A 271532-nucleotide genomic window follows, 5' to 3' on the forward strand; every position below is an offset into this window, starting at 1 on the left:
ACGTCACGGCTTTGCTTGGTACCCGGTTCGTTGGCGTTTTACGTGTAGAGCACCGCCACGCTGACAGTATGTAACCCGTCGCTGCAGGTTCTCCGGAAATAAACGCTGGACATTTCGAACAAAAGATACGCTGCTCCAAATTGCAGCAATGACATGACTTTCGTTCTCACTGTCGGATATCGAAACGGTGCGTGTTTGACCCCACAAATTCGAAATACCATTCACACCGTTTGTGAACTGCAGTGCACAAAGCGTCGGTTGTCAAAATACCGACGTCAAATTAAAGTGGTCAAGGAACTCGTTTTGAGTGTGCGCGTTATTATAGAGAGTTCGTGTGAGATGTTGATATCTGAAATTTTATTGCACATCTGAGGAGTCAATCGAATAATGTTTTCTATACCATACCATACCATACCATACCATACCACCTGAGGATGCCGTTCGCCGTGCAGTTGGCGTTTTGACTGTTGTGTGGCAACGTCGTTGGGCGCGCATTAAATGTTCTTATTCTCGTTTTCCTGCAAAACCATGGGCGTAATTGTACAATATTGTACGTTAACTATACCCCCTGCTCAAAAGGGAAGGTATAGCTGACACCGTGTTTATGTGCCACCATCTCCGTCTATCGAGTAAAAAAAATCGTCCATAATTGCATGTAATTTGATGTGGTTCCTACGGCCTAATTTGTCAACTTTGTGATCTGGTCTCGTAATTGCATGACACTTTCTCTTTCACGGTGATACGTGGTTATGTTGAGACGCATCCTCACAAATTATTTGGCCAGGTTCATAGAAAGTGTAGAAATGTCATAGTTCAAGGTATATAAAACGGCACGAGACAACCCGTGAGACTCTTAATATATTACTTTCTGTCACCTATAACCGATAATAATTTCACGCACGAAAACGATTTATCGCGATAGCAATTATATGGACACTGCAGGCGCATTTCTGCCGTCGCCGTGAGGTTCCGTATAAAGTCCAAGTGCGACAGCATCGCCGCCGCGCACCGTATGCTTTATGTACTACGAGTGAAAGCAGGTGACGCGGGGGGGGGGGGCGACGATCGTGGCTCAATCGCGCCCGCGCGAGAGGGAGCAAAGCGGGGAGGAAGCGCCCCGTCTTCCGTCGCGCGCGAAGCATCCAACGTCGCGAGGCACCGGGAGGGGAGAGAGCAAAGGGGCGGTGGTCTGCGCATGCGCATGCGGCGGCAGCGCTCGCTCGCCCGGCCCTATCTTGAGAGCGATCTGCGTTGGGGGCAGAGTCTAGGTGCGTCGACGACTCGTAGCTTTGTGCGCGCTGTATGTTGCCGGCGCTCAGTTTGCGCTGAAGCGATAGACAGCACGAAGGTCACTGCGCTCGCTGCTCCTGCCGCGTTTCCTCATGCCAGCGTTTTGACAGCGAGTGTCCGCGGTCGTCGAGTGTGACGTGTTCAGGATCGCTGTGCGCGCTGACACCATGCTTGTTAATTTAGTTAGCAAGCGAATGTTTACCAGTTGATCTGGCCGATAAAAGTACTATCCTTACTTCGTATCGCTGTCTGCTAAATTGCTGTCTCAATCGATGCTTCGTCTTTCGGGCGAAGCTCTGACTTTTTAAGTATATCCACAGCAATAGGCACAGCAAAATAACAATTGGCAAATACTTTTGTCGAGAGAATGTATTTATACGTTCATACAAAGAATATATTCTACAGGTAGGCGAAGTAAATTAATTGAGCCTATAAACGGGGGGGGGGGCAATGATTGAGGAAATTTATTTCAATGTGCGGAGAAGCAAAAGCAGTCTTAATAAAAATTCTGGAGGATGCAGAAATCAATGTTTATTTATGGACAATTTGTTTTATCGACACGATTAAATCTACACGGATTAAATGCAGCGCCGCCTACATCGTGCCTCCTGACGTGTTGGAGTTTTACACACATGCACTCCCTTGACGTTCTTATAAACAGGATGCTATTATGCACGTACCGTATACACAACGTGCCGTATGTAACGTACAAATATAAGAATGTGACATATACCATTGTTCCATGCGAGACATGAACTTCGTGAACTCGTCATCCCGCAATGCCACCGCTTGCTTCCCTCAAAGCTGCACGAAATTATCGAGCCACGTTGAAGTGCTTCGGGACCCTGCGTCGCTTCTGTGTGGGTATATGCTTCGTTTTGTCGTGGTTTCCGCTACGGGGAAAGAAATGGGAGTCGGGATTTGTTGTTGGGAGCACAATGACTGCGGGCGTGGAGACGCCAGTGTGACTCACAAAAGCCACGTGCGCACCTACGAGTGAAAAACGCGTGTCGCAGCGAAATCGATGCTTGGAGACCGGAACCGATAAAGCTTTAGGCTCGGAATCGAGTGAGTCACGCAGGAAGGATATCCGGAAGCAAGTGTGCGGCATTTCAAGCACGCACGGAAACTCGAATTCAAGTTTTTCTGAGCAACCTTGAGAAGCGACTGCCAGTAGCGATGAAACTGTGGAGCTTACAGGGACACGAAAGAGATAACTTATTTGTTCATTTTTTTTATTTACACTGCAACACCGGTTTGGGAATTTGGGAGGGTTAATTTACATTTACTATCTTTTTTTGCAAATTGGCAGACAGAGAAAGAAACAATAATACAGGAAAAAGGAATACATACATTGTCCATGCATCACGATGCTTCGTGTAAACACCAAACACGTACCCGAAACATAGCACGAGATTGAAAAAACAACCCATGATGTGAGCCGCATATCACCGACGAAAGTGTGAGGCAAGCAAGTTTATAGATGATTGTAAGACTGCTTCGTTAACACGTTTATTTTATTCGCTTGTTGTCTAAAAGAAGAAAAAAGAATGCTTAAGATTGTTATTACAGGGGGAAATGGAGTTATTGTTAACTCGTGCTTCGTGCTTGTGGCATACACCGTGGAGAAAGAAAGTATGTGATAGATATCTATCTCGTAATAACCCTCGATTAACTGAAGTAACCTTATCGCAAAACACGACTGCGCTGTGTTAGTAAATTACCCTTCCCCAATACCAGAAATGACACTCTTACCGCGAGAGGATGCTTGATAAGCTATAAAACATGAAAAATTCGGCGGAGACAGTAAAGACTGCTTACGTGTGGGAATGCGAGAGCATTGTACCGTTTGCAGACCTCGAAACGCCATGAACGCGCTCATGTTATACACTCAAGACGTGGCGCCACTTCCTCCCCATTGGCTGCGCCGCCACGTGCCCGATGACGCAAGTACTAGGCCCCACCTTTAGTCAGCCAGATGGCTCCGACGTCACGTGTGCAATGACACACGCCCTAGGCACACCTTGATCAGCCAGAAACGTGGAGCCGCCATGGCGTCAGAGAAGCGTGCTCGTCACGCACCACGATGACCTGGTTTCGATTCGCATCCACAACAAAGTTTGCCAAGGTTTCTTTTAAAGGCAATCGATTTACTTTGTTTGCAGGAACCTTAGAGAGAAATTTGACGCGCAAATCCGAGCAAATTTTGTTTTTACTCTTTGCGGAGTCGGCCATTTTCGGTACCATCTTTCGGTCACGTTGACTACGCCGACGGATTTTCGCGTAATGGGGCATATAATGCTTTGGCATTCAAAACAAGAAACACGTGACCACGCCGTCTTGAAGTTCCCGTATGATCTCGTCGTGACGTCATGGATTTCGACGAAGTCTGCTTGAGCCTGGTTAATTTCTTATCGGTAAAGATGGTCTGCGCACTGAATTCTAAATTGGTGAAATGCTAAAGTTACCGCGTTCTGTTGAGATTTTGTCCTGTGCTAAAGCGGCCTAAATACGAGAAAATACTTTGGAATCCGTAACGTAACGGGGCCGCGGTCTCGGTGCGATATAGAAAGAAACATATATTCTCCTCTAATATCCAAACTACTACCATGACATCAGGAAAAAAGTTTCGAGATATTCCTCTATCAATGTGAACTGATTCTGCGTTTCGCTTCAGTGTCAATTTAGGAAGTTACGAGGACCGTGTAAAGGGGGATGGAAAGGCGAACGATAGGCGTAGAGCTAGGAGCTAGAAACCCGAAACTATGGATGTCAATCAAACGCGGATTAGCGGCTTTCAAGCCGAGATTTCAAGTCGCCATTTCACCGCTGCAAGGAGAGGAGGAAAAAAAGAAGGCAAAGAGAGCACAAGGAGGCATAGAACTACATGTCGCACATGCACACAGAGTACAAATACCCATAAAAAGTATAGTTTAGACCCGCAGCTGAGAATAACTCTAGCTACACTCGCGGACAACTTTCTATGGCAGCGAAGGGAGAGCTGCGGAGGCAAAGCGCAGCACAAGAGAGGGGCGCTACTGAAAGTAGTCCCACATAGACATCCGCGATAGTTTCAGTTGTGGAAGAGAAAGCATAAACGTCTTACTTACGATAGAAAGGTAGGACAAAATACAGTACCGAATGTTAAATTTGGCTCATTTCCCTGCTTCTTCCGCGTTCGGGCAATTTCCAAACCGCCGCACGTGGAAGCTACGCCGATTCAGTGTCTGCTTCAAGAAACCAAAAGTGCATGCCTAACGCCGCCAGACTACTTGGCACAGTAACACACGTGCGGAAACCCCGTCCCTGTTGTCACGTATGTGGTAGCACCATGCGCTGTCGAGAACGTCAGCAAGTCAAGCTTCCAGGTAGTCACATGACCCGATCACGATTGCTTACAAGGATGGCATGTTTCTCTTCAGGACACTTTCGTTTGTACTTCCGTTCTTCCAGCACGATGTAGCAATAAACTGTTTTGCTACTGTTCTACGTTCACCTCCGGATTCCTACGACACAACACCTGTAGACATAGAGTTTCCTACAACAATAACTAGAGGGCACTCTGGCGCTGCGATCGTTCAGCCACCATGGGAACGATGGTAGTACACGGATTTGTCTGATTTTTGTGCTTGTGGATTCGGACGTTCTTGTGGCTTCGTTTATTACCCACTATCTGGGCCTAAATAGGCCCAGAAATTTATACTTTTTTTAATGAGGAAGATAATGAGATTCTGCAAGCACGCATAATCGCTGCTGATTGCTGTGGTTCCGCTTACCCATGCGCGCGTGGCGTAATTGATTTTAATGTTGGGCTCCTGCGCTAGAGAGATTCTGTGTTCTAATCTTACCTTTGGACCATTTTGTTAACGTTTATTTAATTATCTATAACTGAGTACTTTCCTAAAAGATGATCACTGTGCAAAGTCACGATGCCATTTAAGGCCACAAGGACGAGGTTTAGGCAAATTCATGTACTGCCCATCATTTCCATGCTGGTCCTGCTTGCAGCTCCCGCAGACACCACCGCCACATTTCTCTCCAGTAAATGTATGGAACTCTAGTCTGTAGCTTTCCATTCATAGCCAAAGACGGTTTGTCGCTAGGATAGGACAGCTTTGGTGGATTTCGTATCGACTTTAAGCTTGGACCTATTGGAAATGAAAATTCTGCGAGCGGCGCTCGAAAAATGATAACCAGCTGGAGCTTGCTCAGCAGCGACTACTGCTCTTAGTTGGGCATTGCAAAAAAGCAAGTGCACAAGCACTTACTTTGTTGTTGTAACCCCAAACCACACACGGACAAAGTAGAAGTGAGAAAAAAGAAACATAGCAAAACTAAACAGTGTACTCCCGCCGTTCCCTTTCCTACTCTCATTTTATCTCTTTCAAAACTACCTTTGAGAAAAAGAAAAAAAGTATCCACATGTGACAAAAAGGGCAAGGAAGAACGAACTACAGTGATTAAGCGCCGGCGGCTGTTTCAGTGGGCGTGTCCCTAATTTGAAAGTCATGTCCTCGCATTGATTTGCGGCAAAACGCCCGAATCGCGTGCCAGACCCGATTCTTCTTCCAGTTTCAGCCAAGCTAGAAATCGTATGATAAACTGAGCACATTTGCATTCCAGCACTGCTTTACGCTCGCCACGACGCAGGCCGGGGGCGGTCAGGTGACCTTGCGACACCAACAAATCACTGGAGGGTAACAATAAATCAAGCTAGACTAGTAAATTAATATTTTGCGTAACCCTCTTGCATTTCGTCGACGGAGAAATATATAATATGACTTATTAATGAGCACGTGAAGGCTAAACTTCTTCTTTTTAATATTTCGCCCAACAAATAGAGTGACCATTTAGTCCGGAAAGATTGTGAGACGCAGCGTATTTGCATGCATCGGCTATAAGACGTTGCCTCCCCATACCACACTAAAGAAGAAAAAAAGAAAAAGAAGCTCCTATGGTCTGCTTTTTCGATCGTGATATGAATTTCGAGAATGTAGCTCCAATCAAAATTCATTTTTAGAAAAGATACCATGAAGTACAATGGCGATTAGTTAGTTAGATAGATAGATAGATAGATAGATAGATAGATAGATAGATAGATAGATAGATAGATAGATAGATAGATAGATAGATAGATAGATAGATAGATAGATAGATAGATAGATAGATAGATAGATAGATAGATAGATAGATAGATAGATAGATGCAATAAGAAAAATGCAAGTATGTTAATCAGGCTGAGCCCGGTTAACTACCCCGAACCCCCAGAGAGAAAGAGGACTAAACATATGACCAGCAGAAAAGAAAAAATATATTTAATTCATGGGTTTTACGACCCAAGTCATGGGTTTTACGAGCCCAAACCCTGATATGATAATGAGGCAAGCCGCAGTCGGGGAGTGCGTATTATTATTATTATTAATTACCAGCTGGGGTTCTTTGACGAGCACCTAAATCTAAGTTTATACATTTCGCCCTCGTATAAATGCGACCGCTGCGGCCTGTATGGAACCCACCACCTCGAACTATGCCTCGAAGAGAGGAAAGAGGAAAAAAATTCGCAGCATGCACCGTATCCACGCACGCACGCACGCGCATAAGCGTTCATCGTGATCCCGTCACTACACAATAGGTCGTTTAGGCCGGTGGTGAAATATAGTTAAAGATCGCGTCGCGCCCCTTGGCAGGCTGCTTTCTACGAAACTGACGAGTTTCGTCAACTTGGTTTATAGAACGCGCAGCTGGAGACACGCCTGCGATCTAGTTTGTCGCTTTGTAACGAGAAAGAGTCTGGCAAGATAGTCAGGGTAAGGTCCATGCGTAGATCCAGGTGATCAAAATAATCGCCTCGAGACACACCGGTCCATGAATAAAAAGAAGCTTATTCTTTATATAAAAAAGTATAAATAAGGACAATCAGATGGAGATGAGGTATCAAGCCTTGGACACATTTACTTACTTTACACATCCCCCTGCAGCCTTCACCGGATGTCTTCAATAAAAGCATGCCTTTAATAAAAAGTATGCCATAAAAAACAAGGTAAGTATGAGCCACACGAAGATGCAGTGGTAACGCAGCAACGACTACCTCGTGGCGTGTCGCTAACTTCAAAGGCAGAACTCGCAATTTGATTCCCAACAGGACGGTCGAATCGCGTGTCCAAGCTGTCTTGCCTTTGTTTTTTTACTTCAGACAAGAAAAGCAATATCGTTGAAAATGGCGCTCACTCTTTTCCAACCAATTTTTTTTTCTTTGGATTGTGTGGGCGAAAGACTTCGCTACGGCTTGTGCCGCAGTGGACGGTGAGATACGACCGGCGACATGCCCAGCATGGAAAGGTGGGACTTATCCGTTTCTTTGATTGTAGGTTACGCGTAAGAAACTTGCTCTTACGTAAGCTTTGGAGATTGTGTCCCATTTTCTTGCGAAATCGTTCACGCCTTTCACTGCGGGTCTAATGAAAAGCGAACGGGATTCTCGAGGGAATTGCTGTAACCGTACGCGAACCAGGTGGAGGGAACGCCAACTTCTCCGTACGATCAATTCGCACACAAGCAGTTGGTTCAAGCGTGTCTTCACACTTTTACTCCGTCTCATCAGCGCCGTGCCGTGAAGCAAAAGTTGGGGCAGCTGGCGTAAGCGAGCCAGTAAAGAGGGGACAAAAAAAAAAAACGGATTCTTCCTGTGCCCGACGCTGATCGTCATCTGCGCGATGTCGACTGCATGAAATCATCACCTAAGGATTAGTGGCGTGCAACGGGAGAGCCTTCCTTCCTTATCTAAAACGCGCAACCAAGTCTCTCAACAGATTGGCTTCACCGCACTGCACAAAGGTTTTGAGACGGAGTATAAGCAATGCGGCGAAATGTCACGAATTGTCTCCTTGGTTAGATCACGCTTCTGAAATACTAAACAGGTAAATTATTCTTGCGGAAGACCGCAATGTGTTGGAAGCTTCATAAAAAAGCAAAACACAAATTGTCGCCTACACGACCTGAGCAAGAAGCTTTGTAGCTTCGTGCTACTGTCGGTGTGGATGATACTTTTCGTTTATGCGAAATAGGTGTGCCTTACCGTGAGTGGAAAATGCGTATAAGCAAAAAAAGAAAAAGAAGAAAGACCGACGCAGAAACGATAGAGGGTAAGCCGAGGCCGAATAGGTATTTCTGCGCCAGTTCCCTGTGACTTCATGGCCTTTACATGCACCGGCTGTATTCGAAGTCGCTTCATCTAAAAAATTGCTGAGAAACATTGTTACCACCGCCACCAAGTCCGTGACTGCCCCGCAGTAGTTACCGTCATTTGCACAGCAATGCGGATCAAGTTGGATCCAATTTTCCGTATCGGGTAGGTTTCTAGCTGCTTTCGTGGGCCGATCCCGGAGACAGTGTAGTCTAAAGAGGTGCGCCGTTCCCGAAGCTTGAGCCTCATGATACGATACCTGATGGTATTGGTGCCGGTGTTAAGGAGAGTGCTCTTGCATTCTTCCCCTCGTGACAGCTAGCGTTTCGAGACGCTGTCGTTGAGGTGCTACGGCTCTGGTGAATTACACGGACGTTGTCGCTTGAAACGCTGGGGGGCTCAGAATAAATTCTACGGTTCACAAAGCCCCCTTATCACCCCAAACTCGCTCAGAAAGACACCGTTTTTCATAGATATGAACTACAGGATGAATCACCCTCCAACTTCTTTCAATGTCTATACGCACTTCTGAAATATTCCAGTTTTAAAAGTAGCTGGTAGGACATGTCTTGACCGCAGAGAACTCGTGTAGCTATTAACGGGGTTTCGTGATTACGTTTCGTGATTACGTGTCGCTGTTCTTTTGTGCTTAACAATGCACGAAACGGGAAAGTCTCAGGCCGGAGCCATCATTTCGAGAAGGGGACTCCTCTTAGTCAGGACCGAGAACTTTCCTTCGTTACAGCAGGTAACTTGCGTTTGTCAGATCAAGGAAGTTGCCTTAGGTCGGGGGACTTGTCCAAGGGCAGGTAACCTGAGTTCGTCAGCGTCAGCACAAAAGACTTGCCTTAGTCAAGGCAAAGGAATTGCCTTCGTTATGGCCGGTAACTTGAGTTCGTCAGGGCAAATGACTTGCCTTCGCCTCGAGAAAGACAACTCCCCTTGTCGAAACGTTGGCTCCAGCCTGAGCGTTCCATTGTTCAACCGTTGCTGATTACTTCATAAATCTCCATCTTCCCTATGCACGACAACTTTCTGTGGCAGCACAGACAAAGCTGCGTGCATGCACTTGTACGAGCGGAGCTTCTGCTTTTGTTACAAAGTTGTTCTAACGTTTTGCTGCAGCGGTTTACAGGACCAGGAAACCAGATAGGGATTTCATCCCTATCACGAGAAGAAAATCTACAGAAAAATGAAAATTGGTTGAAGCGCATACGGTAGACATTATCGAGTCACGACGGGCACCTTACCACTACCTTTGCAAATAAAAGTTGACAGTCATTGCATCGTACCAGGGCTCACATGTGGGATTGAAACTTGGATAAGAAAAAAAGGAGGCTTAAGAAGAAGGACCGCGTACCAAGCAATGGAACGAAAAATGTCGAGCGTAACGTTGAAAGACACCAAGACCGCGGTGTGGATTTAAGATAAAAACGGCAATAGTCGATATTGTAGTGTACATTAAGAGAGAAGAAATAGACCTTTGCAGGCCATTAATGCGTAGGTTAGATAACTTCTTGTATATCAGGGTCACAGATTGAGTGTCAAGGAAAGATAATCGCAGTCGAGAACAGCGGAAAATTGGGTGGCGTGATGAAATTAGGAAGGCTTGCAGGAATGCGACGGGGTGGAAGTGGCGCGAGATTGGAGGTCGCTGAGAGAGGCCGTTCCCCTGCGCTGGACATAATAAGTTGATCATGACGGTGATGACGATTATTCTTATATGCAGTCTCGAAGCTTCCTCCGAGGCCTCCAATGTGACAAGCCCAACGAAGTCACGGACGCGACCCGGTGCGAGGCGTCAGGCAGATCAGGGACACGAAGCTCGCGCAAGAGTCCCCGTAGGCGCGACCATGCGCTCACATTTCAAGGAGCTTCTGTACAAGTCCCATATTCCTGGCATGAAGGTGGTCTTCAGTCCCCGAGTAACCTCCGGCCGACGCACATGTTGGGTCCTGATTCTCGCGGTTTTCGCGGCGCTTACGTGCTGGGACATCGTGAGGTATGTGGTCCGGGTGCTTCTGGATTTCAGTTCATTCGCGCACTCTGTATCTCCGACCCCACAATTACCACCTGCTTAAAAGAGAGAGAGAGAGAAAAACAAAAAGAGAGAGAAAGAGAGAGAGGAGAACGTGGCGCTTATTATATTGTTTGCCTCAACTATGAGTGTGTGTGATTTTGAAATGGTAGTGGATACATGAGTAAAAAAAAAAAAGACAGATATTCATTCTTGACTAAGTTTCAAAGAAGTGGAGGATATATATGTTGACAATAGGCTCTTTCTTTTTAGCGAAGTGTAGCTGATTGTCTTCTCAGTTATACCGATTCTGAAATCCTGAATCGGAACGAAATTCTTAAGTGAGCTAAAAACCAGATTATGACGTCTTGCGCGTTTGTCAAACAAAAAGATGGCAGGGAGTCGCCCTCTCTAGCTTTGAGAAGGCCTTGCACACGAGGAGTACAGGACGCTTAATCAAATATCTTGGAAATTATCTATAGAGATTCCACAGCTACGCTGGTTCTCCACAAGAAAAGTAGAAAGTTACCTGTCAAGAAAAGCGTAAGGTAAGGAGATATAATCTCCACAATGCTCTTTACTGCATGCTTAGAGGAAGTATTCAGGCTATTAAACGGGGAAGGCTTAGGATCAAGGATCAACGGCGAACATCTAGGCAACCTTCAGTTTGCAGATGACATTGTCTTGTTGAGTAATACCGGGGACGAGTTACAACAAATGATTGAGGGCCTTAACGGAGAGAGTGTAAGGGTGGGGTTGAAAATTAATAAAGAAGCTTGATAACAAGTTAAGGACCGCGCAAAGAGCGATGGAACTAAGAATGCTAGGCATAACCTTTAGAGACAGAAAGAGAGCGGCTTGGATCAGAGAGCAAACGGGGATAGCCGATACTCTAATTGACATTAAGTGAAAGAAGTGGAGCTGGGCAGGTCATGTAATGCGTAAATTAGATAACCGGTGGACCGTTAGGATTACAGAATGGGTGCCAATAGAAGGGAAGCGCAGTCGAGTATGGCAGAAGACTAGGTGGGGCGATGAAATTAGGAAATTCGGGGGCGCTAGATGGAATCGGTTGGCGCAGGACAGGGGTAACTGGAGATCGCAGGGAGAGGCCTTCATCCTGCAGTGTACATAAAATAGGCTGATAATGATGATGATGGGGATGATTATGGTGGTGGTGGTATGATGATGATGATTATGATGATAGTAACACACTTCGTGGCAGCGCGAAGTGACGTAGGCAAAGACAACCCAACACGAGCGCTAATACGAAGTGTGAGAGGGGATTCGTCTTGTCTTGTCTCTGCCTACGTCTTTTCGCGTGGCGAAAACGTACGCAGGTTGTCATATCTGGTACACCGAGTGCGTTACAGGTTGCCATAACATGCGAGACAAGCCTCCTTTCGAGTTAGACGTACAGTGAGAAAACGTGTCGATATAAAGACGTTCTCTCGCACAGGACGTACGCTCCAGTTTTATCGCAACAATCCTAAAACTTTGACCCAGAGGTAGCAAACAGCGCGAAACTAATTTTGGATGTTCTAACCAAACGGTGCGATACCCTAAAGTGCCACTCAAATGTTTTTCTTCAGTCAAAAAGGAAACACATCTGGGAATAAGAAGTTAGAATTACTAAATCGAAGCCAGTCAGCCCTCAATTGGCACAAATGACATCAAGCCAAAACAACATGGAATAAATCCGATAAGATCTATTCTCTGCCTAAAACGACTGGTTCACTAGCTTAGCAGAGCAGAAAACTGGTTTAGTCAGTATTGACTAAACATGACGTACCGCAGCGTGATAGAGGCGACACGTCAGTGTATTAACTTCGTCTTGTGTCGCGTTTATGGCGCTACACTAGATCACGTTAAGCTCACAGTCCGTTTGCGCCGATGTCGACGAATTTTCTTGCCAGTGCTACGACTTTGTTTCACTTTTCACGTCTCGCAACATTTTCTGCCATCTCTTCGTCCTTCTAATGTCTGTCAGCTGTTATGGTCGACATCATTATGTGCCGTATGTTGCACACACGTTTACACACCAAGATGTTTGTCCACTCGACCCCCACCCCCTGCTTCTCCCTGCCACGCAGGAGCGTGACAGAGTTTCTGGAGCGACACGTTGCAATAGATATCGAGCTGTCAGAGGTAGAGGACGGTGAGCTGCCGCTGCCGGCCATTACCGTCTGCAACATGAACCAGATGCGGAGGTCCGTGCTATGTGGCAACGACGCGGACCTGGAAGCTCAAGAGGGCACTGCATACTGGAAGGAACGGCTCTGCAACGGAAGACCGATGGAAAACGTGTGGGTAAGCACTTCTTTGTGGCGCTGTTAGCCCTGCTAGCGTAGCACCAAACTCAAAGTCCGCGTAGAGCGCGAAACCATGCTCTAATTTCCCACTACTGTTGCGCGATAGCTCAACATTATTTTATTATTATAGCTGCAAATACGCCATCCTCTTTTGGGATATACTTCAGCGAACTCTGAAACAGGACTACATCAACTCCCACACTGTGCGATACCTGATGACGAAGCCTTTGAATTGTCTTTTTTTTTCTGATGGGAATGCACAGCTCGTAGAAAACGCGTATGCAAGATAGTAACGCAAAACAATCATATCTTCATGAATTCATTTTGTTCAAATGGCTATCCATCTAGAAATCCACGGAAAACACGGGGAATGCGGGAGATCTAAATTCAAGACTATGAGCAACACGAGAACGAGGCGAGAGCAGGAGAGCTCTCACACTGTTCTTGTGTTGCTCATAATCCATCTCGAAGATGCCTCTATCCTCTATCCTGACAGCTCGATGTCTATTGCAACGTGTCGCTCCAGAAACCCGGTCACGCTCCTGCGTGGCAGGGAGGAGCAGGGGGTGGAGGGGGGGGGGGGGCTGAGTGTACAGACATCTTGGTGTGTAAACGTGTGTACAACATACGGCACATAATGATGTCGACCAAAACAAAACGCTGACAGGCTTTAGAAGGACGAAGAGATGGCAGAAAATGTTGTGAGGTGTGAAAAATGAACCAAAAGGGTAGCACTGGCAAGAAAATTCGTCGATATCGGCGCAAACGGACAGTGAGCTCAACATAATCTAGTGTAGTGTCATAAACGCGACACAAGACGAAGTTAGCAAACGGCGGCTTTCTTTAGCCATAATACAAAACAGTTGGTGACATTTTAGCGACTTCGAAGTTAGAAAAGTGCTTTGAAATGAAGAATGCGACATTACATCGGGCTGGTACCTCATCTTGGTGAGGAGTTTACCATTTCCAACCTTCTAGTGAAAAGTATTCCTTTGAATAATTCCCCGGAAATGTGAACAGCGCGTTTTGCGGTGACTCTTAAGGGCGTGCAGTAGTACGTGGTACAGTTATTGTCTCTAGTTCACATATGTGGTGTCGGCATCGCTGTGCCTTAGCGTCTGTATGAGTATCAATAGTTTGTTTATCAGGTGATGTTTCTTCATGACACTGCGCGCACTGTAATAAATACCATGAAAAAAAAAGGTTGTGAAATAGCTCCGTGGTTAGTGCGATCGACAAGTAAATGCACACTGCTTCATTAGCAAGGGTTCAAATCTAACCTTAGTGGCGGTTGTCGACAAGTTTTTTCTTCACGCTTTCGCACACTCTCGCACACTCTCGCACAGCTTCACGGTGTCGTCATTTTAGAAATCTTGTCGCTAAATTTACCCATCTTCTTGTCTGTTTAGCTAAGAAATTTTGAATTTAGCAAACGGCGGCTTTCTTTAGCCATAATGCAAAACAGTTGTTGACATTTTAGCGACTTCGAAGTTAGAAAAGTGCTTTGAAATAGCCTTTTAGAGCGCATTTCATAATTCAAAAATTACGAGTGACCGAAATGGGCTGTATGACGTGCAGGCTCTGTGACCATGATGAAGTAAATGTTGCCTTCCCAGTTTTCTCACAAAATGCACGTTTCTTTAAAAAAAAATGGGAAAGCGATTTGGGACTTAACGCTCCTCTTTCTGTACTTTCACTAAATACGTCCGATTCGTAAAAATTTACAAATTTTATTGCGAGATTTAGAACGCCACAGGTGAAAGATAGACAGATCGGAGAAAGGCGTATATATAGGAGCGGCTGGGCTCGTTCACTCGAACTTGAACACACTTCCTTATCCTGCTTCCTTATCGCATGTGTTCTTGACAAATCAGTAACCAGAAGAGCCTTCAGATAGACCAACTGGCGTATAAGCATAGTATTTCATGCGCACAAGTGTAACGTAATTGCCATCGCTGTGCTAACATGCGATCTTGTGTGTCTTGCAGAAATTTGCTGTCCTTTGCTAACCTTTCGGGAACGCCGATAACTAGACAATTTTCAGGGATGATGTGGACCAAGTGCTTTTGCGTGCTAGGAAAATCATATTGCTTGTGTTCTTTCGCATAGTGCTGCATCTGGAAACTGCCAATCGCAGGGTAAACGGCGAATTTCAGCTGTCGTTGCCCGTTGTTACGTATGTACAAGATTAAAGTAAAAGCCCACTACTATACACTGGTAAATTCCCTGCTTATTCCTCTCATACGGACAGGAGACAAACGTGAGATGTTTCAGTAAATGATTTACGCCATGCTAGCGCATATTATAGCGCTGTGAAAGAACGCCTACGTTAAGCAAAGTTTACTCAAATGTTTTAGCGACAATTTTAGCGGATGTCCAGGAAAATTTAGCGGAAATTTAGCGACTTTTTTGCTCTCACTTTAGCGACACGCTTCAAAAAATGATGGTAACACTGTAGCTTAGGCAATCATCGCAGATGGCTTCTCATAACCTGTTTCTTGTTATTTCACCCTCTTCGTAATTTGCAGATGAGCGAGGAGGTAATGAAGGAAGCGGAGAACTTCACGCAATGGGTGATGCGAATACAGCGGCGAAACATTGCGTTAGGCAAGCGGATGGGGCACCAACGCAAACGCTTGTTCCTCGAGTGCACCTTCGGGTCGCTCAACTGTCGGAAGAAAAGGTGCGCCGCCCAAAGTTGAATTATGTGGTTTTACGTGCCAAAGCCACGGTATGATTACGAGACACGCCGTAGTGGTGAGGACTCCGGATTAATTTGGACCGCCCGGGGTTTTCTAACGTGCGCCGAAGTCTAAGTAGGCGGGCGTTTTCGCATTTCGCCCCCCCCCCCCATCAAAATGCGGCCGCCGTGGCCGGCTCTCGATCCCACGCGAGCGCTGTTCAAGTCGTGCTATTAGATTTTCTGCCGAAATACAGATTACAAGTGGCCACTCTGCAGGAAGTCCACGATCATTTATCTGTAAAGTTCACAGAACCATGATATTCTCTTACAGCGAAGCTGTTAATGCGACTGTAACAGTGCTCCGAAAGCGTTATATGCCCCTTTTCACAGTTTTATGAAAAAAGAAATTCACAACTCGAGAAGTTTGTGTTTTGACAAAATCTGGCTAATTATAGCGGCAACATGTGGGTAAAATTTTGAACTTGAAGTGTGCGTGTCAATTGAGGTTTCAGCGAAAATTGCTGAACCCTCATTTCTCGGCCCGTTTAAAGGCGTTATATAAAACGCTTCAAAATTTCTCTGCTTGCCCAACATGACGAAGAAAACGGCATAGAATATACATTTCCAGGAAATTAGGGGAGGGGGGGACGCTATAGGAAGCGTGTAACGAAAGTTGGAAGCGTGCAGTTTATTTCCGTGCTTTGAAAATAATCAATGAATACTAGTCATCATTTCAATATTAAGCGTTGTTCTAGGCCTGCAGTTGCTTTTCACCGGTGTCCTCAGTTAACTATGCGAAGCACGGTGCTAATATTTCTTTATTTCTTTTAAGAATCACGTTGAGATTAACTAGCAATAACTGTTTCAACTCTTGATTTCATGAGGAACTTCAGATTATGTTCTTGTTAAACCATGTACCCACCCCCTGTGTAACGCCCCAAAGGCCCTGAGGGTAAATAAATAAAATAAATAAATAAATCTTCGTAAGGTTACTTACAGCCTTCGTAGAAAGTTACGTATTCGAGCGTTCCAGAGCGGCACGCTGCCTTCATCGGCGACGTTCCACAGAGCCATGAAACAAAGGCACAAGAGACCAAATTCAAATTGAGTTAAAATAAGGGAAATTTGAAATGTACTATGGGGTGAGAATTTCATATTTATGCCTTGAACATAATCATCGCCAACTTTCTGGCGAAGTAAACTGTGTGTGGATCATCATCATCATTTATTCATCATTTACTATTCCCTTAAGGGCCCCATGTGGGGTATTAGATAAGGGGGGGGGGGCAAAACAATAATACAAACATCGAAGGAATGGTCATGTCCAAAGCAATAAAAGGCAACAACTGAAAAGACACTAAAAAGAACAGGTTTTTGCATAATTAGTTGCAAATATGGGTGGTTAGTAACTCTCGAAATCTCGAAGGGTTTCGCTCTACTACAATGTATTCCGGGAGCGAGTTCTATTGTTCTATTGCAACGGGAAGGAAAGATTTGTTGAAAGCGTTTGTAGAACCATGAAGGCGTTGGATACATAAAGAATTGAATAGACGATGTGATGAGCGCACGTGTGGAAATAAAAGCGAGGAACGAAGGTCAGGAAAGTTATAGTAGATTTTATGGAATAGGCAGAGTTGCGAAATTATACGTCTTGATGCTAAAAGGGGTAGACCAATAGATAACTTCGAGTTAGTAACGCTGATAGTGTTGTCATAATTCGATAAGGTAAAACGGGAGGCACGATATTGAGTAGCTTCTAAAGTGTCAATCAAATACTTTTGATGCGGATTCCAAATTGTAGACGCATATTCTAATTTGGTAGGGATGAAAATTTCATATGCCAGTTTACGAATCGACGGAGGAGACAAGGATAGGGATCTTTTAATATAGTTAAGGGATCTTGAGGCATCGGCTGTTATTTGTATAACGTGCTTCGACCAATTTAGTTTGTTAGTAATGATAACGCCAAGGTAGCGGTAACTGTCGACCTCAGATAAATTCACAGAGCCCAAAGAGTATAGAAATTTGGATATAGAGCGTTTACGTGATACATGCATTAGCTTGCATTTGGAGACATTTAGTTCCATCATCCAGCGTGAGCACCATTTGTCAATCGAATTTAGGTCATTTTGCAGAATGGATTGGTCAGTGTTAGTAGTGACACGACGGTAAATAACACAGTCATCGGCGAATAGACGTATTGTGGATGATATGTCTGTTAGGAGGTCGTTAATGTATATTAAAAAAAAGGAGTGGGCCGAGGACGGATCCCTGTGGTACACCCGATATTACTTTGGTAGTATCTGAACAGCGACCGCACCGAACTGGGGGCGATCTGTCAGGAAGCAAATGATCCATGATAGGATTAGTGGGTCGAGGTGAAGGCATGAAAGTTTGGACACTAGTCGGTGATGAGCGACGCGATCGAAAGCATTTGAAAAATCTAAGTAAATTACGTAAGTATGAAATGAAGAATCTAAGTTTAGGTGGAGATCTGTGGTGAATTCAAAAAGTTGTGTTTCGCATGATAAGCCCGGACGAAAGCCATGTTGTTTGCTAAAGAAAAAAGAATTTCTGTCGAGGTGGGACGCCACATGGGAATATATGATATGTTCTAAAAGTTTACAGGCAACACATGTAAGTGAGATCGGGCGATAAGTGGATGAGTCGGAGTGCTTACCAGATTTAAAAACGGGGGTTACTTTGCTTAGTTTCCAGTCTTTGGGCATGGTACCCTCGCTTACAGACTGGTTAAAATGATTTGTGAATTGATACCTTCGTAAATTTCATCAGCAAGTGCTGGAAACCGTTATATGCGGGCAAGGTTTCAAACGGAACAGACAGCGGGTACTGGTAAAGTTTCCAAGTAGGCGATTAAGTTAGAGGCAACTGCCTATTGTTGCAAGTACGCGAAAGAAACAGTTTCGCTAAAAATTTACTAAGGTTCGAGTCCATTCTAAGGAGGCACTGCTGCGACGTGCACGTGTTAGTTTATTGCGGCCATAAAACGCGATAATGCACAATATTCAATAAACTAGAAAGTTTATTATACGAAGGAAGAGCCAACTGATTGCACTGCTTCTTGTTCCTTCAGAAGTGCGCCGCGCTCATTCACGTAAAGCCAAACGAATCACTTTTCGCACATCGTATTTCGCCAGTTCATTCATACCTCGAATCGCAACTAACTGGAATAATCTGCCACCGTATGTTGAAACTGAATTTGACTACTAAACTGCATCAGCTACTGCGCAGTCGTTCCATATAGTACTCAAGCTTAGCCAACGTGATGCATATATTTAAGTAACACTTGCACGGGTATTTATTTGGCTGTTATCTTGCTGTCGTCGATATCATCTGCTGCATTAATACATCTCGATATGTTACCCTGTACCAGTTCTTGTTTTGAGATAACACTGACATCCAGTGAGTGACATGCTTTCTTTGTTCTGTCTTTCTACTAGGAACAATTTTCCCAGGTATGCCTTCCCCCCTCCTCCGAAAATATAGTAATTTTCCATGAGGACGTTTAGGAGTGCTCGAAATAAATAAATAAACAAACAAACAAACAAACAAATAAATAAGTAAATAAATAATCTTGATTTCACGTTTCCCATCTCCCGTTTATTGTCTTGCCTTGTGTGCAGTCTTCTCTACGCAGTCCCGTTTGGACGTTACGGTACCTGCTACTGTTTCAACTTCAAGCACGGCTTTCACTTTGCCCCGGAATACAGAAACGACCTCATGAACGGTCAGTGCATAAGGCCAGTGTGACCCAAGGTGAATGAGAAGCAACAATACCCTGGCTGACACCCGGCGACCTCTCGTTTCCTCATTTTCCTCCTAGTTCATAAGTTCTTGCTGCAAGTGATTTACATTTAGAGAGTGTCACGAATATGTATAATGCCGTGTTATACCGCGCGTTTGAGAGCTGAATGTTCCTAAATCTTAAAGACCGCGGATTCGAAACACTACGACTAACGTGGTTGGACAAGATTTACAGCAGGGTTGCACAGGCATGCATAACCCATGGAAAACTCGAATGCGAGACTGAAATGCAGAAAGAACAATTTCCTCGAAATCGCATTTCGCTCAAATGATTACGCACTTAAAGGACATCTACGATTAGGAAGGGTGTCACCCGGATTGGTATCCTATTTTGATTACGTGTTCAGTTTGTCCTTGCAAGTTTTTGTCGTGATGGAAGAAGTTGCTTTGGGTGACGTTTTCTTTGTATGTACTGCTAGTCGGCCTGTGATTGTCTATGACTACCTATAGTGCTCATATTATGGTAAATAGTTCCTCTACATAAATCATTTCATTCGTCGTAATAAATATCATGTCTAAAAAAATACAACGGTGACGCAGTCTTTAGCCCGCTCGGCTACGCAGTGGTAGCAGTGGTGGCATTGGGGCAGAGATCGAATGCTCACCATGGCCACATTAAAGAAAAGAAAGCTAGATGACGTAATTTGTGTGCGGTTTTTATGCCACGGCTTTCTGATGACGACGACTGGGTCGCACAATGAGCCATGTAATGCTCTCGCATTAATAAATAAACAATGAGTTCACCTGCTTTTGCTTGCGAACAGCTCTCCGCATGGTACTGGACACTGAGATTGAAGAATACCTGCCCCTGTCGACTGAAGTCGGATTCAAGGTCATGATCCACGAGCCGGGGGTGGAGTCGGATTACAATCGCAACGGAGTACACATCCCACCGGAATTCGCCTCCTACTTACAGCTTACCAAGGTAAGTGCGCCTAGAGAGAAAGAGAGAGAAAAAGAGAAATGCGAGTGGGGTTCTTAATGGCACATGCCATTACAAGATGTGCACGCAGGCGCATACATATATACACTTACATTGTTATTTCTGCAGCTCAAAAAGTATTACTCGTTACTTCGAAACTAGACTATACGAAAGCAACAAGATAAAGTAGCACCATCTCCAAAATAACACAATTTATAGCAAACATTTTAGTGTGTTAGGCACAAGAAATCAACTACAATTCCACATTTAATTTGGTTTCCTTTTGAGAAAGTTCCTGAACCCTACTTTTGGGGAAATGGTTAAACTAAGAAGGAATATAATATCATCGACGCATTTTGCGGTAATTTGTACATTACGCTGTAACACATAAGGGAGAGTCAGTCTGAGAAAGTCCAATGAAATTACCAAGCTCCATTAACTTCCATTTTCGAACGCAGCGCCATAAACTTTGTATTAGTTTTCTGTGGTTGACTGCGATCTACAATTCGTCAGCAAGACATGCTACGTCGTTGAATCTGGTACCATATTTTCTCAATGGTAGCGCCAATTCAACATGCCAAAGATTCAATGCGCCAAGTTTTGGGAACATTTACTGAGCCAACGTGGCCCAAATACGAAAAAAAAATACTTTGAAATAGGTGATGCCATATCTTCGATTTGTTTTTCCAAACTGTATTGAAGTACCAGCGGTGGGGTTCACCGCAATATTAAATAAATGAAAGTTTGACCACATTGTTTTTTTAATATTCAACCTATATCATCGCGCAATTAGCGACCACAATGTTTTCAAATAATGACTTACCAGTCTGAACTGACTTGGTGTTTCTCCTTAGTGCCCTTAGGCTGAACCTTCTTTACTGTTACAGTTATGTTAATTTCACAATCTAGGTCCCAGACAGTGTACCTGGGTCCTGATTCGCATTAAGGACAACCGAGCTATATTCAGTCAATTTTGTGCCTGACACTCAAAACCCTTCAGTTTTGATTTGCTGCCCATCTGTTTAATATGAAATATGGGTGATGTCCTTCGAGACTCAGAACACACAACGTGACGTAATACTGCGCGCAAGTTCAAAGATATCTACCATCGGCAGAATTATAAATTTAGTGATATAAATAAATTTCATTGGACAGAAAGATATTAAGGAGGGGTGGTCGGAGGCCCCCGGTCCAGGGCCCCATTGGCCTCTGCCGCCTACCTGACCTGGCCAAGTAAGGACTTTTCTGCTGCCAAATCGGAACGGGCGAGCTGTGCCTCCCACAGCTCCGGTGTGTCACTGCTATTTGGCCTATGAGGGCGCTTAGCGCACTCCCAGGTTGCATGTATTAGGGTGGGTATGTCACCGCACCAAGGGAAGTTGGCCCTATAGCGAGTGGGATACACGGCGTTTAACAATTTTCGATGGGTAAATACCCCAGTCTGCATTTTGCGCCAATCGGTGGCCTCTTTACAAGCCATTCGAATCCTCGCTCGCACACTAGAATGGACCCACGGTATCGTCTGGTGCCCCGGGCACGAAGGCCTGCGGGGCAACGAAGAGGCGGACTGCGCAGCTCGAGGTCTCACTAGACGAGCGGCAGACCACACCGTTCATCAGCCCCCGACAGACCGACAAGCGACCCACGAGTTATTAACGACAGGTCAACAAATACAACAGGACCAACGGCTCGGAAGAACGCAATACGCTCCCCCACACAAAGCTCTCAATAAACTCCAGGCAAGAGACTGGCGCCGCCTGCAAACTAACACATACCCACACTTGTCTCGTCTACACGCAATCTACCCAGACAGTTATACGTCCCGAACATGTCCCTGGTGTAGCAACCACACAGCGACACTCGCGCACATAACACACGAATGCACCGACCGTCCGGGCGACGCAATTTCGCCACGAGTCACAACACACACACTCACTACGTGGTCTTGGGAGGCGAGACTCTCCGAACTGGACCTGGGAAGCCAACTGGCGACCCTCGACCAGGCCCGGCGAGCCGCGATCGCCAGTGGAGCCCTGTCAGAGGGAACCACCCAGGAATAAACCGCGCAACGGTTTCTGCAATAATAAAGTTCCTCCTCCTCCTTCCCCGCTAAGTTGTGGGTGAGGCGGCGGGTATTTTCTGCGGACTCCGCGCTGATGAGCAAGGATGTCTTTGGCATTTAAAACGATAGGATCTTGAGAGGGATAATGCGAGTGGTTGGGGTCAGAAGAGGTTGGTACGCTCGGTTGGTACGCCCTCGAGCTAACGCGTTAGCCTGTTCGTTCCCTTGTACACCACGCGTGTCCCGGGCACCAGAGTAGGCGAAAACGGTGGTTGAAAGATTTGGGAATTATCGCGAAACTAGCCGCAGTCACGTGTCCCTTGAGAAACACGCGACATGTCTCCCGGAAGTCCGTGACCACAACCGAGACACTTTGCGAACGCTTTGCGTGAGCGAAATGGGACCGAAATAAGAGGATGCCGCCATTGCCTGTAAAGCGTGCTTCTCTGCAAATAAAAGCTTGTTGAGGCGAAGCTCTTTTCGTTGTCAAGCTACAAACCGGATATTGCCAGGAGTGGCGGCCGCCCTTCAGTGAAAATAAACTGATGATGATGATGACTACACAGCTTGAGGGTCTTTCACGCATAAGTCTTTTACGATTGGCGTTGCAAAGGCAATGCAGTTGCGATTCTGCAAAATGCGGCAGGGGCCTTACGCGTGCAATTATCAGAGTTCCTTTCCCGAAGACTTTCTTCCTCCATCTAGTGTTGCAGGCGGTGAAGTGTCAGAAGACACACCCCTCAAACATTCGCATGCCGCTCGCTTCCAAAGTCACCCTTCATGGCATGCTAAACTCAGCATGAACGGGCGCAAGTACTCCCCCCCCCCCACACACACACGCACGCACGCACGCACGCACGCAAATAACGCTCTCTCTCTCTCGCGTGCTCATGTAAGCGTACAAGCTAAAACACACATGTGCGCCTTTCCATTTCTTGTACTCTTTTGTGTGAAAGATTTCCCACCAACTCTGGAGCTTTCCTCTTCAAGCTTCCGTCGTTACGTCAGAATCGCGTTTCTTTTTCGTGAGTTCGCAAGGGTGCAACGAACGCAGGAACAAGCCACTGGAACCCTGGACGTGCTCCGTGAGCCCGTGCCAAACAAGGCACGCGCATCTAAAGTGGTGTCGTGGTTTGTGTCTGTTTTTGCAGATGACGATACAAAGACTGGAGCCTCCGTACCCGGAGCCCTGCCGCCATGACTGGCCACCGGGATACAAGGAGATACTCTACACGCAGACCAGCTACACGCGGGAGGTGATACCTGGCAATTGCTCCTAAAAAAATTGTTTGTTTATGTTAACTGGATAGCGGTGGCGGTAATGATGTTTGATGTAGGCGAGGGCAGCATGGCAGTCCTAATGGCGCTGAAACTGTTGCAGTTGCGTGTTCTTCGGTCGCAGCATTTAATCATAAGCTACCTGCAATTTACGAAATAAATTTCGAATCATTGTGTCGAAGCGCTTTTACCTCTTTGGAGCCTTGAATCACTGAATCACCCCTCTTTATTTTTTTTTATTTATTTAGAGCACCAGAAGTTTGTGGTGACTGTACCAAATATTTAGGCCGTGCTTCTGGAGCTAACGCCCTTAATAGCCTTTGCATGCCCGAAAGAGTTATTTTAAAGAAAAGAAACCAGGTGTCGACGATAAGAGGATAAGGTAGACGTAATGGCTCCTGAAATACGACACGAATAACATAAGAAATCGGTGAAGAATGAACATGAAAAAGAAGGTTTCAGAATATAGAGATAGAATCAACATATGTTGATCGAACAATTTGGACCTCTAGTGTACGTCGGCCTTGTCTTCTTTAGCGTAAACACTCAGTCAACGCTTTCTTTTTGCATTCCTCCCTTATCTATATGCAGCTGGGACTCGAACGTACGACCTCGTGTGCAGTAGTAGAACGCCACCATCGCCGAGGCGGATCAAAGATTGCAATTGTAAATCCTCGCGTGCCTTTAGGGATTCGCTATCACCTAATGCTGCTCTTGATGTATACAACCTAATAACGGTTTGCATACAGAACTTGCTAAGTATCTTTCGCCTTTTGTACGTATTCATTTCTCGCGCGTGACGTAGAAGTGCCTGGCGGCTTGCCTGCAGCTGACCATAGTGGAACGGTGCGGATGCATGGACTCCAGTGTGCGAACCTTCAACATTTCCGGAGCGAAGCAGTGTTGCAGCGGACGCCGTGCGTATTAACCAACGGTGCTTTAGTGAGTGAGTGAGTGAGTGAGTGAGTGAGTGAGTGAGTGAGTGAGTGAGTGAGTGAGTGAGTGAGCGAGCGAGCGAGCGAGCGAGCGAGCGAGCGAGCGAGTGAGTGAGTGAGTGAGTGAGTGAGTGAGTGAGTGAGTGAGTGAAAACTTTATTGAAGATGTCCGGCGATTTGAGCGGGGTTGGACCACCAGCACCCCAGCCTATGTGACGTTGCTTTAGGCAAAGAAAAAATAAATTCGTTCATTTACGCAGCTCTATGCGCTTCTCTAGGCACCTCACAGACGCTGTGTAGGACTCTCGTCGCTATCTTTTTTTTTTTTGTGCTCTTTAATGACGACGTCTTCCTAAGCGATTTGGTCGATCCTGGAGATGGTGCACTCTAAAACATATGCGCCGATCCCGAAGGTGGTGAAATCTAAAAAATCTCGGCCGCTCCCGTGGGCGTGTGCAGTCTAAATATGTGGAATGATCCCGAAGATATTGGAGCAAAACATTTTAAGCAGTCCGACGCTTTTTCTGATCTTCTCATGCGAGAAGTGACGTGATTCACTGCCATGCGCAGTTACTGCGCCCCATTCCCACCCAGAACTCGCCCAGGAAGACGTTGTCTCTGATAGACGTCAACTAGTGGTTGAATCGCGGTCCAACTTTCGTTTTTCTCTGTTTCGTGCATTTCGACTCGCATTTCAAAGAAAAGGTTCCTGTTTCGCCACTTCAGTTACTTTAAGCCTTCTTCAGTCACACATGCTCATCATGAAAGCAATTTCACCAATACCTATAGTTCGCCCTACACTACAGGACTCATGAGCGATTGTTAGACATTGGTAAGGAGATAAGAAATGATCACCATCAAGCTCTCGAGAAAGAGCATGACATACCGTTTCAGTGGCTGCAAGGGCATACCGGTATATGACTTCGCCGACGAAGCTGCCCGGTCCGCCCATGAAGGAAACCCGGTCTGCTCCGATCCCTCTGCCGTGAACCGACGCTACAATGGAAACTTACTTCCTGGCTCGAGCTATCACGCACGCTTATTGGTCGTCTCCTAGTTTCTCGAAGCGTCACCCACATAAACTGAATCCTCCTTTAAAGCTGCAACTGCCATCACGAGCTTCACGCTTCGATGCAACATTGTTCTGCCGCCTCTGGATCGGGGTGGCATTCACGAAAGCTTACTGCTTCCGAACGTTTGACACAGCTTTGTGCGGGTCCTGCGGGACCGAGGAAACTATTGAACACCTCCTACGCCCTTGTGCCCGTTATGACGTACAGCGCCGCAGTTTTCGGACAGCACAAAACAGGTTGGACTCGAGACCGTTTTCATAAGCGATCTCCTCGGACCGTGGCTGGGCGCGTCGCTGGCGCAGCAAGCACCCAGAACGGTGCTGCAGTATTTGAAATACACAGGTCGTCGCGACCGTTTAGAGATTAGGTACGCGCCTTAAAGTGTGCATGTAACTAGTGTTCTCTCTCCCCCTTCCCCCCCCCCTCTCTCCTCGTTCATCTCCCCCAGTACAGAGTAGCAAACCGGACGTCGCTATATATTTGACCTGCCTGCCTTTTCTTGCTTCTCTATTTCTCTCTCCGCAAATTCAAAGCGTTCAAACTGCGCCATGTAAGCGTCATGAAAGCGAGCCATGTGCTCAGCGAAGTATCGTCGCATATGCAACCTGGTATAATAATGACGCGGACACTTTCATTCCAGTCTGCCGAATACTGTGAAGGGCAATTGATGTATCGTACAGGATCGCCCACAGATGAAAAACGAATTCTATTATGCCTTTTCGAGAAGCCTTTATCTATATTTTGTAGTATCTGCTGCTGGAACACCAACACCGAATAAGCTACGAATATATGCTATATGGTTCAGCATTTTCTGCAAGTAATGCAGTCTTCAGTGCGTTGTTCAGAGAGAGAGAGAGATTATAGAAAAAAAGCTGAGAAACAAATCTTATGCACACAAACTGTAACGAACAAAATACCGGTTTGCAATAAAAAAAGAGAAAGAAAAAGATCTATACACTGCAAGTTTAACTATTACGCACTAACCTTAATAGAAAAGAAGTCTCGAGGTCAGCGCTACCAAAGGCAATGCGCGCAGAGGGCTATATCCGAGAAACTCCACCTCCTGAGGTCCACGGTCCTGCGTGAGGGATATTGAGAAAGCTGATGCAAAGCTTGAACTCTGTGCGCGCTTTCCCTTCCTCTTTCTCTCTCTCCCTTTCTATATTCATTTACCACTCTCTCTCCCCTCACAGGGTAGCCAACTACAACTCGCTTTCGTTTATCTCTGTACCTCTGCGCATAACGCTGCCTGCCGTGACATAGCAACGACATGCCCGACAGTGCGCGGCTTAATTACCGAGTCCGCGGGGAAGCACAGGCCCTGCCGCTGTATTCACACACAATAACAGCGGCAGCCGCGTGATCGGCACCGCAGTCGCGGTGAGCAGCTTCTTTGCAGAGATCACGGGCTTCCGCGCGGCGAGACTGAGGTTACATTGCAAGTGCGCACGATCAAAACATCTCGGACTGCTTTGTCGCCTACAGGCAGTGTGGCAATACAATAATGATGGCTTGCATAAGTGACAACGTGCAGGGGCACACATTAATGTCTCGGCCATTGATGGATATAACAGTGTATATGGGCATAACTGGGTATAACAGTGTATACTGGGTACAGGGTATAACAGTATATCATAATAGGTATAACAGTGCTGGTGATGGTGACAGCTAACACAACACGGCAGCCGCCTAATGCTATACCCGTGGACGACTAGGCGTATGACAATGACTCGCACAGCTTCGTGTTGTCGTGCGTTCTTCCTTTTGTCCTTGTTTGCGCTGTTTTACCCTTTAAAATGAACCCAAACCAACTGGCTCATCTCGCCATTCTGAATCTCCTCTAACGCTGTGGTATCTGTAACGCTCGGAGTCACTAGTCTATTTGTAAGTAAAAATAAAAGAAAGAAACCGGCTAAAACCAGGGTAAAATGTCTCAGGAAGGCTGGCTGACTACTGGATGGGGGAAAAAAAAAACTCCATCGTCAAGGCGGCCTTGTCATCATTGGCGTGTTTCACAGACGTATAGTTCTTGACGGCGCGGTGATGTTACGTTGTTGTGTCACGCCTAAATGATCCTGCCGATGACGGCGGAAAATCTTAAGAGCCACAAGTTGAATAACAAATCGGCGAAATGCATTCCTGGGAGATGCGTCCACTCGCTCGCGGAGAATAGGTTCACACAGTACAGTGAGATCAGAGGTAACTAAGCAGTTGTGCCAAACCATAACTCTAAGCTTAACCAATAGCATTATTAATCAGTCATTCAGTAGAAGTGCTAGCAGTAATTGGTCGTTTATCGTTATTTTTAACAAATAAGTGAAAGGGAAGGGCAGGAAGTTGCTGCTGACCACAGTAACTATCTAGCGCAGGCTGCCGACACCTTAGCAGCGGTCAGCAGCGGAGAGGCGGAGAGAGAGAGAGAGAGAGAGAGAGAGAGTAACGAAGAGGGATGCATCGTCGTTGGCCGTGTGAGCTTTCGTCGTAATATGTACGCCCTTTGTCGAAAGAATACGAGCTGCGCCAATTACCTGCGATCGCGAGGTTAATTACAGGAGCCTAAAGTCCAGCACCCTGAAATCCAGAGGCGTGCTGTGTCAGGACAGAGCGCCACGTGAACCGCACCACAGAGCCGAACGACAAATAATACTAAATGCGCGGAGTGGCTCGTACACTTTTGGCAGGGGCTGCACCTGGCGTCTTGCTTCGCCACCTTGTCGAAGTCCTTATTCTCATGTAACCTCTGATTATCTCGCGCAGAATGCCAGTCGGAGGCGTGCGTGGCTGATGTGAAGCGATTGTACTCCCTGCACCAGCTGCCATGTTCCTGTTTTCTGCCGTGTTAGTAAGTCTGAATTTTCTAAGCTCTTCCATGCACAGAACTAGCATGAGCCAGATAGGTAACCTCGCTATCGCGCAAAGCTGGAGGGGGACAGCTAACGTATCTTTCATTTCCTGCCGTGTGAATCAGAAATTAGTGCCCGATTTCCCGTTCCTTGCTGCTCGTTGCACTTGGCCACGAGTTTGCCGTTCCGGAAGACCTGCGACTCTTCGCGTGCACAGAACTTCGCTTATACGAACTATAAAACTGAATTGAAAGAAAAGAAGAAAAGGCGGTAATATAGACTGGGAAACACTGTTCAACAAAAGATACTAATAACGTACGATATGAGCTAGCGAGGTCTTAGATTTTTAGAACACGCATAACTATACTATGCTGGAATGGTTCCTTGAAGTCTTAGTGGAACTCAGCAAAAACAACTGTGCTTCCTGAAAGTGACAGCAAACCGTTAAACGTCCACGTTGCTCTTAATCCTCTTTTTTTTTCTTTATCACTGCGAATGAGCGAAGTACGGCGAACGTGTCCGTTTGCGACAATCACCGCCTGTGTCGTCACGCCGAGGCCTCATCGTGACGTCAGAGGCACACCCGTATAGGGAGTCTCCGGGACGCGCGCAGGGCGATGCGCTGTGCCCGAAGTTAGAGAAGGGCAATGCGGGCGTGATCGGTAGGTTGGTCGATCCTAGCTTATATGGCTCAACCCACTGCGGGAGATATGCCACGAATCGGACGGTAGTAAGCAAAAAAAAAAAAAAAAAAAGGAAAGAAGAGGAAAGAAAATGAAAAACGGAAGAACTAAAGACAACTAGGGTGGTTGCTCGGGCTAGTTGGTAATTCATGATAAAAGATGACGTACAACGCGGAGGACAAGGACTGCGAGAGACGACATACACTGTGCTGACTTCCAACAAAAGTCAATTTTGCAAATTGAAGAGGAGGCATTAAAAAGATATGTGGCAGCGCGACTATTGCCTCCAGCGTTGGGGAAGAAGACGGCGGCTCACGTGCATCTAGCGCCGAGTATAGAAAACGTTTACTTTTAAACTCCAGCGCTCGAGTTGTTAACTCACCTGTTATCATTATTATATTTATGCACCTAATTGAACCACCCGATTCTTGACCTATCCCCCATTGTGGGTATGTGCCACGGCCACTCACAACAACAACAACAACAACAACAACAACAACAACAACAACAACAACAACAACAACAACAACAACAACAACAACAACAACAACAACAACAACAACAACAACAACAACAACAACAACAACAACTTCCTATAACTATTGCTTTTGGCGCTAGCGTACTGGGTAACAGCCACAGGGACATTTGTGAAGACCACTGCATCTTCCTGCGCGAGACAAAACGAATTGCATGGTAGAATTATTCAAAATTCTTATAATGTTCACAAAATTCACAAAAAATATCTAGATAACTGATTTTTCATACCTGTAACAGCAGACACTTTAAATCCCAATTGCAAGCTACTTATTTCCTTTAACCCTAATTTATTTTTTAAATATGCTAATAGTTCCTTCACCGCCAGATTCACGGCCGATCCCCCAGAGTGGGTTGCGCCCTTTCACTAGGGTACAAGAACAAGAACAGGAACAGGCTGGCGTGCTATAGGCCACTCCGGAGATTCCGCACGCACCATGGCTGGCCGGTCTAAATAAACCGTGGCTACGGCGGCTACCTTTTCGCACCGCCTCCCACATGTATAATAGTATACATTAATGAATAATCACGTTATAGGAGCTTACATTCTACGAAATGATAAGAGGACACTGAGAATTTAGAAAATTAGCATGCCAGGCCCTAATTAGTTTCACTTATAAAGTATGGCATCTCATGTACGTCCCTGCTGCAGAAACCTTGTGCCGACGAACATTGGCAGAGTAGCAAAGGAAGCGTAAGGCCTAGTCTAAGCTGGCAAAGAGGACTTTCCAGAAGGCGTTAATTCTAATTCTAAACCTACGGCATTGTAAAAAGAAATGTTTCATGGTTTCAGGTCCACTGCAATAATAACACTGATAACAGGCAGAGGACATTTAAAAGTAGTAGCTCACGGGATCCTGACCTAACATAGCATTGAGAGGAAAGGGCCAAACCAGACATAGGTGAACAAAAATTAAGCATTGGTATCTGGCAACACCACGCTGGTAAATGAAACTTAAATTCTTTTGAAATACCAGCCGCCGTGCCAAGTTACACTAACATGTCGAAAAAAAAATAGCATTCTGCGTGACGTCCAAGACCGGTTGCGTGCTCTTCTAAAACGCGAGGTAGAAGATAAAGCAGTTGCAGGAGTTTGAAAAAGAAGCCGCATATAAATGAACTAGGAAATTGGGCTGGACTTGTTTATTCTGAGGACCTAAAGATTGAAAGAGTTCTTCGCACCTCGGGGAGTTCAGCGATGCTAAAGTAGGGGCAGATGAGTGAATGTGCTGGTATAATGAGCATGTACCAATTATTGCCAATTTGAGATTGCTGTTCTCTGAAAGTAAGTTAAGGGATTTGTAGAGTTACAGGCGAATAGGTTGTATCTTATTCTTTTTGGTCAGCATCTTCACCGCAATCTTAGCATCAGGTGCATGAGACGTTCCATGCTTGCCGTCCAACTAGAAAAAAAATTATCGCCATCATCAGAACAAGGCTAAGAATTTGTGCTCTTTGGAATTAGAATCAGTACAATTGAAAATAAAAATGATTGCACAAAAAAAACTACTGTGGAACAAAGAGAATACGTTATGAACGAATAGTCGCATGCTTCAGAACTTTTTTCTAGGAATTCTCCTCAGGGTCGTATGAATCAAGTATTCTTGATTAGAAATCACACAGCATGCAATCCTGTGCGATGCAGTAACCTTAACAAAAATATCTTTATGCACTTCTTTTCTTTAATTGCAGCGAAGCTGTCTACAAGAAAATGCTGACTCATCGAGCATGGCCCCCCGTACGTACCAAATCAACGCAAAGCATGCTGTCGTATTTTGCATCCATGATGCAACGTGCCGTAGAAGGACAATGAACAGATGAACGTACTGAAATCTTAATACGCAAAGTCAAACAATTTTTACAAAGCACCGATGTGTTATGTGCTCGAGACAATTGCATAACGAAATCTGTAGTAAGACGGCGACTGTTGCATGTAATATGCGTGACGTCAGCTGGTTTCTGAATTGTTGTTAACCGGAAGTAAATCTTAGCTACAAGATTGCAGTCCAGTAGAACATGCTGCCCATGTCTGAGATACTTATGTAAGCAACATTAATCACAGCAGTGCAGTTTTGAGGACGAGCCCTGTTATGCCTGAACAAATGCGTCGCCTAATGTCCTCTTTCCTCATTCATTTGCAGGCCAGGCGAAAATACGGAAACAGGTGAGCAGGCATAAACAACTCTTACACCGAAAGGAACGAAGCATTTTTATTACGTAGCATAAAACGACGTGGATAGGCGAATTCCATTTCAATCTTTATTTTCGAGAACCTTAAATATCAAAATGTAGACGTTGCCTACGGTTACAGCGGAGTCTGCACACATATTTGTGCGCATATGTATGTCCTTACGGCAGGTATACATGTGTATGTGTGAGCACGCAGACATACACCTGTTATCACAAATACAGTAATAGAAAACTTTCGCATATTGTTCAGGGCACCTAACTACACCGATGAACACTGCAAGACTTCGAATTGTTTGCCTTACCTAATCATCTGCGAGTTCTAAGAGTTCAGACACTGTGAGCCAAATCTCCTTCACCGGGTTTAAATTAAGCCCCCCCCCCCCCCCCCCCTGCGCGCACATGTGGACCTTGTTGCTCCATTTTCGACTCTTTTTGGGAGCACAGAAGCAAGATGTATGATAAAAATTGCATAATCAAAGGCGGCTGTAAAAGACGCCAGAAACTGATTTCCGCCCACTGCCGAAGAAACTCCTAATGTCTCATTGCATCATGCACATAACCTTCCGAGCAAATTCGAAGGAACGAAAAATCCTGTTCCAAACTGGCGACCTTGACGCTCAACCTTGAGACTCGATGTTATCTGTTAACCTAAAATTGTGTCTGTGTGTGTGTCACGCAGGACGGTGGCAAAGCTGATCATCTACCTAGACAACGAGAAAATCGAGAAACGCCAGCGCTATCCCCAGTTTACCGTAAGTGTTTAAACGACATTGATTACGATTATGATGATGATATGTACATGACTTAGTATTTCCAATAACCTCCGGGGATAATGACCCTCTAGCTTGGATGAAACACTCCCTCGAGTTTCCTAGATTATTGCGACATGCTGCTGATTTCCATAAAGATAATCTTGATTTCTATGCAAACTAAGAGCAAACTATATATCTTAATAGCTTAAACCTTCTCTTTAAAGATTTAAAGACTCAATAAAGAACAATACTAAATCAATAGAGGGGAAACCAGACATCCACCCGTTCGTAGCAGTTGCCACTAACGGATCCCTCACTAGGACGAATTTTTCTTCTACTGCGATGCTTTTCTTTCAAGGAACCCGTATGGGTTTCCTTTGTAGCAATCGCAACGAACGGGTGGATGTCTGATTTTCCCTTTGTTAATTACTTCTCTCCACCTTTCGGGTTTTCGCAGAACTATTACGTCAAATACTAAATCAGTTTACGCTGCCAAAGCATCCTTTCAAATGACTGTATTCATTTTCATTACGATAGCGAGTACAGTGACACTACAGTCGAATTTTCACCGTCGTCCGTTTCGATGTTCCTTATAAAATCCAGGTGCGCTAAGACCCTATCGCAGCCGCAGGCTGCAGGTATGCGAGGAAGCGTTCTAGGATGAGCCGAGAAGGGTGGTGGATGATGCGCGCCCTTGATCACGTGACGGCGTGCAAGGCGAACTAGGGAGTTAGGGGGGAAGGGGCAGGCGAGGCTGCGTTTCCTCCCCTATTCCCGGCTGTAGTGAACCACCTCTCTGGCAGTTCACGTGGTTGAGCGCATACGCGAGCCACATGCCGTTAGCTTGTAGGTAATCTGCGGCGGATGCAAAGTTTGGGCGAGTCGAGATAGCTGGTCGCTTCGTGCACGCTGTCATCAAGTGCGCCTAATGCTGCAGGTACCCGCCGTGGTTGCTCAGTGGCTATGGTGTCGGGCTGCTGAGCACGAGGTAGCGGGATCGAATCCCGGTGGTCGAAATTTCCGGAGTCCTCCACTACGGCGTGCCTCATAATCAGAAAGTGGTTTTGGCACGTAAAACCCCATAATTTGATTTTTTTTTTTAATGCTGGAGGTCACATAATCTCAAGTTTCAGAAGCGCGTTGGAGAGAGGCAGCAGGAAGCATCGTCTACTCTCTGTTTGCGATGTTCTTCACTCCAGGGTTGACACCAGTCTTCACGTTTATCGAGTGATATCTGTTCATGATGTTTGCCTGCGCGTGCGTGAGCCCATGCTAGTTGATTAGTAAGCGAATCTTTACTACAACTTATGCGGCAGAACTAAGACCCTTATATTTGGTGTAGTTGTGTAATATCTTGCTACTGCTGTCAATGCTCTGCCTTTTGCGCGAAAGTGCGACCTTTACAAAAAAAAAGAAGGTTAATCAGTAGCGGAAAAAATTAAACTGAAAGTCAGTTCTGGAATTTTCCGCTTGCCTCTCTATACCTGTATATCATTGAAATGTCAGTAATTTGAAGGTAATTTCTTTTTGAAAGTTGTGACGCGAGAAAATTTCTTAACTAGGCAGTTTTCTTTTTCCTAATGCTGTGCAATCTTCCTTTAACGATGAGCAATCAACTAAACCCGAGTAGAAGTTGGGACACTGTCCAAATTCACAACTATTGTGTAGGAACGAGCATTACAACATTACAGGGCGCTATTACACTTGCCAGTATTTTTTTTTTTTTTGTAAGACGCTCTGGACTGCCATTTAATGCAAAAACATGTCAAGTCCGAATTGCCGCGTCAGCCAGTATAATTCTAGGCGCCCGTTACCAAAAACTTTTTTTTTTACAAATGCTCTTGCAATACTTATTGAATGACGATTTCGGCGAGGCCCTAATTTATACACAAGGACAACAAAAGAGGTTGGTCGCTGCAAACGCCACGAAAAAGTTTCACGGCGGGCGTCTTTCCATCTCACATTTGGTGCTGCATGTGTACCAATATTGACGATCGAGCCACTTTCAGCGTGTACCACTACCTTGCACGTCATGCACATGTGAATACCTGAATTTATTTAGGCTGTATCCGGGATAATGTAGTTATGTTATTGTTGTTTGGCGCAGAATATTTCGTACAACTTCAGCATTCACCAATCAGGCCTCTTAAACAGTGTGGCGGACGTGCAATGAACTAACAGCGTTCTAAAACCGAGCAAGAATCTTATGCATTTTTCAAACATGTGCTAACGCCTGCTATCAGAACGATCAAGGCAATGCGCCGATCCATCATGTATCACAATAATCACATAGCTCGGTTCATGCTGTCAAAATATAGCACCTTCCTTCGCTTTCCTTTCGTTTTCCATGTGCAGCTACCCAGTCTGGTGACCGCCATTGGTGGCACAATGGGCATCTACTTGGGCCTGTCATTCTTGACGCTGTTCAGCGTAGTCGACACCGTGGCTACAGCGCTGGCAGAGACGGTCGCCTCGCTCAAAGCCGTGAATGCGGCGGCCTCCGGACGAGAGCGCTATGAGCTGTCAGCCCGCTGAACTGAGCCTGTTTATGGGGTCCCTTGCAAATCCTTCCAGCAACAGCACTTTCACACACAGAGAAACGCCAAGCGTATATTGAGTTTGCGCATGTTTACGTTCTGGGCTATTCAGTCTCCGTAGCAGCACCGTTAGGCAATCAGTGAAGGCAAGATGGCGACTTTTACAGCACGGCGGTATTCGACAGCGTCCAAAACAGTGGTGCGTGCGTGCGTGCGTGCGTGTGTGTGTGTGTGTGTGTGTGTGTGTGTGTGTGTGTGTGTGTGTGTGTGTGTGTGTGTGTGTGTGTGTGTGTGTGTGTGTGTGTGTGTGTGTGTGTGTGTGTGTGTGTGTGTGTGTGTGTGTGTGTGTGTGTGTGTGTGTGTGTGTGTGTGTGTGTGTGTGTGTGTGTGTGTGGTTCCAGGTTCTGCTAGAATTCGCGGAAAGGAATATGCCCTGAATAATGCATATCTTCTTCAGGAAGTGAGGCAACAGGAAGAGGATCTGGAAAAGCCCTCATGGAGAAAACAAGAATCAAATAGATTTCATACTCTCTGCCGATCCCAGCATACTGCAGGGTGTAGACGTGCTAGGTAGGGTAAAAACCAGTAACAATAGGCTAATGAGGGCTAGGATTTCTCTCAGTTTGATCAGTGAAAGGGTAAAATTAGTCGAGAAGAAACATGCCAACCTAGACTCCGTAAGGGTAAGAGCAAATCAATTCAGGCTGGCGCTTGCAAATATGCAGCTTTAGAACAGAAAGATAAAAATAACGTAAAGATAATGAAAGAAACCCTAACTAGAGTGACTTCAGAAGCAGTATTCGAAATAGGAGGTAATTAGGCACCAAGGCGGCCAGTAGGTAAGCTCTCCCAAGTATCTAATGACCTAATGAAGAAACGACAAAGTATGAAAAGGTCCATCTCGAGAGATCAGATAGAATGCGCTGAACTGACAAAACTAATCAACAAGAACAAAGCCAGGTATATTCAATATTACAACGTGGGAAAAATTGACGAATTTGTATAATATGGCCACCGCATGAAATCAATCAGAAGAAAACTTGGCATAGGACAAGGCAAGATCTATGCAGTTAAAGATGAGCAGGGTAATGCCATCAGCAATTTCACTTATATAGTAAAAGCAGCAGAAGAATTCAATGTTGGCCGGTGGAATATCCAGAGCAGCCCCGCTACCTTCATTCCAAGTAGTAATGAACAGGATACAGAGGCTCTTTCTGTATTTAGCAATGAAGTTAGAAGGGGCCTTGCAAGACACGAACCGGGGAAAGAAAACGGCAGGAGAAGATGGAATAACAGTCGATTTAATCAAAGATGGAGGAGATATAATGCTTAAAAACCTTACGGCCCTTTATACGCAATGCCTCATGACTTCAAACGTACCAAAGAACTGGAAGAATGCCAACATTATACTAATCGATAATTAGGGAGATGTCAAAGGATAGAAGAATTATAGGCCCCTTGGCTTGCTTTCAGTATTGTATAAAATATTGGCACGCACTAGTTACGCTAGAGGTCGAGGAAGAAGAAGTGTGCGTGGTAGCTGCTGCAAACACGAACTGTAAACGGCTGTTCGCTTAGAACTGACTGGCTGGCTTTTCCTCTCGTGACAAACTGGTGGAGGTGCTGGGTACGCATCCATCGTATGCCTACGGGTCCTGAACCAGAAGCTACCGACGCCAGTACCTCGGGGACGGCAGAAATCTATCGAAGCAGCCGTCGCCTCCAAGGTCTTCCACCGCAATACAGTCCCCTGGCAAGCTCCGTGAGGAAGATGTCAACAACTACCGCAAGCCAAACCGAGGTGATCCCAAATGCTCCCGTACCATGCATTCTCAACGCGCCTCGCACGCCTAACCCGTTCCATGGCGACGCCTTTGAGGACGTTGAAGACTGGTTGGACCATTTCGACCGGGTCGCCGCCTTTAACGACTGGGACGATCGCCGTAAGTTGAAGAACGTCTACTTTTCCCTTTTAGACGCGGCGAGAGTATGGTACGAGAACCACGAAGACTCATTTACCAGCTGGCAGGAGTTTTACCGACTGCTATGCGAAGCCTTCTGCACTCCCGAAAGGAAAGAAAGAGCCGAACAGGCACTGTCTTCGAGGTTCCAAATGCCAAACGAAACCGTCGCCATGTTCGTCGAAGACATGACGCGATTGTTCCGTCGGGCGGACCCACTAATGCCAGAAGACAAGAAGGTGCGTCTGTTAATGCGAGGCGTAAAGGAGCAGCTTTTCGCGGGCCTCGTGCGTAATCCTCCTGCAACAGTCTCTCAGTTCGTTCGTGAGGCAACAGTCATGGAACATATGCTTCGGCAGCGGCTCTCGCAGTATGAACGCCAGACCACCATGACTGCTGCATGCTCTCTCGTACCTGCAAATGATGACAGGGAGTCACTTACCGAGCTAATACGACAAATTGTTCGAGAAGAACTGCAAAAGTCCTATGCATCGGCTTCGACACCTCCTAGTGCCGCGGTTCTTACGGATGTCATTCGAGAAGAAATCGGCAAAGTGGTTCATCCCTCGCCACCAACACGACCCGAACCTCCCACGTTCTCGTACGCGGATGCTCTTCGGGCTTGCGCGCCGTCGACGGGCCGTTTTTCGCAGCCGCCTGCTGGGATTTCTCGACGCTCCCAAAGTCCAATCCACCGCACGAATCCGCCAGCACCCTTTCATCCTGGTCCGCGCAAATCTACAGTATGGCGCGCCCCCGACAACAGTCCGCTGTGCTATCACTGCGGGGAGGCTGGTCACATGTATCGCGATTGCCAGTACCGACGGATTGGTCTGCGGGGATACCATCCGGACGCCCGTTGCCCGCGCTATGGCGAACGCCCGCACGAAATCGAGAAATACTTAGAAAGTAACCGGCTTCCTCCTGCCCAACAGCGAAGACAGTCACGGTCGCCTTCACCTCGTCGGTACGCGTCACCGAACCGTGCTCGACCCGCCTTTGATTCCGCTGGAGTCAACGGTGGAAGCCCGCGTCGGGGAAACTGAAAACGGCGACCTCCGGGGGTGAGGCCGCTGTCATGCGAACCGTCAAATATCCTCCGCCGACGCCATCCCCTCGCGACGTACCACTGACGCCTTCATTCGCAACTGCAAAAAAAACTTCTGCTGCTATTACTGCTTCAATCGACGGTTATCCAGTAACTGCACTTGTAGATACGGGAGCTGACTACTCGGTTATGAGTGCCTCACTGGCGACTCGGCTACGCAAGGTGCTGACAGCGTGGGACGGCCCACATCTGATTACGGCCGGAGGACACCTCGTGTCACCCATTGGACGATGCACCGCCAGACTTGCAATTTCTACTTCGACTTTCGTAGCGTCTTTCCTTGTGCTGCCCAAGTGTTCTCGGCTAGTTATACTGGGCATGGATTTTCTCCAGGAATATGGGGCGATCATTAACCTTCGTGACTTGTTCGTGACTTTTTCTAACTATGTTTCTTCGGATTCGAATGTGGCGGATGAACATCACCGCGCGGCTTTACGCGTGGTCGATGACTGCGTGACGTTACCGCCTCGAAGTAGCATCTTCGTCCTCGTTGAATGCCCTCAAGAACAACTAGGAATAGGCATCGCCGAAGGTAACCTCACCATATTGCTGGATCGCGAAGTCGGCGTCGCACGAGGTCTCGTAGAGCTCCAACATAGGCAAACCACGATTCTAGTTACGAACTTCAGTGGCGAATACAAACACTTTGCGAGGCATACCACCATGGCCTACTTTGAAACGGTGGCCGAGTCCAACGCCTGTGCTTCGGTAACGACAATCTCGATTCCGGAACCCAGCGATGTGGACTTGACCAGTCACATCAACGTCAACCCACAGCTCGACCAAGACGAGAAGGAGAGGCTCCTTACTCTGCTATCGTCATTTAGCGACTGTTTCGCCACCACGTCGAAGGTCAAACAGACTTCTTTAATCAAACACAGAATCATCACTGAACCGGCCGTCCAACCTGTTCGCCAACACGCTTATCGCGTGTCGCAAAGAGAACAGGATGCTATTCGTCAGCAAGTGAAACAAATGCTCGACGATGATGTCATTCAACCATCGACAAGTCCTTGGGCTTCACCTGTTGTATTAGTTAAAAAGAAAGACGGTTCACTAAGATTCTGTGTCGATTATCGCAAACTGAACAAGGTCACGAAAAAAGACGTTTACCCACTTCCTCGAATTGACGACTCCTTGGATCGCCTGCGACATGCCCGTTACTTTTCTTCAATGGATCTACGTAGTGGGTACTGGCAAATTGAAGTTGACGAACGGGACCAGGAAAAAACGGCGCTTATAACACCCGACGGTCTCTATCAATTTAAGGTCCTCCCTTTTGGATTGTGTTCCGCTCCGGCCACATTTCAACGCATGATGGACACAGTTTTATCTGACCTCAAGTGGAACTCGTGTTTAGTCTACTTAGACGATGTAGTTGTTTTTTCCACCACGTTTGAACAACACATCCAGCGGCTTGAGGCGGTTCTTCAAGCTATCCGCACCGCCGGCCTCTCCCTGAAGCCCGAAAAATGTCACTTTGGCTACGAGGAGCTCAAATTTCTAGGTCATATTGTCAGCAGCACCGGTGTGCGCCCTGACCCTGACAAAGCCCTGGCAGTTGCTCTGTTCCCGATACCAAAGACAAAACACGATGTCCGCCGATTTTTAGGGCTTTGCGCGTATTACCGCCGTTTTGTACCCAATTTTTGTGAAATTGCCGAACCTTTGCAACGACTCATCAAGAACGACGTCACATTTGTTTGGGGCCCAGCACAATCCGACGCCTTCCACGACCTTCAGCGACGTCTACAGACACCACCGATCCTTGGTCACTTTGACACCGAGGCTGACACAGAAGTGCATACTGATGCTAGTAACGTTGGTATCGGAGCGACACTCGTTCAGTTTCAAGCTGGTGTTGAGCGCGTTATTGCGTATGCCAGCCGAACCTTGTCCGCTGCTGAAAAAAACTACTCAGCAACTGAAAAAGAATGTCTGGCAGTCATATGGGCTATCCAGAAGTTCCGCCCATACCTGTACGGACGCCCCTTCCGTGTCGTCAGCGACCACCACTCTCTCTGCTGGCTGGCGAATCTCAAAGATCCTTCAGGCCGTCTCGCAAGATGGAGCCTTCGGTTACAGGAATTTGATGTGACCATCGTCTATAAGTCTGGCCAGAAACACACTGACGCCGACTGTCTCTCCCGCGCCCCCGTCGAACCCGCACCACTAGATACTGACGACGATTCTGGTTTTCTTTGCACTCTTCCGTCTTTAAACCTTGCTCAACAGCAACGCCAAGATTCCGAGCTCCAGCCCTTGATTGAATACCTTGAAGGACGCCGCCCACAACCCCCACGGCTGTTCGCGCGCCACTTGTCCTCTTTCTGCCTACGTGGCGACATCCTATACAAGCGGAACTTTCACCCTACGGCAGCCGTTTTCCTGCTCGTTGTTCCCGCTATTCTCCGCGACGGCGTTCTACGTGCATGCCATGACGAACCAACGTCCGGGCATCTTGGTTTCACGCGTACTCTCGCGAGGATCAAGCAGAAGTACTATTGGCGAAAACTCACAAAAACCGTGAAGCAGTACGTCAGAAGTTGTCGAGATTGCCAGCGCCGCAAAGTTCCACCACTAAAACCAGCCGGTCTGCTTCAGCCTGTCCGACCTCCTTGCTCACCTTTTGAACAAGTCGGGATGGATTTACTTGGCCCATTTCCCAAGTCTTCGGCTGATAACCGCTGGATCGTCGTCGCCACCGATTACCTCACTCGATACTGCGAAACACAAGCCGTTCAGCGAGCTACTGCTTCAGATGTTGCTAACTTCTTTATCAAAAATATCGTCCTTCGACATGGTGCTCCCGCTGTCGTCATCACAGACCGTGGTACGGCCTTCACTGCCCAGTTGGTCCGAGACATTCTGCAGCTGAGCGGAACAACGCACCGTACGGCAACTGCGTATCACCCGCAGACTAACGGTTTAACAGAGCGTCTCAACAGAACGATTGCGGATATGCTTTCCATGTATGTTGCCACGGATCATAAAAAGTGGGACGAACTGCTCCCGTATGTGACATTCGCGTACAACACTGCCTTACAAGAAACCACCGGGTTTCCTCCTTTTCGTCTGGTCTACGGACGCGACGTCACCACTATGCTCGACGTGATGCTCCTACCAACTTCGTCTCAACCTACCACAACCTATACAGACGCCTTTGTTCAGCGTGCCGAAGCGGCGCGGCACCTTGCGCGGCAACGAATTCTATCCCGACAAAGTCAAGATGCTCGTCGATACAACATATGCCATCGAGACGTCACGTACAACCCGGGAGATCTTGTATGGGTTTGGACCCCTATACGTCAACGAGGCCGGTCAGAAAAATTATTGCGCCGATACTTTGGACCCTACCTAGTTTTGCGTCGTCTCAGTCCTGTCAACTACGAAGTTATTCCAGCCGACACTTCGCACCACTCCCGTAGACCACGTTCCTCTGACATTGTTCATGTTACCAGGATGAAGCCTTCCGTTTCGCGCTGACTCTCATCCACCAACTTTGTGATGCGGCCCCTGTCGTCTCGTCCGTCGTCTTTCTCATTTCTTTTATTTTTCCTTGTGGCATTTAACATCTCCCCAACTTTATTTATTTATTTCTTCTTTTTTGGAGGGAGGGGTAATGGCACGCACTAGTTACGCTAGAGGTCGAGGAAGAAGAAGTGTGCGTGGTAGCTGCTGCAAACACGAACTGTAAACGGCTGTTCGCTTAGAACTGACTGGCTGGCTTTTCCTCTCGTGACAATATTCACCAAGATTATTTTCAATACAATCAGGGCAATACTTCAGTCAAACAAGAGAACAAGCCTTCCGAAAAGGATATTCTACGATGGATCACATCCATGTTACCAATAGGGTAAACTAGAAATCTGCAGAGTCAAAGCAACCTCTCTACATGGCTTTCATAGATTATGAAAAGGCATTTGATTCAGCAGAGATACCAGCAGTCATACAGGCACTGCGTAATCAGAGTACCGGAAGCATACGTGAATATCTTGGGGAAAATGTAAAAAGATTCCACAGCTACCTTGGTTCTCCACAAGAAAATTAGAAAGATACCAATAAAAAAAAAGGGGTCAGACAAAGAGACACAATCTCTCCAATGCTATTCACTGCATCCTTAAAAGGAGTATTCAAGCTGTTAAACTGGGGAGGCTCAGGAATGAGGATCAATGGCGAATATCTCACAAACCTTCGGTTCGCAGATCCCATCATACTGTTCAGGAACACTGGGAACGCATTACAACATATGATTGAGGACCCTAACACTGAAAGGTTAAGAATGGGGTTGAAGATTAATACGCAGAAGACACAGATATTGATCAATAACCTGGCAAAAGAACAAGAGTTCAGGATCGCCAGTCGGCCTCTAGAGTTTGTGAAGGAGTACGTTTACCTATAGTCGGATACAACTTTAGAAAAAAGGTGAGGCCCTGCCCAGATGACCGAAGCGCGACAGCCGATTGCCTCCGCGACTAAAATAGTCCCGATCGAAAAATCGTGCTCCTGAAACGCGTAATTCTTGGTATAAATAAAGACGTTTGTATTTTGCTGACTGGTTTAGTAGAGCCCTCATGTGCTACAGCACATGCCGGACAGCAACAGAAAAGTAACCCCATGCCTTTTACAACGCTGCCCGTCGACTGCTCTTTAGCTTCATTGCAAGTGACAAAAGTAAGAAGAGCAGCTCTGCAAGGCTTTTGCGCTTGTTCACATGTACACGGCGTATATACTACTCGTTTTCCAAGCTTAAAATGAATCAGTTGCTACTGAGAAAGTACCTAAATAAAACAATGAATTTATCGCAACCATTGCAAACCTGGGGCGAGAATATGGTCGAGGGAGGAAGGTACAAAAATGCTTCATTCATCGTTTTAAATAAGTACTCTTGCTTTTAAATAGCATAAAATTATAATTTTTTGGTTTTATGTTTGCACAATTTCACAGCACGCATTCTACAGCTTGCGCGTGCAGTGAGCACTGGTGGCCAGCAATCAATCGACGGTGCTACACAACGCTCGAACACCGTCGCTAGACGCTCGGCTATATCTCACTGCTGACAATGATCGTTCACGCTAAGATGACGGCCACAAATCTTTGCGCTGAAGGCATCTTTCTCCAAATATTTTCTGTTGATACACTCGTAGGTTTGTTTCATGCGCGCGCACTTTTCCGATTTCTCCTGAGAATGGTTTTGCTCCATCACTTCACCCCGTCCGACGAGAAACGCAGCGAAGCAGTACACGAACACACCCGCCGCCAACAGTAGGCACCAGTCTTTGGAAAAACTTTTCTCGTCGTAACTTCACTCGGGAGCGAAATAAAACAGCATGGAACAAACACGCAGGATGTGTGTTTGCAGCGGTCGCCGCGGGATCCTGTTTTGAGACAAAGCGTAGAGCAGCGTCAGCGATGCTCGCTGCAGTGTTCCTTCGCCGGATCACGGCTTAGAATAAACGCACGCGGCACAAATGCCGCATCGTAAGCTCGCAGTAATATTTCCGGCGTGATAGACAATGACAAACAGTTTGGGAATAGACTGTGACGAGGCGCTGACGCGCACAGCTGACCCGACGTGGCCCAGTTCGAAGCCCGGGCGCCCATCTTCTTCGACGGCGGAGACACCGGCCGTCCGGCTCATGACGTCAGCCCAGAGTGCGCGCCCATTGGTGGACGCTCGTGTGCTTCCGCCTCGGAGGAGTAAACGCCCCCTTTTTTCTAAAGTTGTATCCGACTATAGGTCAATTACTCACATGGGACCCTGATCATGAGAAGGCTATTTACAGTAGACTAAAGATATGTTGGAGCGCAGTCGCCAGACATTGTCAGATCTTGGCTGGAAGCTTACCACTGCGATTAAAAATAAAGGTGTACAATCAATGCATTCTTCCTGTGCCGACATATCGGGCAGAAATTTGGATACTGACGAAGAAATTCGAAAACGAGTTAAGGACCGCGCAAAGAGCGAGGGAACAAAGAATGTTTGGCGTCAAGGAAGCTAACATTGGGAGTATTCCTTGATTTCTCAAAAGCTTTTGACAGAATAAACTATGGAACACTATTAGAAAAATTGAGCTGTTATGGTACACGCGGAATAGTTTGATTTAATTAAAAGTTACATAACAAACAGAAAGCAATGCTATCAATAAACAGCAAATTATCTTCGTTTAAGCTTATTAAGCAAGGTGTGCCTCAATATAGCATATTGGGACCACTTCTATTTATCATTTATATAAATGACATTGTGAATATTGATGATTCGATTAACTATATTATTTACGCAGATGACACTAGTTTATTCTTCTCAGGAACTAAGGAGGGTGAACTCATGAATCTTGCAAATTAAATACTTGACAAAATATATAACTGGTCTGTAAAAAGACAAGGGCGATCCTCTTTAGAGCGAAGTCCACCCCTTGTGATCTCACCCAGTCCCTGACACTCAATGGCACAAAAATAGAACTTTCCGCTACAGCAAAAACTTTGGGTGTTATCTTTCATGAATTGATGCTATGGGACCACCACACCGATTACTTACGAAATAAACTTAGTAAAGCGTTAGGTATCTTGCGCAGATGCCAGAGGTTACTACTAATATCACAGAAACGTATGGTTTATAACGCGATATTTACTTCTCACCTGCGCTATTGTAGCCTCGTCTGGTCAAATAGTACTAAGAAATCATTAGGTAATTTAGTTTCACTACAACAGAATGCCTTACGTGCTATTTCAAACTTGCCTTACAATGTACATACGCGTGATATACTCCGGAAGCTTAAAATTTTACGAGAAGACCACCTTTACGAGTATCAACTTATGTGTTCTTTTAAACGTGACATGATTAAGGGTACAAATCGTATCATAAACATCGGGAACTTGCAGCGGAATCATTTTCGCCTAAATCGACACACTGAACAATGGGAAGTCCCGCGACCTCGGACTAACTATAGCCTTCAAGCACTCTCCTACTGTTTTCCCTCAACACTTAACAAATACAGTCTAAGTGATGCAAACATACGTCATATATCCAAGAACATTACTGCAAAAATTTCTGTGAATGTTAACTTTGTCTTTTGTCGCTTGAAAAGTATTTCTTTGCCAATTGAAAGTTGTCATTTTTGGTTTTCTTGCGTATATGTATGTGTATATGTGTATGTATATATATATATATATATATATATATATATATATATATATATATATATATATATATATATATATATATATAAGTGTGTACACATACATGTGTCTGTGAATATATATATTAACCTTGCCACAAGTATGTAAAACGAATATCTTGCCATGTTGCTGCCCGTTGTTCACGGGGAACCTGGTGGGACTAGTCAAGCTGCCCTTATGCAGCTTTTATCCTGCCATCCCCACCGCTTTGTATACATCAGTGTACTTATGTAGTAAATAAACTTCTTCTTCTAACAAGAATGGGGAATGAAAGGCTTGCATTCACAGAAAAAAAATTTACCGCCATTCCACTCTGTGAAGGTGGAAGACCAGCGAAATTGTGTATGTGGGCCCTTAATGGCGAACTGTCCATTGCCATGCGTCAAACACCGTATGCACATTAATAGAAGGCGATGGGCGACCAGTCGCTCCTCCACGATGCTCGATGAGGCTCCCGGGAAACGTTCGGCTGGATCCTAGCTACGTCGGCGGCTAGCCCTCTTGGCCTCGCAGTACACTGGGTCATACCGGGCGCACCGCATTCGTTTGGCGTTAGCGGACCGCTCGTCGTCGGTCATTTTGACCCGCCGTCGCCGCACGTGTTCCCGTTGTCGCTGCCGATGATCTAGACGGGCACGTTGTCCTTCCTCCGTGAGGAAATAGCTATTCGATGGTCCCGAAAGCCATTCGCGCTTCCGTTTTCTTCGGAGCGAAAGATACGCGTCCTGCCCATAGCGCGGCTAAAGTACAACTGATAACGTCGCCAGGGAAGTGTCTACGCCAGGAGAGAATGAAGCGCAACTACTGGTGGATACGGTGTTACATTTTACTGTGACGCTCCCGGCCTCGAGCGACTTTCACCTGCGCATTCGAACTAGGAAAGAACACCGTCAACTAAGACAGTCACGTGCGGGAGAACGACACAGGGCAGGCGCCAACTTCCCATCTCTCTTTATTCACTGAAAAATCGGCACATGTAAGGAAAATCACAGACTTGCGCACAAGAAGCACGATGCATCACCTGCCAAACCTTTCAAGATATGACATTTCGCTTCTAAAGAGGGTCACAAAAGTATCACTAACACAGCTTTCTTCCTCTCTTCTTTATATGAAATGCTTCCAAAACCTCACGTGCCTGTGCATCTCTGCTTCTGCCAAGAATATCTATCTCTCGGAGTCGTGGTTCACACTTCTTGCAGTACAGGCATTGTTTTCGTGGCGAATGTTCTGCCGCTCGGTCAGACACAGTGCAAGTTGCGCAATGTTGCGAAAGATGCGCACCTCCTTCTTCTTTCAGTGACCGCACATGTTCAGCTGCGCGGTCACTGCGCGGTTCTGTATGCACTGTCGCGTGAAATATGACTTTCAACATTCTTGTTTATGGTCGAAGAGGCTCCAGGGCTGTGCAGGGGCTCTGACACGAAATAGCGGTGTAATAAGTACCACTAATTGAAACTTGTGTTTAGGTGTGGAACATACCCCGTGTCTGCGCAGCTGTACGTTTTGGAGCCCCTTTGATCACGGGCACCGGTGAGGCAGGTCACATTGCACACGACTGTACATAGTATCGCCCGCAACGTGAAAAAGGGGGCGAACAGACGCGGCGTCCCAGTAATGTTTTCGGCTCCTCTGAAAAAAGCACAACTCTGCGCCCGCGTCGAGCGCGAGGGTACGAGGAGCAGCTGCAGCAAAAAGCATGGCAAGCAGTTCGTAGAGTGCTGAACCGGTGTGGTATATCAAATACCACTGACCTGCGGGAAAACCTATGTGGGCCAAACGGGTAGATGCGTGAATGACCGCGCAGCTGAACACATGCGGTCGCTGAAAGAAGGAGGTGCGCATCTTTTGCCACATTGCGCAACTCCAACAATGCATGAAGGAGACTGAGGCCATCGACGGGGTTTCTCCGAGGTTGTAACAAGAGGCGGAGGGCAAGGTCATGAAGTGCCTGCACATGTAAGCCGGGAGTAGAGAACAAGGTCATACTTCCTGTTCAAGGTCCCTACCGAAAAAGCACCTCCGCTAGACACGGGCGATGCAAACCGTGTCTACCACCGCAGGTACCGTCAGCATTAGCGCTGGCCGCAAGATCTGCCCCGAACATCTATTCTTGATGCGCACTGTGCAATCAGCGCGACCACGCCATAAAGGACTTTCACCTCAAACTGCCAGCCGACGAGATTAGACGCGGACTCGCTGGCAAGAACTGTTTCTTTTTTAAACATAGCAGAGAGGAACACGTCGAACGAAAGTGCCACAACGCAGCGGGACTCAAGTGCGAACACTGCTCGAGACATCGCGTTTCCGCACTTTGCTCCATGTGGAAACGAAACGTCGGTAGCCCGTCTCCCGAGAACAGTCACACACGAGTCAACCATCAGACTACGAAAAGTGACAATGCGCGAAGCACAAGCGCTCCACGCTATCAATTCGACGTGGACACCTGTACTGGTGCAGACGGCATCAGTGCGGTAACTCCGCGTGTGTGCGATTGCTGCTTGAGGTCGGCAGCCAGAGAACGTTCATTTGATGCGACCTGTCAACAAGGCTCGACCTGCCATCCCTCGGGGCGCAAGACCTCTCTTTGTCGACGTTTGGCGCTTCTAAGTATTCCCGCCTTTACAGTTGTCGAAGTGTCTGGTTCAAATTCCCCAGTCATTTTCACTACAGCGACATCCACTTAGAAGCGTTGGAGTTACGTGAAGTTTACACCACGAATAATCTGGCGATCGGGCAGGATCTCCTCGCACCCTTGCGTGAACGCAAGGAGCTTGTCACTGGTGAGCATTAACAGGGCGATCGGCCGAGATAGATAATCCGTGCTCTGATTGTCCGACTACTATTGGCGTTTCCTGACTGGAAGGATAGAAAGGCTAAGCAGTGACCTATACGCAGTGAAGACTGTCTTTGGTTGCACGGTGCAAGGCGTCTACCAATTAATGGTAGACGCCTCGGTGCGTACTCCAAGCGGTAGGGCGCGTCTCCGAACACCAGCACGTCCGCCCTATTCGTTGCGTGTGAACAGAAGAGGCGATGCGCGCACGAAATTGACCCGACAGACATGCGGCGACTCTGTGCAATAGGCACCTCCGAAATCGAAAGGACGCCAACGACGCTTGCCAAGCCACCATTGGCGTATGTTAGCTTTTGTACACGACGCCGTTTGGGACTCGTCTCAACACGCAGAAAGGCGCAACAGAAGTCCTGCCCCCGGGGACGAGAACGTCGACGACTGATGCAGCTGCCACGACGACGAGTCCGGTATCCGGAGCGTCTTCTTCGACGGTTTTGAAAACTGAGGTAACGAGCATAATTCTTGTTCCTCTACGCTCTGCTCAACACAGTAAGCCGATGCAGTCGTCAAACTAACAGGCCGACGAGCTCGTCGCCGATGGCATAAAGGCGCCGCCTCGTACATGAAATATCAGCCACGGTACGAAAGCGTTTCCAGGGAGAGACGCCATGGTGTGGTCATTCCCGATGCTACTGTCCAACGGCCAGCAGGCCCGACATCCTGTACAACGGCTGCACCTCCTGCAGGCGCACACGTGCGACGCGGCCGCGGAAATGTGCCGAAAACCGAAGAGAACGCGGGATGCGAGCAATCGTGCCAGCGCCATGTTAATTAGTCACAGCTCTTCTATCAATTAAGAAAGAAACGTCCCATGCTATCAGCAAACTGCACCCGACTGACGTCAGTCTCTGTCTTCGACACTTGCGGCGTTGGGCGCGCGCTTCAGAGTGGCGTTAAAATTGATCATAATTCACGACCCTCGCATTACCTGCACGTCACGTTGAATAATTTATGGTGTTATTCCGTTATGATCTGACAAACCATTAAAACATAAAACGTCACAAACAGAAATATGGCTCTCAGCAGACGTTCAAGTCATATTTGCACATAAGTAATCCAGTTCGTCATTGCAGCCACTCGCTTTCGCTACACATTTTAGCCTTAAAGCTACAACATCTTAATTAGGATATTTCTGCATCACAAATGAGATGAAATCACGACGCAATAATTCGACGGCAATAGTGTGATTTAAACTTTAATAATTAAGCAAATTTGCCAACAGGCATTAAACATTGTCTCTTTTGTATTTCACTATGTCTAACAGAACGCGCACTGCATGAACAGCAAGCCTTTACTGCATTTGTATGCGGTGTGCATGCAAGACGTTACGACAAAAAGCTGTTTTCTACTTCACATTTGTACAAGGTATCGTCATGCTTCGTTACCATCCTTACTTGAATATGCAACTGTTCTACCGCGCTCTTGCCCACTTCGAGCGCCCGACTACGCGCGTACCCGCCGTAGTGGATCGCGCTCTTTCGCTTCGCTAGAAGCTACCAATCTACGAGTGCCCCCGGTCGATCAGGTCAGGTTCTCCTTGGAGCGCTCCGGGCAGCCACTTCTTGTGGGCGTTTAACTATTTATTCGTGTCGGCAACACTGCAGCTATGGAAGAGAGCCAGATGAGCGAGGTGAGTGAGATGAGCGCCTTGTCCGAGGTCAGCACAGACGCGGGCCAGAGTGAGGATGACAACCGCCGTACCATCATGGTGGCACTGTGCTGCTTCCTCCTTATTCTACTTATCCTGCTGCTGCTGTTCTTAAGCGGAATCTTCAACGGCGCTTCTGAAGAGAGTGAACCAGGTGGACAGACCGACCCAGCCGCCTACGCGAAAGTGGGCGGCGGCTTCAAAAAATCGTCGCCACCGGCGACGCCGAATTCTACCACCACGACGAGCGGGCGTACAACCGCTAGGCAGACTACTGTTCGGTCCACTGATCGCGGTGAAGGCCCGACAAGGAGCACAACGTCTTGGTCGTCGGACTTCACGAGGCCATCGTCACGTTCAAGTCATTCGGGGAGCCAAACGCAACTGCCGAGGAGCACACCGCCACCGCCTAAAGTCACGCCCATGCCCACCACCACGATACCCTCTTCAAAGGCTACTACTAAGGCTACTAAAGCTACTACTAAGGCTACTAAGGCTACTACTACTTCTAAGGCTACCACTACTTCTAAGGCTACTACTACTTCTAAGGCTACTACTACCTCTAAGGCTACTACTACTTCTAAGGCGACTACTACTTCTAAGGCTACTACTACTTCTAAGGCTACTACTACTCCTAAGGCTACAACGATCGCCACAACGACAGAGGACAGCTGGTACTACAGCCAAGACTATACGCTAGCAATCTGGCGCTCTCTGCACAGCTACCTCTGTCCCTTCTGGGCGGACAAGCAGGGCTTTCGCAGTCACCGTCGCACGTACGGAATCGCCTTCTTCCCGTACATGTTCTGCCACTACGCTATGTACTGCTGCTACACTCTCGACAACAAGATGCAGCTGCAGCCGGAGCTACCGGAAGTGGACCTTCCGCCAAGGGACGCCGTGCGCCGCATGGCCAACTTCAAGGCGGAAAACCCTTACCTGAAGGTGTGGCTTGTTGTTCGGGGCCCGGACTCGGTGTTTCTCAAACTGCTGAAAAACGCCAACAACGAGAAGGCCACCTTCCAAAGAAACGCGCTCGCCTGGATGAAAGCCAACAACTACGACGCCATCCGAATGTGGTGGAACAACGCGCCCGACTCGCTTAACCGCAGTATGGCGGAGCTCTACAATCACACCAACGATGTTTTCATGCGGCACAATAACCGCACGTTTGGCTTTCTCTTTCCATACGGTTCCTACGAACGGGCATCGTACAACACGAGTAAGCTGGCGCACAGACGAGCTTACCACACCATCGTGTTCTACACCGAGTACCCGCGTAACCTCACCAACCGAAAGGTGACGACGTACACCATTCGGGAATTGAGAGTCTACTCGAGAATGCTGAACTATACAGACCGCCCCGCCTTTTGCCACTTGTATCCATTTGTGGCACTGACGTACAAGATCGACCCGGCTAAGTGCAAGAACGGAAGCCGCAGCGAGCCGTACAACATCGATCCACTGGGATATGGGCCTCCGGGACCGCTGACGAAGATGGCGGGCATCCTGTCGCTGCCAGAAGTGTGCGACATCCTGGACTCCTCGTGGAACCAGACCTTCGTTTATGCCGACAACGGGAATTTTCGTCCGAATTACCATTTTGCCTGTAAAGGCGAGGATGCCATCGCTTTCACTGATGGGGAGGACGTGTTCTACAATGTGCAGGCACTGGACAGCGAATTCGAAGAAGAGGTGTTTGGCGTGATGAACCCTGAGTACGACGACTTCCCCGGTGTGTGCCCACCCCCGGTTGGGAATAATCGGAACTTCCCCACCATGCAGGCGGTATTCCAATTACTCCTCCACTGATACATTACAGCGTTAAGGCTACTGGCAGTTTCCCACTTAGCGCTAACTGCAAGCCTTGTATACAACGCTGTAACGTTGTCTTGAGCAACTGTGAGTTATACGGATCCTTTGCTGTTTCTTGTGTACGCACTGCCGCCTTTTGTCACATTTGCCGTATAAATACGAACTTTCAGTTGTCTTCAACAAGTGTTCAGTTTTCATCAGAATTATTTTCGTGGGTTTTTACTTTGTTTTGCCGAACGTCCTGGTAAGCGCCTATAATGCCTTTTTCTTCTTTTTTCACTTTTCATTTTTTACCATAACGACGCAACGGATAATGCGTGAGTGGTGAACCATATGGTTTGCCTGCACATAAAATGCTCATGTAGACACTGAGAGATGGACGTGATTGTTTATTTAAATGATAACACCACAATATGCTGAAGCCACGTCATGTCACTTATGATATTAAATTCTGATTATGATTATGATTCCACGTGAACTACGATGTGTTCTCGACGACGCTGGAAACGAGTTTCTAGTAAAGCCCTTCTATATTTCAAAAGTAATGCCATTCTTCCACCTTTCCGCCCCCGCGTTCCCCCGACGTTTCCTCTTCACCGCTTCCGATCGCCCCAGCCTCCTGCGCTTCCCATTGGCCAATGCGTGTCAAGTCGAAGCACCTATTGCGTTTATATATTTTTTTTTCTTTCGAGCCCGCGCCGATCGCCATTTTCGCGCCAGTGCGACAAAAGTGCTGTACGCGCAAACGAATTGATCGAGTGCGTTAGCGGACCATATCAAACGTGTTAGGGACCAGAACCTCAGTGCGTGTCGTACTGCTGCGCCTTCGGTTGATGCATCAGACAAGACGTAGGCACAAGGCTTTTATTGCGATAGCAATTACATACACTCCAGGTGCATTTATGCTGGCGACACCGGTATTGCCGTCGCCGTGATGTTCCGTATAAATTGCAAGAGCGATAACACCGTCGCCGTGCGCCGTATGCTCTATGTGCGAGCCAAAGCTTGCCAGTGTCAGCAGAGCATCGCGGCTCAATCTCGCGCGCACAAAAGAGGAAAGCGAGGAGGAAGCGCGCCGTCTTTCGTCGCGTGCGAGGCCCTGAAGGGTGGGCGGGGGTCGTCCTACTCCCGCGGCTGCTGCGTAAAGCCCGACCCACCTGGAGCGATTTTCTTGCGAAAAAATGCCGAACGGCCGCGCGCTGCGTCCGCCCCGCCACCGGCGGCTGTTGGCCGTCGATCAAGGCGGGCTGGATATATTCGCAGGGGGTCAATCGCTCGCCGTAAGCGGCGAATGAAGGCTGTCAGCGCGGACCAATCAGGGCGCGGTCGCGTCCGACTTCCTGCCGCCGCATTTGACTCGGCTAGCCAGCCAAGGATCCTGGAGCGAACACGGCGAAAATGATCGACTGATCACAGCAGTCCAGGCGCGGCCAATATTGTGGAATCGTAGCCATCCTGAAGGTAAGCCAACAATAATCACAATTCTTATTGACGTGTGCTTTTTCTTTACATCAGCGTGGGCTCTTCCGATTCACTGTCTCATTGGTTATTCCAAACAAAAAGGCACAAACAAGCGTTTCTATAATTTGTTTTGGTTTGCTTGAGGCTGTCTCTCCCCCCTCCCCTTCTTTTGTTTCCTACTTTTTTTTTTCCTGCGCACAACGCACACAAGGTCTTCTTTTTCTCTTTTTCTCAAGAGCACCAACTTGAGCAGAAGCAAGGCGATGTACGGACCGGTTCACACCGCAGCTGGGCGTTTTCTCCGGCTACCAAATGCACGTGTTCGTGACTTCCTTGCGCTATTACTTTGAGTGCAAACTGGATCTATCTACACCACCTAGATAGGTGGTGTAGTTGATAGATCTAGTTGGTGTTGGCTGTTGTTGTTGTTCTTGCTACACGTGTGTGGCTGAACGCGATCACGATCACGATTGCCATTGCATAGCGTGGCCAGCCTCAGCGATTTCTCCGCGTCCTCCAGTACATGTTTTGATGAAGGACAACAGAAATAAAAGAAATTGTCAAATTGGTAATAAACGTAGATAATAAGTCGTTTTATTTGCCACCATTGCATAAATAATGGTTCAGTAGCAGATACAAAACTATTTTTCACTGCATTTTACCGGGAATGGAATCCCGCCGTTTCTAGCAACACTGAAATCGTGGCGGCGGAGGCCGCCTGTTTTTCGCCGCCCGTGTGATCAGCACGGCGGCGGTACGCTGGCGTTTCGCCACGCTGGTGCGGGCCGGACGCAGTTCGCCGTGAAAGTCCGCTCCGTGTGGGGCACCCTGAAGGCGCGGCGCATCTCGAAAGCGATTTTCCGATGTGGACAGAGTGCGCGGTTTCGTGGGCCTCACTTCAAAGCGATCTGTGATATGTACAAAGTGCGCCGAATGCTGGTGCAGCTTCGTATGCGCTTTGCTTTCGACGTTTTGTTCGCGTTGAAGCGAGACGCAGCACAAAAGCCAATTCGCTCGCTGCTGCTGCCGCGCTTCTTCGCGCCTGCGTTTTGAGAGCGAGTTTCTGCAGTCATCGAGTGAGCTGTGTCCAGGTTTGCCTGTGCGAGCGTGACACCGTGCTTGTTAATTTACTTAGTGAGCGAATAGTTTATACAGCCGATAAATCTACTATCCTAACTTCGTATAGCCGTCCACTAATTTGCTATTTCAATCAACGCTTAGCCTTTCCGACGAAAGTGCGATTTTTGTGTCTACCATCCGGCGAGCGCAGCGCACAAAGAGGGAAGCTCTGCATGCATAGGATCAGGCGCGCTAACTTTGAGGTTGCAGAAAACGCACGGTTTTGTGAAGTCACATGGTTTTCATTATCTCTTCCACTGAAACTAGTTCGCGCCTGCCTCTTTAAAAAGTGCTTGTGTTTGTATCTTTGCTGTGCGTGGTTTTTAGCGCGTTTAATTTGACCTTTTTTTCGACTGTGCTCGTTTAGTTTCATATGAGTTTTGTCTTGCGGTGAAAGTGCCCGCATCTGCATGCGGCTGGCCCGTGACATAAAAGCGACTTTGGTCAGGCCCTGTTCTCAGCTCCACCAGAAGTTGGCACATTCTGGACGCTTTTGCAAGGCTCACTAAAGCTCCCGAACGTAGTCGTTTAGCTTCGATGTACACCTGCATGTATTTATTTGGTTTGTGGTGTTTAATGGCGTTTTTCACTGGTCGATCTGGAGCGGCCGCCGAAATCTTCGAGCGAGCGCTCGGGTTTCACAAATCCGAATCGGCCAGCGGAGCGCAAAAACCGCTCCGCGGCGGATCACGCAGGAAGTCTGCGTACACGTCGCACGAACCGGTTCCGAAAACCATGCCCTACTTCCGTTCTGTACGTTTCCACGGCAACCAAACTCGCCGTCCCCCGTGTGTAATTTCACCGTGGCAGTCGCATAGTCCGTCATTTCCATGTCGTGCCCGCAAGGATTGTGCATGGACAACGTGCATAGAAGTCTTCGTACAGCACCTGCGTCACTTCGTAATCGCTGTCGTCCGCGCTCTCATCGCTAAACGCGAGCGCTGCAGCAGCACCGAACGCAGCCATTTTGCGAAGCAACACAATGTTGTGCGTACCAACCAGGTACCGATTTCGCTTGAAAACGGAAGTGACGCGAGCTATTTCCGCCCAAATCCGCGCCTCGGCGGCGGAGCAAGTGAGAGCGATCCGGCGCGGAGCGAGTTGATCCGAAACGACCAGTGGAACGCGCAAACCCGCTCCAGATCGACCAGTGAAATTCGGATTCGTTGCCACGGAGCAAGAAGTTCTGCTCCGAATCGACCAGTGAAAAACGCCATAAGTTAACGTTTTCAACTTCCCGAAGTGACTAAGCCTATGAGGGACGCCCTAGTGGATGCCTGCGGATAAATTTATTTAGGTCACCTGGCCATTTCTACCGTGAACTTTGATCGTACAGTAGACGGGCATCTTGCATTTTGATTCTGTCCCGGCTGCTGCAGGACGCGTCCTCGGAATCGGACAGATCGGCAGCGGCTACTCACACGTTTTGTGTGCGAGATAATCATATCAAGGGAAAGGCCGCAGAGGACCAGAGGCCCCCTGATGAGGATGAACATCTTTTCCGCTTAACAGTAACATTTTTACGCGGCTGATTAAGTAAATGGATATCGCATGCGTCATATGCTCTATACGTTGCCTTGCATCTCTTGCGACAAATAATTTCGCGGTTTTAGACTATGGAGTGCGGACGGAGTTGCCTTCCTTGACCACCTTTGTTAAAATCTTTGAAGATTTTTTGGCCATACAACCGTTCTTTCTGTCTCTAATGCTTCCAAAATAGTGTTCGAGTCATAGGGATACTGCCTCCCTGCAACAACTTACACAGCAAAAGAGCACACGCGCGCGCGGTATACATATATAAAATAAGCCGATCAACAAAACCATTGCTGGTGCTTGGGGGGGGGGGGGGGGTAATTATTTCCGGAATCTGTCCACTTTTGCTATTCAAGTTCATTTTTGCTATCAAATTCCAGCTTCGTGCATAAACAAAATAAATAGAAAATAATTTCATGCTCACATTATCAATACCGTCTACGTGTAAAAACTCTGCTCATGTCAGCCAGGACCAGTGCACACACTGCTGTAAAAAGCGTAGAGCAGAAGCGGTCCAGTTGCTAGGCATTGCGTTTTTTGAGCACACCGCGTGCACGTGTCGTACTGCAGCAACACGACCTGTCATTATTAAGGACAGTTATTTATTTGTTTATTCATTCATATATCTATATATTTGTGTATTTATTTATTTGTTCATTCATATATTTATTTAACAGCTCACACGAGCTGTTCTGGCAAAAGCCACGTTGGTTATCGAGGAGCAGGCTATTATCCTTAAGATCGGCTACAATGTGAGAGTACAGGATGTGTTCCAGTAATAAGCAACAAATAGATGTCAGTGATATAGGTGTGTAATATTAGGGTCTGCTGTGTCACCAGATTTAAATAGCGGTATTACTAATGCTGATTTCCAATCTTCCTATAGGGATCCCGAATCTAGGGATTATTGAAATATTAGCGATAACAAAACAGAAGAGCAGTGCGAGGTTAACTTTAGAAGTTTAACATTTATGACGTTAGGACCTGGGCTGGTTCTATGGGGAAGCCTGTCGATTGCATGCGAGACACCATGTTCCGATATTATGGTGGATTAAAAATGGAATTGAATAGATGGTTGTTCAAGTATGTGAGTGTTATAAAGCGCGCAGTTTTAGTGAAAACTGCAGAGAAGGATTTACTAAATAGCTCCGTGCTATCTCTTGTGGCAAATCTATCTCTTTTGACTGCTCCGCTTTCGGAAATTAGAAAGGGAATAGTGTGATTTGGTTTGGGTTAACTACTTGCCAAAACTTTTTCCCATCAATCTTAATCACATTGGGAAGGGTGCAATTAAGACATTTGTCCTTAGCTTCGAGAATTGTCGCTAGTGAAATAGTGAAATAATTGTGTGCACCTTAACGAATTCGATAGGGGAAAATCAAAATCCGTCCACGACGGGGTCTCTAATAGGCGCTGTGCGATGTTCGGACGTTAACAATGTGTGCCGACTGAAGAGAGGCTGCCCCGAAGTGCTTCTGACGGTTAGGCTAGCTTCTTTACTCCGTAGAATGAAAAACGAAAGAAAAATAAAAAGAAAAGAAAAGAAGAAAGAAAAGAACCGCATCAAAAGCCCAGAATCAAAAATTGCTCGTCGCGAGTAAACGCTGGATGACAAGTAATTTCCAGGCGACGAGCGAATACGCTTGATCAAGAACACATAACACAGGCGGGACAAGCATTGTGGCGAAGTCCAATGCGCAGGGATAGCTTTTACTTTTTTATTTTTGTTTGGTTGACGTCATCACGCGTCACCGCGGGAAGTTTGAAAAGCTTAAGGTGAGTACGTCACGTGGTGGCATTCACGCGAACTAAACCCTTGTGTCCATAAATGCTGGATACGCTCGCATAGCTTCACGGTGTCGTCATTTTAGAAATGTTGTCGCTAGATTTACTGACCTTCTTGTCTGTTTAGCAAAGAAATTTTGAATTCAGCAAACGGCGGCTTTCTTTAGCCATATTACAAAACAGTTGGTGTCATTTTAGCGAAGTTAGGAAAGTGCTTTGAAATAGCCTTTTAGAGCGCATTTCATAATTCAAAAATTACGATTGACCGAAATGGGCTGTATGACGTGCAGGCTCTGTGACCATGATGAAGCAGTGGTTACCTTCCCAGTTTTCTCACAAAATTCATGTTTCTTTAACAAAATTTAGAAAGGGATTTGGGACTTAACGCTCCTAGCTCGTTCTGTACTTTCACTAAATACGTTCGATTCGTAAAAATTTCCAAATTTTATTGCGAGATTTAGAACGCCGCAGGTGAAAGATAGACAGATCGGAGAAAGGCGTATATATAGGAGCGGCTGGGCTCGTTCACTGGAACTTGAACACACTTCCTTATCCTGCTTCCTTATCGCATCTGTTCTTGACAAATCAGTAACTAGAAGAGTTTTCAGATAGACGAACTGGCGTATAAGCATAGTATTTCATGCGCACAAGGGTAACGTAATTGCCATCGCTGTGCTAACATGCGATCTTGTGTGTCTTGCAGAAATTTGCTGTCCTTTGCTATCCTTTCGGGAACGCCGATAATTAGAAAATTTTCAGGGATGATGTAGACCAAGTGCCTTTGCGTGTTAGGAAAATCAGATTGCTTGTGTTCTTTCGCATCGTGCTGCATCTGGAAACTCCCAATCGCAGGATAAACGCCGAATTGCAGCTGTCGTTGCAAGGAAAGCCACATGCTCAACGAAGTTTCTTCGCACGCAACCTTCAACAATAATGACGTGGACACTTTCATTCCAGTCTACCGAATACTGTGAAGGGCAAGCGATATATCGTACAGGACCGTCCATAGATAAAAAGCGAATTCTATTTGGCCTTTTCGGGAAGCCTTCCTCTCTATTTTGTAGTATCTGCTGCTGTAACGCCAACACCGAATAAGGTAGGAATATCTGTTCTATGGTTCCTTCTGTGCGTTGTCCAGAGAGAGAGAGAGAGAGAGAGAGAGAGATTTATTATAGAGAAAAGCTGAGAAACAAACCTTATGCACACAAGGTGTAACGAACAAAATAACGGTGTGTAATAAAAGAAAAGAGGAAATGAACCTATACACTGCAAGTTTTACTAGCACGCACTAGCCTTAATAAAAAAGAAGTCTCGAGGTCAGCGCTACCAAAGGAAATAAGCGCAGAGGGCTATACCCGAGAAACTCCATTTCTTGAGGTCTACGGCCCTGCGTGAGGGACTTTGAGAAGGCCCATGTAAAGTTGAACGTGCACGCTTTCCATTCCTCGTTTCTTTCTCTTCCTCTTTCTCTATCCACTTACCGCCCTCTCCTTTCACAGGGTAGCCAACTACAACTCGCTTTCGTTTATCTCTGTACCTCTGCGGATAACGCTGCCTGCCGTAACATAGCAACGACATGCCCGACAGTGCGCGGCTTAATTACCGAGTCCGCGGGGAAGCACGAGCCCCTGCCGCTGTATTCACACACAATAAGAGCGGCCGCCACGAGATCGGCCCCGCAGTCGCGGTAAGCAGCTTTTTTTGCAGCGATCACGGGCTTGCGCGCGGCGAGACTGAGGTTACATTGCAAGTGCGCACGATCAAAACATCTAGGACTGCTTTGTCGCCTACAGGCAGTGTGGCAATACAATAATGATGGCTTGCATAAGTGACAACGTGCAGGGGCACACATTAATGTCTCGGCCATTGATGGGTATAACAATGTATATGGGTATAACTGGGTATAACAGTGTATACTGGATACAGTGCATAACAGTATATCATAATAGGTATAACAATGCTGATGATGGTGACAGCTAACAAAACACGGCAACCGCCTAATACTATACCCGTGGACGACTAAGCATACGACAACGAATCGCACAGCTTCGTGTTGTCGTGTGTTCTTCCTTTTGTCCTTGTTTTCTGTGTTTTACCCGTTAAAATGAACCCAAACCAACTAGCTAATCTCGCCATCCTGAATATCCTCTAACGCTGTGGTATCTGTCGCGCTCGGAGTCACTAGTCAATTTGTGAGTAAAAATAAAAGAAACAAAACGGGCTAAAACCTGGGTAAAATGCCTCAGAAATGCTGGCCGACTACTGGATGGGGTGGAAAAAAAAACTCCATCGTCAAGGCAGCCGTGTCATCATTGGCGTGTTACATTGGCGTATAGTTATTGACGGCGCGGTGATGTTATGTGTTGTTGTGTCACGCCTAAATATATCCTACCGATGACGGCGGAAAATCTTAAGACCCACAAGTTGAATAACAAATCGGCGAAATGCATTCCCGAGAGATGCACTCACTCGCTCGCGGAGAATAGGTTCAGACAGCGCAGTGAAATCAGAGGGAACTCAGCAGTCGTGCCGAACCATAGCTCTAGGCTTAACCAATAGCATTATTAATCAGTCAGTCAGTAGTAGTGCTAGCAGTAATTGGCCGTTTATCGTTAATTTTAAATGATAAATGCAAAGGAAGGGCAGGAAGTTACTGCTGACCGCAGTAACTCTGTAGCACAGGCTTCCGACACCTAAACAGCAGATCAGCAGCGCAGAGGTGTAAAAAAGGAGAGAGAGAGAGGAGGATGAGGAGGATATAGTAGCGAAGAGGTATGCGTCGTCGTTGGCCGTGAGGGTTTTCGTCATGATATGTACGACCTTTGTCGAAGGAATACGAGCTGCGTTAATTACCTGCGATCACAAGGTTAATTACAGGAGCCTGAAGTACAGCACCCTAAGTCCCGAGGTGTGCTGTGTCAGGACTGAGCACCACGTGAACCGCACAACAAAGCCGAACGACAGCTAATACTGAATGCGCAGAGTGGCCCGTACACTTTTGGCAGAGGCTGCACCTGGCGTCTTGCTTCCCTACCTTGTCGGAAGTTCTTATTCTCACGTAACCACTGGCTATCTCGCGCAGAATGCCAGTCGGAGGAGTGCGTGACTGATGTGAAGCGATTGTACTCCCTGCACCAGCTGCCGTGTTAGTAAGTCTGCATTTTCTAAGCTCTTCCATGCACAGAACTAGCATTAGCCAGATAGGTAACCTCGCTATCGCGCAAAGCTGGAGGGGGACAGCTGACGTATCTTTCATTTGCTGCCTTGTGAATCAGAAATGAGTGCCCGATTTCCCTGCTGCTGGTTGTACTTGGCCACGAGTTTGCACTTCCGGGAAGACCTGCGACTCTTCGCGTGCACAGAACTTCACTTATACTATAAAACTGAATTGAAAGAAAAGAAGAAAAGGCGGTAATATAGACTAGGAAACACTTTTCGACAACAAGAAAAGTACTAATAACCTACAGTATGAGCTAGCAAGGTTTTCAGGTGTTCTGCAGAAGGGCAGCGGATTGGGCGAGTTGGTACTCCATGGTAACAATAAAGTTCAAACAGCGCTAGACGACAGGACCAGAAAGAGGAGGAGACAAACACGGCGCTTCAGGTGTTCAACACGCATAACTATACCACGCTGGAATGGTTCCTTGAACTCTTTGTGGAATTCAGCAAAAAGAACTATGCTTCCTGAAACCGACAGCAAACTGTTAAAAGTCCACGTTGCTCTCAATCCTTTTTCGTTTCCTTATTACTGCGAATGAGCGAAGTACGGCGAACGTGTCCGTTCGCAACAATCACCGTATGTGTCGTCACACCGAGGCCTCGTCTTGACGTCAGAGGGCGCCGGGATGCGCGCAGGGCGATGCGCTGTAGCCGAAGGGAGAGAGGGCAATGTGAGCGTGATTGGTAGGTCGGTTGATCCTAGGCTACGTGGCTCAGCCCACTGCAGGAGATATGCCCTGAATCGGGCGGTAGTGAGCAAAATAAAAGAAAAACCAAAAGTGAATTTTGCAAATCGAAGAGGAGGTATTAAATAGATATGTGGCGGCGCGACTATTGCCTCTCCACAGCTGGTGAAGAAGAAGACGGCTCACGTGCACGTAGCGCGAGTATAGAACAGACTGGCGCGCTATCGGCCGCTCCCGAGATCCTGAAGGCACCATGGTTGGCCGGCGTAAATAAGCCATGGCCACGGCGGCTACTTTTCGCACCGCCTCCCACAGATATAATAGCGAACATTAATGAATAATCACGTTATAGGAGCTTGATTCTCCGTAGTGATGAAAGAACACTGAGAATGTAGAAAATCAGCATGACAGGCTCTAATTAGTTTCACTTATAAAGTCATCACATGTACGTTCCTGTTGCAGAAACCTTGTGCCGACGCCCCTAGGGGATGCAGCAGAGGAAGCGTAAGGCATAGTCTAAGCTGGCGAAGAGCACTTTCCAGGCGTCAACTCTAATTCTTAACCTACAACATTCTAAAAAGAAATGTTTCATGGTTTGAGATCCACTGCAGCAACACCGGAAACAGGCAGAGGACATTTAAAAGTAGTAGCTCACTGAATCCTGACCAAACATAACATTGAGAGGAAGGGTACCAAACCAGACCTGTGTGAATAAAAATTAAGCATCGGTGTCCGGTAACGCCACGCTGGTAAATGAGCCTTCAAACTTTATTTTAAGTGCCACCTGCTGTGCCACTGTACACTAACATGTCGAAAAAAAAAAAAAAGAAAAAGAAAGGACCATTCCGCGTGATGTCCAAGACCGGTTGCCTGCTCTTCTAAAACGCGAGATATAAGATGGTGCAGTCGCAGTAGCTTGAAAAGTAGCTTGAACTAGCAAATTGGGCTGAACCTGTTTATTCTGAGGACCTTTAGATTTAAAGAGTTCCTCGCACCTCGAGGAGTTCAGCGACGCTAAAGTAGGGGAACACATGACGGTACTGATATAGTGAGCATGTACTGATTATTGCCAGTTTGAGGTTGCTGTTCTCGGCAAATAAGTTAATGAATTCGGAAAGGCACTGGCGAATAGGTTGTACCTTAGTTTTTGTCAGCGTCGTCTCCACCATCTTATCATCAGGTGCATGAGACGTATGTGTGTGTGTATATATATATATATTTATATATAAATATATACTATATATATATATATATATATATATTATCACCATGAGAACAAGGCTAAGAATTCGTGCTCTTTGGAATTAAAAGCAATACAATTGAAAAGAAAAACGATAGCAAAAAAAAAATTACTGTGGAACGAAGAGAATAGGTTATGAACAAATAGCCGCATGCTTCAGAGCTTTTTTCTAGCAATTTTTCACAAGAGCATATGAATTAATTACTCTTGAGAAAACATCACATAACATGCAGCCCTGTACGATGCAATAATTGTAACAAGAATCTCTTTAGGCACTTATTTTGTTTACCTGCAGCGAAGCTGTCTACAAGAAAATGCTGACTCATCGAGCATGGCCCCCCGTACGTACCAAATCAACGCAAAACATGCTGTCGTATTTTGCATCCATGATGCAACGTGCCGTAGAAGGACAATGAACAGATGAACGTACTAAAATCTTAATACGCAAAGTCAAACAATTTTTACAAAGCACCGATGTGTTATGTGCTCAAGACAATTGCATAAAGAAATTTCTAGTGAGACGGCGACTGTTGCAGGTAATACGCGTGACGTCGGCTTGTTTTTGAAGTGTTGTTAACCGGAAGTAATTCTTAGCTACAAGATTGCAGTCCAGTAGAACATGCTGCCCATGTCTGAGATACTTATGTAAGCAACATTAATCACGGCAGTGCAGTTTTGAGGACGAGCCCTGCTATGCCTGAACAAATGCGTCGCTTAATGTCCTCTTTCCTCATTCATTTGCAGGCCAGGCGAAAATACGGAAACAGGTGAGCAGGCATAAACGACTCTTACACCGAAAGGAACGAAGCATTTTTATTACATGACATAAAACGACGTGGATAGGCCAATTCCATTTCAATCTTTATTTTCGAGAACCTTAAATATCAAAATGTAGACGTTGCCTACGGTTACAGCGGAATCGGTGCAGATATTTGCGCGCATATGTATGTACGTACGGCAGGTATACATGTGTGTATGTAAGCACGCAGATATACACGTCATCACAAATGAAGTCAGAAAACTTTCGCATATATTGTTCAGGGCACCTAACTACACCAATTAACACTGCAAGACTTCGAATTCTTTGCCTTACATAATCATCTGCGAGTTCTAAGAGTTCAGACGCTGTGAGCCCAATCTCGACCCCCCCCCCCCCTCCAGCCTCACCTGTGCGCACCTGCGGACGTTGTTGCTCCATTTCCGGCTCTTTTAGGGAGCACTGAAGCAAGATGTATGATAAAGATTGCATAATCGAAGGCGGCTGTAAAAGACGCCAGAAACTGATTTCCGCCCACTGCCGAAGAAACTCCTAATTTCTCGTTGCATCATGCACATAACCTTCCGAGCAAATTCGAAGGAACAAAAAATCCTGTTCGAAACTGGCGACCTTGACGCTCAACCTTGAGACTCGCTGTTATCTGTTAACCTAAAACTGTGTCTGTGTGTGTGTCACGCAGGACGGTGGCAAAGCTGATCATCTACCTAGACGACGAGAAAATCAAGAAACGCCAGCGCTATCCCCAGTTTACCGTAAGTGTTTAACGCGATATTGATCATGATTATAATGACGATATGTACGCGATGTAGCATTTCCAATAACCTCCGGGGTGAATGACCCTCTGGCTTGGATGAAACACTCCCTCGATTTTCCTAGATTTTTGTGACATACGGCTGATTTTCATAAAGATGATCTTAATTTCCATGCAAACTAAGAGCAAACTATATACCTTAATAGCTTGAACCTTCTCTTTAAAGATTTGAAGAGACAGTAAAGAACAGTACTAAATCAATAAAGGGAAAATCACGCATCCACCCGTTCGTGGCAGTTGCTACTAACAGGTCCCTCACCAGGACGAATTTTTCTTCAAGTGCGACGCTTTTCTTTCGAGGAACCCGTATGGGTTTCCTTTGTAGCAATTGCGACGAACGGGCGGACGTCTGATTTTCCCTTTGTTAATTTATTCTCTCCACCTTTTGGGTTTTCGCAAAACTATTACGTCAAATACTAAATCAGTTTACGCTGTCAAAGTATAGTTTCAAAAGACTGTATTTGTTTTTTTTTTTTATTACGATAGCGAGTACAGTGACACTACAGTCGAATCTTCACCGTCGTTCATTTCGATTTTTCCTTATAAAATCCAGGTGCGATAAGATCCTATCGCAGCCGCAGGCTGCAGGTGTGAGAGAAAGCGTTCGAGGATGAGCCGAGGATATTGGATGATGCGCGCCGTCACATGATCAAGCTTGCCTTGTGCGCCCTTGATCACGTGACTGCGTGCAAGGCGCACTAGGGGGTTAGAGGAGGTGGGGGGGGGGGGGGGCAGGTGAGGCTGCTTTTTTCCTCCCCTATTCCCGGCTGTAGTGAACCGCCTCTCTGGAAGTTCCCGTGGCTGAGCGCATACGGGAGCTACACGCCGTTATCTTGTAGGTAATCTGCGGCGGATGCAAAGTTTGGACGAGTCGAGATAGCTGGTCGCTTCGTGCGCGCTGTCATCAAGTGCACCTAATGCTGGAGGTCGCGTAATCTCAAGCTTCAGAGGCGCGCTGAGTCGAGCGGAAGCAGGAAGAATCCTCTGTTATATGTTTGCGATCTTCACGCCAGCGTTGACAGGAGTCTTCGCGGTTATCGAGTGATATCTGTCAGTGTTTGTCTGTGGGTGCGTGAGCCCATGCTTTTTTTATTAGTAAGCGAATCTTTACTACAATTTACGCGGGAGAACCATGACCCTTATATTCTGTGTAGTGTAATATTTTGCTATCGCTGTCAATGCTCTGCCTTTCGCGCGAAAGTGCGACTTTTACCGAAGAAAGGTTGATTATTAGCGGAAAAAAATTAAAGCGAAAGTCATTTCTAGAATTTTTCCGCTTGCCTCTCAATGCCCGTATATCAGTGAAACGTCAGGAATTTGAAGGTAATTTCTTTTTACCAGTTTCGACGCAAGAAAATTTAACTAGGGACTTTTTTTTTTGCTTTTCTTAATGCTGTGTGGTCTCCCTTTAACGATGAGCAACCAACTAAACCCAAGTACAAGTCGGGATACTGTCCAAATTCACAACCATTTTGTGGGAACGATCATTACAACATTACAGGGCGCTACTATTACGCTTGCCAGTGTATTTTTCTTCTAAGACGGTCTGAACTGCCATTTAATGCAAAAAACATGTCAAGTCGGAATTTTCACGTCAGTCAGTATAATTCTAGGCATCCGTTACCGAAAACTTTTTTTTTTTTACAACTGCTTTAGCAATACGCACCCAGTGATGAATTCGGCGTTGCCCCAATTTATACACAAGACAAAAGAGATTGGTCGCTGCAAACGCTACGAATGAGGTACACGGCGCGCGTCTTTCCATCTCACATTCGGTGCTGCAAAATATGCGTACATTGATGAGCCACTTTCAGCATGTACCGCTACCTTGCACGTTTCGATGTCAAATACTTCGTATACTGCGCATCACGCACACGTGAATATCTGAATTCATTTCGGCTGTATCTGGGAGAGTGCAGCTATGTTAGTGTTATTCGGCGCAGCATATTTCGTACAACTTCAGCATTCACCAATCAGGCCTGTTAAACAGTGTGGCGGACGTGCACTCAAGTAAGAGCGTTCTAAAACCGAACAAGAAGCTTGATGCTTTTTTCCAACATGAGCTAACGCCTGCTATCAGAACGATCAAGGCAATGCGCTGATCCATCATATGTATCACGATAATCACATAGCTCGGTTCATGGTGTTAAAATCTAGCACCTTCTTTCCCTTTCGTTTTCCATGCGCAGCTATCCAGTCTGGTGACCGCCATTGGTGGCACAATGGGCATCTACTTGGGCCTGTCGTTCTTGACGCTGTTCAGCGTAGTCGACACCGTGGCTACGGCGCTCGCAGATACGGTCGCCTCGCTCAGAGCCGTGAATGCGGCGACCTCTGGACGCGAGCGCTACGAGCTGTCAGCCCGCTGAACTGAGCCTATTTATGGGGTCCCTTGCAAATCATGCCAGCGACAGCACTTTCTCACGCAGAAAACGCCAAGCGTCTATTTTCTATTTTTTTTTTTTGCGCATGTTGATGTTCTGGGCTATTCGGTCTCCGTTGTAGCCCTGTTAGCCAATCAGAGAAGGCAAGATGGCGATTTTGACAGCATGGCGGTATTCGACAGCGTCCAAAACAGCCCCCACGGAGGCTTGTTCATGCCAGCGTGTCAGATTAGATAACCCAAGGTGCAACAGCGCTTGCAGCTTTTGATGCGTTTCATGAGTTTACATATATATGCCAGTTTAGCAACAACGTAGGCTGCAAGAGGTGTTGCGCAGAAAGCCATGGAAACATCCCTTTGCCAGAAGCGCATGCAAATATTTCGCAAGCCATTTCTCGACTTCTCTGCTCCGACAGTTGTCGCTGAATGGTCGTTAGAAAGGCAACACTGCAAGGACGACGCATGCACTCCGTGAATCGCTATTTGTACTGTGTCAGTTCATGGTACTGCAGTACTCGCTGTTTAATTGGTAAACATTCCACGCACAGACTGAAGCACACTTGTCTAGAGTTGCCGCGAGGCCGACTGCTGTGGACAGCGCCAGCATCCCTAAAGGCAACCTGTGCTGAAACTTTGCGTATCAACAGCAGTGCCAGAGCACACAGCCTATGGCCAATGGTGGAAACATTCTTCAGCAGCCCATGCTGTGGTTTCACGTCAGCAGATTTCCCTACTGATCCTGAGGAACATGTGTCAAGATTCTGGCCCAACTGGGAACTGGCGTGCCAGAACACGAGCGCACATGCTTCTCCAACAGACATGGGTATGGCCAGAGCTTGCTTGGATGCATAGAGCTAAAGCAGGTTGACACAGGTGTGCGTTTTATCCTCCAAAATTTAGTATCATTTTCGTGGCCTCCCTAGCAGATGGTGTCAGCACATTTCAGCTGCACACTCAAACTGCCGTAGCACCTCCTAGCTAGCGCTGGTTCCCCATAGTTGCTACCTCGAAGTAGCTGCTGGGTTCAACACGTTTCTCCTATAACCCATGCAACCAGCAAGCAGAATGACCATGCGTGTTCTCAGTGCACCGTCGGCCTGTGCTTTTGTTTCTTTAAATGGCGACAAACTGGCGCAAATGAAAACGTTGGGACCACTCTAGACAAGTGCGATTCCAACTGTACCTGTGAATGTGCAAGTGACCAGGTTTTGACTTCGAAAGTTAAGACAGCCTGTTCGAAGTAACAGCGTCAGGACTCCTTATTTTCAAATGACTGAAAGTTGAGCAAGCTCATAGAAGGATACATGGTATCGAAAGGCAGACGTGCAAACACGGATGCAAGGTAGAACAGAAAGGAAAACACAAACGGCCCTCCTTTCCTTTGTAACATGATCCTCGCGAAGCAGTTACACAACCCAGTCAATACATTTGAGCACGCAAATAGACCACATCATCCAGGAAAACATAACATCTGATATAGCTTGCTGAAACGCTACAAATGACGCAAAAATCTGTCCTAAATCTTTATTTGAACTTGAATAGAAAGCTAACAAAGCATTAACAAAGTGTTCAATAATGCACATTATTGCTGCTTACCGGTTACGTTTTAAGACTTTTTTGGGGGGAGCAGTCATAATCATTATTCACTAAAGTTGTGATCTCAGTCTGGTGCTTGCATCGAATTCTCGACAACAGTAGCTTCCGTTCGAGCCCTCTCAGCTTTTTGAGCTTCTACGCAGCGGTGTCATATCAAAGTCACTGCACCGAGGCATATGGCCGAAGCATTGTTGCGCAACGGAGGCCACCGGTCTATCACTAAGGCCGTGCTAAATTGTCTTCGATTGTATCTCGGAGATCTTGCAAAAGTATATATCCAAATAAGCAAATGCATTGCCTTCCGGCTGCTTCATTGTCTCCACTCTGAAGCAATGTTGTTCTGCCAAAAGTTTTGGAAAGCCGGTCATCGAGTATTGATCTTGTCCAAGAAAGTGTTAGTGCGACACAATTGCTTTAAGCGTAAAGCGTCATAAGGGGAGATCCCTTAGCGCGGACTGCAGTCTTGCTTGCCTTCACTAAGACAGACAGCAGCACCACTGGATCGCTGCCCCATCCCGCTTTGCTGTATCAGCGCTTTGCTGTATCAGCACCATGTGCCATAGTCGCATATAAATAGGAGTCATGGCAAGGGTGTAGCCATCAGGGTGCACCAGAAAAGAGCAGTGTCAAATGTTAGCGATTGACTACATAAAGAACCAAAACAAGAATAGACAACTTAGGCTTTCATGTGCATTTATTGGTCCCAATGAGGTAACATTGTTAAAAGCCAGATTAAAACATCATATAAAGATCTGGCATCATCAATGAGAACCAACTATTTCCTTCATGAATGTGCCCAGCCTCAGAAACTCCTTGCAGAGGACTGTTGAGGTGAACACATGAAGGATCTTATACACTCTACAAAACATGTCTTCATCTGTGAGATATTTACAAAACAAACATAGCAAAAGCCCATTCGAGCTTTCGCTGACATAATATACTACTGGATCTGCTAATAATGAATTTCAATATACCTAGCTACGATTGCCTAAAGCATCATTACAATACTGTATTAAAAGCCATGAGTATTCCATTTTTCGCATTGCACAGATTGATGTGACAGGCCAAGATTGTCAATAAATAAAGTAATTAAAGTACAGTGTCTGATTGCAACTTTATTTTATCCCTCTACAGTATTCGTGTCCTACCACTGTCAGCCGATTTTGAAGGCTTTAGTGCCATTCAGCTCAAATAACATGGCACCTACATTAACAGCAGCTGTCTACTTCAGTTCCGAAAAATCTACTAAACCACTTTCTGCAACTTGCTTAACATCAGACAGTGATTAGAAGGGGCTTCTCCTTCATATAGTTTTGCCATGTTTATCAACCCTATATAGAAGATCGGCACTTGTAACATTATGGCACAATGGTTGCTTGCACGATACAGCAGTGAAAACCCCTGTGAACAACAGCAAGCACAATGAAACTCTCAATTAATAATATTTCATTTACCAGTTATGTAGTACTACTAAATATATATATATTATCATCTCACTGCACTTAAAGGCCAACTGCAAACCAATTTATGAACACATAAAAAGTGTAATTTCAGTAATGCACATAGAGCAGCCGCTGTGCAAAATTTAACTTTTGAAAAATATGTGGATATGGCACAAACAACTTGCAAAAATAGACAATTTTGATTCTAAAATTGAGGGAAGAGGGGGAACGCCATTACCTCTCACTGAAGAACCCAGAACATTGAGAACAAGATTGAGAAGCAAGATTAGGGGGCACCTGTGGCACATTGAAGATCTGCGAGACAATGCGCTGAGAACTGCGTTATATCTGCTAACCACCAGGGCATGTGTAGCCTGGTTAGATTTTGCCAAGCTTGGTGCAATACATAACTACTCATATATAACCAACTGAGCCAAAGTGAAAATTTGGTGCAGTTGGCCTTTAAGACTACAAGCAGTGGTGGATGCAAGGCTTTTGTATCAAAGACAACTTAAAGAAAAAAACTGAAAGAGCCCAGTGGTGAAAGAAAGAGTTGAGCTGTTTTTTTTTTAAAGATATTGAGATCAGCAGTAATTTTTCAACCTTTTCTAAGCTTTCCTGATTTAACAAAGTCCTTCAGACTTACAAAGCCGAGAAGGAAAAAAAGAAGGTTGCGCTAACATTTGCTGTAACACAACGTGCAGCTGCTGAACATGCTTCAATGAAGAGAACACACAGTATCACATATGCTTACCGTTATAATAAGGTTTTCAAGCTCAAGCCAAGATAAACTATTACAAGAGTCTGCATTTACAGCTGACTACAGCTTTTTGATCAAAGCAGTCAGTCATATCAAGAAAACTCCTCCCTTATTTTATTATATGGCCGGCACAACATTTTAGCAATGCAGGGAGGTAGTGGGGGCTGCTACCCTTGGAACACTGGACAATTATTCATCACAAGTGCTTCTATGAGGCACATGACAACAAAGGCACAAAATATATGTTCGCGCACCAATGGCATGGAGAACATTGCGATTCTTGGCAGCAGAGACATGAAACGCAAGTTCAGTTTTATGATACAGGTACTCAAAATGCCATTCCAAGTGGAATGTAAGGACAATACATTTGTTGGGCACACATGGACCAAACCATTCCTAATACAAGGACATGCTGGACTTCCTACTCATTGGTAAGCACCGTACATACCTTAAAGGAACACTGTGGAGAAATAGCAAGGTAAATAACCTGGATTTGTATATCACATCACCAAGTACCAAACAAGTGAGTGAGACCATGATCTGAGCCTTCACAAGCCACAAAAGATACGAGAAAGGAACAGAGGTGGAAGCACCACTAGGATTATGTTCAAATTCCTTCGAAAGCAAGAGCAGGCTATGGCTGGCAACTTTTTGAACATTTTCCTGAGCAGAAACAATCCAAATATTCGAGGGTATATGTTGCGATGTCACACTAATGTCATCGCCACCGTAGTTCTGGCACAAAATTTGAGAACAGAACTTTCTTTGCCGATACCGTTTATGTAAAAAAAGAAATGCAAATAAGGTTCTAAGAGAATCCAATTCAGCAATAAATGTATTTCTCATTAGTGTTCTTTTAAAGCAGCCTCCTGGCATGGAGCAATCATCCCTATGCATCCTGTACCTCAACACAAGAAAATCATGCGACCATGACTATGGCTCGGGTTGCAAGTGGAGTGATGCAGGAGGAGTTACTTTGTTACCTAATGTGCAGGGTAATAAGAATGAGCTAGACTATGGATTTACCCCCTTCCCATCTTTCCCCAATCATTCAAGCAAGAATGAATTTACCCATACATGGGACATAACCTGTCGATAGTTCTTAACCCTTCCTGAACTGAAGTGCAAGAAATGGATGCAACACAAACGGGCAGTGATAATGCAGCTACTGTGGTATTTGTTATGTTTCTGAAGCTGCAAGCTCAGCGGATGAGTACAGGGATGTTTAACATAAAAAAATTTGTCTATTTGTAAGCACCATCGACATGTTTCATTATTTGCAAACCTGGCTAGCTGGCATTAGTGTTTAAAAGGCGCAATAAATGCCCGTTTGATTGTTCGGACTACCTTGTTGTGGTTCTTTTGTCCCAAGAGCACGACTGAGAGCCTAGAAAGGTCAGTCATTCCAACGAAAGTTTGGCATAAATTGGTTAAATAGTGTCACAAGATATCGGCACCACCACTTCTGCTATGCAGACACTTGTGATGCTCTCACAAAAATTCTCACCAAGTGGGTTCTGCTTTGCAGAGGAGAACAGTAGAAGCATCAGACTTGATATACAGGGTGTCCCACATAACTTAAACCAAGAACTTAAACATGAAAGGCGCGTCAGAAGCGAATTGAACTGATTGCATACTATTATATAGTCTTAGTATTATATATTATATAGGCATTAATAGTCTATAGTAACTCAGACAATCTTAAACAGTTGGACAATTAAACAATTAATTACCGAGTTATCGAGAAAACAAAGAATTGTCCGAGTTACTATAGGCTATTGCGAATAGCATGCATTGGGTTCAATTCGCTTCCGACACACCTTTTATTTTTAAATTCTTGGCTCAAGTTATGTAGGACACCATATATAACTGGCTGCTCTCTATACCATTACAGTAACACCTGGTTAATTCGACCCTCAAATAATTCGGACTCGTTCTCTGGTCCCGGCAGGCATATGCATTATTTAAAGTAATGAAACTCATTAATTCAGACGTATTTGGCCACACATCGCTTAATTCAGACAACTCTTGGAGCTCGGCGAGCACGGAGCACTGCAAATGAGTGATGCAAAAGAGCAAGAACAGCGTTAGCGTTCACGAAAATGAAGTGGCGGAGTTCACATCACCATCGTCATAAGAGGAAATCAAACGTCAATGATAGTGACGCCAGAACGTGTTGTGCTTATTTGAGCTTTTTAAGCCTTTCTTCTTGCATCTACAGCTGCACTTAGCACCACATTGGCCACATGCCTTCACAACTGCGTCATTGCCATACATGATCCTGTCGATAGCAGCACGGCAGTTGCAGCAGACCATAGTTTTATTTTTACTCAGTGCGAAGCTGTCTAGGATGAAGAGCACCGCCTACATCGCGATGGGCGTTTACCTGGCGACAGTGGTGAAAAAATAATCGGGATGTGCACACGGTAGTAAAAAGAGTCTCAGATGAAGGCCGTGACCGCGCTGTGAAGAAAGTTACGAGGTCTCCGCTACTGCGAGCACTAATCAGTCACGAGATGAGAATTGCAGTTTTCACACTGCTTTTGTGCAAAATAGCAACAGGATTTGCTGATTCGTTCAATAAACAAAAACATGTTGATGTAGTAGGCGTTTACTTGTTTTCTTGATACCTTCAATAATTCGACATTCGGTTAATTTGGACATTTCTTTCGGTTCCGTGAAATTCGAATTAACAAGGTTTTACTGTACGACTTGCTCAAAAAAAGAAAGAAAGAAGAGAACCAGCAAAAAATAGACTGCTCTTATCTAAAAGCCCAGATATATGACCAGACAGGCTAGAACAAGGGGGGGGCTCCACTCAGCCTGAGCAATTGTCATCTTATCCTTCTTATGCCATAACCAATAGGATAAGTATCACAAGCTGTCTACTAAAATGCTACTTTTTCCCTCTTTTACATTAATATGACTAAAGTGAATGTTTAGGCATGTTGGTAGGACATGAATGCAGCTTTTTGCGCACAAGACGAGGACGAGAAAGAGACAGACACACGAGTGCAGTGTCTCAGCTTCTTTCTCGTCCTCGTCTTGCGTGCAAAAAGCTGCATTAATATGACAGTAATAAATGCTTAGATTTCTTTTTCTTGTACACAAAGCAGCTGTGCTTGAGAGATAACGTGGGAACTCCTGTTGTAACTATGATAATGAACTGATGCTCATGATTAAAATAAAGGTGTTGAATAATCATACCTTACAGTGTTCAATGAACAGAGTGCTGTGTTTAGCAAATGATTATTTATATATTTGTTTCGCTGCATTGAATTGATGAAAGAAGGCGGAAAAAAAAAAACCCACTAATAACATGCATCAACCAGGCCACATCATCACCTTGTGCACAAGGCGGGCTCCTTGGCTTGTGATAAATTGATAAGGTGTTCTGTTCATCAAATCACCCATCTTCTATGAAATCGCCTTTCACGGACAGCTCAACAATTAAAAAAGTAGTGGTGCTATTAAAGATAAAAAATAATCAAGTGGTATTAAAATACAGCACCAGGAAACATTCAATGCTCTAATCACACGTAAACAACTTTCAGTATCACCGAGTAAACTCGTGAAAGAGCACACTCCAGACTCGGATAAGGACCAGTTGAGCGACGTGCAGGCACATGTGGTGGAACATCAAGATACACACATACACATTGAAAATGCAATGTACAACATCAGAAGTCATAAACAGGGCATGACTTCACCCAAGAAGGGCTGAAACAATTGGTGAAGCAGGATCAGTGATACTCCACTTGGTGTGTGTGACTCATGCAGCGGTGGGAATGAAGATGATGGAAATGTGAGACCACAACATACTGTGACCTAGTGGCATATCAGTGCCATATTGTGGTTCTCTTTTTCGCATCTGAAATAAGAAACAGCTTTTTATCATTTAGTTATCAGTCCTACATAACTTTTCATTCCAGAAAATAACAATCTTATTAAAGAAACCTACAAGACCAATATCCTTCAGGACAAATAGGCTTATAAACATGTGTCATATTGAATCATACTAAAAGAAACAAAACAATGTGATTATAAGTGACTGTAAATATATAATGTTTATCAAGGAAAGCAAGGCTATGAGGCTTATGTTCATTATTTTGTAAGACCTGCGCTTATCTTGCAGTTAGCTGTACAATATGAACAATCACATTCGTAGCATTTTTAACTACCACAATTAAGGACCACAGTAAAAAAAATATGCACATGGCTTTCAAATGTAGCTTGCATGCCAACTTCATGCCATTATAATAGGTTCAAGCGATAGCTGCAACTAATAAACTCTAATGCCTATACTGGCTGTAACAGTTTCATTTCAGCACACATAATCATGTTGGGGCCCACAAAAGACAAGTTGAAGCACAGAAGGAGGCCTTCGATAATTACGTAAGCAACTCCAAGATTGTCGCTGCCAGAATAGCCGTGATATGCCATGCAGCATATAGTTTTACAGCCATAATGATGAGGGGGGAGAGGCACTTAACTCACGAAGCAGAAAAACATGCGAATCAAAACCTTCAAATTTTAAATTTTGAAATTATACTGGAGTGCAGTGTGTAATGGTGCTCTGTTATGAGCTATTACTCAGTCGTTCATGGGAGAGCGCACCTTCCAACTATTCAGAAAGCTCTCCATGTCATTACATCAGTGCACAGCTGAACACTGCTACACTGAACATTGCTCTAGTAAGGATAGACAAATATTAGTATGTCATCATATAATAAATAATTAAGGGAACAAAAACTTCACCTACGGCATCTATTATTAACATCTTCAAGCTCACAATGACCGTTACAGCAATTCTTCCACAGTGCACAGAAACATGGTTTGTACAATCTGTATTTTTCACTGAACATGCCATGGATACATTAATTAGCACATGGTGGCTAACCGCAACAATGGCAAATTAGCCATTATGATGCAGCACAACTTAAGGTCAACCTAGTTTATTTCTAACTCCATCTTTTTTACCATGAACATGCTTTTAAACAGGACATACGTTTCACAAACCAAAAACAACAAATAAATAAAAATGTCAGACAACTTATTACAGCCAAAACTAAGACAGAGCAATGCATAAGAAGCCAAGCACACATTTTAAGACAGCTCTCTATCAAATGGCGAAGCAAGAAGGAAACAAGCGCAACGCAATACCAGCATGCTGACCCCAATCGTTGCTGCAGCATGCAAGGCATCAGTTGAACATGCTACCAAGTGCTAAGGAATGCAAGCAACTTGCCTGCAGTGCTGCTGTTGCTTTCAGGTGCCTTCTGAATGGCCTGTACGCTCCCCGGAGCATTGCCATTTCGCCGACTAATGAAGTCTGCCAAAGGGTCCTGGCAACAAAAGACATGGCCATTGTGTTATTATCAACAAATGAATAACGCAAACATGCACTTAAGAAGTTGCAAGGCCCAAATTCTTAGCGCATCCAAGATTGCCTAGAAATAGAGTCTACAATTTCGAAGTTTATGTGATCATTGCACCTGTCACTGAGAAAAGCATGGTTACGATTATGATATTGTACCTACGAGTAAGGTAAACAATTCAACTCTGGCTTAAAAATTATTATGGCTCTCTGGCTTAAAAATTATTTTTAAAAAATATTATGCCTGTTCGATATCATCGTAGACTTGTGTAGGATGGAACTGTTTGCTACATCGTCTTTGGCCTCCATCTTCGTGTCGTAGGTCAAGTGTACTTGCTAAACCGAAACATTTTTCTTGGCATCTAGAAGTTGCTGTCTTTTAATACATTTTATTCTTGTAACACAGAAAGGTTCCCATGTCTTCAGAAATGCAGAAAGTTCAGAATACAGTGTTGTTTATAATTACCCGGCAGAGTTAGTCACCTAAAGGCGACACTGAAAGAACCGGCAGGCGAAATACAATATATTGGCAAAGTCTAGTTTAGTCTAAATGGTAAATTTATCAGTGTGGTCGCTTCTCCCAAAGTCAACGTTTAGCATTCTAGGTCTATGCACCCGTTCCATTCCAACTCCATTTAGGGTGTCTACGCCCTAGTCACCACTCCACAACTCTGGTCAATACTAAGTGACCGATGACCATTCACCGCATCGCGTGGGACGGCAACCCTTTAGGTTAGATGTAGTTTCTTCCAGAGGCCTTTCGTGTGAGAGTTCAGGCTCTTCAACTCACCCGTCCAGTGAGTTCCAAAATCTTCTGCTGCATGTAGAGCAGGCGACCCCTCTGGTATTCGTAGCTAGAAAGCAAGCATTCACAAATGAAGATGGGGCAGCGTTATGGAAATAAGATTTTGTGTCTCTAAAATAATAAGTGAGAGGTATTTGCAATAGCAGTTCGGCAGAAACCCATCACAATTTCACAATTATTTTGCCAAATGCCTAAGGACACTGAGGGAAAATATGTCAAAGTGCCTAAATGGGCCCTAAAACAACTTGTGGCCCATTCGGCTGGTATTTCTAGAGTGCTGTCAGAAAATCTAGGTCAAGTAATATGACACTGAAGTTGGATTGCACAGACAAAGGCCTTTAATGGTGTTATTAGGGTTTTGTTATCATAGGAGCATGCTTATTGTCACAATAATAGTCAGTTACTCTTAAGACATGTGAAGCTTCACAAGAGTGCTTGCAAACCAGTCAAATGTGCCATTAAACGACATGCTACTAAGAAGCAACTGACCATGCGAGTGACAGGTGCTTGTAGTTCAGACTGTTATGGTGCACCCGGAGGCAAACATTTGCAATCCGACCGATTGCCTTTGCCGTTCACAATATCGACATGGAGGTCGCCCCCTTCCCCGACTGTAGCAATATCTTTTGTTTTCACTGATAGATCTTATAGTTTTAAACATCAATATGGTATCCATGGCAAGGAAAAACACTACAAATGGCCCGATGCCAACAGAATTGCCGAGTTTCCAGTATGGGCAGGCCTTTATGGGCGATGTTCAGGGAGATATGACAAGAGCTATTGCCACGCCGCAGGCATCAGAGTTAACAGTTAGGCTTGTGCACAAGAACACAGCACAAAAATTTTACGTTCTATACGTACTGACACTCCTCCTGCTGAAATGACGTGTGCACTGAACATGGCTGGCTGAGAATCATGACTATGTCACCCTCAACTTGTGGCCTCACAGTTTTCAAGATCTAGACCTGCTAGACTAGTATATGTAAAGGACTTCACAAGGAAGGAGCCTAAGCAATAGGCATACAACAGGAGAGACTTGCTGAAACCTGTCAATGTGCTTGAATGGCCAACGTCAAAAACGACCAACTCATCTGAGCATGCAGCTGTTCTCAAAACCATCCAGAGTGAGTTACTGAGGATGAAAGTAGTTCAATTCAGCAACATAAGAGCCTTGAACGCACATATATAATTTTGTCTCTGATCTCATACCCTTGGTACATCTGTTTTCCTATTACTCTCGTTTCACTTGTCCAAACCTTTCCTGCATCTCCTGTAACGTATGCATCACTACACAAACTATGAAACTTATTTGTGTCAATTAAATGCATCTGTAACTAGTGCACCACAAGCATGCTGTTGCAATGAAGTTATGAAAATTACACATGCAGCCCTTGTTCAGATGTCACTAGGAAGACAAAGGGGCTTTCAATGCATGCAAGAGCAACACAATAACTCCACAGCATACATAAGTTAGGAGGCATCAAATGATGTCCGTTGATAGTTTCCAATGTCATACAAATGCAAAGCAATGACGCTCACCCAGCCTGCTGCAGGCAGCTCACCCACTCATCACAGTGCTTCTGTGTTGTGCACGTGAACAGATGCTTTCGGTCCGCATCATCTAAGAACGCTAAAAATGAATGCAGAAAGCAATCAAAAACAAAGACAACAGAAACTTTACAGATTAAGATATTACTAGAGTATCTGTGCACTAATATAGAGCGTCCAACACATCACAAGTCTGCCGTTTGCCTCTTCGCCACGAGATCCAGTCAACTGCGTGCGAGAAAGACGCCACCCATTGTAGCTTGCAAGCAGAGACTCTTAAACAAGTAGACATATCGGGAATAAAGTTTAGCTCGACAAAGTTCAATAACGTTCAACACCACATGACCGCTGCGATATTCGGTGCACCGTAGATTTCTCTAAATATGAATGTAAAAGGGAACATCATGCAAATCAGTTACACTTCCCGCATATGCACTGATCATGTGGGAAACGAAAAGGTCCCCTGAGCCCTTCACCTTGTCGAAAAATTCGTCTTAGCAGAGTCCCATTTCAAGGCGAGCCGTACTGTACCGTACTTTCAGAACGTCAAAGTTATTTGCAACTCTGTTGAAGGCACACTGTCATATAATCAGTCACACAGACATTAAACTGTGGTACACAACCCCTCTTCAAAGTTCGGCAGATCAAGCGGACACTCGCACGTACTCACTCGCCAATATTTTCGCAGGCTCCAACGCTCCCACTCTCATGTGTGCTTGCACTCCCTGTCACCCTCTCTGTTACCTGTATTCACGCCAAATACCACTCGCCAACATTCACTGGCGTCCACAGCCCCTTCCATTCACACTTCGTGGCACCTACTAAAGGTACCTACTACCTAAAGGTACCTACTACAAGTGAGTGGGATTGGCGCACTTGCACCCAATCCCACTCACTGCCATTCACTCAGATTCAGACTAACTTGCATTTGAAATCACAGACTCACTCCTGTTTACACTAACATCCTCTCAAACTCACCCCCATTCATACTCAAGTCGGCTCACTTGTAACTCACTAATGCTCTATGGTGTGATCGTTTTTAAGTTTTCTGGAATCTTTAAAAAAATCGCCTTTGGCAGATACAGTAGTTCTTATTCTAGAGCTGGATTATTCAAAGTGGCGGAGATCATTAGCACGGGAAATAGACACATATTCAAACTAGTTAGCAAATATTTACTAATAAACTTAATTACTTTATGGCATATATATTGCAATTTACAACTTGTAGCCAGTGAGTTTACAAGATGCATCCATTAGAAATGAATCTCCAGGATGACACAAGTTTCGAGATATTACTTCCCAAAGTGTGAGACGAAATACATGGGCATTCCAGTTATTTTTGTGTTTCAATGCATAAAAGAGCGTCTTATTAAAAAACTAAGTGGAACAACAGTGAATTTTTTCGGTGTGTTTGATGGTGCATATCTCCAAACTGGGGTCATTGTGGAAATTTACTGCAAGTGGATACACCTTTCAAGCTTACCAGTTACAATTCATAAATTGCAATATGTGTATGTAAGTGATTATTTAATAAGTTAATTAGCAAACTTCTGTTAATTACTTGAATATGAGCCTCAATTTCTCGTGCAAGTAATGTTCTAGTTGCAGATATAGAGCAGCTTCGGTGCAAAATTTTACGTTTGAGACACAAGTGGGTACATCACAGAAAACCAGCAAAAACACAGTGCATGCACAATTTGCAACTCAAATTACAAGAAAAATTCTGAGGTTCCGAGGACACTGAAGGCAAAATTCAAGGAGCATTAAGCTGGTCTTAGTTATGCACTTTGACACACGAGTATTCAAGTTTCTTACTTTAGCTACAGTTCTCTCCCAACAAAAACCTCGGCCTCACTTTTCTTGTTTGCATACTTGTTTGTTTAACTGAGTGTCTACACTTTATTAAGGGCAGATGTGAGTTGAAAAAAATTATTTTCAGACATTTTCGTTTTTTTTTCCGATTGTTTTGAAGTCCTTGAACATTCTGCTTCCTTGTCCAGAAAAATCAAAGTGAAGCATACTATTTCTCTGCTTGATGTTCATCATTTTTTATGAATACATTTCAGTTTATTTTCTATGGATACATTTATTTAAAACTTTCAATTGGAGCTTTCCCCTTCTGCATTATTGAGCAATTCTCAAAGTTTGTGCCCACTTTTCTTTTTATGGTTCTACACGACTTACTCCAACAAAATTTTGTACTCTCTTTTTTAAGCTGTGCAGAATGCCAATATCTATCAGTAATTGCAATATTCTCGTGACATCATTAGCAAATTTGAGCCTACTTCTCAGAAGCACAGAAAAAAGAAGCATTACAACTTTGCAAATCTTTTTTCCAATATATATTACTTTTACACAACACTTCCAGCTAGTATTCGGCATTCTAACATTACTAAAGAGTAGGTTAGGCTGTTTTCTTATGTTCCTTATGAAAAAGTAATATTTAAGAAGTAATACACAAAATTCCCTCGTTTTTCTTCTTTTCGGCAACACTGAAGAAAAACTATAGAGACTACAGAAAATCTAATTAGTGTAATGGAATAGGAAGAAAAAGAACCTTACAAGCACACAATATTTTGTCGCATTATGACACTTATTAAAGAACAGGGTGAAAAACAGTAATGAAAAAATTATGTTCAGCCAGAAGCAACAGTGTGATCATGTTTAACATGATAGCAAACAACTTGCAACATTGCTGTTGCACCCAAAGGAACCGTACAATTTAGTGCTGTTGTTCCCTACAGTAAAATTGGCTGCGCATCTTTTACTTCTTGAATACGCGCAAAACATACAGTGCCTGTATGAGCATACAGTGCCTGTGGTTGTGTTAGTACGACTGCATCTTCTTACGGGCAATTAATAACAAATGCTGCAGTCAGCACACACATACTAAGAAAGCATTATGTGGGCAACACTACACAGGCATTTTAAGCTCTACGCCTTTAAACCACGATGGCAATCATGCTCCACTGAAGTGCTGGTTTTGAAGACATCAAATCGCTCTCCCAAGGTCAGCAGTACAGAAGGTTTTCAAGGAAGCATACAAAACTTCATTTTTTTGCACTCTGTGAATATTGCGACCTTCAGCGTTTTTGGCATGCGTCTGCATTAACTGGCATACACGCCATTTTAAACTGCAACACAAAAGAATTAATCCGTGGACAAACGCACCTATAGAAAATGCAAACGCATAGTCGACGCTTGGTTCGTGCTGAACCTTGCAGCATTCGATGACAAATAGGCCCACAGGCTGAAAAAGAAAATCAGAAACTGAGCCACACACAGCGCTCCTAGCCAATTCCTTAGTAAAAGACATCTTAAATTCAGAAAGCTTGCTTCATCTCTGAGCATAGTTTTATGTCAAAAAAGTTCACCTGCAAAGCTTTACTGATATGATCACAATAGTGCAGCATGCCTCACAAATTTATCAGACACAGTTTTATCATATATAGTACAAACAAAAAGTTACTTTCTTTCAAGGGACATTATGCTTTGATTAGTATTGTAACAGCTCACTCAACCAATAACTTTAACAAACAAAACTTTGCAGGTAGGGTTTGTCCACAAGCAAGGCTGCCACCAAGTCTATACCGATGACACATGCTGCAAATGTGTACTTACACACATCAAAAGTTAATGTTAATGTTTGCTTAGTCACACATGATATGCACAAACATGAAAGAACTGCCACTCCAAAAAGAGGTGCACAATGCTTTAGGACAATCTTGGTCAGCAATTTCTCACGCACGCACGCACGCACGCATGCACACACACACACACACTAGAGAGAGAGAGAGATTGTGGAAACACATTTCACAGGCATTATATATAGGCAAAGCAAGTTCCAGATGCTCAGACGTCTAAAGATTTTTGAATATCAAATGAAAAACAAATACATGCTGATGATACCCAATATGGAAAAAAATACAATATCAGCGCACTTACCTCTTTCTCAAACACTCCCCCATATTCGTTCAAGCGAAAGTAGAACAGTAGGTTTCCTTTCAACTTGAACCATCTTTCCTTGAACACTGCAGGAAGAACAAATGTGGCAAGTCACCAATGGAGTATGTGGCAGTTCATTACAAAAAGCTGCTCAAAGAGAATTTATAGAAAATGTTGGCTGGTGCAGCAGTTCACCATCCAAAAGCAAATGGGAGGCGAAGAGGAGAGCATGGAGTTCTTATGTCACACAATAAATGGAAGATAAGCTTTATTTTTTTTTTTTTTTTGCATTCTGCCCCCATTGAAATATGGATGCAGTGGGCTGGAATCAAGCCTGCGACCTAAAACCTACTGAACCAAAATCTTATACAAGAACTATCTGCCTCTAAGTACTCCCTCTCTAATTCACACTTTCCTTTTTTTGTCTAGATAACAAGGAAACCTTTGATCTGATATAGCTTAAAGGGGTACAGACATTAAATTTCTGCATCAAAACAAAGGAATGACTGCTAATTACAGAGCATGACATAAACCTCTAGAACACACTCTAGAATTTATTTTCAAGTATTTTCTGCCAAGCGAATTTATTCCTTAAAAGCAGGAACCTAGCACGATGTCACAGGCTATCAATAGTTCCTTTCAATATCAATAATGAACACCTTTTTCAGGAAGTATAGCAACAGAAAATGGACCTCGAAAAGCCCTAATGGTGAAACAAGAAATGAAATTGACTTCATACTTTCTACTGATCCCAGCATAATGCAGGATGTAGAAGTGATAGATAGGGTAAAGTGCAGTGATCATAGGTTAGTGAGGGCTGGGATTCACCTCAATTTGAAGAGAGAAAGAGCAAAATTGGTCAAGAAGAGACAGGTCAACCTATAGGCAGTAAGGGTAAAAGCAGACAAATTCAGGCTGGCAGTTGCAAGCAAATATGCAGCCTTAGAACAGAGAGATGATGATGACATAGAGCTAATGAATGAAACCGTAATTAGGTTGACTTCAGAGGCAGCAACTGAAGTGGGAGGCAAGGCACCAAGGCAACCAGTAGGCAAGCTCTCCCAAGTAACAAAGGAGCTAATAAAGAAATGAAAAAAATTGAAAGTGTCCAACTCAAGAGATAGGATAGAATTCGCGGAACTGTCAAAACAGATCAACAAGGCGAAAATAAGGGATATTCGAAACTATAACGTGAGAAAGACTGAAGAAGCCATAAAAAATGGATGCAGCCTGAAATCAGTGAGAAAGAAACTTGGCATAGGACAAACCAAGATGTATGCACCAAAGGATATGCAGGGTAATATCATCAGCAATCTCAAAGATATAGTAGAAGCAGCGGAAGAATTCTATATTGACCTGTACAGTACCCAGAGGAGTCAGGATACCTCAATTAGAAACAGTAATGAACAGGATACAGAAACTCCTCCTATAACTAGCGATAAGGTCAGAAGGGCCTTGCAATACATGAAACGAGGAGGAGCGACAGAAGAAGATGGAATAACAGTCGATTTAATCAAAGATGGAGGAGACAATGCTTGGAAAACTGGCGGCTCTTTATACGAAGTGTTTATCGACTGCAAGGGTCCCAGAAAATTGGAAGAATGCAAACATTACACTAATCCACAAAAAGGGAGACATTAAAGAATTGAAAAATTATAGGCCCATTAGCTTACCCTTAGCATTATATAAAATATTTACCAAAATAATCTCCAATAGAATAATGGTAACACTGGACTTTAGTCAACCAAGGGAACAGGCTGGCTTCAGGAAGGGATACTCTACAATGGATCACATCCATGTCATCAATCAGGTAATCTAGGAATCTGCAGAGTACAAGCAGCCTCTCTATGTGGATTTCATAGATTACGAAAAGGCATTTGATTCAGTAGAGATACCAGCAGTCATAGAGGCATTACGTAATCAAGGAGTACAGAACACTTGCATAAATACCTTGGAAAATATCTACAGAGGTTCTACAGCTACCTTAATCCTGCACAGGAAAAGCAGGAAGATACCTATGAAGAGAGGGATAAGACAGGGAGACACAATCTCTCTAATAATATTCACTGTGTGCTTGGAAGAAGTATTCAAGCTATTAAACTGGGAAGGGTTAAGAGTAAAGATCGACGGCGAATGTCTCGGCAACCTTCGGTTTGCCGATGACATTGTTCTATTCAGCAACAAAGCAGGCGAGTTACAACAAATGATTGAGGACCTTAACAGAGAGAGTGTAAGAGTGGGATTGAAGATTAATATGCAGAAGACAAAGATAATAATAAATAGCCGGGCAAAGGAACAAGAGTTCAGGATGGCCAGTCGGCCTCTAGAGTCTGTGAAGGAGTATGTTTACCTAGGTCAATTAATCACCGGGAACCCTGTTCATGAGAAGGAAATTCACAGAAGAATAAAAATGGGTTGGATATATGGCAGACATTGCCAGCTCCTAACTGGAAGTTTACTATTATCATTGAAAAGGAAGGTGTACAATCAGTGCATTTTACCAGTGCTGACATATGGGGCAGAGACTTGGAGACTGACAAAGAAGCCTGAGAACAAGTTAAGGACCACGCAAAGAGCAATGGAATGAAGATTGCTAGGCATAACATTAAGAGACAGAAAGAGAGCGGTTTGGATCAGAGAGCAAAAGGGTATAGATAATATTCTAATTGACATCAAGAGAAAAAAATGGAGCGGGGCAGGTCATGTAATGCGCAGGTTAGATAACCATTGGACCATTAGGGTTACAGAATGGGTACCAAGAGAAGGGAAACGCAATTGAGGACGACAGAAGACTAGGTGGAGCAATGAAATCAGGAAACTCATGGGCACTAGTTGGAATCGATTGGCGCAGGACAGGGGTAATTGGAGATCGCAGGGAGAGGCCTTCGTCCTGCAGTGGACATAGAACAAGCTGATGATGATGATTTCATTTATCACTGATTTCAGAATATCGGTGAGCCAGCATGCTCCACGCTACCCACTAAGTGTACCTGCATCTTTCAGCATTCAGTATACACCATGGCAAATAATTTTGTGCTGCATACAATACCCTCATCTGTCTTCTCCCTTCATGTAGCTATAAAGTGCACAAGGCTCCAAAGATAAAGACCACACTGTAAAAATGCAACAATTTTGCACATTCGCAGGTTCTGCGATGCCCTATCATAAATGAGTGTATGGAAAGCACGTTAAAGGAGAAGTAATTTAAATTCTTGTATTACACTCAGGACTGTGTAGCACTCATAACTGCATCAACACACCATAGAGCTTACTACAACATTTGTAGGAATCTCTATGCATTAGACAACATAACAAAGTTTTGTGCATGAACAAGACTAAAGCGTTAAACAGGCGTTCGCCAAAGCCTTGGCTGGGTCTTGAAAACACATTATCGGCTTGAATATGCATCAGTGAACTGCGCCGAACAAAAAAGATAAGCAGCTGGCGCTACAGTGATAGTAACGGACACAATTCGTGTCGAGGTCGGACTGCACCGGCTCGCCAGCTTTCGAACAACATATGCAACCGACAGCGGTTGAAATTGACACTTCGCAAGCGCCGTCTGCACGCACCGCCTTGAAAGCAACCATTCAGAGATCTCGCATTTCAAAAGCAACAAAAGGCCGCACGCAGCGATCCGTCAAACAGCTTCGACACAGCTTCCGCCGTCAACTCCATGACGCTCCACTAAACGTCAGTGACAGGACATAGGGCTAGAAAACACGGGGTGAATTCTAATGTCATTCCATGACGCATTCTCGCGAAGTAAAAAAAAAAAAAAAACTGCGAGGTGATTTCCCAAACTGTCTGTTCATGAAATGAAACTGTCACGACTGTTGAGGGGGAGTTGCGGCTTGGAAGCAATTTAACAAGAACTCAAGGACTCCACTAGTCATTGCAGAAACATGCAGGCTCTGCACTGGCTGCTAGCCTGTTCAGTTCATTAAAATTAGTTCAAAGACTTATTTTGACAACGACAGTACAAGCAAACAACTGTACAGTCCCTTGTCAACTGTTGCAACCTGAGCAACTTGGAGGAATATGGTGCTACGGGGGAACTTCCAAGGAAATGCGGCCTTGAATTCAGTTGACACCTCGTCAAAAACACCGAGGAAGCAAAACAAACTTTACAAAACGACGAACTGGCGCACCTTCTCTGAAAGATAGGTTCCGGTGGTTCAGACGCCCTTCCTTGTCAGCAGCTCCTGCGGCAAGCGTTGCCATCTCTTTCTCGTTGAACCGCATGGTCGCTTCAAGTCCCAGGGTCCGCACTGAACGGTCAACACGAACGCTGCTCACTAAAGGACGGGGCAGGACGTTGTTACATAACGAAGTGCGTACTTCGCTTGCACTGCTCTCTTCGCTGACTGCTGCGAATCGCCATATTTGACTAGCGCATCAGCGATGATGATAGCGGCAAGTGAACCTATAGAACAAACGAGTCGCTTAAACTTCAAAGCTATCAGCTCTACGAACAAAGTTTAATTGAACCGAGAGCGTGCAGTAAAGAAATTTACAGCTTACGATAGCGCTAGCATTTCCTTTAGTCGGGGCCAGTCGCCAAGAAAACTACGTAAATGAGAGCTGCGAAGCGACGGCTTCAACATCCTAAAGCGCGTCTATTTAATTTTAATCGCGATCGGTTTCTTTGCGCAAGCTGTGCGAGGGCAGCATTGGCGAGGGAGACAATCGCGGTCGAGAATTTCGATCCAAATCGGGCTTGATCGCGATTGAAAGTGGTCGCGTGACACCGGTATTATATAGCCTATTTTTGTGAGACTCGGGTATCGCTCGCTTTCAAATGTGCCCGGAACTACTATTTTATAACATATGTGATCTACGAATTACTGTGATTGTTATGCCAAGAACTTTAGAAGGCAAAGAATGCATAGAAGCTACAATATCACTAATCTGGGATTTATTCGTGACTCGATAGTCCAACATCCTGTGCCAAGGAGTTTTGACAAAACATGAACCTAATTTGACAAGCATTATTTCTCCCGAAAAGCTCTTTACACTACGATTATCACTAGTCTTTTTCAGTGTTTTAGTCTTTCACTAGATTATTCAGTGTTCGAACAGTTGAGAATTAATTTAAACAAAGTCTCAAGCACTTTCAGTATTATGCATTGGCCAATACAGTGGTAAGCGTATCTTAAAGCAAAGAAACTGAAAAGTGCAGCGCCGTAACTGTCTCTCATTGTGAAAACTTCACAGCACTGCACAAGGGTAGGGGTAATAAAGGAGGATGGAGTTGCTAACAAAACATTACTGAAAGTTGCTAACAAAACGTTACTGGAGGCTTTGATACAAAGTATGACATCTGCCGCTACGCATGTGCAGCAGAACAAGCGACTTTACATTATGCCCCTTTATTTTTAAGAATTTAAGATGCATATTGAACAAATTTAGCACTTCAGCCTAAGCATACACGTAAAGCATTGCAGTCCACTCATTTTGTTCAGCCATTCTCAACGTTCCAGTACCATGCCCGTAAAAAGTTTTACACACTGAGTCAGAAAGGACCATTGTCTTGCGATACTAGTGGATCAGTATTAGCATACTATACTATGCATGCCGGCTGTAGCAGTACACTTAATAAGCATGCGTGCCTGACATAGTGCAACAAATGTACGGTTCCATTTCCCTTTTTCCACAGACCATGAGTAGGTTCCACTGCATGCGCATCTTATGAGCCAGGAGATGTGCACTAGTATGAAAATGCATGGATCCGTATGCAAAAACATATACCATTTCCATGACCAAATACAGCCAATAAATACCACTATCATTTCAGGTAAACTGCACTTTGCAGTTGCATATAGTACTAATGGCACCAGAATTGAGTGGAAGTGAGTGAAGAGTGCATGTTAAGCAAGATAAAACAGCATGGAGAAAGGTTGTTTCCTTTCTCTACACACACACACAACCTTGCACAATTTGTCATAGATGCTTAAGGGAGCAGTAAATAATGCAGTTTATTCCACAAATACAAACGTGATTCAGTATGGCAGAAGAGCACAGGTCTCCTTAGTAAATGCAACTTCTTTACGGAGAATTTAGTCCACATATATACGAATGGCTCTTCCACTGAGACCAGCTCCACCGGCGCAATGGTTATACCATCACGATCAATGAGCATCCAATATAAGATTTCTCACAAGACAACATCGACCGGTTCGGAACTTGTTGCCCTCCGAGGTGCCATTGATTATATCAACAACCAACCGCCTAATTGGTGGGCAATATTCTGCGACTCAAAGGTGGCCTCCCAATGTCTTGTCAGCTCTTTGTCGCGGGTCCTGTGAACAATTCGTGTTGGAGATATGAGAAATGCACCATCATATAATCGCGAAAGGACACGATGTCGTGTTTCAGTGGCTGCCAGACCATTGCGGTAGCTCCGGCAACGACCTCGCCGATGAAGCTGCCAGGAAAGCACACGAAGAAGCAATCATTGTTTCCGTACTTTAATCGCGGACTGACGAAGCACAACACTTAAGCAAGCTAGCGCACCATATGACATTGGAGAAGCGATACACATCTGAATTCACCCAACGTCGATTGCATTCCCTTGACCGATCTATGCAGCTGCGGCTGTTACCTGGGCTTCCGAAAAAAGAGGGAACAATGCTGTTCGGCTTACACTTGGGCGTCGCATTCACCAATGCATATACGTGTTTGATTGGAATGGCTGACAGTGCCGAGTGCAATGCCTGCGGTGTTGAGGAGACTATAGAACATCTACTGTGCTACTGCACGTCTTTTGAAAATGCAAGACATGACCTCTGCACAGCTCTAAATCAGTTAGATAGAAAACCGTCCACCTTGAACAAGATCTTGGGACCATGGCCTCGCATATCGCAGCTACAAAAAAGCCACAAAAGCACTGGTGCCATATTTGAAAGCTACTGGATTGAGTCACCGTCCGTGATCCAGACTGAGTGACCGATCAATATCCCCAGTGGACTTTTTCTTCTTTTAATTGTTCCCTCCCCTTTTCCGTTTCCCCATTGTAGGGTAGCTGACCAGGCTCAGTCCTGGTTAACCTCCCTGCCTTTAATTTACCATTTGCTCTCTTTCTGTCTTTCACAGAGAATTTAGAAATAGTAATTATCTATGCACCAAAAATTTTAAAAATACCTGTTACAATGAGTACAGGGACCACTTAGTTAGAGCATCACTAAATGCAATACACTATTTTCCAATAAAGCAAGCAGTGAAGAGAAAGAATAGGCTAAGGCTTGGATGGAATTGTAAGCTTGAAAGGCAGAAAAGGGGTAATTACAATGCCCTCTTGAATATATCGCTTCAGCAACCAAAGTTCTAGAAGTCTTATTTTGCCTAAATCATGGCTGCAAAAACTGTATCTTTGCCATACCACACACACACACAAAACTGATTTGTGGTGCTTTCAAAAGTTACCATTTGGAATTAGAACTAGACTGTGGCTAGTCTACCACAAAAAGTTCGTTGTGGGCCCTTGAATAATGTTTTGATTAGGAGGCCCACCATTCCTGCTATCTACAAAGGCTTGATTTCCACCCTGGAATACAGTAAAACCTCCCTATAACGAAGTTGAAGGGGAGGCCAGAACTACTTTCTTAAATCAATTACTTGTTTATTCAATCACTACATGTACTGCAATACAAATCCCTTTGATGATTTCAAGGGAAATTGTCCTTACTTCATCATAACCATTATTTCGTTATATCCTGTTTCATTATAACGAAGCTTGGCAGTACTTTGTTGCACTCTTTTACACACAACTGGGATTCCCATGCAGAAAGCTGGCTGATGAGATCACAGCTACGGAACTTCCTTCGTGCTACCTCAGGGAAAGATGCCGCTGCTCACACAGGGATTGGCGGGCTCAATGGTTTCGAGTACTCTGCAGGAGTTAAAACAAGACATCAACAGTGTAAAACAAACAATGCATCAAGATTATTACTCTCTCTTGAAATCAATTAATGCACCCAGGAGAAATTCATTAAAACAGTACTGACACAAAAACATTGTGCACCACTTTTGTGCTTTCTATAGGTAGTTGGCGACCCCACAATTATGACATGGAGCCTCAATTCCTTGAGCAGCACAAATAATTATTACATCACCTTTTATGCAGCTAGTTTAAAATGTACGCCAAGTGCGACACTATTTCATCCATGAAGCAGGAGACTATTCACACCACCAGTGAATTCGTGCAATGTCACAAACAACTCAAGCACGGGGTAGTTGGCTCAATGCAGTAGCTGACAGTGATATAATGACCTTGTCACTAAAGGCCGTCAAACTGACTCTTCCAATTGCACACTTCTTTTTTAAATACCAGGAGTACTCTCTCCCCCGTTATCCTGTCAAGTGTTGAATGAACTCTATTTTACGAAGCATGGTCATAGTGTGTGTTTATACGTCAGCTTTGTCTGGTACCACGAGACCCCCACATTGAGCACTGGCGACGTGAATAGGCTTCTGTTTGGCATCCAAAGCCACACTACACTTCGTGCGTGTTCCGACCTGTAGCACTAAAAGGTAACATATTGATTAATATTTCTGTATTATTAAACAAGTAATTGAGGCTCCATAGCATAGTTACTGAGTTGACAGCTATCCATTCTTGGCATAAAAATGAGAAATTTTTTGGTATACATCTAAAAAAAAAAAGAATAATAAGTACTCTCTTGTCAGCACAAACAATCACAAACACTTACCATCATTGTTTCAATGTCAAATTTGCAGTGGATATTGCAAATTTCAAAACAGGAAGGATGTTTCCCTTATTGACAAATAGCGCAACATAAAACTTTCTTTCCTGATGTGAACATCGTTTAAATATTGCAATTTGGCAAGGCAGAGTACAGGATTATATTTATGACTAAATTAAAAGCTAGAGGTTCCTCCAATAAATGCAAGCATAGCTCACTTTCATATATGCCAGAAAACACAGTAAGAATTGTATGTCATCAAGGTTATAAAATGCATCACATTTTTCTTTGAGGCACAAATGATGCTCAAGCAGCAGTGTTGTCAGCCAGTCTGCCACTGTTTCGATAAGAGTGTGACAGCATATTGGCTCACGCTGGGTCGTTCCTAGCCACCTCTGAAATCCAGAGAACATTGATCAGCTGATGCAGGCAACAAAAACGACTACTTAAATTATAACAGCAACATAATAGTGCATTGGCTATGAACAGCCTTAAACTACACTGGCTTATGTAAAGCAAACAGTTTAAATGTGGTCGCTCACTATACAACACGCAAAATGGACCTTGTTTTAGACTCGTTTCTTGTCTCAAGTTTATTGTCACTGCTTTCTCCCTGCAGCCAAATTAGCCGTACATTTCTTCAAACTCACATTCCATGATAGCTATGAATGCTTCATCCAAGGTTTTCTTCTTGCACTGAGAAAGGCAGAATTTCATATGAACAGTGATAGCTTACACAGAATATCAAATGCGACCTCTGAGTCAAGACTCAGAGGTCGCATTTGTTGGGTCCCAAAAGAGTGTACTTTGCCATTATATACGTTCATTATGTTAAATAAACCTTCAAACTTTCAAGACAGGTTGTTAAAAAAAATAGAGAAGAAAGATACCCATGCTCGGAACGAAAAATGCAAAAAAGATGCAGACTATATTGACTACAGACCACTCTGTAACAACACTGCAAGCGACACAGCTGTCTTGACAGTTACATGGGTTAGCTCAGCACAGAAACCATTCAGTAAAAACACAATAAAGGCCAACTGATGGTTAAGGTATCTTACTTAAATTTAAAAAAAGAATGGTACTGATTCAACCAAAATAATACACGCATAGCAATTTAAAGCTCACCATGATCTGCAGATAAGCTTTCTACATTTCACACAGGAACATTGAAACAAGCCATTCAGTACTAAATTGCTTAACCTTGAAATTGCAAGTTTCATTTAGCTAATGTGTGAACATATATCTTTAGATTCAAAATAGCATGCAGTGCCCCCCCCCCCCCCTCGTCATGAACGACACAAAAAGTTCAATTTTCATGAAATGTTGCGTATGTATATACTTATGAGCTGCTGGTAATTCTTAGTCGCTTGTGGCTTCCCTTGAGACAGCATCATAAAACTTCTGCTCTACTGTCATCATTGTACAAAAGAGTCCTCGGCTGCAGGCGGCCGGCCGTTATCTTCGGCGACTGCACTTGCATGCTGCCAACTGCTGCCTACTGAAGTGTGGTGCGGACACACTTCAACAGTGGTGTGGTCACACTTCAATGAGCTAAATGTGGGGTCATTAGCATTTTTTTCCCGCTCAATTTGGAAGGTCAACGAACGGTGTTGAGGCGACTTTCATGCGATATTTTTGTGGTTTCACTTATTTTTTCGGCTGTAGTCGCAGCCTGCGAGTGTTATTTACGCGATCATGTTATAATACTGAACATGCATAGTGATGCATGCATGCATAGTGATGAATATAGTATCGCAACCGCACATCGAGTATGTAATGGAAGGCTCCCGTCGTAGCTTCAAAGTCGGTACCATGTTCAACAAGCAGAGGCAAAAAAAAAAAAAAATGCTGCTCAGAAGCCTAACAAAACTTGTAATTTGAAAGCCTCCGCGAAGTGACAATCCGAAACAAAACGTTCACGCCGTTCAAATCGTCCAACATGATTCCCAGCAAAGTAGGAACCTTTTAATCATATCAAAATGACTTACCGAACCGAAATAACGCGGTGTTGCTGGCATTGCTGCAAACACGATCCTAAGTTCTGCAATAAACAACTCGTATCACCTAGAACAAGTGTCCGCTCCGCTGCCTGAAGTTTCAAAATCGGCATGAAAAGAGCGCGAAGAGAGACAGTTACCTATGGCGCCACCTTCGCTGCTGGCGCTGCGCTTGGCTAAACCATTCCAATCTTGTCGTGCTTACACATTTTCATTTTAAAACAACTTTAATGCACAGTAATATTTATGAACATAACACGTTTTATTTTTTACTCGCTCTTTATATTCATTTTAAATTGCGCGCCCCCTTTTGCGGGTTGCAGGTATGCTGTCAATGTAGCGCCAGATTTGAACCGGAGAAGGTGCGCGCTACACAGAACGTGTGCACGATATCTACGAAGAATTGGTTTCCGCGCGCTCCATTTGTAGTGTTGATTACGCTACAAGTGGCTTCATATGCCCTATCAACGCAACTATCCCCTCATATTTTCCGAAGCATGCTGGCAGCTTCCGCGTTCACAAAATCGTCGTGCGGCATCCGAAATTTCGCTTAATTTAGTGCTAACCGCTAGCGGCTGCAGGGAAGTTATAATAATCGCACAAGTCTGAAAAATCAGTCGGCGACTGTATTTTACATTTTTGTAAGCCGATACATATATTCTGAGACACAGATAAAAATTTGCTTTGCTCTTAAACGATTCTTAAAAGTTCGATAACAGATATTCGATTTTGTTATACCAGTAGAATATCCCATTCAAATGAAGAATGGCCAACCAAATTCTATATTTACTTCGTTACATTGAGGTTCGACTAGCGTCAACAACGAATCAAGTCAAATAGATTTCTAATAATAAATGTTCTTTTTTTACCATTATATGATCAATATAAAGCACTATTTCATCTTATTTGCTGCATGAGCAAATTTGGCTTTATGCTATTCATTATGAAGCACACTGCATCGAAAGTTTGAGTGGAGCATTATAAACAAATAAGCAAGACTCTTAGAAGCATGCACAATTGTAAATTATCAGAATCAAGGTTAAAAAGAAAGGCAGTCTTGTCAGCTAGTTAGCATCTGTGTACCTTCAAGAATAGAATGGAAATGTATGTTGACTGAAGTGATGGTAGAGCGAAAAAAACACTTTTTCTTTACTAAGGATTGCTGCAGATGGTAGCACTACAATATCAAATAATGTTGCAATCAGGCATATTCAGATGCAATCCCACGAACACACACAGTTGCAGCATGGATAATTAGTAGCAAATATGTCAGAGTTAAATCCGGGTGCAAATGATTGTGGTTTAGCTGCAAAACCAGGGCTCCAAGTGATGCACCACACTGAAACTTCTGTTTGTTATCTCCACAGTAGCAAGGCAAAATATGTTTCATTTTTGCATCAGCTTCACATTCGATCATGCATAGCTGGCACTGTGAAGTATGAAAAAAAAAATAAAAAATATTCATAGCTGTCGATTGTGACCATCTGATTCGAAGACTGAATAGAAAAGGACAATATTAACTTCATTACTCAAAGGTGCCGAATATTCACACACCCGTACCCTTTTATTTAAAAAAATGTTTGCTGCTTTTGACTAACGCAAACCGTGTTGGTAACGACATAATTATCCAAGGTGTCACCGAGGAACAGCTTCTGCATACACGTCTGAACAATGTTGAGACAATTTGACCCCATCAATCTGCGACAAGTGGTGTGACGTGACACTGCATCTATTGCTAGCCGCACAAGAGTGTAGACCACAGCCGATCACCTGACGTGCACACACATTGCCGCGAGCCCCAGCAAATCCGACATCCAATGTATGCGACTAGGGAAGCAAAGATGGCAGGCAAGCATTGCCACGAAGAAAACCTTAGTATTGCACAAAATTCACGAGAGGCAACTACAGGAGTTGCAAGCATGATGGTTCAGCCAGCATGCTAACGATAGTTAGTACATGGATGTACCTGAACTTTGTCTTTCTCACTTCAAACGACCTTGTGACTGCAAACCGTTCATTTTCAGCTAAACAGCATGTTATATTAACAATTTGCAATGATTTTGCATGTATGCAGAGACATTACATTGCTGTGCTTCTGCAACGGTTGCTTAGAAATTTAGAAATATCATCACCAGCCTATTTTGATGTCCACTGCATGATGAAGGCCTCTCTCCCAGCAATTGCCCCTGCCTTGCGCCAGCTTAGTCCATCTTATGCTTGCCAATTTCCAAATTCCATCACACCACCCAATTTTCTGCCGTCCCCGACTAAGCTTCTCCTCGATTATAGACCACCAATTACCTGCCCTGCACGTTACGTGGCCACCTGCTCAGCTCTATTTTTTCCACTTAAGGTCAACTGGCATATCGGCTAGCCCCGTTTGCTCTATAATTCACAGACTGTTTTCCAGTCTCTGAACGTTAAGTGCCAGGGACCTTCAATATTTTCTAGCTTGTCATGAAACTTCTACGTAACGCTTTGGGAGAACTTCATATAGCAACTGCAGTGGAAGCACCGCGGCGCAATAGAAGGTGGACTAGAGCAGATGCCAAACATACCACATGCGCTCTGTGCGTACGCGCGCTATTGCGCAATGGTCGACAGCCGGTATCGGTGTGTTAATATTGTCCACATAATGTGCAAATCGCTGCCCTGTATCTGTACAGTGTTCAGAAACTTAAACGCGAACAAGTTCAGAACAACTACAATGGCTTGTTTCATTTCCAGGTTCAACTGCGTCCGTAACAGCGGCTTAATTCATAATTCACAAATTATACAGTTGTGAGCAAGTTTGGAGACCACGGCATCAGAAAAAAAATAAAAACGTCTTCTAGAGCAGCTTCGCGGCCTGAAATTTGTTTAATAATGCATTGTATTAGCCAAACACGCGCATGTAGGCGTGCGCTCCTGATTTCAGCCAGAATGCCCAGGCTGCGAAAAAGAAAATGGTAGAAAATCGCGGCACCTTTGGCCCCCAAACTTTTGCACCCGACTGCACACTTGGACTACTCCATCGTTAGAAATTGACTACAGAGCAACTTCATGCAGCACAGAGCAACTTCATGCAGCAAGAAAACTTGCGTTTCAAGCCAACAAAGCTAACCAACTTATTAACTAAGCAAACTAACAGTAAATTACTAAACTAATTATCCAACTAACTAAATAACTTAAATAAGTAGTCTAACTACACTATTAAACTCAATAATAAGTAACCTAACAAACTACAGTAACCAACCAACTCAACCAACAAACTATTTACATAATTATAAGTAACACACACCAACTAAACAAACTAGTAAGGTAGCTAACAAAACTAATAAACTAATCTAACAAAGCTAACCAACTGATTACCTCGGGTATCTAACTGAAATAACAAAATTATTTAACCTACCTAACTATACCTAAGCAAATATAATTAATTTGCTAACTAATAACACTGAACTAGCTAACCAAATATAACTGAGTCAACCAACTAATTAGACAAAGTGTGAATAGAGAAAGCCGATCAAAACAGATTGGGCAAGGAAGGCTACTAAGGGGGAGGGGGCGACATTAATCATAAAACAATGCCATGTATAATTTAAACACAAACGCATTGCACATTAAATTATTTGCCAAAAGTTCCCGCTGCATGTTCACTCTACAAATATGCTGAAATTAATGAAGGAGAGGAGCCTTCCCTTGTAGATTTGCATGATCACGCAGCCAAGCTGTCTGGTGCAGCAATTGCAACAATATCCAGTTTTTAGACAACGCTATAACCTTCTGTGACAATATGTGTACTGGGTATATAACTTAAGGTCTCAAAAGAAATTGTTGCCGTAAGATTCGGCTCATTCGAAGACGGTGAAGCGGGCTATAGCCACCCAGTGTATCAAGTAGGCCTTAAAAGAACTCGTGCAACATAACATACAGGAAAGCTTTGACAAACAAATTGTAAGGTTAGAAGAAGGTGGTTTCCCGCAATGGTCATTTTAGCAGTAGCAGAGGCAGTGCTTAAAAAGATTAAAACGGAAAACAATATTAATGAAGCTGCAACGGAATGCAATGAGAAAAAAACGTAAAGTTGTGCCTTAAGTTGACAAGACTTCCCATAATTTAAGAAAGGTTGTGGAACGATATGGAGTTGAAGTAGCATTTCCGGCTCCTGGCAAGCTCATTGGATTATGCTCGAGCATAGGAAAAAGCATGAATAGGTCCCAAGGGTGCAGAATAAAGCACACCAAATCCTACATAGATTGCAGTGTTAGGGTAGTCTATCAGATTCCTCTATCATGTGGCAAAGTCTGCGTAGGTCCAACAGGAAGGTGCGTGAATGTACGTTTGCACGAGCATAAATTGTCAATTAGGAATAAAGCGAGTGGGCACCTTGTTATCCACTGCTTGGCATGCCCGTGTAAGCCGATCCTGAAAGAAGTGTATCATATAAGAAAGAAGGGAGATTGTTTCAGTGACAGCTCAGTTCATCTGTACTGTACAACAATGAGATGAGGTTTATTGATGAATTTAGTCAGGTTTTGTGTTGCTTGAACAAACTTTTTTGGTGATTTTGTTTCTTCCGCGCACGTGCAGTGGTGAATTTCTGGGATGTACTTATATGTGGTCATTGTGGAATAAAGATTAGTTGAGAGTCTGCGCTTATCCTTGTGTGCTCTCTCTGTGGTCTTTCGTTCGCGCAGTTATAAAACTGTTTGCCAACTGGCACAGCAGATTGTTCTTCTACATACGCCAGCGCCTCTGCACCTTCTGTCCCTATATGAAACTTTCAGGGAAGTTTCATGACCAAATGAAAAGTACTGAAGAACCCTGGTTATGCCTAACAATTTTTGTTCCATTATTTGTTGCACGTTTTCTTTTTCTTCTTTTTTAAGAGTCTTTTCTAACCTGCAAGTTTCTGCCACTTGTTAAAATTTAAAAATTACATTCTGGGGTATTAAGTGCCATAACCATGACAATTGCAATGCGGCCACTGAGGCTGCAATCGAACCTTCCGCACCTTACGTTAGTACTGGTACTAACATAGAAAGAGAAAACATCATAAATAATGCCACACGGTCTGAAGCCACAAGCATGGAGACTGGACATATCCATGGACTGCATTTCGTTTGCATGATAGCACAGCAGTGCCATAGTCGTCCCTGCTTATTTCTGTAGGAAACTGAACGACACCAATTTATATGCAAGCACAGCAATTCACTGTAAAGAAATAGCACCACAACTTGCAGAAGTACTTAATGTAGGGTTTAATGAACTAGACGTCACGCTCAGAAAAACATGGTTCACGGAAAAATGAGAACGAGAAAGCCAGCAACACAGACAAAATTAGTGAATTTCTCATGTTGCTTTGCTTTCTCATTCAGCTCTTGCTTTGAAGGCAAAATGGAAAGCCCTGGACAACAACACACATACGACACAACCTTTGGCAGGTACAAAGTGAACGTCATTTGCAAAGGCGCTTATTATCATTTTTTTTTACTGTCACACACAAGCAAAGGTGCACACGGGTGACAAAAAACAAAGTTGGGAAATGCATCATAGTCACACCTTAAAAACAAAATATTAAGAACACCCTAAATGCTACAAATATTAAGAACATAAAAATTTGATTAAATGAATGTGAGCACTAACACATTTTCCCTCGCTTCAACACAAGCTAAACTACATATTTGAAAACATTTCCTCAGTCACTGCACCATGTTACATACTTACAATAAACTTTACCTAGTTGAAAATATGTCAAAATAACCGAAAAATGTGATATAGCGACAGTGCGAATCCTTTATGACATCAATATGCAAAAGAGCTTGTCCTCTTGTACTACAACCAATGTAGCCAACATGAGCATTAAAAAAAAAGGAAAGAAAGGAAGTTCCTGTACAAATTATCTATGTCCGTAACAGAAAACAATCCTCTTTCACTGAAGGAAGGAGGTAGTGACACCCAGCATGCATATAGCAGTACCAAACTTACCAAACTCACCTTCTCAAAGTCTTCATCTACCACATGAGCATTCTTACCTCATTTATTAACATTGCAAACAACAAAACCAAAAACGTACACTTCATTCATGCTTAAACAATAATGGCAGTAAATTGAAGGCCAGACAACTTCATTTGCTGTCTTGGAGTTGAATTGTCACAAGTGGACCAAGTAACTAACCAATGCTCTCACCAAACTGCTAGTGACACGCAATTGTATCTGCGTTATACTAATACTAACGGTAATCGCAACGTTAAAGTCACAAAACTGGGTTGACCAAGCGCAACCTCCGTTTGGTTCCTGAGGAATTGTGGCTGGTCAGAGGGAGTCCGCCGGCTGGCCACACTGTCACTCCACACAAGCTGCCCTTACTTGCAATTACAATTAAATATAAATGAACCCTTGTATCAACGCCTCTGCGGCACAGTTCCTTGGCTTGAACTCTGAAGGCTGAGGCTGACTTTGGCGAGTTTGGCTAGGTTGTGCTGGGCTGTTCCGACGGTGAGCGGGGTGCGGACCAGCTGTTGCTGCTGTCCAGCCGGCTCCAGAGGCGCACCGGCTCAGTCTGGCCGATGTAAGGCAGCACTGCAGAGAGGCACCAGCACACTTATGTTCTCAATGCACACAACAGACAAGAAAGTGCATGCACTTGGGAACGTTTTCCTCCTGGCCTGGTGGTATCTGCTATGGGGCGCTGTTATAGAAACAAACACGATGGCAGGAAACACACACGATCAAGTGCAAATTCATTGCACATGCTTACGAGCCACACATTCTTCGTAATTTTACTTTGTGCTGCCACACTGTCCACATCGGTGATGAGTACTCGCAGCTGATCCGCAGGGTGACTACTTTTAAAGACTCTCTTGACTTACTTGGGAACCGTTGGCCAAATGCAGATAAAATACAACTTAACTTGTTCCACCGCAATGATCACCAAAAGATTGGCATTAATAGAGCTTTGTACCTCTCACCACCCTAGTTTATATCAAACCACCATGATCCCGCATCTAAGGGCCACAACACCAAACATTTCTTTAGTTTAAATTATTCGATGCATGTTAAACCGTATGCATCCAACAAGCAAACCGGCCATGTGTCATATTGTGCACATTATTCTGATACAGTCGACTCCCGTTAATACGAAGTTCACGGGGACTGCAAAAAACTTCGAATTAAACGAACTTCCAATTAAGCACAAAACACAAAAAACAGCACTTTATTTGTGGCGAAATCGAGTATTTCTCTAAGAAAAATAGTCTGTCATCTTGCTTTTCTTCTTCTTGCCGAATCGTGCTGCTGAAAGCAAGTTCTGCAGGCTGTAGATGTGGCGGAACACTTCTTCCGCGATACCTTCAGCGGCAAAGAAGTGCTCCGCAAGAGAAAGGCCCGCAGCTACATCGGCAGCCTTAGGTTGCGGCTCGCCTTCAACTTCATCGTCGCTTTCCTGGGTCGCTTCCTGGGGCCGAATAATCTCTACAATTTCACTATCCGTCAGCGCACTGCACGTTTCGACCACCTTGTCTACGGCCACGTAATCTTCAAAATTGACGTCCCCGAGAGCATCACCAAAATTAGTGCCGTCAAGCTCGCTTGTTGACGTTTCCTCCGCTGAAATTTCAGAGGCATTCTCCGAAGAAGCTGCCACAAAACCGCAAGCCCTGAAGCAGTTTGCGACTGTTTCTTGCTTCACACGATCCCATGCTCGCGCCAACATGTGGATGGCACTAAGCAGGCTCACCTCGTACTTGTGGAGCTATCCATACACAAAATCATGCGCTCGAGGAGGTGCCGCCTGTACAAAACTTTAACATTCTTGATGATGCCTTGGTCCATTGGCTGCAAAACAGCCGTTGTGTTTGCAGGCAAAAATGCGAGGCGTATTGCACTCAAGGCTGGCACATTCACGTGAGCACTGCAGTGATCGACAAGGAACAACACCTTGCGGTTCGAAGCAGCAAACTTGCGGTGCAATTTGCTTATCCAGCTCTTGAAGATTTCGGCCGTCATCCACGCTTTTTTGTTCGCCTCATAGTCAACAGGCAGCGTCTTCACGCCTTTAAAACATCTCGGCTTCGCGGCTTTCCCGATCACAAGTAACCGACATCGTTCCGTGCCAGTCATGTTTGCCGCGATCAGCACCGACACTCTCTCCTTGCTGCCTTTGCCCCCAGCACAGTCGTCGTCCTTGAATGTCATGGTCTTCTCTGGTAGAAGCCGATAGAAGAGTGCAGTGTCATCTGCATTGAAGATGTCTTCCGGTCTGTATTCGGCGAGATATTCCCGCAGCTTTCCATCCTTCCACGTGGCGCATGTTTCCTGGTTAACGGACGCCTTTTCACCACACACGCTCTTGAAAACCAGGTCATGGCGATCTTTAAAGCGCGTAAGCCATCCATCTGACGAAACGAAGTCATCAATCCCCAACATTGCTGCAAGCGTTCGGGCTTTCATCGCAACGATGTCTCCACTGAGAGGAAGTTTGTTGCTCCTGGCCTCCCTAATCCAAACCAGCAGAGCCTTCTCCAACTCTGGGTAAGCGCCGGTGCGCATTCGCTTCCGAGAAGTCTTGAACTTGTCGTTCTCAAATGCATCGATTATTGTGCGCTTGTTCTTGATGTAGTTAGAGAGCGTGTTCGGCTTGATCCCGTACTTCTGCGCTATGTCTTGTTTGGCAGCACCAACCTTCTCAACTTCCTTCAAAACCTCGACTTTCGTTGCCAGGTCGAGCGTGCGATAAGAGCCACGGTTTGCCATGGCTATAAACTGCGCGACTAGGTACAGTCAATTCCGAATCACTCGTGGAACAACCTAGCCTACGAGCTTCCCGCACAAAGGCGCTCGGCTAACACACGCCTCGACATACGCTGCGCACGCTGCAAGACTAATCTCGCACAATCTCGCCAGTGCCAGTATGCAGCGCTGCGTGCACCTATGGCACTCGCGTGGCCTCCGCGATCAGCTCCGGCTGCGCGCGGCAGCCGCGCGTGGCCTGCGGCGGGAGCCGCTTCGCCTTCCGCAGGTGTTGATCGCGGAGGCCACGGCAGCCGTAGCAATGAATAATCGCGCCGCTCCAAGAAGGATGGCGTTGCGGGCGGCTGCGGTGGCGATGACACCAACGCGGAGCACGGAACTGTTGCAACACTTGAAAAATTGCACATTCTACCAAAGAATGACGGTCACCTTGAGGATCCCGGCTGAAAATTAACTTCCAATTAAACAATATTACTGGATGAGGACTTCGAATTATCGAGCGATTTCTTCTATAGGATTACATGCAAAACTGACGGGACCAGCACTTCACTTCTAATTAACCGAAAATTCCAATTAAGCAGCTTCGAATTATCGGGAGTCGACTGTATTGTGCCCAGTGTCCATGGCGCTGTACAATCCATCAGCAAAATGATGCGAAGGTGACAATGAGGACAAGGAAACAGTGCTGCTGGTAGCTGGTAAAGAGAAATAAAAAGGCCGGAAATAGTGAAAGAACAAATCGGGCCAAAAGCCAAGTTATATGCGAGCAATGAGGCAAAGGAAACAGAAAAGCTGGGAGAACCTTGCGCAGCAGCACAGAAAGCGAGCAGTGCTAGCCCGCAAGAGCTCGTCGGGTTCCGGTCCTGAAGCCCAGCCTGATGACCCCACCTGCCTGGCGATTCCTCTACAGGCCATGGTCCGCTGCAATTGGACCGTGACAAGTTGCAGCCCTGTGCCTTCTGTTGGCTTTCTGGGGCCAGACTGTGCCAGGTCTACCATGCCGTCCACTTCTCATCTGTCCATGTCTCGTCCGCCTATGCCACGCTCATCCCTGCCGTCATCATGAAGCAGGATCTACTGACGCGCCGCCAGTACGTTGATGTTCACAGACTGAATGCTTGCATCAACTTTACCACTAGGACTTTATCCATTGTGTAGTACTATGCAAGTGTGAGTACTCAAATGTAATTTCTGCTCGTCTAATGCAGTTAGTTTTCACTTATGTTTAAGTAAATATAGTCAGTCAAAAATGCAAAGAGGTTTTGCCTCAGTAGCCATAATTTCACAAACCTTTGCTCACACTTTGCGGTGAGCATATCAGGTACTATAACAAACTTGCATTTGAACATGTCTTTATATTGCCGTTGAACCGTACAGCAGTGTGGCAACACTGACAGGTGACAAAATGGAGTGTGTTCTATGTGGACCATGTGCATGGTACACACATTGTTTTGTTTTTGTATTTTGTCTCAGTGGTCAGCTGGAGATAGTTATTGCAAGTGTTCTCTGGTTTGTATTGTTTTATTGTGTGACCGAAGGAATTGCAAGCACAATGCAATGGTAATGCCCTAGCTGCACCATTGTATGCCAGAGTACGAAGGAGTAAGGAGAGCCTGGTATGACCAGCCCATGGTATTGGAATGTTTTGGAGCAGACAGCAGAGAAGTGGTCCTGCACTTCTTGACATAGGAATTTCTGGCACATTACGTCACTTGTTGTTATTGCAATTAGTATTGTTTCCACAGGGAGTTACTGGATGACCCTTGAGTAATGATAACTAAAGCGAATAAGCTACGCGGGGACACAGGTAGCTGCAGAACAAGGGTCATGAACATTGTGCTGCCAAAGGAGTTTGTTGGCTGTCTGAACTGTGAGTTGATGTGTGAGGTTGTATTTCTATTCTTGTTATGTTGTTTTACACGTTAAGTATCGCCGTTTGAATAAATATTTTGTTCCTGTTATTTTGCGTCTGTGAAACCCACGGCCCAGCAGTAGGACCACTGTAACAAGCCATGCTAAAATGACAATCACTGTTGGCGGGAGGGGCTTGTAGACAGCAATTTCAAATTGACGGTTTGGGTTAAAATGTGCACTGAAAGCCAAGTGTTTTTCTGTGTTTAATCATACTGTCCACTCTAATATCAGTTACAATGATAAACTGAACATAGTAGAACAACTGTGTCATGGCTTCACTAAGGTCCAGGAACTAGAAGAATCTTGAAGTAGGCTAGTTGGCTCATCATGAACTAAAGTTTGCAGTGCAAAAAAAGACAGACTGAAGGAACACACATGAAAGCAGGTAAGGATAAAATGGTTCCAGCAGGTGAAAGAACAGCAGCACAAGTAAAAGGAAGGAGACAGCACAATGGTGGAGTTACAACTAAGATACTAAGTTTTTAGTGTGTAAACAATCGTACGGCTTACTGCTGCGCATGCGTAGAAAAAATACATTTAAAAAAAACAAAAAGCAAGAGAACTGAAAACTTGAACAGCAATGAACATGTGCTTGGTGTCATATCTTCAGTGTTTGGTTTAAATATTAAAACTCTTCATGAGTAAGTTGGACAGACGGATTACATGCAAGTCTCTGCCTAATTTTCTGATCTCGAAAGCTTTGCATAGCTCCCTTTCCAATATACTTTGCTCGCTACCTACGATCGGCAGATTTGAAAATTCAGCGCTGCAGCCAAACCTCTAGCAATGTAGAAGCAGGTTTCCTCCTGTACCTACTGAAAGCAGATTCCAGTGCTCACGCAGTCACTCATTGATACAGTAACCTGTATGGCCAACATAGCACCAGCAGCATGATAGCAGAATCATTTAAACCGGTGCCTTTCCTGAAAGCAATGGCATGTTTTTTACCACAACCACTGTGTGCTCCTTTATTTTTTTGTGAAATGCGTTGACAAAATCTGGCTAGTTTCCACAACGAGGAGAGCCCCAGTGTTATGCCATTCCCTGTGGCCATGCACTCTAGGTTGCGAGCTTTTTCTTATTCTCCTGGTTCCCGCATAATAAGCGGCAAATCATTGCAGACACTAACAAAGTAACAAATATTCACAGCACTAACCAAGGTAAAATGTATTCAATTAAAAGACAGTTCGGCTCCCCCTCAATAGCCTTGTCCACAATGACAGCAAACGGTGAAGCATACACTCATCTCTAAGTGCGTGTTATCGCATCCTGCAGGCATTGTGCATATACGAGAGGAAGACTGCTGGTATTTCTGTTATTGAATGAATTCCTTGGAATGGAATTTCGCCAGACCCTTGATTTCACTAACAAAGCCTTCAATTCTATTTGGGCTGCCCTAACAGAAAAATTTGAAATACTACCACCCATGATTCTTGCAGTGGTTGAACGACCACTGGCACCAGGCTTTCTTCTAGTAACCACAATGCAAAATTGTGCCTAGACAAACTCTTCCCCCCAAGTCCTGCTCTTAAGCTCTGTGCGGAATCAAATGAGAACTCACCTCCGCTTGGTGACCGCTGCGGATGGTCATGTGACCTGAGAGCAGCTGTCATGATATTTGGAGGCGGAGATGCTGCAGCAGCGCCCAGCGGGCGCTCGGCAGGGGCGCGCTGATAGTAGAACACATAGTAGAAACCACAGGCCGCTGCCGCAATGACAAAGAGTATGTTTTGCAGCCAGTTGCTCCATGCACTCTCGTGCCCTGTTTTGAAGGAAGAAGTTGTAGCCATTATTTAGAGTCATTACTCATGTTACATTTGACTGATCGCTTTCTGGTGCACTACAGCACTCTTGCAGTGTGACCTACATTGGGCTAGTTGAAATTGGGCGCTCAGAACACACCTGACTCGTTTATTGAAAACACCCGTCTCCTGCTTAGAGCATTCGAAGGCGTTCGCACATTCGAGCGGGGAGTGCTATTATGATCCAACAGAATCTCGATCAGGTGACTACTCAGATTGCTCTGGAAGCAGCTGAACGCTTGTCTGGGGAAGGCTTTCTCTGGTTCCAATCTCAAGAAAGCTCGGCATCACTGCAGACTGAGTTAAGGTGCGATATGAACTAGTCGAAGGTACCATTAGTTTATGCACAGAACATGGTCGACGCAGAGGTCAATGTTTTCATAGGGCCTTGTAGGGCCTAACGCCCCTCAGACATGTTTCTGTCTAACAGGTTAACCACTACTTCCAACCTACATTCCTCCCACACTCTTCTCCTCAGCTTCTGGCATAGGAATAACTTTCATCGTTCCAGTCCCTGGTTCTTAGCAGAAGTGAAATCACTGCCTTCTGTCACAGCAGGTGATATTGCTTTTGCTTTCAGTGCTTTCAGAGTGAAAGTTAAAATTGAGAAACTGGAAATCCCAGAAGCAAAACTATCGGAGGCAGAACTACAATAAGAGGAAATGCTGTGAGCAACCAATCAGGCAACAGCAGTACACATCAAAGGTTAGCACTACTTTGAAAAAGTGGCAGAGGCCCGTGGGTGGAGTGGCTGTGGCAAGGCCCTGTGGCCCTGCTCATAACAAACTTTACCAATTGGCTTCTCAAGCCTAATGGGCAGTGTCCAAGACAAACATGATATTTCACTATTATTGTTTTTGGCGCCTACTATCATATCAATGCTAAGATGACATCAACGATTTTTCGGAGCTCTTTCGGGTATCCACCCAGTTGCGCCCTCAATTTGGCAGAACAAACTCGGCCTTTTCTTTTATGCATTTCAGCACATTCACAGCGTGTTCCACTTGTATGAGGACAAGCAACAACATTGCAGCACATAAAAGGCATGGCGTTTAGAGATTAGGAGGCAATGCACTGTTGCAACAGCTGATTGCTGCAGTGTCAGAGGCCATGCAAAAACTGGGGCATTGCATAAGCTTCTTAAGTTGGCACTGGCACAGCTCATAATAATGTTTGTTTGGTCATTGGTTCCCAGCACTCTTGAGTTAGCCATCACAGATCAGGGGAGCGAGGAGTACTGAGTGGACGCCAGATATGTTAGAAAAAAACTCAAGTATAATTACAACAAAATTTCACTTTGCCTAAGCTGATTAAGAGCAGTACAGTCGAACCCAGTTTTAACGACACCGGTTTTAACAATACATCAGATATAACAATGAGCAGCCAATGCACCGTTAACTTTTGTATGTGTTCTATGGTAAAGCAAACCAATTACTACAATGCTCCTCTGCTGCCATTATTGGCTATACCAATTAAATCTGGCTACTGGGCACTTGTGCCAAAAGAAAAAGAAATGTAAAATCATTAGGAGGGAAAAAAACACTCTGCGAAGCGACAAAGGCGTGCCGTGCGGACTGCCCGGCACAAGCATGAGCGTGATGAAATGGCTTGCAGTCTTTTATGTTTTCTTTCCTGGATTTTGCGTTACTTTTCTTTTCAGCATAGACACCCAGCAGCCAGATTTAATTGTTACAGCCAATGATGTGGCATGGGTACATTCAAATAAGCGGTTTATTTTACTGCAGAATACAGACAAATGCATATGATGCCGACACCAGAGAGCAAGTCTGAATTATCCAATTCTCTGAAGCGACGAGAGTTGAACAAGAATTTACTGTAGTAGAGTTCATGAATCAGCCATTTGACTCAATGACAAAGTGCAAATAGAGAAAGAAAAAAAAAGAAAAAGAAAAAGTTTGCTACCTAAGTTGTACTTCTCCAAAGGCACACGCAACCTCTGCCCTGTGCTTGGACTTTCCAATGCCAGCCACAAAGCGTGCGAGGGTGCCCGTAGCGTCACCTTCCATAGGCTAGTTTCACCAATCTGCTCAGGTGCCTTGTGGGGGGCTATCTGAACGCCGTCTGGTCGCCGAATCTGCATAAAGTGTACGAGGGTGAAAGATTTCGTATGACAACTTGAACTCTGTCATCCACCACCACCGCCATAGCCGGACTGGTTCTGGAACTGCCAGGTTCTGACCAACAAGTTCTGAAATCATGAGGGCCACAGCAAGTTTGAGTGAGGCACACATTTCTAAAATCGTAGTGCATGCCCAAACTCGTAAACCTTAAGGAAAATTCGGTAGATGTAGTGATGTGTTGCGTGGCTCGAGGACGCATTGAGTATCCCGCAGTTACTTGGCACACAACAAAAGCTGCAACCCATGCACTGCAGTTGCCTTTTATTGCAACAGCAATTATATGGACACGCCAGACGCATTTTTGCCGTCACCGTGAGGTTCTGTATGAAGTGCTTGGACGATAAAATCGTTACTGCACGTCGTATGCTGTATGTGCAAGTGGAAGCATGCGTGGGTGAGCCGGCGTCACGGCTCAATCTCGCGCACGCAAACGAGGGAAGCGGAAAGGAAGCACACAGTCTTCCATCGTGCGAGGCTATGGAGGGAGGGTACGGAGTGGGGGGCACATTCTACTTCGGGCGGCCCGGGCAGACGCACGTGCGCGCCCGAGTGTCTATATCTTGAACACCATCTGCACCAGGGACAAAGTCCACCGCGTGCTGTGTTTTCGCGGCTTAGTTCGTGCTGATGCGAGACACAGCACGAATTTCAACTCGCTCGCTGCTGCCGAGTTTCCTTGCTCCAGCGTTTTGACAGCAAGTTTCCACGGTCATCGAGTGAGATGTGTTCATGTTTGCTTGTGTGCATGTGATGCCATGCTTGCTATTCTAGTTAGTATGCCTATGTTTACAAGCTTATACAGCTGATAAAATTACTATCCTTACTTTTTATAGCTGTCCCCCAATTTGCTATCCCAATCAATGCTTCACCATTCGGGCGAAAGTGCGACTTTTTTCTTTTCCGGTGTCGTCAAGGGGCAGCAGTTTTGCAATGTTGCCGACATCATTCTTGCTTCTGTGTACGCGGCCGGAGCGTGCAAGCATAACATGTAGTAGGTACAGGAACAACATGTTCTTGAGCATACCTGGACCATGGAGGCCACGCTAGGACCGGCCAGGTAGACCAGTTGAACTTGGCTTCCAACGGCTTCCACGCGAACAAGCTGGATAGGCGCTACCAGTGACAGGGGGACCGGCTCAGACTCTCCTCCTTTGGCTGGCAGACTGACACCCACCAGCAGAGGGAGCTCGAGCTCAGCTGGTTCTGCGACACTCCGCACCCGGCACCAGTGACCACCTGTAAACCAGGAGACCAGTCGACACAATGCTATGAAGGACGCTGGTTGTTGCACATCCATTTCAATGGGATTAGTACTTTTTGGAAACTTCACGCACTTTCCAGTATGATGTCCCTCTCTAACCTCTTTCACACCAACTTGGGGCATTTGATATGTGCCACTGGGTATGTACCCGGACAGACAATTTTGGAATAGACGGCTTACACCAGGTATATGTGTAACTGGGCCATTAAGTATGCGCATGAATAGACAACTTGTGACATTGGGTATGTGCAACTGGGCATGCGACACTAGGTATGCGAACATTCTTGGCCAACCCTCCAGAATAGGCACGTGCCAGTGGGCAGACAAGCAGAACAAGAGACAAGAAGCAAGGAAGTGGGCAACAAAATGTTGAAAAAGTCAGCCCCAGAGAAGTTAAAAAGTCAGACTGAATAGTCGAGCATGTCCGAATTTTTGGAGACCGAAATATGAGTCGGCGACTGTAGTTTGATTTCAGGTTTACGGAACCATCATGGCCAAATAATGTCTAAACAACATCCACCAAGCTCAGGTGAAAATCAAATTCAAGTATTCTTAGGCACGTGGTGAAACTCAAATTCAAAAAATTAAATTTCAATAATCAAGGATTTTTGAGAGGTTTCAAGGGACTGCTACACGACACCCGGACGTCTGTCTGCTCATTGACACCTGGTGGGCAGTGTCTAGAACTCTCACGTGAGCTCTCGTGACACGTACCTTCATGAGAAAGGTTGATTGAAGAAACACGCAGAAGGACCTTCCCCTTCCCCTACCCTCCAAGAAATTGAACACTCACCATAGGCCAAGCTGAAGCCTGCCGACACTTCCAGCAGGTCTGGCGTAACATCTGTGCCGTTCTTATGGCGCACCCAGCAGATGAAGGGTGAATCATAATCTTCCTCCTCCTCCAAAGTGAGCACCGTTGTGCAAGGTTCACCTGAGTTCACAGAACACAGTCAGCTTCACTAAATGAGGTCAAGGTGATATCATCATCATCATCATCATCAGCCTGGTTACGCCCACTGCAGGGCAAAGGCCTCTCCCATATTTCTCCAACAGCCCCGGTCATGTACTAATTGTGGCCATGCCGTCCCTGCAAACTTCTTAATCTCATCCGCCGACCTAACTTTCTGCCGCCCCCTGCTACGCTTCCCTTCCCTTCGAATCCAGTCCGTAACCCTTAATGACCAACGGTTATCTTCCCTCCTCATTACATGTCCTGCCCATGCCCATTTCTTTTTCTTGATTTCAACTAAGATGTCATTAACTCGCGTTTGTTCCCTCACCCAATCTGCTCTTTTCTTATCCCTTAACGTTACATCTATCATTCGTCTTTCCATAGCTCGTTGCATCGTCCTCAATTTGAGTAGAACCCTTTTCGTAAGCCTCCAGGTTTCTGCCCCGTAGGTGAGTACCGGTAAGACACAGCTGTTATATACTTTTCTCTTGAGGGATAATGGCAACCTGCTGTTCATGATCTGAGAATGCCTGCCAAACGCAGCCCAGCCCATTCTTATTCTTCTGATTATTTCCGTCTCATGATCCGAATCCGCCGTCACTACCTGCCCTAAGTAGATGTATTCCCTTACGACTTCCAGTGCCTCGCTGCCTATTGTAAATTGCTGTTCTCTTCCGAGACTGTTAAACATTACTTTAGTTTTCTGCAGATTAATTTTTAGACCCACTCTTCTGCTTTGCCTCTCCAGGTCAGTGAGCATGCATTGCAGTTGATCCCCTGAGTTACTAAGCAAGGCAATATCATCAGCGAATCGCAAGTTACTAAGGTATTCTCCATTAACTTTTATCCCCATTTCTTCCCAATCCAGGTCTCCGAATACCTCCTGTAAACACGCTGTGAATAGCATTGGAGAGATCGTATCTCCCTGCCTGACGCCTTTCTTTATTGGGATTTTGTTGCCTTCTTTATGGAGGACTATGGTGGCTGTGGAGCCGCTATAGATATCTTTCAGTATTTTTACATAGGGCTCGTCTACACCCTGATTCCGTAATGCCTCCATGACTGCTGAGGTTTCGACAGAATCAAATGCTTTCTCGTAGTCAATGAAAGCTATATATAAGGGTTGGTTATATTCCGAACATTTCTCTATCACCTGATTGATAGTGTGAATATGATCTATTGTTGAGTAGCCTTTACGGAATCCTGCCTGGTCTTTTGCTTGGCAGAAGTCTAAGGTGTTCCTGATTCTATTTGCGATTACCTTAGTAAATACTTTGTAGGCAACGGACAGTAAGCTGATTGGTCTATAATTTTTCAAGTCTTTGGCGTCCCCTTTCTTATGGATTAGGATTATGTTAGCGTTCTTCCAAGATTCCGGTACGCTCGAGGTCATGAGGCATTGCGTATACAGGGTGGCCAGTTTCTCTAGAACAATCTCCCCACCATCCTTCAACAAATCTGCTGTTACCTGATCCTCCCCAGCTGCCTTCCCCCTTTGCATATCTCCCAAGGCTTTCTTTACTTCTTCCGGCGATATGAAAGCAAGAGCACGAAATACTGTGTCTTGAGAGTAAATTTTTTTATTTCTCCAATGTAGCACGAAGCTACAAGAAAAATCTATATGGCCCTTTTAAAGAAAGCTTCACAGCTCAAAGAAAAATAAATCCTAGTCCAAAGAATGAATTGTGGGTAACAATGTTCCCTTTCATGAAACTTACAAATTTCTGAAAAACTTATTCGTAAAAATACTGTATTGGCCCCATATTTGCAATGTAATTTTTTGCACGTAGTATTAAAACGTTGTTTCATGATGCTCAGATGAAGAGTGACAAATGCCATGTCAATTTTCTCCTGTGCTCGTATGCTGCATACCACATACAACCACTTATAGCTGTGAACAACTGGGAATAGGTTTCCCTGTTTACGCACAGGACAGACAGTCCCAGGCAGTATTCTCAGCCACTTCCAGAGATACTTTCAATTTCGCATGACATTAACACCCAGTGTGGCACCTCATTGCAGTAATGGGCATTTTGTCAAAAAAAAAAAAAAATTGAATAACTGCACCGTGAAAGTGACACTCCCAAGGGAAATCCTCTGAGAATAAGAGCCCCTACGTTTCCACAACATGAGGTTCAGACACTGTTAAAGGGGCCTATGGGTCTTAAAACAAAAACAAAAAATTGAGCAAGAAAAAGTCAGTTTCTGGAAACTACTTGTTTCAGCCTCCATAATGCCTAATCTACACCGTATCAAAACGATTTGCCCAAAAATGCAAACTAAATGTCACAAAAAGTTATTCTGTCATCACGGAGAAGCGAAAAAGGAGCCCAAAGTCGGGCAAAAACACCTGAGTTCACAGAGCTCTCGCTCAGCTTTCCTGCCACAGAGCGCCACGTTCAAAAGCTCAAAATTCCGCCTTTCAGTTTTTTGCATCCTCGCTGACGATGGCAGCATGGAAAAAGCAGAAACGTAAAACAATCAGACGCCCGTCTGATGAAGCTTGTGATGGCCCCTCAGTGTGGCAGCACACTGAGGGGCTGCTTCCAACTGGCTGATGCTATGGCTGAAGTACAGATACAAACATCAACGTGTTATCTTGCAGTCCTTGAACATCAAGGAACATATAGCTGCTTACTTCTAGCTATCGTGTTGCAGTACATCTTTTTGCAAGTCACATCCCAAATTATTAACACAAGAATTCTAACTATTTTTCTTTATTGGCTACACAAAAAATGTAATTGCGTATTTGTAATCAGCGTACACGATCGGATGTGTTCTGAAAGTCTGATATGTCTAGAGCGAATAACAAGAATGTTTGTTCTGTATGCCATGTCCCCTCGTATTTATTGCTGTTTGTTTTTGGTACTTATCTCAAAACACAAATTTTGGGCTCCATCTAATAGTCAGGCCTCGATAGCTCAACACCAAAAACAGATAAAGCTTTTTTTTTTTTTATTCAGAACAGAGCCAATGTATACTCTATGAAGAATCGCGAGCAAAACTTCTTTGTTTTTGCATTTCGGAAATGACTTATTTTGATATATTTCTGGCCACTTGGTTGCCACATCTTGTGGTCTTATATTCAAAGTGCTTGCTATACTTGATTGCTTACTTTTTATTCTATGTAACCATGCCTTACAAACCATTTCTTAGTGCCTTTATTTTTCATTGTGGCCTTAAACAATGGAAGTGAAATGTTAATTATGTTAGGAACTAATTGACCAAAAGAAAAAGTAATTACATACTTGAAATCAGCGCAAATATCTTAAGACTACAAAGTTTCATTAACATTGATAAAAAAAAATTATGAACATTGTTTCAATAGCTCTTAAGGCACATTCCATAGACCTGAGCATGCATCTTTAAACATAGTGTATTGATATTCTGAATAAAAGTTGAACGAAAAAGACCAAGTCAGTCTATAAGATAAGGTAACAGCAACTGTTACAAGTTTAGAAATAATTTCTGCAAGAGTTGCCAGTGCTAAGTCTAACTTGTTCTCTTATGCTTCAGCAAAAGTAACTTGCTCCACCTGATTGGTTTGCACTAGCCTAGGTGTGACCAACTTTAGAACACATGACACACAGGATCCTCAGAAGTAACCTGCTTGTTTTTGTCTACTGCTGCATGCAACACTTGACATGACAAGAGCGTAAATCAAAATGAAATTGTGCATTGTGGTCCATTTTCCAAACACCGTAAAATGATCGATGCCTATGCTGGACAGCTGAAATGTCTGCTTGCAGCTTACTATGCTGACTTGTGTACAAGAAAAGTTCACACTGAAATAAACAAATGTCTGCTGGCTATGGAAGACATCTACAAATACATTAGTTATACAGACGGTGAATACACACCACAAATCTTGCTCACTATTTCAATAGACAATGCCTATGAATAGCACGCTCGCAATGTCCCGAAGCTGATGTAGCAGTCGAAACGGTAGATTACTGAATGGCAGCATAGTTCCAACAGAAGGTTAAAACAGTGAAGGACTGCACAGAATAGACAAGGAGGTGCTAACATTGGCCCTAGATAGCAAAATTAGAAGCCAACCATGAATGCTGGAGGTGAGCCCGTTGAAGTGTACAAACAGCAAGCGCTCCTGGCCAGTTGGAAGAAGCAGGTGCATGCCCTCCTGCTTCAGAAGGCTGGGGATCTCCAGGTGTACTCTAGTGGGTGGCTGCGCCTCCAAAGCGCGCCGAAGCTGGCCCTGGGGCGAACCCGTCCACAGGGCCAAGCCACGTCCACCAGGCAGCACCATGTGAGCCAGCGCACAGCCGGGCGCAGCCGATGTGATCCGCAGGGGACCTTGCTCGGCGACCCAGTGGCCGGCAGCAAATGGCGCCTGCAGCCAAAAGCGCTCGCCAACGAGCAGTGACGCCAGGTCGTCCTTGGCCACAGACGACAGGGGCAGCAGAACCTCGGCATCGCTACTGCCACTGACTGACCAGTGCACTAGCGTCCAGCCAGCACCACGCACGCGCAGCTTCCAGCGACCACTGTCGCCATCCTGCTCCTCCACCAACACAAGGTCACTCCTGCATGCACAAAATGACATTCAGTGAACAAGGGTGGTAGTTTGGGCAAATTGTTTTCGCATGTTCTTCAGGCAATGGTGCCACAAGGTACAGCCACATGCGATGTGAGCTGCAACTCGCATCAGAACTCATATCATATTCAAAGCATGCTGTGTGTGTGGTGCCCATGCTTTTGTAAAATGATGTCTACAGTCAACGACCAATTTTTTGGATCCACCCCATAACTTGGACGCCTTCACGGCACCACCACAAACCCCATAGAGCCAGTGTTTAATGACATCTGAAATATTAGAATGCTGAAACCTTTCGCTGCCAGATTTTCCGTGCTTTTAACTGTGACTGCAAGTTTGAGAGAGCACTATTTCAAGCCATCACCGCAGTCATTTTATCTCGCAGCGTTTAAGCAGCGCTCTCACATGCCAATCGGCTGGCAGTCGTAGCCATCACGGCAATGCTGGGCCTAGCTGCTTTGACGTTCAGCACCAAGATTCCTGCAGTTCAGTGCCATGTTCTTCATTGAAAGAATTCACCTCTGTCAGCATGGGCGCCGATTCCATCTTTGTCATCCTTGATAATGGCTTTGAAGCGCAGAAATTACAGTAAGGGTCAAACACCACATATTATCAGTTCCCAAAAGTCAGGTTCGCAGCAATAGAGCAGTGTTATGCGGTGGAGAATATGCACTGTTTTGCGGTGAAGCGAACCAAGAATGGGAAGGGGCCAATGTCATGGTACATAGTATGTATTCCTTAAAGAGACATTCAAGGCAAGCACTAAGTAGCTAAAGCTATAGATTAATGCTCAAGAACGCCTAAGACGTCAATATTATCGCAAGCAAAGCTTTAGTAGTCAAGAAATTGAGGTAAGTGCAGAACACACTTTGAGACTCGTCAAGGACATTCAATTACTAGCTCGACAACGTCGACACTCCTTATAATTTTATCACTAGTAATCAACCACTTGTAGCAAGAAGATTATTGCATGGCATTATAAGAAGGAATAAAATGCTACTTGTCCAGTCCTATTTAATTTTTAGAAAAAGGAGCTCATTGATGTAACCCTTGAGAATGGCGTGAGTGGTCGAAAGGTTTCGTTTTTGCTCGACTCTACGCCACACGAATTTCCGCGTTTCAGTAGTTTCTTTATTGCATAGTGCTGCACTAGTTTTGCTGGCTCGCGGAACTCAACTGCAGTAGCAGAGAATTCCACGTCCACATGACGCTGAGAGATGCCTAAACGGTCCACGCCACTTTACTGAATGCTGCAACAGCGAATCCAACTGTCTTGGCTTGGTTTTTCCATAGCCACGTGTTTGCGTTTTGTGCAAAAAAAAAGGGAACAGTAGCGCGAACTGTTGGGTGCCGTTTTACTCACCGACGGCAGCAAACTGCTGTGATATGTGTATGCAACATCACCACTCCCTGCTCAGGGGTAGGCGATATGAACGGTGCTAAAATTTTGCGCGCTCCTCAGATACGATTTTTCTCTTGAATTAAGTCCTTTCTTGGTATGAAACATGAGCTGTGAGGTTCCTGGAATGGTATATTAAAAGGGGCCTGAACCACCCGGAGGGCTTGGTGAAATAACATAGTCCGTGGGTAGCACACGCTTCTGTGAACATCCCAGCCAAGTTTTGCAGTTTTGTGCCGCCTGTGGAGCTCGCAAGTGGAGCACGAAGTCACCTTTCTCTCAAACACTCTCTTTTCAACGGAAGCCTGCTCCTCATTCTCTTCTGGACACTTTGTTTCGTAATAAAGCAGATTCCCATACATGGTTGCTATTGGTAGCTGCAGTCTGCTACGTAGAGCAGATAACATGGACCACCCCACCGCGGGGTGCCGCCACAAGTCCAGTGGCTAAGCGCACTGCAGCTCACCAAGGACAACCACATCTGGCTTACGTTTAGCGTATCATAGGCACCAAAATTGTAAGCCGTGCCGTCTATGTTAACATCCAAAATGAAATGTCAACTGCGCGTCACGGTGACATTTAGAAGGCGGAGCGTTGAGGGCCCGCCCCACTCTGCTGTAGCCTTCGCAGTGCAAGGCATTGAAGGAGTAGAGGCACCGCGAAGGGCATGCTTGATTGCCAACAGCTTCGCTTCTGCTAAACGCACCGAACTACTTTTGCAGTAAAGTATTTCTGAAATAGCCTATTTTCACTTCAAATGCCTTTCTCCACTTCGACAAGAAATTGTACAGGGTGCCTTTAACAGTCCACATTGACTTAATACTTGCATTTATTGTTCCTTTAATTATGCATGCGTGCAGCAGTCTCATCCTGTCACAGCACAAGTGCCGATACGCCTAATAAGGGCACTGGCAGGCCTTCACAGCTAATTTGAACATGCCTGTGGCGATTTAAACACCTGAGAGCAGTAACAGGCTTGCATTAATATTTTCAGACTGGCCCGTTTGACATTTTTACAGCCTCTTGGAAGTCCGAAAGATCAAATGTTAACTGTATTTGTGTTTAGTTACCTGTACTATTTTCTTATTGTAAAGTGTATAGGCATAAAAAGCTAGGCTGTTACGCGTGATTCTAACTTATTGCAATGCTTTAGCCAATGACAAAGACGAGAAAGAATTGAACTGAAAAAGTTTTGTTCTGGTATTGCAACTCCGATAACTTCCCTACAGAAGCCACTCACCGGGAGCTGTGGGCCTCCATGGTGAGGTTGGTTGCGTGAAAGCGCTGGCCGAGGCTGTTGTAAAGAAGCACCTCCACCACAAGCTCCAGACCAACGGGCAAAGACAGGGGCGCATCGACGGCGCTCCAAGGCTCACCACCAACTGGCCGCACCAGAGCGTACGCCACAGTGTCCACCTGCAATTTGAGGACGCCCGTGTGTACTGTATACGGCATATTCTCAATGAGTACACATTTGACGTTTCTGCCCTCGCGGGACGCGGCAGCCAACGTGATTTTTCCCTGTTGCTTTTATGACGGGCACTTGTTGACACCATGACACTTGTGCAGTATGGCAGCTATCTGTACACGGATTTGTCTAAACTTCCTTTGCCTGGCCTCGAACGACTTTCTTGACTTGTCAATGCAAAATCGTGTGCTGGATGAAGACAGGATTTAAAACTCGCCATGAAATGCAATTCAAGCCAAGCGCCAAATGTGTTTGACCAACCTGGACCAGGTAGATGCGCCGCTGGGACTTCCGTCGGACTGAGAGCAGGGCGGAGCCAGGGGCCAACAGGGCATGCAGCACTGGGGGTTGTCGTTCCAATTGCACAGCCATGCCATTGGGCTCTAAGGATGGCTCCCTGCAAGCCAATGTGCATAGGCATTTCAGTTGCTTTCCACACACACAAGTTGCAAATCATCGGGCCAAATGGATCCCAAATTTAGCCACCGCCGTTGACTCAAAAAACAAGTTATCAGACAGTGAAGTAAGCTATAAGCTCAACTGCAACATTTTTATTTCAGCAGATGTTCTACAACCGCAGCAAAACCAGTCTCACCAAAAACATCGGTCTTACCAGGCATGACTGCAATGTCTCAGAACCACAGCAGAAAGTGAAATCTGTACTGCCGTCAATTTTAACTCTTTCGTTACCGCTGGAAAAGTGCTTATTTGAGATGATTTTATGTATTAACATCTTATTTTAAGACACAGTAGTCGTAACTTATACTGCGATGCATAAAATTCTAGCCTGATCGTTGATGTTTTGAATCTATGTGTAGGAGTAATAATCAGGGGTGTGCGAATACCAAATAGCAGATTTCAAATCTTATATTGAATCAAGAAAAAAAAAGAATGCGGAATATTGAATTGAATACCAAGAAATGTATAACAAAAAGTAATGCTTACACATTCTGGGCAAACAATATGGTGTGGCACGTGCTCGGGAGTCTCCTAGCAATGCATAACAAAAATGTGTCATGCTATCAATAACATAGGCACAGTCTAACCTTGATATAATGAACCTCAATTTAACGAAATTTCAAGCGTTCTCCCGCATGAAAAGTGAGCGGCAAAACCGATGTCAAGGCACGTATGCCAGGACACGGTAGGCAGGAAACACTGCTGCGCCATTTGTCGCATTGGTAAACATTTCAAAGAAACATGAGAGCTGACGATTTCTTCCGCGCAAGAGGAATGGGGAGGTAGTGAACGTGCGGTAACGTGATCACGTTACCGCACATTACTAGTGCTCTGGGGTGAGGGGGGGGGCCTGGAATGCACCTGTCTGCCTTCTCCTCCCCACGCACGTCCGTGTGCGGGCCACCAGCCGTGTCGTTTTTGGAAGTAATCTTCCCCGACAAACCAAAATGGACGGTGGCTTCACGTACGCGTAGTGTTGGCGGTTGTGTAATGTCAAGTTTCCGAGACACAGTACAAAGTACTCACTTGCGGTGTGAGTGCAAGTTCGTGGTCATCGGGTGAGATCAGTTAATGTTGAGGGCAGCGCACTGAAGACAATTACAATAACAGTGCTACAATTCAAACATAACGAGACTGGCACAAATCAGTTTTGCTATCTGACAACTTAAAAAGTTCTGGGCTCTTACGTACTGAAATCACGAACTGATTACGAGCCACAACATAGTTGAGCAGGATTTCACATTAATTTTAGCTGCCTGGAGTTCTTTAACGTGCACCCAATGTATGGTACATGAGCGTTTTTGCCTTCCATTCACTTCTGAACATGGCGGTCGGGACTGATTTCCTTACCTGTTCTGAGCAGTACAACACGATAGCCACAATAGCATGTAAACATGATGGCACCTGCCACTGACTCTATTAAAATTAGTCGAAGTGTCCTGATCAAAACTGATCTACAGTCGAACCCGGCTATATCGAACTCGCAAAAAAACGCCTATCAGTTCGATATAGAGCCTAATTCGATATAAGCCTGCTAAATAATTGGATCTCATAAAAGCACATACCATTTATAAAATCACTTTATTGATTAAACTAGCTTAGTTTCGCACGAAATAGTCCTGCATTTTCATCCACCATTGATTCGTCAACAGCTTCCGGAAATTCTGACAGTTCGCTCCAAACTTCGGCAACACTGGCAACGGCTTCGTCGCATTCATCAGAATTTACGGTCATCACCGAGCACGCGGAAGTCGGCACGGCTGAAGCAATTTCAGATTAACCACTCGTACATGGCCGTGCGTACGAGTCGGGCGCCACGGGCACCGGGTCGAGAGTTTGGACGCTTTAGCCCTAATCTCCCCCTTATTTTTCAAGATCGTGCCGAGAGTGCTCCTCGGAATCTTGTGCTCTGCGGGGACATCCGACTTCTCACCGCGTTCGACACGATTTATGATTGCGAGCTTCACGACGAAAGGCAAATTCTGCCGCTTCATCACGGCAACACTGCGGGAGAAGGCCTACAAGGCGCACACAAAAACAGCGAGACAAGTCGCACTTTTGCCATCTTGCACAACGAGGGCACAAGAGTATCTGATTGGCTGTCTGAGCAAGCGCTGTGGGCGGGCCAGGATGGCCGAGGCAGCGTGGTCGGGCGCGGTCACGGTAGGGAGAGCGGTTGGATGGAGCCGCGCAGCCGGGTTTTCTCAGCCACCGCGAGGGAAAGCCAACTTCCGGGGGCACTTTCCGCCGCTTGATGTTCGATATATCGGGTGTCGCTGCTATTTTTGTTCGATGTAAGCGTAATTTTTGCTATATATACTCATTGTAACTATATTGTATCCAGAAAGTGTTCGATATATAGAATAATTCGATGTAAACGGGTTCGATATAGTCGGGTTCGACTGTAATATCATTCCCCTTACCCAGACACTTCGAGGGCCAGCTGAGCTCCAGGACCCAAAACCAGAGACTCAGGCTGGGCCAGAGCTGGCGCTAGAAGTTTTGCACGTGGGACCACCTGCAGAAAGGGGAGGTCCATCAATTAATTACTTGAGGACCTCGAACAAATGAGTAGGCACTGCAAAAGATGCATCCCGTATTAATGCATCAGTGTGTTACCAGTGTATCCCTAGTGTACGCTCTGAAGACCTGGAGCGAATAAGTAGAGGCTCTAACAAGGGCATCACTACGCTCAACACCGCCATGACAGAGACAATGAACTAACAGATTTCACCAGTGGTATAAAAAGAAATCTGACCTTTGCTTACTTGGCCCACGTGGCTTATTCCCCTCCCCCAATGAGGTTGGGAAAGAGTGAGCTATGCATGTACAAAAACGCTTCTGAGGAAATATTATATCCATGCATACTATACTCATGTATATATGAAAGCTACTAAGAAAATGCTATACCCATATACCCTAGTGGTTGAAACACCACTTGAAGAGCTTAAATGCAACGCTAAACCTCTGTCGCTGCCAGTGCATCGCCCTTCGGGCAAAATTGTTAAATTTCGCTGCAGGAAACTACGAGAACAACACCCCAACCGGATTCTAGGCGCAGCTTGCAGACGCACCTCGAGGGGCAAAACTGCAGCGGTGCGGTTTCGCCACTGAAGGCGCAGCTCCAGGTGCCCCGGCAGGAGGGCGCGTACGTGGGCCACGCACAATCTGTCGGGAGGCGCATCTTTTGTCAGGGGTGCCACCAGGGACACCAGGCCATGCTCTGAAGCCACCCAGCGCATGGAGCGGGTCAGCTCGGCCGACAAGCACACCACCTTGGGACCCAGGCCACCCAAGGCCTCCACATGCACAGCCACCTGCAGGAACGACGACCTTGACTTCAGCATGCTTTTCAGTTGCACCTTTTCAAACTCACTAAGATTGGGAATTGGGCAAGGTGGTAACAATCCGTGCTTCTAACAGCACCACTTAGAGCAAGGCTGAGCAGAGAAAGAGCAAAGCTTTACCAAGTGAGTTGTTAGGTAAATTACAGCAGCGTATATACGTTACGTCACTTCTGCAATGATAGCCCGCACGTACACAGTCTAACAAGAGACTACACACTGAGAATTGCAATCTGATGGTACCAACATCAGAACCGAAGATTCATGTGGTGTCATGCATATCTTGGCACATGTGCAAGGCTTGTGCTAATACAGCAGAATCTCGATGACACGAATCTCTCGGGATGGTGCAAGAGTTCCGATCACCCAAAAGGTAAAAGAATTGGGAAATTAAGGTGGGACATGGCAAAATTTCCGCTCAAAAGTTCCTAATTTTTACATTTTATTTTCCTGCAATCCTAAGACCTTCCTTTATCCCATGGCAAAATATTTAGAAGAAATGCATATTTTCCCGCAAACCTATGACCTTCCTTTAACTCACAGCGAAACATTTGAAACAAATATGCAGAGGAATTTTTTTTTTAATTCACCTTTTTAGTGTGTTGTATTTGAAATCAGGAAGAAAATAGGGCTTCGGGAGGCGCTATCACTAGTGCAGCTTTCTGTTGACGGCAGTGCCATCTTCGTATCGCCTTAAACATGACAGATCAGCGATTCAGATAGCTACAGCGCTGTATTTCTCCATGCAGAAATGAAAGTAACAAAAGCAATCGCGAGAAGGGAAAACTAGTGCGATTCATTACAGCAGTCACGTGGCATGCAGGGAGTGCTCTTATTGGCTAACGTGAATTTGAATCACTATCAGTGGTGCGCTTGTTTTGCGCACACTGTGGTAGCAGTGAGCTGCGCACTTTGTGCCTTTCGAGACTGGCATTTCAATATCTGCCTGGTTACCTCAAGTTTCTTTCGTTGCAGCATCCTAGCTGCTGCCCGATGATGATAAGGACATGATTTGCGCAAGATAAAGGGCTCTGCTTTCGTTGCAGTGGCTACACTACTTTGTATCATGTGACCTGATGGCGCAAAGTTAGAAAAGTATTGAATTGTCATTGGGCACCGAAGATGACGGAAGGCGTCGAATGCAGAGATAAGGCTACCCATGAAAGCGAATGCCACCAATCTTGCTGGCGCAGTAAAACTGGGTCAGGCGTGATTGCCGGCTTCATGATGAAGTTGCAAGGTGTGTGAAAATGGCCGACAAGTTGCATAATACGCACAAAGCAAATTTTTTTCCCCTCTTCCTGAGGGGATGCACACCAATGACGTCGAGGCGGAATGACGCAGGTTACCCTAGCAACAGGAATGTGACCGGTGCCTCAGCATGGCCCCTCTGCCGCCCTGACAACAGCTAGTGTCTGGTGCTACTGGCGCGCGGGGACCTCCTCACTGGCTCCGCCGCTTATCATGCGGTGGCCCAAATGTTCTCATCAGCAGCCACCGTGCAAAAAGCAGTTTGCAACATCAGAAATTTTGCACATTGTAAGCTAATAGACTTGGGCCGGGACTACTGGAAAATTCGTATCATCCCGAAATTTGTATCGGGGGTGATTTCATCACCCAGATTCTACTGCATACTAATATCACACAGGCACCCATTCGCATGGCCACGTATGCACGCAAATCCACACACACACCTCTGTGCCCTGGATGATCTCACGCAAGGGGCAGTGCAGTTGCAGCTCCTTGATGGCCACTACATGCACCAGGGTCTCGTCTCTGCCACCAGAAGCCACTGCCACGGCCTGCACGCGGCCCTGGCATGGTGGGCCCCGTGCCTGCACCAGTCCACTCGGCGACACAGACAGGCACGGCACGTCTTCAACCAGGTCGAACTTGACGGCCATGTTGATGGGGCCTCCGGACCAGACCAGCTGCGCATGTGCACACCCACAGCTCGCATCATTTTACACTCCTACCTTTGACATGGCGTTAAGAAGCAAATACGGTGCTGCTGTCCGAGTGCAGCACCAATGCGGCCGCCCAACCAGCATTATAATGATAGGCAGCCAGTAAAAGTTGGTTAATCCAAGTTTCACGGGGACGCCCACTGAATTCAAGTTACCATATTTACTCGAACCTAACGTGCACTTTCTTTTCAATAAAGTGGGCCAAGAAATTGCGTGTGCGTTAGAATTGAGTACAACCCTAAATCTGCGTCACCACATCGCCGTCGGCATTTCAAAATGGCCGCCTCGTAGGCGCTTGGAGCCTAGCTGCCGTAGCTTCCTCCATGTGCTGCAGTACATGTGCTTAGGCAATGCTTCCTTTGGCTTAGGTTAGTGCAGCGTCCGTCTTCCCGTTTCCTGTGTTTGCTCTATCAGCATGGAAGTGCTGACCGCAGTGACTGTAGAGGGAATTCTGGCACTTGTGCCCATGGGAGCTGAAGGCAGTTCAGCCAGCATGACTCATGTGATAGGAAGTAGATAGATTTGCCTAAACTTCCTCCTACAGTATCCAAGAGAGATGGCAAACCACAGTGGCCAATACTGCGGCTTTGTTGGCAAGAGCCCTAGGCTCATGGCAAGCCCACATGAAGAGTGCATGACAACTATGCCACGAGAACTGGCCTGAACTAATTGACATGGCTGCTGCCAACCTTGCAGCCAGTGGCCCTGTTTTCACCTGGAATTCAGAGCCCACAGGCAAGGTCAGGTTGCGGGGCTCCAGGCGAAGTGGGGCGAACACATGTATGGTGGCCGGGGCGCTGACCAGCTGTTCGGGGAAGGCCTTGGCCATGAACTGCACGGTGCCGCTGCCCAGGGCTTTGCCGCGAACAGCAAAGCGGCGGCAGTTGCGGCCCTCCTCCAGGGGCCGCAGGGACAAAGGGCCCACGGTCTGGTCGACAAGGGCCAGCGAAGCAGACAACGGCTTGCCCTCCGTGTCCTCCAGGTGCACCGTGATCTCCACTTCAGCACCAACTTGCACGTGAGGGGAGGACAGCGCGAGCCTCAGTTGGCCGGGCCACACGACCGACACATGCAGTGGCAATGCAGGGGCCCGAGGCAGGCAGAGGTCTCGCACGTGGACCTCAACATGACCCTCCCTCAAACCGTGCAGCTGCAGCTGTCTATGTGATACTGTTAGCCCTGCCACAGGAATGCCGTCTGCACCGTCCAGTGCAAAGTGGCCCGAGCCATCCAGTATGCTCACGTTCACCTGCAGAGGTGAACAGAAAAGCTGACATCACCCAACTTTTTCACACACACTGCTTTGCTTTTACCAGTGAAGTGAATACTTTCTATGCAAGATTGGAAAGGTAGAATAATAATTTAAAAAGAAAGGTCAGACCAAGAAAGAACCCTTGAATAGTAAGAGCAAGACTATTGTCTCAGAAGGCCTTGAAGATAAGACAAATTAGCATTTCGCAGCTCTGTAGCAATTTTCAGGAGATAAACGGCCTCTAACCGCAATAATCATGCCTTGTTATCAGTCGCCTCCATTCAAATCCCATCCCCATTGTAAGAGACTGGAGGATGATAACCAAAAAAGCATGGTTTCACCGATCATACTTTATGTACCCAACAGGGAATTAAGGAACATCGTGCCTTTACATAACAACTGGTTATAACGGGACGGAAAATCATTGAAACCAGACATAACTCACATTGGAGTCGGCTAACTTGCATAGCAAACCTTAGGGCTGGCTTACATGAACTTTGTAGAGCTGCCTGAGCGCCTAGGAGATAAGTCACAGGTGCACAAGTTCTCCCACGCGACAAGGATATGAACCCAGCTAGTAGTATCTTCTACTGTTGCAATACAGTACTAGTTCCCTTAGTAGGCCCTCCATTTCACTTAGGTTCACTTAAGTCCTCCGATACAATGCACTTAGGTCCTCCATTTCCTCTACCCCTCCATTTCCTCTACCCCTTTATTTCCTCTACCCCTCCACAAGTGTTCCTTCGAGTAGTATTCTAAAAACTAGAACCAGTACTGTACAGTACAATTTCAGAACAGCTGGGATCCCTCACCTGATGGGATGGGTGTGCAAGCATCCGCACACTGCTGCTTGACAGGCGGGCAGCTTCCACCAGCTCCAGTTGCAACGAGCCGCTCACCGTCTGCATCTGCGTGAACAGCAGACCGACACAGTGTTGAGCACTGGACCTATCTCCAACCTGCCCTGACAGTGTAGTCCACGACTTTCTGATGACACATCACTCTGTGCAAGTGATTCAATGCTTGAGCAAAAGGGTCCTCTCAATACTGCTCTTCTGGTGTGCAATCATACCCACAGTTCCACTAGCCTCAAAAACTATTTGATCTGGACACATTTCAGCACTACCACTGTTCTATGGGGTACAAATCATCATTCATTTCAGCTTCAAAAATCCCTATTACCATCTCTACAAGAATCCCCAGCTTCTTAGGTATAGAAATAAATCAATAGGGCTGGTAGGACTCATTTCAACCCAGGATAAAGGTTTGGTCCCCTACAAATCCTTTTCTCTGCAACCAAAACGCTATTTCTCTTTCATCTACACTATGCAAAACACAATGGGTGGGTGAAGAAGCAGTGCTTTTGCACACAAGCACTTCTGTTCTGTTTAAAAGCACCATGTCTGCATCCAAGTGCGTATCAACCAGCCCAGATTAGCACTCTACAAACGCTATGATAGCGCAGGTGACCACTGAAACAACGCACCTTGTGTTGGTGCAAGGCTTCCTGTTGCAGCACCTGGGCATTGAAGCCAAGCACTGTTGCCGTCACCGTGAGCAATCCAGTCTTCCCTTGCGGCTGCAGAACCTGAAAGTCTGGCCAACCAGCCACACAAAAGGAGCGTTCAAGTTTTCAACACGGCTAACTAGCACTGAAAATTACGGACTAACCTCCGAATGCAGAGATCTAACTTGGATCGGGCTTGGACTTGACTTGACGAAGTCAGCCCGAAGCAAGAGGCGGACTTCAAAATGCCCAAGTCAGCTTTCGCGTTTCATAGACGCTCAAGCTGACTTGCTTCGTCAAGTCAAGTCTGTGCTTCAATGCAAAAGCAGGTTGCTCGTCTGTGTCCGAGGTTAACAATAAATTTATTAGCGTAAGGCACGTTGTACAGCAAAAAAGTATGTATCTTTCCAAATTTCCACCAGGGCATAAGTGCTGAAGTATAGTTTGCGTAAACTTATTCCATCTGGCTACATCCGCCGCTGCGATGGGCAGTGTTGCTTGCGGAAAGCGCGCGTTCCTGGCAGGTTTAGGTGGTCTTCAAGTTTCGGTGTTTTGGCGCGCTTTTTGAGTTGCAAGTTTCACCATTTTTTCAAGTCGCCGCTACACTTTTAGGCGACAGTGTATTTGAGTGCAAATCAATTTTATCGTCACATTTATTTTGGTTTTAGCTTATCTTTAACTCAGAGGTCTTGTTGCGTGTTTGCATAACTGGCCGTAGAGAAGCGAACGAAATGGTTGGTTCGTATGGTGGTCTTTAAATGGCTTTTGTTCTCGATTGCCGCAAAGCGTTCATGCGCCGTCTGGGCCGGCAACCGGATACAAGAGGCCGAGACGAGGCATACGGTCGGTTGCTGAGGGAGCTCGCGCGTCCCTTTTCGCCTATAGGTGTTCCAGGAGGAAGGCGACGGCCCTTGTTTTGCTCTGGCTATGTGACCCTTTCAAGAAAAGACCAACCTATTCGAACGCACTAGGCCGGAGTCACAAACAAGAAAAGAACTGCAACATGTGCCGCGAACGAAGAGTACCGAGCGCCGTAGAGTCCCCTGCCCGGACCCATATGGGTGACAACACCCGATAAAAAACAAAATAAATCAATAAAATGACACGTGCAAACGATTTGTCTAGTTCGCATGGAGGGTTTGTCGAGAACGAGAGGGAGAGTGTGGCACAGTCGTAGACATCGCAAATTGGCAGTGCGTGTCGTCCGCTAGGAAAGTGTCGTCTGTTAGGAAAACAGGTTGTGGGGCTCGCACGACGGCCGCGCGCCTCATTTGGTACGAAATTGCTGTTCTGTCAACAGGCTTTGACGCTGAAATGTCTCACTCACGTACGCTCTCCTCCCAAGAGAATGCGCCGCAACGCAAGACGGCACCCCGTTTTACAGAAGACGAAAAGAGCCAGCTGACGACACTCGTGAACGACTACAAGCATATTGTGGAATGCAAGAAAACTGATGTCGCGTCGTTGACCAAGAAGAATCAGACATGGAAAGAAATATCAAAACATTATAATGCCAACCACGGGGTTACGCGGCGCGATCACCTGCAACTGAAAAAATGCTGGACCAACCTGAAGCAAAAATGGAAAGAGGAAGCTGCGAAAGAGAAGGGAAAGCGGCACAAAACTGGTAAGCGCACATGTTGTGCATGACTGACTTATTTGGGCTACTTTTTTTATGTTCATGCGCATGTTTCGTATTCGGTGGATGAATGCGTGACAGTTCGGCATGCTGAGCGTAAATATGGTTGTGAGCGCTAATAACTGGTGATGGCATGTGTAGTCACAGGAGATGAGAAAATACGCTCGCAATCAATCTTTCCGCGACTGCGACAAGCGCACCAGCATCGGGTGCGGGTGCTTCGCGATGAGCAGGGTCACCTTTCCAACTGCGTGGCACACTGTTGACTGAGGAATGCGGACCGGACCTCCGGTGACTGTTTGAAACGTGCCAGCGCCGTAAAACATCACAGCCATCAGCAACTGCAGCATGGGAGGCACACAGGCGGTCCTGTGTTGTCCCCGCTTACCCGGATAGGCAACATAGCGAGAAGTCGCACGGCGTTCTTCGTGAATCTGTAGTGACGGAGGAATTGTTCGTCATCGTACAGCTCCATCGGAGTCCCTCGGTCATGTAGGGTGAGTCACGGAATTTCCGGCAAGGGCTGCGCCTCTGAAAATGCTGTATCTATGGCGTGGCAAGCAAACTCGAAAGCAGCTAACCTCCGCGCGACCTCCGTTCTAGAGGCTGCCATGTTGGAATAACACACGAAGTCAATTTCAAGCTAGCCCGGGAGCAGACTTGAAACTTGAGCGGACTTCGACACAGCCAAGTCGTTTGCAAGTCGTCCGCAAGATCAAGCACGATTTACGACGCGTGGCGAAGCTTTCTTGAGACTGCCAGAAGTCAAGTTCGAGCCAAGTTAGATCTCTGCATTCGGGGGTAAAGTTTCTTTACTGTAAGCCACATTGTTCTGATCAGGAAGTACAGCCGGATGAGGATGCAACAGAAAGAAGAAAAGAAATCTAGTCCTCCATGGATATAAAGTACGATAGTATGAACAGCTGTGGCAACTTACCACACCTTCTTGTGTCCTCATAGTCAGAGACTCCTCATAAAGAAGCAGGTTATAATGAACTAATGAGCACGTCTGAACTTTCTCTTCCAGCTTCTTCATAACAACTTTAAAATATACATGTCGAAATACATATAGTTTTCCAAAGCTTGAACTACACGTCGAAACCATCCAAATAAACTAACTGAATATTCCTACAACAATGAAACATTCAAACATTCTTTTTTTTCCACTAGCTATACGAGAGTGGAATCAACTGCACCCACCTATCACAAACACCAAATCACTTTCTGAACTGACTAGTACAATTGAAGGTACTGAAGGACTAAAGTTGCCCTAACGACATGCTATGCCACCCCCTCCTTCAGAATCATTGTTGGTTGCCTCTTCGGGGAACTGCTATTGCTTATTTTTTATTTTTATTCTACTATTTATTTGTCATTTATTTATTATTTTATCTTGTTTTTACAGAGTTATTTCCCTTATTTCTTCCATTTTACAATAGTGCAAATGCACTGCCTATATTTATGCAACCACTCTTGCATTTTTGTTACTGTAACCCCTTCCTCTTTGTTTCTGCATTCATTATATTTGTATTAATTGTATATTTGCTTATTTGTAGCACTTTTCTATTTTTGTCTTGACTTAGTATTGCCCTCCTGCTATGCTCTCAGTTGAGAGCATCGGCATTGAAAATAACAAAAATAATGATAATGGTGAAGTGATCACCACTCTCAATGAAATTCCCATAGAACATCCCACACGCACTCATGCAATATCAAGCAAGCCCTTACGACCATTTTGATGCATTCAAACTGGCCAAAGCAGTAACAGCACCTTCTAGCTATCGGTACAGTCTCTAGATACCAATTGTTACAGTGCCCGCACGTTGTAGGCCATACAAATGACATTGATGTTAGGTCCGTGCTGCTTGCACCCCAAGCTCCCAGAGGAATCCCCCGATGTCACGAATGCACCCACCCCGGAAAACATGACGGTAACCAGCTGAGCTGTCCACATGGCTCGCCACGTCCCAGCCGTTTGCCAACTTGGCCAGAGTGTGGTTCGACAGTTCCCACAGCACGTCCAGAGACGATATGTTGGCCAGTTGCCGGCCATCAGCATCCCGCACAACAAGCTCCACCTCTAGGGGACCACCAATGCTTGGTACCTGCCACAAAAACATGAGCATTAGAAGAAAATTCAACAATCTTTTTTTTTTGGCATCCTTGTTTCAGTCAGGCTGTTTGAGCTTATATTGAACAGTCCTAATTTCCCCGGCGCTGCATTCGGGCTTGAAGGAAAATTTTGAATGGGTAGGCTTACTATGTCTTAGCATAGATGTTACCTGCCTGTAGCATAGACGTTACCTGTCTGATATAAACCTATTTAGTCGCAGGCCGTGTTCTCAATCAACTGAATTTGTACACCTTGTGGGGATCAGGGCAAGGCCCGTCACCTGTGTGCGAAGGTTCGCCTATTCCTTTTTCACACGCAACGGGACAGAGTGATGGCCGAGCTGTCAATGACCTGTCGTTCTGCCCCGGAAAGGCCGGTCAGTGATTTTCCACTGGCCGGTTGCCAAGAAAGCGCTTCGCACTGCTGGCCATGAATGCATAACTGGCATGACAGGGAAAGCGAGCAAACAAGAGGCCGCTTGGGGACCGCACAGGATGCATATAAATTTGTTTTCTCCCAATCACCAGACCCTTTGTATGGGCACTGCTCGGACTTGAGCTTGTCTGTGGAGCCTTGCAGCTTTGGCGGGCACGCTAGGCCGAAGGGTGCTGCCTTGTGCTCGTGCGTGGTCACACTACACCAGGACGCACTTGTAGGAGACTCCTCAAGATCAGAGAGGTTGCCCTAACTCTCATGAGCAGATCTAATGGCCACCGCGAAAGTATGTCGCACAGCCACGAAGACACTTTTCCCTTAGCAGCATGTCACGAGGAGGCAGCCTCCTGCAGTGACATGCTAGCGGCACCCGTTCTGTGCTTTCGTCCTTGTAATGCGAGCTTCTGCAATACCTGTCACAGTCACTCTTATAAAAACACAGAGATGCAGAGGGTCATGAAATAAAAGGCACAAAATGGCTAGCTTGTATCTACTGTCATCTTTACTTCATGCAAGATGACTGTGACCAGTGCAAAAGCAATATGTACCACACACACGGGGACACACAAACAAGAAATTAATATATATATGAAAGAGAAGAAAACAAAACATTTCTTGTGCAATGTAAGTGAAGGAATGGGAAAATTTCTCTCGCAGCTTGGTGCCCTGAATGCACGACATTGTTCTGATGACCTGTATTCAGAGTCAGTTCTGGGGAGACCAGATGCCACGAGGCAAATGATGATGATGATGATGATGATGATGATGATGATTTAGTGCCATCCCCTTTGGAACGGGGCAGTGACAAATAGTGAAATAGGCTGCTTGAGATAGCCAGGTATGTTTACACATGCTTTTCTTTATAGCATTTCTGATACATCTCCACATCTTTTTTCTCTTCCTCAGAACTTAATAACATAATCTACCTAGTTCTGGGGGTCATTGCCTTCCCCCCTGGCGCACACCCATGGCTTGGTATGACAGGAATGCCCCATGAAGCACTTCTAGACATAAAAATAACATTAAATACGAGCAGCCTGCATAAACGCACTAGCTGTAGGCGACTGCCCCGGAGATGTAACAAAACCTTTGCCCGCCAGTTATTGCACCTCTAGCCACACTCACCTTGTTCTCCGGGCATGACGCCGACGAACTCAGCCGAAGTTCCACAGATGCAGGTACGGCACATGCAAACCTGCACAAGGAAGCACATGGCTGAGCTCCTTACAGCTGATGCTGCAATTCAAGGAATGAAACATGGCGATGGTTGATTGATTGGGCTCGATGCATAAAAAAGGAAAATGGGCTTTTGTGCACTTCGCCCTCCTTGAAATAAAACCACGGCAGCAGGGTAACAAACTCGTAACCTCGAGGTCAGCAACAAAACACCACTCGCACTCAGTCATAGAAGCAGGGGCGGAACATAACTGTAAAGTGTGCAACCTAAACAGCGCCATGAAAATACCGGATGAGTGCCACCACTAAGAAAAGGGAATCTGCTCTTTGCATGAGGTAACTTCCCACGTTGCAAGACCATGATGAAAGGCACAGATAATCTGTAGTCGTGATTAATTCAGACAGATAAAACAATTTTCGCTGACCTGCCTTACTTTTGGTGCACCCTGAGATTGCTTCGGTAATTCAAGCTGGGCCTTCAAAAAATTCCAGCTCTTTGCTTCCCAGTTCAGTGTTGTACAGTTGAACCTCAGCATAATGAATAAACTGAACATTACTCATTAAATCTAGAGTGTTTCTCAACGAAACAATGGTAGCGACGTCACCTTCAAGTTCTCGCACTAGCTCCCCATGACGTCATGAAGTTTGATGGCATCTCAGGTAGCACTGTTCAATTTTCACTGGTAGAGAAGGGCTGCATTTTATTCTAAAGGAGCCAATGACTGAACTTTGCAAGAACTACAGGTGCACCTCAATACCTCAAAGAGGAGAAAATATATTGAAATCAACGACATCACAATGACATACCTGCGCCGAGTTTTTGGCGCAAAGTTCAACAAATGTAACTTGGGCCTTCACTTGAGGCCGGGCACCCTAACCACTGCACTGTCACTCAGCATTGGTACCTGGCAACTTGTGCCAGATTTTGTAGCACATTACGGAGAGAGGGTGTTGGCATACGTGCATGTGTTGTGGATGACACAGCAGGCAATAACGCAGCAGTGGAAGAGGCTTGTGAATCGCAAAGAATGAAAAATGGAATGAATGGACAAATGTATGTAGCAAACCCATTTTACAAAACCAGTTTCTGAACTTTTACATACTGTCGCAGTAAGTCCATTACAATAACACAAGGCGGGTTACAATATAAACAAGGCTGCAAGCTCTATTCCTAACTTTGAACATACACTAAAACCTCATTAATTCGACAATTCGGAAAATTGATAATTCAGGCTCGTCCTCTGGTCCCAGCAGGCGCATGCATTATTTAATGCAACCAATTTGTCATTAATTCGGACATACTTGGAGGCCCATCGGTTAATTTGGACAACTCTAGGAGCTTAGCGAGTCCTGCAAATGTGCGAGGCAAAAGAGCTAAAACGGTGCTAGCGTCTAACTGAAACGAAGCAGCAGAGTCCACATCCCCATAGTCATCTGTGGAAATCGTACGTGACTGACAGCAATGCCAGAACGCTTCGTGCCTATTTGTGCCTTTAAAGCCTCTATTCTTGTGTTTACCGCCGCACATAACACCATGTTGGCCACGTGCCTTCAAAACTGCATAGTCGCGGTCCATGATTGCGTCGACAGCATCCGCGGTATCGTCTGCAGTTGTTGCGGCGGCAAATTGTAGTTTCGTTTTGACGCAGTGCAAAGCTATTGAGGGTTAAGAGCACTGGCTACATTGTGATGAACAAACGGTCTGTTGGCAACCAGCCCACTGGGGAAAAAATAATCTGGATGTGTGCATTGTAGTGAAAAGCATCTCAAATGAAGGTGCTTGCCGTGGGCGCATTGCGAAGGAAATCGTGTGGCCATCGCGCCTGCAAGCCAATCAGCCATCGCCCCTGCAAGCCAATAAGCCATAAGATAAAGAGAACTGCAGCTTCCGCACTGCTTTTGAGCAAAATAGAAACAGGATTTGCTCATTCATTGAGTAAATAAAGGTGTGTTGACGTAGAAAGCATGTGTTTATTGTGTTCTTGATACCCTCGATAATTAAGACATTTGATTAATTCTGACTTTATTTTTTGGTCCTGTGAAATCCAAATTAACGAGGTTTTACAGTGCAACAAAATGCCACAAATTTTTTGGCTTAGTAAAGTGCTCTAGAAGTAAGCTTCTAGTACTTCTCCCACAACATTCTCTTATCTAACCAAATACATGGATCAAATTTGTTATTGCCCCCTTGCAACCTGCCACATGGCTTTACTAGCATCAGCTGGTAAACCTGCACTGTCATACCTGCCAACCTGCGAACTTTACAATTAATACATATCAAATGCACATGACAAAGGGGTGGAGAGGCCTATGACACGCACATTTTAAATCTTTGCCTTGAACACATGCCTTTTGTTAGATATATACCCACTTTATTAATGATGATTTACCTTTAACTGCAGCACAGAAACAGAAGGTAACTTGGCACAGCAGAGGCTGACAGGTAATGTTTTTTCGATCACAGTGAACTATTGATTGACTTTGCTGCTGTCCACTTCACCTGCTTCAGGAACTTGTCTGAATAAGCTTGCTCTAAGCTAGCACTGCTGCGCGCCAGCGCAGGTACCATTACAATCTCTTTATCGCTAACATATTTGTTTTGCAATGGCGTGCCACCCCACCTTTCAAAACAAGAGCTTGTCTGCAAACGGAATTTCTTCTATAAAATCATAGAATAAAATCAAGAACATGGCCAAATTCGTAAACACAAAAAATTCTAGGAGTCTGCAGGTGTGCGTTGTTGTGTCCCAAATATTTGTTCCAAAGCCTTGTGTGGCTAACTCCAAGCTATGACAGGGAAGCTCAAGGTGACGATTATTTACTTATTATGATTTATTAAATAGAGGGGCTTAGCATGCAAAAGGTGCACAGCAAGTTATGAAAGATGATGTTGTGGAGGGCTATGGATTAATTTTGACCCTCTGGGGTTCTTTAACCTGCACGCAAAGCAAGATACACAAGTGTTCTTGCATCTGCCGCCACGAGTCGAACAGCAACTTTGCGCTAAGCAGCACAGCTCCATAACCACTGAGCCACTTTGGCGGTTTGCGATATGACAATGACTTATGGACCGCAAAACCACAAAACAGCTCTTGCCTGATGGAATTCTGGCTGGTGGCTGGGCGCAGCAAGGTGGCCGACGCATTGTTGCCCACTACGAGCTTCAGGTCCTGCACCAGTAAAAAAAAAAAAAAAAAAAAGAATCCAGGGCACAAGCCGTTCTCAACTTAGAAATGATATGCAGCCCAACATAGGGTACAGACAAAAGTAAAAAAATAATAAAAAAAATAACAAAAGTATGACACTTTTCACCAATATATACATATAGTATAAGAAAAGCTAGAAAACACTTAATCTGCATCTAAACTGCAATTTAGGAATCCAAGGGGGCATAACAGATGTGTACATAGAACACATATGACTGGACAAACATCAACTTCCAATATGAGTTTTATTCAGAATATAATCACTAAGTACAGCCAACTGTTGAATACTCACAGTGAAAATGCTGTAGAAACAAACAAAACACCCATGCAAAATAAACTACTATACAGCATGTTATAAAAGACCTACACCCAGAGATTTACGTAAGAAAAGCTGTTCCTTATCAAGGAGGGGTGCAGACTACATGCCGATACAAGCACGGAGGCAGAAAATTCCAGAACTGCCAAGTTCCCCAGCGATTCCAGCATTTCTTTCTTTTTTTTTTTTCTACATCTTCGTTCTTAGGGGTAGAAACCTTGTCTCATGTTTGAGCCATGACTAGCTGGAAGCAAGGGCTCCCTGAATTTGCAATATTTTCCTCCTGTCTTGTTTGCACTGCATATTTTCATTCTCCCTTTCCAAACCTGCCTTAATCCACTCACCGTTTCACCGAGTCCCCGACACAGCACCCGAAACACGTGCAAGTCTTCTGCGAAGGAAGAGGGATGCTTGCATGAGAACCTCCCTTTTGCCAGCCCCGTACATCAGATAACTACACTGAATTGAATTATGGGGTTTAACGTGCCAAAACCACTTTCTGATTATGAGGCACGCCGTAGTGGAGGACTGCGGAAATTTTGACCACCTGGGGTTCTTTAACGTGCACCTAAATCTAAGTACACAGGTGTTTTCTCATTTCGCCTCCATCGAAATGCAACTGCCGTGGCCGAGATTCGATCCCGCGACCTCATGCTCAGCAACCCAACACCATAGCCACTGAACAACCACGGCGGGTTAGATAACTACACTAAGCAGGTGACCCTCATAACCCAAGTAATCAAATAAGCCTTCACATAAAGGTGCCCAAAACAAGCAGAGTGTTCAAATCTAATATTCTTACTGAAAGTACAGCTTGCTATATCTTATACATATGTTGTAAGTTGTATGTTACATCTTAATACATATTTTGGAGAGATGGCTGAATTTATCCGAAAATATTCATTCATGGGGCTTAACACCCCCAAAAAAATCTCTGGGGTTAAAGAGACTCTGTAGTGGAAGGTTGTGGTTCTTTTACTGCACACTCAAAGCTCGGAGCTCAAGATTTCAAAGTACTGAGAAATAATGGCCAAAAACTGGTCATCATCACTGATCAAAATCCTATTTTTGTGTTAAACAGCGACAAAGGATTTTGTGCTGCTTATGTAGCCTGCGAAAAGTCAGTTTCAAACAAAGTGCGGCACTCATGGTGAACCTGAAATCTGATTATACAAAACGACTCGTAAATATGAGAATGTGCATCCGCACCTGCCGCCTACTGAACTTCGAAATTCGAAAAAAAAAAAAAAAAAAAAGCTCAGAATCAACACGAGGAGGGAGGAATGGCATGTACTTTTTTTAAAGCTTGCCCTGAGTGCACACATTTTCTGGGATAGATACGCGCTTTATTAAAGGGACACTAAAGGTTACTATTAAGTCAACGTGGACTGTTGAAATACCATCCCAGAAACCTCGAAACGCTTGTTTCGTGCCAAGGAGAGACTTATTTTAAGAGAAAATGCGTTCTGAAGCGTCCGCGTACCTCTAGCGCAGTTCAAATCGCCCGCCCTCCGATCGAGGAGAACTGACATCATGGTCTCATAGTGACGTTGCGCCATCGGTGAGTAGAACGGCGTCCGCAGACGGCGATACGGCTTTTCTGCGCAAAACGCGAACGCGCGGCCAGAAACAGAGCCAAGACAGAGCCGACAGCAGAGCGAAAGCGGGAGTATGGTGGCTAGCGGAAGGAGAATCGAATTACGTCCCACGTTACGTCCCACGGCACACGGAGAGTCCGTTTTCGTTAAACTATAGGCTGCAGCGAGCTCGCAGCGTGGTCGGCGTGGTCTATGAGAAGCGACGAGCCTTTTCGCACTCGCAACAGGGCATAAAAATGTGCGAATCGACGCAAAACTCGGCCTAGAAACGTGCTTCGCCACAGCCAGGGCTCAATACGACCCAAGCTGGCACGACCCAGATGTCGTTTCCCGCACCGCCACCAGGCGCCGCTACTATACCTCACACTCCAGCGCAAGACGCCCATAAGCTGGTACCTCATTCTATGACGCTAACTTCGACGCTCGTCGCAATGGACCCTGACACCGACAGATTGGCTCGCGATGGTGGGCTCAACTTCAGCGATTTGAGCACCGACGAGCGCGACCTGCTTCTGAGGGCTCGCACTGCCGGCGTCGTTGCGTACTACGACGGCGGCCTCGACACCGGCTCTCCGGAGCGGGAAAGCAACGAGGGCTTCCCACGACATCACATGGACGTGGCATTCTCGCTGCTTGTTCCAAATGAAAGTTTCGCGAGCAGAACCCTCACAGCACGACGCGATAACGAAACTACTGAAACTCCAAAGCGTGCGCGGCGCAGAGTCGAGCGAAAACGAAACCTTTCGAACACCCATATTACTGAAGGGTAACGTCAAAATGTTATTTTTTCCTAGAATCGAATAGACGTAGACAAGTAGCATTTCTTCCGGCTTATAATCGAATGAAATGACCTTTTTAATACGAGTAGTTGAGTATTAGTAACACAAATTATGAGGAGACCTTTCGTCATCGGGCTAGTACCGGAATGTCGCTGGGGGGTCTCAAATCGTGTCATGCATTTACCTCAATTTCTCGGTTACTAAAGCTCTGTTCGCGATTATATTGACGCCTTAGACGTTCTAGAACATTGCTCTACCACTTTAACTTGAGTTTCTGGTAACCTTTAGTGTCCCTTTAACAATCATTTAGCTTCACACGTAGCTCAGAAGCAGCAGCAAAACTGGATCAGCAGAGAACTGACATTGTTTTTAGATCAGTGACTTTTTTTAGTGATTTTGCTGCTGCTGATTTTGTCTGCTATAGAAATTTGTACGAATAGAATTGCTCATAGCAGGCACCCCTTCGCTGTGCTTTCCTCATCAGGAGACTTCCAGGGTGGTATAGTCATAGACAAAGGAGCGAAACATTTTGCCAACAGATTTGCCAATAACAATGCAAAATTGTAAAATCCTCAAACAAGCACAAATTCATACTTAACAAAAATTTGTACTTCACAATAATTCGAGATATCTGACGGTTATGTATAGGGTCGTGCACTCTTAAGAGAAACGTGCAACGGACGAACTCCTTGTACATGCACGCTGAGAGCCCAAGGCAAAGGCATAATGCCATGCCAAGACAGCATGGCACCATGTAAGCTGTCTTACAGCATGTTCACTATTGGAGGTTATGTAATCTCGAGTTTCAGTGACCTATTGGAGCGAGAAGCATATGAAGCATTTGCTTGCCACTACCGGTGCTTTTCCTGATAGCACCGTCCCAGTGGGACGGTGCTATCACCTGTGGGGGCGAAGTACACGCAAAAGCGTGGCTGGGTTCGCTTAATTCGCACCGCCGAGTAAATATCATTGACGTACGTGGCATGAAACCGTATCATCCGTCACTGACTGCCAAATTTATCAAAATGAATTTTCTCATTCAAATTTGCTTTTTTTTTTAGATTACCCGATAACTCGGAAAATTCTGCAGCCCCTTTGTGGAAGAAAAATTGATCGGTAACCGTACTTATTTGCATAAAAGGTCAAATTTCAATAGAACGAAATTTCTATATAACGAAGCAAATTGCCGATTTTACCAACTTCGTTGTAATGAGGTTCAACTGTACTTGTTTACCAATCCAAGCAGTTTGTTGTGCCGCGTGCCATAAAACACTCGGCATTTCACGAAAGTTTACATAAAAGACAGGCGTTCGGGCACCGCGATTCAAGCCCGGCTACAGTGCCAGTATCAGGCTAGGCTTTGCGCACACTGGCCGAGTTGCAGACGACATGCTGCGCCTGCGCAAGTATTTCTTCTGGCAGCCACACGAGGCGCACCGGGGAGCGCGGCTTTTGAGCTCGAAAGCCAAGAATCCCAAAGCCACCCTAATACTGCATCCACCCATCCTGCATTGGTCAACAATCACAAGAACTGCCACTAAGTTAAGCTGCATTAGTAAATTACACTCTTCTAAATAGTAAAATGGCCCCCTTTACTGTGCAGTGCCAATCTGCAGAATCATGCTTGCACTTCTTTAATACAGATATGGATGCAAATTACTTCATTATAAGAATAGCACTTTTACTATAAATATCAGACATAACGAAGGTATTTAAGTGTTGGGTGTGACTTCATTATAGTGAGGTGGGTCTGTATAGAATGACATAGGGAAGTTTGGAGTCAGAAATAAAAAAGTTTAGACAAATCCACATACAGCCCCATCCTTCCCACATTTGTTCAGCTACCATGCCAGCCATGCATGCAGACACAGTAGCGCTACATTTATTGTAGCAATTTTGGTATTCAAATGTATGAGTTCACTTGCTTGCCTTGAGCAACACAGTTAGGGTTTACACAACAGAATTTGCGCACCCCACTCCTTCGCACAATACCATTTTCGCATGCCACCGCAGAAAGATTACTCACTGTTTTTGTGGAAAGGATCCATGAGGCGCATGATGGTCACTGGGTCAGCAGCGCTCGGTGACACTGCGCGATATGAGAGCACAATCATCAACGATCACCCATATGTTTGATGGAGCACAGCCACACTGTACCCATGAGCGCACAAGTTTTCAAAAACTTTCAGTTTGATTACAAAAGATTGTCTAAAAGATAAGTTATTTGACATGCTAAGCGATCAGCAACAGGTCCCGTTGTATGATTTTGGCATTCAAGAGAATTGCTTGCACAGCAGGATTCACTAGAGAAGTGTTTAGTCAAGGCATGGGTCACCATCCAGTTTCCAAATGCTAGGGAGTTACTTGAGAAATGCAGAATATCCACCATGCAATGGACTGTATGGAGGGCATGTGATTTACAGACAGCAATAAAAATGGTGTCCGAAAGTGGTGGCAATGGTCAACGGTGCATCCAACGGAACAGTGGAGTGTAAACAAATTTTCACTCTGTGAAGCTAAAGTTTGCTGGCTTCAGAATTCTTCCTTGTTTAGGAGCTCTAATGTCACCTCTGTGTAAATTTGATACATTGAACTGCAAATTACTGCTCTATGCACCACTTCATCATGGGGAAGGATGATGGTTGGCCACGATGGCTATTGTGTTGTCCAAATTGGATGAGTATTTGTTTCCTTGGTAAAAGGACCGCATGTGTTGACAAGCTGAGAAAGCATTCTAGGCTAAATCCTGCACTGAGCCATTAGAATCTGGATGCGAGAAAAAGCTCGACATGTACCGTCCATGTGAGGATAGTATCTATTCATGTAGTCATGTTATGCACTGTTCAGCACGGAAAATGCCGATTTTTTACATCATGTGGAGATGCAGCTGCAGTAAGACAAAAGCTGCAGCCACTTACATTGCACGCGGTGGCCTGTAGGCAGCAAGGGCCAGGGCCGGGGGCCCCCCTCAAAGGCCACCTCCTTGTAGGACCCATAGGCAACTGCAACACTCTTCACTGGGTGTACAGCCTGCACGGGAGGACAGCAAATCATATGCTTAAAACAAAACATGGGGAAGTCAAAGATTGATGGCTGATTTCAATGACAGGTTCAGAGCCCTTATTAAGCACTTTTTGCTGCTCCTGTCAAAACGACTGCTTACGTCACAGATCAAAAACTGCTGCCAGGTCAGGGACATGGCACACAGCACTCGAGACTGCACGAAAGCCAGCTGGGTGGACTGTAACTCCAGAATACTCAGCAAGTTTTGTGAGGCACTTTTGCTGGCACTTTTCATGATAGGGTCGTGCCACTGCAGGCGACACTATCAGCCGTGGAGGCAAAGTGGACGTGAAAGTGTGGCTGGCTTCGCTGAGGTGATGCTTGTGGGGGCCAAATTAACCGAAGTGACATGCATTCGAACGAAACAAGTTCGCCTTCCGTAGCAATGTGTGCTTTTGTTGCTGGGACTTTCCAGTGGGTTCGGATTAAGTGAGAAGCCTAATTAACAGAGGTCATATTAATGGGATTTGACTGTATCTTGCCGGTTGGAATTGATGTACCCAACGGGCACTAAATGCCATTTTTGCAATTTTGCACTACTGCGCTGCTGTTTTCTTTTCTGGGATGCACTCTTTCAATGCGCATCCTTTATTGTCAACAGTGCAATGAACTGTGTTAGAGCCTCGAGGCCACCGATACTGACCTGCAGGGGCTCGTAGCAGCCAAGCAGCAAGGTGGATTGCAACGTGCCGTAGCTCAGTTTCAGGCGTGCGTGCCCAGCGGCTTGGCACTGCACCCGAACACTCGTGCAGCCACGCCCTACGGGTGGACCTCCTCGCACCACGTCTGCACCACCCAACGAGCACGGCAGTCAGCATCTGGCAAGACACCGACTTCCTACAATACTAGTGTCACAAACATCCGGCACCACTCTGTGTTGAAGAAAAGTCGTGGAGGTAAATCAGAAACAATTACCAAGAGAGCGCCCCAAAAAAACATAAATTGAAAAGATGCAATTTTTACTAAAAGTACCTAGAGGAAAAATAAACGAATCTAAAATTTAAAAAGAGATATGTGCCTTGCTCCTGGCTTGCAACGTCTGTAAGATAGACTGTTCCAAGAAAAAAATTAAACAGATTTGATGGCTTCAATTTTATCCATATTGATGCCCATACTGCATGGGCAAGCCAAGGCTTCACAGGTGTGACAAAGGGTTTGCACCTATGGTGCAGGGAGCATTTGTTTTTTGACCCCTTGCAGCTAGCGCTTGGTTTCTTCATTTCTGCATTCTTTAGGCTCTTGAAGCAATGACTGTCAGATTTGAGAACATTCACTAACCTTCTTTTGCTGAATTATTGTGCCTGATCAGCTTCCCTCTGTAAGCAAGTTGGCCTAATCATGTACCTTGCACTGATGCTGGAGCCTCTGCATGCATTCTGCAGTATATTATAGTACAGAATAATGACATATGCACAGACTGTGTTCCCACAGTAAGATATCAAACCTGTCTAGACACTGTCAAAATCCATGATATTAGGGTAAACCAGTAAAATAAATTCAGGGCAGCATCGCCACCTCTCTTCCGTTTTTGAATCTTCTATGGTTTACCAAGCTAACTCTCGCAGTAAGAGTGGCCAATTGGCTAGTGAATAAGTGAAACTTACTAATATTCTTCTTCATTGTCCATTAAGCACACTAAGAAAACTGCACAGAGCAAAGAGGAGCAAAGAGAAGCAATGCAAGCAATGCAAACAGCTGGTGTCTCACTCCTAACCTAACGAATGAAACCACGGGTGCTAGCGGCAGCCTACCTGGCACAGGTTTGAGAACTCCCTTGTCCAGAACTTCAATGGCAAGTGGCACCTGGCTGCAGTTGTCAAACAGCCTCAGCTTTTGGTTCTCGGCTGCATTGAAAATGGCCACGCAGGCAATGTTGTACAGGAAGCAGAGTCATGACTAAAAGACCTCACACTACTTCACGGCCTGGTGCAGGGATCTCAAACATGCAGCCAATGTGCCAACGTGCAGTCTGCAGGCCTAAAGGAGTGCGTCGCTGCATGGTGAACATCACGGACAAAAGGACAAAAAAAGGAAAATCTTTGTGCTGTCCTGTCTGCGCTGTTCACCGTGCTAATTACAAGCCAGCGAGCTCAATTTCGTACTCTCCAAAGTGTTACTGGTCCTGTTTGAACTTGCAAATTAGGAACTAACAAGTTTAAATGTTCAAGCCTGCAAGTTTAAATGTTTAAGCCTGCAAATCTGTAGAACAGTTGGCCGTGACCCACATGGCCAGGCCCGTGATTGTTCATCTCCCTTCCTCACTAATTCGTTTTGACCTCAGCTATCTCTAGCTCAACTTGCCCAAACATGCCAATGTGCAGTCAGCACGCTATGTGCCATGTATGAAGCCCAACGCCTGGCACGAGCGTTAGGTCAAGCATAGGAGTCATAATTCCCCAGATGGCCCAACCAACTCCTCACACTCCCCTTCTTCTAACTTTTCTAAGCATCCCACAACTCCTATTCTTCTGAGCACAAAGAAGGGGCTCATGACTGGCTACGTGCCATGTACAAAATCAGATTCTGAATGTAACTGTGATACATTCCCGGCCTAGCACATTACAGATTCAAAAGCATGCTGTTCCTCTCACTGATGCAATGGTAGCATGAAAGGACTTCCACTTCCATGTCAGTGAATGAGGCACAGCCTCGTACAGCTAAAATGAATAATGTGGTCAGCAGTTTGTCCTGCCCTTGTCCTAATACGCTTTGTTGGTTGTTCGATTTTCCCTGATACTGTTTTCGTAATGCCTCCCTTATTGATTGCACTGAATGGTGCCTGTAAGATGTGTTAAATTAAACACAAATACAGTCAAATGCCTTTACACCAAAGTGCTTGGACCTTCAAAATCCGTTGTTATACAGGTCCCTTCATTGCAAAGGTTACGCGTCGTACCACTCACAATGGGCCAAGCTTAGCACGTCAAAATACAAGAAAATGTTTATTTAACATGTATTCAAGAGCGATTTAGTGAAATAAATTGCAATTTTTTTGTGCACGCTACGTCTGACAAAATTTGCTACTGCAACCGACTTTACTGCACCGAGGTTCATGGCATGTTTCACGGCAGACTATGGCAGCGACGAAAGGTCAACGCTGCAGATCGTCAGATGCTGCTATTGCATCCTTTGCCATAAAAATTCTTGGTTCATTTTCAATCTCTTTATCACTGCTGCCTCCATAGACACTCGAGTCTTCTTTCACCCTAGATGGCTTTAAAGATTTAGAGTAACTGAATTTGGATAGTTGGTATTGCTTCCCAATTCAAAAAACGAAAACAAGGGGGAGACACGAAACAACAGGACTGTTCCTTCCTCCTCATACTGAGTATTAACTGACATTTTTTTTATTGCCAAAAAGAGTTTTATAGACACCGAACTTCTTGCGCAGGCTCGCCGTAATTACACACCCTCACCTCACTATACAACAAAACACACCTGCATCAAAATAGATATCGGAATGATGGCATGCATTTACGGCAAGTATGCATGAGAAACTTGGCTTTTCTATAAAACACTTGCTTCCTATAAAAAAAAGAAACGTCAGTTGACAGTCGGCACTTGGTCCTGTCATTTCGTGTCTCCCCTTCATCTTCGTTGTTTGCACTGTAGTAATTATGTTTTAAAGATGTTGTCGGTTGTCACTTGTGATTACGCAATCACGTCGTCATAACTACGGTGCCATCAGCTGTTGCACCCACAGCTGTGTTACAACAAGAAACGTGCGAGTTGAGCAATTTGTAGCAGGACTTTACAATCGCTGACATCAGTGCATTCATCAAGTGCATCGTTAGCGCTGCCATTAGTGCTACCGAGCAGAGCACAGCTCAGTGGTAACACTGCTGCATGGAATTCGTTGTAAAGCAACAGATCAGGCATCAAGCTATCTAAGTTGATTCGTTGTAGTGGTCTTCATTGTACAGCTGTGCACAATGTGTATGAAGGGTAAGAATTCGGCCGGAACATAATCAACCCTTCATTAACAGGTCACTTCATTGAGGTGTTCCCATTGTAAGAACATCAGACTATGCAAGAAAACCTCGTTCATACATTTTGGAAAAAAAATAAACCTCCGGAAAAGATGTACTAACTGTAAGAACGTACAAGCCAAAGTGACAAGAAGATTCCACAGACTCCAAATGTTGTTGACATCTACGTAATACGAAGCATCGCGCAAATCGTTGCAGCATGAGACACAGACGTGCCAAGCCGATTGGAGCTCAAGCAGCCCCCAGGTGTACGTTGTCATTTTCCTTTTGCCTATTGTTTCAACACAGCGGCAGGAAACCAAAACGAAATTGAACAGGTGGGCAAGGCTGGAATATGATGCCGGCAGAGTGATACAATGCCATTAGAGAATACAATGCCACCAGAGCTTCCTTCGTAGTGCATATGAGTAACCACCTATTGCGTACAGCACGCATCCAACGGCACTACGCCAGATGCACTGTAAAACATAGGTGGAGATGCTTACCGTAACAGGGTTGGCGGCGCTAGCTGTGAATGCGACATGCAATGACCTGCGAGGAGATTTGCTGGCACTGGACAAGGAAACTGAGCGCATGCCGGCATATCCATGTGACACAGGCGGACGAGTACTGCGGGAAGCTGCAGTGATGGGTACCTACTGCTCTCGATCACACGTGCCTCACGCCTTTTCTTGTTCACGTGGGATCTAGTAGCTGGAAAATGTATCCATGATCGCAATTTGGTGATGTACAAAACCGGTGCCGAACGATTGTTTTCTGGGGACATACTGACTGGTAAAAAAGAAGCAAAGCTGTATTGGGTTGTTTTCTCGCGTTCGGGATTGCAAACGTTGGCGCCTGTAAATCGTACAAAACTGGATCGTACCAACAAGGTTCTACAATAAACGAATAAATAAATTCACACTCACGATCACGACCATGCATAGCAATGGCCACCTTCAGGTCGCCGGCGGGTAGCTCCGCCTCGAGCGCAGGAGCACCATGGGCCTCCAGCTCGACGACAGGGACGATTAATATCCGCACAGTAGCAGGGGTGAAGTGGCTGTCGCGTGCCACAAGGTGTACCTGGCCAGGACCTCCCCGAGTTATCACCGTGGCTGATGGTCCCAAAGTGGGGCCCTCGATGGTGGCCCATGCTGGTGCTTCTTGGTCGAGCTGCCATCGCACGGGAGCTCCAGTGCCTTCGTAGGCGTGTGCTTCTACAGTGTACACTGGCTGCTCCTCGGGCTCCCAGGGCAGCCAAACTTCGTCAGGTTGCACTACCAGCCGGTCTTGGATGGACACTGACTGCTCTCCCGATGCCGTGGCTGGTGACAGCGACCCGTCCTAGGAGTCAAAATTATAAGGTTAACCCTGTGAGGGTCGAATTTTTTCTGCAATAACTGTGGCCCTGGGGCCAATTTTTCAAATTTCAGTAATGGGAGGTGATTGGAAATTTATGAATACAGCAAAAATTTATTGCAAGCAATATTTGGTCTGAGAAATGCTTTACTTGCACCAATAGTACACACGCAAATGCTGTACAGTAAGAAATTGAGAAGAATGGCTAGTAAAATTTATGGCTATTGAGGTGTTGTCACAAAAATACATTTCACCAGAAGAAACTTATCAGAAATGAGTCGGAGAAAGAAACAACCGCATGTGGCCATACCAAAATCCCGACTGCAGACACCCCAGTGTATAGGAATATGCGAACAGCAACTGACAGGGGAACAGCAACTCAAGGCAAAGAAGAAAACATTCATTGTGCTAGTGGAAACGTAATATTGACGGTAGTAAAAAGCCATACCATCGCCTCCATGCAAGCCTTAGAGGTAGCAGACGACGCCCGCACAACCATGCGATCGAGCACTTGGAGGTAAACAAGCGCGAGTTGAGCGCACAAGTGAGAAGAAATCCAATTTCAAATGACTTTAGGCGACTCCATAAAGATGATAGCACCTCTTAACAACCAGTGGTGCCGAATTTGGGTGAAATATCAAACATGAGATTGGCACCGTAAATGAACGTCGAAATTCCTGAAAGGGTTAAACATCCCAAAGCAATATACGAGCTATGAAGCACACCGTAGTAAGAGGGCTACAGATTAATTTTGACCACCTGGTATTCTTTAATGCGCAGAGACACTTTGGATTTGTTTGGAACTAGAGCTTTTTATTACACGCCCAGCGCATGTTAGACAAGCAATTTTTGAATTTCACCCTCATCAGCACGTGGCTGCCATGACTGGGATCGAACTCGTGATCTCGAGCTCTACAACGCAACGCGCTAGCCACTGAGCTCCAGTGGCGGGTCGTGGTGAGCAGCAGGGTGCCATCGTTATCGAGTCACAGCAGCAGGTTCAAGTTTGGAACCAAAGCACCACTTTCTGTGGGTATGCCAGCAGCATTACAAAATTTCAGAGAGGAAATAAGGTACCCTGTTCAAGTTCCTCTTCCACCCTGCACAACTCACCGGTTGCCGGCAACCCACAAGCTCTGCCCGAATCACGGTGCGGCCGGACAGAAGGGTGCGCACCAAGTGAAGTGTGCCGTTTTCCGTGGAGTGGTCCACCTTGAAATAGTCTGGCGAGAAGTGCACGTCCACATTGAGACCCTGCAAGAAAAGCAAAAAGAAAGATGTTGTTTCAGTGATTACAATCGAAACTGATGACAGGTCAAGAATGACAGGACAAATGCCCTTTGGAGGAAGCCGGTATTCATCCGCAAGATAAGTCCCTGTTGCCCATCCGTCCCATCACAGAATGAGCAGATGTGCGCTTGCATCTGTTTGTCGTACGCCAGCCGATCATTGTCCCTCATTTGTGTGGTGTTGGGCACTCTTTCACAGCTGTCATGCAACTTCAGCACACTCAGCTGGGTGATTACCGCACAACATTCAGGACGAACAGCTTGTCATCTACCGTCGTGCCATTCACAAGCGTATATTCATGTAACCTACTCAGCACTTCCATCGTGAGGTTGTCACCTGGCCAATTTTCCAGCAGCAGAGCTGGTTCTTCCCTCGCAGCGCCGGCTGCCAGTTTTTCAGTTCTGCCCAACTCGGCACATAACAAGCTGCACCACAAATGCACTGAACCTGAATGCAAAGTTTTCCAGTGGAACGAAACTAAAACCAGAACGAAAAACATTTCATTCTGACGCCCCGGTTCACAGCACATTTCCATTAAACCTTTACTGACGGCCCGTATAAATACCCCCCACACATTTCTTTTTCCACCTGAATATGCAAAACACATTGAGAATAAGCATGATCAACAAAAATCAAAATCTTTTGCCGAAACTTTTTCAGAAATAGGGCGACCGGCCAGGCAGAGAACTGGAAGTAGGTTTCACCCCAAGTCATCTGCAGCTTCACTTGAAATTAGTAGACAGCTCTCATCAGGTCTAACCCATAGGTGCACATTTCATTTGTGTGTCACATGTGTGACGCCCCTGCAGCCGGAGATCTTGCACTGGTCTGTCTCCTCTGGCCATGCTCTCGAAAGAAAGCGAGTCGCGTGCCAAACTTCATCCTTGTCCCGTGTTCCTGCTCTAGAGCAACAAATAATGCCTGCTGCCTGTCCTTCAATGTTGGCCGAAGACATTCGGCCAGAAACCTTGTACTCAATACCAAAACTCAGCAAGGAAAACACTTTTTCTGGTACGTGTGTTGCCAGCAGGCAACACTCGTCAATAAAGGGTTGAACATCAAACATGATCTTTCCTATGCGTTTTCTGGCTTCGTTGTCTGGCTCTTATATGGCTGCGACCAAAAAGAAAAAAAAAATCAGGCCCTTTGAATCTCCTCATTCTCATTCATCGAATGAGAATAAGCAGATCAAAGCAGAGATGTACATTTTACATCATTTTGCATGTTTGTTCAGATGTTTTTCTGATGTCCCAAAGCTAAATTTCTTTCTTCAATGCATTGCCGTGAAAACGAGACAGCCTACTCTGTAGCATTAATCTCCTCTTGACCCTCCTTCTAAATACAACACCTCCGGAGAGTAGTCAACCTGCACACTAAAAAAAAAAGTTAAGTTCTGCCGTATTATGTGCCAAAACTACTATATGGTTATCGGGCACAGTAGAGCCAGCAGGGAACAATTGTGGCAGCCTACCTCACTGGCGTGGATCTGATGATGCTGCTCATCAAAAAGCTGCACCTGCACCCAGTACCAGGCATGACGCTCAAGCATCCAGGCATCTCCTGGGGTCACAGAGAAGCCTGCAAAGTATAGTACAGGTGTGTGGAGGGTAAAAGGTGCTTGCAACGTCCTGGATGGGCCAACTGTTGCCCAACATTGAGTACAACAAGGTGCAACACGCGACACAAGCTTGGGTGGCTTTACTGGTTGCCGTCTCCTATGTTTTAATTTCAAGCCTGTTCATAACGAACTAAAGAGAAATGCCTACCAGTTCAATATTTGTACCACGAGCACGACAGACTAATACAACAGGAACCACTTTGTTAATTTGTTTACTGTAAGCCCTGCCTTACGGTAGGCCCTAGCAGAAGGGGCATTTGGAAATGCAACTTGCAAAGAAGCTTACAGCAATGAAACATGTAGTATACTTGCAATCCAATGCAGTACATAGTAGTAGTACAGCTATAACTGCTTTTGATATAGTTAAAACTCACTTTCTAGTGCTTTCCATGAATCTTTTGTTGATTCTATTTTGAAATATCTTCAAAAACCAAATGCTGAAGAAAGAATGGGGTCAAATGAACATGCCACAGCGATGATGCTGCCAGCCTGCATTCATATTGTACTAATCTATTGCAGCCCCTAGTCCGGCAATTAACAGTTTTAGTTTAATGTTACCCTAAAAGCGAGGTTGAGGCAAGTAGCGTTACCATTCCGCAAACAAGCTTTGCAGAAAGGGAGTTTTAGCATAGCGTGATTGTTTACACCCCGGAAACGCTATTCAATTACGCTAATTTTTGCATACATGGTGCACATTAGTGATATTTACCTATTCCCCTAGCATTGTATGTACATGCATGCAAAAAGCCTGAGAAACAGTGCATTGACAGCCAGGAGCGCATCACATTTGTACTTTCCACGCCTGCTGATCCATGGCGAAATCGGTACAAGCCTCCCATCCATGGCCTCCGAGATCACCCCTATCGAAGGCCCTGTGCTGTCGCACTTAGCTCTCAACCTCACCGATAGGTGGCGCTACCATCCCAGCAGTTTCTTTTGTTAGGCTTAGAAGCATTCAAAATGAGAAGCAATCTAAAAACTTCACAAAATTAGCCATAATACTTTGTCGTTAAAGCGGCCTGTAAATAAGAGGAAGGTGTGCTAGACTAAATTGCACGAGCAAATTGAATTCTACAGCAGCAACACCAAATTCATTCAAAGCGGGCGGCCAGGACCACCGCTATGTTGCCAAGCTACTTATGGGAACGACACATAGCCGGTAACGTTAAATCTGAAAATGGCGTTATGGGTCGCATCACGTTCTGCGCATGCATATTAGGATCCCGCTATTTTGCTAAGCTCACTATTATGTTAAACACACTAACCTGCCCAATGGCATTCCAAGCCGCACTGGCTGCTTGCACTATTTCTTTACTGATTGCATACATACTACTATGGCCAGTCTATTCTGATTTCATGCCTCCTCATTGTCACATGCACTTAGTTTTTGTTATAAATTTCTTTTTGCACTCATTTGTTTTCATCCACTGTGTGCCTTGTGATGCCTGACCACTACGCATGTGCAAGCTGTGTTAGTTTGTATATATATTCACACATTTCATTACAATCTTATTGAAAGCCAGCGCTTCATCTTGTCTCATTCATCCTCAGCTTGCGCTGTTCAATTCAGTACGAATCACCGACATGCATAATCATATATTATGTTACATAAAGAACACTACAGAAGTTTCTTTTTTTTTTTTTACATTCTATCTTCATTGAAATGTGGCCACGATGGCCTGCAATCACACGCGCAACCTTGTGCTCAGCAGTATGCCATAGTCGGCAAGCCATCGTGGCCCCGCTGCTAAAAACAATAGCCTCCACGACACAAACGCCCCAGTGGCATCAATGCTATTTCTTGTTTACAAAACTGCCTATTTTGACAGGAACAAGCAAGTTTCCTCACGCAAGTAGCTTGGTTTGACGACGTGCACCTCAGCAGACGGCTGACGGCCATCCACGGACAGGTCTGGAAGCTGCTGTTAAGGAGTCATGACTGGCCAAGAAAGTTGTGCAAGGTCGGGGGAAGGGGCGAGGAGATACAAGTTGCCAGATGAAGTTGTCAGCTGCTTAAAACAACGCTAACAAGCAATTTCTTTTTTACTAGACATAAGAGGAAATTTGCACAACATGAAAGCTGACATCTGCGGTCCAGATAACATAATAGTATTGAGGCGCAGGAAGTTGACCAAGCTGCTTCAAATAAACAACGAGAAATGTTTCTCAAAGAAAACAAGCAGAAATGAGATCACTGCCCTGTGCATGGCACACGAAAAACTATCTTCACCACACAGTGTTACAGTATTTACACGTATATAACACGGGATTTATTTCGAAATTCGTGGTCTCAGAACATGCCTCGTGGTGTATTCGGGTTTGTAACACGAATATAACACAGCTTTTTCTTTTTTTTTTCTTGACGTGATAAATATGTCACCACTCGCTTTTTCGCGTTAATTTGCGACAACACTTTGCAGCAACGATGTACAATGCCCTTCGGCCATCCACTATTTGGCACTGTTTCCCGTTTCTATAGTAATAATTCCCATATAATATTTTAATATTTTTTATAATAATATTTTTATGTTTCTAAGACACCAAAAGCTCCATAGCATTATATTCGTGGTCACATTATTTACAAGCAAATACGGCAGTCACACAACCTTCTCTAAAAAGGTTGTAAAAAAAATCAAAATCATGCAGTTTAACATCCCAAAGTAAGCACGGTTTACAAGATGTCTTATACTCCAGTCAGATGAGCAAATTTAGGGACACTTTGAGTGAGTGAACTCTGCCTTTAGTGTCCCTCACATGTCAGAATGAAAGGTCAAGTGCTGTCAAGTGCACTTGCCAGCGAGTGCGTTCAACAAACTCGATTGACTGTGCTGACGTGTGTAGCCTCTATAGCAGTGCTTCAAGAATGTTTAAAAAACGCTCACGGCAGAGTCAGCACTAATTCTAAGATCACATTTTTGTGGTTTCAGATGTTATGAGCGTCTTTACGGCATCAGTGAAGCCATAATAACCTTGAAACACTCATTTTCGGTGGAATCTGCCATTTTGACTCTGGATTTTGGTTACGTTGCATGCTTGTATTGACTCAAAGCAAATGAATGTGTTAACGAGATAATGATATTCTTATTTTTTGTTACAAACTTCTTGTAAGTAAGCATTTCTTTTTGTAATAAAAAGAGTAACAATTTCTAACATTCAAAATGCCAAGAATCCCATCAAGCTCTACTTCTATATCGTCATTGTCATCAATGCCAAATGACACTTCGTTTTACCATGTAGCACCATACCACCAAAATGACACTTAGCGAAACAAAGCGCGCTCGCTCGAAGTGTCACTAAATTTGCCCATCTGGCTTGGGCATTAGTGAGGGGCTCTAGATCAAGTTAGAGCACTCGGGTGTATGTAATGCGCACCTAAATCTAAGTGTACAAGTGCTTTTGCATTCCACTGCCATCAGAATGTGGCTGCCACGGCTAGGGAACTAGGTTTGTTAGTGATAGGTATCACTGCTATCGCACACATGGCATCACTTCCCTGTTGGCATCTGACAAAAGAGCAGCGACAGGAAGGGTGGGACGTTTAATCATTTGCTGCCAGAAGAGGGTTCGAGGAGCGCGTATACATTGCACAATTTTTTGCTTGGACGTAATTTATGGTAGTGCCCAATCACTCATTGGCTGGCATCTATGTGCTGTCATGCGGTCTATGACGTCCTTGATGCCAGACCGAGCGAAAGCCTATGGACACCAGTCATCAAGCGTGATGGGGGCAAAACCGAGGGGGCTTTGAAAGCCACAGGAGAGAGCAATCTTCTCAATCAATCGATCAATTAATCAACATTTATGTACAGTTTGCAGAAAAAAACTGAGGGTGGCATGAGAAAAGCAGTGTTACAGCAGTGCTCAGCAAGCCTCGCCCCCATTCAAGTCAGCAGCATACACAGACAAATATAAATGCAGTTGAACCTCGTTATAATGAAGTTGAAAGGGAAGCCAAAATTCATTACTTCGTTATGCCGGCTATTAGCCTTTACTTCCGTAATATGATCAATGGTATGCACAACTTTGAACATGCAATGAATACTACGGCTCTGCGGCCGCATATGCAATGAAAATTCAATAGAACAACAGCAAAAGACTCTCCGGCATGTGCATCACGTGACGTTTTAGCACCCGACACAGCAGCTGTTACAACAGCATCCTTATGCTCCAATTATGCGTGTGCGAATTTTCTAATACGAATTGAATACAAATACTTAGCTCCAAATATAGAATAATTATATGCACATGCATTTATTAACATGTTGAGATAACTTGTAATTCTGAAACATTGTCAATGTTAAAAAACTAGGCTAGTAAGCTGTTATACTGAAACATTGTATATTTGGCTTATGTTACCTTGGAAAATTTTGTAATTTCCAACTAGCTGTCCTAGCCAACCTGTGCCTTATTAAACTGCATCAAATGCCCATAATATTGGAGGCATTTGACCCTGTGCCAGACCTCACTCACTGCATTTGCTGTCAGGAAATAAGTTCAGAATTGAGGATGCACTGCAAAGAAGAAAAAAAGAAAAGAAAAACAAAGAAAAAGTGCATTCTCGCTGTTCGCAAACCCGTGCCCCTTGCTACTGAGAGGCAGGCTTTTCCTCACAATTTAGACATTTAGTGGCCAAGTATACTTTACAGGCCAAATTTCGCTAGCAGCATGAAATCGCCGCAAAATTCAGCATGAAGTCGGCTCAATATTCTTAGATTAGACAGAAACAAGTGCTAAGAACCATGTTTGCAGCCACACAGCCAGCAATACATTCAATTTGATTCGAATATCTATTCATTGAATCGAATACGAATGTTAAATATATATTATTCGGTAATACTCAAACTTTTCGAATATTCGCACACCCCTAGTTCCAATGTGATGGTCTTTCGATCCTGCTTTCCACTTGACTCGCTCATACCACACATATGCTCATGTAAGGGCCGCCGTCATGTAAGGGCTGCAACCTCACTTTGGAGGGCAATATCTTGGAAAAAAGTTCAAAACATATAGCCGGAAAGCAAACTTAGTTTTGTCGCCTCTAGATGACATTAGCTGCTTTTCCATTGATGTCTCTCAGGCCGGCGCCGCCACACTACTATTTCTTTGTGTGGCATGTCGTCTAGGCTGTGTTGGCAGTGTTTCCGGTCAGGTCAGTGGCATTTCGCCTCTGGAGAAGGGAGTCCCCGTTTGGGTCAGCGGTGGTCAAATACGATGGGCCAGCATGTGAGGTTTACAGCAGCGTTATGCCATTTGCGCCTCCCTTACCCTGTGCTACAGTTGCTGAAACAGTATGAACCTTTAACGGATCATCATCGGCCTGACTCGTGTAAGGGCCGCAACCAGTCAAGATTCTAGAAAAAAAATGCGAGGTACTCATACAAGTAAAACGGTATTGTGAAACTGCAGAGACAGTCAGGCGGGCGAAGGGAACAGCTAGCATGCTGTGATGTGAATGAAGTCCGTCGTGTTAGAGTGCCAAGTATCATACAACACGGTGTGCCGACTACATAGGTAGCTGGGACGGTGTTCTCCGACAACCTCTATGACTTCCAGAGATTGTTTCACTTGCGTGAAATTTCACAAACCCGTCAAAGTGTACAGCCGACACAGCTTGGCACAACGCCAATTCGCCCTTGAAAGCGAAACTATCTGATCCACCGCTTTCTCGTGGCCCTGCGGCTTCGCTGTGTGAGTGCGCCGGCTTGGTGTGGCCGGCTCGTGCAGATTTCACGCAATCTCGGAGGTCACACCTAGCTGCATCAGCACAATGCAGCGCATTGCAGTGAGAGAGAGAGAAGTGGAGGCACTGGTTTTTAGCATGCCATGCGCAAGCACCATCAATATGTGGTGCGGCACAGCTAGGCGTGGCCTTTGAGTTGGCGCTCTCAGAGGGTGAGCCTAGCTTTGTCAGCTACATGCTACGGCGAGAGAGAGATGCGATAAGCAAGAAGTGTTGCTTGTGCGCGTGGCCAGCGTGCACGGCTTCACACGTATTTGATGCCGGTATTTTGAAATGCCCTGCTGAACGAACACAGAAGCCGAGGAAAGCAATACGATCGGCAAGCAATGGTCGGTTTCAGGAACGAATCTAGCTCGTTATATCCATTGGCACAACAATTTCACTTCGTTAGAACAAGGTTTTAAATACATGGATCTCTATGGGAATTTTAAGGGGAATTGCATTTACTGCGTTATATCCATTATTTCGTTATATCCCGTCACATTATAACAAGGTTCAAGTGTACATAGATAGATCTTTCAGCACACTCATAATATTTATACAATATTCAGATTGCAGAACACATTTCACAGAAAAAACAAAGCTATATGTTTTCAAGACCTTATATAATCGTATATTACTCACCCATAAAACGTGTTTCATGAGCAAAATATAAAATTCTATATCTGCAACAGATCCCGTAGACAACCTCAAGGTGCTACACGGACACGTATGGTTTACCAGAAATGAACAAGTCCATGAATTTGGGCGATAAATATCTTAACATAATGCTATATCTCTTTGCAAAAGTGCAGGCTCCATGTTGCATGCGGCGGAATAATATTTATATTTGAGGCACCATTGTCCACAGAACCTGAACATTGGCCTACTGTGTTTGAGAAGTGTTGCAGTGCCCCTTTGAGGCAGTTTTTACTAAAAGAAAGCAAAGCACAGTATACACAGTGCACTCTGAAAAAAGTTGAAACCCTATGGAGCGAATGTTGTACCCAAACAATGATATGTACCTAAACAACTTCCTCCTCAGTCTTGCTTGCATTTCCTTTCAAGAATGCCAAGCCCCGCTAATAACACATCTGCTGTTCATGAGCCGGAACCGGCACCAACCGCGCAGCGTTAAAGAAAGGAAAGGCATGCAAAAGAAATGGCGATTATAGTTTAAGGACAACATATGCGCCAAAGGGTGCATAGTTTTCTTAGAGTGTGCAGGAGGAGAGTGCAGCATTTTAGCAGCAAAGGATACGTGCATTGGTCAGCTGCAGCTGTGTTTGACCCAGCCTTTGGGCCAACACGCACAGACCTGTAAGTCGTGCTACCCGGCTGTCCTCGATACGTTGGGCGTATCGGTCCGATGGGGCCACAGCTGCAAACATGCACACATGTTCCATACATTATGCCAACAGGCACACCAACGATCGACTCACAAATAGTACACAGCTGAGTTTTGCAGCAGGTCATCTCAATGTTACATTAATTGCAAGAAACATATTTCTTCTTTTTTGTATGTTAATGCTATGCATACATTCTTTTACTTTCTGTCTTTCTGTCAGTAACTTTTTTACTGGATTATCACTGCTATCCAGTTATCAATCACTACAACACACGCCTACTGTATGCAATATTTCTTTATTGCTATCACTCATTCTAGCAAATGAGACCTGTTCAATCAGACTGTGCGTGCAATGCGAATAGTGTTGTACATTCTCGAGTATACACAAGCCCCAGTGATTACTCTTGAAAGTATGTTGATGCATAGATAAATAGTGGATGAACTTGGCCTCTGGGTTCAGATTCGACAATTGACAGCTGTGCTCGTCAGTATTGTTGCGGTTTAGGTGCTGCTTGACTTTCACGGCACAAGTTTTCTAAATAAAGTGGAACAAACCTCTTTACTATGTACCTCGGGGGAACACAGCTTAAGTACACACTAAACGGCAGTACAGTGGAAACCCATTGATACATTCCTCGCTGTTGCATTTTCCTGGCTGCTACACTGTTCTTGTGGTTCCAACCTAAACTCCATTGACCCCAAGGTATTATGTTCCCATTTGATATGTTATCATTCTGTAATGGTCCCGCATCTGACATTGCATTTGAACACAGAGGTCACATAAATTTAGTGGTGCAGAAAGAAACTCGCTCTCTTATGTTACAAGTGACCAGTACATTGTAAGAAGTAACAAGCGACTGGTGGTTTGCAACAAGCTACCTATATGTTGCAACAAGTGACAAGTATGTTGCAACAAGCCTGGGGCTGCAAAAAGCATCAGGAGAAAATGTACACAGAGCAGTTGGCAGAGCACCTGAAAAAAAGTGTGCATCTGCTAAAACCCATCGGGAACATCACACACTGCGGCAAATCTGCCGAGCGCCTGGTTACATTTATTTTGGGGCCTGGAAGGGTCTCATTCGCATTGCATAATCGACGGTTCTTTTCAGTTAGCTTCGTAGCAACAGAGCTGTGTTATGCAGCGAATGATACACGAACTATTGCAGTGAAGCATACTAAAATTGGAAAGGTGCCACTGTCAAGGAACATCGTACGTGACCCTTAGGTATATGCGTGCATGTGCCATCCCTGGTCACAGTACGAGTGCCAAGATGTCTAATAATTGTATTGGTACAAAGTTGTTTCCGATGTTGCTGTGGCGACATGTGCCCTTCCTCATTGTTACGTTTTCCCAGCTCTTACAGCTTTTTTGCAGTCCCCTGAAAAACATATCAACTGGGTTCTACTGTACACACTAACCGGAAACTGCAATTTGTGGGGATGCGCGACTCTCGCGCGTCCCCTCATATGTTTTTCCCGCATGGCGCGTCTTCTGTAATCCGGCTTCGCCGCGTGATGTCCGCTGCGGTCGATGTGGTTGGGGCGCAGTGCGAGAGATGGCGCGAGTGTTGCGCTGCTAGCGCCGCCTCACGGCAGGGTTACTTGGGGGCGCAGGGGAAAACAGGCTCTCTTCCCCGGCGGGTCGGCGAACAGCGTGGACATCCCGCGCGCCGCCGACCCATGCTTCTGCGAGACCGCCTCGCGTGGCCGCCTTGGAATGCGCCACCATTCGCGTGACAGTACGCGCGAACGACCAGGCGTTGGGATCCAGCATGGGACGAACATATTCGCTCGCTATGCGGTCGCGGTAAGTCGGACTTCTAGATTTGTCGCGCGCCCATCGGCATGTTTTGTGGATAGCAACTCGGCTAGCAGGCATTGATCTATGAAACGTGCAATAAATGCCCTTGTGATTGTTTGCACTACTGTGCCGTCGTTCCTTTGTCCCAAGAGCGCGGGTGTGAGAGACCCCACATCTGGCTGCCCAACGTGGGACACTTGGGGCATCGGACGATAGTTTTAACAGTTTTGCTTCGTTCGAGACCTTTGTTTGAACCGAAGCGTAGGCCTAGCGTGAATTTTGATCGCTAGCGTCGGCGGCGTGCTTTTTTGAGCGAGGTGATGGTGGCTGCAGTGTGTTTGAACATGTCAACATGCTAAGCCTTTCCGCAAGTGTTTTTTTAATGACATTCGTCAGTACGAGAGCCACGTGGTCTGCATCCTGGGAGAGCGAGGCTGAGCGCTCGCGGAGCAGTGGCAAGCCTGAAGCAAGTGAGTACGGAAGCCTCGTGGGTGGTCCGAATTTCTTATGTAAATAGCTTCTTCTATCTCTTTGACTCGGATGAAGTCGCGGCTCTGGGAGCCCGTGGCCGCGGACGGGTGCCACTACGGGCTGATTGGTATTGCGGCCTGGCACCGGGCGCTCCGACACCGTCTAGGACGGTGAGCGCAGTCAACTCGGATGCTGTGTGCACCGAGCGGAGTAGGACCACCTCACAGAGCTGACGTCTCCTCGCGGCTGCCTGTTTTGCGCTTATTTTGGGTGTTGTTTTTGGATGCCGGTTGTTGTCAGGGTAGCGACGCTTTAGGCCTAAGGCTTTACGAAGCTGCCTGTCGCACGTGGAGGGACACACCTGGTGGACCGTGGCGTTGACGTGTTGCAATTTGCTTCCCTCATTCTATTTAGCCTCGCACGAATTGAAATTACTCGTTCGACTCAAGGAAGCGAGCTTCGTTCACATGAACTTAGCATCTGAGTAGCTGCCTGATATTTTGCTAGCCGAGTTGAACATCGTACCACGTGGGCGATGCGCATGCAGACTTGCTCTCCCTTGCACTACTTTAGTGTTTGCCGAGTGTGTTGAGTGTACGCAGCGTGAGTGGAGTCACCCCTGGTTTGCTGCCACCTGCACATCACCTGCGCTGTTGCCCTGGACTACGATCGAGCCACCCCGGGCGATGGTGATGCTGTGGCCAGTTCGGCGCAGCGACTTCGGCGGCCACCTGTCTCCAGCTCACAACCCTCGGCAGCGGACAAAAGAGCCGGCGGCCACCGACAGCTACGGCGGCTCTTGCCAGCAGGGCGCGTCGGCGCGAGCGACGCTTGCTCGTACCGACCACTGCGTCGTCGTTTCCGGAGTCCTGCCCCGGCATTGTGCCGTCGAGTCTGCAAAGCTGCTGCTGTGACCGGCGGACGCCAGCGGTGTACCCAGGGACAATGTCGGCTCGCATGCTATGGACAGCGTGGACATTTCCTCGGCGCGGCCACTGTTGCGTTGATGTTAGACCGTGGGACATGTCTCGCAGGAATATGTGGTGATTTAAGGTTGGGGGGGATGTGGGGATGCGCGACTCTCGCGCGTCCTCTGATATGTTTTTCCCGCATGGCGCGTCTCCTGTAATCCGGCTTCGCCGCGTGGCCTGCGTGATGCCCGCGGCGGTCGATGTGGTTGGGGCGCAGTTCGCGAGAGATGGAGCGAGTGTTGCGCTGCTAACGCCGCCTCACGGCAGGGTTACTTGGGGGCGCAGGGGAGGACGGGCTGGCTCTTCCCCGGCGGGTCAGCGAACAGCGTGGACATCCCGCGCGCCGCCGACCCATGCTTCTGCGAGACCACCTCGCGTGGCCGCCTTGGAATGCGCCACCATTCGCGTGACAGTACGCGCGAACGACCAGGCGCTGGGATCCAGCATGGGGCGAACATATTCGCTCGCTATGCGGTCGCGGTAAGTCGGACTTCTAGATTTGTCGCGCGCCCATCGGCATGTTTTGTGGATAGCAACTCGGCTAGCAGGCATTGATCTATGAAAGGTGCAATAAATGCCCTTGTGATTGTTTGCACTACTGTGTTGTCGTTCCTTTGTCCCAAGAACGCGGCTGTGCGAGACCCCACAAATTGCACGACAAAAAGTGAACATGGTATACACTAACTAGACTACACACCACTACGCCTTTAGTGGTCAGCATATCAGACTCTACAAAGACATTGTCAGGGATTTGTTATGACTACACTTTAATCATTATGCTCGTTACAACGGACCTGCGTACAACAGACTTGCAGATCTAACGGACCATATTTTAACTTTAGTTTGCTCTGCCCATTTTATTAATGCAACAACGTTAGCTTTTAACGGACCACGCCACAAGGGACTATCGGCTACGGCGGACAAAATTATCGGCAATTTTTGTCAAAATCTGGCGTATAAAATGGTATTTTGCTGTGTCGACATGGGCTGACAACTGACTTGATAGGGTCAGCCAATGACCGCGATGGGGAGGAAGGAGGAGCGGAAGCGCTCAGTCTTTTTTTCACGTGCGAGACATGGGGGGGGGGGGGGGAGAAGGGGTTCTACTCCGGCGGCTGTTGCTTATGGCTGGCCATGCGGGTGCAATACCTTGAAAGCAATCTGCAATGGGGGCAAACTGCACCCAGTGCCGGTAGCTTCCTATGGTCTGTGCTTTCAATGTTCACATTGAAGTGAGAGACAACACAAAGGTCAATTCACTCGCTGCTGCTACCGCGCTTCCTCACTCCCAACGTTTTGACAGCAACTTTACGCGGTCATCAAGAGAGATGTGTTTATGTTTACCTGTGCACGCGTGACACCGTGCTCGTTAATTTAGTTATTAAGCTAATGTTTACAACATTACACGGCCAATAAAACTACTATCCTTACTTTGCATAACTGTCTATTAATTTGCTATCGCAATCGATGCTTCACCTCTAGAGTAAAACTGCTACTCTTTTTCTTTTCTTTCTCTCTTAACTTTGGACGTTTGTCACTCACTCTTTGCAATAACTTTGTTGCACATCGTGACGAAAGTTTCGTAAGTGAGGCGTTTCGGATATCATGGACTTTGGATAAAAGGGACCCGAATTATCAAGGTTTGTTGTAACGAGAGTCAACTGTACTAGTATGTTTTGAGTGGGCATGTATCAACTAGGTTTAACTGTGAAGGGTTACATTCTTAACTCATAGTTCTGGCAGTGTTTGGTTTTTCATGGTCGCTACAACGTAAAACTATTTTGGCACTGACGGCTTGGTGGGCGCCCCTGCATGAGTCGCTGCAGCCGGAAGCAGGCCTGGCAGCCAGGGAGCAGGTACACAGCCAAGGGTTCGAGCTGCACACTGTCCACCACCCGGAGCTCAAGCTCTTGGGTTGCCAAGTGCTTGTATGCTGTGTGCTTGGGGCGCACTGACAGTCGCGCCGTGCCTGCTGCCCTGCCCTCCAGCAGCACGGCCCAGCCACGGTGGCCCCTCGACTCCCACAAGAGAAGTCCGGGGCTTGGCAGCTCGTATGGCCACTCGGACACGGGCACAAACCTGAATGAGGTGAAATTCTCAACACTACAAGATTCCCGTCAATAGATGACTGAACATGTAGTGAAAACGTATGATAAAAGTGCATTTAGATTCCCAGCGGTAGACTAGTTGACATATAATGTAGGATGTAGGGGAGGCAGTACACATGTATGGAACATTCCAAAGTTAATCACATGCATCAGAGAAAATGTGCAGTGAATATGACCTAGAATAGAGGAAAGAAGATCATAATTTATAATAACAAGTGATGTATGAAAATTAGCTGCTGTTCTACTACTGTGGGTGGGCTTGTGCCCTAGGCTGTGCAAACACTTGAAATTCTTGACATACCATGCACCATTGTGGCATATGCCATACTCACCAAATAGAATGGTCATTCCATTGTGTGGGATAAAGGGTGTGGTGACAACTAAAGGCACATTCAGTGAACAAAGTGAGGGGGTTATGGTCTCAAATCAATGCATCGGCTATGAGATAACGGGAACGTGCCCAGACCAAATTAGAACCCCTAGGGTTCTTTAACATGCTGTCCCGCCTCCACTGGAACACAACTACCATGGCTGGCATTCAAACCCATATTCTTGCGCACAGCAGCAGAACACCATATCCACTGAGCTACGATGGCTGGTATAACACAAACAACTAAGGAAACAAGTTGCTTTAGTTGATACGCTGAATATGGCACAGAACTAACAGAAGTACATAAAGAAGTCAACAGGGCACAGCACTAATCGTGGGCTAAAAATAATGAACGCACAACAGTCTTGGTAATGCGGCTTGGGCCATAGCCTCCCATGTGTTTTCTGTGCCTATGCAATCACTCCGGTCGTGCCGTTCAACCTCCTTGCCTTCTCCCATTTTTATTCTGGGCTGACAGTGCCCTCTCTAGAGGAGATATCAAAGCATCTGTGAGCCGTGGTGAGTGTGTAGAAAAAGCCCATGTGCACATCTGGAGGCCTACTAAAATCTGACAAAAGCTTTTTGCCTGGATAAAGTAGAGGCTTAGGATAAAGAATAAAACGAGTATAAAGTGACTCTTGTATGTAAAGTAAAAAGGCACTTTCATCTGTGACGCTGATAATGGGCATGTCCTTTAGAGCAATCTCCTATGCTTGTTCATTTCTTGTACACATTCTTTTGCAGAAGACAATTTGCAGTGCGCTGTTCTTGCCAGTGCGAATGTTACTGGTGTTTAGATTCAGTAAAGCAATAGAAGCTGCGCAGATAGAAGTGGGCACCACGCTATAGCATCAGCTATTCTGTACTGGCACTGCTGATTGGTGGCTAACGGTGGAACTAGGCACAACAGCTGGCACTCTGTGCTTTTTGGACTGATGGGTAGACATGAAAATATATAGGAGGCTATGTCTGCACATACTACCACTGTTGTGCATTCGTTCAGGAGATGGGGACACTGATACACAAAGAACTTTGTGAGGCACATGAGAAGTGTATTATGGCAAAACTGCATTTTGGGCTACTTGGTTATGCTTTGTTTTTACTTCTGTCTTCCTATTCCTGCATTCTGAATTCTCTAATGTCCTTCATGGACACATTTAAAATGAATCACACACAATAGCATCACTATGGGTGAAGTTATCAAAGCCTCCATTCGCAAGTTTTTCAGGGCACGCACTTCAGCGTCACTCATCCCTGTAGCACCATCATCGAGTACATCCTCAATTTCGCCAAGTCAAAGCAGCCGTTAATCGGCTTTGGTCAACTGGAGGTTACATGACAAAGCCACATGCCGCTCTCAGACAAATGTTTACTTGTGGCTGGCTGAACTTGGCTCAAAGACAACAAGCAACCAACCAGTTAATAGCAGGCATACAACAGAAGAATTGGCTGTTATGCCGGTTGGTTAAATGAAGTCCTGCAAGACATTACATCCCAACAGCACTGCAAATAGGACGAATGCATGCCCAATGTCGGGTCAATATTAGCATTTTCTACTGTGATGCTAGTACAGCCTTAAAGAATTGTGTGAGAAGCACTTAGGGCTAGAAATGAGCTCTTTTGGTCCTATCATCCGAACCCTACTTTTCATTCGAATGCCCCCTTGTCATGCACTCACCTGAGCACAGGTTCTTGCTGTTGCAGGCTCCAGTCAAAGGACATGCCCTCTATGGAAGAGAAGGTGTCCCCTGCAAAGCAGCAAGGAAAGCGTCACCACAATACACCAAAAAAAAAAAAAAAATGTTCAGAAACCAATGATGATGGCTGTCAATGAAAGCAAACAGCTGAATGCTTTTAGAAAGCTATTTGCTTTATTATAGGAATGATTTGCTCAAAAGTGATTATGTGCTACAGTGAGAATATCTAGGTAACGTTTGTTGGTTCATTGGGTAATACTGTCAAGGACAGAGGCCTTAAACACGTTTGTAGCCATAGCATCAGTGGCTATCCACATAAGCCGATCCATCATATGCGTGTTTCCAACAGCGTAAGTGCTGGCATGGAAGGCAACTGCCATCCTCCTTTCCCGATGCTAGAGTCCTCTTCCACAGTCACCAAAAAAGGAAGAGGGTGGCAGGAGAAGAGAAGGGCTGCCTTTTCTGAGTGCTCAGCCACAGCACTTTAATCCTTCCAATGTCCCAAACTTGCCGTGCAACAGCATGTGTGTCTCAAACAGCTGTAATACAGTTAAACCTCGATATAACTAACTTCAATATAACAAAATTCTCGATATAACGAAGTATTTAACCTTTCACAACCTCTCGTCCATAGAACACCACGTATTTGGAACCTCAATGTACTCAAGTATGCTTGTATACGATTTCGATATGACGAAATTTCACTGCCATGGCAAAGGAATGCCGAGACAATAAACGGAAAATTCCACGGATGCAGATGGCCAAATGATTGAACTACAAGCGGCTGCTTATGAACACACCTTTCAAATCGCACACTGGGCACCGCGAGCGACTACCGAAGTGGCGCCACATCATGTTCTGTATAAAGTCCAAGTGCGATATGATCCTATCGCGTCCCACGCACTATGTGCTTTAGGTGCGAGTGAAAGCGTGCGAGGATGAGACAAGAAAGATGGTGGCTTCATGAGTGACGACTTCCCATGCAAGCAAAGCGAATGAAGGGAAAGGGAGCAAGCTACCGGTAACGCAATCAAGCTTGCATGATGAAGCGATCAATCAAGCGTGCAATCAAGCGCCACCCCCACCCCCCTCGAGAAGTAACCTGCTGCTTGTGCAAAAAGTGGCCTGACTGAGACAGCATGGCACCATGTAAGCTGTCTTCCTGCGCATTTAGTATTGGAGGTTGCATAATCTCGAGTTCTGGTGACCCGTTGGAGCGAAAGGCAGACAAAGCATTCGCTTCCCCCTGCCAGCACTTTTCCTGGTAGCGTTGTCCCAGTGCAGGCGAAGCTATCAGCTGCGGGGGCGCAGTGCCCGCGAAAGCATGGCTGGCTTCTCTTAATTCGTACTGCCGACGTGAAGATATTGTCATCATACGTGCTATGAAACCGTGTCATTCGTCGTCTTCTCCCAAATTTATCGAAATGGATTGTTTTCTCATTCAAATTTGCTTTTCCTATAGCCCGATAATCCGAAAAATTCCGCAGCCCCTTTCCGTGTAAAATAAAGTGATAAGCAACTGTACTTATTTGAATAAAAGGTCAAATTTCAATAGTACAACAAAATTTCAATATAACAAAGCAAACTGCCAATTTTACCAACTCCGTTATATTGAGGTTTAACTAATTGGCATTCGCCGACAAACTAACCCTGCTACTTCATTGTGTGAGAGCACAATCCCTTTGCTTTGGCAGCTTTGTGTCAACAGTGAAAGTCTGCACACCACAAAAACAGGCAAAAGAACCAAAGAAAGTTATTCGCTTTAAATGACTTGCACAGTGGCAGCACCTTGGTGGGTTAAGCCCTGCACTTCAAGGAGCTCGAGCGAGTCCTCAAGCAGCAGCACTCGTGTCGTGGTCAACATCTTCAGCGAGGCCACCTGGTCGATGATCACATCGCAGCGCAGCGTCTCACCAGTGCCTGCATGCATATGCAAAGAAGTCAAAAGACAATGGATGCTTGCCAGAAAGGTTGCTAGGTTTAATTCCTTCCTGCTAATTTTGTTAGTTTAGGGGCCCCTTGGCCGCAAGAATTTTGGTGTGTCTGCTAATCGGCCTGGTCTCTGGATAAATCAGGCACCATCAAGCACCGTAACATTACCAGCAGCACTGGGTCTTGCATAAAGAGTCATTATCTACAGCACAAATTGTGTGCAATAAACTATACCAGATATTTACGCCTCTGGTGCCAAGAAACGCATTAGCAGCACAATTTATTAATGTGCAATATATGTCCACACACTCAATCAAACCGCTGAAGTTGAATTTGATGCCAACATTGATTGTCACAAGATGTAGGCACAGTAAAGATAATTATTTTGAGACTTGGCTACATTTTTCAATTATATTCAAAGGCTGGCTACTTATAGGGCAGCTTTCAAAAATTTTGTAGCTTCTTTTTTTTCTTTAGTTTGAGATCTAGCAAACCTGTTCTCATGCAGAAAACTACAATATGTGCTCGTATTTCAGCTCCCAGCACAGCTGCGCTATTCCTGAATTTTATTTATTTATTTATTTATTTATTTCAGTACCCTAAGGGCCCGTTAGGGCATTACATAGGAGGGGACGGAAAAGTTCAAGCATGAGTGAAATCTGTACAATGTAAACATATGAAGGCATTAGGAACCATAAAAAGCATCTAGCAGAAGCAAACAAAAAAAGAAAAGAAAGAAAAGAAAGAAAGAAAGAAAAGGGTAACGAAGTTTATACAATGTTTAGTAGCGTGAAATACGCATAAGAACCTAAAATGCGATGCAAACAATCAGTACCCATCAGAACACGAGTTTAAGGATACAATCGAATAATGATTTAGGTAAACAGCCTACACAGATACATATCAGATGAAACGGAATGAATTTTATACAATGCCAAGCTCTTGAAAACACTGATTAAGTAAATATTCAAGGAAATGTGGGTTCGGACAGGTTGACATACTCTAAAAAGGTTAGCAGTGCTGCATGAAATGATGATGATTCCGTAAGCGAGACAATGTTTGCAGGTAGCAAGTTCCATTTGGCAATAGATAAAACTAGAGGCGAATTTTGATAAGCGTTAGTCCTGGCAAATATAGGTTTTACTTAAATATAGGTTTTGCATTGACCATAGTGATAAAGCACAATATACCAGCAACAGTAATGAAAAAGGCAAAAGTATGGCCATTGTAAATGTATTACTACATGCAGGCTAACTTAGAAAACACCTTCAATAATGGAGCGAACAATACGCATCAATATAGCTAATTATTGAAAACAGTATGACCCCTTTTAGCACTGCATACCAATGTGTCTGCCATGATAGTGTATAAAAAGCAAAAGCCCCAATGAAAATAACGGCATCTAAGATATTCAACTTTGCAACTGCAGTAAGTTCTCTTTCTTGCCACCTTGGGGGCAAGGCACAAAAAGCAATAGCTCTTGGTACATGGTACCACAGTGGCAACAACGCACGGCATAAATCAAATGGTTCTTGTATTTACCCATTTTCCGGCAGAATTTAAATTTATTACATGTCAAAGATATCTCAAATCACTTTTCTATTTAGGTGTTCTATGAAGATCAAAAGCGTGGCAGTTTGGGCGAGTTGGTATGTCATAACTGTTTAAGGCTAGTAGCGCCGCTCAGGACGAGCAAAAAAGGACAGAGGTAGGGGTAATCAAAGGGAGCGGAAAAACAGGGTGAATAGCGCTCACCCTGTTTTTCCGCTCCCTTTGATTACCCCTACCTCTGTCCTTTTTTGCTCGTCCTGAGCGGCGCTACTAGCCTTAAAGGGAAGCTGAAAGGTTTTCCAGAAAAAATGAGTGAACATCTCTACATAATGGTTCTCAACCCTCCGAATTCGAATATCGTATCGAAATTGAGCGAAAGAAAGCGCAAATATATTTTATTTCGACGAAAAGTGCAGCAGCGGACACGCCCAGCTCGCGCGTCTCGTTTCCACCTGTGATTGGTCTGGCGCCTCGTGACGTCAGCACTAGTGTTCGTCCGAACCGACCGCTGCCGCTACACATGAAGCGCGGTGCCAGGTAGTTTGGTGCTGTTTTTCTGAGACGGTAATGGAAAATTTAGAGAGACTGCGTTTTTCTGAGGAGTTCGGCGTTACTCCCTGCATGTACGAGCCGATTGCGAAGAGCCGGCCTCTCGAAGAAGCAAACGATGCTGGTGCGAGCAGTGCTTTCGACGCGAACGAAAGCGAAGTCTTGGGGTCTCCTCGTGTTGGAAATGCTCTTTGGTGAGTATGTTTTTTTGCAAAGCGATCTAGTGATCTCGCCGATCTTTCGCCGATCTAGTGAGCTCGTTTCCGGTCAAACAACTGTAGTGTTGTGTTCCTGCATGCATCCTAGTGGAACGTAAGCGGGAATGCGATCGTCGGCATTTGTGCGCTGTCCAAAGCTGTCGGCAATCTACAAAGACTGTTTAAACGCGTGAAAAGCTTCCCGGTTCATGCAGTACGTGTAGTGACCATCTGTGCGCCGGCTTTCCAGCACATGAAAACTCTACATTTGCACTGCGTTATGGTAGCTGTATGCAGGCTGTTTTACAACACACGTGCAAATAGAAAATTCGCGGCGCTTTGCGACGGAACCTGCGTCAAGGGCGGGAGATAAACATGCACCTTCCGTTCAGCGTGCTAACAGGAAGGAGCTCGCATCACTGTTGTTCTTGAGTTGGAGCACAGCACTGTTGTTCTTGAGGGCTTGAAATTCTTTCGCTTCACAGCAGCCTCCCACTTCGTTCAAAGCTTGTGGGAAGTCTTGTGGGAAGTAATGGAAGACAACATCGTCGCGGCCGCTGGTGTTCGTGCAACCGTAGGCTGCACAGAAAGCCGGCATGATCGGCCCACCACTTCAGTTGGTGCTGCGCACGTTCACTACCACTCTACATACACGCAGACGCACCAACAAAGGAATGCAGGGTCGATCGGAGCAGATTACGATGGCACGCACGCAGAAACAAGCACGGTCAGGCACGGTCGCGGAGGCTGCGAAGGAACGGAACACTAGTGTTGACGTCACAACACCGCGGTTTCCGGTCTCCGCTCGCATCGTCAGCGTCAGCAGCAGCGCGCGGCATTCGACGGGGGGCGGAGCTACAGCGCCATTTCAACCGACGATTACGTCGCTCCTAATTGAAAAAAAAACCCCAAAATTTTACCTACATGGTTTATAAGGTTCCCGCATCCGTATATGGGTGTCTTATTGAATTCGACAGCCTCTTCAGCTTCCCTTTAAACAGTTAAAACATCTATGAAGAGAAAACAATTTTGTGCACTTTTCCCACTTTTTGAGTGCATGCACAAAAAGTAAAAAGTGGTAAGTTAGGCAAGTCGGTATGCAATTATAATGGTAACAGCACGAACGAAATGGGGAAAGAGTGAAAGGCACTAATCCTGTGTCCCTTTGTGTTTTGTTCGCGCTGTTACCATTAATAATGCACAAAAACTATCATGTGGCAGCAAGAGGCAGCAAAAGAAAGCCTTGCGGCAGACAGTGCTTCCTACTGCCCACTACTCCAATAAAGTAGCTAGTAACCAAATAATTAGATGCCCACACATGCACACACACACGCGCATGGCCTGCATTTTAAAAACTCTCTGGTAAGAGTTTCTAGAGTATCTACTGTTTGACTGTCCACTACTTTAATAGCAAATGGTGTGATAATGACAATTTGGTGACAGCTGATTGCAGAGGGCTCATATGCAAAAGTTCTGTGAAAGTAGACCTGTCTTGTTGCCGTGGAGGAAGGAAAAATGCTTTTTTTTTTTTTGTCAGCAGCTGTACGCGAAGGATAAAAAGGCGATGGGTGTGTGTTTATCCTGCTGCACTGATCCTTCCTGCAGGTGGCACAACAGCGAGAGAGTGGGGTTTACTCACTCATTTCACGTGCCAACACTGTGGCCGTCTGTCGCCTAGGCTGGCCCCATACCGCTGACACTGTCGCATGCTGCGAGCAGTTGCCCTGTGTCGACACGGTAGCAACCTCTGGTCGGCTTGAGTGCCTGCGCACACAAAGGTGACACCAAAATGCTCACTGAAACGTCACTGGCATTTCCTGGAGAAAAAAAAAAATGGTGGACTGTTCTTAAAGGAACACTAAAGAGAAACAGTAAATCGGTTAAAACTGAAGAAGTATTTGAAAAACTATTTTTGTTAATTTCATGGTAACAAAACCAAACATGAAAGTCAAAGTTCATTAATTATTTTTAATTCGGGGGGAATCCCAGAATGTGTATGTTAGTATTACATCACAGATGTGCAGGCATTTCTTTTTGTAGAGATCTGTCCCAGTCATTGCTAATTAATTATAATTAATCCCAAAACTTAGTTAACTTAGCTTGTAACTAAACTTATGCTCTCATATAAGAAACCCGCGAATTTTGTACTGTACTATTTTTTTTTCTCATTTATCTCAAATTTCCTCCCCGGTCATCTCGGGAGGTAAACTGGAAGTACTGCACAGGAAAAAAAGAGTGTCACTCAATGCTCATGCCACTAAAAATTAAATTGTGAAGTTTAATGCACCGAAGCTGCACAGTGGGCTATGAGGGACACTGTTGTGAAATTCTTCACATTAGCTTTGACCACCAGGATTCCTTTAATACGCACCGAAAGCCAGATACACAATCTTTGCCCCTGTTGGAAAGCAGCGACCACGGCAGGGAATCAAATCCATTACTGCATTTAGCAGTTAAACACCATACCCACTGAGCCACTGCTCAATATATGCCCAATGTTAACTCATCCCGCTATTTTCTCCAAACCCCTATGTCTTGTTTAGACAAAGACACTGGACATTCTTTCCCGTGTCCCAATCTGCCTGGCTATTAAAATGCATGACAAACTCAATATGGTCAGTTTATTTTCCTTGAAGTGTGCAAGCATGTATTTACATATACTCCATGAGTTCATGTGCAACACCTAAGACACAGCTATAAAATATGTGGCTTTAGTTTAGCAGTTGCGAAAGACACCACCACAGATCGAGCAAGTGACATCACTTCTTCAACCAACCAAGTCACCACTGACTGAAGTTACAAGTTACCGACAGGTCAGCGAGAAAAAAAACTATGCCACAATTGTATTCCACCAAAACAACGGGATCACCAAAAATGAACAAATATGAGGCCCCTCTTCGTATCGCCTTGCACTGCATGAACTAGTTCCTGCTAGTTCATTGCCAGTCTTTGCTTTAAAGGACTCACACGGCACCGCCGGCATGAGCCCTGCACTACCTCTCTGATGAATGCAGGAGAATGCTGCTAACTCATCCTGCACAAAGCTTGCACCCCATGGAACGAATCACAACATGCAGAAGCCACCATGCTGATCCGGTGAAACAAACACAAATGCAACACCTGCTGAACCAGTTCAGAAAGTGTAGGTGAATCAAATGGACCTATGATTTCTTTAGCTGTCTTGCACAAGCAGCTACTAGTAAATATTTGTGGGGAAGTTATATTGGACCATTGTAATTTTGTAAGCCCCCTTTTTTTTGGCTGCCCAAGTTTTGCAGACAGGGGGACGCGCAACATTTGCAGAAACTATGGAAGGAACCTAATGTTCAAAGATCTAGTTTTCCTGCAGAAGAACGACAATGCAGATCAGCCACATATGAAGCTACGTACTGCATTAGATGACTGCACGTGTTAGGCATCCGCCAAGTTGAGAATGTTGAATTTCTGTCACAATGTTTATAGAATGAATGAGTCCACAAGTTTACAACATCTAAGCAAAACATTTAGTCCTAGTGAGATTATTACACTTCTAATCCTCCCCCCCGACCCTCCCCCCCCACACACACCAACACAGCCCACGTAGCCATCTCTTCCTAAACAAAATTCATCCATTCGTCTCGTCTTCAAATTATGTTCATTTAGGAACATAAATTTGTCATACTGAGTCCGCCAATGTAACATTCTGCAGCACATAACCAAAACTACACTACTGTGGCATTGCTATGAAGCCACCACTTAGATCCATGGCATGTATGAACGAAGGAGCGCTTGGACGTAATTTGCAGCAAAGCTCACAGAAACCCGGCCAATGTATTTTCTCCCCACTGTTCCAGTCTTATTCCTCCTCCATCATTCATGTTACTAAGCGTTAACAACAGTGTGCTCTTCTAACATCTGGGTACATGTGGCAAGGTAAACATACAGAAAAAGATGCACAGTCGAACCACCTGATTACCCAAACTTCCAGGCTTGCCCCACATGTAGCAAACAGCCAACCAACCAGACAGCTCTAGCAAAAGAAGGTGGAAAAAGCAGTGTAAAAGAAGTAGGCGAACCGCAATATTTCACTTTGTTTCTTCAAGGCACCTATAAGGTCTATAGGTCAGCTTATTCACTTTTTTTCCCTTTTCTTCTTCTTTCTCCTTTCATTCCCTTTACCCCTTTCCCCAGCACAGGGTGGCCAGCCGGTACTTACACTGGCTAACCTCCCTGTCTTTCCTCTCCTTTGTCTCCTCCTCCTCCTCCTTATTCACTCATGAGCAAATTGACTCACAATAGCTAGGCACTTTCACAGACGTGGAATGGAATTAACGGAGTGTTTATTTGGGCTGGTTGGTAAATCTTGTTAAACAGCAGCATTAAACAACACAACACAGTCCAAAGCAAAACAGGGCAGAGCGCTATTAATACTAGTCATCAATCTGTGCTGTGCTTTTTTGATGGGGTGCGAGGGAGTGACAAAAGGCGTGCAGTTAACGGGCTCTTTGGTTGCGATATATTTGACTCATGTTAGCGCTAGTAACATGAATCGAGACGAAAGGCGTGACTAGATGCGAGTATGAACGGGATAAGTGCCTGTGAATTTGAGTGGACGAGAGTATGAGGAACAGCGGGTGTAAATTAACGCGAGTATCAATTTAGTGACAGCGAGTTCCAGTGAACGTACAAATGCGAATGAATGTGAGCAGACGCGAGTATGGGAGGTGTGACTGAAAGCGAGTGATTGTTGGCGAGAGGAAGCGCGAGTGAGTGATGCCGGCCTAAGCGCCTAGCATTACCCCACACACTGAAAGATTGAAAGCGCCGCAATTCGGAACCTACACACCCACGTGCTCGCTCGATCAACACTTCGCCTAGGCTTGAACACAAGCCCTCAGCCCGCAATGACGTTCTAAAAATACACGAGCCAAGAACGCCGGTGTAACACAGCACGCCGCATAGCGCAGCACGGCCGACGTGGCTCGACGTCCCTGGAGAAAAAAAGAAAGCGCTTGCGATGATGCGCGTTGCACAAGCACACCTACCACTCATAGCAGCTGTGCTCATCCACATCCACTAGGTGAACGGTGTAATTTGAGGCGACTTCGACAAGGTGCGGAAGCAAAAGTCGCGGCACACTCAGCCTTGCCTCTTCCGTTACGCTCAGCACTAGCACCAAGACGCAGCAATAACTCGGCACCCATCCCACCAACCCCATGCTTTATACAGACCCAGATAATGAACGAATTTCAAACTTATGGTAGTAAGGCTCTATACAACCAGAATAGCTCGTCTATCTTTACCCAGGGGTTTTTTTGAATGATAAGGAGCGCGCGCACGATCGACGCATGGCATGGTCGCCGGTGGATCGACCTGGCTACGTACGGCTGTCGTCCTCTACCGATCCAACTTTATGAATCCATACTGTACTGTCTCTGTACTAAATCTGTAACAATTACTATGCGCTATATATTAGTGTAAATGGTTACTACCTGGCAAGCTACATTTCTGGCAGTTTTATTTTTGCGTTACTTTCTTTCTCCTCACGTCTTAAAGAGGGCGCTAGCTCAGTTTTTATTGAGTTTCGGTCACTAAAATGTTTCTTGCTCCGTGGTTTCGGTACAGTGGATAGTTTCGGTTGACTAAAAGTTGTGATCACGAAGTGCCCTACAGCCATGCCTACAGCTGGCACACAAGATTGGGGCGCTGTTATTGTTACTATAGTAGACTCTAGTGCTACCAAAAGACCAATGGTAAACAACACCGTTTCACGTATGTGCACATAACATTCGCACGGACACCACCATGCAATCACATTTAATTACCAGACATCGTAGTTGTTTATCAGCGCTCGCTCTCAGAAACGCGCGTCAAGACTGCACGTCTACTAAAAAAAAATAAAGAATAAACGTATGCCCGGAGAATTCGTTTAAGCTTTACTAGCGGAGACAAAGTTGGCACGCTTGCCTAGCTTTAGCTCGCTTTGCAACCGCGTCGATTGGAGCGGCTGTGGCGCACACGTTTTTCGAGCAGACGACGCAGTGGAGGAAAACAATCACGTGGCCCGATGCTCCATTCGCCTGTTATTCGCTCCACACTTCAATTGCTGATACGGCAGCGTTCCTACAGTAGCAGCTGTAGCTGTAGTTACCGTTGAGACCGTGGTGAAATGCAATCGCCCGCTAGAGGTATTCAGTGCCGCTGGTCGTAATTTCATCCCCGATAGCTCTGCGCCTTTCCGCGATGAAAGATGCGTGAAGCTGCTACCGCGCGCAAATCCTTTCTCGGAGCAACGGAACCACGCGCGCAGTCGCTGCACCTTCGCTGCAGCTGCGCTCGAGGGCGTGGGACGGTCGCGGCGTCGACCGCGCCGCGCAGGCTTCTCGGAGTCGCGACCTTGGAGCGCGGGGGGGCCCCGCGCACTTTCCCGGGGACCGTGCGCCGCATCGTCCCGGGATAATCGTCGTCGATAAGCGGTCGCGTCCACACGCGCGCGTTAAGCTGTGGGACATGGAGGCAACACGAGAGTGGGTCGGCACCGTCGCCGGCGTCGTGACTCTGGCCAGCTTCGTCGGCGGCCTGTCGCTCGCCTGGCGCGTCCGGCGAGCGGGCACCTCGGCGGGCATCGCGTTCACCCCTGTGGCCGCGGCCGCGGCCTGTTGCCACTCCTGGCTCCTCTACGGGCGCGGCGCGGACGAGCCCGCCGTGGTGTGGGTCAACGCTTGCGGCTTGCCCCTGGTGCTCGTCAACGTCGTCGTGCATCGCGCGTACGCGCGGGACAGTGGACCCGGTTGGGTGTTGCTCGCGGCGCTCGGCGCGCTGCAGTTGGCGGCGCCGATGATGAGCGTGGTGTGGATGGGCCGCGTCGCGTCCCTCTACACGGTGGCCTGCAACGCGGCGCCGGCCTCCCGAATCTGGACGGGCCCGCTGCCCGAGCTCGCCGCCTCGGCGCTGGTAGTGTGCGGGCTCTGGTCGACGTACGGGGCCCTTGGAGGAGACGTGCCGCTCTGCGCGTGCAACTTGCTCGGGGCCCTGGTGGCGGTGGCCGAGTTGACCGCGGCCGCTTTGAACAGGCGGAGGCGCAAGCAGGAATAGCATATATGTCTGTGATATTACACGAGGTAAGTGCGATATACGCGATTGGTGAGGAATGGTTATATCACAAGGTTATGTCACAATTTATAACACTGGCTTATCGTCTAATATCTCGCTTTTGGATCTGGTTGTGGTGCAGCGGAAGGCTTTGTGCTGCTGCTCGCGAAGTCTCTGGTTCGATTCCCGGGCTCGCGGTGGGTTCTTTCTATGAAAGCGGCGAACTACCCGTGTACATGCAGGGTCGTCCACTTATAAGGTGAACCACAGGGTGAACACGGCTCAGCGTGGCATCGCCCCACCAAACGCAGGCGATCGAGGTGGCTTCGCGGGAAAGCGCGCTTCCCTCATTGGAGCATTTTCCAACTGGTTTTGCCTACAGCTTGCGAACAGCCTGTTTAGGCAATATGCATGAACAGAAACAAGCTTCTCAGCGCATAAACGACTTCACATTTTTTTTTTCTTCTAAGGGATGAGGTTAAAAAAAACGAAGTTATTTTTTGTGCGCTCTTCATTAGGCTGAGCACATACTGTTTTACTGCCACAGCTGTTGGTGCAGTGCATCCGGAGGAACGCATCAGGCGCGCTTTTCATGTTTGGGGTCACGACGAGAAAATGGCCGACGCCTGTCATAAATTTCAAAGAAAGTTAGAGAGGGATTGTTCAATCGAGCACATATACTTGATCATGTTTGTCATCGCTTCTACCAATAAGGAGGGCAAAAAAAAGAGTACTTCGACGGTAACTAAGGGGTGACATCCGCTGCTCCATGGCTCTCGTATTGCCGTGTTAATGTCGCTCGTAACTGCGCATGTATTGCTTTAAGTGATGTAGGAAACTGCTCTCTCCGGCACAGCAACTGATTTGGCAGTAATTTTACGCGCCACGTCTTTCTAGATCCAATAAAAAGATACATCTTAAATTACTTCGTCATACTTCGTGTAAAATCACTGAAGCGGTTCCGGCCACTATCAAGAGATGCGCGAAACGGCGCGCTAGGCTCATCACGTAGTGACTCTAAACAGGAAAAGCGCGCCCTGATGCGTTTCTCCGGATGCACTGCACCAACAGCTGTGGCAGTAAAACGGCATGCCCCCAGCCTAATAAAGAGCGTGCAGAAAATAACTCCGTTCTTTTAACCTCATCACTTAGGAGAAAAGAACAAAAATGCGAAGTCGTTTATGCGCTGAGAAGTTTGTTTCTGTTTCATGCACATTGCCTAAGCAGGCTGTTCGCAGGCTGTAGACAAAACCAGCCAGAAAATGCTCCAGTGAGGGAAGCGCGATTCCCCGCGAAGCCTCCTCAATGACCTGCGTTTGGTGAAGTGTACTTCACAGCAAAGCTAGAGCGGCGCACTAAGACGACGCGAAGCGCGTCCCCTAAAAGACCCAGTGCGCATGCGCCGCTTCGCTTCGATGCGCGGCCGCACTGGACACAGTGGCGCTCCATAGAGTTATGCCATAGTGTTCCTGTATATGCTCCACAGGGACACTATACTATGCCACGCTGAGCCGTGTTCGCCCCAAGAGTGGACGACCTTATACATATATGCCTCTGCGGCGGTTTTAGGCTAAAGCTTATCACTTCGCAGCTGGCCAAAATTAACCCGCAGTCGTGCATGCACGGACAGCGGCGAGCGGGCAGCACGCCATTTTGGTGCACTCCGTATCTGGGAGAAGCATGCAGGCGCGTACTGCCTCAAGTGTGCGTCGGATAAGTGCTGTGATGCGCACTAGTGTGTTGCAGCAACCGTTCCAGAGTAAAAGAAGATGAGCTAAAGACGAGGTGATGGAAATGTGCGTTTCTTCTTTCTTTTCTTGCTTTTTTTAGCATTTTCCGAGGTGCGCACACGCATGTGCGATAGAAATGGGGAACTTTGCGAACAGTGGCAACGCGACGGATGAACTCGCTGTAAATACTTACAAACACAGAGTTTGTTTTCGGCACTTCCTAGCAGGTACGCGAACCGTTGGTATAGTTAGACTGTGCATGCATACCTGGTCCCGTGCAAGCGGGTCGGATCGTGCACATTTTTCGCTGTGGTTTTCCAAGCGGCGCCGTATCCGCAGATGTGGCTCCTTGTTTACGTAAAATCGGCGCATCACTTCTAGCTTGCACGTGCCTCTGCATAGTCTTCAATCTGGAAACGCGGCATGTAAACGAGGGCTACACTTTACTACGTTTTCGTGTTGCAGGCCACCGGTCGGAACTCTTGACTGCAACTCCGACTGGGATCGTCGTAACATATGTCGTCAGCGCTGCATTCCAAATATTTGTTGAACGCTCCACGGCGAATGCATTAAGCGCATATACTCTATATGTGTGTTGTGACGGAGTTCAGTCGGGGTGGCCTGCAGCATGGAAATGCAGAAATTAAATGTCTGCAGCGACACGCGCAAGCTAGAAGTGATGTGATAGCTGATTTATGTAAACAAGATGCTACATTTGCGCATGCATATACCGTCCCGCTTGGAAAACCAACAGTGAAAACTAGGAATTGCATGACCGCGATCCGATCCGCTTGCACGGGACAGATAGGCGTATAGTCTAACGATTCACCTACTTGCAAAAAAAAAAAAAAAACGAAACTGACAATAAGAAACCCTGTATATGTAAGTACTCACAGCGAGTTGATCCACGCGTGTTGATTTACGGGAGATCCATCGTGTCGTCGATGCTCTGTAAGTTCCCTATTTTTTTATCGCACACGCGCGCGCACACCTTGGAAAATGCTAAATTGAACGCATGTCTACCGTGTTTTCTTCCGTATTTCGTGCTTTGAACTTCCGTATTCAGTGCTTCCGTATACATTACTTCCCTATTTACTGCTTTGGGGCAGCTGCTGCGACGCACGACAGCGCCTCACACCATTTATTGGACGCACACTTGAAGCGCGTGCTTCTCCCCGATACGGAGTGCACCAAAATGGCGCGCTGCCCGGTCGCCGCCGCTCGTGCGTACACCGCATCCACTTATAGTCAGTGAACACGCACGGTTATGTGAATTAATTTATGATACCAGAACGCGCAAACAGTCAACAGAAAATTTTGTTCAGCAGCGCTGATGCAATTTGATTACACGGGTAGGAGAACGACCTCTGGCATACAGACCAGAGGTTTCGTCCGTGCTCGACGTGTTCCAAGCTACCCCACAGCAGGTATCGATCTTACGTTGCTCTGTGGCTGTGCTGCTGCTGCAACCTGCACGCATACCAATCAGGTCAGGCGGGGCGTGTACGGTCCGGAACTGTGGATTGGGGTCAGAGTGACCCAGAATCCGGGGACGCGGTTAATTTACCTAAGCGCTCGCGTAAGCTTTCGGACGACAGAATATAAAAATGGCTTAAAAATCCTCAGTCCCATTTGTGCAAAAATAAAGGGAAAGAAAGAAAACGGCGTCGTCAAAATCTATTTGTAGTTTTGCAGGTTAGCACAAATTTAAAAGAAAGCTGCAGACAACCACTTAATCAGTTATTGCCGGTATAGGCTGTCGCGTTAAAATTAAACTTTTGAAAATTGTCCGTAAAGGAGATCATTCGTGTAAAATGAAGGACAGACTTCTTTTTTTTTCAAACTTACGTTTGGCGCCCAGACTGCGGCTCCCACCAACTCGTCATTGTGACGTCAGGGATTCGGTAGCACTCCCGGGTATATTAGGTTCTGTTCTCATTCAGTGAGCACTTGCATAAGTTGCCAGGCTCAGTAGTTGCTTGCACTGAAGCGTGATGTAATCGGTTTTGTATAAGGCACAATCAAATAGCGCTGCCACAGTCTATGATATCGCGGGGGATCTGGGGCCGAATTCACAAAGCTTTCCGTTCGTAAGTGCTGTTTTTCAATGGCTGGTCGCCTTCGCTAATAATATGTCCTACATCACTATTGGCTGGCACGAATGCTTTTAGCGTATAAGAACGTTTTGTGAATAGGGGCCCTTGTGCGGAGACTCCAAGGTAGGGTCGCCACTTTACTTCCTTTTTCTTTTTTGCGCTCAGCTTACTGAGACTCCCCAAACAAAAAGATAGACCGATAAGCATTTTTCCATAAGTGTAATCCATCAATCTCACTCAACTCCCTATTTTAAGGCCCTCTTCAATATGTGTGCGGCCATGATAGGCTCGGAGGAGCTAAATTCTTCGGACAGCGTCTAATCACACCGCGTTGCCTGATTCGCCATCCTGCCAGCTCGGATCACCCCGTGAAGTTTTCCTTCCCCAATGGATTAGCCAATAAATAAGCTCGAGTACTGGTCGGCTGCACCATTTCCGATTACCTCAACAGCCAAGTACGACCAACATTTTGATCAGCGCTCCATCTACAATAGCGCTCCGGTCTTTGTATATTCAATTTGGACCAATGGCCCTGGCTCTAAAGCTCCGAACATCCGGGCTCGCAGGTTTTCTGGTGTCTGTTCGATGTCTGTTAGATGTCTGTTCAATGACTTAAAGCGTGTTCAACCCTTCCCCCTCTCCTCATTTTTCTCCAAAAAAAAAATACAACGTGGTTTTGGTGTGCGAAAAACATACTTTTTTTTCGTTTTTGCTCTCTTTCAGGGCGGGACAGGGTGCTGCAGGAAGCCTCGAATCGCTGTCTACGATGTGACGCCGTCTACGTCGGCCAGCGGCGTGGCCCAAACAGGCTAGACAGGGTACAAAACAGTGTTGGCGGTCCAAGCATGGCTCTGCGATATTTTGCGACGACTGCAGGGTGCCTACGCGAATGAGAAATGTGCAATACCGTCAAGCAATACGCGTGCTGCGTTTGGACATATGGCCGCAGCAGATGTGCCCGTCGAGCAGCAACGAAAAACAAGACAGTATTTCAGATCATCACGTGCAATACCTATATATAGTTCAAAAGAAGAATAATGTATATATACATACAAAACTTTTGTCGACGTTACTTCGCTTGCGGCAAGCCTGGATGGCCCTATATAACGACATTTCCTGTTGACAGAGTTGTTTTCTCTGGGCTGTGCAATAAATGCTCTGTTAAAAGCTGTACGGTGGTTCATTTCTGTCGTGAAGGCATAGTCTTAGTAGTGGAGTGCGTTACTAGGGGCGTCTTTTCGTACCATTATGCATCGCGCGCCAGGGCGCATGCCACGCGCTGCAGGACCGCAACTTACGCAAGCGCACAAGACGGGCTCTCCACTTAGCGTATGCCCACTACAGTACAAACAACAACGGCACCGCCGAGCAGCATTGCCGGGTGGATGGATGTTAAGAGCGTCCCCCTTGGAACGGGGCGGTAGGTTACGCCACCAAGCGTGGGGACGCCACATGCTGGGTAAAATTTCGACGAGAGGTTGTGTACATCTCTCCAGTCTCTCCTTCACATCGCCTAGCAAGCTGCCTGCTGCATAGTTTCTTACGATTGGATTGGGAGAACGTTTATTGAGCCTGCAGTAAAGCGCGCAGGCGTGCTTCGGACGTGGCCTACGTCGTCATCTCAGCGGGTGCTCTGCGAGGATAATTGTATGAAACTCTATTGTCTGCTGCACTGCGCGTGTTCACTGCACGTGTTCTATTGTCACTGCACTGCACGTGGCTTCGTACCCCGCGCGCTGTGTGAGAGTGAACGTTTCATTCGAAGGACATGTGCACGATGTGCACGCTTCGATCTGCCTTTAAGAAGATGTGTGCAGTTGACAGCTATGTTTTTCGTGGCTGCAGTGCGACGAAAGGGCAGCGGCTGCTTAGCCATGCAGGTGAACTCGGAGCAGTTAATCGGAGAGGAGGACATCGTATGCAACGCCGGGAAAATCGTCGGCACATACGACGCGTGTTGGCTAAAGTCTGTCTTCCATCTTCCCACAAAATGTCTGCTGCAAATCCGTGTTGTCTCGGTTGGCGACCACGGACTCCCATCGGCACTGCGCAGAAGTATACAAAATATATCGCCGCACAGCTATATAGCACAAATGCGACGTGTACACAAATTTAACTATAGTACGTACCCAACAATAGTGAATAGCGACAGCAGCATAAATAGCTTGGTAATTTTTCAACACTGGTCAAGAGATGGAAGTTGAAGGCATAAGTAATCGTTTCTGCTTCACTAATGCCGCGCGGCCGTTGTTTAGCGGCTGTGGTGTTGGGCTGCCATGGATGCACGAGGTCGCGAGATCGAATCCCGGCCACGGCGGCCCATGTACTCAAATTTAGGTGCACGTTAAAGAACCCCAGGTGGCCCAACTTATTCCGGAGTCCGGTGCACTACGGCGTGCCTCATTATCACATAGTGGTTTTGGCACGTAAAACCCTATAATTTTACCCGCCGTGGTTGCTCAGTGGCTATGGTGTTGGGCTGATGAGCACGAGGTCGCGGGATCGAATCCCGGCCACGGCGGCCGCATTTCGATGGGGGCGAAATGCGAAAACACCCGTGTAATTAGATTTAGGTGCACGTTAAAGAACCCCAGGTGGTCGAAATTTCCGAAGTCCTCCACTATGGCATGCCTCATAATCAGAAAGTGGTTTTGGCACGTAAAACCCTATAATCAAATTTTAATGCTGGCGCGACCAAGTCACGGGCGTGTAACTCCATCGATCGGTTCAATGGTGATGCAGAAGTGAACTCCGGTCATGTTCAATGCATCGTGCACATATTCAATTTCTCGGCACGCGTGAACTCCGACAACTGCTGGAGCATGCAACAAAAGTTGTTTCCGTTCTTGGGCAGTGCGCACACAAACACACCACGGCATGAAAGGTGCACCGTAAGGACATGACAATTCGTGCGCTATCAGGGTGTTCTGTTGGTGCGTTAAGGTACGAATACCTGTATTGCTCTTCTTACTCAGAAGCAGAAAAGATAACACCTGAAGTTTCTCTATCCCGATATGATTGAGGCTGTAATCGCAGAAATAAAAGAAATAATAAAACGCTTAGGCACCTTTGTTTAAGCTTGGATTTCCTTACGTTTTTTTTTTTTTCATTTGGTCCATTCCTCACTGCGCAACCTCGTATCGTGTATACATGGTATACCGTTTAGAGCGAGCGGTGTATACACCGCGCACTAGGTGTCGCCACAGGCCCACCGCCATTGAACGCCTTTTGAATCGTGCGCAATCAGGCATCAGCCACCGAGAGGCCGGAAATCGCTTAGTACTATTTACATGTAAAATGCGTAAGGGCGAAGGAAAGACGTGCTCGGTTATGAACGGCGATAACGGTGACGCAGACTTGAATGCGGTGTGGGATGAGACTGCTTGCGAGCTTCATCCGCCTCCTCGACTGCACAACGTGTGTACCCGTACTTACGACCGTTCGTCATGCTCACCTTTTCCACAAGGCGAGCACGACAAGCTCCACCGCCAGCGCGCGATATGTGCTATTGCCGCGCGGCCCATGACTTCCAGGCTAACACCGCATGTGTGTAACAACGAAGCGTTGCCAGCCACCGCTGGCACGAAATATAACCGAATGTCCAACTTCGAACAAGCATGCAAAGCAAGCACGACTGACATGCTCGAGCAACTTCACTTTCCACAACAGCGAAGTCAAACTCGGAACAACAGTCGCGTGCACCGCGAGTTTTCTTTTTGCGCCGGGAATCAAACAGCAGGCGACAGCGATCGCTGTAGGCCACTTGCAGCACTTCTGAGCACACTTGTACTCTGGACTGCAAGTAATCAATCTGGACTGCAATCTGGACTGCAAGTAATCAGACAATATAACGCCGAAGTTATCTAACTGGCGCTGGAGACAAGAGCTACGCGGTCCGAAACAACCACCACGGTCAGAGCCGGCCGTAAACAGGCATTTTCTGCGCGCGCATACACGCCTACTTCCGCACGAAGTTGTTGCACGTGCAATTAACTACTACAACAGGCTTGCGGCCGTAACAGCCGTACAGGTCTAACGCTGTAAAGACTAGCATATGAAAGGTATAATGCAGATTATCAGGCTGCTATACATTCGTCGCCTTCAGCCGGTAAACTTCCACATCTGTTATGCTTGCAGCGCAGACAGAACAAATAAATGAAAGCTTTGCTTGCACTTCCTCTGCGGCTTTAACGAAAATTTTGTCTCCTCTACTCTTTCACTGCCCATCGTGGTGGCCGAAATAGCGGCTAAGCCATGCCTGCACCTGTCGCGGCCATTGTAAACAACCGAGGAAACACCTGAAGGCGCTCAATGACGGACGCTGTCACGTGGGCATATATGGCGGCACCCATGAGTATTGACAGCCATTTTCATTGGTTAATTTCGCATGTGAGCCACTACACGACAGCATTCGATGCATCCTTTTTTGTTTGTTTCATGACGATGCCGTTTGACCTGTGCTGAAATTAGACATGATTGCGCCGGCGGCGCGCGACTTGAACGCTTTCCATTCGTGGTGTGCGTTCTGCGTAGATTGCTTTCGCGCGTATGTTACCTTATATGACGACCTTGATTAGCTATGCCAGTGACGTGCAGGACTTCGTGTCGAGGCGCCGCGTAAGGCGCTACATTGCTCAGCAGCGAAAACTCACACCGAGAGGTTGCCACTGCCCTCTGCGTATCGCTGTGATATCTATGTATAATCAAGAGCAACACTGATTTGCCTATGCCACGTGCACGATAGGAGACGTATACACTGCCACAGTGTGTCTCGTCGTGACCTGCGATTGTTGCTGCCGGCTTACAAGCGAAGCAACCAACATCTTTACTTAAGAAAGAACGAAATGAATATAACGTCAAACGAATCAGTCGCACCGACCGCTTTCGCAACAAGCGCAGCCACTATGGAAGACGCAGCTCGAGAGTGGGTCGGTCGCGTCGCGGGCATCGTGACCATGGCCAGCTTCGTCGGTAGCCTGTCGATGTCGTGGCGGGTCTGGCACTCCGGAAACACAATCGGCGTCGCCTTCTCCCCCCTGGCCGCGGCCGCCATCTGCCTGCACGCCTGGATCCTCTACGGGAGAGCCACCGGCGACCCCAACGTGGTGTGGGTGAACACCTGCGGTCTCGTCCTCATGCTAGTCAACGCGTTCGTGCACCGCCTCTACTCCAGGGACCGAGGGCCCGGCGTGGCCCTGCTGGCGACTCTCGCGGCGATGCAGATCGCGTCGCCCGCGATGAGCGTGACGTGGCTGGGCAACCTCGCGTTCGTCACCACCGTGGCCTGCAACGCGGCGCCGGTCGCCCGCATCAGGACGGTCCCGCTGCCGGAGATCGCCGCGTGGACGTTGTCCGCCTGCGGTCTCTGGACGGCGTACGGGGCGCTCGCCCGGGACGCGCCGCTGTTCGCGAGCAACCTGGTCGGCACCGTGTTCGCCGCGGTCGAGCTGGGCGTGGCCGCGTGGAGACGGTGCCGAGGCGACGTGGACGTGCCCTCGCAAGTGGTGTGACGCGTTGCCCGAGGTAAGTGCGCGTATATGTATATACACGTCTGCGGTACACGGTTCCAGCGTTCTTATAGACGGACGACACGATTTGGCGGCAGTCCGATTCGGTGTGTACAACAACGGTACTCTCGCACGCATCAACTTTCCATCACATTCTAAACAATACGAACGCGTGGCGCTCAACAATTGTCGAACTATAAAGACGTCTCGGGAGAGAACGTTTGTTATCTTTTTTGGCGGAAGGACTAGTCTGTTTGACATATGGGTCTATATATGTGCTGAAAACGATAAGGACCTACTCGTCGAAAGATTTTCTCCACAAATACCTGCTGTTCGGCCGCTGCTCTATCAGACGTGTACTCCTCGTCGCATCGGGAGCCGCTTCGTGCAATCCGTCGTCATGCCGGCAAATTAAGACACACTGCGTCGTTTTGTTTTTGCTTGTGTCATTTGCCGCAAAGGACGTCAGAGCCGTGATCTCCGAGCTGTTGTGTAAAGTTCAATACGCACTTGTTGCCTTTTTTCTTGATTGCGCTAAAATTTCGCTAAATCCGCCGGAAATATTCTCGAACTCTCTTAGTCGCCAAACAAGCATAAAATCGGAAATATACAGCGGGAAAGCTTGCAATTAACACTGCTCTCACCAGCGCGAACCTGAAAGCGCAAGCGTCGATCGCATGGAATGTCAGCGCCTTAAACGAAGAGGAGCACGTAATGAAATCTCCAATTGGAATGCCGTTTGGAATGCCGTTTGGAATGCCGCGAGGCCCCATCAAAAACCGCCAGAAATAGCCAGGTGACGCAGCTACCAGTATTTGCAATCAGTTCTGCTCCTTTCTTTTTTGACAATACCTCGTATATGTGCTCATGCATTATTTAAAAAAAAAAAAGCTGTATACGGCTAGCCGATTAGTCCGTCCGTCCGTGTGTCGGTCGCCCGTACGCCGAAAACTCCTCTGGCACATCCAAAGAAAGAGAGAGAGAGAGGCGCGCGATTAGCCAACACCTCCTAGACAGCACAAGGCCTGCTTACTCCGATCCATGACGTCACAATATCTGGATCGAAATTTCCATTGACAAGACTGGCGTGATGAAAGCGGCGACGTCAAAATCACTGTTGCCTACTCGGGAGCATCCCCATTGAATTCTATACCGTCGGTCCGGGAAACATGACGTCATGGACCGGAGTGGAAAGGCCTTGTTCTATCTATAGGTGGTGTTGGATTAGCTGCGCCAGTAGTGGCCTCGTTGCTCCCCGTCGCAGCCGAGAGTGCGCGCAGCAGTTTCTCTCCTGCTCCGAAATGGGTAGGTGACGCGTCACATGTACTCCTTAGGAGCAGGCAGCTTCCGATCAGCAACGCCGGTAGCAGAACCGGGAACGAGCTCGTCTACGCCATGCCGACGCTGCAGCTCGGGCACAAAAGCAGGCTCGTGCAGCCGAGCGCAAGCAGCAACTGCGTACCGAGGATCCGGCAGCCTACCAAGCCGTCGTTTAATGAACCTTCGGGATCAACCAGGCGATAAACACCGGGGCCGCACGTTTCAGCTACGCTAGTTAACCATCTGTACGGAGTGCTTGGGAAGTGATTTTCTCCTTTATTTTTACTGCTTTATAGCATTAGAAGTGTAAAAGACAACACTTCGTTCCTCGAAGATGCAGGACCTGTGTCGAGTGAGCTCCTGAACAACAATTAGCAATGTGGTGAACGCTGTTTAAATCATGAATCCGTGGCCTCACAGAAGTGCGACATGATGCTTACTTATTTCTCTCGCATTCAGTGCTAAATCAACACTGTATCTATTTTTTTTACTTTATTCCTGGGCGCATGCGCGGATCCCCGCAATACGAACACGTGAAAAGCGCGTCCAGATGATGCATCATAATTTACATCCTATTCCCGCTACCGGGTTTTCATAAAAGCTGGATTGTGTTAACCCTGACTGGACGCGTGACTGTCATTCTAATGCGAATAGCTTGTAGCGGGCGATTCCCGCGCTGCAAATTGCTTTGTGCGCTTGCGGAATTCTCTCCCTTCGTTCTGTTTCAGAGCACGTGACTTGGTGCTCTTGAAGGCCCCGGAACAGCATGCATCCCGAGCTTAGCGACACGCACCTACTGCATGTGTCTCCGAGAACTATATACTTCAGCCAGGATTCCTCGGTTGAACCGTGCACTTTCGGCGTCGCATTTGCCCTCGATCGGACACGTTTCCATAGGAGAATGGCGCTTTGGAATCTCCGGATATGACACACAAGAGGCTTCACACAAGCGGTTAAACGTATGACGCACAAGAAGCATCAGACAAGCGGCCTTACGAACTTGATGTGCTATGCAGGAGTCTTGAAGCCAGAAGCTGGAGTAGAACATATTGGCTAATTACAATAATATTTGTGTGTTTTACTATACAACGCTGTGTCGCAAAGATGTCAACAGTATATTCCTTGATCCCGTGTGTCTTCGGTATTGTGTGAACTGTAATCCGTAAATAGCCGAAACTCTGAAATGCCGTTTGTGTGTGTGTGTTACGGTAGCGCGAAATTGCTGCGAATAGCGGATTTTCCTCAAGAACTTTGGACAGCCAACCTGACATGGCCGAAAGTTGCCAGTGTGTGCGTAGACGCTTGCATGCAAAGATAGACAGCCATACATCTATCGACGCCTATTCTCGACAAGTGTGTATATTCTGGGCGATGGTTTTATTGTAAATAAAGGACTTCGAATGTTTCTTTTGTGTCGAGTTCTCGGTTAGAGCGCTGCACAGGCCCGGGCTGCTTCAAGCCGCGAGCCCAGCCCAGGTCCACTGAATATCGCTTTACCAGGTCCGGGCCAGGTCAAGCGATCTTTAGTGGGCCCCGGCCGAGCCCACTAAAAGCGGTCTGCGATGTTTGCAGAGTGCGCATAATGCCAGTAGCTTCGTATGCGCTGTGCTTTCGACGTTTCCCCTCGCGTCGCAGCGAGATGCACGAATGTCAATTCGGTCGCTGCTGCTGCCGCGATTCCTCACATTTTGACAGCGAGTTTCCGCGCTCATCGAGCGAGATGTGTTCATGTTGGCGGGCTAGTTGATTTGAGTCCATGATAGAATGTGTAAACCGATAGAATACGGCCGATAAAACTACTACGCTTACTTCGTATAGCTGTCTACAAATTAGCTATACCAATCGGTACTTCACCTTTCGGGCGAAATCAAGGCTGATTACTTACTGATCAGGGCTGATTACTTACAAATCAAGGCTGATTACGTACTTACCAATCAAGGCTGATTATTACTCTTTTTCGTCGCATTTAAATAATTATTTTTCCATTGAGACACTACATTTCCCACTCACGGTTGCGCGCTATGAAGTGAAAAAACAATTGAATTATAAAGAAATCGAAAGAAGTCTCCTCCCGGAATTTAAGACGGCTCATCTAGTGCGGACGGTTGCTTCTCCGTCGGTTGCAGCGCGTCGGACCTGTCGGCGTCCACAAGTGCGGGGACCGGCACGGCGACGACGATCTCCTTCTTGGCGGCGGGCGCCCTCACCCTCGAGTCGAAGTTAAAAAAAAATTATGGGGTTTTACGTGCCAAATAAACCACTTCCTGATTATGAGGCACGCCGTAGTGGAGGACTCCGGAAATTTGGACCACCTGGGGTTCTTTAATGTGCACCTAATTCTAAGTAGACGAATGTTTTCGCATTTCGCCCCCATCTCGAGTCGAAGTTCACGTCGGCGAACACCGTGAGGAAGCTGATTATCTCCAGCAACAGGAACACCGCCGACCAGCTGTGGTGCTCGGCCACCAGGCTGAGCGGGATCGAAGACCGATATGACGCCGCCCACTGCGCGCCGGCAAGATGACGTTCAAACTGAATAAATAGTGCTAACGAACATTTAGAGAAAAAGAAAGGAACATAACATTAAACTGCATTGGCATATCATGATTCTATAGCAGTGAAGCGGCTTGCTAAAACAGCGTCAAATTCTATACCGTGCAAAGGCGTTATTTCACCGCCAACCTACAGTATACGTTTCATCTCGCACTGATCATCGCCGTAAGGTTGGCATATTGCGGTGCTACATAGCGTAGAGCCTGTCGCGAGTCTTTTATTCCCAGTACTTTTCAAGAATGGAAACACCTTCCTGGCGCAATTATTGCAATCGAAGCTAACGCAGAATTTCGCACGGCCATATTGGGGGCGAGGAGTTACGGAGTCGCCATCTGTCGGAAGCGCCTTCCTTGCTTGTATGAAGGATAACGCGGAGTGCTCTTCATAGGTCTCGCTTACGGCGCTCGATAAAAACACCACGCGCGGCAGCCCTCCTGGACATTTATGTAGGTACTCTAAAAACAAGGGAAGTTTTTGACTGCCGATATAATGATAACCTTGGGCAAACTTAAAACACAGAATCGTTTACAGACGCTATCTCTTTACCGAATACGTACAGCGAACGCCACTACGCGCGGTCGCCGCGATGGAGTCTCCCGAACCGGCTTCTTGCGTGAAAGGTAGGCAAACGCTGACAGTAAACTATGTGAAATATGTTCTTATAGTGGGCTATCTGTATAACTAAATGGGGCATAACAGAATGAAGCCTCAATACAGCGATCGCACGGGTTCGCAGCGACCGACCGCGCATCTGCATGCATGTCCCCGCACAATGTTTTGCTTTCGCTGTGAGCGCGTTTTCGCTCCGTACCGTGAGCTTTAGGCCGCAGCATCTGAACATCTGACATTACACTAGGAACCATTATTCCGTGGACGCGATCAGGATTGTTCAAAAATAATTTCGTTATAGAGACTTCGACGCCTACGGCGACTGTGATGTGCCGTCGCGACGATTCAATCTTGTTTGTCTTCTAAATTCTTGGACATTTCAATATTATTTCTCAAGTTGCGTCGCACTGTATGTTTATCGGTCTTCAAAGCGTGCGATATCCCTCTGCTTTTTTGTAATCCAGTGCATTAATTCTTAACACAAACATGACCATATGCCTTTCTTAAATGTGCGTCTTACCGCTCCCTTCCCGTTCCAGTGAATTGCCAGAATCTAGCATCAACAAGTTAGTAGACCAAACCGTCATGACATTAGCCGGGCAGCGGACGCGGGCGAGCGTCTCAGTGCGCGTTTTCTGTTACTCACCGAACATCGCAGGCCCGGCGCCGTAGCAGAAATCTTCCTCGCGAGTGTGCTTGCCGCATATCTCTGTTGTAGCCGATGTCTGTCTGCCGCTTCTAAGTTTCGCCAGCCAAGTTTCACTCAGCTCCTTGCCCTGCGGCACCGAGCAGTAGTCTACCATGCTTCGCGCCTCCAAAGGCAGCCACTACCTATTATAGTACTTTCACATGTTGTCAAGCAGACACCAAAGGCGGTAAAGCCTCACCACTTAATCAGAACCGCGGCGCAGGTGGGTCTTTAAACTTTCGTTTTCAGCTCGCTTCGGCGCCTCCGAAGCAGCCGACGCGGCCGCTGTGTCCACGTGATCCCTCACGCCACGTCACGCCGATGGTGGCGCCAGCTTTTCCAGTGGTGGAGCCCGCCGCCAATAGCCGACATGATCGCTCCAGGCTTCCTCCGCAGCTTTAACCAAAATTTTGTGTCGTCTACCCATTCACAGCCCATTGCGGTGGCCGAAATAGCGGCTGTCTGAGCCGTGCCTGCGGCTGCCGTGATCATTGTAAACAACCGAGGAAACACCGATAAGAAGGCGCCCAATGGCGGACGCTGTTACGTGAGCATATGTGGCGGCGCCCATGAGTATTGACAGCCATTTTCATTGGTTAATTTCGCATGTGAGCCAGTACACGACATCATTCGATGCATCCTTTTTTGTTTGTTTCATGACGATGCCGTTTGACGTGCGCTGAAATTAGACATGCTTGCGCCAGCGGCGCGCGACTTCAACGCTTTCCATTCGTGGTGTGCGTTCTGCGTAGATTGCTTTCGCGCTTATATCACCTTATGAGGACGTTGATTGGCTATGCCAGTGACGTGCAGGATTTCGTGCCGAGGCGCCGCGTAAGGCGCTACATTGCTCAGCAGCGAAATTTGCACACCCAGAGGTTGCCACTGCCCTCTGCGCATAGCTGTGATAACTATGTATAATCAAGACCAACACTGATTTGCCTATGCCACGTGCACGATAGGAGACGTATACACTGCCACAGTGCGTCTCGTCGTGACCTGCGATTGATGCTGCCGGTTTAAAAGCGAAGCAACCAACATCTTTACTTAAGAAAGAACGAAATGAATGTAACGCCAAATAAATCAGTCGCAACAAGCGCAGCCACTATGGAAGACGCAGCTCGAGAATGGGTCGGTCTCGCCGCGGGCATCGTGACCATGGCCAGCTTCGTCGGCAGCCTGTCGATGTCCTGGCGGGTCTGGCGCTCCGGAAACACGACCGGCGTCGCCTTCTTCCCCCTGGCCGCTGCCGCCATCTGCCTGCACGCCTGGATCATCTACGGGAGAGCCACCGGCGACCCCAACGTGGTGTGGGTGAACACCTGCGGTCTCGTCCTCATGCTAATCAACGTGTTCGTGCACCGTCTCTACTCTCGGGACCAATGGCCCGGCATGGCCCTGCTGGCAACGCTCGCGGCCATGGAGATCGCGTCGCCCGCGATGAGCGTGACGTGGCTGGGCAACCTCGCGTTCGTCACCACCGTGGCCTGCAACGCGGCGCCGGTCGCCCGCATCAGGACGGTCCCGCTGCCGGAGATCGCCGCGTGGACGTTGTCCGCCTGCGGTCTCTGGACGGCGTATGGGGCGCTCGCCCGGGACGCGCCGCTGTTCGCGAGCAACCTGGTCGGCACCGTGTTCGCCGCGATCGAGCTGGGCGTGGCCGCGTGGAGACGGTGCCGAGGCGACGTGGACGTGCCCTCGCAAGTGGTGTGACGCGTCGCCCGAGGTAAGTGCGTGTATATGTATGTACACGTCTGAGATACACGGTTCAAGCGTTCTTATAGACGGACGACACGATTTGGCGCCAGTCCGATTCGGTGTGTACAACAACGTAACTGTCGCATGCATCAACCTTCCATCGTGTTCGAAACAAGAGGCATGCGTGGTGCTCAACAATAGTCGAACTATAAGGATGGCTCGGGAGATTTTATTTCTTCTTTTTTTTCTTTGGCGAGAGGGATAGTATTTTTGACATACCTGACTATATATCTGCTGAAAACAAGGTCCCCCTCGTCGAAAGATTGTCGCATCGCATCGCATCGGGCGCCGCTTCGTGCAATCGGTCGTCTCGCCGGCAAATTAAGACACTCTGCATTGTTTCGTTTTTGTTTGCGCCATTTTCCGCAACTCACGCCAGAGCGGTGATCTCCGAGCTCTTATCTAAAGTCCGATGCGCACTTGCTGCCTCTTTCCTTGATTGCGCTTAAATTTCGCTCGAAATCCGCCCGAAAATTCCCGAACTTTCTTAAGCATAAAATCGGACAGATCTACCGAGAAAATTCGCTAAGGTTGCAATTAACGCTGCTCTCAACAGGGGGTGCCTGAGGGTTCCCACCCTTGCAATTTATTCAACTGCAAAGCGCAGGCGTCGACTTCATGGAATGTCAGCGCCTTCAACGATGAGCACGCGAGGCAATCTCCCATGCGAATGCCATTTGCTTGTTATCCGCCCCACCAAGTACCCCCAGAAATAGCGAGGTCACGCAGCTACCAGTATTTGCACTCAGTTCTGCTCCTTTTTCTTTCTTTTTTTAAAAACCTCGCATATGTGCTCATATTACTACAGCGAAGGCGTACGTACACCCTCCCACTTTTCTAACAATAACACGCGAGCGTCGACGGTAAGGCCTGTCAGCGGCCTTGCAGCGGCGACGGACGGCGGGATCGGCAACTTTAGGTGCGGTCGTGCGAGGCGAATTTTAGTTCGAATGCGTACTCCTGCACTGTTCGCTTCAGGAGTGGCCCTCACCGCTGCAAAGCCACTGGCGCGTCGTGTGGTCGGCGCTCGCGCGTTATTGTTAAAAAAGTGATGGGCTGTACACGGCTAGCCGATTCGTACGTCCGTCCGTCCATCTGTCGGTCGCCCGTACGCCGAAAACTTCTATGGCGCAACCCCATGCGCATGCGCGAAAAAAGAAGAGGCGCGCGGTTAGCCAACACCACCTAGATAGCACAAGGCCTGTTTACTCCGATCCATGACGTCACGCTACCTGGTCCGAAATTTTCATTGACAAGGCTGGCGTGATGAAAGCGGTGACGTCAAAATCACTGTTGCCTACTCGGGAGCATCCCCATTAGATACTATGGAAGTTGGACCAGGAAAAATGACATCATGGACCAGGACGTTGTTGTTCTCCGTAGCAGCTGAGAGCGCACACAGCAGTTTCTCTCCGGCTCCGAAATGGGAGAGCCACGCGTCATACGTACTCCTTAGGAGCAGGCAGCTTTCGATCAGCAAGGCCGCGAGCAGAACAGGCAATAAGCTCGTCTGCGCCGTGCCGATGTTGCAGCCCAGGCACAAGAACAGGCTCGTGCAGCCGAGCGCAAGCAGCAACTGCGTACCGAGGATCCGGCAGCCTACCAAGCCGTCATTTGATGAACTGTCAGGATTAACACAGTGATAAAAACCGGAGCCGCACGTTTCAGCTTCGCTGGTCAACCACCTGTACTGAGTACTTGGGAGGTGTTTTTTTCCTTTATTTTTAATGATTTATAGCGTTAGCAGTGTCAAAGACAACACTTCGTTCCTCGAAGAGGCAGGACCTGTGTCCAGTGAGCTCCTGAACAACAATTTGCAATGTTGGTAACGCTGTTTAAACCATGAATCTGGGGGCCTCAAAGAGGTGCAACATTACGCTGACTCATTTCTCTCGCATATACCGCTTAATCGCCACTGAATTCTTTTTTTACTTTATTCCTTATCGCAAGCATGGATCCCTCGCTACCGGTTTTTTACAGAAGCAGGATTGTGTGGATAACTCTGACTAGGGGGAGGGGGGAGAGAAGGGGGACACGCGTGACTGTCATCCTGATGCGAGCAGCTTATAGCGGGCGATTCCCGCGCTGCAAATTGCTTTGTGCGCTTGCGGAATTCTCTCCCTTCGTTCTGTTTCAGAGCGCGTGACTTGGTGCTCTTGAAGGCCTCGGAACAGCATGCATCCCGGGCTTAGCGGCCCGCACCTACTGCATGTGTCTCCGAGAACTATATACTTCAGCCAGGGTTCCTCGGTTGAACCGTACTCTTTCAGCGTCGCATTTGCCCTCGGACACGTTTCCATAGGAGAATGGCTCTTTGGAATCTCCGGATATGACACAAGAGGCTTCATACAAACGGTTAAACGTATGACGCACAAGAAGCTTCAGACAAGCGTCCTTAAGAACTAGCGAGACCGTTATAACTTACTATGATATGCAGGAGACTTGAAGCCAGAAGCTGAAGAAGCATATATTGGCTAATCACAATAATATTTGTGTGCTTTACTACACAACGCAGTGTCGCAAGGATGTCAACACTATACTTCTCGCTCCCGTGTGCCTTCGGTATTGTGTAAACTGTAATCTGTACATAGCTAAAACTCATCGAAATGCCTTTTTGCTTGCATTCTTCAGAGAATGTGTGTGTAACGGTAGCGTGAAATCGCTGCGAATAGCCGATTTTCCTCAAGAACCTTGGAGAGTTAACCTGACATAGCCCAAAGTTGACACCGTGTAAATATACGCCTGCATGCAAAGACAGATAGCATTATATATATTGACGCCTCTTCTAGACAAGTGCGTATTTCTGGTCGATGATTTTATTGTAAATAAAGGAATTCAACTGACTGTGTTTTTGTGTTAAAATCTCGGTTAGAGCACTGCACGCGCCCGAGCTGCTTCAAGCCGCGAGCCCAGCCCAGGTCTACTAAATATTGCTCTACTAGGTCTGGGCTTTCGGGCCAGGTCAAGCGATCTTTGGTGGGCCTCGGCCGAGCCCACTAAAAGCGGTCTGCTGTGTTTGCAGAGTGCGTGTGCGTAGTGCCGGTAGCTTCGTATGTGCTGTGCTTTCGACGTTTCGTTCGCGTTGAAGCGAGATATGCAAGAAGGTCAATTCGGTCGCTGCTGCTGCCGCGATTCCTCCATTTTGACAGCGAGTTTCTGCGCTCATCGAGCGAGATGTGTTCACGTTTGCGGGCTAGTTGTTTTGAATACATGATAGAATGTGTAAACCGATAGAATACGGCCGATAAAACTACTACGCTTACTTCGTATAGCTGTCTACTAATTGGCTATCGTAATCGGTACTTCGCCTTTCGGGCGAAGTGAAGGCTGATTACTTACTCATTACTGGCTGATTACTTACCAATCAAGGCTGATTATTACTTTTTTCATCGCATTTAATAATATTTATTTTTCCTTTCCCCACTCACGATTGTTCGCTATAAAGTGAAAGAAACAATTGAATGATAAAGAAATCGACATAAGTCCCTTCCCAGAATTTAAGACGGCTCGTCTAGTGCGGACGGTTGTTTCTCCGTCGGTTCCAGTGCGTCAGGCTTATCGGCGTCCGCGAGTGCGGGGACCGGCACGGCGACGACGACGTCCTTCTTGGCGGCGGGCGCCCTCACCCTCGAGTCGAAGTTCATGCCGGCGAACAGCGCGAACGCCGTGAGGAAGCTTATTATCTCCAGCAGCAGGAACACCGCCGACCAGCTGTAGTGCTCGGCCACCAGGCTGAGCGGGAAGCCCGATATGACGCCGCCCACTGCGCGCCGGAAAGATGACGTTCAAACTGAATAAATAATGCCAAAGAACATTAGAAAAGAAAAAAGGGATCAGAACATTAAACTGCATTGGCTGATTATGATTACGTAGCAGTGAAGCGGCTTGCTAAGACAGAGTCAAATTCTTGTGCGAAAGCATTATTTCACCCACCAACCAATTATACGGTTAATCTCGCACTGATCATCGCCATAATTAAGGATGAAATTTTGCGATGCCACATAGTGTAGAGCTGGTCGTGAGTCTTTCACAGCGAAGCTGCAGATGACTAGCCGATTCGCCCGTCCGTCAGTCTGTCGCCTGTACGCCGAAAACTCCTCCGGCGCAAGTCCATGCGCATGCGCGAAAAAGGAGAAAGAGGCGAGCGATTGGCTGCATCTGCAGTAGTGGCGTCGTTGCTCTCCGTCGCAGCCGAGCGCGCGCGCAGCAGTTTCTCTGCGGCTTCGAAATGGGTAGGCCACGGGTCGTACGTAGGAGCATGCAGCTTTCGATCAGCCACGTCGCGAGCAGAGCGGGAACGAGCTTGTCTACGCCGTGCCGATGCTGCAGCCGGGGCAAACGAACAGGCTCGTGCATCCGAGCGCAATGTATAAAAAAATCAATAAATTCGAAACGTAAAGCGGTATACGACAGCGCACGAGTACAGTCACGTGGTTTTATTTCATATTTCGCGGGCTTCCTTTAAACGCCGGACAAAGTCACCACGCAGCATCTACGTTGTCGCAAAAATTGGATCGGTCGTTTTGTAATACCCTCTACAACGTAACGAAACGCAATTGGCCCTAAAGTGAATATTAAAAATTTAGCACAATTGATCTTAACTAATTAAGCGCAATGTAAAAAAATACCCCAAGGAGCGCCACATGGCGGCAAGCCATATTTCGTTGGTTTCATTCCGTTGCGGTTAACCACTTCTTCTAAATCCTTGGTTCATGTTACGTGAAACACCCTGCGTGCCTGCATATGTATATTCCGTGTTCTTCCGGAAATAAAGGTGTACGGCTGTGCAAGTTGGTGCTGTCGTCGCTGGTATTTTGAGCGCCACAATTCTGGTCAAAAAAATAAAGAAAATATGCACCCACTTGCCCAGAACGCGTTTCTCCCTCTTTTCCTTTCTTTCTTTTTTCTTCTCTCTGTGTTTCTCTCCCCCACGCTGCACGTCACTCACAGCTTCCACCGAAGGCCACGATGGCGTGCGACGTGCCCGACAGGTGCATGGGCACGCATTCGGAGGCCACCACGCCGAAGATGGCCATGGCTCCGTACAGGCAGCCGCCCAAGGCGAGACCGATGACGCCGATCAGCAGCTGCGCGGAGGGAGAGGGGGAAGGTGATGGGGGGAGAGGTTGAGCACCCGTGGGGGTTACATTGAGCAGAATTGGGTTACTCGCAATGCATCATCATCAAAAAAGAAATTCCGGGGTTTTACGTGCCACAACCACGATCTCATTATGAGGAACGCCTAATAGTGCAAGACTCCGGCATAATTTGTTGACTATATGGGTTTCTTTTGTGCGCACTCAGTAGTGCACGCTAGAGAAGCGTTTTTTTTTTTTCGCTTTTGTTTATTCCGCCCCAGTCGGAACTCGGCCGCCGCGACCGTGATCGAACCCGCGACCTGGTGCGCAGCAGCGCGATGCCATGGCCACAGAGCTTACCGCCGCGGCCAGGTAATCATCATAATCATAATTAACATACTGTATTGCCCACTGCAGGACGGAGTCCTCTCCCTGCAACCTTCGATATTACCCCTTTCACGGTTAAGCATCTTGAAAAAGTGATAGGAGGGCCAACAGACGCGCTAGAATAAACCCCATAAGGAAAAACGATAGTCCTGATCGTTTATACCTCTTGCTTGTGTCTGCAACTCTTCGGTGCTCAGGTTCCTTTCTGAACGATAGGAAGCTTCAGAAACACGGAACACAAAGTTAGGGGACAAAGCATATAATAGCGAGTTTTAGAATAGGCACTGCAAGAGTTGAGGAGGACGTCGGGATGAAAAACTGGAAGGTTTATTTACATTAATTACAGTGAGAGTCAATTAACAGTCTTAGAGTCATTACGGGCCGGCAGCAACTCGGACGCTGCGGCCCGTGGCAAGAAGCTCGAAAGAGATGAATAAAGGAATGCTCTCTTGCTGCTCCCGGTCTGTGTCTTTTAAGCCCTTCGGTGTCTCGAAGACACGTCACGTTCGGCCAATGGGAGAACCCGCTCAGGCGACGCCATTTTCGGCCAATCGGCGAGCCCGCTCAGGTGTCGTCATTTTCGGCCAATGGTAGGCGCCCGTGCGATGGTGTCACACCCCGCGGAGATGGTCGCTGCTTGGTCCCCAATTGCCCGAGGGCTTACTTCTCCCAGCGGTTTTGCCTTGCTGACTTGCAATGCGCCGTCACAATAGGCGGATAGGGGCGACGCTGCCAGGGCTTCACGGTGCATTACACCCGTCTTGCCTCTTGGACCCAAGTTACCTGGAACAGTGCCAGGCTCTCGCTTCACTTTCGGGAACAGTCAAGCAGTGAATAGCTCCACCTGCGGCACACGAGGTGGGGGCCGCCAACTTGTTTGCACGTGCCGCGCCTCGGGAATGTGGTATCCGTGCTTCTGCGCTTCTTAATTAGCTGTGGCGCGATTCGATGTGGTCTGGTGAACTCGAAGTAGGCTCAGGAAACGGTCCTGTATCTAACAGCACTCAAGTCCCACTCAAGCGTTGGAGGAAGCAAACTCCATTGTGGGCCCTTCGCGCTTTTTTTTTTGGGGGGGGGGGGGTGTTTGTGTGTGCTGGCTTTGCATTCTTTAGTAAGCCCGACGGTTTGCGCCCCCCTAAGCTTGGGCACCCTAATCTAAAGCTCTCCAATATCAATCGCGGCGTGCAAAAGAACGCAAAGAGAGCACAAAAGAACGCAAAAGGTGCACGAAGGAGTTTCGGTATTTGAACGTGGTCAAGGCCGTATGGGGACACTACTTCAAAAGCCCCCTATAGTGTTTCCTGGTAGATTTTCGGGATACATATCGCGGAACTATAGTGCTAATCCTACAGGATTAGCGCTAAGCGGATGATATGTGCCACGATCATGAACCGCATCGATTTCGTCACTGCCATCGATGCATCGGCATCTAATCATGTTATATTACAATTTAATTTTAAGCATTTGCATCTCATTATGATATTTGAAAAGTTGATTAATTAATGAAGACTAGTTACCTAATTATGTGGGATGGAAAAAATAATAATCTGAGAATCTTCAAGCGACGGGAAACAACATTATGTTGGCTCTGTCCAGCTATGTCGCATGCGCATATTTTTTAATGTTTGGCTCAAGTTATGTGGGACACCCTGTGTACCCCGTGACTCGAACCCTGTATGACATCGTTTGACGTTTTGATATGACGTTTTGGGAAGTCACATGACAGACAGGTAAAGTGGGCGTAGCCCGAAAACGTTTGACCAGAAAGCAGTTGGTCAAACGACGCCTTTTTCACAAATGGCGAAAAAGGTGTCGAATCAGAAATTATAATTTTTCTTTCGTTAGGTTTAATCGTGCATGATCAGTGTGTTCACATCATATCAAATGGGGCGTTTTCGCGATTTTCGTGACGTCGCGTGACAGACAGGCGCAGTGGGTGGTGACTGGAAAAATTTTTGACCAATCGTGGAGGACTGATTGCAGAATTGGAACAGAAAAGTTTGGAATAGCTTTACGTTATAGCGCCCCAATTCTGCGATCAGTCCTCCGTGACTGGTCAAAAAATTTTCTGACCACCCCCACTTCGCCTGTCTCTCACGCTACGTCACGAAAAACGCGAAAACGCCTCACCTGATATGATGTGAGCACACTGATCATGCACGATTAAACCGAACGAAAGAAAAATTATAATTTCTGATTCGACACCTTCTTCGCCACAATACTCTGACCCTGATCAAACGTTCTCGGGCTGCGCCCACTTCGCCTGTCTGTCACACGACGTCTCAAAACCCCGAAAAGCATCAGAGTGACGCGTGCACGTTAAAGATGCATTACTATGCCGAACAAAACTGAATTTTCTTTTTCTGTACAGCCGGAGACTACTCCGTTCCAAAAGGAATAAAAAATGGCCGCCCGTCGATTGCTCTGGCACTGGCTACTCGGAGCGGCCGGGAAGCATGGATTTATTTGCCCATAATAAACATTTTTTTCCGGGGCAGTATAACCTCATCGAGCCCTTTCGGCACGCATACGACGTCACTTTGCCAACTCTTCTGTGCTGAGGACCCGTTCTGGCGGCATCTTTAACGTTCCGTTGCACGCCGCCGCGATTTTCGACCACCCACCGAAAGCTAAGTAAGGGGAACCGGACCAATCGCAGACGCCGGCACCACCCTCTTCATCCGGTTATCTACTTTCACTGTGCTGGCTCGGCCTTATCGAACCCCTCTCCACTTCAGCGTGCTCCTTGTCTCTTTTCAGCCAATTTTATAAGAAAATCTGTTCAATGTAGGCAACGCTAGTCGCTTTGACAGAAAAAAAAAGGGGGGACCTCCTATAAACGAGGAGCGCGTTTGATTGGGCTTTTCAAACAACGCTGCGGGTTATCGCCCGATGCTTGCGTCGGTGATTACGTAAATTTGATGTCACGGACATGGCGGATGTCCCGGACATGGACCACGGACATGGCGCTCTTTGGCCATACTTGGCCGTTGCGCCACGAAACATCAAAGATTCATTCATTCATTGATGTCAGGAGATTAGACTAAAAACAAATTGGAATAGATTTATGTTATAGGGCCCCTGCTCCTGAACGAAAAAAAAATTATCCGTTACGGTTCATAACGCTTGTGGTTCGCGTGCAAAAATTTTCGAAGCAATGCAACGATAAAACATAGTATTTATTTTTCTCAATAAGTGAATTTTGAATTCTCAGATCATGCTCAGTGCCTTGAGTCAAAACACTCAGCATCATATCAGAAGCAGCTCGCCATCGAGTGTACTCACCGAAATGCAAGACCGCTGTTCCGATAAAACGAACTTAAACGAACATAAACGAATGATAAAACTTCGGTAACAAAGCGTTGTATCCGTAGAAAACGAAACGATAAGTTCTTCAGTGCGCAAGCCCTGTGTTTTTCTATGACGCCGATCTGCTAGAGCACCGAGCGGCAGGCGTTTTATTTATTTATCTTATTTATCGATACTGGAAGCCTTGAAAGGCTCATACGGGAGCGTGGACATAAAAACAGTACAGGTGTAGCGCTTTGTCATACAGGGGTTTGCAGCAAACTAAAAAAGAAAGACAATGGTTACAATCGACGCGCCTTGTAAGCAAGTAAATACAAGGAAACAAAAACAAACTATACAGTGCGTATACGCCATGTACGCACTGGCTTAGATTAGAGGAGCGCTCGACTGGCCATCGCTCGCACTCTGCCTGCCTGCCTGAGATACGCGTTTATCGGACCCTTGAGATAAGTGCAAACGCTGACCTTGTCTGACGTCGGTTGTTTCGGACTGCCGACTTTGCCCTTGAACTGAAAACCGATAAACGTATTTCGTTTTCACTCCGAAACAAAATAGTAACGTTTAGGTTGCGTTATCGTTCCGGTCAAAAATGCCGTTATTTTTCATTCCTATTTTCGTTCCGTCAGACACGTGGCCTTTTATTTGCAGGATAAAATTAACCGGAACGCCGACGCATTTTCTTGCGCAACTGGGAGCGCATGTCGGGAAATTGATGTCGTTCTTAATAATTAGTTCAGAGTGGAAACGTATCGCGAACTCACGAGCTAGAATTTGCATACTGCAATATACACACCCGAATGTAATTCGTTATACACTTAGTTAGTGAAAAGTAGTTAATTAGTCGATTGTGAATATCGATTTCTTGTGCAAATAATGTCCACCTCTTCGAGTAATCCAGTTCAAGGAGTAACAATCTATCTACCACAAGCGATTTTTCAGTTAAACCTGAAAAAAAAAAGCAAAGATAAGCTAAACGCTCCCTATGTAAAAAATAAAAAAAGATTTATTTAGCTCGGGGGCCTCCATCTAAATACATTGGAAAGCAGAAATCGTTTTTCTCGGCAACCACTGCATCAAATTTGATGAAGTTTGTTTAAAATCTAGTGACTGTTGCTAACAGATTTCTTATTTAGACCGTCAATTTTTTATAAACGTTGAAAATCACAAATTACCAGAAAACGAAACTATGAAGTTCACAACTCTCTAACTCAACAACGAAAATGACATCACAATTGTGTAAATTGTATCTAATAGCACATCTAAAGCGGACAGAAGTGTTGTATTCTATATAGCTTTGAAATACACCACAAATATACGAGTAGGAATTTCGCAAAACCCTTGCAGACAATATGAAAAGTTCACGCAAGGCGTAAATTGATAAATCAAATTTTTCCGCTTTGGATGCTCTAACGAATGCACTTTACAGAACTGCGATATCTGTTCTTAGTGCACAGGTACGAATTTGCAAACTTCCTGCTTCCGTCGTTTTGAATGTTACCAATTTATTAAAGTTCCTTATAAATAATTCGGGTCGTAAATGAGAATTCCGTTTACAAAAGTGACTATAATTAAACATTCTTTTTCAAGTGCAACGAGTTTCATCAAAATCGACTCAGTAGTTATCTCAGAAAAGCGTTTCTGCGTTTTACATGTATTTGAATTAATAGGCGGCATAGGAGTTGGGCCTGAGCTAAAGCGCCCTCTTACGACTTAAACACTGACCAAATCGCAACATGTGATTCTGAGTACATACACGCTTGTTTAGCGAACTTTAGTCAGTAATTCGTTACCCAGCTGTTATCTCGGTGTACTAATCTTCGCTTTCGCTAATAATGATTTGCCGAAGGAAAAAGTACCATTATTTGAATGGCCCTTTGTGGGAGGTCGGACAAGACGCTGAGTCACGTGGTACTGGAGTGCGGTGGCATCTCTACACCAACCCGCACGTCGGCGCTGCCTACCGCTCTTGGGTAAAGCCCCTTAAACTTCGTAAAGTAGCGAAACTCTTCTGCTCCGCCTTCACTCCTCCTCGTTTCTTCTCTCTTTCACGCTCCCTCCTCGACCGTGGCGCCGCCTACACCGCTAGAGCGTAGTAACGGCGCCAACATGCGCTCCTCGCCACTCCGTAGACGCTTCTCGAGCGAAAATGGCGCTGCAGCACGGCGCGAGGGCCCACGTGATGCTATGAGGCCAATAGCGACGCGCCGTCGGTCTCGGCCAGAGCGCGCGAGGAGGACGGGGCATTCTTCAAAGCGTGGCACTACTTTACGAAGTTTAAGGGGCTTTACTCTTAGGTTTAAGACAAGATGTCAAGGAGGTCGCGGCCGCCGAGGTTACGAAGAGACGCCCTGAGTTTTGGTGGCAGCAAGGGCCGTTGCACCGATTACTACGCGAACGTTTTTGAAGTTTACGAAAAGACATTTCCATAGGATTTTTATTTCTTCTTTTTTGTGGCCACGCCGGTTTGGAGACGGTCAACTACGACGACCCGATATAAAGGGCAGTACCACAGTCACCATCAAGATCAACATTGTCATTGTAGATTTCTCCAGTAAATTTTAGAGGGAGGTTGGGAAAGTCCGCCTTCTCAACCTCACTCCGATTGTAGAATCCTTTTTATCGTTATTCTCACCTCTCCGGGCTTTTTGATCTTGGGGTCCAAGCGGGTTTGTAATGGTGTAAACGCAACACGCTTCTTACCGTAGCTGCCCTTCAATTCGCTAAGGAGTCGAAGTGCTACAACCGGCATGCTTTGCGGCAGCGTTGGCGTAGTGAAACTTGCCAGGAATCGGTCTGTTGTTCCTAAATGTGCGCGCATACCTCCGACGAGTGTTCCGTGATGCTGTAGCTGAACACGTGAAAGGCCACTGCGGCGCCAGCCGTTAGAGCCACCGACACGGGAACCCTGGGGTTCGCTCCGCAAGTTCCACCCTGCGATTGCACGAACAAAACATGTCTCCTTGCGCATGGCCACCGAGATTAGGGGGCCGATCTTGGAGGCCATGCTTTTGCGGCAAGTTCGGTGGTGCATGTATGTCAGCATTACAGCATTACTGCTAAAAGGACACTAAGTACAACAATAGTTTGAGCTTCATTAGTGAAGTACCCTTCTACAGTTCCCGAAAAGTCCCTCTTAACGCGAAAGGGGGAGGGGGGGCTGGTAAGCCAGAAAAAGAATTGCAAAAACGAAAAACGGGTGGCGACGCCACCGTGAAGTCCTCGCACCAACTCGTCCACACGTCGTATGTACGGCGTCTACTCAACCGTAGTTAACCTTTTATCAGCAAAAGTTCACTACATTGGATTCTATAAGAGCTAAAAGCGGAACTTCGCAAGCTTTGAAAACTCTTAATGAGCCACATCGGTCTGAACACCAGAAAAAATAAAAGAACGAATGAAATCCACGATGTCCAACTGACTTACCAAAATTAAAAAAGAAAATTGAACTGTCACCTTTCTAATTATATATATAAGTCCTTGCCTTCACAGCCTGTTGGCTTTATAGGGTCGTGATTCAGACAAATCGATCCCATCGGTTGCCATTTTTCTCGCTTATGTATACTGGCGTATTGAACGTACTACGCCAGATATACATACGAAGACAACTGTGGGGAAGCTTACGATCGTCAAGAGCCCGTAATAAATGCAACAAACTAGATATAAACTTGGACTGAGGTCGGTGCACTGTCGCGTCACAGGACCACTAAGGGAACGGGAACAAGAGGGAAGTGGGTGACAGTCACAAGCGATAGGCAGACACAGGCTCCCACGGCTGTCACTCACGCGTTACTTCTTATTTGAGACAAGCACGCTTGTGACAGTCACAAGCGTTCCTTCTTGCTTCTGTCCATTGGGCGCTCTCCTAACGTTCTCAAGCCAGCCGCACATCGCAAAGGTGACCGACCTTGTTGGTGTGCCAGATGATCATCCAGTCCGTTATGTAACCGGCCAGGATGCCACCCAGGAAACCGCCACCTTCGATGCAGCTCATGAAGGCATTGGCTGCGAGTTCGTACATAGGAGATCATTCATTCATTCATTCATTCATTCATTCATTCATTCATTCATTCATTCATTCATTCATTCATTCATTCATTCATTCAATCTTTGGTTCACATTACAAAAACATAGCGAAGAGCTAGCGAGCGGAAAAGCCGTTACTCAACAGCTTGACTGCACACTTCGTCCCCCATTTTGGCAGTGATGGCGACAAATCGACAATAGAAATAAATGAAACATCCGTTTATCAGCAACGAATGTGGCCATGTGCCTTGGACGCGTGAGCGATGCAATAAAACCATGCAGCAACAAAACAAAAAAAGCAAAGGAACCAATTTCAGCGAATTCTTCGGCTAGAACTTATTCACTGCGACAGCAGCAGGATCTCGCAGCGTACCCTGCCATCTTCTCAGCGACACTTTATATTCCTCGCCGGGTTCACAGTCGACAAGGTCCGCCCTACTGTCGCCTCCGAAATGCACGGGGTAGGCGTGGGGCACAAAATTTCGAGCGACTTGCTCAAGCGGTAAAGCTCAGTGGTTGTTAGTGCTGAAACGACCACGTTTACTTACAGCTAGTATATAGAAAACAAGAAATAACGCTTATTACTGGTGAACGGTGAAGCACTTAGCCAAGAAAGGAAAAAGGAAGGGACAGATGGTGAGGCAAGAAAAGCGTTAAATCAGTGGAGTCTAAAACGTAGCGCCTGTGACGTATTTCCGGGCTGTGCAATGACTTTCGGCACTTGCGGTCTACAAAAGCCTAGCCTTCGAGATCTGTTTCTCTTACTCAGAGGCAACCGTCGCTGAAGCGTAGATTAGGAAACACGCACGCACGCGCGCTTGTTGTCTAACGCACGCTAACAGACCAGACAAGTCTCCGTCGAATTCTTGACCACGCGGGACGCTTCTAGCGGAGTTGCGTACCGGCAAACTGGGTCTGCTTGAGGTCCTCGATGATGTAGATCTGACCCCAGTCCGCGGCACCAGTGCGCGCGAAGAACAAGGTCAGGTACGACGCCGACAGCAGCCAGATAAACGGGCTGCTCAGCAGGTTCACGGGGGTCGCCGCGGTGCTAGTGAGTTCCTCTTCCTGCTGCTCCTTGGTCGATGTGCTTTTCAGCGCGGTCTCTGCGACTGGTGGGAGAAGAAGCGGGTCGTTAATGACGAGGTGGCTTCGAGGGAAGTATGAACGTCTAGCAACGTGTCCAACGCGGAAGGGAACGTTGAAATTCATCAGGAAGTGCGTTCAGACAGGACGCCAACTTTTTTTTTTTTTTTTTTTTTTTTTTGCATTCTCGTAAAATTGTGAGTCCGGCCGAGTGCCAGATGGGACACATGCCGGATCAAATCATCGAATTCAGTCAGGTGATTCCATTCCATCAGCAATTGGTTCAGGCTGCAAGAAGTCAATCTGCATCGTTTATACGCTCCGAGTCAAGCACTGCTCACAATTGCCCATTCCATTGAATACCGGATTGGGTATCGAATCGAATATATCGCCGCAATTGGGAGTGTATGCCACTCGTTTAAAACAAGGCGCTTACGAGAATGCGGGATGAAAACTGGCGAAAAAGCCTCTCGCGTTGAATCGAATAGCAGAGCATGGGTCCAACTGTACACAGAGATCGAATTATGTCTGTAAAACTGCGCATCGGCGTGAATATATACTGGAAGATGGAGTGTGCATAAAGTCGTATATCGCATTGAATTGAGTCAAATATGAATTCAAAGTGACTCGAATGATAACTGTCAAATTCCCCATCGTATCCCTTTGTTCAACTGAATGTAGAATCCCATATCGAATGCAAATTGTTTACAGTAACCGCGGTGACGCATGGTTGCGCAAATAAGTAACTGCGAAGCAAGCTTCCCCACATTCACACCGTTAATGTGAAGAAGCCAGCTTTCGCGAAATTCGGAACTGCGGATGCAACGCATGTACGCATGGACAGCTCATGCTAGAGTCTGTGAGGTATAATCGTAAGAGGAAGGAAAAAGATAGGAATGAGCATCGCGCAACGCGATTGAAGTCAAGAGTGTCGTCCCAACACGTGACCCTCACCCTCACCACGGTGACCTTATTTTCGCGCGTCACACAATCAGTTCGGATATTCCGCGAAACGCCGGTTGCTACAGCAACGCTTGCGTTGTCAAGCCGATACGCATCAGGCGCCGTTGCTACTTTATCTGGTCCATCGCGTCTTGCGAGTGTCCTCCCCTAAAGAGTATAGTATCTTACAACCGTGTTGGAAAGCGTCAGTTTCATTCGAAGCATGTTGTCGTTTCTCCCGAAGACTAGAGATTGAAAGCGATAGCGAGGTTTAGTGCTGCGCTGAAGGCGCCTCAGAATCCCCGGCTGGGTGACAAGCGCCGCCAGCGGTTTACATAGCGACTCGCGAGCCGCGCATGCGCATCGATACCAGAACAGCACGGCGGCGGCGGCGACGCGAACGCGCATAGAGCGTCAAGTGTAATTGCTATCGCAATAAAATGTTTAGTCGGGTGCTTATTCTAAGCAAGATCATGGTATGTACAGTCGTCATCAATATGGAAAGGAACAGCGATTTTTTTTTAAGCGACAACAACTCGTGGTGCATGGTTTCAAATTTAGGAACTTGATACACAACAATAAGTTTTCCTGCCGAACTTTTATTATCACTGAACGCTTTTACGAACGGCATGCGTGCTTAGCCCCGTAAGGGTGTTTGAAAAAAACAAATTATCTAGATGTTCCCTTTCATATTGATGAAGACTGTGCGTCTCGTCTCACCATTTCCGGCAGGTAATCCGGCGTCCGGACCCTTCAGACTCGATCTCGCGCTTTCGTTCACAATGAGGCCGACGTCGCTTGGCTTGTTGACGATGGTGAACAGAGAGAGGATGCCCATAATAGCGCATATCACGCCTGCGGGGCCGAGAGATGACACACTCAGCCGGTGCCCAGTTGTCATTGTGACCCGGAAAAATGAAATGCCAGTTCGAACGAAAAAAAAAATATAGTTTGCGAGTTTGTGGTACGGCCCAACCATTTCGAAATGTAAAACGAAAAGACTGAGCACGCGCGCGTAGACACGAGTACTGCATCTAAAAGGAAGACTGAACAGCTACATTAGATCAGTTTGAAGCGTGTGTTTCAGTGATTAAGTTAAAAAAAACGCGTATTAACGTCTTTAGAGTGCAATGTGTAATGAGGGATCCTTCATACACTGCAGTGGAGGGGTCCGGGTTAATTTTGACAATCTGGGGTTCCTCGCGTAGTGCCGGGTGTCTGGCGCCAGATGTCTTGTCCGGTGGCCACATATCACATGTTGTGGCCCGCTTATCTGTACACGTATAACCTGTTACAGCCGCATCCTGAAATTTGATTCTTTCGTACTTCATGATAGCTGCAGACATGCGGGGTTTAGAAGTTACTCCGTTAATGGAATGAACTATCTAGCATTCTTTTTTTTTTTTTTGTAATATTACAGAAAGACATTGGAGAGATTGTTTCGGTGAAATCAAAGAAAAACAAGCTAACAAGAAAACAAAAGAGCACAGAAAAAGATGTTACAAATATTACCACACCTTTCATGTTTATCCTTTTTTTTTTAAATTAACAGTACATACCGACTGGGCGTGCGTAGAACTTGTCGGCGGCACCGTTAGACCGTGCTGATAGTACTGAATGCCACGGGGCCCCATGTTCACTATCAAAAATTGGTACACGACGATTGGTACCAATTGATTTGTTACCAATTGGTAGCAACTGATTGGAACTTGGTACACGACGATTTGCGTTTACACCAATAAAAACGGAGACCCCATGGTCGGGAATCGAACCGAAAACCTCGCATCAGAACGCACAGCGTATGAGCCGCCACGGTGGAGCTTATAGAAAACTAGGAGATTCGAATTAAAATGACGATTTTTTGATGGCAAAGCTTCATAGCAATGGCGAACGTCAGGAAGTGCACGGTAATCACCAGTATACGATTATTTACGAAATTTCACTAGTTACGTTTCTTTATATGCAGAATTGAAGTCAGCCAGTAGACCCAAAGTACAACTCTGTGTTAGAAGCGTTGGTCCTATAGCACCTGTTTCGGTAAATATTGACTCATAAGTTGTCGTGAGACAGCGAAAGATTCTAGTAAACATGCTTCGTGCTGCATTTCTCCGTCATGACTGTACAGATTTTGAAGCTTATCGTAAATATGCGATCTCGCTGCAAAATCTGAGCGATATAACAAAGTAGCTAACAGAAGATAACAAAGTAGTTAACAAAGTAGATTACAAAAAAAATATCCCTTCCAAACTCGTTAAAACGAGAAACTCAGAAAGAACTCATCTACGATGATTATTCAAGTATGCAAACAGTCGAAACGCGTGACGGCGCCATCATGGAACTTGGACTCGGGCCGGCTCATCTATGGACACGCCGTCATCTGGCGCCGCCGCTGCGAAGTTCGCGCATACCCAATGACGCATACCAACTGACCCATGTTGGAGTCAAATGAATCCATCGAAGGGCGCCACATACCCTGTGAAACATACCAGGTGGCCCATATCCTGCGGTACATACCAAACGGCCCCTACCCAGGGGAATGGTTCACATTTTTAGACAGCGCTACCTTCGGGATCGACCCACATTTTTGGTTAGGTAGATCGCCGGAAGGAAAACTGGTCTCATAACGCCAGGAATGCTATTCGCATTAAAACGCAGCCGTACATTGTGCGGCAGATGTACTGCCGATTCTGCCGCGCGAGCGCAAGAAGACTTCAATACCATGGAGTACACACGCCGTATTGGTACTGTTATCGGGAAATTACGGTATTCATCGAAATAACTGCGCCTACACACGCGTGCAGCTACAGGAGGCCAGTCGCATACAGTTGTGAACACAAACGACGCACTCACCCGTGAACCCGACGCTTACTCGCCAGTTGTAAGTGAGCATCAGATACGAAGACAGGAACGGGGCTACACTCAGCGAAATGTTGGACGAAGCTGACAGCACACCGTACAACGTTCCAAACTGCGCTTGTAAAAACCACTGCGAGAAAAAAAGACATCTATTATAAATAAGGGACATATTTACCGCTACAACAACGAATACGCAGCAAGAAACAAAAGTGACACCAATTCGGTGCATTGCAGCGCAGGCTAGGGGTCGTGTCAGCCAGTGAGTAGCAAAAGCCAACTGGGTGTTTTGAGAAAGGGCGAGAGGAATCGCCCATTCTTCGCGAATAATCCTTCCATGAAGCTTCCATCCAGTCGGCGTCGCATTGTTGAGGTGATTAAAGGCGGGCCGTGGAAAATTCCGCCTTCTGGTTCTTTTTCTGGTTGGCTGACGAGACCCATATAGACTTAGCTGCACTGCAGAGTTAGTGAGGTGACGTATACAGTCAAAAAATAAAATTGCACACGCTTTGTTGCATATCATGTCCTCAAACAATAATTTATCTGTCTTGCTTGCATTTCTCACTCGTTTCGTTTCGTTTCGTTTCGTTTCGTTTCGTTCGTTCGTTCGTTCGTTCGATCGTTCTATTTGCTTACATTAACAGTCATCGTTGATGGTTTATTCAGAATATTCTTGAAGACTCTGCGTTCCCTACTTTATTGTCAAGAACGTTATGTCACGCTGATGAACCGCGTGCCCTCGTGACCTGGAAATATAAACTCCAACGTTAAAAAAAAAAAAACGGAATATACGCAAGATAGATTGCGATTATAGTTTGGAAACAAGTTAAGCCCCAAAGGACGCAAGCTTTTCTGAAAGCGTAGTTTATTCAAGACGCGTATGATTTTTTTTTTTTTCGGATGAGCAGAATTATTAGAAGTTGCCTCCTTCAATAGCCCATCGGTTGTGTTACTATAATAGGCCGACATTACTTTCCCAACATGTCGCAGTGCCATGTTAGCTAATTAACGAAATTGTCACTAATTAACTTTCTAATTGTTCACTTCCGGGGAACGTAGGTGTCTCCATTCGGCAATGAAGCCGGGCGGCAATGGCGGCTTGGTCCGCGGACCGGGACTAATTTTTTTTTTTCCAGTGCGAAGCTTCCACTTCCACCAACTAGCAGATTTCCGCAGAAGCACCTTCCAGTTTCACCGCCTGGAAAATCGCGCTAGGATAAGCGCGTAAAGAGCAAAACATAATTTACAATGGCCTGCAAATATGCAGGACACTCCAGCCAGCAATGCCTCCGCTACGCAGTTAGGACAGTTATAAACTCCCAAGCAACTACAATGCGTGTTACTTATAGTTGAACACATTCGGGATAGTTGGCTACAGTTGATTACGCGTGTCAAAATACTTCATTTATCCTGGCAAACTTGGTTGTTAAAAATGCGCTACCGGAAGTTTTACGGGGCCACAAGTACACCGCTGCCGCAGTGCGGATCAAAGAACGCTGACCTGCTGGAGGACCTTGATGAGCGAGGGCCAGCCGCAGCCCTGCACGCATCCGTTGAGGAACCAGAGCACCGCAAGCAGTTCGGCGGACACGGAGGCCGCCGCGGCCAGCACGATGGTGAACACGGCCGACAGCAGCAGGCCGGTGGCGAACATTAGGCGGGAGCTGACGCGGTCCGACAGCACGCCGAACAGGAACTTGCTGCCGGCGTATGCCAGGTTCTGGCTGCTCAGGATCGCGCCTGTCAGCGTGGACGTCACAGCGTGCGCTCTACTCGCGAGCAAGAGGACCACGAGTGTAGAAAAGCTTGTATATATATACACTTTGAACACGGTTACTTCAACTTGCGAGAGCAAGTTACGCTGAGTGTTTCCACTGGATCTCTTGTTCTGAAACATATTGTGTGTCCCATGCGCCTCCGAGAGGTGTAATCACGCAAAACCTAACGTGCCAAGGCAAGTTACTCTTAGTGCTTGCAGTGGTTCACGAATGCATTTTGCCTGAAGCCTCTTTTGTGTCATATGCCTCCTAGAGGTGTAATTACGGAGAACCTGCGACAGCCAAGTATACTCCTGTGGTTTGCGCTGATTTGTGAGGGCCTCTTGTCTAAAGGCTCTTGCGTGCCATACGTGCATCCGAGATGTAGTCAAGCGAAATTTTGCTTGCAGTATCAAGTTACACTTGTAGTTGAACTGGTTCGTGTTGTATTGTAGTACCTTGCTGAGTGCACGTTAAAGAACCCCAGGCGGCCGAAGTTAATCAAGTCTTCTACCACGGCGTGCCTCATAATCATATCGCAACTTTGGCACGTAAAACTCCAGAATTTAATTTAACCGCCTTGTAGAGTATCTCGTGCACATGAATTCGAAAAGTAGCGTTCAAGTTTAACGCCTTTCCTGAGTGCACTTTAAAAGGGACACTAAATAGATATATTAAGTTGCCTTAGTAACTTCCGCTTCTGCAATACTGTCTTGGTAAGCCACAAAAGACGCAAGACGAAGGACGATGGGCGATGCCGCCCTCAAGCTTCCACATCTCGCCACGACACGATGACATGGACTTTGACAGCGTTTATTCGACTCTACTAGACTTGGCTGCCGGTAAAGATGGGTTACAGTGCAGTCTAAAATAATCTATGGGACTCAATCTGTAGCAAGCTTCAAGAACGTTACTCGTGCCAAGATGGACCAAACACAACAAAAGTACTTTAAAATCCATGAAGTCACACTGGCGTTACGGCGATAAGGTTTGGGCCCGAAATTCAAGAAACGTGTAAGTTCGGTGTTTAATATGTTCTCCAGTAATATCTATCCTTTTTCTCAGCCAAATGAATGAATATGAGGATTTGGAAAAGTAGTTTACCGGTATAAATGAATCAACTGCTGCTCTATATTGCCTCTTTAAAACGACACATACGTCTAGTTTCGCTACCACGATGACTACGCCAATTATACGTTCTAAGTACGCTAACCACGTGGTTGCAGCTGTAGCCGAAGGAATAGAGAGACGCGCCACGTACACGTTTGACCACTGCGGTGTACAGCCTCGTGGAAAATGTGCATGAACCGCAGTTAGGAGTGAGGCAACACCACCTAGACAGCACAAGGCCTCTTTACTCCGATCCATGACGTCACGCTACCTGGCCCGAAATTTCCACTGACAAGGCTGGCGTGATGAAAGCGGTGACGCCAAAATCACTGTTGCCGACTCGGGAGCGTCCCCATTAGATTCTATGGCGGCCGGGCCATGTAACATGACGTCATGGATCGGAGTGAAAACGCCTTGTGCTATCTATAGGTGGTGTTGAGTGAGGTCACCACTCGACATTAATGGACGCGCCGCCAGTGCGCTAAAACGCGACGGAAATTCGCTATAACGGAGGGTTCGTAGCTTTGGCAGGACTCTGTATAGCGAACAGAAGGAAGGGACGGAGCACTTACCAGCTTCGTCTTTGCGCAGTCCGTCGGCGAGCAGTGCGGGCAGCACAAACGTGATGCTCTTGCGGTTGTAGCCGTAGCAGGCGTACCCGAAGAACAGGGTCGCGAATATCATGCGCTGGTAACGTTTGATACCCTCCGTTGCCATCAAAAAAATGATTCTGATGCCTGCTGTACTCACGACGAGCTAGCTACCGTACCCCATCTGCTTCTTCTTCTTTCTTGCCGGCCGCTACCGTTGACTACCGGCTGATCCCATTGATAACTAGGGAGGGCCGTCCCACTGACAAGTGACGAAGAAGGAATAGCATCGGAAAAGGCATCGCTACAAAATCGCGGCCTTGCTCCGTGCTCCTTGTTTAAAATACCATGGCTGTCTGCGCGTTTATCGCGCCTGTTTTCCCAACCATGAATGCCATAAACCAATACGTCAACGAAACTAACCCTTGACTTGCCTAACGTAGAGTTACGACGTAAATACTTTCGCCTGTGCCTTTTTCACAAGATTCATTACACTAACGAAACACTTTTGGATGGACTAATCTCCCCGCCATCATACATATCGTCACGCACGCATCACCGTTTTAAGGTTGAAGTTCCAACTTGTCGCGCCATCGTTTATTTTGATTCCTTTTTACCAAGAACGACGAATGACTGGAACCGCCTCCCTGCCTCCATCACTGCCATTTCTGACGCCACAAACTTCAAGAATATCGTTAACGAATTTGTTTGTAACAATCACCACTCCTCTCTGCATTGCCCCCGGGCCTTGAGAGTGTGACAATAAATAAATAAATAAATAAATAAATACCAGATCACCTAACTTTCGGTATAGACGTCCTTTAGATGTCCTGCTTAGGAGGTGTGCGACGTCCCAGGGATGACCCAATCCCCAAATGCCCCCAACTGAGACAAAAACTGACATCCACGGTATGTCTATTAAATGTCCTCTTTGGAACATTCTAGGATCATATTTGGATGTTACTTATTCCACTGTTCCTAGAAATCACGAGTGCGTGCAGGATTTAAGGGGCACACGCCCATAAATACAAAGAATTGTCTTCTTTAATTTGTACATTTCTCGAACATTTCTTAACTTTAATCGCCTTCAATTTACTCTCCCCGACATGTAATTAATACACTTGTTTTCCTGTTCTTCCGCCAATTCTGCAGGCTTACGGCTTTCAGTGGTTCTGTTGCTTTCCTCTTTGTATATTTACCAAATCTTGAAAACACTGCAAACAGTGCTGCGAGGGCAGAAGAACACACATCCAGCTACACAGCACCGTCTGCGTGGAAGTTCTAAACGCAAAATGGAACAATGGATCTTGCCCTCTATGTTTCAATTCCAAGCCTGAAACAAGAGCTTCCAGATGCTTCCAGGACGAGGGGCAGGTAAGCAAGTAAATGACAAAAGCACTGAAGGCCTTCACCTTTGAACAGTTCTAGAACGGAATTGAATAATAGAGAAAGCGATAGTTCACGAGAGCTAAACTTCGGAAGGAAATGTAATTTTTATTGCACACTTGCCGTATATATATATATATATATAACTCACACATTCTCCTCACAGGAACTACAGTAATACAGTTTTCTTTGCTGTGCTGTTTCCTGTGCCTAGCAGCAATTTTGATTTCCTGGAACCTAATTTCCTTAATGGTGCGCACAGCCTGCTTAACTCATCTAGTAGTACATAATTCGAAGTTGTATTTACTCTCTAAGGTGCTTTTGCGTATATTAGTGTGTACTTTTTAAACACTACAATAGTGTTCCAAATTGCACCAGTGCTGCAGTTAATACTCTTCATTCTGGTACCTTAGCTCTTAATTCCACAGTACTAGAAGAGGGTTGAGCAGGCAGTGCAGGCTGCGTGCACCAATCAAGAAATTAACTTTCAGGAAAAAAAAAATTCACTTAGGCACAAGAAACAACACACAAAAAATGATGGCACTGAATGCGGCAAACGGTAACATTAAACGCACAAAAAAAAAAGAAAAGAACGAAACACTGGTTTAAAAAAAAGTGTTCACACAGGCAACGCTGAAAATCTGCACCAAGAAAACTCACTCTCAGAACGCTCCTATTCGACAGTGAAAATAAACAAAATTGTTCGTTGCGCAGCGAGCCGCTCGGCAGCATGGCGGAACCACGTCATGGCGGCTCTCTCTACACCCTTTATCTCGGTGTGACGTCATTAATACATGTGCCTGCATGCATAAGCAAAATTATCCTTCCTATAAGTTTTGCACATCACACAAAACATGAACCAGTGTCACACTCTACCAAAAAGACAAAACTAAATACCAGCACTAAACTCAGCAAAGCGTGAATAATAGGTGTATAACCCATAAGCTGTTACTATGTCCCGTATCATATATATTTTGCCACGGAAAATCCACCTAGCTAAGCAATAAGGGGTCCATTCTGCCAAAGCAGCCTGTGCACAGTGAGTACACTGCTTGACACTAGATTTAAAAAGAACTAAGTGATATCATGCTTGCTACACCTAACTCACCACACAGTAGCTCGCACAGATGCAGCTCAGATAATTTTTTCCCCCTTTAATTTCGTACCAAACCAGCCGAAGCGTATTGTCACATTCCAGCTCAGGAGGAACTTTAGTACGCGTGTCGTTTTTTTTTTTTTTTTTTTTTTTTGAGTCCCCTCTTTTGACAGCCATGTGCTTCTTCTGTTAAAAAGAAAAAAAAATACAGCTATAAAGATCAACTGAGATCCAGTTAGCATTGAAAGTTTTGCAACCTAAATGACGTTGGTAATAGAGAAGTGCTAATTGGCTCCTAGTTTTAACCACGTTCTTTAAAACTGTCACAAACAGTTAAAGTAAAATCATACGGCATGTCATGAATAAGACTTCGTGTCGTAACAAACATCAGTATCAGTTTCTATCTTGGAACTACAGCACACTGTTTGGTAGCTCACGCAAGCAAGAATACGAGTGAAGAACGTTTAAAAGATTTGTGACATCGTGACGTACACTGGATTCTAAGCTACACTGTCGCACGTCCTCTTTCAATGTCCAGTTATTTTCAACAATGTGCTGCCGCTAGAATCCATTACTATGTCCTGCTGTGTAAAGCTTCTGTGGCGCCCGTCGAGCACGTTGTCGGGTTCCACGGCAAAGCTGTGATCACTATGGATGGTGTCAACAGTATCGTCCACATCGCAAGATTCCTGCGCACCGCCACAAATGCCGCCACAAGTAACGTGGGCGAGCGAAAGGTTCGGAGGTGATTCGGGAACTTCCGCTGGCCGAAATGAGGTGGAAGTGACACCAGGAAGATTCCCCGCTTTAATATGAGACGGTTGGCAGTCGCTCTCGACATGGAAGCCATGCTGACGCGACTATAGAGCCACTGCTCAATTGTGTTCCTCGTAATTCAGATTCACACTAGCCAGTAAACCGACGTGTGCGTGTTGTTTACGCGAGCGACATTGAGAGCATAGCACCCGACCGCACTTCAAAAGCGGCAGGCTAACGCTACCAACGTGGAGGAATGCAAAATGCAACGATAACGTACTTTCGTGTTTGCTTTCCATGGCGCGCTTCCCGCCTAGCGTAAGCTCTAAAGAAAGTGAAAAGCAAGGCTATCGCACCTATGTCCGCAGGCCAGACTGATCAAAAGCAGTCATCAAACGACAACACTTACCTTCGATTGGAACGCAGAGCGGCTCCACGAGCCCAACTTCGAGAACGCTATTTGAGAAAGCGCGCGAAACAGAGAAGCGCCGCAACCTATGGCGAACACGGGGAACACGGAAGAAGATACGAAACCATGGACAAAGCAGCCATAGCCGCCTTGCCCAGAGTGTACTAGAATTTGCAGTACATAAGGGACACAATAAAATCAGAAGTAGGAAGAAGCTATCCGGAATTTAAGGCCCAATAATAAACCTTTTTCATTGTTTCTGCCTCCCTATTTAGTATTAGTTATGTGATAAAAGAAAAAGAACTGAAATCGAAACTGCTCGCCGCTTCTCCGAGAACTAGGCAAGTAGAAAGTGGTAGAAAGTATGCAGGCAGGTCTATCACACGGACGGTTTCAATCCCCAGTAATGTTTATTTACGTTGAACGTTTTGATGCGCCATCGGAGCGTATAAGTAAGCTGAACCAGTTTCGTGCGCAAGATTGAAGTATATATAAATGTGGGAATAAACAACCAGCGTAGCCTATCGCACGATATCATTTAACGTATTGCGCTTGCTAATTAATTAACGCCCGAACGGCAGGAAAATTCATGTGCTAAATTACAGCAAATAAGTGACATTTTGTGTTCTCGCCTCCGTAATGCATGCAATTTGTACAGGCTTGGCGAGTTTAATTTGAGAGCGAATGAGGGCACGTCGTGCGTGTACTGGGATGGCACATAAAGAATTCGTTTTAAAAGACTCATCGCTCGAAATTTGCGTGATTTCATAGAGCCAACGGAAGTAAGCAATATATATTGATATGACTTTATATATATTGCATGCGGCTGCCCATTCATATACTATTCTGGGACGTTCATTGAACATCCGTTCCCTGAAGTTCATGAAATATCCATATGACTTCCTTTATTTTTTTATTTTTTTTGTACTTGGGACTTCAGTACTTGCTTGGGAGGTCCTTAGGACATTTGGTGTTGTCTGGGACAAATACACACACACACACACACACGCACACAAAGGAAGAAGGCGGCTCTAGTTCAGACATGTTCTCTGAATAAAAGGGAAATACAAGAACTAGCATAGCCGTTTCTCACACTTTTACTCTCATCGCGGAACATAGAATTGAAAAAAAAAAAAAAAACGTAAATAAAAAAAAGAAAAAGAGGGGGCACCCGGGTTTGAACCGGGGACCTCTCGATCTGCAGTCGAATGCTCTACCACTGAGCTATACCCCCAAGTGCGGACATGCGTGTTTAAATAACATCTTTGTAGTCAGGAGCTTCCCTCTTGCATTCTTTTTTTTTATATGTGAGGGCTTTTGTTTAGCTTGAGCCAACAGCTTACCACAACGGTCATCCACTGACGAGCTAGGCCACCAAGTTTGCTGCCGTAAATAATAGGTAGCCCCGCAGTACCCTGTCCGAAACGTTGACCCTCCGTACCTGACGCAGCGAATCGTTTACAGCCCGCTACACCCGTACTTACAGCCCCAAAATGTGTCCTAAAACTCCTAATTACACAGTCATCTTACAAATATTAATAAGTTTGTTGATCAGTGATTAGCAATCTTTAATTAGCGCATTCACAAACGTGGTGGTGGTAAGAGTGTAGCAGTTGGTTATTGATCTAAAAAGAACCGCTCCTGTTTTTTTTTTCTTTTTTTTTTTGCGGAGCAAGGTAAGGCGCGTTTTCGAAAAGGGCTCGCTAGAAATGAAATCGCCCCCCGCCCCCACCCACCCCCAAGGAGCAACAACAGCACAGAATAAGCAAGCGGTCGAATCGGCACATCTGCTTTGGAAGCGTATACTGCTGAGAAATACATTCGAAGAAGTACGTCGTATAGCTTTGTCGCAAACTCTTGCCCGGATCGCCTGCGTGTGTGTGCAATAAAAAGAAAAGGTTACCCCTTTGAGGGCGCAGCTTGTCCCCAAACAATTATCACCATTCTTGCTTGCCTTCGTTACTTTCCTGTCAAGAATGTCACATTGACAACGCCTATGCCGCTTGTGACCTGAAAAAAAAAAAAAAAAAAAAAAAACAGGTGCGCAGCGGTAAAAAAGGAAAGGATGTGGTACGGCAAAATAGGGGACAAGATAAACCTCAAACAGCCGGCGCAAACTTTTCTTAGTGTGCATGGGTCCAGGGACGCAATTTTAATTAATTCGTCGGGAAGCGTCTGGATATCCTTGCTGCTCGAGACGCGAGATGCAACATATTACAGGACTGGTATTTGAATTTTGCTAACATAAATAATTGGTTATGCCACTGAACACGCTGCTGCATGTCACAGCGCGGATGCTTGAAAATCGTCCCTTATCGATGAGGCTATATAACTCCATACGATCCGGCGGGCACGCGGATCGAGTGGCGCGATCCAGTGGTGCTCTGAACTAAGGGCTCCACCCTACGAGGAAGTCACCCCATCTCATTACAAATAAATGTTTTCTCTCTTTCTCTCCCTCTCCATGCGAAGAAGACCCGATTGCCTTAGTATATACTCATGGACACGAAATTTTGAAACGAACTACTACATTTCCTCGTTTTCTTGCAGAAACCCTGACGGCGGTTCTGAATTTCAAACTGCGATGATAGACGGATGAGCATCTTTTAGCGATTGAAGGAGATAACATTCTCAAAATACACACGGACACGAGGCGCCCGGCGACGATGCATTGTGCACGGCATCTAATCTCCGCTGCTGTGAAAAATACGAATGGGACAGAGAGAATAGAAGCCGAGACGCCGCTTGTTGTGGTGCGTCTAAACCCCGTATTCGGAAATTCTTATTGACTTGAAGCTCACACTTGATATAAATGACACCTGGTGCGAACGCGTCCAAAACGCTCATTGCCTTTCCTTCGGTGCGTTCACGACAGGCGTCATTCAAATCAAGTCAAGCATGGGCTTCAAGTTAAGATGCATTTCTGAATACGGGGGTAAGTGGAAATTAGCACTAAAACGCTGCAATGCGAGCTAATGCACGAATGATGTCAAGGAGCAAACCTTTCGACATGCTCCTAGAAGTTGTTCTTTTGGAACGCGTGCCTCCATCGGGCGTTCCAGAGCGATGGAACGCTGCCACAAACGCGCGAGCCCGCGTTTCGGGATTAGCATGAGCATTAGGTATACGTAGTACATACATACGTCACCCGCGAGCCGGCGCCATCACAAAACGTTGCTGCGCGCTAGCGTCTGCACGCAGACAGCCGACGCTGGAGATCAGACGACGAAGACGACAAGCAAGCGGACGCTGCCCGGTGTCGCGGGCTTCAGCAGAGGCGGCCGATTGAGGTCTTCCGGCTAACGAAGGGTTCACCGAGTTGCCGCCAGTACACGAGCGGCCATGTTGCGGATAGCGTTCCTGGCATGCCTGTGCCTCCAACAATTGCCTTCGTCCCACGCCGACGAGGTAGTGCTGGTGTCGCAAGCCCCGTCCGCAGCTGCGGTGGACAACCTCAACGGTACACTCAGTGCCGAAATGCTCGCAGCCGCAGCACTCGCCGGAGTCAACATCACCATTATCAACGGCACGGCCTACGAAGAGTACGAGGTACCCGACTTTGCGCCGCTGAATGGCGGTAACAACGACTCGTTGGCCGCCATGCTGCCACCGGAGCCCGCCTTGCCTGGCGACAAACAAAGCGCACAGCAGCCTTCGACATCCACTGCCGACGCCGTGGCTGATGCGGCAAAGGCAAACGCTGAAAATGTTCCAGTGATCGCGACAGAAGCGCCAGGCGTCGCGGCACCAGCAGACGCAGCTTCGCTTGCGCCCCTGGACAAGTCCGACGACACCACCAGCGTTGCTACGACCACAGCGTCGACGACGCCATCGACGACGCCAAGAGCGGAGGCCACGTCACTCACGACTGCCGAGACCACGATCACGACCTCGAGCGGCCCTGCAACGGTGAGGGTCGAACTGGGCCGCCTTTCGGTCTATCCGGTACCAGCGGTCGTCGAGAACTCCGGAGGCGTGGAACTGTTCTGCAGCGCAGGCTACCACGACTCGGCGAGCATCGTGTGGACCCTCAACGACGAGCCGCTCGAAGACGTCGTCCAGCGCTCGGTCATCTCAGGGCGCAAGGACTTCTTCCTCAAGTCACTGCGCATCCAGGTGGACCGACTGGAGACGCTGCCGGCGCCCGCCGGCAAGTACGTCTTCGAGTGCGTCGCCAGCGTCGACGGCAACCTGCTCAAGGAGCGGGTCGAGATCGACTCGCCGTACGGCGACTTCTGCCGAAACGACTCGGAGTGCGCGTCGCGCAACGCCGTCTGCGGCAGTTCGCTTGCTTGTCGCTGCGACGGCGGCCATCCCGTGCACCTCAACTCGTCTCACATCACGTGCCGGGCGGCCGCGCACCTTGGCTGGCCGTGCAGTTACGACGAGCAGTGCACCTACGCCGCGAACAACTCGCACTGCGGCAGCAAGGGCGAGTGCGACTGCGTCGAGACGTTCAAGATTGAGACCTCGCCGCTGGGCAACCTCGTTTGCGCGCCCCGCAAGACGGTCAGCGGACCTTGCAACACGGACATCGACTGCAAGGACATTGGAGCCAAGTGCAGCCCTTCGGGTACCTGCCAGTGCCCACCTGGGACACTCGAGAACAACGGACGCTGCGTCGGGAAGCTGGCGGACCCGCAAAGCCTGAACCTGTCCGCCCTCGTTAGCGCAGCCGCCTCGACAAGCGGAACGAACGCCACTTCTGCCACCACAGCGACCGGCGCGTCGTCCGCCGCTGCAAACGTGAGCGACTCTCCGCCCGACCCCAAAAAGCAGAACATGCCCGTGCGTATCTTGAAGGTGCGAGAGTTTCCCCGTGGGGCGCCGGTCAAGGAGCGTCCGAATGACACGATGGACACCCGAGTGCAGAGCCTCGACGGCGGCGTCGTGAAGGTCGACGTGCCCATGCACGAGAACGACACCACGCTTGGCAGCCAACGCATGCTGACAGCCGGCGGCTACAGGCCTTTGTGCAAGCACTCGGCGGTCATTCTGACTGCCGCCACACTTGCGTTCTCTGCGTTGATTATGCCATCGTTGTGAGGTTGCGCCGAGTCAGTAACGAGTGTTTCCTTGCCGGCATGCATTGAGTGTCTTTGCGTAGAATAAAGTTCTTGAGTTCCAATTGTAGGGCACGTGGACTCGTTTAATACGTGTGTGTGTAGCGAGGTCATTATCGCTATAAATTGCGAGGCAGATGCTGCATCCAAGAGCAGCGGCCGTGGCAAGAGTATGAGGCACGTAGCCCACGATGCATAAAAATACTGACTTTTGAGAAGATAAAGTAAGCTATGAAATCGCACTTTACAAGCAGATCTTCATGTTGCATCGAATATTCATAAAAAAATAAAGATGCACCAGCAATTACTGTGAATTCATGCGCACGCGTCGTTTTTTGTATCGCCGCTTCGCCTTTCACTGTAGCACATTTCTTTCTCTATGGTAGCACCAGGTAGCACGGTAGCACCACAGAACGGTAGCATATGACGGTAGCACCGAGTCTTATCGGCTTAGATCGAAGCTTTGCCTGGCCTTGCCTTGGCTTAAGCAAATAACTGGCTTGACGGCTTGACTTGGCTTCTAGACCAACATGGCGCCGTCCTGAGCGTCTGTCGCTCCTGTGCAGGCATGCTGTAGCGCCGGTGTTTGTACGCTTAATTTCGTGATCAGAAAGCTACTAAATGCTGCGATCACAATTTAAGTAACTTGCTTCTTCCGTGCACTGGTAGTGAATATATTCTCTGACACGATGTCTCTGCTCGAGTTTGAAACTCAAATGTTCTTGGACCTTCACAACGAAGACGGTCTTGTTATATTAGCTAAGTAAGCTGTCACTTTCTGTCATGTTCCTTGCCTGCTATGCGTTTTGCAACGACGGTGAACGCTCAATTTTTGCGCTTCTGTGGCTTTAGTGTAATGACATATTGCCACTGTTTACGCAGGGGCCTTGGTATAGAACGATTGCTGTTAAGTTTGATGAAAGTTCACAACGACCCCGGAAATCTTGTTTTAGTATTGGGAACGACAGCCGAAGAAGAGGTAAGTGCCTGCGTTTCTTTATTTTTTTCGAAAGTTAGGTTGCCAGTGAACATCGTCTTGGTAAGTGCTAACGTCGCTTGCGCTTCATGTTAGCACATAACCGCAATGAGCAGACACCAGCTAGCAGATTGCTGTAATGACGTAAATTTATTCCGCTTTCATTTTTTTTCAGGAATTTTTCATCAGCCAACTTCAAGCGGACAATGTAAACCCGCTCCCAAAATCGATAACTGCTGACTGCGGCACAAAGGAGAGGCAAGCAGAAACATCTCGTCTCACAATAATGATCTTACGTTCTTAATAGCAACCAGTGAACTGTTCTAAGAGCCGAGTAGATGAGACCTCTCGATACCAAGGTGAAATAAACCATGTTTTGTCTGCAGGACTGATGTGTACTTAGCTGGAGGTGTCCTTTTCGTTACGTCACGGATTCTTGTTGTCGATATGCTTATGGAGAGAGTCCCCATCGACCTCATCACAGGCATCATAGTATATCGAGCTCACAAGTGAGTATTTCGTGTTAATTTTATTCGTACTGCTATCACATTAGGGTTCAATAATGCGAGTTCATTGAATATTAAAAAAAAATCTGTTTCAGGACGCTGGAATCGTGTCAGGAAGCCTTCATTTTAAGACTGTATCGACAGAAAAACAAGGTATGTGCTTCTTGAAAAAAAAAAAAAAAAGTGTATCTGTTGTATGTGCTTATTGTGGGCATGAATATTTAGCCTTACTGTCTTTTGCTGTAGCACCAAATGTTGCATAATACTTTTCTGTCTATATATACAGATGAGTGAGAAGAATTGGAGGGACTGGAGGGCTCGATTTTTTTGTTAGTGACAATGATATGATGCCAACTCACAATAAAGCCAAGGCTGGGCTTCGTTGTCTGTTGATATCATATGGTTGTCAATATGTAAATAAGTTCTGGGAATCTCCGTAATTCTGCTTCAAGGCTGTCACGCAGGAAAGATTTTTGTCCAGCTGTCTACGGTGGATGTAATGAAAGCAAATCTCGGGGAGCCTCCTGAAATGCAGGAATACGTTGGGTTTCCTGTTCTTGCTTCTTCAGGAATTTCTTGAGTTTCCCTTTTTCGCGTTGTGTTGGCAGATAGTTGGACGGCGCATTTGCTATTCGCAAGAGCCCCCCTCGAACATGACCGATTTGCCTGCAGAATTGAGTTGGTTTCTTTGTGGCTTCATTCAGTGTTTTAATACGTGCTTTATCTCCTCTAGGAATCATTAAAATGTGGACGTGTGGTGGCTCATTCTGGATGGCTTGCAGAATGCTTCCTGAATTTTAAGCATTTGTAAACTTTGTTGTTTTGCAGAAAGGATTTGTGAAGGGACTCTCTGACAGTGCCATGGCATTCACCCATGGCTTCGCACAAGTGCAGCGCATGATGAGGAATCTCTTTGTCAAGAAGTTGTTTCTTTGGCCAAGGTTCCAAGCTGACGTTATTGCATCCCTAGAGAAGAGAAAGGTGTTTTATTTTGTACAACATTTGAATGCTTTTTGATAAAAATTAGGTTTTGTTGCTATATCTCAGTATAGTGAATGTAATGCAACAGAGTGTAACATGAAATTACCAAGTGCAGTACACTCTTATGTTGGAAAAGTTTTCAGTTTTATGATGGCTTCAATATCAATTCCTAGAAAGCAGGTGCCTGGTATGATGCCACTTAAGCTAATGGTGTAGGTATAGTAGACCTGCCAATAAGTGACAATAAGAAGAGGTGTAGCTATGGCCTAATGTTGGAAATAGAGAACAATTTAAAGCTTATTTCTATTCCTCTAGCAAAAATGTGCGCATTTTTGCCAACTGATGACTGCCGGAACAACTGGTTTTGTACACATCATGTTTGTCTATCCAGTCAACTCTGTCGCAGTGCTTTCAGTTTGACAGCAAGGAAAGCTATATTGTAGAGGAAAAAATAAAACTTGCTGTAATAAATAAGGTGCTTTTCTGTATTCTTTATTGCAATTCATAACCAGTAGCTTCATATGCTGTGTTCCAAGATGCGTGACTTAATCAAAATTTTGATGTCTCTACTTGTTCATGAATGCACACGACCCCTTTCTCATACGACCTTCTTGGTTGCGTGCCTAAATTTGTGTGCCTTTGCGTAAAATTTTCTATGGGGAATTTTGTTCTGATTTATGCTATGAATGAATGGTGTGCATCCTGCTTTTGTTTACTGCCAGTCGATCTTCTGTCAAATGTGAGTCTGACTTAGTGCATGTTTGAGGACTGCACGAGCTCTACACAGTGAACTGCGACAAAAGGTTTCTTTGTGTTTCCACCTACGCAGCCAGAAGTTGTGGAGATCCGTGTTGGCATGACTCCTGCAATGAACATTATCCAGATGGCGATTCTGGATATTATTGCCAGCTGTGTTCGAGAAATAAAGAAATGCAATCCTTCGGTACGGTATGCATGCGAGCTGCTTTAGTCCATTTCCTGAAAATCGGTCCACTGCACATAAAGTGTCTAAATTTGTAAATGAAGCAGTCTCATAGATATTTGAAGACCTTGTCCTTTTATTCGCATAGGCATCAGTTGTTTTTCATATGCACACAACTGTTGAAATGTTACAGCTAACTATTAAGCATGACTTTTGAAAAAGTTTCCAAATATGTAAACTTTTAAAAATTTTTTTGCTAAAATGCCTTGTTTTTGTCTTGGGAAGCCAGCAAGATGCCATTGTTGAGTGCTCTGTGTGGAAATGATAGAGTGCTCATGCTGTCAAATGTGTTGCATCTCAAATCTTTGTGGCCAGAGCCATTGTATATGCAACTTATAAATGCTGTGCGCTACAACTGTTAGTTTTGCTAGAGTTGTGATGATAATGCACATACTTTGTGATGTTATTACTGACTGCACTTAAGTTTTCTGATTTGAGGTATCAAAATCATGGTGTAGAAAATGCTTCCTGTAGATTGCTGCAATTTTTCCATTTCTGTGCTGGAAGTAATTATCATGTGTGAGAACAGATGGATCTAATACTAAAAGAAAAAGATATAGCACTCAGAATTCTATGTGACACTGTTCTGTGCAGCATAGCTTATCTAGTCATTGCTGTTACTTTATACAGTTGAACCTCAATAAATCAATGCGTATACAACAAAATTATTGGCTATGATGAAGTAAATATAAAATAATTTTTTGGCTGATATAAATGTATACGCTTATAATGAATATTGGTTGCACTGAAAATATTTTCATGTGGGATGCGATTTTGTTATAACAACATTTCTGTAAAGGCACTTTGCAGCGTTCTATCTTGAATTTTTTCGGATTTCTGAGGCTATTGTTCTCATGCACATGGGTGACACCAGAACTGTTGGGTATACAAGAACTGAAATTTGGACGAGTTTGTAAGAATTCATACTTGACTTAAAGCACAATATATGAGGACATAAGAAGGAAGGCCAGACAGCATGAGCGCTACTCCAAGCTATAGATTATTCTCGGAAAAACATGCCTATTTACCAGTCGACACAGATCAAAAGCAAAGTACATCATTGCACCAGTGCCCGCCAAACCCCCCAAAAGTTTAAGAAGGTTGTAAAATTTAGCCGTGACATGGTGCTTTAAGTCAAGTATGAACATTGGGTATGTTTTGATCGCATTGTCTCCAGACACCTGCCATTATGTAACTCGACCTGTTTCGCTTGTACGCCGTGTTTTTTGCAGCTTGACATGGAAGACATGACTGTGGAGAACACCATTGCAAGGTCGTTTGAAAAGATAGTCAAGTTTCAACTTGATCCTGTCTGGCATCAGATTGGCCCGAAGACGAAGCGCCTGGTTTCTGACATAAAGACTCTCCGCACACTGCTACTGTGAGTTAGCAGCTCGTAAATCTGCACTGCTAACATTGACAAGGACTTCGGCTGCGCTTAGCATCAACTGAGAACATGTGCAGACATTTATCTAACTGTGCTGTACTTTATGGTGCGAGTTGTACAGAACTGACCATGGAGGTTACTGAGCAAGCTTGTAAGGAAACCAAGGACTGCACTTTGAACCATGGAAAGGGGAAATGATGGGCTTATTGTTAAGAGATAGAAAAAGATGTAGCAAGTGTTAGAGGTTGAATGCGGTGGGTAATATTCTAGTTAGGATTGTGATGAAATCGTGTTGGGCAGGCCGCATAATGTGTGAAGCAGGTAACCGTGGCAGATGTGGAAAAGGAACTGTGAAGATTGAAACGATGGCAGGCGGAAGCTCGTTAGGAGAGTCTTCATAAGAGGAGCAAAGCGCTCGCATTGGGAGCACGAAATTTAGGGGGCATCCAACAATGGCAAGTGTGAAGTAGCAAAGCTGAAGGAAATGCCAAAAACTAAGGTTCAATGTGAAGAAGGAACACAGGAATGCCGATTGACGACAAGTGTGAGCTACATATAGTACTAAACTGAGGCTGAGCATCGTCAAGCTCGGAGGGGTACATGATTAGTCTGCTGCTTGGAATTCAACTGGATTATCTCAGCCTGTCCCTGTCTGAAGTTATTATGCTGACGAAACCACCTGAAATGCCCTGACTACCTTGCATTCAAAGTGTGTTTGCAATTCATTGCCACAATGGCACGAAGGAGGCTTGGTGACCTTTTACATTGAAACTGAAATATTTGCAGGTATTTGACACAACATGATTGTGTGACATTCTACAGCCTTGTCAAATCAATACAGTGAGTAGAACCTTTTCTGCTTTTATGAAGGCAGTTACAATTAGCAACTTGTTCATTGCATTTGTCAAGCACTTACCGTCTACTATGCAATTTTGCTTTTAATTACAGTTTGCTGTATTTCTTGCATTGTTTAATAGTTACGTCATTGAAAACCCAATAATCTCATAGTGTGCTATCTTGCATTATTTGTTGTGCATGAAACTGGGGCGGCATGATCACAGTGCAACCTTAGTGCCGACTACGTTGAACTCACTGATGCACACATCGGTGGTATGTCACATGACAACCACCACGTTTGGTTCCCGTGACGTAGCCTGCTTCCTTCTTCATGCCCGAAACTGCACTGCGCTTTTAAATAGGTTGCATTAAAGAACATTTTGCTGTTTCTTCAACTGCTGCAAATTTAGGCATTGTAGTGTAGTTATACTGTGTCGACAGTTATCCATTGAGATGGAAAAAGAAAACACGCGCAGATTTTTCGATAAGGTGCAGCTTTCATGCTGGTCAATTTACTGCTATTTATTTTGATTTTCGTCTTTTTGTGATTTCCAGTGACAGTGCTGCAGCCACGACGCAAGTGTCTGACTGGCTTTTCTTGGATGCAGCAGAGACGTTGTATGTTGTAAGTCACATGATGCTTTTTTCATCTATCCCCGTCGACGGCAGTCACATTCTCATGAGGGCGCAATGCAAGAATGCTCAGAAACTTATATTTAGGTGCACATAGGATGGTCAAACTTAGTCCTAAGCCTCCAGTTATAGCATATTTCATAGCCTAATGCGTTGATATGGAATGTAGTATCCCATCAGTCAATGTCTTAATTTAGTTATTTTTTGTTTGGATGTTACATTCTCTCACAGCACTACATATAACTTGAGTGTTGATATGGGAAAAGAAAGGAAAAAGAGGTATCATCAACAGAAATCACTTGTTCCCATATGATATCTTTGTTACTACATATGTATGTCATTTAGTGTCCCCTTGTATATGCTACATGTATTAACACGGCTGTATTGCTGCTTGCAGTTAGGCTTCTTGCAACAAAGCTTTGGTTTGAAGCCTCACTGTCATTGTAGGGTCTCCTATATAGAAGCTGTAGAATTGGCAATTGCGCTGTGAATTCTGGGAATGCAGGGGGAAGTGGGGGAGATGTTAAAAACATTGAATAGGTGAAGAAAAACCTAAATACGTGTTCGTTAGCATACAGTGTCAGCATATGCCATGTAACATCACCGTGTTCAGTACTGATTCATGCCACACATTAGGATTATGCAGACGGATAATGTGAACATTGTTGGAAGTCTCCTAGAGATTCTTATCACTTCCGGTCTGCTGACTTGTGTCCACCTGGAAGTATTATGACATTTTTACTTTGTTAAACAAAGCTGCGATGCAGGCTAGCTGGTTTACAGTAAACACAACTCATGCAATTTGGCAGCCAGTCTAGGACACGCGTCTTACATAAAGTGTGACTTTCTTAACATATTTGAAGTACTTTGGAGAATTCACTTGAAGTGCGTTGCATGCACTGCCTTGGCAAAAACAATGACACAGGGCTGTGTCTGTCTCCTTCTTTGTCTGGTTTCCCATCATTCGCGCTGTTTTGACATCCTAAGGGTGATGTGATTCTCTGCAAACCTTGAGTACAGACACAGACGAGGGAGTGTTATTGTCATTGTGTTGCGTAAATCTATGTGCACTGTATCTTAACATTGCAGCAAGCTAAGGCCAGAGTGTATGGCTCGGATAAGCGGCCACGCAAGGATGACCAAAAGTCAAAAAGCACTGACAAAAAAGGTGAGCCTTAAGGCTTTTTTTTTTTTCAGAAAAACTGAAAGCAAGTTCTTACGCTTGAAAGAATGAACTTATAGCTGGCACTTGAGGGCTTATCGTTGGCTTAGAAACGAGCCATTTGGCAACGTCACACTGGGGACAACAACATGGGGCAATTAAAACTTCACCAGGTTTGGAAATTGCAGACAAACAGGCACAGTGCAGAGATCGTGCACTGACATTCATGTCTGCAAAGTATCAGACTCCCCTGCGGTGGGGGAACAGCTCAATTTCAAAGGAAAGCCCGGCTGCTCTTCCTCTTGGGGACCTAGCTTCCTGTTGGAGAATTGAGGTCATACGCTATAAACGCCCCTATGTAAGATGTGCTGCCTGCGATGTCACCGTCATAACATGTGACTTTTGTAAATCGTTCAAGGCAGACTGCATAAACTGCCATTGTGAGTGAGCTGCAATGCAAGAAATGAAGGAAAGGAGAAATAAAAAGCAGTCGGTGCTTGTGATGTGGACGTGATGCGGTTCCTCGGCTTCGGTGTGGGAGAAGACAGGGAAGGAATTTTGCTTGTATGTAGATGCTAGTCAAGGCAGAGAGAGAGAGTGTCTATGTTGGCAATGAAGCTTGCCCCCCTAGCAGAATGGGGATGCAACATTTCAATTCCTCCGATCTCCTCTAAGAATAAACCTGTTCGATGGCATTTTGTAGAAGTTCCTGTGTATAACCAAACTTTCAGATACTGCTTGGCGAGAGGCTCTTTAGAGAAGGCGGAGGTTCAGACGAAGATGGAGACGAAGTGGGTCATGTTGACTTTTGATAGGGATTAGGCCTGATCCATATTGAGCTAGATTGGGATTGACTGCTGCTACATGGTCGCTTTCGATCGTGATCTTACTTGATCTGGATACAGATAATTGCGATGCATGCATCGCGATCGCGTACCTTGATTGTGATCGCAGGCTGACAGCCATGTAGTTCTGGGAGTTGCAGATGATCAGCAGACGATAATAGCCTTACTCACAATATTAAACAAAATAATATTTTCTTAAAAATAAAGGAACCTTACATTACAATTTTTACAGCATATTAGACAAATTTGATAATTGCTTTGGATCCACTAACAACATCTGGTGCACTTGAGCTCACCCAAGCTCATTTCGTTGAACTGTGTGACAGCGATCATTGTTGATCATGATCAAGGAACTCGATCCAGATAGGGCTTGACTGCGATTGAAAGTGGCCATGTGACACTGGTATAACAGTGGCTTAACTTTGGAAGCCTCAGGGGAAACCTCAAAAGAAGCTACCAAGGAAAGCAGTTATACTTCCATGAGAAAGCCAAGTCCTCTTGTAGAAAAGTTGGCTTCGTGTTTAGGCTTCCTTTGTTCAGCAATGGTCTTGTATAGTTTTGAAGAAATGAACATGGACACTGAGTGACTGGGAATGGGAAATGAAACCATTTTGCAGTGGACCCATCTTTCCAACCAGAGCACAGCCCGAAATGGGCTGCACTCTCTGAAATCTTGGCCGAGACAAGACAAGAGAACAAGGAGCGAGGGGACCTCAACACTGTTTTGATTGTGGCCGAGGATGACCGGACGTGTGGTCAGCTCTCAGAGGCAAGTTTTCCGTTGTCATTATTGTCAGCTTCTTGATTAACCACAGCCCACGTTTACTAAATGCTTCTTTGCTGCTTGAAAAGCAATCGAGTTTGGAATTGCTATGGCAATATACTATCGCGATAATGACATAGTAGATGTGTTTTGGCACATTTAGTTTCAATTCAGCAGGTTCCACTGCATAACTTATTTTGTTTGGGTTATTTGTGCTTGTTTCTTTCTGTGAAATTGTGCACCAGGGCACTGCGATGGTCTGGATAAAACGAATATAAAACACTAGCTTGGACAGTAAATTGTGCATGAGGGAACCTACTCAGGTTTGTTGTTTTGGCAAGGTAAATTGTTTCGCTGCACTGGATGTTCATGCTGTTGAACAGTATGGTTGAAAAGTTGAGCAGTTTGATACCCTCTGCACATATCAAGTGAATATTCTAATAATACAAATAGACTTGCTAAGTCCTTTTACACTTATCTTTAATGGACATTAAGGAGTAAAAACTGTTTAAGTGGCAGATTGGGCTTGGTAATTGGTGATTTATGATTGTGCTATCTGTGTGTCTTTCTTTTATATTGTGCCCTTGTGTGTGCCGTCTTGTTTTATTTGGTAAGAAAGGCTGCAAGTGTTGAGCCCTATTCACATACCTTTCCAATTTACATGACAGCGCTTTCCGAGGAGGACGCTCGCAAAATGGAGTCTTGATTGAAATAAAGTTTTGTCTCTCTCTCTTTCCAAAGTCCTTTGGTGTTCATCTTTAAGGAACTATACCATGTTGTGTGTACTTAAATATTTGCTGCCATACTTGGTTGATAATATGTATACAGTCGAACCAGACTATATCGAACCCGTTTACATCGAATTATTCTGTATATCGAACAATTTCTGGTCACGGTATAGTTACAATGAGTATATATAGCAAAAATTACGCTTACATCGAACAAATATTGCAGCGACTCCCGATATATCGAACCGTCAAGCGGCGGAAAAGTGCCCCCAGAAGTTGGCTTTCCCTCGCGGTAGCGGGGAAACCCGGCGGCGCGGCTCCATCCAACCGCTCTCCCTACCGTGCCCGCGCTGCCTCGGGCTGTTCGGGCGAGCCGTCGACACTCCCCCTGTCGCGCATAGTGGAGTCTATTAGGCCACATCCTCCCTCTTTCTCTCTCTCATCTTTCACTTCCCACTCTCTCTCCCCTGACGACGCTTCGCCGTGTTCCCTCACGGGTTGTAGAATCAAGCGTCCTTCCTTTCTTTAGACCACTATCTATCGACACTCCCCAGCAAAAAAATGATCCTGGCCCGCCTACAGCGCTTGCTCAGACAGCCAATCAGAGGCTCTTGTGCTCTGTTCGTGCAAGATGGCGTAAGTGCAAGTTGTCAGGCTGGTTTTCTGGTTTATCGTGTTTGCGCCTTGTGGGACTTCTCCCGCAGTGTTGCCGTGATGGAGAAGCAGAATTCGCCTTTCGTCGTGAAGCTCGAAATCATAAATCGCGTCGAACGCGATGAGAAGTTGGATGGCCCCGCAGCGTGCAAGATTCCGAGGAGCACTCTCGGCACGGTTAGGGCTAAAGTGACCCGACTCGCAACCCGGTGCCCGTGGCGCCCGACGCGTACGCACGGCCGTGTGCGAGGGGTTCTTCATACGTGCCGGTTTCCGCGTGCTCGGTGATGACTGTAAATTCTGATGAATGCGACAAAGCCGTTGCCGGTGTTGCCGAAGTTTGGAGCGAGCTGTCAAAATTTCCGGAACATTCGAATCAACGGCGGACGACTTTGTCAGTGCAGATGATGGTGTCGCCACCACGGGAGAGCCCGGAAACGAAGACTACATCGCCGACATCGTACCGAGCACAAATGAAAGTAGGCACGTTGAGGAAAGCAACTGCGGTCCTTTGGCCACATCCTCCGAAGTGATTGGTGCACTCGCATTAGTCCGGTGCTTCTGCGCGAATGCGGAAGGTTGCGGCCTCAGCTGCTCCGACTCCTTAGACAACGTGGGGAAGTACGTGCGTCGCAGGCAGCGAAATTGCCCGAGCAGAAGAAAATGCAGGACTAATTTATGCGAAACTAAGCTAGTTTCTTCAATAAAGTGATTTTATAAATGGTATGTGCTTTTATGACATCCAATTATTTAGCAGGCTTATATCGAATTATGCTCTATATCGAACTGATGGGCGTTTTTTTGCGAGTTCGATATAGCCGGGTTTGACGTAGTACTACAAACATCAGTCCTTTTAATTAAGGAGTCAGAGATCTTCTTTTTTCTTTTCAAATCTTTGTTGTTTGAGTTAGAGGGCTGAAAACTTGTAAATATGTAGCTTTATGTGCTTATCTTTCATATAAGGTCATTTAATTTATTTTGTGTGGTTCTAATTTTGCACAAGTTTTCATTACTTAATTATCTGAAAAGATTTGCGAGACATCAGTTCTTCATATTTCGTTAAGCAGGGTGTTGGTGACGTCCACATGGTTCATAGAATTTAGTAAGCCCAACTTTACTTATCACTCTGTCTACCCAAGAACAAAAGTTGTAAGACTTCCAAGTTGGTACTCAGATCAATCTTTCGTATTTAATTTTTTTTCTGTGCACAAAAATAATTCAGCCAACAGCCAAGACATAGGTGGTAACATCAGTTCAACGTGATGGCTCATAATGTCTGTGGCATTCCGCTGCTGAGCTCAAAGTTTTGGGTTCAGTTCCTGGCCGCTGTGGCCATATTCTGATGGCATCAAAATGTAAGAATACCCGGGAACATAGATTTAGGTGCACGTTAACAAACCCCGGGTGTTTGAAATTCATCTAGTGCCCTCAGCCACAGTATCTCTCATAGCCAGATGTCTTGTTATGAGACTTCCAACCTCGTAACTTAATTAAAATTTTAATTCATACATGTCTTGCTCTTTTAGTTGTAATTTCAGTAGGGGTGTATGAATATTCATGTTTTCGAATGCGAATCGAACATGAATACTTAGCTTTATCTCTAATTGAATATTAAATAATGATATGCACATGAATTTATTAGTAAGTTGGGTTGGTTTGTTATGCTGGAATATAGCAACTGCACTGACAATGTTAAAAACTAGACTAGTAGGCCGGTATACTTAAACATTGTGTATTTGGCTCATATTAATTTGGAAAATTTAGTAATTACTTCTAGCTGTCCTTACTAGCCTGTGCCTTATTATACCGCAATAAATGCCCGTAAACTCAAAGGCATTTGACCGTGTGCCAGTGGTCACGCATCGCGCTTTGTGTCGAGCAATAAGATCATAATTGGGGGTGGCTCTATAAAAAAAAAAAGAAAAAAATTGCTTACTCGCTGTTCGCAAACCCGTGTGCCCCTTGCTACTGAGGCTGGCTTTGCCGCAAAGTTTAGACGTTTAGTGGCCAAGCGTGCTTTACAGGCGAAATTTCGCTAGCAGCACGAAATCGTTTAGCGCAAAATCGCCACAATATTCTTAGATTAGATAAAAAGCAAATGCTGAGAACCGTGTTTTCTCCCGCACAGCCACCAATACATTCGATTTGATTCAAATATTTGTATCCAACCGTATATTCAAACATTTCTGAATATTTATTTTTGAAATCGAATACGAATTTGAAAAATATGATAGTCGACAATATTGGAACTTTTCGCATATTCGCACACTCCTAAATTTCTGTACTTATTCACTTTCTATGCTTTACATCATTTCAAAATTTTGTGTGCATTGCCAGTTCAAAGTGCTTTATGCTCAGTGTAAACATTGTTACTTCTTACACTGAAGGAATTTATGTTAATTTTTTTTAAAATTTTACAGTACCTTTGCTCCGGTGCCGATTCTGTACTTTACAACCTCTACCGCAAAGCTGTTGGGGACAAAGACGGCGTGCAGCTTCCACCCCTGAGCCGCGGTGATGACGATGACCACGAAGGGCCTGGAAAGCGGAGGAAGAAGACAAAGAACTCATCACATGGACTGAGTGAAGAGAAAAAGAAAGGAAATCAAGACTCAGAAATGGTACTGCTCGAGGGGCTAGTCGTGCTTCTGTCTTGAAAGCATAGGTGTGGCAAGGGCATTCTGCTATGCTACAGTATTCATGTGGCGACACCTAACGACAAATTTTATTACAGTTTTAGTCTCACACGAGTAGGAGCTATGCATGTGTAAATGTCTTTTGGGCTCAAACTGCCCAAGTGCACAGTGTAAAAAGCCTCCTCACGTCTTATGGGTGCATGCTAAATTTAGGCACTTGTTTTGTGTGCCCTATATATTTGACCGGCTCCAAACTGCTGCTCAGTTTTACCAAAGTGGCATTGATTTCATTTCACAAGAACACTGATAGGAAACAACAATAACGAAGAATGCTGTGAAGTGATTGCACATCAAAGTAGTGCAAAGGTGCAGTATGCACACATAAGGAAAGCATGAATCTGACTTTTGGCTTGTCTTGGAAAAACTTGGCTGCAGTAGCATTAGTTCAAACTTTTGCATCTGCAAGACTACAATTGTTCAAGATGTGTGGTGTGCGACGCATGTGGAGTTTTTGCATTGGCAGCAGGTGCACATATTCTGCACACATGAAACTATCGGTTGAACTGAAGCAGCTACCTCAGTGCATGAGTGATTGCTTAGATCACCCTTGGAGTTCAGATATCCCAACCTGCCAGAGAAGGACAAAGTGCTCCGTGTTGAATCACAGCAAGAATTATGAATCGTAATTGGTATCTAATTTCCTTTAGTTCGTGCATATTAAATCTTGCACTTGAATTTGTGCCTCACAGTGTGTCAAGAGAGATCATGTGCAGTGAAGTTTTAAATTGTGCCATTTGTGAGATTATCGACTGTGGAGGAAATTGACCCAAAATTAGCTGTGATAAGCAAATTACCGACTATGGGACACACGAAAAAGGAGAAAAAACAACCCTGCTCCAGATGAGCCAGTGAAGTTCAATATATAGCCAGAGTGATAGATTACACTGTTTAAAATCTAACAGTGGGCTAGAGTCACCAAGAAAGTTGCAGTTAAGATGTCAGATTTCTTGAAAACAGTGTTCTTATGATTGACTGTGATGCCAGTGTGATCATTATATTTTCACAATTTGTCAATAGCCTTTAGTGGGTGTTTCATGCAAACATACAGTCTCTAAGAAAATTGCACTTAAAGGTGTCAGATTTCTTCAAAACCGTCTTCTTATGATTGACACACCAGTGGGTGCATTCACTATTTTGTCACCATTTAATAGTCGTTATGTAGACCTGTTAATGATTCGAGTAGTGTTAGCACCTATATCTGCTCTGCATGTTTATTCTGGGAGAAAAACCTTATTCATATTTTTTTTATGTTGACAACCCACTGTGTGTTGCTGCATGTAATATTTGTAACTGTAGTCCATTAACATTGGCATCAAATGTTTTTGGCATGTGGTTCCACAAGAAAGCCTACTTGTAGTCCAGATTTAGCTTGCAGCAAGAAAAACATTGCAACATTATGTTGATTGCATACATTTGTACAGATAGCAAAACAGAAATCCAGGTTGTGTGCCCAGACTCTGGAAGTATTCTGCTTCTCCTCAGATACAGTGCTCCGTAAACTTTCGACGCCAACTGTACATATGGCATACCATACCTTGCATGGATTTAGTACAAACCTTGTAAGGTTGCACAACATTTTGTTTTGCCATTTTTTGCATCATAAAGGAAGGATCTGACATGACGGAAACAGAGACGGAGGGAATGGAATCACCACCCGCCTTTCCCAACACGATTTTCCACCCACTGAAGTCTCCAGAATTCGCTCTGCAGCAGTTGCTTCACTCTGTTGAGCCAAAGTACATCATCCTGTATGATGTCAATATTGCGACGGTGAGAGAAATTGAGGTGAGTTAGTGCAGCAGGAAACTGTTTGACGGTTCATCATTGTTCTCGATTACTCTAATGAGATGGTGCATTTTAGCATACCTGCCAACTCTCCTGAATTTTTCATAAACTTGATGAATTTACAAACACTGCGTCAAGTTCTACGAAAAATTATTTCTGTCTGTGGGAATGTATTGCATGTCGGTTACCATACCTTCCATTGCAAGTTTTGTGGTGGTGAAAAGATGCAACATGGGTACTTGCTTCAAGCAAGTTTATGCAAACAAGTTCTTGAAGAAGGTGAAATTAGCAACTGCTTGCATTGTGGAAATAAGGAATGTCATTCCTCTCCAGATCTCCTTTTTCTGCAACGCTTCTGCGCTCCACTTTGCAAAAATCATGGCAACTGCTAAGTTGCTGAGGAGGTCACATTGATCTAGAAACAGTCACGTTTGTGTCCAAGATGTGCGCTCAGGGCTAAAGAAAAAGAAAAGTGCATGAAATCTTCCTTGCTGCCACAGAATTTTAGAAATTGTATGTTCACAGTTTGGCAGATGTGGTTTTAGTCATGTTCCTTGGCACTCTCTTTGTTGAGGAGTTGCTTCTAGAAACACATATCTCTAATCAAGTGCTTTCAAGCAGATACCGAGAGTGCCTGGCTATGACTTTCTTTTTTTGTGAAGTAATGCTGAAGAGTGTTACTGAACTGGAGATTTAAAGAAATGTTCCTTGGCACTCTCTTTGTTGAGGAGTTGCTTCTAGAAACACGTATCTCTAATCAAGTGCTTTTAAGCAGATACCGAGAGTGCCTGGCTATGACTTTCTTTTTTTGTGAAGTAATGCTGAAGAGTGTTACTGAACTGGAGATTTAAAGAAATGTTCAAGAATAACACTGTAACACTTAGTCATCATAAGATAGGATGGACTGCAAGGTTGTAAGTTTTAATTCCTGGTTGTGGTGGCCTTCGAGATGTGACGGCATGATACAGTAAAAAAGAAGTGCCCTTTTGAGATGTCAGCCTTGCCATTGGTAGCATGCATAGAAGCATGTATGTATGAAATTTTTGGAGTCTCGTAGTCAAACGGGACTAAGGCTGAGGAAGAAGAACAAGCCTATATAAGCATGTATATTTGAGGCATGCTTGTTCATTGCAGATGTACCAGGCCACCAGAGCGAAGGAAGTGCTACGCGTGTACTTCCTCATGTATGAGGACTCCATAGATGAGCAACGCTACCTCACTTCTCTTCGCCGTGAGAAGGATGCCTTTGAATTTCTCATCAAAGAAAAAAGTGTAAGTGCGTGAGCATCGCTGCTCAGGGTACAGTCAACGAAATGTGTGCCTAGATGATGGGAAGCAGCTGAAGGTTTAAAATTATCGCTGTGGAAATTCAGGTACATACTAATGAAGGACATGGTTTTTAAACTTATAATCGGTAGTACAGCCGTCCATCAGTCGAAAATTCTCACTGTATTTATGCACCAGGAATCCCACCTGCTTCTCTCTTTTCAGTAACTCACTCTATCCTTCTAGGCCGAAAATAACTTCTCCATTTGGATGTGTATGCCTTAATCTCTCTGTGTGTCCGCACCTTTTCCCATGATCCTTTTAGTGTGAAAAAAGTCTCTCCCTAGAGACTGTGGGCTGGGGCAGCCCATATACTTTAAAGCCTGAGCTCCAATACCTGAATACCAACTCCCTGCTCCATAATACTCCCATACCTGAGCCGTACAACATGTTCTGTTCCAGCATATACAGCAGATGTTCACCATGCATTCATCTCACTCTGCCCGTGAACGACGACTACACAAAAGAATTGTAAACTCTGCCAAGCTATGAAATTATAAAGCAGACAGTGATAAATATCTCATGGCTCAAGAAGAATAAGTTGTACAAGCCACTGCTTTGAGTCTTACATGAGAAGGGCCTTGAATTCCCGTTAATCATGCAGGGTGGATAGGTGAGCAATGGCATTTGTGTGCTCTGCAAGCTTTTGCTGGGGTAAGCAGTGTCTCCGGCCTTCTTGTGTTGCGAAGTTGATGTTTTGCTTGGTAAGGGGATTATGAACAGTCGTTTAGAAAATTACAGTGGTTTAGCTCAGTGGCTGTGGTGTTCTGCTGCTTAAGGATTAGGTCAAAGGTTCGATTCACAACCACAGTGCCCTTGTTCTGATGGGGTCGAATGCAAAAACGCTCATGTACGTATGTTTAGGTGTACAGCAGATAACCTCAGGTGGCTGAAATTAACCTGAGGCTCCCCACAATGGTGTCTCTTATAGCTTGTGCATTACGTTGGGACTTGATTTTGCAGATAATGGTGATACCAGAGGAGCAAGACGGGAAGGGAGAGTACCACCCTGACCTTGTGGATGATGTTGGAAAGTCGAATGAGCCAGCCAGCTCGCGGAAGGCGGGTGGCGCAGTTGTCCCCGTGTCAACATCCCGCAGGGTAGGTTTCTGTGGCGGGTTGGAAAGCCACACAACTAGCATTGCTCAAAAGATAGGAGTGCTTGGTGATGCCCTTGCGTTTTTAATTTCTGAAGTGTTTTTTGATAGTCATATTTTTATTGTAATCTCTAGATCCTTTGGAGTTTCTCTCACTATTTCCATAGTTCTTCGATACTTTTCTTAACTTTTCTTGCTGAAAGGATCCTTGCTACATGAAGATACCATCAAATCATTGATGTCAGACTGACTTAATATAGTTTGGGTGTGAAATTCGAATAAGTGGAACTTCAGCCTTAATTCTCTCATTTAATAATCAATCGTTGTTTCGCTGAAACAACATAGTTTTGAAACAGTGAGCCATGGTTTTGTGTTCCTCTGTAGCATGTCTTAAGGCCAGTCTCAAGTGAAGTGCTACATACCTTAAAATACCGTGGAAGCGCCCACCCTACTTTCACTGAAAATTGGGTTATTCTGGATATGGGTGCTTGTCCAGTCGAAGCAGTAAAAACCGAGGTGCTGGCCAATGTAAAACTTTGAGGCAGAGCTACGGTGGCTACGGAATCGAAGAAAGCGTGCTTATTTTCAAATGGTAAATGATGGGGTACACAGGTGCTTTACTCATTGTCACCAAACACAGCGAACGACTCTTCCGAGTCGGTGCAGAATAGGAGGTCAATGCATTCGTCGCTGATCCTCACGCAAATTGAACAGACCTGTGTGAACAGTGACTTCGTGCACGCTTTATCAAGACGTGTCTCACAAACGTCCTGCGGCTAATAGCTTTCCTTTCAAGGACTGTTCGTTGTCGCTCTGCGTTGTCTTCACCCCCATCGGTCTTTCCCTTTCCACTGCAAGGAAGCGAATATCCCCATCATCGTTCCTAGTGGTCTCGTAGCGACTGCAGTGGAGTGAATATTTCTGCTGATACAGGCACTTTGGAGGGGATGAACATTTAACATATAATTTTGAGAATTCTGCAGTTTTGGAAGTGTTAATACTAGGTGCTGGTGCGAAACCGTGTGCTTCCGTTGTGTTTTACGGTATGTGCTTCACCTGGCTACTGTGCACACTTCTTTGCACAAGCCACAGCTCGTGAGTTGCTGCTGAGAAATTGAGAAAGGAGGTTTGTTTAACTAAAAGCAAAGAGGTCGGCCTGATCTAAAACTACTTGAGCCTCTAGAGGGTCCTTCACAGCCAAGAGTCTAGCAGCGTGTTGCTCACTAGTTCCAAGTAGAGTGCGGATAGCTACTGAGAGGAATGTAGTATCATGCCACAGGAAAGCAGCGCGCCAATTACTGCATCATACGAGGAAGTTTAGGAACACAGCTGGTGGTGACAGGGACATGATTCGAGATATTGCTGCTTGTGGAACTAAAAAATTCTGCCATGCAGTTGTTTGGTACATGTGAGCATATTGTGATGCAGTTTTGTGTGTCTGTGTTTCTCAGGTGTTCTTGTTTTCTCTTCTAGGTCATTGTGGATTTGCGAGAGTTCCGCAGCGAACTGCCTTCTCTCATTCACAGGCGAGGAATCAGTGTTCAGCCAGTCACCATAGAGGTAATGCAGGACTGCTTCTGCAGCAGCAGTCTGCATGAATTTGTTCGTGGCTTCCTTGCACACACTGAAAAGTGTTAAATTGATTCAGATGTACATTTAACCCTTGATATAAAAAAACTTCACTGTAATGAAATTCTCGATATAACAAAGTATTTAACTATTCATAACTTGTTGTCCATAGAACACCATGTATTTGGAACCTCGATAACAACAAAGTGTGTTTACACACTATTTCAATATAACTAAATTTGACTAGTGCCACGAAAGAATACTGAGAAAGTAATTGAAAGCTTCCACAGAAGGTCAAATGATTGAATTACAAGTGGCCGTGCACCGTGTTTTAGAGATAACCTGCTGCGTGTTCAAAGTGTGGCCACGCCTTGACGGCGGGGCATCATGTGCGCTGCTTCCTGCAGGTTTGGTACTGGAGGTTGCGTAATCTCGAGTTTCAGAGACGCGTTGAAGTGAGTCGCGTTGAAGCAGCAGATGAAGTATTCACTCCTCGCTGCTACTGCTTTTCATGATGGCGTCGTGCCACTACGGGCGACACTACCAGCCGTGGAGGTGGAGTGGACGCGAAAGCTTGGCAGGCTTCGCTTCGTACCACTGTTGTGAGGATATCATCGAACCGGCATGAAACCGTATCTTTTGTCGCCAGCTCTCAAATTCAACAAAATGAATTTTTTTGTCATTCAAGCTTGCTTTTCCAATTGCCCAATAATTTAGAAAATACTGCGGCTGCTTCTATGTAGAAAAAATATATAGGTGACTGTGCTTATTTCCATAAAAGGTCGGATTTCAATGTAACGAAATTTCAGTATGAAGAAACAAATTGTCAATATTACTGACTTCATAATATCAAGCTATAACTGTACTTTAAAACTAGTCAAAAGATGCAGCATTCTACAGTGAAGATACTTATGGCTAAAGCTCATTCCCCGTGTTAACTGAATTGAGTGCGACTGTAAGCAGTTCAGTGTTACCAAATCAATAAAGGTCTGTTCCACGTCTTCATTTCATTCATCTGTGAAACTCACCCATACCATTTGCCTTCTAAAAGATGAGGCCATGGAAAATGATGTGCCTAATAAGAAAATTGATCACCTTCAGCTTCTTTACGTGCCATCTTCTATATTGCATTAATCCCTGCAAGGTTTTTGAGGTGATGGGATAACCACGATGTTGTGAGTAGTACCAGGCGTACTGTGACACTGCTTGAACCTCAATGTAGAGCTGCAGATTAGGCTACATTGTCTGTGCGGGGTACACCCTCCCCTCCCCCCCTAGAAGAAGAAGAAAAAGAAATAGAAGTTGTGTTGTGCTGGGTTTCGCAAGGCTTACCAGTTTTCTTTTCTTTTGTGAAATTAAAGACAAATGTGCTACGTGTTCATGTTGAAGGAATAGAGGCACAGAGAAGGCGGACCCAGTTTTTCTAGTACTCGCAAGTTCACGCAGAATTACGGAAGAATCGCCCATCTTGCAGAGGTATCTCATTCACTGTGTAACATTGCAAACCATTATTTGCCCCAGATGTATGATATATAGAAGTATGTATTTGAAAGGCAGTCACAAACAATAGCTAAAGTCCTCCATGTCAGCCTTCTTTAAAAAGCCAAGTCATGACAACATTGGCAGCCCTGCCACCTGCTGCAGTCTTCCTAAACCAGGTTAGCATTGGACCCTTATGACATTGGAGTTGAAGAATGTTTGCAATGCTGCACGTTTTTCACCTTGTTTCTTTGCATATGTTTTAAGAACAGTTTCTTTAGAAGAAATTTGGCAGTCGATACTTTGCAAAACTTGGCTGTTAAAATAGGAGCAGTTAGCAGGAATATGACTGCATTTGTTTATTTAACGAAAGCAGTGCAGAGTGCATTCAGGAACTTAAGTTACTAGCCTGCTTGCTTAGTTTATGCGCAAGTCAGCACTTTAACACAATCACTGTGATGTGGCTCATGGGTGGGTTATGGTTATCATTCTCCCAGTGCAGTTGTGTAAGGCTTTCCTGTAGCGCGCAGGCTGCATCTTTGCTAGAAATCAACAGAGGGGGGAGAAGATCTCGTTACTCCTGGTTGGACACATCATGGCAGCAGCTTTCTGGAGCTTGAGGATGTCTCAAAGGAGTACGATTCCTCAGTGTCTCCACTGGTCAATCACAACATGCCAAAGTGATGTGGCTTAGTGGTGGGTCATGACACACAGGAATCGGGATTTCAAAACGTGCTTTCATAGCGAATGTTAAGAATGTTGAGGGTATATTCCTTGACGCTCCTTCTTCATGGGGCATTTGGAAGTTCTTATGGAAATTTTTGTAGAAGTTTTTGTGCAGCACATTTGAGTGCCTGTACACAGGTATTATTAAACCATATCTATTTGGTGTCAACATTGCCTTGCCATTTCGTTTTAGGTTGGTGATTACATTTTGACACCGGAGATCTGCGTTGAACGCAAGAGCCTCAATGATCTTATCGGGTCCCTGAACAACGGGCGTCTGTATAACCAAGCACAGGCAATGTGTCGTTACTACAAGCGTCCCGTGCTCCTTATAGAGTTCAATCAGAATCAGCCCTTCTGCCTCCAGGTGAGTTAGCTGGAGTTTTATCGCATTGTTATAAATGCTTAATTGATGAACACTGGTAGGTTCTTTAAAGAAATGGCTCTTTTGCTTGGCTCTTTGCTGTTTTACAAGAACGTTTTGCAGGATTTCATGTGTGCATTATATACAATAAGGTCATTGCAATAACTGCATTGAAGCCTTACTACCTCAATAAAAAGCTGCTCATCTATCCGATGGGCTTATTTACGGTATAGCTCCAGCTGTGGTGAGGAAGCTGTGAATGGGATTGTAATATGATGTCCATGACATTGCAGGAATACTTCTTATACTTAATTGATTGTCATCATGATTAGCTGAAACAGGTGCACTTTAAAGCACACTTTGCACACTCCAGTGGTGTCTTTATGTGTACCACAGTGAATGCACTGAGAGTGAAGGCTTTAAATGAAAACAAAGCATATTGCATATTGCTTGCACCACGGGAAGAAAGGCTGACGATGCTGCATCCTTGAACTGCAGGGCAAGCACTTGCCATCGTCGGAGTCGACCTCACAAAATTTTGTCTCGAAACTGATCCTGCTGACGATGCACTTCCCCCGCCTGCGTCTGCTCTGGTGTCAGAGCCCATATGCCACAGCCGAGATCTTTGACATTCTGAAGGTGAGAGAGCAAGGGGTCTTGATTCCCACACTTGGATTCACCTCCTCAATTGTGGAAGGAAGTCTGTTAAAAGGGACTTCCCACATGCATCGAACATGTGTACCTTGTGGTGGCATTGCATGGTGGACCTAACTGATCAGTGTGCTTGATTTAGGTGAAAGTTGAAAACTGAATTGGATTGTCTAAAACCTGAGTACACCAAAGATTCATACATCAATAATTTCTGCTTGCAAGGAACTGCTTTCTTCAGGTTCCATTTGTGCACTTTAGGGACCTTTTAATACATATCTTTGCTGTTACAAAGAAATCCTTAGAGATAAAATGTACCTATTGCCAGCATATGATGGATAGGCTATAAAACTGAGTGCTCAGCTTTATGTGTCCATAGCATTAGTAGAAGAAAGTATGGCACAAAAGATGATACAAAGATATAAAGGTTGTTACAAGATTGGTCGCAAGAAAAAAAAAAATAAAAGAACTTGTGCATTTCTTTTACTGAACTCAGTGTGGGTAAGGGACTACAAATACAAGTTGCATCAAATAATGTGCTGGAACAACTACATGATACGTTCCTTTCTTCTTAAACTGTTCTCAAACTGGCATGCAGTTTCAACACATGAACTAGCCACTAGGCAGAGAATAATTTGCTTCCTTACATAGTAAAATGTAACAGATTTTCATTTTACTTTCCACTTCGCTTCATGCTCCATTGCGATGATATTTGTGCTACACTTTACTTTCTGCATTCATCTCGCTTCCACTGTTGTCTTGTACACATATTCCAACTGCAAGCTGTAAAGTTGCATGGTACGCTGTAAGGTGCAAGGAGGCAAACTATTAGCAGGACAGGGGCCATGTTCTTGATCAGACCCATTCAGTTATGTCACCTTAGTCGATTTGCTAGGTCGGCACAAGCGCATGCGATGAATTCAATGGAACACCTACCATCATCGCTAATTTGATGTTGCATAGTTCTGGAGTGCATAGAGGGGATGGTCATGTACAGCGTGAGACATTGCGCTGGACAATACATCACACGAAAGTGAAAGTGTCCCCGAAGGTGATTGATTGGTCAGGGATACACATACAAATGAATATGGCTGACTGTTGAGGTCCTTGTGTTTCTTTTGCCAGCATGGGAAGGAGGAACCAACTGTGGCAGAGGCCCAAGCAGTGACGGAAAAGGAGCTTCAGGACAGCGGCAAGTCAAGTGACAAGTACAACCCTGCTCCACAGGTATGCGGCAGTGCTGCCGTTCGCATGTCGCTGCATTTGCAGCTTAAAGTGATGGGTATATATGTAGGTAAATACATGCATAGGTACATAGACAGATAGATTTACCGGTTGGTTAGACTTACGGGTTGCTCAATGCCACTCAAGTAAGCATTTAATATTGTTTCGGGGCAAAAGAAGCGCTGAACGCAGCACAAACGGGCCATTCCGGCTGATGCGATAGTGGACTTCATCACTGCAAGCGCTTCTTGACATTGGCTCGATGCGAGAATCGCACACACAGTGGCCAAACACGGCGCTTAGCAGAATGGCGCTGCATTGAATATGTCTGCCTTGCCGGTACAAAGTTTTGGGTTGACAGGTCTATTTGAAATGATAATGCAATGTGGGCCAACGGAACTGCAACACAAGCAGTGCGTGTCTTGTCAAGTGCAAAAGCGTGTGCGAAGATCGGGTTGATTAGCCGGCGATAAGCGTGCAGGTTGCGTTGGATACATAGCCGTCAATTGAACCTACAGCTGTGATCTCAGGACCGATAACTTATAAGCTGCCCATATGAGCTGCAAACATTCTGCAATGGCCTGTGGCGCAGCTCGCATCGGCCAGCGGTGAATTTTCGTCACAGTCACACTGCCTAGGCCATTAAGCTTAATCGGCACTGCTTCATTGTGCACTGGTGACTAAAGTTACAGCTTGGTGCTGAATCGACACAGATCTATTTGCAGCGGTCACACAAAACTTGGAAAGCCGGTAAACCATCTCACAAACGAAAACAAGTGGACGGGATTGCAACTAAGTTGTTGACAGCTGCCATCTTTGCGACACACCGTACGGTGGCCTCTTGTTCCCGATGGCGTTTGTAGATGTACATCTGTCTTTTCTTGTGGTTTCGAGCAACCCGTCACGAGACTAGCTTTGGATTTACACGGCTGGCGTGCAAGTGTCTCGAGGATGTCTATAGTCATCTGCAGTAATTGCCAGGGTACACCTTGGGTGCCTGGTGCGTGCCGCTCATTGCCCGATGCAGGGCTGCTAACTTGAGGAAAATTTCCCAGATTTAGGTCGTTTTTCTGGTTTATGTAGGAATGAGGGAAATCCTTCCAGTTCGAGAAAATTTTATACTCCGTATTTAGCTGGAATTTTGTAGGTAATTGGCTTTTTTTTCTGAGATAACATTGAATATCAGAGGCTATGGCTACATTTAGATTATTCCCTCCAGCCGTATGGCAGTTTGTGGGGTGTTCATCTGGTAACACTGGAGCACTCGAACAATGTTTTTCTGCAAAAATGTTGGCACGCAAGGAAGGAGCGTATTGCACTAACAAGTGAAACCCCATCTTTGGCTTAGATAAAATGCACCTCACCAGAACATGGTACTGCTTTAATAACTTTATTAGCACTTTTTCTATAGCAGTCAACCTAAAACAAAATGTGTAAAAAGTGCTAATAAAGTTATTAAAGGAGTACCATGCTCTGAGGAGGTGCATTTTATCTAAGGCGAAAATGGGGTTTCATTTATTAGATTGTATCTCCAGGTAACACTTCACCTTGCCGGATTTGCTTTGGCCACAATTTTAGCCAGAAGAAACAATTTTGGCAAAATTTACAGGAGGTGTGCACGTTATATATTTATGTTTCTCATCGTAAAAATGGAAGTGATGAAGAAAACAAAGAATAATTATTTAGTATATATTATTATTTGGGCAAGTGAAATAAATTTCGGCAGAAATATGGAAATTTCAGTCGTCTGGTAGGGAAATTCTCACTTTCCATGTTGGCAGCCCTGGCCCAATGACAGTGCCACATTTGCATATCCTGCATAATAAATGCCTTGGGCATCACTGCTGACGTACTAGGAGATGTCATAAGTGACTAACGGCCATCCCTGGACGAGAATCCTGACAGTTTACATGTGGTTTTTGTCCCTGATGATGAATAAGTGCATTGGTTTAATAAATTGTATGTTCTGTAGTTAACCGCATAGAATATTTCATTTTATCAGTTTTCTTCATCTCAAAACCAGGGGTCAACCTATATTCCAGTTCTTACAGTATTCCAACTGGTCAATATTAATCAGAAGCCTTCCACACAATGGCACCTCACACAGCTTGTATGTTCAGTAGCTTTAGAACATTGTTTGCAATCAGTTAGTCAATCAGTCTTGTAGTTCGTGTCAAGCATGGTACAGCCTAACTTGCTTTTCCACCCCCCCCCCCCCCAAAAGGAAAAGAAAGCTTTTGACTACAATACCCGCTACAATGCCTAAAGCTATTTACATTTGTTTCCAGGATTTCTTGCTTAATCTGCCTGGGGTCGGCTTGAAGAACTACACCACGCTGATGCGCAAATTCACAAGTCTTGCAGACATGTTTAAGGCTTCAGAAGAAGAGTTATCATCGGCAATGGGGAATGCAGCCCAAGCCAAGGCCCTTTGGGAGGCCATCCACAAACCCATTGAGCAAAACCCACAGAAACCAGTGCCCCAGCGGAAGTTCCGGAAGAAGTAGCCCTGGCTTTCTATTTAAGTGTGTATATAGTGTATATATAGGATGTCTGTGAAGTTGCGCAATGCATGTTCAAGTGGCCTTAGGTACTGTTTGTATCAAAATGGCATTGCTGCTGAATGTTGAAACATCTGCTGCTGAGTGTGACACAACATGGTTGAATGTTCATAATATGCAAATGCATGTAGCTGTCACATTGGCTTAGCTCTCATGGTGCCAGCATTGTGACTCCATACCATCTCCATTGCGCGTGTTGCTTGCCTTTTGACATTTACAATCAGCTTAATTACGGTGGGGCCACTGTGAAAGGGAACACTTGATTTGCATTTAAGACCTTAAAAGGACACTATAAAAGAAGAACATTAGACTGATAAAGTGTTCTTTAAAAACTCTCCCTTGATTAATTTTGCAGTAAGAGGTTGTATAATTTGCTAACGGAACATTCAACTGGTTTCTACTGCGCTCCAACACAGTTTGCAGAGCCTTCTTGAGATTGGAGCAACAGGAAGCTTGCCCTGAGCCAAATGTTCAGCTGTTCTCAGAGCAACCAGAAGGGCCATGTGATTAGGATTGTGCCGGATCTCGGTTGGGCTCCCAGCTCAAACGTGAGAGCTCCTCTGAAGCACTCTGCGCTGGAGTGCAACGCTCTGAACAAGAATTTCTGTCAGCTGAATGCAAATGGCATTGTGCGAGCGCTCGAAAGTGACCAGTCGAATGTGCCACAAGAGCAGAAATGAAGATTGAAATTTAAAAGAGAAACTCTGGCACTGCTACGTCAGTTTGAGGTCAAGGATGTCAATGCATTTTCCTGTACTGGGGCTGTTGTGGCAACGCGAAAGTTCTTGGAACTTGCAAAGTTCAGTCTCTAGCTGTTTTAGAACAGTGTACATAGTTCGTCTGTACTGATAAAAAAAAATTAACGAAGCTGAGTAGACGGCATCAAGATCCATGTCCTTACGGCGACCTGGTATGGGAACTTTAGAAGTCTTCTCTTACCAGGACCAGCCTAGACATACCAATGCATCTTTGTAGGTGGACCTCTTACTGGTGCAGCTGTGGGTTCTTTAACAGGCATCTTCACCCGGGCTTCATTTCTTAGCCATGTGAATAAAGAACTACCTGTGAAGCTTTGTTTCTGAATATTTGCATGGCCAAATCTATACAATTAACGAGAACTGTCATCACTACTGTTGTCAGTGCGCCCAGACTGCCTTCCTTTTTGCCTCAGTGATAGCGTTAAATGTACATGGAGGATCGGCTGACGAACAAGTTCTCTCAGCCCTGCTAAAGCAGCACATCAGGATGTCGACGCTGGAAAGTAGGAGTGATTTGGGGCTTGTTGCTTGATGGTATTGGGTCCAGCAAAATTACTAGTGCTCTGAACGATAAAGAAAAAAAGGCTCATTGTGTAACAACAAAATGGTAAGGAGAACTGACAATTCTGAGCTTATCTCAGTTATTGCTAGCTGAGAAGTGAGGACGCAAAAATATGTAGGCAAGTTGGTTCTTTAGACCAAATTTAGGCATCTTTCTTGGAGGTTTGTTGCACCAAAAGGGTACGTAACAAATTTACTCCGTAGGAGTGTGTATTTCACATTTCACATTCTCGAGCACACTCATCCCTGGCACAAGAACGGGGGCCTATGTAGTGCAGCGTTAACGTGAGTGGGGTGGGGGAGGGTGGTGGAGGTGGTGTACTCATTTCTCTGTGCAGCATACTTTGCTGCATAGCATAAATACCACGACTCTTGTCATGCGTCAGAATTGCCGTCACGGCATATGTCGGGTGGGGTAAGGAGGGTGGGGGGGGGGCGACAGGAAAGGACCCCTTTTTGGATCCACCAGTTGTAAACGAAAATACAGGTTCATGAAAGCTCAAGAGTTTCAGCGCGCAAATAAAGGTGCGAATTCGCAAAGCGGTCGGCCTTTAAAAAAGGCTCGCAACTAGTTATTGCCTTGGCTGCTATGTTGCGGTGCTGTGGCTGCTACGCCAAACTGGCGCCGATATGCTGTACCTATTACATTTAGGCGAAATTGTGAGCATTTCTCAAAATTTTTCTTTTTTTGGACTCAGAAGCTCGTGCCTGAAGCGAGTTTTCACCACCTGTCATATATGAAACCCCCAACATCGTCTGAATGCCAGGCGGCAAGGAACAGGGTGTGCTCTCAGGACAGAAGAGGCAACAGCGACGCCTCGGCGCGACTCGAGTCCCCGAGAATGGGGAGCGACGGTTCCAAGACGGTCACTTTCACTGCAAGCGTCGACGCGCGTCATTTAGCAGCTAAAGTTTGCAGCCTGCCCCGCACGTAGATGTGCTACTCGGCATAAAGGACGCAGCGACCAAAGCACAGCGCCGCAGTCGTGAAATTCGCGCTATCTGACGGTTACCATTCAGATTGTGGTTGAAAAAAAAAAAAGAAAGGACGGTCTACGATGACAACCGAAAGGGGCTTTGAATGTCCAGGTAGAAGCAAAAATTTGGGCTCACGCGCGTGCCAGAACCACGATCTGATTATGAGTCACGTTGTAGTGAGCAACTCGGGATTAATTTTGACCACCTGGTTCCCACGTGGGAGCGGCCCGCTTCGTGGAGACTCACGATCGTTAAAGTTTTACCATACCATACTTGGGGTTGTTTAACGTGCACCTAAATCTAGGTACACGAGCGTTTTCTTCTTCTTCATTTTGCCCCCACCGAAATATGCGACCGCCGCCGCGGGATTGAACCTGAAACCTTGAGCTCAGCAGTGCAACACCCATAGCCACTATGCTACCGCGGCGAGTGCTAAGGTAGGCTGGCGCCGCGTAGCATTACGTCGTGCGGTGCATGGTTTAGTTGCAAAGTAACGGACGACAGTGTGAAAAGCGCTCGTGACTTGGTATGCGTGCCCCTGAGTCGTTAACTGAAATCTTAGGAGTTGATTGCAGTAAGTCACGCACGCCACCTCCGTGTTCGATTTCTATACGACTACGTCACATCAGGACGCTACTGCTATCATCAGCTCGCGCGTGCAGGTGGATGGATCTGCTTCCCTGAGCAAAAGTAAATGGACTCGGGGACTCCGCAATAAAGCATATTTTCTTCTCTCTAGCAGGGAAGAAGTTTGGGCGTGCTGGTGGGATAAATACAGACTGGGATACATAGCGCAAGAACTCTCTCCTATACGAATGCAGCTTGAAATTAATGACTGCAGTTTAAACCTTGGCGTTGCAACTTTTTCAAGTAGTGGCTACATCAATTTCAGTTTGTGCGTCTGAATTACTAAGAAATTCAGTTTTTCTTTCCCCGGAGAGTCTGCAGTGTGGTCAGTATACATCTCATATGGTGTACACGGCAGTGATCGATTGAGCGCTGGTCTCAAAATAAAGGGGAACCACAGGGCCGTTTCTGACCTTTAATAAGCGTCCTTAATATATATATATATATATATATATATATATATATATATATATATATATATATATATATATATATATATATATATACTTCAATTTATACATGCGTTGTCTGAGATGAAAAGAGTAAAGGCAGATTAACTCCGCCTGACTGAAGTCCTTCGGCCCATACGAACATCCGCGCGCGATCTTTTCGTCTGTTCTTGCGTGGTGTTCTGTTTCCGATTATTATTATTATTTTTTTTTTGCATTTAGCACTTCTCATGCATTTCTCAGTATCTAGCAGTGAGTAAGTAAATACATTTTTTTTACGTTTAAGGCAATAGCAACAATCGCATAAACGTAACGAAGGAAAGATCAGTGTCGTGTTAGACAGTTCAAATATCAATATATACAAAAAAAAATTGAAATAAACTAGCGTATGCCACACAGTGCACCACCGTTCATGACCAACAGACTACTCACGCGAGAAGTAAGCAGGATTACATTCGACACGAAAGAAAACAGCAGACGACAACGAACTTTTATTTGTTACCATATTTATTAATAGTTAATAATGAAGCTTACTGCATGCCGTACGCGCGCTAACAATTCCAATGAGCATACCAGTGAAACGAACGGAAAGCGGGCTTCGCCGCACAAGGAATCTAATTGCGAGGTAGCCAGCTTTCAGTACCGGTTTCCCGTGCGATACGAGTTGTGGGAGAGCTCTTGTAGAGGTTTCTGTTGGTAAATGTCAAATAAAATTGTACAATTGCTTCTGACCTAAATTAAAAAAGAACAAGCGAGATGTTCCATGACAAAGCTCAAAGCAGTCACACCAATATTTGTCCTACGTAAACGGCAAGCCTCAGATTTTCCTGTTTTCGTTTGTACACGACTCCCTGTAAGGGAAGCGAAAGATGAGAACAAATGCTGAGGCATAGGACCCAGCACTTATGTTCCACATGGCATGCTTATCAGAAAAGCATGCATCTGTTGAAGATAAAATGGGGGTTGGGGTACTCACTCACTCACTCACTCACTCACTCACTCACTCACTCACTCACTCACTCACTCACTCACTCACTCACTCACTCACTCACTCACTCACTCACTCACTCACTCACTCACTCACTCACTCACTCACTCACTCACTCACTCACTCACTCACTCACTCACTCACTCACTCACTCACTCACTCACTCACTCACTCACTCACTCACTCACTCACACGCTTTCATACGCATACACGCACACACATGCGTTGTAGGGCATTCGTAGCGGCTTTGGGAGACAGATTCTGCTGCGAGGTCCTGACCAATGAAATAGGTACAAGCGCGTTCCCGGTCAGGTATTCGGCCATTACGGGTGCTCAACGTTTGGAAAGGGGCGTATCTTCCCAACCCGAGGGCGTCCGCGCCTAATAGGTGATCTGGGATGCCACATGGGCAATCGCCGTCATGGGAGCGACCCAGAAGCCCTCCTTCCAGGGCTGTGTTTTGCCCACGGGGTTCGACGGCATTTGCATGGCGCGGGCTCCTTTACCAGGGCAGTTCACCATAAAGAAGGACGAGCACCGGGCTTGGGGACGGCTGTTGGGCAATTCGATAACCGTAGCGTGATTTTGAACCCACGTCCTCCCGCAGCCGAGGCGGACAACCATTCATGAGGCCAGAGTTGCGATGCGCATGCGCATGCAACTATTATGTGCGACCATTGTGGATTCGGCCTCTGATTGTCTCGAGTCAGTTCTGCGGAAGCTAGAGCTGACGTAGAACTTATAGAATGTGTGGAAGCTCGAAATTATGACGGTCGCTCTTGTCACCGGACGTTTCTATTGCAGACCATGCGTAAATTAAAAAATAAGTTATAGGATTCATGCGTGCAAAACTAAGATGCGGCACGTCGTAGTGGGGGACACCAGATCAATTTTGACTATTCGGGGTTCTTTAACGTCCACCCCAATCCAAGGTACAGTCCAGGGTACACGGGCATTTATGCATTTTCGCCCCCATCGAAATGCGGCTGCCGCGGCCGGGATTTGATCCCGCGCCCTGCCGCTTAGCAGCGCAACGCCAAAGCCACTGCGCCACCACGGCGGGTTAGACCATACGCGAACACCGTGAATACCCTTGCTCGCTTGCACGCTCTTCTCTTGCAATACGTGGAATATGGGGCTACTGCTGTGACGTCACTACTCCGAACGTTCGAAACTTGTGCTGCCTTAGCGCAGCACCGCATGGTTCGGACGGGCGACCGGTAAGATTACGTCACCGACTGTCATAAGGCGTGCGAGATTCTTGTAGGCGTCGTCGGAGAAAGCGAAAATATGCTTATACGCACGAACTAAGGGCCACAGGAAACGACTGCCAGGGACCGCCACTGATCGCGACATTCGCTTGGCGGTTTGTTGAAGTGCACGTAACATGTACAACGAATTTGAGGCTTCGTCGGAATGGGCACGTATGCAATATAAACAATGGTGTTGACGTAAGGTTGTGAAGCATTTATAGGCTCGTAGGTCGTCAGCGCTATAGTTCTCGATTTCTTCGGTATGGTTTATATCAATGCGGAGAACAAAAGGTCACACGTACAAGTCGTTGCAAAAGCCTCGCCAGTCGTCTCTCTCCTTCGCTCAGTACATAGCCTATACTCGTCCCCGCCAAGTCTCTAAAGGCGTATCGGCTGAACCCGTTGAGGTCTTCTACAATCTGAACTGCTCCACACCAACTGGCCCAAGTTTGTGCCTTACTGAAGTTATTTCTGAGGGTTGCAGCGCAACCAGCACCAGATATGTTTCTTCTCGGTGGTCCCCAAGTTGGAGAGGCAAACGTCAAGCAATTAGGCGTCCGTACGTCAGGCTCTTCTTGGAATACAGTCTGCGAAACGGTTGTCTCACCTACTCTATAGGCTTGACGTTCTCAGTGGACTTGCGGGCACCGACTAAAGCGATTACACCCTCTTTTTTCCATGCTGAAGCTCCACATGGTGCTTATCACAAACAAAAGCATATTGTCGTCGGCAAGAAAAGCCTACATGCTCGAGCATATTCACGTCGAGATCATGCACGCGGATGTGAAGACCGCGGTGGAAATGTGCCAGAAGATGTTATCGGAGAATGTTCCAGTATAAAATGGGAGACTGCGTCAACGCTTCGAGCCTTCCAGGGAACGCTATATCATTTGAAACTGCGCCCCCCCCCCCCCGCGAAGACTCATTGGGGTCGAATTCTCCTTCAGCAAACAGCGTACGCGAGACAGAACTCTTATTTTGATCAATTAGCGCGGTCAACATCGCTGCGTCTCGAGCCTTATCCGAAGGAACGTATCGGCTATATAGGCTTTTCAGGAGGAAAGGGGCAGGGTGAAACGCACAGTAAAGAACCCTACTCAACACCGGACGGTAAATCTATACTGGACATATGTTTCTACCACAATACAGGAACTGCGCGCATGCTGATTTGTACAAGCCAGAAGTAGAGCCTTAGAGTTTTCGGCTCGTACCAATAATGCGGGATTGGCCCAAGAACCCGGCACTTCCAAACACAATTTAAAGAAGGCAAAGGAATTTAAAGAAAATTTGAAAATAGGTAGGTTTGAATCAGAAGCGATCAATTGGAGATAACGATTTAAAAAAAATGAAGTAATACATGAAAAGATAAAAATAAAACAAAACGAGCTCAATTTGGTGGAAATGAAAGTAAACATTAAGGCGCGAGTTTAGAGTTTAAACCGCCTTGACTCTATAACAAAATGTTGGATGTCAGCGCAAACCATACCGTCACTTTGCCCAAGAGTCAAAGAACGCAAACATAGTAAATTTGGAGCAGTTAAATTTAATACAAGAAGGCGAAGCGCCGTTTCTGAGGTTTCTCTCTTAAGTTAAAAAAACCGATGACAAGTAATGCAAAAGTAAATTGTCATACCTTTTCCTTAAAAAAAGTTCGTTGAGGGCACCAGAGCAGCTCTGTTGTAAGTAAACAAAAAAAATAAGAAAATTTATTAGGGAACCTAGTCTGGTGATGGCGACTTCAGATACATCCGCGTTTGACAGTGACAGAGTTTACTGTTCCAAGGATGTTGTATATGCGCTGAAAATTCGTGGAGTTTGCTTGATTTCATGGCATCTACTTAAATGGCGCCTCACCACTTATGGTGATTTTGAACTGACAAGCGCACTGCATACAATGCGTGCTGTAGCAATCGTGTCTGCAAATTATTAAACCAGTACGCGCCGCGAAAAGAGCTAGAATTCCAAACCAAATGTCGCACGACCTTCTCCTCGCGGGCCCCGCGCTAGCAGCCGGAGAGTCGACGTCAATCGCACAAGTGCGCCTGCGCAGTTTGCAGTGCTGTGACGTCACTCACAGTGACACGTGACTTATTCAAGGCAACACCAGTTAATTTGTTTGATCTGTTGCTTCAATAGACGAATTAAGGTTTAGAGAAATAACAAAACATGCAAATGCAATATCTGCGTGTCCTTGTTTTACTTCGTACGGTAGCAAGAGAGACGTACGGATCCGTATCGTCTGCTTGTGCTCACATCTTGCAGCCGCGCGCGCAGAAAAACGAAACTATGTCGTTTTTCTAACCTTGTTCCAGCGTGCGATCTCATGCTCTTCGGTCTGCTCGTGTCTACCTCAGTATTCATGTGGCACCGTCCTATACCGCTAGTCCGGTGCGAGCGGCACAACGACGCGGTGCATCGCCGTGAAAGGATCCACGAGCCGGGCCAGTCCTTCCAAAACGTGCGTACACTGAGGGATCCATTTCGCAGAATAAGCCAGACGACAACGCAGGCGTTCTCGTGCACAGCTCGCAAGATCGCGCGCAAGAGTTGGCACAGAGCGAGACGAAACAACGGCTCGAGGGCTCGCGCGCGAGACCCTCACCGGAAGTGCGCCGCGCAGCAAAACCGCGAGGGGGAGGGGCGGGAGGAAGGCGGCGACCATGACGTGTACGCGACGCGATCCTCCGACTTCAGTACGGGAGAGAACGCAGGAAAGGAATTTTTGCTTGCGGAGGTTAGGTGGACGCAAGTAGCGATAGTGTCAATGTTGGCAGTGAAGCTCGCCTCCTGAAATCGTAGGTTTGCGACACTTCAAACATTTGTGTCTGCTAATAACGAACCAATTAGAGAAATGCTCGCAGCAAAACGCTTCCTAGAGGGCACGTGACATTTTCCAACGTATAACCAGAATTTGCTATGTGACCTGGTGAGGGGGCGCTTTGGTTTGGTTTTCTGGGACCTTTAAAGGTCCTGCCTATAAAGGTCTTGCCTTTAAAGGTTCTGCCTTTAAAAAGGAAGGACCTTCTTCTTTTCCACCGATAATGGTGCATACCCATTAGAGCTTATAACTCCTTTTCGCCCAGCGGCTATGATGTTGCTCTGCTGAGCTAGAGGTCGTGGGTCGATTTCGTCCGCGGAAGCCGCGTTTCGATGGAGGCGAAATGCAAAAAAAAAGAAGACGTTTGCGTACCTAGGTTTACGTGCAAATTAAAGAACATCAGGTGGTCAAAATTCATCGGCACTTCTACACTACGACGTGCCTCGTAATTGTATTGTGCTTTTGGCACGCAGAACTCTATAACTTAATTCATTTTTTAGAAATTATAATTATTGCTCTCAAGGAGGTGCAAGCGAATTTGGTTGTTGCCTGGCAACCGATTATTCAATGCATTGTTTTACCAGCTCCGTTAAATTAAGTTCATTAAAGGGAAAACGCAAAACGGGAAAGATGCCGTTAGTTTAGCGGCAGTGAGGTAAGATCAGTGCGTAAGAAAAAAAAGGAGGGAGGGAAAGGCGGGGGTGATGACATGAACGTTCAGGTCAACAACAACATAAGACATGCAAGATAGTCTCGCACAGTCACATGTACCAGTCACTGAAAGTAAGCCACTATGCTGAAAATTACAGTCGTCGGCCGATTTCAAGAAGTCTAAGAGGACATCCTGAACTGCGGCCTTCCTATCCATGTTTCCCCGCGATAGAATGGTCTCATAGACATCCTGGGCAATTCTTCTGCAATCGATATGTCGCTTGGCTACTTATGTGAGGGTGCGTCTGTACAATTCTGTAGCCATGTTCTCGCCATTATTCGTTTTGCAGCAACTATTTCTGGCCCTTCAAACCAAATCGAAATGATGTTAGCAATCGTCGTCGATTTTATAGGATCCTTGTCCCCAGCTTCGTTCACCTGCCGAGCTTGGTGCGCAGGATGCCGTGAATTCACAATATTCAATCGGAACTACGACAAGTGAGAGAGCATCTGGGGTTCATTGCAATGTACAATAAGGGCACTTGAGAATCCGATCGGATTGACACATGGACGCAGGAGTACTTTGAAACTGTGTTCGTCGTCGTCGTTGCCTTCTCTAAATTTCGGCACACCCATCGTCTACGAGCCATGTTTTGAGACGACGACGACGACGACGACGACGACGACGACGACAACAACAACAACAACAACAACAACAACAACAACAACAACAACACAACAACAACAACAACAACAACAACAACAACAACAACAACAACAACAACAACAACAACAGACTGCGAGCTGCTCTTTGGCCACTTCAGGCCTTTGCGCCAATAAACTCCAATCATTATCACAACAGACTGCGAGGTCTGTTCTTCAAGCCAACGACGCCAAAACACAGCGCGTTGCAACGATTCTCAGTTATACGCTGAAGAACCGCGGCGGTTGTGCAGTGGCTATCGCATTGCATTGCTGAGCGCGAGGTCGAGGCTTCGTTCCCACCTACGGCGGCCACATTCTGACGGGGACGGAATGCAAAAAAAAAAGGAAGAATAACAAAAAGAAAAGAAACCGCTCGTGTGCCGTGCACTGGGTGAATGTTAGAGAAACCCCCAAACCCCCAGGTGGTCAAAATTAATCGGGAGCCCTCGCCCCTGTGTATGGCGTCCGTCATAATCCATTGTGCCAATTTCCGAACATCAAACCCTATAATTGATGCTTCTTTGAAAGCTCGATGACCACATTAGCAAAGAACAAAGAGTAATAAAACGAAACTTTCTTTTTCTTTCTTTTTTCTTCACAAAAGTGACCAGATGGTTGCAACAAGAAGCGGTGGATGCAAACAGTGAGGTACAAGACACCGGGACTCCTTGGCAGGCAGTTTGAAGCGGAGTTCGAAATGAACTCGATCAACGTCTGTCCGTTTGTTGTTGTTGTTGTCCTGAGTGGCCGTGGCACATACCCACAGCGGGGGATTGGTCACGAATCGGGTGGTTAAATTGATGATGATGATGATGATGATGTCCTTGATGAGTTTGGCGCTTACCCACTCGCGGGGATTGGCCAAGAGTCGGGCAGTCTTTGCTTATGTGTTCAGAAAATGGAGGTAAAAATCTAAAGTGTTGTTACATGAATTCAGGCGAGGGAAAATCGAAACGGTTCAGTAGACTGTCATGCTACGTAGAGGAAAAAAAATAATTATCTATAATATATCAATGAGGCAATAGAGGAGGAATGAATAGAATAATACGGTCATCAATGAAATCGGTTTGATTCAATAATAAATTTTTCTAAGGCGAAGCACACATTCCTGTGTGAGTGCCCAAGCACAGACGCTCCGAAAGACAGTAGTACCGGAGTGTTCAGTGGCAGGCCAAGCCGTCGCACTGTGAATTTCTAATGTCATTTTCCTCACGGCGGAGAAACGCCGGCATTCCAGTAGGTAGTGCTCAATCGTCTCTAATGCATTGCAAAAAAAGGCACAATGGGGATATTGCCAGACCAGATCGGTCTGGCATGTAAATATTTAGATATGGGACTCGACAACGTAGTCTCGTTGTGCGACCTTCGGGAAATACGATCGTTCTTCGTCTTTTTCTTTTTTTCGCAGCTTCACGCCTACAGCAGTGTCAGCCCCAGCGTGGGCGCTCGCGAGCTCCGTCACGAGCGAAGCTCGTGATCTGCCACGGGCCGGCGCCGTCGACGAGGCACGGTCGACCGTTCCAGAGCAGCCTCCAGGGAACCGCCCATTGCCCAGGAGCCTCGCCTTGTGAGTGGACCGTCTCATTTCTACGTTGTTTCGCTCCGCGCAGCGTTCGGCTGCGTGCGCACGACGCGGCCAGACTGAGCGCGCTTTCAGCAGTTTGAGCTCCAAAAACCATCCGGTCGAATCGGCGTACCGAGGTCGAAACAAGTGGCAAATCAGTTCTGCGGAATCCCGCAAGATGGACGAAGTATTCGAGAAAGGCAAAATTGTCACCCACCCGAAGGTTTCCTTTGTAACTTCGTGCTACATTCGGGTGGATGATAATTCTCGCCTTTCATCGAAACGATTAGTTGACGCGGCTCTCCCGTTTCGGTCGCTGCCGATTGGCTGGAGCTGAGAAGGGATATACTGACTGGGGGTCGCGTGCCTGTTTCTTGATTTTACCCGAGCCCAGCCAATCAGCACTTAAGCAGCTGAAATGGACACGTCCAATCGGTGGACACATCTTACAGAATACCCCCCCCCCCCCCCCTTCTTTGTGGTCACAACTATCGATGATACAGAATTCTAGCATCCAGAATCACGATTAGAAGAAAACGTTCAATTTGCGAGTTGCATTCGTTAAAGTCCAGGGCTTTCGGTATCGGCTCGTTCGCGGCCCTGGCGTTAGCTGCTGCGATTGGTCACCCTACCGTCCTTGCTTAGAAAGAGCTTTGCGAATCGGAGTCCAGAGTCCGTGCTCGTAAAGTTTATCGCAAGAGAGATTGGTTTGCGATTGGCCGTTGCCTTGGCTACCATCCCGTCGGCTGTCGCGATTACTTGCCATCACTTGCCTGCGACCGTTTGTTCAATCACTGGTTCCAGAACTACTGCTGAAGAAGTTTCAGAAGAAGAGTTTCAGAAGAACTTGTTATTGTTCTAGTTGGTACTTGCCCTGGGACATTACTCCTGCTTAAAGAAATCGCACGAAAACACATACACAAAAGGAAACAATGACGGCTTCACGGGGGGTCATGTCGCCGGAATTGTTTTCTTTTTGTGTATGTCTTTATAGCGGCAATAAGCTCAGAACTTGCAAGAGCATCGCGAAACAGACTCCGAATGCTATGTAGACTGCTTGTCAGTGTTTAAACAGCACTGAAAGCCCTTCAGGCTATTGCTCTTGTACTTCGCTGTACTCCCCTCCTATAATTGCACTCCAAGGCAACAACAGCTGGGAATTACTGACGTAGGCAAATCACTCTGTCGAAGCGTTGGATTCTGGCTGAGGCTTGCCTTTCTTGTTTTCGAGACCTCTTATCGCTTTGTGTCGATCTTGTGAACCCTTTGACCCATTTTTATTAAGGCTGTGATAAAACCGTAAACCATGGCACGCATCTGTTCCGCCTTTCGCTCCGCAAGAGCGCGAGAGGAAGCGCGCGTCATCATCGTCACGACATACTTCGTCATCGTCGTCTTCCACTTGGGAACCAAGGGCGCGGCACGTGGTCTCGCGCCTCGAGCCACCGGCAGGCACGCCCGCCCGTGAACCGCGTGGTCTCGCGCTACAACGTCCGCTGCGCTGACCAGTCCGAACACTGCCACTGGAGCGGACGGTCGCGTTCGGAGATGCCTCCGACCCTATAGCTTGGGCCCAGCTGTCCTTCGGGAGGCTGGTTGCTTAGGCTTCCTAGGGTTCCCCTTCCATCCGGGTGAGCCTGCTTCGGCGTCCTTCGCCTCCTTACGCCTTAACGTTTTCCACGGTTCGATCCTGCGACTTAACCGCCGCTAGCGTGGACCTCGCCGTCGGTTAGGCGTAGCGCGCGCGTTCGAACGCTCGCTCCCTCCCAAGCCTAACCAGCCTTCTAGCTAGGCACTCTTTATGCAGCCTGCCCTCGACGACTGTTTTTGCCATCCGTATTCGACTGTGGTCTTTTGCCATCGCTAGAGCATCTAGCGGTCAATTTTAGTTTGCAATTTTCCAGCTCGCATGCGTCCTTGAGGCTCGGCCAGCCCCCTAGGTAGCCCAATGCATTTTACCTTCGCGACATCGGGCAGGCATCCTTTTTTTTTCTCTCCCTTTGCGATAACTTTCTAATTTCATTGCTATGACTGTTCGTCTTTGCCACCAGTGGCCACATTGTCTGGTCGCATTGCCTGGGTCGCACATGAGACTGCTTCTAGGTGAACGTATAGCGTGTTGTACCACATGGCTCATAGCCGTTTTCACTGTTCAAGCACCCTTATTATTTCACATAGTATGCATTATTCCTTGTAGGCCCAACAGTTTTTCAATATTTCCCTTGGCTCACTTGCGCCTGTTTTCCTTTGCGCGCAGCCGCCGCTGAGGCGATCCCTTTCATCGCCGCGGCCGCCTCCCATTCGCCGCCATGCCCGAGGAAGAGGACGATGATGCGAAGAAGGGAAAGGGCAAGAAGGGCGGCTCCAAGGGCAAGAAAGGCAAGAAGGGCGGCTCCAAGGACAAGAAAGGCAAGAAAGGCGGCTCCAAGGACAAGAAAGGCAAGAAAGGCAAGTCTCCAAAGGGCAAGAAAGGCAAGTCGCCCAAGAAAGATTCTGAGGGAGATGGCTCCGCGACCGAAGAGGGAGGAGGATCCGGAGGAGGATCCGACGCTGGGTCTTCGCCCAAGGCTTCTCCGGGCACAGCCGCCGCTGCTGCCGCCCCGGCCGCGGGCGCTGCTCCAGCAGCCGGTGCCGCCGCGGCTCCTGGCGCGGCACACGGTGCGCCTGGCGCCGTGCAGCCGATGAAGATGGGCGGCTACTATAGCGAGGCACAGTCCATGTACGATGACGGCTACGACGACGACTTCTACGTCGACATCACCTGCTACCCACCGCGGAGAGGCGGTGGCCAGGCCCCGTCCCAGCATGGCGGATTCGGCGGATACGACGACCCCTACGGCTACGGCCGCTGGGCCCCGCCGAGGCCCATGCAGATGCCCATGGGCATGGGCATGTGGGGAGGTGGTGGCATGCCCCCCATGCAGACCCGTGACGTGGGTCAGCAGATGGGCCCGCAGACCACCACCCTGCCGCCCGGGTCGCCGCCGATGGCCTTCAAGACGCCTTCGACTACCGTGGTTGTCAACATGAGCGGCGAGAGGATCAACCGCAGCGGGTCCCGGCCCATGTCCCCAATGATGGGCATGGGTGGCATGGGTGGCATGGGCGGCATGGGCGGCATGGGCATGGGAGGCATGGGTGGCATGGGCGGAATGGGAATGGGTATGGGCGGCATGAGCATGGCCAACATGTCTCCCGCGGTACCCGGCAACAAGTCGCCCATCGTCATGTCGCAGCCGCTGACCGGGACCGGACTGACGCCCCAGATGCAGCAGCTGCTGCTGCGAGGAATGCCCGGATACACGGCCACGGTTGTCCTCATCCTGGTGCCAAACCCTTGAAGAAAGGACCCTCGGTGGCTCGAGTCATTGCCCGAGCAGCAATAAATTCTCTCTGCGCTGCCATGGCTTTGACTCGTTATTCTTCCTTGCAGCACATCCGAAAAGCACGTTTACAGCAGTGATGTTGCGACGTAGTCGGGTCTTAACGTAGCACCTAGTTATGCGCGCTATTTGCAAGAGCTGTGAAGGTGCCGGTAAAACTGGCTTTTCACCCGTTTAAAGCGTCATGTACGCGAAGCTGCGATAAGGAACAGGTGTAGGATTCGCACGTGCGCCTTTGTGTGTGCCCGTGTAAAGAAAGTGGCAACACAGATGTGAAGCGTCGTTTCAGTTCTCTACCGAAACATTTGTCTACTGCCCACTGCCAGGTTCTTGGCCCCTCCTCCGTTCACGTGTATACGTCCAGGCCGGAACTTGGGAGCAGGAGCAGTGTAACTGTGCACCGCGTTTCCTAGCAACAGTATTGCATAGCTCCCGCGTTGTTCCGTCATAAGTGGCTCGCCGATGATGGTGATCATCCCATACAATGGCAGTTACCAAGAAGCGTACAAATAACGAATATCCTAAGCGTGGTTGCTTCATAGTGCGATGTGTCGTCGAGCGCCAGCACAGCCGGCCAAGCTGGTAGCCTCTCGGTGGTCGGCACTTTGCGTGTCGGTCAGTGAACAAAATTTATCATCATCAGCAATGGCTCGTATCTCCTTGGGCGAGCAGAAAAATGGAATGGCTCATCCCCCTCGTAATGCAGAGGTTGTACAAGCACTCGGCAAAGTGAACCGCACAGTGCGTACATTCGTTGGAATCGCGCACACAGCGTACAGAACAGGGTATGTTTCAATACCGAACAAGCTCAAAACGTGCATGTATCGTCTTCAGCAATGGCTCATACCTCCGCAAGCAAGAAAAAAAAAAAAAAACTGAAGGACGCTTAAGCTTCGCCTTTCAAAGTGGAACACGATAGCATTTAAAGATCCCCGACTGCTTCTCACGCTTCCCGGCGACTGCCGCTTATAATATAACCGTAATGTTTACCTGGAAACGCTGGCGGCTAACGCTATGCACGAAGGCGAGCTTTCTGAAGCGCGCCGCTCCTACTAAGGCTGACCTCAAACGGCAGCTGGAAAAAGGGGGAAATACCGTTGCAACGTGATAGAACACTACGTACACGAGTAATGACTTTCGCACTGTCGTCTTGAACAAGACTGCCTCAGTGCCTTGAAGGCCTCCTTATCCAGGAAGTGCACCATTCGCGCGGCTTGTCGCAGTCAACCTGGACCCATTTTCACCACCCGGGCTGAATAACAACCCGGGGAAAAAGGGTTTGCGTTTGAGTTTCCGCGTAGCAGAATTATCTTTTCGCGTATGTTCGAATTACGTTCCGACGCTATCGTGCCTTGGAGGTTGCGTGTAAGTCGCGCTTTACGAATTTTTATTACGCACGTTATACTTTGAGGACACCGACACTCTTTCACATCAACGTGGGAACGTGCAGAACACGGAGAAGAACGCCAAACAAACGGCACGTTTACCGAGGGGGTGCCGCTGCTGTCTAGCCCGGCCCTAGCTGGAAGATCGGCCACGACTGATCCAACGAGCTGAAGGCGCCAAGGCCCCTGCCAGTGGGGCCTTGGAATGAGGCGCTACGTGGAGGGCCTGAATGGATCGGGATTTGGATTGGATTGGAGCCAACTTTATTTATGCCCGCATTTGGGCGCTCGCGCGCCCCGACGAGGGCCTACGTCATCCTCGAAGTCGCCGTTACTCGCGCGGGTCTCCGCTCGCCGTTGCCGGCTCGCTGGGTCCGTGCCTTTCAAGCGCCTCGAGGACCTGCTGGACGGCCCAGAGCTGATCGTCTCGGTCGTAGCTCTTCGCGGCTGCCTCGAGCTGCAGTGGGAGCGTTCTTGGTTTTGCTTCTTGTGGATATTTAACGCAGTCCCACAAGATGTGCGTGTAGTCTGCGGTCTCCCTCCGGGACCGCAGACTACATGGGACGGTTTTTCTCGTATGGACATCGCCGTCGCCGGCGCCGGCGCCTGACTCTCTGCGACATGGGGTACTTCGCGTTAAAATTCCATGACTCGTTACCCCCGTGAGTAAGCAAAGAATGCAATGGCTCGTATCCCCGTAAGGCAGAGACCACGGGCGCTCAGCAAAGTGAAGCGAACAGTGCATGCATTCATTGAAATCGCCCATACAACACACGGAACAGCGCACGTTTCAATAAAGAACAAGCCCAAAATAAGCATCCGAACCATCAAAAGTTTGGTCAGTTTAGCATACGGTGAAGCGGACGAAGGCGACAGACAGCGCGCTCACGAGACATTCATTAAATTACTTTGACATTCTCATGCGAATGCGCTATTACTTATTACTACTTGTTTCCTCCCACCAAAGTTCGTGGGTTCCAGTGCCTGAATCAGCAATATGTTGATTAACTGCGCCTTAATTAACACTAAAGGCCGTGGGTTCGATTCTCAATTTTTGTGCCACTGAATTTCCCGGACGGTCAAATTTTCGACCCATGAGCCATCTAAGGCTTTCGCCTGAATAAAGCATTGCATATTTCTCTCAGCAGTTGTAGTGGTGGTCTTGCGACAGCTTCGGTAGACATTCACTTTCGCAGGATGGCGAGGCGCTATTTTAGGCATGCAGTTATCCCAGAACAGCATTCCGGATGCTGAATCGCGTCAAATGACGCAAATATTGGCCAATGCGGATATAAAAAAAAACTGTGTTGTAGCTGATATCGACTTGTTCCTACATCAATTTGCACCGACTGTAGACGACTTTTCTGCCCAACGCGGAAACGGCAAGGGTGGATGGATATAGAAATAATTTCACAGTATCCAGCAGTATATGTATTATACCAGTACTGCTGTAGTAGCTGGAAAGCTTGGCCGGACAAAATTCGTCTCGTAAGTAATACCGGATACCGGTAGAACCAGCAATATGCCGATGTCCAGCAGTACCCTGACAAAAAAAAAAAAAAAATTTGCACGACTCCTATCCGATGATTTCATAGGAACATATTGGGATCTCATTTAATAACCTGGATGACCCCATATATCATAATGGACACCCCATCGAAAAAGAAAACGAGACCAAGTCAAGCTCATGACTGTATATCGTTAATTCCCTTGCTTTTTATACGCCTAATTTAAGCACCCGATTCATGGCGAATACCGCGCTGTGGGTATGCGCCACAGTCACTCAGTTCAACAACAATTTTCTTTCTGGGCTCCTTCCCAAATATTGGGAAAATAAAGACTGATTATGATTTCGCGGTAACCCACAACCCTATATACACTAGATATGGAACTACTGTCCGTATGGAACTACCGTATGGTGTCATATATAGCGTACCCAACACGTGCACGTGGAACAATTAGATACGAGGCATACGGAACTTTTCGATGCAATTAACATTTTTAGCGCACTTAAGGCACTTTCCGATTTCTGTTTATCAAACCGTTGTATCACCAACTTGGGTCACTGGGCAGTCTATCGTCTAATGGGCAGAGCATTGGGCAGCAGTGCTGAGAGTACCTGGCTTGAAACCAACCGTCGGACAAACTCGGCTCACTGGATTATGTCTCAATGAGCACTCAATGAGAGAGGAACTCTGGCTGAATACAGGCACGGCCTCATACTTAACGCGTCTCCGCGCCGGCAATGCGGTGAGTCGCTACGCTGCTCCAACGCCAATCGCATGAACTTCGACATTTATCCTGAGTTGAGTACTGCTGGAGTTTTTCGATAGTGTATAATGCTAACAATACCAGAAACGCAAGCGCTGAGAAACATAGACATAAATAATATAGACCATATATACATGTTTCTTTCTTCCACAGGGACATTGCGCAAGGCTTATGCGCAGAAAAATGACTAGCAAGGTGGCATCACATAAATGCATGCAGTCCTGTTTAGATGTGCGACTCCTGTGGGTGCGAGGAAACCATCGAGCACCTATTGCGTACCTGCCCTCGCTACGATGTACAACGCCCCTCTCTGCAAGCAACTTTGCACCGACTGGACTCAAGACCATTCAGCGAGTCAACGATACTCTGACCGTAGCCACGCCCGTCACTGGCACGAAAAGCGATTCGTGCACTAGTACAATGCTTGAAGTGCACCAGCTTAAGAGACCGTTTATAGTGTCTCTGTGTATGGTGTCCCACCCATACGCACTCTGTGCTTACACCCTTCCTTTTTTCCCCTCTTTCCATTCCCCTTTCTCCCACACTGGGGGTAGTGTAGTGTTGGCCAGCAGTGCGATCCGCAGAAGAACGACACAGATGTTAACCCATATCACACCAGACGCAAGACCGTTTATTCATGCGAGCACTGATATATATATATATATATACACGGGCAACAGTGGTGGCATCTCTTTATGGGCTTTGTTAGTTACGCAACTAAGGGCACCTAGTGTCTCCCTACGACACTACAGGTAGCAGGGTAGCAAGCCTGGTGCTCGTCTGGTTGACCTCCCTGCCTTCCCTGTCCTTGCTCTCTCTCTCTCTCAGTAACAGCAGAGCACCAGAGCCACAGCTCCGAAAACCGCCTCAGGAGACTGTTGCAGGCCGAGAGCGGTGTCCCAGAGGGGACGACGACGAAGTGAAGCGAGCGGCGCTTCAAAAGCGTGCAGCGCGTGCACCGCCGACGCACCCAGATTGGAACAAGATTCGCTGAAGGTCGGACGGCGGATCCGAGGTTCCGTTCCACGGACGCCCCGGGCAGCAGATCCGCAGCGGTAGTCGAGAAGCAGACCCCCCGCGCGCTTTCTCCGAGACCGCGCCGCCGGACATTCCTGCCGCCGGGTCCTCGCGCAAGACCAAGCAAAAAAGATCGCGGGGAGCTGCTACAGGTGAAGCGTCGTAACGCGCAAATTCTTCCCCAGGCCCGACCATGCAGAACCCAGCAGGCGCCCAGCAGGGCGGACCAACGCCTGCGGGCTCGCCTACGCCTTCGCCCGGAAATGTGTCGTTCGGCCGTAGCCCTTCCACCACTGTCATCCTGAACCTGAGCCGGGAGAAGTTGAACCGGGGCGGGGCCCGGCCAATCTTCCCGTCGGTCAGTGCGCTGCCGGCGCTGCAGAACATGCAGCGCATGCAGCAGCAGGGCATGCTCGGCATGGGGCAGCAGCAGCAGCAGCAGTCGAACCTAGCCCAGCTGCAGCAGGCCGCTCTGCTTCAGCAGGCCGGCGGTCTCGGCGGGCAGCAGGCCTCCATGGGCGCCTTGCTTTCGGGTTTGCAGGTAACTTTTCAACCGCACCACGGTTCTTAGCTGCTCCGGTTGGTTCATACTTTTCCGCAATTCAGCCGATACTTTTTCTCTTTTGATGTAGTTCCGCAATGTGTGGTCTTCTTTCGTGCATCGTCCCCCCCCCCTCTCCCAAACAAAGACTGTCCGCAGAGTTCAGGAAAATATCAGCTGGGTTGACCTGAAATTTGCGTACGAAGCCAGCAGACCGCAGAGCACGCAGAAAGGGCAGAGGGAATGAGCTTATAAAAACTCAGGGCCCTGCCACTCTGTGAAGGATGACCAGCGAAGCTGTGTATGTGGGCCCCTTAATGACGAACTGGCGCCTCCGCCGCGGGTCGGCCCGGCATTGCACTACCTTTGGGATCGGCCCACGTATGTGGAGTGCTTAACGCCTGCGTCACCTCCGCCGCGGGTCGGCCCGGTATTGCACCATCTTCGGGATCGGCACACGTATGAAAAATTGTTGGTCTAAGCGCGGACGCGATCCGCCAGATCCTAGCCATAGACATCTTCGCTGTAATTGTACTCGTCCAATAATTCCCATACGCCCGTCGTGGTGGCTACGTGGCCATGATGTTCTGTCGCTGAGGTCACCTTTTAAGCCCACGTAGCAAGCCAGCCGGGAGACAACGCTTTGAGAAAAGGATTCGGCTTAGTCTCGGCAAAGGCGACTCCTCATGTCAAAACGTTAGCTCCAGGCTGAGGCTTTCCTTGTCCGGCTAGTATTAGTTCATCTCCATCTGCTTGAGAACACTTTGCCTTGTTCGACCTTTTAAGCCGAGAAGTTTCAAGTTAATTCAAACAAAGAAATATAAGTTTTCACCAAGAGCGACGTGAACTCAAGGAAAAAAAAAACTGACTAAGCTATACTGCCCATCGCCTTTACCTGTTTGTGGTACGGGCGCCACCTTATAATCCGAGCATACTTTCTAACAACCGTTTCCGGGGAGTGCTGGGTGAGGTCGTTTAATGGTGACCCTGTGGGCTTGCGATGTGCAGTGTGATGGGAACTGAACTGTTCGGCCAATGACCGTATTTTGAACGCTGGAGAAATCGTGATTGGTTCCGAGTACTGTGCAATGGTGCGTCGTTAGTCTGATATCTACCGTTTTTATTCTTTAATTTGCCACAGCAGGGATCGCTGGGTGGCCTACAGTGTTTCCAAGGGCTCCAGCAACCCATGAGCGGCATGCAACAGAGCTCACCTACTCTCATGGGACAAGCCACGATAGGAATGCCTCCCGGAAACATGTCCCTCGGCCTCAATCTCGGCATGGGAATGCAACAGGGGCAGCAGCAACAGCAGCAGCAGTACAACAACCTTCTGGCGCAGCAACAGGCAGCCGCCAACCTGCTGGGAAATCAGCGGTCCAGTTTGCTGGGCGGGCAGCAGTCCAGCGTGCTCGGTCAGCAGTCCAGCCTGCTGGCCGCTCTGCAGAATCAGCAGCAGAACCGCATGCTGGCACAGCAGGGCTCGGGCCAGCTGCTGGGCATGGGTCAGCTGGGCGGTTCCAGCCAGATGGGAATGATGAACACGCTGTCCGGATCGGTGTCGTCCAACCCGCAGCTGGGACTGCTCAGCGCCAGCCTCATGTCCAGCAGCCCTCAAATTGCGCAGCAAAAGTCACGTGAGTACACACCGTGCAGTATTTGTTGCGCGGGAGTACAGGCCGATAACGGTGTCCGGGACCTCGTCTGTGCGTTGGCGTTGATTAGGCATAAGAGAGAAAGGAAATGAGCATAGAGGAAGGAAGGAATTTGTATAGATCATTCGAAGCCAAGCGTATGGGCCCAACACGCGATCACGTCAGAGCGCGGGGTGGGTTTTAGTGTTTCCGCTCTGCATGCAGAGCTCCGACATGGCATCCGAATAAGTGCGCTTCGATTAAAAACTACCAGGACTTGTTGCGACTGTGCCCACACAGAGAGCGCTGCTGAGAACCAGTCTAGCCACTTTCACATAGCTAAACACGAAGTTACGTATTTGACTCCTAGCTTGCAAATTTGGATTGACAAATGCGATCGCATCACAAACTCGTCAAAGTACCGAGAAAGGTGGACCGTGTCTCCATTTGCGAACCTATATGCTGGGGAGAAACACATAATTGTTTCATAGTTGGAGAAGCGAAATCTTTATGCGATTCGCGAAATTGTTTAGGCGTACAAATGCAGGACGCATTTAATTTGCTCAGCCTACAGGTATCTGCACCACGTGAGCGAGTGAGCATCGCATAACTCATTTCCAGTATCAAGTAAGAAGCGGGACTTATTAATATATTTACTCAACCTTGCTTACGCTCTATTCGTGCCACCGGCATCAACTCGCGACGTTAAAAACGCGGCGAAGATAATGAAACGCAGAAACACCATGCAAGAACACTTTTGCTGGCTCGTAATAGTGAGTCCATTGACAACTGCCGCTCACGAATCCAACCGTGTTATGGACTCGTGCGTGAAACTCGCTGTCGAGGCTGTCTTAGCGCGATTTTGAAGTCATTACCGAAAGAACGTATGAGGAAAGTATATAGCTCGAGACTACGGCCCCCGGAGCTGCATTTCTCCTCACCTTGTTAGGGGAAACGCAGTCCCGTACATCCGCAAGGTAAGGCGCGTGTACATGAATCGTGCTGTCGCCGAGAAACGTCTTTTACCTAACGTACTCCCATGTCAGAATGAAGGCTGGTTGCAGGGGGTGTATTGAGCTAGGGGACGGGACGAAGGAGACACAACCCGCCGCAGTAATATACACTGAAGCCTTACTTTGGTAAGCGTCTCAATAAGCATTGACAACAGTGTAACAGAAAACGAGGGAGGGGCAGAAAGACAGATGCGTTCTTGCCTTTAAGCGTGTGGCGTGGGCTAGAATTATGCACTAACACACTGCCAGCAAAGGCGCTGGCTGATGCCAAGGAAACACAGGGAGGAAAAACGGCGCTCAGGACAAAGGCAGGTAACGCACGCAAAACCCCGTGTCTGTATTTCTAATTGTGTTTCGATCGTACTATATCCTTAGTATATCTTATTTTTAGAAGGTAGTGGCCGTTACGTTATTTACATTGTTGTATTGCAATCTATTGAGTGTACAATTAAGTGATCATTACTTCTTGCGTCATATCGCTGGGTACCAAGCCATGTTGGGATATTGGGTAACGAAGCAGCGGATAGATGCGCATCAATGGCAGCGTACAAAAACATTCAAAATACAGCAGTTCCATATAAAGACAGTGTCAATGCGATTCGGAAGGCCTTGACGTCAAAATGGCAACGCGATTGGGACAATTGTTTAAGCAACAAGCAACATCTAATTAAACCTGTAATTGGCGAGTGGAAATCATGCAGTCACCAGCAACGGTTCTACGAGGTGATCTTGTGTCGACTTCGAATTGGACACACACATCTGACGCCCAATTTCCTTCTCCGAAAAGAAAACCCGCCAACTTGCGAAAAATGCAGTGAAGCTCTTACAGTCATGCACATCCTAATAACATGTCCACACATCGACACACTGAGATGGAGACACTGAGACGACACACTGTTACACCCTGCCCTATTACTAGCAGATGACCCTCTAGTGCCATTTTCCAACCTGTCCGACTTTCTAGAAAAAAAAAAACTGGTTATTTACACCAACTATAATGTAATGCAGATTTACCTGCTCTAACGTTTTATTTTGTCTTGTGACTGGCGCAGCATGGCCTTAGTTGCCTTTGTGCCATTGAACCCAAACTAACAACATCGCTTGTCTCCAGGGTTTCCCCAGGAACCGAAATTAGGGGTGTGTGAAAACTTCCAAGAGGGGTGGGGGGGGGGGTGGGGGGCGTCGAGCAGGTGCGGTAGTCACGTTTTTTCTTTATTTGTGTCGTTGAATGTGTCGCGTAGCACTAGCATCGTTTATGGCTCCAAATCTCCGTGACAAAAATTACGTAATGTAACATTAACCTTACACGATTAACCCAGCCACGTTTGCTCAACCGTCTTTCCCTTCGGTTCTGCGCGCAGAGAGCGCCTTCAGCGCTCTCATGCCGGCGTCCCGCGCGTCGAAGCCCCTGCTCCAGGCCATGGAGACCCTGCAGGGTGGCGCGCCGGGCGTCCAGGGCATTTCGGGTCCGCCCGCGCTCTCCGGCACGCCGGCGCCCATCGTCATGTCGCAGCCCATCACCAGCGCCGGCCTGGCCCCGCAGATGCAGCACCTGCTGCTCAGGGGCCTGCCCGGTTACACCTCCACCCTGGTCCTCATCCTGGTGCCCCAAGATTAGCGAAGCGATCCGCCGTCCGCCGCGCGCCAACCCCATCTTCCTGCAGAACCAGCGGCAATAAATTCTCGCTCGAAGCTTCCGCGACCTATACTGTCTTTACCTACACACGTTTACACCGCGGCTTCTCGCTCGACCCGGCAGGGGCAGGTCGAGTGAGAAGTCCGGGCTCGGACCCACCCGATTCGACTTGACAGCGTTCACACGAGCGTCGTACCTGAAGGGTCGAGATTGTTGCCAGTAGCCTGCGTCCGGTTAAAGGCCGCGAACCGGCAACCTGATCTGGCCGCGTTTACGCGCGCGCAAATCGATCGGGTTGGGCCAGACCGTGCGGTCTGGCTGGCCGAGCCCGACTCGACACCTTCGCTCAGCGTGAGCGACTACGCGAGCGCGACAGACAAACCTGAGCGGGTCCGATCGTTTTTTTTCCGGTTCCTGTAAACGCCCTGCATAGTCAATTGAAAAAAAAATTGACTCGCCATCCTGGCCTTGCGAAAGAGGATGTCCAGCGAAGGTGTTCAAAACCACCACTACAACTGCTGAGGGGGGGGGGGGTTATGGAATGCTTTATGGCGTTAGAGCAATGGTAGTGATCCTATTTTAGAGTAATTGTAGTAATGGAAGTAACCAATGGGGCAGCACGCCGCCGCCCATAGCGGTGCTGCAAAAACATTGAAATCAGTTGCTAAGCTGGTTATCTTATATAGCAAAGGCTAGGGACGTCACTCCCCACATCGCAACCTGTCGTCGCCGCTGCAGCTTGCGCGACAATAATCTTTACTGGGAAACGTACGCGGGGAGTGCTGCTTGCTTCACATTGTTATCAGGAGAGCCTTATCATCTTTAATCGAGCCTTTTACTGGTACAATATACGCACAATTATTTGACCTTAGAGTGTCCGTTATCATCAATTACGTGGTTCGGGTTCTTGCCCTGAGCTTGTTCTTTTTTGAAACTTATGCTGTTCCGTAGTCTGTATGCATGATTCCGAAGAATGTATGCACTGTTCACACCACATTGCTGAGTGCTTGTAGCCTCTGCCTTATAGGGGTACGAGCTATAGCATGTTTGCTTGCTTACGGGGGTATGAACCATTGCTCTGCAGCTGTGCACTGCCGCTCGGATCGGTCCACCATTGTTTTATGTCGACGTTACTCGACGAAGAAATCCCGGGCTCCTGGCCATGGACAGCTTCGCTGTGAAATCTATAGCGTGTCAAAAACGCTACTATGAGCTTTGCGCGGTATATTAACAGCGCTTAAACCCGATTGCCAAGGTATCAATCTCTGCGCATCAAAAACCTT

At 46.3% G+C, this 271532-nt stretch overlaps 10 protein-coding genes, 1 long non-coding RNA gene and 1 other non-coding gene across 13 annotated transcripts in view; 7 read left to right on the forward strand and 5 right to left on the reverse strand.

The window, feature by feature from the left end:
• Nucleotides 1-7612: 7612 nt before the first annotated feature.
• On the forward strand, nucleotides 7613-35117 carry LOC142559206 (acid-sensing ion channel 1-like). The gene is made up of 9 exons (XM_075670836.1): nucleotides 7613-7629; nucleotides 12584-12800; nucleotides 15331-15485; nucleotides 19130-19233; nucleotides 20075-20235; nucleotides 23446-23550; nucleotides 31782-31804; nucleotides 32510-32582; nucleotides 34938-35117. The coding sequence occupies exons 1-9, from the start codon at nucleotides 7613-7615 to the stop codon at nucleotides 35115-35117; spliced, it is 1035 nt and encodes a 344-aa protein (XP_075526951.1).
• A 33854-nt stretch (nucleotides 35118-68971) lies between these two features.
• Nucleotides 68972-86762, reverse strand: LOC142560322 (pleckstrin homology domain-containing family J member 1-like). Its single transcript, XM_075672321.1, has 7 exons — nucleotides 86324-86762; nucleotides 82173-82258; nucleotides 81399-81477; nucleotides 78219-78309; nucleotides 76665-76728; nucleotides 75746-75842; nucleotides 68972-74368 (listed from the first exon to the last, which is right to left on the reverse strand). Exons 1-7 carry the CDS (start codon nucleotides 86415-86417, stop codon nucleotides 74337-74339), a joined length of 543 nt encoding a protein of 180 aa, XP_075528436.1. The 5' UTR covers nucleotides 86418-86762; the 3' UTR covers nucleotides 68972-74336.
• A 2980-nt stretch (nucleotides 86763-89742) lies between these two features.
• LOC142559489 (uncharacterized) lies at nucleotides 89743-93333 on the reverse strand. Its single transcript, XR_012823130.1, has 3 exons — nucleotides 92869-93333; nucleotides 91158-91272; nucleotides 89743-90063 (listed from the first exon to the last, which is right to left on the reverse strand). It is a non-coding gene; the product is annotated as an uncharacterized LOC142559489 (long non-coding RNA).
• A 5548-nt stretch (nucleotides 93334-98881) lies between these two features.
• LOC142560323 (nuclear pore membrane glycoprotein 210-like) lies at nucleotides 98882-172269 on the reverse strand. Its single transcript, XM_075672323.1, has 32 exons — nucleotides 171936-172269; nucleotides 168551-168675; nucleotides 164471-164602; nucleotides 162664-162733; nucleotides 160300-160586; nucleotides 155178-155297; nucleotides 150047-150109; nucleotides 148051-148157; nucleotides 146403-146543; nucleotides 144857-145274; nucleotides 141711-141803; nucleotides 140603-140745; nucleotides 139815-139926; nucleotides 138923-138985; nucleotides 134864-134910; nucleotides 134094-134167; nucleotides 130947-131016; nucleotides 129189-129378; nucleotides 125614-125723; nucleotides 124940-125035; nucleotides 123591-124124; nucleotides 122603-122839; nucleotides 120639-120881; nucleotides 119988-120082; nucleotides 117367-117502; nucleotides 116878-117053; nucleotides 113743-114227; nucleotides 109522-109662; nucleotides 108492-108703; nucleotides 107250-107421; nucleotides 105086-105286; nucleotides 98882-99441 (listed from the first exon to the last, which is right to left on the reverse strand). The coding sequence occupies exons 1-32, from the start codon at nucleotides 172106-172108 to the stop codon at nucleotides 99332-99334; spliced, it is 5376 nt and encodes a 1791-aa protein (XP_075528438.1). The 5' UTR covers nucleotides 172109-172269; the 3' UTR covers nucleotides 98882-99331.
• A 716-nt stretch (nucleotides 172270-172985) lies between these two features.
• LOC142560324 (uncharacterized) lies at nucleotides 172986-178981 on the forward strand. The gene is made up of 2 exons (XM_075672324.1): nucleotides 172986-174011; nucleotides 178532-178981. Exon 1 carries the CDS (start codon nucleotides 173401-173403, stop codon nucleotides 173983-173985), a length of 585 nt encoding a protein of 194 aa, XP_075528439.1. The 5' UTR covers nucleotides 172986-173400; the 3' UTR covers nucleotides 173986-174011; nucleotides 178532-178981.
• Nucleotides 178982-182485: 3504 nt separating this feature from the next.
• LOC142559490 (uncharacterized) lies at nucleotides 182486-186035 on the forward strand. The gene is made up of 2 exons (XM_075671081.1): nucleotides 182486-183331; nucleotides 185364-186035. The coding sequence occupies exon 1, from the start codon at nucleotides 182653-182655 to the stop codon at nucleotides 183316-183318; it is 666 nt and encodes a 221-aa protein (XP_075527196.1). The 5' UTR covers nucleotides 182486-182652; the 3' UTR covers nucleotides 183319-183331; nucleotides 185364-186035.
• Nucleotides 186036-189592: 3557 nt separating this feature from the next.
• On the forward strand, nucleotides 189593-190198 carry LOC142559207 (uncharacterized). The gene has a single exon (XM_075670837.1). It carries the CDS (start codon nucleotides 189593-189595, stop codon nucleotides 190196-190198), a length of 606 nt encoding a protein of 201 aa, XP_075526952.1.
• Nucleotides 190199-193667: 3469 nt separating this feature from the next.
• Nucleotides 193668-211472, reverse strand: LOC142559208 (glucose-6-phosphate exchanger SLC37A4-like). The gene is made up of 10 exons (XM_075670838.1): nucleotides 211361-211472; nucleotides 209782-209809; nucleotides 209423-209690; nucleotides 207919-208054; nucleotides 205789-205923; nucleotides 203943-204152; nucleotides 202922-203019; nucleotides 201838-201948; nucleotides 195192-195330; nucleotides 193668-194006 (listed from the first exon to the last, which is right to left on the reverse strand). The coding sequence occupies exons 1-10, from the start codon at nucleotides 211470-211472 to the stop codon at nucleotides 193741-193743; spliced, it is 1503 nt and encodes a 500-aa protein (XP_075526953.1). The 3' UTR covers nucleotides 193668-193740.
• A 4715-nt stretch (nucleotides 211473-216187) lies between these two features.
• Nucleotides 216188-216259, reverse strand: TRNAC-GCA (transfer RNA cysteine (anticodon GCA)). Its single transcript has one exon. It is a non-coding gene; the product is annotated as a tRNA-Cys (tRNA).
• Nucleotides 216260-220578: 4319 nt separating this feature from the next.
• mei-9 (DNA repair endonuclease XPF mei-9) lies at nucleotides 220579-247086 on the forward strand. Its single transcript, XM_075672325.1, has 21 exons — nucleotides 220579-220851; nucleotides 220971-221067; nucleotides 221240-221322; nucleotides 221451-221573; nucleotides 221666-221723; nucleotides 222399-222551; nucleotides 223381-223494; nucleotides 224766-224914; nucleotides 225707-225760; nucleotides 226313-226382; nucleotides 227480-227558; nucleotides 229015-229166; nucleotides 232963-233163; nucleotides 234844-235023; nucleotides 236158-236295; nucleotides 237313-237450; nucleotides 238920-239006; nucleotides 241414-241587; nucleotides 242083-242223; nucleotides 243358-243459; nucleotides 245745-247086. The coding sequence occupies exons 1-21, from the start codon at nucleotides 220778-220780 to the stop codon at nucleotides 245961-245963; spliced, it is 2586 nt and encodes an 861-aa protein (XP_075528440.1). The 5' UTR covers nucleotides 220579-220777; the 3' UTR covers nucleotides 245964-247086.
• Nucleotides 247087-257261: 10175 nt separating this feature from the next.
• LOC142560326 (uncharacterized) lies at nucleotides 257262-260775 on the forward strand. Of its 2 annotated transcripts, none has more exons than XM_075672327.1 (2): nucleotides 257262-257372; nucleotides 259627-260775. In XM_075672327.1, exon 2 carries the CDS (start codon nucleotides 259679-259681, stop codon nucleotides 260708-260710), a length of 1032 nt encoding a protein of 343 aa, XP_075528442.1. In that variant the 5' UTR covers nucleotides 257262-257372; nucleotides 259627-259678; the 3' UTR covers nucleotides 260711-260775. The 2 variants fall into 2 exon arrangements, with proteins under 2 accessions (XP_075528442.1, XP_075528441.1); XM_075672326.1 differs by lacking the exon at nucleotides 257262-257372 and adding an exon at nucleotides 258831-259000.
• A 6742-nt stretch (nucleotides 260776-267517) lies between these two features.
• Nucleotides 267518-271532, forward strand: part of LOC142560327 (uncharacterized) — a 17744-nt gene continuing 13729 nt past the window's right edge. Inside the window, exon 1 of the mRNA XM_075672328.1 lies at nucleotides 267518-267603. The gene's annotated coding sequence lies outside the window, so the exon portion shown is untranslated. The remainder of the gene's footprint in view (nucleotides 267604-271532) is intronic.

This window comes from Dermacentor variabilis, chromosome 10 (assembly GCF_050947875.1).
Source record: "Dermacentor variabilis isolate Ectoservices chromosome 10, ASM5094787v1, whole genome shotgun sequence".
NCBI lineage: Eukaryota > Metazoa > Arthropoda > Arachnida > Ixodida > Ixodidae > Dermacentor > Dermacentor variabilis.

Excerpts from the sequence above, each read along its gene's own strand:
- LOC142560323 (XM_075672323.1), bottom strand. The coding sequence starts at position 172,108 with ATGGGGTTGGTGGGATGGGTGCCGAGTTATTGCTGCGTCTTGGTGCTA. Across the intron at positions 140,746-141,710 it reads AGTTCTCAAACCTGTGCCAG|ACGTGGTGCGAGGAGGTCCA; the intron begins GTAGGCTGCCGC and ends TGGGTGGTGCAG. Across the intron at positions 138,986-139,814 it reads TACAGGCCACCGCGTGCAAT|TGTCACCGAGCGCTGCTGAC; the intron begins GTAAGTGGCTGC and ends CATATCGCGCAG.
- LOC142559207 (XM_075670837.1), top strand. The coding sequence starts at position 189,593 with ATGGAAGACGCAGCTCGAGAATGGGTCGGTCTCGCCGCGGGCATCGTG.
- LOC142560322 (XM_075672321.1), bottom strand. The coding sequence starts at position 86,417 with ATGCGGTTCAACGAGAAAGAGATGGCAACGCTTGCCGCAGGAGCTGCT. Across the intron at positions 81,478-82,172 it reads GGGGAGTGTTTGAGAAAGAG|CCTGTGGGCCTATTTGTCAT; the intron begins GTAAGTGCGCTG and ends TTTCTTTTTCAG. Across the intron at positions 74,369-75,745 it reads AAGCAACAGCAGCACTGCAG|ATGCGAAAAAGAGAACCACA; the intron begins GCAAGTTGCTTG and ends TTCTTATTTCAG.
- LOC142560324 (XM_075672324.1), top strand. The coding sequence starts at position 173,401 with ATGGAGGCAACACGAGAGTGGGTCGGCACCGTCGCCGGCGTCGTGACT.
- LOC142560326 (XM_075672327.1), top strand. The coding sequence starts at position 259,679 with ATGCCCGAGGAAGAGGACGATGATGCGAAGAAGGGAAAGGGCAAGAAG.
- LOC142559490 (XM_075671081.1), top strand. The coding sequence starts at position 182,653 with ATGAATATAACGTCAAACGAATCAGTCGCACCGACCGCTTTCGCAACA.
- LOC142559208 (XM_075670838.1), bottom strand. The coding sequence starts at position 211,472 with ATGATATTCGCGACCCTGTTCTTCGGGTACGCCTGCTACGGCTACAAC. Across the intron at positions 201,949-202,921 it reads TCATCTGGCACACCAACAAG|GGTGGAACTTGCGGAGCGAA; the intron begins GTCGGTCACCTT and ends GTGCAATCGCAG. Across the intron at positions 194,007-195,191 it reads CGTGGCCTTCGGTGGAAGCT|TGGGCGGCGTCATATCGGGC; the intron begins GTGAGTGACGTG and ends TCCGGCGCGCAG.
- mei-9 (XM_075672325.1), top strand. The coding sequence starts at position 220,778 with ATGTCTCTGCTCGAGTTTGAAACTCAAATGTTCTTGGACCTTCACAAC. Across the intron at positions 220,852-220,970 it reads GGTCTTGTTATATTAGCTAA|GGGCCTTGGTATAGAACGAT; the intron begins GTAAGCTGTCAC and ends CTGTTTACGCAG. Across the intron at positions 242,224-243,357 it reads AGATCTTTGACATTCTGAAG|CATGGGAAGGAGGAACCAAC; the intron begins GTGAGAGAGCAA and ends TTCTTTTGCCAG.
- LOC142559206 (XM_075670836.1), top strand. Across the intron at positions 15,486-19,129 it reads CTCAACTGTCGGAAGAAAAG|TCTTCTCTACGCAGTCCCGT; the intron begins GTGCGCCGCCCA and ends CCTTGTGTGCAG. Across the intron at positions 23,551-31,781 it reads AGACCAGCTACACGCGGGAG|GCCAGGCGAAAATACGGAAA; the intron begins GTGATACCTGGC and ends ATTCATTTGCAG.